Source organism: Hemitrygon akajei, chromosome 5 (assembly GCF_048418815.1).
Source record: "Hemitrygon akajei chromosome 5, sHemAka1.3, whole genome shotgun sequence".
Taxonomy (NCBI): domain Eukaryota; kingdom Metazoa; phylum Chordata; class Chondrichthyes; order Myliobatiformes; family Dasyatidae; genus Hemitrygon; species Hemitrygon akajei.
Genome location: NC_133128.1, coordinates 9,824,178 through 10,059,470, shown reverse-complemented (window position 1 = coordinate 10,059,470; position 235,293 = coordinate 9,824,178). Strand labels below are relative to the sequence as shown.

Genomic DNA, 235,293 nt, shown 5'->3' with positions numbered 1-235,293 from the left:
CCCACCACATCCCGGACTGATATCCTCCCCCATGACATCCCGGACTGCTATCCTCCCCCATGACATCCCGGACTGCTATCCTCCCCCATGACATCCCGGACTGATATCCTCCCCCACCACATCCCGGACTGATATCCTCCCCCATGACATCCCGGACTGATATCCTCCCCCACCACATCCCGGACTGCTATCCTCCCCCATGACATCCCAGACTGATATCCTCCCCCACCATATCCCGGACTGATATCCTCCCCCATGACATCCCGGACTGATATCCTCCCCCACCACATCCCGGACTGATATCTCCTCGCCCCCACCACATCCCGGACTGATATCTCCTCGCCCCCACCACATCCCGGATTGCTATCCTCCCCCATGTCATCCCGGACTGCTATCCTCCCCACCACATCCCGGACTGCTATCCTCCCCCATGTCATCCCGGACTGATATCCTCCCCCATGTCATCCCGGACTGATATCCTCCCCCACCACATCCCGGACTGCTATCCTCCCCTATGACATCCCGGACTGCTATCCTCCCCTATGACATCCCGGACTGCTATCCTCCCCTATGACATCCCGGACTGATATCCTCCCCCACCACATCCCGGACTGCTATCCTCCCCCACCACATCCCGGACTGCTATCCTCCCCTATGACATCCCGGACTGATATCCTCCCCCACCACATCCCGGACTGCTATCCTCCCCCATGACATCCCAGACTGATATCCTCCCCCATGACATCCCGGACTGCTATCCTCCCCCATGACATCCCGGACTGCTATCCTCGCCCATGACATCCCAGACTGATATCCTCCCCCATGACATCCCGGACTGCTATCCTCTCCCATGACATCCCAGACTGCTATCCTCCCCCATGACATCCCGGACTGATATCCTCTCCCATGACATCCCGGACTGCTATCCTCCCCCATGACATCCCAGACTGATATCCTCCCCCATGACATCCCAGACTGATATCCTCCCCCATGAAATCCCGGACTGCTATCCTCCCCCATGACATCCCGGACTGCTATCCTCCCCCATGTCATCCCGGACTGATATCCTCCCCCATGACATCCCGGACTGATATCCTCCCCCATGACATCCCGGACTGCTATCCTCCCTGATGACATCCCAGACTGCTATCCTCCCCCATGTCATCCCGGACTGATATCCTCCCCCATGACATCCCGGACTGATATCCTCCCCCTTGACATCCCGGACTGCTATCCTCCCTGATGACATCCCAGACTGCTATCCTCCCCCATGTCATCCTGGACTGCTATCTGCCTCAACTTCATGACTTCTCTTCCTTCCTTTCCTCGTGTTCATTCCTTCCATTTCTCGCATGTCCCTCTCTTTCTCATTTCCTCTTCTACCTTCAAATGCCTCCATTCTTTTTCCTATCACCACAACTCTGAACTGATTCCACAACCTATGGACTCACTTTCAAGGACTCTATAACTCATGTTCTCAGCATTATCTGTCTCTAGCCAGGACATCAAAGGGTATGGGGAGAAGGAAGTAGAGTAAGAGTGACAGGAAGAATTGGATCAGCCCATGATTGAATGGCAGATCAGACTCGATGGGCCAAATAGCCCACTTCTGCTCCTATATCTTATGGTCTTATCTATCTATTTCTCTATCTGTCTACCTAACTATCTTTTGGTCATTCTGTCTATCTGTCTATTCATCTGTCTATCATTTCCAGAGTTTGTCTTCTTTTTCCACATTAACTGTCAGTTTTTGTGTGTATTCTTTTGTTTTACTGTGAATGTCAGCAAGATGCTGCCATTAAAGGGTGACCTATTACATGCAATTCTGATAGGAGTCATCAAATATTCCCATATAGGACTACCGCAGCTGAAATCTACAGTCACAGCCACAGGTACTTCAGTAAGTAACATCGTGAATCGACGGACTCAGAACATGAGGGCAGTTTCCCTTTAAGGAAGTGGAAGTGTGAAAAGCATGCTGGATTGCAATTAAGATTGAAACACGGAAGCTTTAGATCCCAACTATCTTTTCTGGCAAATGTACACTCTCTGGAGAACTCAGAAGCAAGATTGCTGTACCAGAGGGACATCAGGGACTGCGGTATTCTTTGTTTCCTGGAAACATGGCTATCTCCCCCACCATCTCAGAAGCAGCACTGCGGTTCAATGGCTTCACCAAACTTCAGTAAGACAGGACAGCTCGGTCTTTTACAGGCAAAGCAGATGGAATGTTCTTTATGATTAACTCATTGTGGTGCACAGATGTGCCAGTTCTGTCTCAGACTTGCTCACCTGACCTGGAACGTCTAATAGTCAAATGCTGTCCTTTTTATCTGCTGAGGAAATTTTCTGTTATAAATCCTGGTAGTGGCATTCTTCCTACCTCAGGCCAACACCAGGCAGGCATTGTATGATCTGAGCACCGTGATCGGCAGTCACAAAACAGCATACCCTGATGCCTTCCCTATCCTTGCGGGGGATTTCAACCAGGCCACTTTGAGGAACTCTCTGAGCACACCTGTGGGACCACAGGAGCCAACACACTTGACCACTGTTATACCACCATCAAGACTACTTACTATGCCATCCCATGCCCGCACTTTGGAAAGTCCAATCACCTGGCTTTACTTCTACTCAGAGACTAAACACCACTGCAACAATCAGATATGGTCACAGGAGGCAGAGGAGCACTTACAGAACTGATTTAAGTCGGTGGACTGGACAATATTCAGGGATTCATTTTCGAGTCTAAGTGAATATGCCACAGTTGTCACCGACTTCATCAAAACCTATGTGGATGAGTGTGTGGACATACCCAAACAAAAAGCAATAGATGAACCAGGATATTCATAGATCTGTGCCATTCAAGACCAATGATCAGGAACTATACAAGACGTCCAGGTATGACCCACAGAAAGCAACGTCAAGAGTGAAAAAGTAATTCAGATTGAGGTTAGAGACTGAATCAGATGTACTTCAGCATTGCAAGGTTTGCAAGCCATCACTTCCTACAAAGTGAAACCTAACATCATGAATGCCTCACTCCCAGAAAAGCTCAACCTCTTCTATGTACATATTGAAAGGGAGAGTAAAACTAAATCTATGCAGATCCCTGCAGCATCTCATTACCCTGTGACCTCTGTCCTGGAGGCTGATGTCAGAACTTCTTTCAAGTGGGTGATCCTTGCAAGGCCACAAGCCCTGGTCGTGGACCTGGTAGGGTTCTGAAAACCTGGGCCAACCAACTGGCAGGCGTGATCAAGGACATCTTCAATCTCTCATTGCTGCTTTTGGAGATTCGGACCTACTTCCAAAAGACAACAATGATACCGGTGCCCAAGAAGAGCAGGGTGAGACACCTTAATGATTATTGCCCAGTGGCACTCACATCTACTGTGATGAAGTGTTTTTGAGAGGTTGGTGATGGCTAGAATCAACTCCTTCCTTGGCAAGGGCCTGCACCCACTACAATTTGTCTATTACTGCAATAAGTGTACAATGGATGTGATCTCATTGGTACTTCATGCGGCCTTGGATTGCCTGAGCAAAAGTAATACTTATATCAATCTACTGTTTATTGACTACAGCTCTATGTTCAACATACCCTCATTTCTAATCAAAAAGCTCCAAAACTTGGGCCTCTGTACCTTCCTCTGCAACTGGATCCTTCACTGGGAGAAGAGTCTGAAAATTGATTGAAAGTAATATCTTCTCCTTGCTGACAATCAGAACTGGCACTCCTCAGGGATGTGTGCCCAGCTCTCTGCTCTACTCTCTACACCCGTGACTATGTGGCTAGGCACAGCTCAAATGCCACCTGTAAATTTGCTGATGATACAATTATTGTTGGCAGAATTTCAGATGGTGAGAAGGAGGTTTACTGGAGTGAGATAGATCTGCTGGTTAAGTGGTGTTGCAGCAATAACCCTCAACATCAATAAGACCAAGGAATTGATTGTGGACTTCGGGAAGGGCAAGTCAAGGGCACATTCTCATCCAGTGATCAAAGTGGAAAGGGTGAGCAGTTTCAAGTTCCTGGGTCTCAATATCTCTGAGGATGTATTCTGGGTCCAGCATAATGATGCAATTATAAAGAAGGCATGACAGTGGCTATATTTTATCAGGAGTTTGAGGAGACTGCTACATTAGCAAGTTTCTGTAGATATACCCTGGAAGAGCACTCTGACTGGTTGCATCATCGTCTGGAATGTAGGGGCCACTGGACAGGATTGGAAAAAGCTGTAAACGCAGCCAGCTCCATCATGGGCACTAGCCCACCGAGGATACCTTCAAAAGGCAATGCCTCAAAATGGTGACCCCCATCACCCAGGACATGCCCTTTTCTCATCACTACCATCACGGAGGAGGTAAAGGAGCCTTAGGACCCACACTCAACATTTCAGGAACATCGTCTTCCTCTCCACCACCAGATTTCTGAATGGACATTGAACCCTTGAACACTACCTCAGTATCTTTCCCTCTCTTTTTGCACTACTTATTTAATTAATTGTTAATATGCTAATATACTTATAGTAATTTATAGTTTTTATTGCTATATATTACAATGTACTGCTGCCACACAACAAAGGTCATGACATATGCCATTGATATTAAACCTGATTCTGATTCTGAAAGTGAATGTTCATGTGGCATATTATGACATAAAGTGGCCACTTTATTAGGTGCCTGATAACTGAGTGTATGCTGGTGCATTTTCTGCTGCTGTTGCTCATCCACTTCGAGGTTCAGCATATTGTGCCTTCCCTCACTTCTTTGTTTTTAGTTTCTTTTACTATCTCCTAGTTTTAATTTCTCTCCTAAGAGAAAGAGAAAGCCCTTATTGACAATCACCCTATTTCATTCTCGATGCAATTCCATCGACTCACCCCAGATTTTACACACGGGGGGGGGGGGTGCAATTAAAACGGTACAGATGCCCTCCCAGTGTCTGTGAGTCCTGAGAGTACTCTGGGGATATCGAAGCCTGTTAATCCAAGTCCACTGGAGACCAAAGACAGCCTGTCCTGGGGTTGGAGGACTATGCTTGCGCGTGGGTGGGTGGGAGGGAGGAATGGAGCTCCTGTTCCTGCTTTCAGTCTTGCTGTGTTCTGTTTTGTTGTGCCCTGGGTTGTTCTGAGCTTTCTGGCCATGCTGTTTTGGTACAAGGAAGTGTGACGGCACCTGTGGGCTGTCCCTATCACACCATTAGATTGTGTCGGCTGTTAACACAAACGCTACATTTCACAGTATATTTCAATGTACACATGATGAATAAACTTACTTGAAGTTGGGGAAAATGGTGGGGGGGGCGTGGGGAGAAGAAACAATTAAGTTTACTACTAATATCATGTGTCATAGTGTGAAATTTGTTGTTCCGCGGTAGCACTGCAGTGCAATCCATAATAAAAATCCCTATACTAAAGTACAATAAAATATATTATATTTCTGCCCTGGCAGAAATATTTAAAATGTCCTTAGCCACAGGTGCAGTGCCAGAGGATTGGAGGGTAGCTCATGTTGTTCCGTTGTTTAAAAAAGGCTCCAAAAGTAAACCAGGTAATTACAGGCCGGTGAGCCTGACATCAGTACTAGGTAAATTATAGGAAGGTGTTTTCAGAGATCGGATATACAGGTATCTGGACAGCCAAGGGCTGATTAAGGATAGTCAGCATAACTTTGTGCATGGTAGATCGTGTTTAACAAATCTTGTATAGTTTTTCGAGGAGGTTACCAAGAAAGTAGATGAAGGAAAGGCTGTGGATAGACAGACAGACAGATGTTTTCTACGTGGACTTTAGTAAGGCCTTTGACAAGGTCCCACATGGGAGGTTAGTTCAGAAGGTTCAGAGGTATCCATGGAGAGGTTGTAAACTGGATTTGAAATTGGCTGTGTGGGAGAAGACAGAGAGTGGTAGTGGATGATTGCTTCTCAGACTGGAGGCCTGTGACTAGTGGTGTGCCTCAGGGATCTGTGCTGGGACCATTGTTGTTTGTTATCTATATCAATGATCTAGATGATAATGTGGTAAATTGGATCAGCAAGTTTGCTGATGGCACTAAGATTGGAGGCGTTGTGGACAGTGAGGAAGGCTTTCAAAGCTTGCAGAGGGATCTGGACCAACTGGAAAAATGGGCCAGAAAATGGCAGATGGAATTTAATGCAGACAAGTGTGAAGTGTTGCATTTTGGAAGGACAAATCAAGGTAGGGCATACACAGTAAATAGTAGGGCATGAAGGAGTGTGGAGGAACAAAGGGATCTGGAAGTTCAGATACATAATTCCCCAAAAGTGGTGTCACAGGTAGACAGGGTTGTAAAGAAGGCTTCTGGCATCCTGGCATTCATAAATCAAAGTACTGAGTATAAGAGTTGGGATGTTATGGTGAGGTTGTATAAGACATTGGTGAGGCCAAATTTGGAGTATTGTGTATAGTTCTGGTCACCTAACTATAGGAAGGATATCAGTAAGATTGAAAGAGTGCAGAGAAGGTTTACTAGGATGTTGCTGGGTTTTCTGGAGTTGAGTTATAGGGAAAGATTGAACAGGTTAGGACTTTATTTCTTGGAGCGTAGAAGATTGAGGGGGGATTTGATAGAGGTTTACAAAATTATGAGGGTATAGACAGAGTAAATGAGAGTAGGTTCTTTCCACTTAGATTAGGAGAGATAAATACAAGAGGACATGGCTTTAGGGTGAAAGGGGAAAGGTTTAGGGGGAACATTAGAGAGAACTTCTTCACTCAGAGAGTGGTGGGAGTGTGGAATGAGCTGCCATCTGACGTGGTAAATGCAGGCTCACTCTTATGTTTTAAGAATAATTTGGATAGGTACATGGATGGGAGAGATCTGGAGGGTAATGGACTGGGTGCAGGTCAATAGGACTAGCGGAATAAAGTTTCGGCACAGACTAGAATGGCTGAACGGCTTGTTTTCTGTGCTGTAGTGTTCTATATATATATATATATATATATATATATATATATATATATATAGCACTGTCATCATCATTATGTGCCGTGTTGAAACCATGGGCGATCATGGTTTCATAATCATAATTACTCTTGGCAAATATTTCTACAGAAGTGGTTTGCCATTGCCTTCTTCCAGACAGTGTATTTACAAGACGGGTGACCCCAGCCATAATCAATACCCTTCAGAGATTGTCTGCCTGGCATCAGTGGTCACATAACTAGGACTTGTGATATGCACCAGCTGCTCCACCCCCTGCTCCGATGGCTTCACGTGACCTTGATCGGGGGGCCAAGGGTGGGGGGGGGGGGGTTGGTAAGCAGATGCTAGACCTTGTCCAAGGGTGACCTGCAGGCCAGCATAGGGAAGGAAAACCTTACATTTCCTTTGGTAGAGATGTATCTCACCCTGCCATGAATTAAATTAAGTAGGACTAAAAGAGATTAAAAAAATAGTGAGGTTGTTTACACGGGTTAATTTTCCCTTCAGAATTCTGATGGAAGAGGGGAAGAAGCCATTCCTGAAATGTTGAATCAGAATCAGAATCAGGTTTATTATCACCGGCATGTGACATGAGATTTGTTAACTTCGCAGCAGCAGTTCAAAGCAAAACATAATCCAGCAGAGAGAAAAAATTAATAAATATAATAATAATAATAATAATAAGAAGAAGAAGTACTGTAAATCAGTTACAGTAGCTGTATATTGAATAGATTAAAATTGTGCAAAAAACAGATATACTACATATTAAAAAAGTGAGGTAGTGTCCAAGGGTTCAATGTCCCTTTAGGAATCAGATGGCAGAGGGGAAGAAGCTGTTCCTGAATCGCTGAGTGTGTGCCTTTAGGCGTCTGTATCTCCTCCCTGATAACAACAGTGAGAAAAGGGCATGCCCTGGGTGCTGGAGGTCCTTAATAATGGATGCTGCCTTTCTGAGACACCGCTCTTTGAAGATGTCCTGGGTACTTTGTCAGCTAGTACCCAAGATGGAGCCGACTAAATTCACAACATTCTGTAGCTTCTTTTGAACAGTGGCAACCCCCCCCCCCCCATATCAGACAGTGATGCAGCCTATCAGACTATCAGAATGCTCTCCATGGTACATCTATTGAAGTTTTTGAGTGCATTTGTTGACATGCCAAATCTCTTCAAACTCTTAATAAAGTATAGCTACTGTCTTTCCTTCTTTATAACTACATCGATATGTTGGGACCAGGCTAGAGCCTCAGAAATCTTGACACCCACGAACTTGAAGCTGCTCATTCTCTCCACTTCTGATCCCTCTATGAGGATTGGTATGTGTTCCTTTGTCCTACCCTTCCTGAAGTCCACAATCAGCTCTTTCGCCTTACTGATGTTGAGTGCCAGGTTGTTGCTGCGGCACCATTCCACTAGTTGACATATCTCACTCCTGTACGCCCTCTTATCACCACCTGAGATTCTATCAACAATGGTTGTATCATCAGCAAATTTATAGATGGTATTTGAGCTATGCCTAGCCACACAGTCATAAGTATATAGAGAATAGAGTAGTGGGCTAAACACACACCCCTGAGGTACACCAGTGTTGATCATCAGCGAGGAGGAGATATTAATACCAATTCTCACAGATTGTGGTCTTCTAGTTAGGCAGATGAAGATCCAATTGCAGAGGGAGGTACAGAGGCCCAAGTTCTGCAACTTCTCAATCAGGATTGTGGAAATGATGATATTAAATGCTGAGCTATAGTCGATGAACAGCATCCTGACGTAGGTGTTTGTGCTGTCCAGGTGGTCTAAAGCGTGTGAAGAGCCATTGAGATGCATCTGTTGTTGACCTATTGTGGCAAGAGACAAATTGCAATGGGTCCAGGTCCTTGCTGAGGCAGGAAATCAGTCTTGTCATGACCAACCTCTCAAAGCATTTCATCACTGTCGATGTGAGTGCTACTGGGCGATAGTCATTAAGGCAGCTCACATTATTCTTCTTAGGCACTGGTATAATTGTTGCCTTTTTTGAAGCAAGTGGGAACTTCTGCCCATAACAGTGACGGGTTGAAAATGTCCTTGAGTACAACTGCCTTCAGGCTTTGTCCCTCCTTCTTGCTGGCTGCAATGAGAAGAGGGCATGTCCTGGGTTAATAGCATCCTTAATGATGGATGCTGACTTTTTGAGGCATTAACTTCTGAAGATGCCCTCGATGCTGGGAAGGCTGGCGACCGTGATGAAGCTGGCTGTGGTTACATCTTTCTGTGGCTTTTTCTGATCCTCCATACAAGGTGGTGACGCAACCAGTTAGAATGATCTTCGGGTTCATCTGTGTAAGTGTGAAATCTGTAGAAATCCATATCACGTAATGGAGATGTAATAAGTAACTAAATCTGAACTCGCCCTACAATTAAAATGGCCAATTGTTTTACAACCTGCTTGTTCTTTTGTGTGTGAATGTTGCCAAAAGTGTCATAATTTATTATCCATCCCTAATTGCCCCTGAATGGGAGCAGGTGGTAAAACACACCCAGTCACATGGAGAAGGTCCAAACTCCACATGGATAGTACCAGTGATCAGGACGGATCCTGGGTGTCTGGAACTGTGAAGCAGCAGCTCTGAAAGTCTACAGAAAGTGTTGACTGCAGCTTAGTCTAAATCAGGTAAAGGCCTCTCCATCATTGAGCGCATTTACCTGGAGCACTGCCACGGGAAAGCAGCATCCATCAGCAAGGACCCCCATCATCTATGCCATGCTCTCTTCTCACTGTTGCCATCATGCAGGAGGTAGAAACTCTTTGGGTCCCACACCAGCAGGTTCAGGAACAGCTGTTACTCAACAACCAGCAGACTCCTGAACCAGCGTGGATAACTTCACTCACCTCAACAGTGAACTGATTTCACAACCTAGCGACTCACTTTCAAAGTCTCTACAACTCAAGTTCTCAGTATTGTTTTATTATTTGCACATTTTGTCTTCTTTTGCACATTGATTGTTTGTCAGTCTTTAATTACTCATTGTTTTTCATAAATTATACTGCATTTTTTACTTTCCTGTAAATGCCTGCAAGTAAATGAATCTCAAGGTAGTTTATGGTGACAAGTGCATACAGTACATTGATACTAAATTCTACTTTGACTTAACTCTGTGTTCCAACGAAACAGCACATTATCAGTGATATCCACATTTCCAGTAGGAAATAACATAAATTTGCAATTGAGACAGACACCTGTTTTTCTGACTTGGAATGCAGGAAGCAAATTCCATAGGAAAACCGGCAGAACAGGCTGGAAACAGTGGGCTGTGTAGAGATTAGGACTAATCGGATTGCTGTAAAGATCTGTGGTAGTAGCAAAAAGCTGAGTGGCCTTCTGTCCTGTGTGATTTGTGCTGGAGACCAGTAATCCATCTCCTTTAACTAATATCCTAAAGAATGCAAATTTAAATCACATGGCAGTCACGAATCATAATAGGGTAAAGTAGACCATCGGAGAAAGGGAAGGTGGAGGGGAACCAGAAGGAGATGATTGGTAGTTAAGGAGATAAGAAAAGGTGAGAGGGGAGACAGAATGGGGAATGAAGAAAGAGAAAAGGAGGGAGAAAATCTCAGCCCAAAACTTTGAATGTTTATTCTCCTCCGTAGATGCTGCCTAACTTGTTGGGTTCCTCCAGCTTTTTATGCTTGTTGCTCAAGATTTCCAGCATCGGCAGAATCTCTTGTGATTGTGGGGAAACAGGAAGATGAGTGGAAGAGATTTAGGATGAGAATTTCAGGAATTAGAACCAGAAGATGAAGGAATACCATTTTAACCAAAAGGCTTTTGAGAAATGGAGTGGGAGGCAAGACCTGGAGGTGCATTAACATTGACTTCACCAGGGAAAGCAGAGTGGAAACTTGCTTCATTTTGCAAGGACTCATTAGTTGGGTGTAACTGCATTCCATAGTTATTCCCCTTCTCTTTACTTTGTTTATTCAGGGATTCATCTTCAAACCTGGATGAATATGCTGCAGTTATTACCGACTTCATTAAAACCTGTGGGGGTGAGTGTGTGCCTACAAAGATTTACTGTACATTCCCAAACCAAGAGCCATGGATTAACCAGGAAGTATGTCGTCTGCGAAAGGCTAGATCCGTGTCATTCAAGGCTGGCAACCTGGACCTGTACCAGAAAACCAGGTATGATTTTCAGAGGGCTATTTCAAGGTCGAAGAGACATTTTCGAACGAGGTTGGAGGTGACATCGGATGCACAACAACTCTGGCAGGATCTACAAGACATTTCTTCCTACAAAGCGAAACCCAATAGCATGAATGGCAGCGATGCTTCACTACCAGATGAACTTTACACTTGACTTAACACCTTCTATGCACGCTTTGAAAGAGAGAAAACAACTACAGCTATGAAGATCCCTGCTGCAATTGATGACATTGTGATCTTCGTCCCAGAGGCCAATTTTAGATCGTCTTTAAAGAGAGTGAACGCTCGCAAGGTGGAAGGTCCCAAAGAAGTACCTAGTAAGGCTCTGAAGACCTGTGCCAACCAACTAGCAGGAGTATTAAGGATGTTTTCAACTCTCACTGCTATGGGCAGAAGTTCCCACTTGTTTCAAAAAGGCAACAATTATACCAGTGCCTAAGAAGAATAATGTGGGCTGCCTTAATGACTATCACCTGGTAGTACCCAGATCTACAGTGATGAAATGCTTTGAGAGATTGGTCACGACTAGACTGAACTCCTGCCTCAGCAAGGACCTGGACCCATTGCAATCTGCCTATCAACACAATATGTCAATGGCAGACGTAATCTCAATGGCTTTCCACATGGCTTTGGACTACCTGGACAACACAAACACCTACATCAGGATGATGTTTGTTGACTATAACTCAGCATTTAATGCCATCATTCCCACAATCCTGATTGAGAAGTTGCAGAACCTGGCCCTCTGTACCTCCCTCTGTAACTGGATCCTCGACTTCCTAAGAGGAAGACCACAGTCTGTGTGGATTGATGATAACATATCCTCCTCACTGATGATCAACACTGGCACACCTCAGGGATGAGTGTTTATCCCACTGCTCTACTCTCTACATACACATGACTGTGTGGCTGGGCATAGCTCAAATGCCATCTATAAATCTGCTGATGATACAACCATTTTTGGCAGAATCTCAGGTGGTGACGAGAGGGCGTACAGGAGTGAGATCTGTCAACTAGTGGAATGGTGCCACAGGAACAACCTGGCACTCAATGTCAGTAAAACGAAAGAGCTGATTGTGAACTTCAGGAAGGGTAAGACAAAGGAACACATACCAATCCTCATAGAGGGATCAGAAGTGGAGAGAGTGAGCAGCTTCAAGTTCGTGGGTGTCAAGATCTCTGAGGCTCTGGCCTGGCCCCAACATTTTGATGTAGTTATAAAGAAGGAAAGACAGTGGCTATACCTTATTAGGAGTTTGAAGAGATTTGGCATGTCAACAAATACACTCAAAAACTTCTACAGTTGTACTGTGGAGAGCATTCTGACAGGCTGCATCACTGTCTGGTATGGAGGGACTACTGCACAGGACTGAAAGAAGCTGCTGAAGGTTGTAAATCTAGTCAGCTCCATTTTGGGCACTAGCCTGCAAAGGACTCAGGGCATCTTTAGGGAGCGGTGTCTCAGAAAGGCAGTGTCTATTATTCAACACCGAGGGCATGCCCTTTTCTCACTGTTACCATCAGGTAGGAGGTACAGAAGCCTGAAGGCACACACTCGGTGATTCAGGAACAGCTTCTTCCCCTCTGCCATCTAATTCCTAAGTGGAAATTGAAGCTTTGGACAATACCTCACTTTTTTTTAATATACAGTATTTAGTATGCAGCGGATAGCGAGGTCAGTGGAGAAGATCATTGGGGTTTCTCTTCCCGCCATCACGGACATTTACACTACACGCTGCATCCGCAAAGCAAACAGCATTATGAAGGACCCCACGTACCCCTCATACAATCTCTTCTCCCTCCTGCCATCTGGGAAAAGGCACCAAAGCATTCGGGCTCTCACGACCAGACTATGTAACAGTTTCTTCCCCCAAGCTATCAGACTCCTCAATACCCGAAGCCTGGACTGACACCTTACTGCCCTGTTGTCTTGTTTATTATTTATTGTAATGCCTGCACTGTTTTGTGCACTTTATGCAGTCCTGGGTAGGTCTGTAGTCTAGTGTAGTTGTTTTTTTTACGTAATTCAGTCTAGTTTTTGTACTGTGTCATGTAACACCATGGTCCTGAAAAATGTTGTCTCATTTTTACTATGTACTGTACATAGCAGTTATGGTTGAAATGACAATAAAAGTGACTTGACTTGACTTCACTTCACTTGATTTCTGTTTTTGCATGGTTTTTTAATCTATTCAAAATACGTAATTGATCTACTTATTTATTTATTTTTATTTTCTTTATTATTTTTTTAAATTTTAATTAATTTTTTTATCACTACTAGATCATGTATTGCATTGAACTGTTGCTGCAAAGTTAACAAATTTCATGTCACATGCAGGTGATAATAAACCAGATTCTGATTCTGATATGTTTGAAGCTTATCAACGTTTGAAATTAAGGGGTTAGGGTTGTCAAAGCTGCCTCTGCAAGAGCTTTTTTTGTGATCTCACTGTCACAGAGTGCATCCTCACATTAGCTATCACTGTCTGGTTTGATACAACATCCCTCACAGTACACAGAAACTACAGCGAACTGTCAGACCAGCAGAAAAAGCCATTGGTTGCAGTTTGCCATCACCGTATGCATCCAAGTCAAAGAAGCAGGCAGGACATAACATTGTGGGTTGGCACGGTAACATCGTGGTTAGCACAACACTTTACAGAAGAGGTGGACTGGGTTCAGTTCCGGCCGTTGCCTGTAAGGAGTATGCATGTTCCCCCCGCGACTACAAGGGTTTCCTCCAAGTGCTCCAGTTTCCTCCTCCTGTCCGGAGAGGTTAGTTGGTCATTGTAAGTTGTCCCATGATTAGCTTGGATTAAATCCGGGGACTGGTGGTGATGTGGCTCAAAGGGCTGGAAAGGCCTATTCCGCACTGTATCTCAATCAATCAATAAACAGACAAACAAATACGCTTCTTTCAAACTGCCTTTTTCCAAAAGCTCCCTTCTGGAAACTTCACAGCATCTTAAAAATGTTTTCACCCTGACTGTTGAACTGATCAACCATTGTAGTTAGCCACGCCCCACCCCCCTCTATTACTCTAGACTGTAAACACTTTTGAACCACTTTTATAATGCTGTTTGTAGGTACATGCTGGTACTTACTATAGTCGATGAACAGCATCCAGATAAAGGTGTTTGTGTTGTCTAGGTGGCATGAACATTGGTTTCTCAAACTTCCAGTAATACCCCTACCACTCCCCCTTCGCCATTTCCCATCCCCTTGTCACTCTCTCATGTTATCTCCTAGCCCACCCATCGCCTCCTTCTGGTGCCCCTCTCCTCCTCCTTCTTTCTTCTATGGCCTTCTGCCTCTTTCACCAATCAACTTCCTAGCTCTTTGCTTCATCCCTCCCCCTCCAGGTTTCACCTATCACCTGGTGTTTCTCTCTCCCCTCCCCCCACCATTCAAATCCACCCTTCAGTTTTTTTTCTCCAGTCCTGCTGAAGGGTTTGGGCCCGAAACATTGACTGTACTTTTTTCCATAGATGCTGCCTTGCTGCTGATTTCCTCCAGCATTTTGTGTGTGTTGCTCAGATTTCTGGCATCTGAAGACTTTCTCTTGTTTGAGACATGAGGAGGAATTTCTTTAGCCGGAGGGTGGTGAATCTATGGAATTTATTGCCACTATGGCTATACAGGTCAAGTCATTGGATATATTTAAAGTGGAGGTAGATAGGTTTCTGATTGATTACGGTGTCAAATTTTCTGTGTCTATGTGATTGGCAATAGCAAGACCATGGGACATGCCAAGCAGGTCAAGCTGGGCTACTGGAGAGGGAAAACTGAGCCAATATTACAGAAGAATCACCTGCAGTATAAACAATCAATAGTTATACAAGAGTCAGTTACGAAAGCCGGACGTACAGACACCTTTATGTGCAAATAAGCTCCAGTAATATTATTAAGTTCAAGTTCATACAATCATTCTTATGAAGAGCAGAACTAGCCTCCTCTCTCCACTGTTTTAAGTAATAGTTCTTTCTCATCGGTATTATGGGTGTTTACTGCCAATCTTTACAATACTGCGAGCGCATGTTTACCTTATTGTTGAGTATTTTCTGGTTCATGGACAAATCAACTTAAAAGAAGAACCAGTTCTTCATCCAGCCTTTATAGAGAGAGGAAGTGACGACCTGGTTCATTGGCAAGGCAGACAGCGGAGGGAGCTGTGTTGTTGTCTCAGTTGTAATGTGCACAAGGCCCTCATGCCTTAGAATCACATGCTGTGGTTGTGTGACGCTGGGTTTGGGGCTGACTCGTCCTGTAAGTGCTGCTCTCCAGCATTTACTTAGTGGAAGGCAAGCTGGATTGCATTCGATTGTGGCTGTACTGTACTTGTGTACAATAGGGAACGGCTGCAGGCTGTTCTTGCAGAAATGTGACTCCAGGACAACATCCATGCACTATCAATCTACAGGGAATTGGGCTGTATTATTGTTTTTATATATATTTTTGTATCTATGTTTTGCTGCTATCATAATTATACAGGTATATGTTGTATGCTGTGTGTGACTGCTGATACAATGTTTTGCATCTTGGCCCCAGGGGAACGCTGTCTTGTCCGGCTATATTCTTGTTTATGGTTGAGTCACAATTAAACATCAGCTTGAACTTGAACTTGAATTACCTGAAGTTGGAGAACTCCATAATATGGAGTCCAAATGCACCAATGGGCCCAGGTAGAAGATGAGGTGCTGTTCCTAAGGCATAAGCCAGGCCTCATCTCAGAAGTTCAGTTTCCGGATTCAATATTAAATGTTGTAAAGCTACCTCTTTTACTTTTTTTTAAAACCTTTTTTAACTCACCATTTTCAGGTGTGTCGAGCTGCAGCTCCTGAAGGACCGAGTTAGGGAACTGGAGATGCAGCTCGATGACCTTCGCGTGGTCAGGGACAGCGAGGAGGTGAAAGGAGTTACAGGCAGGTGGTCACACCGGGGCCACGGGAGACAGACAAGTGGGTCACGGTAAGGAGGGGGAATGGGAAGAGTCAGGTATGAGAGAGTACCCCTGTGGCTGTACTCCTTGATATTAAGTACTCCTGTTTGAGTACTGTTAGAGGCGACAGCCTACCTGGGGGAAGCGGAACTGGCTGTGCCTCTAGTACAGAGTGTGTGGCTCAGAAGGGTGGGGAAAGGAAGAGGAAGGCAGTAGTGATAGGGGACTCTATAGTTAGGGGGTCAAACAGGCGATTCTGTGGACGCAGGAAAGAAACTCGAATGGTAGTTTGCTTCCCAGGTGCGAGGATCCGGGATGTTTCAGGTGTTTCAGATTGCGTCCAAGATAGCATGAAATGAGAGGGAACGCAGCCAGAGGTCATGGTACATGTTGGTATCAATGACATAGGTAGGAAAAGGGAAGAGGTCCTGAAAAAAGACTACAGGGAGTTAGGAAGGTAGTTGAGAAGCAGGACTGCAAAGGTAGTAATCTCGGGATTACTGCCTGTGCCATGCGACAGTGAGAATAGGAATAGAATGAGGTGGAGGATAAATGCATGGCTGAGGGATTGGAGCAGGGGACAGGGATTCAGATTTCTGGATCATTGGGACCTCTTTTGGGGCAGGTATGAACTGTACAAAAAGGACGGGTTGCACTTGAATCCCGGGGGACCAATATCCTGGCGGGGAGGTTTGCTAAGGCTACTGGGGAGAGTTTAAACTAGAATTGTTGGAGGGTGAGAACCAAACTGAAGAGACTGGGGAAGAGACGACTGGCTCACAAATAGAGAAAGCTTGAAGACAGTGTGTGAGAGAGGATAGGCAGGTGATAGAGAAGGGACGTGCTCAGACCGAAGGTTTGAGATGTGTCTGTTTTAACACAAGGAGTGTTGTGAACAAAGCGGATGAGCTTAGAGCGTGGATCAGTACTTGGAGATATAATGTTGTGGCCATTGCAAAGACTTGGATGGCTCAGGGACAGGAATGGTTACTTCAACTGACGGATTTTAGATGTTTCAGAAAGGACAGGGAAGGAGGCAAAAGAGGTGGGGGCGTGGCGCTGTTGATCAGAGATAATGTCACGACTGTAGAAAAGGTGGACGCCATGGAGGGATTGTCTATGGAGTCTCTGTGGGTAGAGATTAGGAACAGTAGGGAGGGTCAATAAATTTACTGTTTTTTTTTATTGGCTGCCCAATCAGGGATATTGAGGAGCAGATAGGGAAACAGATCCTGGAAAGATGTAATAATAACAGAGTTGTCGTGATGGGAGATTTTAATTTCCCGAATATCGATTGGCATCTCCCTAGAAAAAGGGGCTTAGATGGGGTAGAGCTTGTTAGATGTGTTCAAGAAGGTTTCTTGACGCAATATAGATAGGCCTACAAGAGGAGAGGCTGTACTTGATTTGGTATTCACAAAGAGTGGTTGTAGATGGGTGATATTGTGCATGGAGGTCGATCACCAGTGGGGTGCTTCAGAGATCTGTTCTGAGACCCTTACTCTTCCTGACTTTTATGACCTGACTTAAATGACCTGGATGAGGAAGTGGAGGGATGGGTTAATAAGTTTGCTGATGACACAAAAGGTTGGAGGTGTTGTGGATAGTGTGGAGGGCTGTCAGAGGTTACAGCAGGACATTGATAGGATGCAAAACTGGGCTGAGAAGTGGTAGATGGAGTTCAACCCAGATAGGTGTGAAGTGGTTGATTTTGGTAGGTCAAATATGATGGCAGAATATAGTATTAATGGTAAGACTCTTGGCAGTGTGGAGGATCAGAGGGATCATGGGGTCCGAGTCCGTAGGACACTCAAAACAGCTGCGCAGGTTGACTCTGTGGTTAAGAAGGCATATGGTGTATTGGCCTTCATCAAATGTGGAATTGAATTTAGGAGCCGAGAGGTAATGTTACAGCTATATAGGACCCTGGTCAGACCCCACTTGGAGTACTGTGCTCATTTCTGGTCGCCTCACTACAGGAAGGATGTGGAAGCCATAGAAAGGGTGCAGAGGAGATTTACAAGGATGTTGCCTGGATTGGGGAACATGCTTCACGAGAATAGGTTGAGTGAACTTGGAGTGAACTTTTCTCCTTGGAGTGATGGAGGATGAGAGGTGACCTGATAGAAGTGTACAAGATGATGAGAGGCATTGATTGTGTGGATAGTCAGAGGCTTTTTCCCAGGGTTGAAATGGTTGCCACAAGAGGACACGGGTTTAAGGTGCTGGGGAGTAGGTACAGAGGAGATGTCAGGGGTAAGCTTTTTACTCAGAGTGGTGAGTGTGTGGAATGGGCTGCCGGCAATGGTGGTGTAGGCAGATACGATAGGGACTTTTAAGAGACTTTTGGATAGGTACATGGAGCTTAGAAAAATAGAGGGCTATGGGTAACCCTAGTAATTTCTAAGATCAGGACATGTTCGGCTCAACTCTATGGGCCGAAGGGCCTGTATTGCACCTGGGAGGCAAACTACCATCTGAGTTCCTTTCCTGCATCCACAGAATCACCCGTCTGACCCCCTAACTGTAGAATCCCCTATCACTACTGCCTTCCTCTTCCCTTCCCTACCCTTCTGTGTCACAGGGCCAGATTCTGTGCCAGAGGCACGGCCACTGTTGCTTCCCCCAGGTAGGCTGTCCCCCACCAAAAGTACTTAAACAGGAGTACTTATTGTCAAGGGGTACAGCCACAGGGGTACTCTCTAGTACCTAACTCTTCCCCTTCCCCCTTCCTGACTGTAACCCACTTGTCTGTCTCCCGTGGCCCCGGTGTGACCACCTGCCTGTAACTCCTCTCTATCACCTCCTCACTCTCCCTGACCAGGCGGAGGTCATCGAGCTGCATCTCCAGTTCCCTAACTTGGTCCCTCAGGAGCTGCAGCTCGATACACCTGCCGCAGATATAGCCATCTGGGTGGCTGGGAGCCTTCAGGACCCGGCACATCTGACACCGAGCGCAGAAAACTGGTGTCACTCGCATATAACCTCCTTTCTGCAATTAACACAGTTAAACCTACCTTGCCTCGAAACATTACCGCCTAAGCCCATTGAGCCAAAGCCCTATCACTTTGCTGCCTCTCACTCCGCTGCCCGCTCCAAACGCTGCCCACTGGATATGGCGGTCTTCTTTTTAAACCTTCCGCACGCTACTGGCTGACGTCACGCGCCTGCGCAGTCTCGCCTCTTTTACCCCGAGTAGTAAAAAAAACTCCCTTCCTTCAGAAAAATCAGCCGTTCACTCGCAGCCTTCTTGCTCCGTATGTCAGTAAAACACAATGAATGAACATAAACTGCAAATGGTAGAACAAATATTACTCACCTGCAGAGTCATGGAGCATATTAACAGGCCCTTCAGTCCATCTAGTCTGTGCCAAACTCTTAAACTACCTAGTCCCATTGACCTGCACCCAGACCATACCCTTCCATACCCCTCCCACTCATGTAGCTATCTAAACTTCTCTCAAATGTTGAAATCGAACTGACCTCCACCACTTACACTGACAGGTTGTGTGTTACAAAGTTGCAATAATGGCAGATTTCTGGGAAGGCAGTCTTTCCAACAATACTGGCGTGTACTGCATTCCTATGGGTGTGTAGTGGAACGCCGTGCGCGTTGCAACATAACATAGAATTGCCGTTTGAGATTGTGGTAACCGAGTGAGTCAATGGCACTCCAGCAAAAATCTGTAAAATGAACATCGGTAAATGCCTGCACAGGGTGGTGATCTTCACCAGATGGCTCACTGGCAAAACAAGGTGAGCCGGTTTCAGAATGTCGTTCGTTCAATGTCTATCACTTCACCAACCTCAGCTCTGAACTGATCCACAGCCACACACAATGCTGGAGGAACTCAGCAAGCCGCAACATCTGTGGAAAAGAGTGAATGGTCGATGTTTCAGGCCGAGCCCCTTCATCAGGACTGGACAAAAAGATGAGAGGTCAGAGCAAGAAGGTGGGGGGAGGGGAGGAAGAAGTACAGGTCGTAGGTCATAGGTGAAACGGGGAGGGGTGAGGTAAAGAGCTGGGAAGTTGATTGGTAAAAGAGATAAAGGGCTGGAGGAGGGGGGATCTGATAGGAAAAAGTAGAAGATCATGAAAGAAAGGGAACAAGGAGGAGATCCAGGGGGAGGTGAAGGGCAGGTAAGGAGATAGGAGAGACAGGGAAATGGCTCTGGGTCAGTACTCGGAGGAGTTTAGAAGAATAAGGAGGGATCTCTTTTAAATCTATTGATCATCGAAAGGACTTAAAGGGTGAATATGGAGAGAACGTTTCCTTCAATGGGGGAGTCTAGAACCAGAGGGCAAAGCTCAGAATTGAGGGACATCTATTTAAAACAGAAATGAGGAAGAATTTCTTTAACTGGAGGCTGTAGAATTCATTTCCCCAGATGGCACCAGAGATCATCATTGACTTTCTCTGGGCTGTGGACTGTGGCTGTGGAGGCTAAGACAATGGATATATTTAAAGCGGAGGTGAAATGATTCTTGATTAGAAGGGTGTCAAAGGTACAGGGAGAAGCCAGGGGAATAGGGTTGAGAGAGAGATGGGTCGGATAGGGAAAATTCGATTGGCTGAATGGCCTAATTCTGTTCCTATGACTTATAGTCTTATGTGTGGCCTCAACAACAATTTATGGCTGGAACAAAATGTCTCGGCTCCGATATTCTGTGTCCTAACTAATAAAGGCCAGCGTTCTGTATACCTTTTTCACCACCCTATCTACCTTCCAACATACAGCTTGTTCTTCCAGGTCTCTCTGTTCCATGCACTCCCCAGTGTCCTGTCATTCATAGTATAAGTCCTATATGGTCATATACATTGAAACATCAACGTTTTACCGAGCACATCAAAGAAATACATTCATGTGTTTATTTTTAACACTTGAGAAATTTAAATGACCTTTGATTATCAAATGCACATAAAGCTATTCTTGACTGATTTTTTACCACTTACACAGGTAAGATTTATTAGGTATTTCTCCATAGATATAGCACTTGAATTTATAACCATGTGATTCACTATCCTGACACTGTATATAATAAAGTACTCAGAACATTATCATTATTTATGACTATTGTCTTGTCATGATCCACGGGTTACATGATGTAATTCACAAACGTAAAGGATGTCTGACCTACCTCGCAATTCGACTTTATGTTCATGAACCAATTACCCATGTCAGACTATTCCCACCAGGCAGACATTGCTCCAGAGGAAGCTTGGCTTGTTAAACTGTATCTACAGGCAGTTTGCCCTTCGGGAGTCAGTGAGGCAGTGATGATAAGACCATAAGACATAGGAGCAGATTTAGGCCATCCAGCCTTTCGAGTCTGCTCCATCATTCTATCATGGCTGATTTATTATGCCTCTCAACCTTATTCTACTGCCTTCTCCCTGTAACCTTTAATGTCCTTACTAATCAAGAAACTATCAGCCTCTTCTTTAAATAAGTGTCCATAGCCATCTATGGCAAATAATTCCACAGATCCACACCCTCTGGCTAAAAATATTCCTCACTATCTCTGTTCTAAAGGGGTGTCCTAATCTGAGGCTGAGATCTCTGATCGTTGACTCCCCCTCTGTAGGAAACATCCCCTTCATGTCCACTCTATCAAGGCCTTTCAATATTTGGCAGGTTTCAATGAGATCTTCTCTCATTCTTCTAAACTCCAGCGAGTACAAGCCCAGAGCCAGCAAATGCTCCTCATACATTAACCTTTTCATTTCTGGGATCTTTCTCGTGAACCTCTTCTGGACCCTCTCATTCTTTCTTAGATAAAGGGCTCAAAACTGCTCACAATACTCCAAGCGTGTACTGACCATTGCCGTATAGAACCTCAGAATTAAATCCTGGCTTTTATATTCTAGTCATTATGAAATGAATGCTGGAATTCTGCTTATTCCTGCCAGGCAGACTTTACTCCAAAGGGAACTTGATCTGTTAAACTGTATCCGCAGGCAGTTTTCCCTTTCGGGGTCAAGTGTGACAGTGATGATACTGGTTACCGCAGAACAAATTCAGTTCAAACATTCAAAGATTCAAAGTATATATGCAGAATACAAATCTGCAATTCGTCCTCCCACAGGCACCCACAAGACAAAGACCATGGAACCTATCCAAGAAAACTTCAAGCACCCAATCCTCATGGTTGCTCTCCGCGAATTGTAGTAAGGCTCCTAGGAACAAGATGTTATGTTTAATGGGGTAATAGGTTCAAAAGAGTGAAATGAACAGAAGTGATTGAGAAATTGGATCTGTACTAAAGCTATTCCCATCAGGGGAGACAATTCACACCTCCAGAGCTGAGGTCTCAGAAAACTAGTGAGTAGCTAATATTGTTCCTTTGTTTAAGAGAGGACAGTGGCAAATCCAGGAAATTATTGGCCGCTGATTCTCAGGTGAGTGGCAAGGAAGCTATCAGAGCACTGTAGTAGCATGATTGCTCAAGTTGAATATGATGTTCGAAGTACAAAGAGAAATTATTATCAAAGTACATATATGTCATCATCTACAAACCAGAGATTTGTTTCCTTGCGGACATAGACAATAAATCAGTGCACCATAGTGGAATCAATGAAAGACTGTGTTCAACAGGGTGACCAACCAGTGCAAAGACAACAAACTATGCCAATGCAAAAACAAAAGAAATAATAATAATAAATAAACAAACAATATCAAAAACATGGGTTGTAAAATCCTCAAAAGTGAGTCCATTGGTTGTGGAAACAGTTCAGTGATTGAGTAAGTAAAGTTGAGTGATCCACTTTGGTTCAGGAGCCTGATGGATAATAACTGTCCCTGAAACAAATGGTGTGAGACCTGAGGTCCCTGCATCTTCTTCCTGAGAAGTGAGAAGAGACCACGACTTGGGAGGTGGGGGTCTCTGATGATGGATGCTGCTTTCTTGAAACAGCGCTCCATGTAGAGGTGCTCAATGGTTTCTGCTAAGGGTTTTTATTGATGGGTTGTCAGGCAGCTACAGAAGCTGATCTGGGATCTATGGTGCAGTGTGGGCAATAGTAAGTGCCCTTTAGTTGTTCAGTCCCTCCTTTCGCAGCTGCTGCTTGTTCTCTGCGGCACAGCAGAGATCGATCTCACGTGGCACATCTTCCTCTTGAACAGATTTCTTCCAAGTCAATCTATAGAGTGCTATGTCTTCCCAGTTTTTAGATTCCTTTGGAGAGTATTCATAGGATGGAGTGTATGTGCATTTAGAAAAGCACAGCATAGTTAGGGACTGTCAGCGGGTCACAGAGCCATAGATACTAAGCACTGTGGCCCATCTAGTCTGTGCCAAATCATTATTCTGCCTAGTCCCATCAACCAGTGTCTGCACCATAGTCCGCCATACGCTTCCATCCCATCCATGTACTTATCCAAACCTCCCTTAAAAGTTGCAATCAAACCCATGTCCATCACTTGTGCTGGCAGCTCAAGCTACACTCAACCCAGCATCTGAGTGAAGAAGTTTCCCCTCAGGTTCCCCCTAAATATTTCACCTTTCAGCCTTAACCTATAGTTCTAGTCTCACCCAGCTTCAGTGGGAAACGCCTATCTGCACTCAGTGTCCACTTTATTAGGTACACCTGCTCATTCATGCAAATATCTAATTAGCCAATTGTAGGAATCAAAGAAAGATGTCAACAAAATAGAGAGAGTACAGAGGAGATTTACTAGAACATTATCTGGGTTTCAGCACCTAAGTTACAGAGAAAGGTTGAACAAGTTAGGTCTTTATTCTTTGGAGTGTAGAAGGTTGAGGGGGGACTTGATAGAGGTATTTAAAATTATGAGGGGGATAGATAGAGTTGACGTTGATAGGCTTTTTCCATTGAGAGTAGGGGTGATTCAAATAAGAGGACATGAGTTGAGAGTTAAGGGGAAAAAGTTTAGGTGTAACACGAGGGGCAAGTTATTTACTCAGAGAGTGGTAGCTGTGTGGAACGAGCTTCCAGTAGAAGTGGTAGAGGCAGGTTCAGTATTGTCATTTATAGTAAAATTGGATAGGTACATGGACAGGAAAGGAATGGAGGGTTATGGGCTGAGTGCGGGTCAGTGGGATTAGGTGAGAGAAAGTGTTCGGCACGGACTAAAAGGGCCGAGATGGCCTGCTTCTATGCTGTAATTGTTATATGGTTATACGGTTATTATATGGCAGCAAGTCAATGTGTAAAAGCATGCAAACATGGTCAAGAGGTTCAGTTGTTGTTTTGACCAAGTATCAGAATGGGGAAGAAATGTGATCTAAGTGACTTTGACCATGGAATGATTATTGGTTCCAGACAGGGTGATTTGAATATCTCAGAAACTGCTGATATCCTGGAATTTTCACGCACAACAGTCTTTAGAGTTTACAGAGAATGAAGCTAAAACGAAAAAAAAAATCCAGTGCATGGTAGTTCTGTGGGCGAAAACTCAAGTCTTCAATTCCCGGCAACATACTTGTCAATTTTCTCTGTATTCTTTTGTTCTTATTGATATCTTTCCTGTTGGTAGGTAATAGCACGGCCTTGTGCTACAATAAGGACCATATTAAGGCAGAAAGGGTTAGGTGTCATTCACTTAATTACTTTGGCACAACCTCATGGATTGATGGCCTGTTCCCGTGTTGGTCAGCTCCATGTTTTATACTCAGTGCACTGTATTCACCTTTGATGCTCAACTGTCTTCTGTGATACATACAAAATGCTGGAGGAACTCAGCAAGTCAGGCTGCATCAGTGGAGAGGACTGATGGAGCTTCTCAGCCCAAAACGTCAACTGCTTATTCCTCTGCTGCCTCACCTGCTGAGTTCCCTTGTGTGAGTTACTGTGGATTTACAGCATCTGCAAAATCTCTTGTATTCTTGTCCTATGAGATCATTTAGAAGCATAAGAAATAGTGAATAAGCTAAGTATTAGGGGCAGCATGGTAATGTAGTGGATAGCATTATGTTTTACAGTGCCAGTTGTAAGACTGGGGTTCAATTCCCACTGCCGCCTGTAAGGAGTTTGCACATTCTCCCCATTACCACAAGAGTTTTCTCCTGGTGCTCCAGTTTCCTCGTCCAGTTCTCCACGTCCCAAAGATGCATCGGTTAGCTCTGCTGGAAGCCTAGTAAGTTGTGGGCATGTGATGTTGATGCCAGAAGCCTGGTGACACTTGCAGGCCGCCTCGTGCATATCCTCGGACTGTGTTGGGCATTGACACAAATGACGTTATTCACTGTATGTTTTGAATTTTTGGTGTACATGTGCCAAGTAAAGCTAATCTTTAATCTTTAAGATCAGGAATAGAAGAAACAATTCTGCTGTGCCAGCTGTCCCTGTGATGATTGGACAACCAAACATGAGATGAATTTCACAAATTTACATTTAGTTTTTGAGGTTCAAGGTGATCTGCTGAATCCATTAAATGATCCCTGTAAGATTCAAGTTTCATGTCTATTTATTATGTGCGCACCGAAACACAGAGTGAAATGCATTGCTTGAATTAACAACCAACACATCAGAGAGTGGGCCAGGGGCAGCCCACAAGGATTTCCACACATCCTAGCACCAACAAAACATGCCCACAATGCTTGGTAGAACAACACAGAACACAACAAAGCACGACAATCAACAAAACAACAATGGCAAAAGAAGCCCCCATCCTCCCTCCCGCCCATACACAGTCCTCTAACCCAAAGACAGTCCATCTTCTTGGGTCGCCAGCATCCATTGGGCTTTTATTCTGATACAGCTGCACAGATATTGGGCCTTTGGCTAACCCAGCCGATATGCAGACTCAGGCCTCCAGCCAATGACTTCCGGACTTTTGATTTAACCCTTGACATTGACAACAGGAGCCATCCGTCACTGAACTCTGATCACACCGAGTCGGGGGTCATAGGTCCTCATACTGCCTTCCTGCATCCTGTACGGCATCAAAGAAGGAACCCTGAAATAATCAGGATTCCCTTTGCTTTAGTTAGGAAGTATCTACATATGAAGACATTGGTGCTACATGTGGTGTCAGGATTAATTACCTAGTTGTTTTGAACAGGTAATAGTTGATGTGTTTGCAAAATGTTTGGCCATTGAGGTAGATTCGCTTCACACTTACTGTCTGTACTATACATTATTCTAGTTCAAAGTACGTCATTGATTTTCTCTGTGGACAAAGTTTAAGTGATTCAGGTTAATAATGTTCTTCCTTATTGACTCACTTCTTTTAGATTTCCCTTTTCTTTCTAAATCAATCATTTGTTTTGAAAGTAGAACAAGATAAAGGGTGAACCTCCAGCTGAAAAAGGTAGAAACAGTGTAGGGAATGTTGACAACATTCAAATCATGGAGCTTTGACAATGGAGAACTTTGGGAACTTTCAAATATTAGCAATGGAAAAGGATAAGCAGGATTTTAGGAATAATATGAAAGCTTTAAATTCACCAGCCTAGATTAGAAACAATCTATTTTGATGTAGGTTAAGACATATGTTAGGTCTTTTCTCTTTCAGAGCAAAGGGGGATGACAGGTGACTTGATAAGAGACATAGATTGTGTGGACAGCCAGAGCCATTTTTCCCAGGGTGGAAATGGCTAATACAAAGGGGCATAATTTTAAGAGAACACATACAAAATGCTGGAGGAACTGGAGAAAGGTGATTGGAGGAAATTATAGGGGGATGTCAGAAGCAGGTTCTTTACTTAGAGAATGGTGGGTGCATGGAACATGCCACAGGGGTGGTTCTAGAGGCAGATACATTAGGCGTATTTAAGAAACTTGGGAATTTAGTGGATCTTTGGAATTCTCTACCCAGGAAGATTGTACAGGCTCAATTTACTTCAAGTATTGCAAAATGGAGCTGGATGATCAACCAGAGCTTACAATGGGAAGAGGTTGAAGTCACTGACTCCTGGTACCAAATCTTTTGCTTTACCTTGGCCTTAGCTCCACTCTCCTTCCAGATGCAGGTCACCAGCCTGTGGCAGCATTCAACTCCTGATACAAAAGCCTGAAAGCATGTTATCATCAGGCTCAAGGACGACTTCTACTCAGCTGCTATAAGACTATTGAATGGTTCCCTTGTGCAATAAGATGGACTCGTGACCTCACAACTACCTTGTTAAGACCTTGGACTTTATTATCTGCCTTCGCTGTTGTTTTGCTGTAGATGTTGCATTTTATTCTGCCTTTGGTGGCATCCGTCAGTCTCGAGAGACCATGGATTTGCGCCTGGAGTTTCCAGGGTTGTATGGGAGACCGGCAGTTGCCCAAGCTGCAGGCCTTCCCCTCTCCACGCCACCGATGTTGTCCAAGGGAAGGGCACTAGGACCCATGCAGCTTGGCACCGGTGACGTCGCAGAGCAATGTGTTGTTAAGTGCCTTGCTCAAGGACACAAACACGCTGCCTCAGCCGAGGCTCGAACCAGTGACCTTCAGGTTACTAGTCTGATGCCTTGCCCACTAGGCCACGCGCCAACATGTGTTCACATCACGTCTTCACACTTCTGCCTTTATATACTGTATATATACAGTACTGTGCAAAAGTGTCAGGTACATATATACAGTGCCTGTAAAAAGTGTTCATCCTCCTTGTAAGTTTAGATGCTTTATTGTTTTACAATATTGAATCACAGTGGATTTAATTTAAGACACCTGTCCCACACCCCTCCCGCGGCACTCCACCATCACCATTCTCAGCATTCTTTGCTCCTGTCAGATTTACAAACTCACTCTCCACTCCATGGAGTACTGTGCATATAAATATATATATAACTATATAAAATATACAGTATATGTATTATATAAATTAAAATAAGTAGTGCAAAAATAGTGGGGTAGATTTCATTTGTTCATTGTCCATTCAGATATCTGATGGTGATGGGGAATAAGCTGTTCAACAAATGTTGAGTGCAGACTTTCAGGCTTCTGTACCTCCTCCCCGAGGGGAGTAATAAGAAGAGGGTATGTCCTGAATAGTGGGGAGTCCATCATGAAGAATGCTGCCATTTTGAACATAGTACAATACAGCACAGGAAAAGGCCCTGTAGCCCACTATGTTGTGCCAAACTAACAAAATTAATCACCAACTGCCCAACTGAACTCATCCCTTCTACACATACATTTACATTTCCTGTTCATTCATGAGTCTGCCTGTGAACCCCTTGACTTCTCAATCAGAATCACATCTGTTACAGATGGTTAAATAAATAGGCTTGCCAGCACACTGTGTAAGGGTGATTCCTCATGCAGGGGCACTTTTTGACTACCTGAAACTCTGAAAAATGAAATTTCTTGAAACTCTGTTTTGTTTATATTATAACCTTTATTTTGGCCTCCAGAATGAAGACCAGATCTTGGTATTGATTAACCTTTAAGGGAACTTTTATATTTTAAGGCAATTTTGTAGAGTTTTCCTGGATGAGTGTCATTACCACCACACTATCAAAATACTGAATTTAATTGAAAATGAAATGATAAACAAAGATTTCAATGTCAATCCTGCAAATAAAAACTATGCCCATTACTAAATCAGTTTTAACTTATTTTAAGGACATTCAGAATACAATTTTGAGAAACATTTTCTTAAGTGTGTCAATATTTTCCTTGACTAAACAAAAAAACATTTGTGTACTAGTTACACTGTGGAATTTTAACCCTTTTTGTCAGAATGCTGGATTTGGCATCAAAGCACTTGATCCCAGCAAATGAGTTCAGTCAATATTACTAAACAAAACTTTATTTCCCATCAAAATATGCACTGTGGTAAAGACAAAATACTTTTGACATTGACAAACAATGGTTTTTGTTTAACATTAACTGACAAAACATCTGTCCAACTAGAAGAAGCAACACTTACAATTAAAAACACGTTCTTACAGTCTGCACTAGTTATCAAAATTCCACAAGAGATCAGAGTTTTTAAGGCAGGCAGCTATAGAGGTTTGTTAAAAACATCCACATGAAACATGAAAATAGACAGCCTAGCTAAACTAGGCATTGTCTAGACTTGTTAAAAGTAATGCTTACAAAACATCTACCTAACCCTCCCCAATTCTGGAACAAACAGCAATTCAAATTTCAAACCGATTATAAAGATCATTATTGTTCAGCAATCCACAAGAGAGAATACATTTTTAACACTGACAAAACAGTCACTCAATCCTCTGCACACTGTTTTTTAATCAGTAAGACTTATGAGACATTCACAGAAATCAAACAACTCTGAAAAAAGCAAAACTTGAAATTTAAAGCACCTTCTTTATAGTCTCGATTAGTACATAGGTGAAGCTTTAGGAAGATGGAGGTCAATCTGTTCTTGTTGTGGGCCTGTTGGAGCTTCTGATGGTGTATCTTCTGCTATACTATCTGTCTTTTCATATCAGCGGCCCTTTTGAATCTTTGATTAACTTTTCACTGTTGTTTTTTGTCCCTGTTCGTGCTTTGATAATTATGAGATGACCTTATGCTTTCCTGTCTCCCTTCTTTTTTGTATCTCTCTCCTTCTCTTTCAAGGTACTGCTGATATTTTACTGGGTCTTTAATTGTGTCTCTGTATTTTTTGATCAGTCCACTGATGATTTTGGGGCTATCTTGCCAACTTCACCACCAATTGACATTTCTCAGTATTTGAAGAAAAAGTTGGCTTAATCTTGCACTTGCGAACTCGACTAGATAGTTAGCTTGTAAATGTAATTTTATGTACAGAAATAAAGTGAAGTTATTTATTTCTCAGTTAAAACACTCAATTAGTAACTTCTTTGGTGATATCATGTAATAAACATACTCTCAGATCAGGAAGTATAAATTTTTAAATTCTTCACATTTCTGGACATCAGAATGTCAGTCTCCTGCCATGACAGCCATATGCTCCCCTGTCACTTCTTATTTCCATGGCAACCACATAAACAGTTTGTAAAAAACTTGATTGGTCTCTAAAATGTGTTGTGTTTTGGTCGTGTTCGGGACAGCAGTTCTTCATCATAAAACTATGCAAATTATATAAAAAATAACCCATGTGAATTTGACATGTATTTTAAAAGTTCTTGTGAGAAAATACAAATCAAAAGTTTCATGAATTTAATACTTGTCATTACCTTATTTTGAAGACAAAGTCACAGAGTCTGAGTAAGGGACAAGCCCAAAGTAGTGAAATTCTCCCTTACTCAAGTTTTTAACTCACTTAAAAATTAACCATATAACCATATAACAAATACAGCACGGAAACAGGCCATCTCGGCCCTTCTAGTCCGTGCTGACGTTTACACTCACCTAGTACCACCAGCCCGCACTCAGCCCATAACCCTCTGTTCCTTTCCTGTCCATATACCTGTCCAATTTTACTTTAAATGACAATACCAAACCTGCCTCCACCACTTCTACTGGAAGCTCATTCCACTCAGCTACCACTCTCTGAGTAAAGAAATTCCCCTCATGTTACCCTTAAACTTTTGTCCCCTAACTCTCAAATCATGTCCTCTTGTTTGAACCTCCCCTACTCTCAATGGAAAAAGCCTATCCACGTCAACTCAATCTATCCCCTTCATTATTTTAAATACCTCTATCAAGTCACCCCTCAACCATCTACGCTCCAACGAATAAAGATCTAACTTGTTTAACCTTTCCCTGTAACTTGGGTGCTGAAACCCAGGTAACTTTCTAGTAAATCTTCTCTGTACTCTCTCTATTTTGTTGATATCTTTCCTGTAATTCGGTAACTAGAACTGTACACAATACTCCAAATTCGGCCTTACCAATGCCTTGTACAATTTTAACATTACATCCCAACTCCTACAATCAATGCTCTGATTTATAAAGGCCAGCATACCAAAAGCTTTCTTCACCACCCTATCCACATGAGATTCCACCTTCAGGGAACTATGCACCATTGTTCCTAGATCACTCTGTTCTACTGCATTCTTCTATGCCCTACCATTTACCATTTATGTCCTATTTGGATTATTCCTACCAAAGTGTAGCACCTCACACTTATCAGCATTAAACTCCATCTGCCATCATTCAGCCCACTCTTCTAACTGGCCTAAATCTCTCTGCAAGCTTTGAAAACCTACTTCATTATCCACAATGTCACCTACCTTAGTATCATCTGCATACTTACTAATCCAATTTACCACCCTATCATCCAGATCATTAATGTATATGACAAACAACAATGGACCCAGTACAGATCCCTGAGGCACACCACTAGTCACCAGCCTCCAACCTGACAAACAGTTATCCACCACTACTCTCTGGCATCTCCCATCCAGCCACCGTTGAATCCATTTTACTACTTCAATATTAATACCTAATGATTGAACCTTCCTAACTAACCTTCCATGTGGAACCTTGTCAAAGGCCTTACTGAAGTCCATATAGACAACATCCACTGCTTTACCCTCAACAACTTTCCTCATAGCCTCTTCAAAAAATTCAATAAGATTTGTCAAACATGACCTTCCACGCACAAAGCCATGCTGACTGTTCCTAATCAGACCCTGTCTATCCAGATAATGATATATACCATCTCTAAGAATACTTTCCATTAATTTACCCACCACTGACATCAAAATAACAGGCCTATAATTGCTAGGTTTACTCTTAGAACCCTTTTTAAACAATGGAACCACATGAGCAATACGCCAATCCTCTGGCACCATCCCTGTTTCTAATGACATTTGAAATATTTCTGTCAGAGCCCCTGCTATTTCTACACCAACTTCCCTCAAGGTCCTAGGGAATATCCTGTCAGGACCCAGAGATTTATCCACTTTTATATTCCTTAAAAGTGCCAGTACTTCCTCCTCTTTAATTTTCATAGTTTCCATAACTTCCCTACTTGTTTCCCTTACCTTACACAATTCAATATCCTTCTCCTTAGTGAATACCGAAGAAAAGAAATTGTTCAAAATCTCCCCCATCTCTTTCGGCTCCACACATAGCTGTCCACTCTGATTCTCTAAGGGACCAATTTTATCCCTTACTATCCCTATGTTATTAATATAACTGTAGAAACCCTTCCGATTTATTTTCACCTTACTTGCCAAAGCAACCTCGTATCTTCTTTTAGCTTTTCTAATTTCTTTCTTAAGATTCTTTTTACATTCTTTATATTCCTCGAGCACCTCATTTACTCCATGCTGCCTATATTTATTATAGATCTCCTTTTTTTTCTGAACCAAGTTTCCAATATCCCTTGAAAACCATGGCTCTCTCAAACTTTTCACCTTTCCTTTTAACCTAACAGGAACATAAACATTCTGTACCCTCAAAATTTCACATTTAAATGACCTCCATTTCTCTATTATATCCTTCCCATAAAACAAATTGTCCCAATCCACTCCTTCTAAATCCTTTCGCATCTCCTCAAAGTTAGCCTTTCTCCAATCAAAAATCTCAACCCTGGGTCCAGTCATTTCCTTCTCCATAATTATATTGAAACTAATGGCATTGTGATCACTGGACCCGAAGTGCTCCCCAACACATACGTCCGTCACCTGACCTATCTCATTCCCTAACAGGAGATCCAACACTGCCCCTTCTCTAGTTGGTACCTCTATGTATTGCTGCAAAAACCTATCCTGCACACATTTTACAAACTCCAAACCATCCATCCCTTTTACAGAATGGGCTTCCCAGTCTATGTGTGGAAAATTAAAATCTCCCACAATCACAACCTTGTGCTTACTACAAATATCTGCTATCTCCTTACAAATTTGCTCCTCCAATTCTCGCTCCCCATTAGGTGGTCTATAATACACCCCTATAAGTGTTACTACACCTTTCCCATTCCTCAATTCTACCCAAATAGCCTCCCTAGATAAGCCCTCTAATCTATCCTGCCAAAGCACCGCTGTAATATTTTCTCGGACAAGCAATGCAATACGTCCTCCTCTTGCCCCTCCGATTCTATTGCACCTGGAGCAACGAAATCCAGGAATATTTAGTTGCCAATCACACCTCTCCTGCAACCATGTTTCACTAATAGCTACAACATCATATTTCCAGGTATCAATCCATGCTCTAAGCTCATCCACTTTTCTTACAATGCTCCTAGCATTAAAATAGATGCATTTAGGAAACTTTCCACCTCTTCCTCTCAGATTATCCCTAACGATGCAATCAACTTTTTATCTTTTTCTTCCTTCTCCCCTACATCTTCGGTCTGAGCGCTCCCTTTCTCTTTCGCCTGCCTATCCTCCCTCACACATTGTCTACTAGCTTTCTCTGTTTGTGAACTAACCTCCACTCCTCTAGTCTCTTCAAATTGATTCCCACCCCCCCCCCCCCAACCATTCTACAAACGTTTGTAGTTTAAAGTCTCCCCAGTAGCCTTAGCAAATCTTTCCGCCAGGATATTTGTCCCCCTAGGATTCAAGTTTAACCTGTACTTTTTGTACAGGTCACACCTGCCCCAAAAGAGGTCCCAATGATCCAGAAACTTGACTCCCTGCCCCCTGCTCCAATCCCTCAGCCACGCATTTATCCTCCACCTCATTCCATTCCTATTCTCACTGTTGCGTGGCACAGGCAGTAATCCTGAGATCACTACCTTTGTGGTCCTTCTTCTCAACTGCCTTCCTAACTCCTTACATTCTCCTTTCAGGGCCTCTTCCCTTTTCCTTCCTATGTCATTGGTACCTATATGTACCATGACCTCTGGCTCTTCACCCTCCCACTTCAGGATATCTTGGATGTGATCAGAAACATCCCGAACCCTGGCACCAGGGAGGCAAACTACCATCCGGGTCTCCTGATCGCATCCACAGAATCGCCTATCTGACCCCCTAACTATCGAGTCCCCTATTACTACTGCCTTCCTCTTCCTTTCCCTACCTTTCTGAGCTACAGGGCCGGACTCTGTGCCAGAGGCACAGCCACTGCTGCTTCCCCCAGGTTGGCTGTTCCCCCCAACAGTACTCAAACAGGAGTACTTATTGTCAAGGGGTACAGCCACTGGGGTACTCTCTAGTACCTGACTCTTCCCCTTCCCCCTCCTAACCGTGACCCACCTGTCTGCCTCCTGTGGCACCGGTGTGACCACCTGCCTGTAGCTCCTCTCTATCACCTCCTCACTCTCCCTGACCAGACGAAGGTCATCGAGCTGCAGCTCCAGTTCCCTAACACAGTCCCTCAGGAGCTGCAGCTCGGCGCACCTGGTGCAGATGTGGACCTGGGAGGCTAGAAGACTCCAGGACCTCCCACATCTGACACCGAGAACAACAAGCTGCCCTCACACTCATACTTCCCCTTTCCTCAAATAACAAGAAAAACTGAAACCTAAACCTACCTTGCCTTGCCCGCTTCCGCCTAAGCCCGTTGAGCCAAAGCCCTTAAGCCTTCACTCTGCTCCCAGGCTCACTCCACTGCCTGCTGTATAAGGCTGTGTCCTTTTTAAATCTTCCCCGCTTCACTGCCTACCATCACACTCCTGCGCAGTCCTGCCTCTCTTAACTCCGATGAGAATAAGAAAAATTCAAGATGGCTCCCGCTGCACTCCCATTCTGATCCTCTGACTTCCTTCTCCAAACCAAAGAAAATATTCTTCTTCAAAGAAAATATTATTTATGAAGCATACTGAAAACGAAGTTTAGAGTTACCATTACCTAACTTTCTTCAGAAGGCTGCAGACTCAAATCCATACATGTTGGAAGATCAGGCATCATCTATAGAAGTGAATAACTAGTCATCATTTCGGGGCTAGAACTTTATATCATGAGGCTTTCTAAGGCATTGGTCAGATTGCACAAGAGTATTGTAAGCAGTTCTGGGACCCTTATCTAAGAAAGGATGTGCTGGCATTGGAGAGGAGTCAAAGGAGGATCTCAAGAAATTGAAAGGGTTAATATATAAGAAGAATTTGATGCCTCTGGGCCTGTACTTACTGGAGTTTAGAAGAATGAGGGAGGATCTCATTGAAACCAACCAAATATTGAAAGGTCTAGATAGAATGGATGTGGAGAGGATGTTTCCTGTAGTGGGGAAGCCTACAAACAGAGGACACAGATTTAAAATAGAAGAACATCCTTTTAGAACAGAAATGAGGAGGAATTTCTTTAGCCAGAAGGTGGGGTATCTGTGGAATTCTTTGCCAAAGGAAATCAAGTCATTGGGTATTCTGTATGTAAAACTGAAGTTGATAGGTTCTTGATGAGTAACGGTGTCAAAGGTTATGGAGGGAAGGCAAGAGAATGGGATTGAGAGGGTTAATAAATCAGTCATGGTGGAATGGTGGACCAGATCCAATACGCTGAATGGGCCAATTCTGTTCCAATGTCTTATGAGCTCCTCCAGCATTTTGTGTGTGTTGCTCTGGATTTCCAGCATCTGCTGAATCTCTTGGGATTAAGATTCAAATCCACTTCAAGAAGCAAGAGCATACCTAGGATAATCTGCAGTGAGAGAGAATTTTATTGTTAGGATTGTGGGACCAGATATGATTCAGATGTCTGTTCACTTATCCTTCAGGTGAATATGACAAACTTGTTGAGACAGTGCCATTTTCAAGTGCTTTGAGATACCTGCTGAAGAAGTCAAAGGTCATTGAGCCATAGCTCCAGTTCCATAATGCTTTCTCCCAGGATCTGCAGCTCAGTGCACCTGGTGCAGGTGTGTTTATCCGGGAGACTGGAGGTCTCTAGACTCCTCACATTCCACACAGGCTACAAAACACTGCCCCTGGAGCCATTCTACTCTGCCCAAACAGATGGCAACTGAAGAAATAGGAATAAAAAGAGAAAGTTGCCAGATACTTTACCACACCTAAACAATTTGGAGATCAACAATGCTATAAGTGATGATGTGATCTCCGGAAAACCATCTCAAGGGCTAAGACTAGACTGGAATCAATGAGGGATGCTCGACAGCTGTGGCAGGGTTCGAATGCCAACTTCCTCCAAAGTTAAATCTTGCAACACAGGGGACAGCAGAGCTTCACTTTCAGCTGAGCTCAATGCCTTCTCTGCTCACTTTGACCACCAGAACAAGCGGAACCGTCACACACTCCCATGTCTCCCGATGACTCTTTGGTCTCACTATCTGAAGATGACACGGGGGCTGCCATTAAGAGAGTGAATCTAAGAGAAGCAGCCGGTCCGGATGGAGTAGCTAGCTGACTACTGAAGAGTTGTGCTTATCAACCAGCTGGTGTATTCACAGATATATTGAACATCTTGCTCCAGCAGTGTGTGGTACTCACCTGCTTCAAGCAGGCTTCAATCATATTCGTGCCCAAAAGGAGTGTGATAACCTGTCTAAGTGACTATCGCCCAGTGGCACTTACAGTACATCCACAGCGGTGAAGCGTTTTGAGAGGCTGATGTTGAAGCATATCAGTTCCTGTCTGAGTGGTGACTTGGATCCACTCCAATGTGCCTCCTGAAGCAAGGGGTCTACAGCAGCCACCATCTCATTGCCTCTTCACATTACCTTGGAAAATCTGGACAGCAAAGATGCATACATCAGGATGTTCTTTATTGATTACATCTCAGCATTTAATACCATCATCCCTTCTAAACTAATCAGTAAACTCCAAGACCTGGACCTCGATACCCCCTTGTGCAATTGGATCTTGGATTTCCTCACTTGCAGAACCCAGTCAGTTCAGACTGGCAAAATTATCTGCTCCACAATCTCCATCAGCACAGAAGCACCTCGGCGATGCGTGCTTAGCTTTGTGCTCCACTCACTTTGCACCTATGACTGTGTGGCTAGGTACAGCTCCAACAAGTTTGTTGATGAGGCCACTATTGTGGGCTGTATCAAAGATGCCTGGGGCAGATTGAATATTTGGTGGAGTGGTGTGAAAACAACAAGCTCTCACTCAATATCAATAAGACTAAGGAACTGACTGTAGATTTCAGTAGAGGGAAACCAGATGTCATGAGCCAGTAATCATCGGAGTATCAGAGTTAGAGAAGGTCAGTAACTTTAAATTCCTGGGCGTCAGTATCTCAGAGGACCTGTCTTTATATAATTACAAAGAAAGCATACAGCACTTCTATTCCTCAAGAGTCTGTGGAGATTCAACATCATCAAAAACCTTGGCAAACTTCCATAGATGTGTGGTGGAAAACTTGCCGACTGGCTGCATTACAACTGGTATGGGAGCACCAATTCCTTTGAGCGGAAAATCCTACCAAAGGTAATGGATTCAGCCCATTACCTCACGTGTAAAGCCCTCCCAACCATTGAGCCCGTCTGCATGAAATGTTGCAGTAGAAAAGCAGCATTCATCATCAAAGATCCTCAGCACCCAGGCCATGGTCTTTTCTCGCTCTTGCCATCAGGTAGAAGGTACGAGAACCTCAGGACTCGCACCACCAGGTTCAAGAACAGTTACTACCCCTCAACCATCAGGCTCTTGAATAAAAGGGGATAAGTACGCTCATTCGATTTCTGGTGTTTCCACAATCAATGGTCTCACTTTAAGAACTCTTGATCTTGTTATTTCATACTCATTATTTATTGCTATTTATTTATATTTGCATTTGCACAGTTTGTTGTTCATTGATCCTGTTTATAGTTACTGTTCCATAGATTTGCTAAATATGCCCGCAGGAAAAAGAATCTCAGGGTTATATGTGATGACGTGGATGTACTCTATTCATAAATTTTGCTTTGCCTTTGGATGAGGAGTGACCTAATTGAAACCTATCGAAAGGTGAAAGGTCTTGATAGAGTTGACATGGAGAGGATGTTTCCTATGGTGGAGAGTCTAGTACCAGAGGACACAGCCTCAGAATAGAGAGGCATCCTTTTACAACAGAGATGATGAGGAATTTCTTTAGCCAGAGAGTGGTGAATCTGTGGAATTTGTTGTCAGAGTTAGCTGAGTTCACCAAGTCTTTATGAACATTTAAGGCAGAGTTTGATAGATTCGTGATTGTCAAGGCTTGAAGGGATATGGGGAGAAAGCAGGAGATTGGGGCTGAGAGGGAAAATGTATCAGTCGTGATGAAATGGCAGAACAGACTCGATGGGTCTAATGGCCTCATTTTGTTCCCATGTCTATAGTTTAATGGTCCTATGGTTTTATTAAGGGTGGTGGTGATAGATCTCTGATCATGTCAATAGGTGTGATGGCAATGTAGAAGCAGGGACAGTTTATTCCTAGAGGGTCCTCCTTTGACAAGGTGCTTGGAATATGGTTTTGTCATAATGGACACCCAGACTTGGGGAAGGCACTGCATTAAAGCAAACATGTTCTTCACCACTCTCAAGTGTTACAATACTCAGCTGATAATTAATGTTTACCTACATTCTTTCTTGTGGTTTATTGGCTGCCTGTTCACAGTTCAGGAGATAAGAACCTCCATAGGCTTGTCATGATGATGTTGTCCTCTGACCTTGCCTTTTGTAAAGGAACCTGATTAAAATTACTTTAATCAATATGGAAGTGATAGGTCTTCCACCAATAGAAGTAACCACTTTCGATTTTTGACAGTTATATTCGGGAGGCACGAGCTTATAGGAAGGCTTCACGTCAAGGTGCGAGTATCAGTTGCAAGATGAAGAGCAACATGAAGTACTTCACAAATAGGAGGGTGCTCAGCATGTTCGAAATGCAGCTCATTAGTTTGTTCCTCCTGCTGCTGGCGGTGTGTGTGGGTCTAATCACCGTTACTTGGCTCGCAATTCACCAGCCCAAAGGCCAGGGTGAGTCTGCTCTAAATACAGTTTGATCCATGGGTTATCAAATCAGGTCAGGACTTTATTACCTGGAGAATGAGGGGAGTTTTGATAGGGGTATACAAAATTATGAGGGATATAGGTAGGGTAAATGTAAGCAGGCTTTCTCCACTCTGGTTGCGTGAGACTAGAATTGAAAGTCATAAGTTAAGGGTAAAAGGTGAAATATTTACGGGGAACCTGAGTAAGAATGGCTTCACTCAACAGTGGTGGGAGTGTGGAACAAATTGCCAGGGAAAGGAGTGGATGTGGTTTTGATTGCAACTTTTAAGAGAAGTTTGGATAGGTACATGGATGAGAGGGCTATGGAGAGGTATGGTCCAGGTGAAGGTCAATGGGGAGACTGGGCAGAGTGGCGTGGATTAGGTGGGCCAAAGGGCTTGATTCTGTGCTGTTGTGTTCTATGACTCCAGAAATTCTGCAAATGCTGGAAATCATGAGCAATGTTCGCAAAATGCTGGAGGAAATCAACAAATCAGGCAGCATGTATGGAAGGGAATAAACAGGTGACATTTCTGGAAGAGACCCTTCATCAGGACATGTGGGTCTCAACCCAAAATGTAGAATGTTTATTCCTGTCCATACATGCAGCGGGAAGAGGTATGGCCTAGTTGGTGGCGATCCTTGATATCAGATTTTGCTGCCTTGAGACAACACCATATGTAGACACCTTCTGTGGTGAAGAGGGACTTGATGGATTTGGCTGAGAGGAAGAGATAGTCAAGTAGCATTTGGTGTTGGTGAATTGACAAAGGGTCAGTTGCTGACTATCCTTTTGGAGATCTTTAACAAGTGAGACTGTCAGAACCCTTGACAACTTAGTCCAGAGAAAATGTCTCTGGTGTCTCACCCTATTCTTAACACTGCCTAGAAACCAAAGTATTGAAGTGCTGGTAATCACTAATTGATTTATTATTGTCACATATAATTGGATAGAGTGAAAAGCCTTCTTTACATGTCAACCAGCTGGATCATTCCATACATAAATGGTTTGTTATGCTACGAAAGAAAACAATAACAGAATATAATGTTACTGTTACAGTGCAGGTAGACAAATACAGTGAGTGGGCAATAATGAAGTGCATTGAAAGATCAAGAGCTCATCATTATTTTTTATGAGGAACATTGAAAAGTTTTATAAAAGTTGGATATAAATACTGCTTGAGCCTGGCGGTATCTGCGTATGTTGCATACAATGGGATATGTTTGCAAACAGGGTGATATCAAAGATTAAATAGAGCTTTATTTGTCACATATACATCAAAACGCAGTGGAGTATGTTGTTCGAATAATGCCATGGAAGCAGCCTACAAGCGTTGCCATGCTTCTGGTACCAACATAAGATGCCCACAACTCATGAACTCTAAGTGTACACCTTTGGAATGTGAGAGGAAAGCAGAGCACCCAGAGGGAAATCCATGTGGTCTTGGGAAGAATGTACTAACTCCTTACAGACAGTGGAGGGCATCAAACCCTGATCAGTCATCGCTGGAGCTGTGAAGTGATTGCGCTAACCACTACCATGTTACCACATATCTTTAAAGATTAAGAAAAACAAACCTTTAATGTTACAGATTTTCAATGCCAGTAGCATTTGGATTGACTCTCAGAGTTGGATTGGTACGTAGAACATAGAAATCTACAGCATATTACAGGCGCTTCGGTGCACAAAATTGTGCCAACCATGTAACCTACTCTAGAAACTGCTTAGAATTACCCTACCACATAGCCCTCTATATTTCTAAGTTCCATTACCTATGTAAGAGTCTCTTAAAAGACCTACTGTGCCGCCTCCACCAACATCACTGGCAGTGCATACCATGTACCCTCTCAGGATCTTCTCCATCAACTTGCCCACCACTGAAGTAAGAATCACTGGTCTATACTTTCCTAGGTTATCTTCCAAACTTGCAATTCTCCGGTACTTTTCCTGCCCCTATTGATGATGCAAAGATCATCGCTAGAGGCTCAGCAATCTTTCTGGTGGCTCCACCATTTGCAACAAGGAGTTCCTAACAGCAAAACCCACTCCATGCTCACGGGGCTTGTCTTGGTTCTTTCCCTGCCAGAAAAATGTGTAGTCCCTTTCCTTCTGTGTACCTGAATCCGCCAAACGTGTTTCTTGTAGGGCGGCTATATCTACATTTCGCCTTAGTAGCTCAGTGTTAATGATGGCTCCTGTATCCTACCATAACTTCCTGTCTCATTGGAATGTACAAATGCAGAACTCCACACAAATATCCCCTGAACATTTGCCACATTTCTTATGTACCTTTCCCTGAGAACATCTGTTTCAAATTTAAGCTTCCAAGTTCCTGCCTGATAACCTCATAATTCCCCTTAGTCCAATTTCTCCAGTTATGCTTTTCTAACTTGTCTGTTCCTATCTCTCTCCAATGCTATTGCAAAGGAGATAGAATTATGATCACTATCCCCAAAATGCTCTCCCACTGAGAGATCTGACATCTGACCAGGTTCATTTCCCAATACCAAATCAAGTACAGTCTCTCCTCTTGTAGGCTTATCAACATATTGTGTCAAGAAACCTTCCTGAACACACCTAACAAACTCCACCTCGTCTAAACCCCTTGCTCTAGGGAGATGCCAATCGATATTTAGGAAATTAAAATCTCCCACCATGCCAACAACTTTGTTATTATTACACCTTTTCAGGATCTGTTTCCCTATCTGCTCCTCGATATCCCTGTTACTTTTGGGTGGCCTATAAAAACACCCAGTAAAGTTATTGACCCCTTCCTGTTCCTAACCTCCACCCACAGAGACTCCGTAGACAACCCCTCCATGATGTTCACCTTTTCTGCAGCTGTGACACTATCTCTGATCAACAGTGCCATGCCCCCACCTCTTTTGCCTCACTCCCTGTTCTTTCTGAAACATCTAAAACCTGGCATTTGAAGTAACCATTCCTGTCCCTGAGCCATTCAAGTCTCTGCAATGTCATAGCTCCAAGAACTGATCCACACTCTAAGCTCATCTGCTTTGTTCACAATACTCCTTGCGTTAAAATAGACACATCTAAAACTGTCCGTCTGAGCGCGTCCCTTCTCTATCACCTGCCTATCGTCCCTCACACACTGGCTCCAAGCATTCCCTATTTGTGAGCTAACCTCCTCTTCCCCAGTCTCTTCAGTTCGGTTCCCACCCCCTAGCAATTCTAGTTTAAACTCTCCCCAGTAGCCTTAGCAAACCTCCACACCAGGGTATTGGTCTTCCTGGGATTCACATGCAACCCGTCCTTTTTGTACAGCTCACACTTGCCCCTATTCCTATTCTCACTGTCACGTGGTACAGGCAGTAATCCTGAGATTATTACCTTTGCAGTCCTGCTTCTCAATTTCCTTCCTAACTCCCTGTAGTCGACCACTGTTGCTTCCCCCAGGTAGGCTGTTCCCCCCAACAGTACTCGAACAGGAGTACTTATTGTTCAGGGGAACAGTCACAGGGGTACTCCCTAGTACCCAACTCTTCCCCTTCCCTCTCCTGTGTGTTACCCACTTGTCTGTCTCCTGTGGCATGGACTATATATTTTACTGCTATCTTATATGTGCTATATGCTTTGTGCTGTGTGTGACTGTTGATACCATGTTTTGCACCTTGACGCCAGAGTAACACTGTTTCATTTGACTATATTCATGAGTATTCACTTATAGATGAATGAAACTTGAACTTGGAATATTTAAGGACGTGAGTGTGATGGTAGGTGGCTACTTAAATATATTTGTTACAATCTCTCTATGTTATTACTTTCACAGTACTCCAGTCTCCATTTCTCCCAGTGGGAAATTGATTAGGAAATGAAGAACTCAACAGATTTGACTCAATCAGCCAGATATAAAACACACATTTCACATGCATTCCTGTCTAATGGAGTGCAGGGGTCTAAATATTAAAGATTAGTTTACATCGTCCCACCACATCGAGGTGAGCAGACGGGGAGGAAGCATACTCGACCTCTGCTACTCTCATGTCCGTAACGCCTACAAAGCACTTCTCCGCCCTCCGTTTGGAAAGTCTGGTCATTCCTCCATCTTGCTCCTGCCTGCCTACAGGCAGAAATTGAAGCACGAGGCGGCCATAGTGAAAACCATTCGCTGCTGGTCCAACCAATCAGACTCAGCTTTACAAGACTGCTTTGATAGCATCACCTGGGAGGTATTTCGAGCTGAGAACATCTCTGAGTACACAGAAGTGGTCACAAGCTTCATTTGGAAGTGCGTTGAAGATACTGTTCCCCAAAAATCAGTTCGGTTCTACCCAAACCAGACGCCTTGGATTCAGCGCAAGGGATAAAGCTTTCACCTCTACAGGAGCTCAAGAGATGCCCCTGTGATTTACATAGAACTATCATGGTGTCAAAATGGCAACACAGGGACAGAATCCAGTCACAACTCTGCGACAATGACACACGCAGCTTATGGCAAGGTCTGCACACCATCGCAGACTTCAAGAGGAAACGCGGCAGAACAGCCAGCATTGCCGCCTCGCTCCTGGACAAGCTAAATGTTTTTTACCCTCGATTCAAGGTTGATAGGATTGAACCCCCGAGGAGAGCCGCCGACGAGACCTGCACCTTGGTCATCTCTGAGGCTGAGGTACATAGAACATTCCAACGTGCCAACAGCCACAAGGCAGTGGGGCCGGACGGCATCCCAGGGCGGGTCCTCAAAGTGTGTGCTGAACAGCTGTCTGGTGTGTTTATAGACATTTTTAGTCTCTCCCTCTGCCTGTGTGTAGTGCCCTCCTGTTTTAAATTGTCTGTCATTGTCCCTGTACCTAAGAGAACCAAGGTAGCAGGCCAGGTACCCTGTCGCACTCACATCAATTATAAGCAAATGCTTTGAGAGGCTGGTTAAAGACTATATCTGCAGCATGCTACCACCCACAATGGACCCCCTACAATTTGCCTACCGATGGTACCGGTCTACCGATGACACCATTGCCACAGCACTACACAGTGTCCACACTTACCTGGAGAAGAGGGATGGATATATTAGAATGCTGTTCATGGTCTACAACACCACAATTCCCTCCAGACTTGACAAGAAGCTCAGAGACCTTGGCCTACACCTCACCTTGTACAGCTGGGTTCTAGACTTCTTATCAGATTGCCATTAGGTGGCAAGGATGGGCTCCCTCACCTCTGCTCCTCTGATCCTGAACACAGGTGCCCCCAGGGTTGTGTCCTGAGTCCCCTTCTCTACTCCCTTTACACCCACAACTGCACTGCCACACACAGCTCCAATCTGCTGATTAAACTCGCAAATGACACAACTTTGATCAGCCTAATTTCTAGTGGTGATGAGACAGCCTACAGAGGAGAGGTTGACACTCTGACACAGTGGTGCCAGGATAACAACCTCTCCCTCAATGTCCAAAAAAAAAAGGAGCTGATTGTGGATTACAGGAGGAACAGAGACAGGCTCAGCTTGCTGAAATCAATGGGCCTGCAGTTGAGAGGGTGAGTAATTTTAAATACCTCGGTATACACATCACTGATGATCCAAATCCTCAAGACCTAGTACAGGGGCACCACTGAGAACATACTTTCTTGGCTGTATCACCGCATGGTTCGGGAACTGCACCAACCTTGATTGCTGGACACGTCAGAGAGTGGTACGGACAGCCCATCGCATCTGTGGATGTGAACTTTCCTCCACTGAGGACATTTATAGCAGCAGGTGCAGAACGAAGGCCTGGAAGCTCATCGAGGACACCAGTCACCCCAACCATAAACTGTTTCAGCTGCTTCTGTCTGGCAAACACCACTGCAGCATTAAAGCCAGGACCACCAGGCTATGGGACAGCTTCTTTTGACAAGCCATTAGACTTCTAAATTCCCTTGTCTGTATATTGCAATGGAGAAACAATGCAAGGATTTTTACTCCCTCATGTTGTGGGATGGATGTAAGATTTTAAGTAAATTCTAAATTCTAACTTGCAGTGACCACCAGCATCTTGTGTGTGTTGCTTGGATTTCCAGCATCTGCAGATTTTCTCTTGTTAGTGAAATGTGTCGTTTCTGGGTGAATGGCCATTACAGTCCAAGGACATCTCCGTCTACGGTGCAGCACCCCACAACACGCCAACCCGAACCGTAAGTCTTTGCAAAGTGGGAAGATATGCAGTCACAGAGAGAATGTACAAACTGCCTACAGAAGCAGTGGGAATCAAACCCCATTTGGTGATCGCTGGCGCTGCAAGACGATTGTGCTAGCTGTGATGCTACCCACATTCCAAAGACATATGATCAGGGTTAGTACACTTGTGGCCCACCACCAGTACTTGCTGATTCGATCTGATGTAAATTGCACTACATGTTTCGATGTATGTGTGACAAATAAAGCTGACCTTTAAAGGCATTTAACCGTTTCCTTGTTGTATTGGACCAAGGAATTGATAATGGACTTCATTCGAAAGAACACTCACCAGTTCTCAGTGAGGAATCAGCTGAGCAGTTTCAAGTTCTTGGGTGTTAACATTTCTGAACACAACATGTTGATGAAATTACAAAGAAGGTATTACAGCGGCTATATTTCACTGGGAGTTTGAGGAGATTTGGTATGTCACCAAAGGTACTCACAAATGTCTACAAGTGTTCCGTGGAGAGCATTCGAACTGGTTGCATCACCATCTGGTATGAAGGAGCCATTGCACAGGATCAGAAAAAGCTGCAGAAAGTTGCAAACACAACCAGCTCCATCAAGAGCACTAGCCTCCTCAGCAACAAGAACACCTTCGAAAGGCGATAACTCAAGAAGGTAGCATCCATCATTAAGGATGCTGATCACCCAGGATGTGCAGTATTCTCATTGCTAACATCAAGGAGGAGGTACAGGATCCTGAAGGCACACACTCAATGATTCAACAACAGCATCTTCCCCTCTGCCATCAGATTTTTGAATACACAATGAACCCACAAACACTACCTCACTATTTACTTTTGCTTTATTTTTGCATGACTTATTTAATTTAATTTTTAATATATACTTCTTATTGCAGTTTATAGTTTCTAAATGTGATGCTATTACAGCTTGGGCATTGGAAATCAGATTTCAATCCCGTAAGAAGCTTGCAAGTCCTCCATGTGGAAGGTGTGGGTTTCCTTAGTGTGCTCCAGTTGCCTCCCACAGTCCAAAGATATACGGGTTAATAGGTTAATTGGTCATTGTAAATTGTTCTGTGATTAACTATGGTTAAATTGGGGTTTGCTGGGCGTCATGACTCGAGGTGCCAATGAGAGCCTGCTCCATGCTGTGTCTCTCAATAAGAATGAAAAATGCCAACAAATTTCACGACAAATGCATGTGATATTAAACTTGTTTATGATTCTTTGATTTTCCTTTATTCTGCAGACCACCACAACACAATCAACCAGACTTCTCATATTCTAAGAGGCTCCTTCAAGATAACTCAAGGAGCCTTGTACACAGCTCAGTTACAGAACAAATCATCACTCCAATTCAAGGCTCTCGCATTTGATATCACAAATTTGGTATGTGTGATTCCGCTTTCAATGCCTTTCGGTTGTGTTCATTGTAAGGTTTAGTGGGGATTCAGAGAAGAGACTTCAATCATCCTTTGATCACATGGAACCTAGTGTTGACAGTGAACAGAACGTTAGAGGATGCAAATGGCTGGATTTGAACTAGGAATATTTGATTTGTGTTGGGTGACCTAGCTTACTGCCATACAGCATTCCCAGTGGAGTGTTGCAAAGGGGAATGACACCATCCTGGGAGACTCTCACAAGGGAATTGTTTTGGGCTGGCAGATTCAGATTCCGATCTAATTATTTACATTTACATTGAAAAGTGCAGTTTGCTTTAACGGCCAACACACCTAAGGACCTGCATGTGTCACCACACATTCCAGTGCCAACTTAGCATGACCACAATGTTCAGAAGAACACAAGCACCAACATGACACAACAACAGCAAAACGTGCCCCTTCCCCACTCAGACATACAAATAGTCCTCCATCCCCAGTTCAGGCCGCCTCCGGGCCTTTAGTCTCCAGTGGGCTCATGGACTTATACATATTGGATGCTTGCTATAAGCAGGTGTCTAGTCAGGTTCCATGACTGCCGTGATTTAAACTGGAAGTGATTTTAAACATGGTTAATCCAAGTTAAATTGACTTTGATCATGCTTTGCTGAGAGAAACGACTTTGTGCTTGAACATTAGGACAAGTATCAGTGCAAGTATCTGAGAGATGACTCATACTGGCAGGAACAGTAAGCTTTGGACTTTTGGCTCCTAGAATTCTGTTCTAATGGGGCACCTGGATGAAATCAATAACGATAATTTGGTATAATTAGTCAGCAATTCCATCTTGCTTGTCTTTCGTGACTCTGGGGTGTTACAAATAGATTGGGTGAACTTTGGTTTTATGTCGGTCCATGGCCTCCTTTTGTGCCATGATGTGGCCACCCTCAGGCATGAGGAGTAACACCTTATATTCTGTCTAGGTAGCCTCCAAGCTGAGGGCATGAATATCTATTTCTCCTTCCGGTTAAAAAAAAATTTCCCCTCACCCTCCCCTCTTCTTGTATTCCCCCACTTTGGCCTCTTACCTCTTCTCACTTGCCTATCATTTCCCCCTGGGTCCCCTCCTTCTCTTTCTCCTATGGTCCACTCTCCTCTCTTATCAAATCTCTTCTTCTCCAGCCCTTTACCTTTCCCACCCACCTGACCTCACCTGTCACTCTCTAGCTACTGCATCTTCTTGCCCCTCCCCCATCGTTTTTTGTTAAATTCTGGTGTCTCCCCCCTTCCTTTCCAGTCCTGAAGAAAGGTCTTGGCCTGAAACGTCAACTTTCTGTTTATGCTGCCTAACCTGCTGAGTTCCTCCAGCCATTTTTGTGTGATGCTTTGGATTACCAGCATCTGCAGAATTTCTTGTGTTTTTGGTTTTATTTGTCAAACATTGGTAGAACTGAAGAGCCATAGAGTAATTGAGTACGGTAATATAGCACAGGAACAGGCTCTTCAGCCCATCTACTCCATGTTGAACTATTATTCTACCTACTCCCATCGACCTGTACTGGGTCCATAGCCCTCCACTCCCCTCCCAACCGTGTACCTATCCAAATTTCTCTTAAATGTTGAACTCAAACCCGCATCCACCACTTCTGTTGGCAGCTCAATCCACACTCTTATCACCCTCTAAGGAAATAGTTTTCCCCTCAGGTTCCCTTTAAATATGCCTGCCTTGTGATTCAGATAGAACCGCTCATTTTCTCCTTAGCCCACCCCTTCCCCCTTCCCAAAGCCGTGTTCACACTAGTGATGAAATAGATATAGATATAGAAAGCTTATACACAATTTGCCAACATACTCCATACAGGAACCGAATGCCAATGAAATCAGCTGACATGGTGATTTCCTCCGTTGATACCCCTGTCCTCCCCCCCCTTTACCCCATCCCTATCTAATATTTTAGTCTGGTTCTCTTTCTCTCTCTTTTTCCCCCTCACTATAATCTCCCCCCAGCCCTACCTTTCTTTCTCTTTTATTTCCCATAATTCTCCACTTTCCCCCTAGCCCATTTCCCTCCAGCCTATCACTTCCCAGCTCTCTACTTCATCCCTTCCCCCACTTCTTATCCCCCCTCGACCATCCCATGTTACTCCACTCCTGATGAAGAGTTTCGGCCCGAAACGTCGTCACTACCTCCTCCCGTGGATGCTGTCTGGCCTGCTGAGTTCCGCGGGCATTTTGTGTTTTTATTTATCTCCAGCATCTGCAGATTCACTCGTGTTGACAAGGTGATTGTTTGTTTCTCTAGCTCCAGGAAATGTATATGCTGGGACAACTCCAAGATCAGTACAAAAACTGTGAGATTCTGGAGTTCCGGTGAGTTCTTGGGCAGACTCAGAGAATAGCACCTTACCCTTCCTTTAACCTCTCTCACAGCTTTCCTGCCTCAACGCTCAGCTCAATAGCAATACCTAAGGCACTGTTTATAGACATATTGCTGATGATAATTTAGCGAAAGCCATTGTTTGTAATGAACTGGTTCACAATATCCTATTTTTATCTTCTGCTTCCCATCACTACACCTCCTCTCATTTAATTTAACTTCCCACTACCCTCCTGACCTTTAGTTTTGTTCTAAACTCCACTCTCTTTTATATACATTTGTTTGAAACGGATTATAATCAAAATTATTCCAGTTTTGGGCAAAGCTCATTTGCTTCAAAAAGCTAATCCTTTTTATCTGCCCGTAGATGCAGGGTTTTGACCTGAATATTCCATGATTCATTCGTCTCAGTACTGCTGGTTAACCCATAGGGTTCCTCCAGCAAATTGTCTGTTATCCCTCCACGGAGTTTGCTTGCTATGTCCTCCCTTCCATAGAGCAGACCAATAAGAAGCCCTGCCATGAGGGAGCAGTATCCATCATCAAGGGCCGCCACTATCCAGGCCACGCTTTTGTCTTACAGTTGCCATTGGGCAGGAGGTACAGGAGCCTTAGATTCCACCCCACCAGTTTCAGGAACAGTTATTACTCCTCATCTGTCAGGTTCCTGAATCAGAGAAGATAACCTCACTCACTTCAACACTGAATTGATTCCACAACCGATGGACTCACTTTCAAGGACTCTACAACTCACGTTCTCAGTACAATTTTTTGTTTGTTTTTTTATAATTATTATTTACACAGTTTATCTTCTTTGCACATTGATTGACAGTCTTTGTTAGTGTGTAGTTTTTCATTGATTCCATTGTTTTTATTTTTCTACTGTGAATGCCTGCAAGAAAATGGATGTCAGGGTAGTATATGGTGACATGCTCACATCTACGGTGACGAAATGCTTTGACAGTTTGGTCACAGCTAAAATGAACTTCTGCCTCGGGAAGGACCTGGACCCAGTGCAATTTGCTTATCACCACAGTAGACCTACAGCAGACACAATCTCAATTGTTCTTCACAGGGCCTTAGATCACCTGGACAATACAAACACCTATGTCAGGATGTGGTTCATTGACTATAGCTCAGCGTTTAACACTATCACTCCCACAGTCCTGATCGATAAGCTACAGAACCTGGGCCTCTGTATCCCCTCTGCAATTGGATCCTTGTCTTCCTATCTGGAAGACCACAATCTGTGCGAATTGGTGATAATATCTCCTCCACATTGACAATCAACACTGGTGCACCTCAGGTGTGCATGCTTAGCCCGCTCATCTACTCTCTCTACACCCATGACTGTGTGGCTAGGCATAGCTCAAATACCATCTATAAATTTACTGGTGATACAACCATTGTTGGTAGAATTTCAGGTGAAGATGAGAGTGCGTACAGGAGTGAGATATACCAGCTACTCGAGTGGTGTCGCAGCAATAATATTGCACTCAATGTCAGTAAGAGCAAAGAGATGATTGTGGACTTCAGGAAGGGTAATATAAGCAAACACATTCCAATCCTCATAGAGGGATCAGAAGTGGAGGCAGTGAGCAATTCCAAGTTCCTGGGTGTCAAGATCTCTGAGGGTATAACCTGGTCCCATCATATTGATGCAGCTATAAGGAAGGCAAGACAGGGACTATATTTTAGCCTTGGTTGTGTTTGTTTTTCCAGGAATGGCAGTGTAGTTGCATTTTTCGAGCTCTACTTCACCACCGCTGTGTCAAACACCACTGTAAGGAACGAGATGGTGGCAACCATCAACGCAAATGAGGGGTCATTTCTGGGAAACTTTCGAGTAGACCTGGACAGTATTCAGATCACAGGTAAGGTTGAGGCTTAAAGTTAGGTGAATGGTGAGTGTACAGTCCTGGTGTTGTGTTCATTTTGCTGTGGGGACAATGTTACTAAACTGGAAGAAACGCACAAAAGATTTACGAGGATGTTGTCAGGACTCAAGGAGATCAATTACAGGGATGAACAGATTACTCTTTTACTTTTAAGTGTAAGAAACCAAAGGGTAACCTTACATAGAGTAATTGTCTAAAATCAGGAAGTGCTTAGAACTGGAGGACTTGGAGAACACAGCTCTATTTTCTAAAATCAGGAAGCGCGTAGAACTAGAGGAACTAGAGAACACAGCCCTATAGCTAGAGGTTGGAGGTTTAGGGTGAATGGTGAAATATTTAAAGGGAGGATGACTTCACTCACAATGTGGTGAGAGTGAGGAACAAACTGCCAGCAGAACTGTTGTATGCAGGTTTGATTTCAACATTTGTAAGTAATTTGGACAAGCATATGGATGGAGGAGGTTTTTTTTAAATTTTAGCAATGCAACACTGAGAAGGCCCTTCCAGTTCTTTGAACCACACTGCCCCATCAATGGCTGACAACCCTGATAAACCCTATTCTGAACATGGGACAATTTACACTGACATATTAACCAGCCTGGTACATCTTGACCTTTTCTCCTTGGAGCAATGGAGCGTGAGAGGTGACCTGATAGAGGTGTACAAGATGATGAGAGGCATTGATCGTGTGGATAACCATAGAACCATAGAACACTACGGCACAGTACAGTCCCTTCAGCCCTCCATGTTATGCCGACACATATAATCCTTAAAAAAAGTACTAAACCCACACTACCCAATAACCCTCCATTTTTCTTTCATCCATGTGCCTGTCCAAGAGGATCTTAAATACCCCTAATGTTTTAGCCTCCACCACCATCCCTGGCAAGTCATTCCAGGCACTCACAACCCTCTGTGTAAAAAACTTACCCCAATATCTCCCTTAAACTTCCCTCCCTTAATTTTGTACATATGCCCTCTGGTGTTTGCTACTGGTGCCTTGGGAAACAGGTACTGACTATCTACCCTATCTATGCCTCTCATAGTCTTGTAGACCTCTATCAAGTCCTCTCTCATTCTTCTACGCTCCAAAGAGAAAAGTCCCAGCTCTGCTAACCTTGCTTCATATGACTTGTTCTCCAAGCCAGGCAACATCCTGGTAAATCTCCTCTGCACCCTCTCCATAGCTTCCACATCCTTCCTATAATGAGGTGACCAGAACTGAACACAATACTGTAAGTGCAGTCTCACCAGAGATTTGTAGAGTTGCAACAGGACCTCTCTACTCTTGAACTCAATCCCCCTGTTAATGAAGCCTAGCATCCCATAGGCCTTTTTAACCACCCTATCAACCTGTGCAGCGACCTTGAGGGATGTATGGATTTGAACCCCAAGGTCCCTTTGTTCATCCACACTCTTAAGTAACTGACCATTAATCCTGTACTCAGTCTTCTGGTTTGTCCTTCCAAAATGCATCACCTCACACTTGGCCGGATTGAACTCCATCTGCCATTTTTCTGCCCAACTCTGCAGCTAGTCTATATCCTCTTGTAACTTTCGACCACCTACAGCTCCATCCACAACTCCTCCAATCTTCGTGTCATCTGCAAACTTACTCACCCATCCTTCTGCCTCTACATCCAGGTTATTTATAAGAATCACAAATAGCAGGGGTCCAGGACAGATCCCTGCGGCACTCCACTAGTCACCGACCTCCAGGCAGAATACTTTCCTTCCACAACTACCCTCTGCTTTCTTCCTTTAAGCCAATTTTTTTAATCCAAACAGCCAAGGTTCCACTGATCCCATGCCTCATGACTTTCTGGATGAGTCTCTTGTGGGGGACCTTGTCAAATGCTTTGCTAAAGTCCATGTGGACCACATCCACTGCCCTACCCTCATCAATTTTTTTTTGTTACATCTTCAAAAAACTCAATCAGGCTCGCGAGGCACGATCTTCCCTTCACAAAGCCATGTAGACTATCCATGAGTAGACTGTACTTCTCCAAATGCTCGTAGATCCTATCCTTAAGAATCCTTTCCAGTAGTTTGCATACCACCGACATAAGACTCACCGGTCTATAGTTCCCAGGTTTCTCCCAATTACCTTTTTTAAACAAGGGAACTACATTTGCCATTCTCCAGTCCTCCAGCACTTCCCCTGCAGCCAAAGAGGATTCAAAGATCATAGCTAATGCTCCTGCGATCTCTTCTCTCAATTCCCACAACAACCTGGGGTGTATCATATCCGGCCCTGGGGATTCATCAATCTTAATGTTTTTAAGAAGATCCAGCACTTCTTCTTCCTTAATCTCCACATTGTCCAGCACACAGGCCCGCTCTACTTCAACCTCGTCCTGATCAAGATCCTTTTCACTTGTGAATACTGAAGCAAGGTATTCATTTAGGACCTCCCCAACCTCCTCTGCCTCCAGACACATGTTGCCCTCTTTATCCTTTAGCGGTCCCACCTTCGTTCTCGTCATCCTCCTATTCTTCACATACGCATAGAACGCCTTGGGGTTCTCCTTAATCCTACATGCTAAGGCCTTCTCATCCCCAGAGACCTTCTCATAGTCAGAGGCTTTTTCCTAAAGCTGAAATGTCTAACATGAGAGGGCAGAGTTTTAACGTGCTTAGAAGTAGGTACAGAGGAGATGTCAGGGGTAAGTTTTTTACGCAGAGAGTGGTGAGTGCTTGGAATGGGTTGCTGGTGACAGTGATGGAGGTGGATACAATAGGGTCTTTTAAGAAACTCATGGATAGGTACATGGAGCTTAGAAAAATAAAGGCCTATGGGTAAGCCTAGTAATTTCTAAAGTAAGTATTGAATTGAATTGACTTTATTTCTTACATCCTTCGCATACATGAGGAGTAAAAATCTTTACGTTATGTCTCCATCTAAATGTGCAATGTGCAATCATAGGAATGTATAATAATTTATAATAACTAGAGCAGCCAATGTAATATAGAGTACGCTCAAGTTAGCGTGAGTTCATCAGTCTGGTGGCCTGGTGGAAGAAGCTGTCCCGGAGCCTGTTGATCCTGGCTTTTATGCAGCAGTACTGCTTCCCGGAGCATTGTGGGCGAAGGGCCTGTATTGTGCTGTAGTTTTTCTACGTGTTTGTGTTTTCCTATCTTTGGAGGGTGGGAGGAAACCAGAGGGGCCAGAGAAAAACCACACATCCCATGGGGAGGATTACAGAGACTCCTTACAGAATGGCACCGGAATTGAAATTGCAACTCTGGAATGCCCCGAGCTGTAATAGTGTTGCAGCAATTGCTACAATACTGTGGCACTACTGGAGGACTATGGCCACAAAATAATAGTTTGGCACAAACTTAATGGACCGAAGAGCTTGTTTCTGCACCATGGAACTCAATGACTCTATATAGGGCTTCTTTCTCCAGGTTTAGGTTGTGTTGGTTGTTAATGTAAATGACATATTTCAATGCATGTCTCAATGTAAGTGTGATAAATAAATGAATCTGAATCTGAATAGACTTATACAGTATGGAAACAATCAAGGAACAGAGAACATAGGTACAAGGTGAGAATGTTATATTCTGCAACTTCAAAACATTAAATTAATTCAAAGAAAAACACAGGGTAACTTCATCTTTACTTTAAGTGAGGCACACACGTATCACATGGTAGCGTGATGACGTATGCAACCACCATACTTATACATATAATCCGTAATAAATTATTTAACAAACAGGAAAACTTAATCAACCAATATATTTATTTACTTATTGAGACACGGCGCAGAATAGGCCCTTCCAGCCCTTTGAGCCTTGCTGCCCAGCCTAATCACGGAACAATATACAACGACTAAATAACCTGTCTTTGGACTGTGGAAGGAAACCGGAGAACCCGGAGAAAACACACGTGGTGATGGGGAGAACGTACAAACTCCTTACAGGCAGCTGTGGGAATACAGCTGGGTTGCCTCTGCTGTAAAGCTTTGTGCTAACCACTACGCCCCATATGCCGTACTCAGATATAACTGAAATATTAAATACGAAACAAAGAGGGGAAAGATTAAGCCGGAACTTGAGGGGCAACTTCATTGCACAGAGTGTGTACAAGGAACGAGATGCCAGAGGCACGCATGATAACAATTTAAAAGACAGTCGGACAGGAACATGGATAACGCAGGCAAATGGGACGAATTTGGCTCGGAGATCTTGGACAGTGTGAACCACTTGGGCCAAATGGCCTGTTTTCATACTGTATATGGATATTCAGATTCAGTTTAATTTATTTATCACACTTACATTGAAACGTACATTGAAATATGTCAGTTAAATTAACAACCAACACAACCTAAGGATGCACTGGGGGCAGCAACACATTCCAGTGTCCACAATGCTCGGAAGAACTCTATGGCTATGAGATCCTAAAATATAGGAGCAGAATTAGGCCATTTGACCCATTGAATCTGCTTGACCATTTCATCATGGCTAATCCAGTTTCCCTCTCAGCCTGTATGTGACTCCCTGGGGTGATATACCCTTTCGCTCTTTAAGGGGCTTCTCCACTGGACTTAGTCCCTCCATGTGAGTTAATGGAAGGTCCCTAAATTGCTGTCCTTCCCCACAGAGCCTTTTCAATGGCTGCACTACAAAGCCCTCAAAATGTTTACCCATTGACTTACACAGAATGTACATAGCTTCCCACCTGTTTCAGGCCTGGACCAGCACTATATTAGATGGACCTGCCTCATTAGCTGCTTGGGATACTGTTTCAGGACCACAGGTGTAAGTTTGGCTGATGCAATCTGCAACTCAAACCCAAAGCAATGGCCATGGGGTGACTACATTGAACACCTGCCAGTGACCGGGAGTGGAACGGGTAAAATTCAAAGAGTTGGGAGTGTCCAGGAAAGGTTTGGCAGTGCGGAGAGCTTTCTGGCTGGCTGCATCACCTTTCTAGTAAACAAGAGCCAATATGCAGGATCGGAAAAAGCTGCAGAGGGCTGCAAAGTCACTGACCTCCATCAATGGCATGAGCCTCCCCACCATCATGACATCTTCCTCAAGAAGGGGACATCCATCAGTAAGGACCCTAATCATCCAGGACATGCCCTCTTCTCATCACTGATATCAGAGAGGAGCCTGAAGACACTCAGCGTTTGAGGAACAGCTTTCTCCCCTCTGTCATCAGATTTCTCGCGGTCCATGAACCCATGAGCACTGCCTCACTATTTTGCTTTCATTTTCAGAATCAGAACCAGAATCAACTTTATTGCCAGTATGTGAAACCTACCAGAATTGTTTACAGTTTGGCACAAAGTTTTTTGAGGAAAAACGTTTTCACCCAGAGGGTGGTGGATCTGTGGAATGCTCTGCCTCAGAAGGCAGTGGAAGCCAATTATCTGGATGCTTTCAAGAAAGAGTTAAATAGAGCTCTTAAAGATAGCAGAGTCAAGAGATATAGGGAGAAGTCAGGAACAGGGTACTGATTGTGGATGATCAGCCGTGATCAGATTGAATGGTGGCTGTAAATCTGCCCAGAGTAGGCCGTCCTCAAAAACTGTGACCGTGCAAGAAGGGCACTAGTGAGAGAGGCCACCAAGAGAACTCTGACAACTCTGGAGGAGTTACAAGCTTCAGAGGCTGAGATGGGAGAGACTGTGCATACAACAACTGTTGCCTGGGTGCTTCACCAGTCGCAGATTAATGGGAGAATCACAAAGAGAAAGCCACTGTTGAAAAAACAACTCACATGAAATCTCAGCTAGTGTTTACCAGAAGGCTTGTGAGAGACTCTGAAGCTGGAAGAAGGGTCTATGTTCTGATGAAACCAAAATTGAACTTGTTGGCCATCAGGCTAAACACTAGGTTTGGCATAAGCCAAACACCAGACATCATCAAAAGCATACCATCCCTACTGTGAAGCATGATGGTGGCTGCATCATGGTTTGCTGAAAGGAAAATCCCGCCTGACTAACCTACTGCAATTTTTTGAGGAAATTACAAGCAGGGTAGACAAAGGAGATGCAGTGGATGTGGTGTACTTGGATTTTCAGAAGGCCTTTGACAAGGTGCTGCACAGGAGGCTGCTTAGAGAGATAAGTGCCCATGGAATTACAGGGAAGTTACTAGCATGGGTGGAGCATTGGTTGATTAGAAGAAAGCAGAGTGGGAATAAAGGGATCCTATTCTGGCTGGCTGTCAGTTACCACTGGAGTTCCACAAGGGTCAGTGTGGGACCGCTGCTTTTTACAATGTATGTCAATGATTTGAACTATGGGATTAATGGATTTGTGGCTAAGTTTGCCGATGATACAAAGATAGGTGGAGGAGCGGGTAGTGTTGAGGAAACAGAGTGCCTGCAGAGAGACTTAGATAGTTTAGGGGAATGGCCAAAGAAGTGGCAAATGAAATACAATGTTGGAAAGTGTAAGGTCATGCACTTTGATGGAAGAAATAATCCGGCAGACTATTATTTAGATAGAGAGAGAATTCAAAACACAGAGATACTAAGGGACTTGGGAGTCTTTGTGCAGGATTCCCTAAAGGTTAACCTCCAGGCTGAGTCAGTAGTGAAGAAGGCAAATGCAATGTTGGCATTCATCTCTAGAGGTATAGAATATTAAGAGCAGGGATGTGATGTTGAGGCTCTATAAGGCACTTGTGAAACCACACTTGGAGAATTGTGTGCAGTTTTGGACTCCTTATTTAGAAAGAATATACTGACAGAGAAGATTGATGAGAATGATTCCGGAAATGAAAGGGTTACCGTGTGAGGAACATCTGGTGGCTCTTGGGCTGTATTCCCTGGAGATCAGGAGAATGAGGGGGGGATCTCATAGAAACATTCTGAATGTTAAAAGGTGTGAACAGATTAGATATGGCAAAGTTATTTCCCATGGTAGGGGAGTCTAGGACAAGAGAGCATGAATTCAGGATTGAAGGTCGTCCATTTAGAACAGAGGTGCGGAGCTATTACTTTAGTCAGAGGGTGGTAAATCTGTGGAATTTGTTTTCATGAGTGGCTTTGGAGGCCAAGTCATTGGGTGCATTTAAGACAGAGATAGATAGGTTCTTGATTAGCCAGGGCATCAAAGGGTATGGGGAGAAGGCAGTAGTGTTGGGATGACTGGAAGAATTGGATCAGACATTTGAATTGTGGAGCACACTCAATGGGCTGAATAGCCTACTCCTGCTCCTATATTTTATGGTCTTATGGTCTTATGTTGTGGGGATGCTTCACTGCAGCAGGCCCTGGAAGGCCTGTGAAGGTAGAGGGCAAAATGAATGCAGCAAAAAAAAGGGAAATCCTGATGCAGTCTGCAAAAGAACTGTAACTTGGGAGAAGATTTGTTTTCCAACAAGACAATTACCCCAAGCATAAAGCCAAAGCTACACAGGAATGGCTTAAAAACAACAAAGTTAATGTTCTGGAGTGGCCAAGTCAGAGTCCAGACCTCATTCAAATTGAGAATTTATGGCTGGACTGGCAAAGGGCTGTTCACTCATGATCCCCATTCAATCTGGCAGAGCTTAAACAGTTTTATAAAGATGGATGGAGAAAAATTGTAATGTCCAGATGTGCAAAGCTGATAGAGGCCTATCCACACAGACCCAAGGCCATAATTGCTGCCAAAGATACATCTACTAATTACTGACTTGAAGGGATTAAGTAAATAGGCAATCAATTATTTTGTGTTTAATAATTATAATAAATTTATACCAATTTGTAGAAATTTGTTTTCACTTTGACATGAGAGTCTTTTCATTTGATCAGTGTCAAAAAAGTCAAATTAAATCCATTGTGATTCAATGTTGTAAAACAATAAAACCTGAAAATTTCCAAGGGAGCTGGGGGTAAGTACTTTTTATAGGCACTGTATATGTGCCTAAAGCTTTTTCACAGTACTGTATGAATAGATTCAATAATTATCAACAGATCAAGGAGAGCAGGTAAGACCATTTAACATTTTTTTTTAAGTATTTCTTTTTTTAACTTATTGTAAATTTAAGTTTACAATAAGCCACAATTTAAGCCACAAAACAGCAAATATAACAATACAAGTCAGTGTTAACGAATTTCCTGACATTCGCCGGTGTTAGTAAACCTGATTCTGATTCTGATTTGACTTCAACACCAACTGATCTTCTCTTTCTGATTTACCTCTATTGTGCCAAAGACCAGTGTTTTCCAGGAAGCTGGATGTGTGGCAATGGGAAGACTTGCATAAATCAAAGTTTGTTGTGCGATGGAGAAGCCGATTGTCCGGATGCCCTGGATGAAGACGAAGAATATTGTGGTATGCTTGCCAGTTCTGTGAGTTTGCGATCACCTTTTGCCTACTTGTACCTTGTTTTTTGGCTCTTTCACTCCGACAGAGGTAGATAAAGATTCACTTCATTTGCCAAATGCACATCGAAACATCAACATGGAGTAAAATGCATCATTTTGCACCAGCAATCAACACTGTCTGAGGATATACTGTGGTCAGCTCAGTTCGCCTTGCATCAAGTACCAATATAGCATGCCCACAACTTACTAACCCTGTATGTGGGAGGAAATTGGAGCACACAGAGGAAACCACACAGTCAAGGGGAGAACATACAAACCTCTTACAGAGAGTGGTAGGAATTGAATGCAGTTGTCACTGAAAAGCTTTATGCTAATTGCTATGCTATTGTGCCTCCTTCCCCCCCCCCCCCCCCCATGTACTGGTTACATTTGTCATCAGCTGTAAAGAATTAAGGGTTGTCAAGCAGTCACGAAGGGCTTAAATAGCAAGTTGGTTTCAGCCTCCCAACTACACACAATGATTCCAAACACGTTCTCACTCACATCCTGTACAGCTGCAACATGACATCCAAACTTTTATAGTCAACGTGGGCGTTGTAGAATTTCACATCAGGCCATTCAGCCCTTCTGTACCAGGGCTTCAATTGGACATAATTCTGCCCCTTATCTTGGCGATCACCATAGGTACACAGATAGGAAAGGTTCAGAGGGATATGGAGCAAACTAGAGCAATGGAAATGACCTATTTTATTTTAGTTATTTTATTTATTTAGAGATACAGCATGAAACAGGCTCTTCCGTCCCAACAAGCCATACAGCCCTGCAACTCATCTATTTAACCCTAGAATAGTCACAAGGCAATTTACAATGACCAGTTAATCTATTACCTGATACGTCTTTGGACTGTGGGGGGAAACTGGAGCACCTGAAGGAAATTCACATGTTCTTGGGGAGGATGTACAAACTCACACTATCCATTATGTTATCATGGCATCCTGTACCACTCAGATGGGCATTTTGGTTGGCATGGATGAGTTGGGCCTGGTTCCATGCTGTATAACTGTATGCTTCAATGACTCTAAGGGCTGAAGTGTGATTTGCAATTTCCCTGCAGTAATCTTTTATGTACCCTCTCCACAGTGCCACTTATGAATAACCTTTGCATAATACATAAGAACATAAGAAATAAGAGCAGGAGTAGGCCATCCAGCCCATCAATCCTGCCCCACCATTCAATAAGATCATGGCTGATCTGTGCATAAACTCAGCTCGATCTACCTGCTTTTCTCCCATAACCCTTAATTCCCTTACTATGTAAAAATCTATCTAACTGTATCTTAAATATATTTAGTGAAGAAGCCTCAACTGCTTCCCTGGGCAAAGAATTCCACAGATTCACCACTCTCTGGGAAAAACAGTTTCTTCTCATCTTCATCCTAAATAATTTCCCCTGAATCATGAGGCAATGTCCCCTCATTCTACTCTCACCTTACGAATGGAAAACAACCTTCCTACTTCTATCTTATCCATCCCTTTCAAAATTTTGTATGTTTCGATAAGATCCCCTCTCATTCTTCTGAATTTCAGAGAGTATAGTCCCAGGCAACTCAATCTCTCCTCATAGGTTAACCCCTTTATCCCTGGAATCAACCTGGTGAACCTCCTCTGCACTGCCTCCAAAGCCAGTGTATCCTTCCTCGTATATAGACCAGAACTGCACACAGTACTCCAGGTGTGGCCTCGCCAGTACCCTGTATAGTTGCAGTACGACCTCCCTGCTCTTGAATTCAGTCCCTTTAACAATGAAGGCCAACATTCCGTTCGCCTTCTTAATAACCTGTTGTAACTGTAAGCCAACTTTTTGCGATTCATGAACAAGTCCCCAAATCCCAAATCCCTCTGCACGACAGCATGCTGCAATCTTTCACCATTTAAATAATAATTTGCTCTTCTATTATTCCTTCCAAAGTGGATGATCTTGCATTTACCAACATTGTATTCCATCTGCCAGACCTTGGCCCACTCACTTAACCTATCTATATCCCTCTGCAGACCCTTCACATCCTCTGTACAATTTGCTTTTCTACTCAGTTTAGTGTCATCAGCAAATTTTGTTAGGCTACACTCAGTCCCCTCTTCCAAATCATCAATGTAAATGGTAAACAGCTGCGGCCCCAGCACCGACCCTTACGGCACCCCACTCCTCACTGACAGCCAACCGGAGAAACACCCATTTATACCAACTCTCTGCCTTCTGTTGGTTAACCAATCCAATATCCATGCCAATACACTCTCTCTGACTCCATGCACCCGTATCTTATTTATAATCTCTTGTGCGGCACCTTATTGAACGCCTTCTGGAAATCCAAGTATACTACATCCACTTGTTCCCCTCTATCCACCTCAAAGTAAGTTTGTCAAACAGGACCTGCCATTTCTGAATCCATGCAGCGTCTGTCTAATGGAACCACTCCTTTCTAAATGTTTCGCTATTTCTTCGTTAATGACAGCTTCAACCATTTTCCCAACTACAGATGTTAATCTAACTGGCCTATAGTTGCCCGTCTTTTGCCTACATCCTTTTTTAAAAAGTGGCATGACATTTGCTGTCTTCCAATCCGCTGGGACCTGCCCAGACTCTGGAGACTTTTGATAAATGATTACCAACGTGTCTACTATAATCTCCGCCAATTCCTTCAGCACCCTGAGATGCATCCCATCAGGACCAGGGGACTTATCTACCTTCAGGCCCTCTAGTTTTCTCATCACTATCTCTTTAGTGACAGTGATTTTATCGAGGTCCTCACCTCCCATTTTGTCCATAATATCCTTCTTTGGCATATTAGATGTGTCCTCCACTGTGAAGACTGACACAAAATAGTCGTTCAATGCCTCAGCCATTTCCTTATCACCCAATATCAATTTCCTCTTCACACCTTCCAAGGGACCTACGTTGACTTTAGCCACCGTCTACCGCTTTATATATTTATAAAATATGAATGTGGTCTGACTCTGAAGCAGCTCTCTCTAAAATGGGGCCATGTTAACTTTTAGACAAATCTATGGTCTGTGGAGAAAGGGGAACTGATCTGGCATCAAGATGATCCTTGATCCAGCCTACCAATGAGAAAGAGCAGATAAGCTTGAATTCATTGATTCAGAATTCAGTTTAGAAAATAATTCTAGCAAGTTGATGTGATCCCTGACAAAAGACCATAAGACATAGGAGCAAAATTAGATCAGCTCCACCATTTGATAATGGGTGATTTATTATCCCTCTCAACCCTATTCTCCTGCCCTCACCCTGTAACTTCTGTCAGCTGCTGTTAAGAACCTATCAGCTGCTGTTTTAAGTATACTCAATGACTTGGCCTCCTCATCTGCCCAGGCAGGGCTGATGATGTTTTTTTGGTGCTGCCTTTCCTCCTTCCAGCATTTCTAAATATTGCAGAAGAATTGGTAGATTAATTACTTTGGTAACTTGCATTGTGTTCTGAATACAAACGCATCTATGAGTTGCTGCTTGCACTCTGTGGAGGTGGCAGTTACTGAACGTTGCTCACTTGCCTCCGTAGCTACACCCTGTGATGGGAAGTTTCTACTGACTGGCGACTCTGGCTCGTTCCATTCTCTTCACTACCCTAAGCCCCAAGGTCGGGAAATTTTCTGCAGATGGGTCATCAAGTGAGTGATTCAACTTTTTCCTGTAAATTAGCAATTGCTAATTGTTAATTAATTTGCTAATAGTTTTATTATTGTCAAATGCACCAAAATACAATGATAGTCTTTTGTTCACAAGCCACCCAGACAAATGACTGCACACAACTTCACTCACATCAATGCTGAACAGATTCTACAACCAATGGACACATTTTCAAAGACTCTACAACTTACGATCTCAGTATTAAATTATTTTGTATTTGCTCAGTTTGACCTCTTTTACATGTTGGTTGGTTGTCAGATTTTCTGTGTAGTTTCTATTGTATTTCTCTGTCCTGTTGGGAATGAATCTCAGGGTTGTATATGGTGATGTATATGTATTTTGATAATAAATCTACTTTGAACTTTCAACATAAGTACAGTTTATAGAACATAGAACAGCATATTAATAGGTTTTCTGGCCCACAATGTTTTGCTGAATCAATTAAATCAGTAATAAAAAAATAACTAAACAAATCCTTTCTGCCCACACAATATCCATCAAGTCATAGAGTCACAGAAAAGTACATCACAGAAACAGGCCCTTCAGCCCATCCAGTCCATGCCAAAGTATTTAAACTGCCTACTCCCATCAATCTGCATTGGGACCATAGCCCTCCATACCCCTACCATCTATGTACCTCTCCAAACTTCTTTTAAAGTTTGAAAATGAAATTGCATGCGCCACTTGTGCTGGTAACTTGTTCCACACTCTCACCACTCTCTGAGTGAAGAAGTTCCTCCTTATGTTTCCCTTAAGTATTTCACCTTTCACCCTTAACCCGTGATGTCTCGTTGTTGTCCCACACAACCTCCATGGAAAAAGCCTGCTTGCATTTACCCTACTGATATCCCTCATAATCTTGTATACCTCTATTAAATCTTCCTTCAATCTTTTACCAAGGAATAAAGTCCTAACCTATCCAGATATTCCTTATAACTCAAGTCCTCCAGACTGGGCAACATCCTTGTAAATTTTCTGTGAACTGTTTCAACCTTATTCACATACCGGAGTGCCAGAACATAAGGAGGAGGAGGTGTTGCTGTCTTGAGCCGAATTAGAGTGGATCGGGGCCTGACAAGGTTTTCCCTTGGACTCTGCAGGAGGCAAGTGCAGATATATCCCGGAAGAGATATTTAAATCATTGTTAGTGCAGGTGAGGTACTAGGGGATTGGAGGACAGCCGGTGTCATTCTACTGTTTAAAAAAGGCTCTAAAAATAAACTAGAAAATCATAGGCTGGCAAACCTGACATTAGTAGTGGAAAAATTATTGGAAGGTATTCTAAGAGACCAGACATATGAGTATTTGTATAGATATGAAATAATTTAGAATAGTCAGAACAGTTTTGTGAATGGTAGGTCACATATAACCAATCTTATAAAGTTTTTCAAGGAAATTACCAGGAAAGTTGATGAAGACAAGGCAGTGGATGGTGTTCATAAGGACTTACGTTGTCAAACAACGTATTTGACAAAGTCACAAGTAAGAGGTTAGTGAAGTAGGTTCAGTTGTTCAGCATTCAGGATGAAGTAGTAAATTGGATTAGACATTGGCTTTGTGGGAGAAGACAGAAAATGGTAGTATATGCCTCTCTGACTGGTGGACTGTGACTAGTGCAGTGCTACAGGGATCAGTGCTGGGTCTATTGTTGTTTTTCATCTACATCAATGATCTGGATGATAATGTGATCATCTCGATTGGCAAATCGATGGATGACACCAAGACTGGGGGTGCAGTGGACAGTGAAGAAAGCTATTGTGACTTGCAACGGGATGTGGAACAGCTGGAAGTTCAGACTGAAAATTAGCAGATGGAACTTAATGCAAACAAATGCAAGTTGTGGCATTTCCATACAGCCAAACATGGTAGGTATCACACAGTGAACGGTAGAGCATTGAGGAGTGTGGTAAAACAATTGCATCTGGGAATAAAGGTCCATAATTCATTGAAAGTGTCATCTCAGGTAGCAAGGTCTTAACAAAGGCATTTGACATATTGGCCTTTACTAATCAAAGTATTGAGTACAGGAGATGGGATGTTGTGTACTTGGATTTTCAGAAGCCTTTGATAAGGTGATACATATGACGTGCTTAGCAAGATAAGAGCCCATGGTGTTACAGGAAAGATACTAGCATGGATAAAGCAGTGGCTGATTGGCAGGAGGCAAAGAGTGGGAATAAAGTGAGCATTTTCTGGTTGGCTGCCAGTGACAAGTTGTGTTCCACAGTGGACTGTGTTGGGACCACTTCTTTTTACATTATATGTTAATAAAATGGATGACGAAATTGATGGCTACAAAGATAGGTAGGAGGGCAGTTATTTTTGAGGAAGAAGAGAGGCTGCAGAAGGTCTTACACAGACTAGAAGAATGGGCAAAGAAGTGGCAGATGAAATACAGTGTTGGGAAGTCTATGGCCATGCACTTTAGTAGAAGAAAATAAAAGGGTAGAATATTTTCTAAATGGAGAGAAAATTTAAAAATTGAGGTGCAATGTGAGTCGGGAGTCCTTTTGTAGAATTCCTTAAAGGTTAATTTGCAGGTTGAGTTGTCAGTGAGGAAAGAAAATGCAGTGTTGCCATTTATTTCAAGAGGACTTAAATATAAAAGCAAGGATGGGGCTTTACAAAGCACTGGTGAGGCCTTATTTGGAGTATAGTGGGCAGTTTTGGGCTCTTTATCTTAGAAAGGATGTGCTAGCATTGGAGAGGGTTCAAAGAAGGCTCACAAAAACAATTCCAGGATTGAACAACTTGTTATATGAAGAACAATTGATGGTTCTGGGTGTATATTCACTGGAATTCAGAACAACGAGGGGTGACCTAAATGAAAAGAATCAAATTTTGAAAGGTCTTGATAAAGTGGATGTGGGGAGGATGTGTCCTACGTTGGGAGAGTCAGGGACCAGCGGATACAGCCTCAGGTTATAGGGGGCTATTTTTAGAAAGGAGAAGAGGAGAAATTTATTTAGTCAGAGAGTGGTGAATCTGTGGAATTCTTTGCCACAGGCAGCAAAGGACCCCAAGCCTTTACGTACATTTATGGAGAGGTTGATAGATTCTTGATTGGTCAGGCATGAAGGGAAATGGGGAGAAGGTGCTGAGAGGAAAAAGAATGGGTTAACCATGATGAAATGATGGAACAGACTCAATGGGCCAAATGGCCTAATTTTGCTCCTGTATCTTATGGTCTTAATGGTCATATGTTAGGTTGAAGTTGTACAAGACATTGGTTCGGCCTAATTTGGTGTATTGTGTGCAGTTTTGATCATCTACCTGCAGGAAGTATGTAAATAAGATTGAAAGAGTACAGAGAAAAAACTTACAAGGATGTTGCCAGACCGGAGGGCCTGAGTTATAAGGAAAGATTGAATAGGTTAGGACTTTATTCCTTGGAATGCAGAAGACTGAGGGGAGATTTAATAGAGATATACAAAATTATGAGGGATATAGATAGGGTAAATGCAAGCAGTCTTTTTCCACTGAGGTTGGATGGGACTGCACTAGAGGGCATGGGTTGAAGGTGAAAAGTGTAAAGTTTAACGGGAACATGAAGGGAACCCTCTTCACTCAGAGGATCGTGAGAGTGTGGAATGGCTGCCAGCTCAAGTGGAGCCTCTAAGTTCCAGTTCAATGCTTAAGAGAAGTTTGGATAGGTACATGGATGATAGGGGTATGGAGGGCTATGGTCCCGGTGCAGCTCAATGGGAGTAGGAAATTTATATGGTTCAGCAAGGACTAGATGGGGTGAAGGGCCTGTTTCTGTGCTGTTCTTTTCTGTGAATTTATAACTCCACATCTTTCCCGTAGATCGATATCTCTTTATTCTCTGCACACTCACGTGCCTATCCAAGAGCCAAGTATTTCATGACAGTCCGAAAGTGGGTGGGGGTTGGTGGTGGAATGAAATGAATGCAGAGTGAAGTGTCACTGAGAAAGTGTTTTGCAGTTGATGATAAGTAAGACAGACATGCATTGATTCTCCAAGTGCAGAGGGAGAGAAGCTGAAGTAGATAGAATTGTTCAATGAAATTTGTTAAGAACTGTGCAGAGCAAAAGGAAAAATAATAAACACTAGGTCAACTAATGTTTATTGGAAGGCCTTCTGTTCTCTCGTGGGAGCCACAGCCAGCCTCTCATCAGATTTCCAGCCCCTGCCTAAGGGCTAGATTGAGAGAGTGTATCGGGAGAATCAAGTAAAACTAATGCTCACACTGCAGCTTGTAAGCAGTAAGTTAATACTAAACTAATTTTGCAGCAGCAATCTAAATTGTTATCTTCTTTCCGGAAAGAAGAGTAACGAAAGTAGAAGTGTAGCCATTACTGTGCTTGGGTCAAGGCTCGACAAGACCGAACCGTAAGGAAGGGAGTAAGATAGAACCACTGTGAAGCACTAATTGTCTGGAATGTGCAATCTCACGAGCGTGGTTGCCAACCTTGTTCAGCTGCCTTCCTGTAAGGGCACCCAGACTTCGCGGCAGAGCCCGTGGTTGTGACAGGGCTCCCTTCGCTGGGTGTAGATCCCGAGGCACTCGACACCTGTGCCCTCTAGAAGTCTCAGATGAAAGACTTGGCCCGGAGGTCACAAGCCAGAACCCAGAAATATTCCTCAGGCCCATACCCCTCCCAGTCCATGATGTACTGGACCGTACCCCACACCTGGTGAGATGCCAGAAGGCAATGCACAGAATAGACCAGAGACCATTCCACCATGAGGGGAGGAAGTTACTAGCTTGAGCTGGGAAATATGCATCACTGGGTGAACCTTCATCGATGATGGTGTGCACTGTCTATAGGAGACTTCTCTACTACAAATTGTCCCACATAGTGTGAGAATTCTAACTTCTCAACTTCCAAAGGAAGATCTCTAGACAGCAGCCAGAATTTTACCCCTGGCTTGAGCGGCCTCACCTGCTGATCAGCCCGCAGGGCGTATTGTTTCTGAGTCTGCAGCAAAGAAGTTCTGGCCTGTTTCCATTTATGCTTTGAGAGTTGGGCGGCAGCAACTCCCATGTCAACCTCTCAATCAGGGAAGCGCGGTGGCTGGAATCACTATTGGCATTCAAAGGGAGACACACTAGTGGAGGATGACTGGAGGTTATTGTGGTCAATCTCTGCCCAAACCAGTTTGATGCTTGAGATTGTGGCAGCGCTGGGTTTTCTCCAGCTCCCGATACACTCTCTCAATCTAGCCCTTAGGCAGGGGCTGGAAATCTGATGAGAGGCTGGCTGTGGCTCCCACGAGAGAACAGAAGGCCTTCCAATAAAGGGACGTAAACTATGGTTCTCACCCAGACATTATTTCTTGGAGTGAATCCGTACTGCTGGAACATTGAGGGTGGTAGTTTCACAAGTCATCAGGAGCTTGGGGAGAGCATTGAAGCTGGCAGCTTTGGAGAACCAGTACACAACTACCAGAGCTCGCTGTTCAGTCTCTGCATTTGAGAGGCCTCTCTCTCTCTCCATCTCCATGGTGTTGCAGAATGTTACCAAAGCTCAGCAATTTATGGATTGCACTGTGGACTGTAGTTTAAACTAACTACAGTTCAACTTGGTCTCTTTCAGTTCTGATTTTCCTTTGCATTCTGTGTTTACGCCATTCTTTCTTGTTGCCATGTGGCGCAATCTGTAAGATTTCTTTTTGTGCAAGAGATGGCATTTAGGGTTTAGGGTTTGATTTTCGTGTTGCCATTTGACGCAATCTGTAGGTTTTTTTGTGCGGGTAGGGGGTTGGTGGGGTTTGGGGTTTCATATTCTTGTTGCCATTTGACGCGACCAAAATACTCAAAATCAGGGTGGGGTATTGGCCAAATCAAATGGCATCATGAGGTACTTATATTGACTAGTGGAGAGCTGAATGCTGTCTTCCACTCGATGTGAACCAGGATGTAAGCATAGCACAAATCTCCCTGGGAAAAAATGTTTTCTCCCTGGAGATGTACAAATGTAGAGATAAGCTGAGGAAGAGGGTAGTGTTTCTTCACCATGATTTTGTTGAGGGGCTGATAATCAATGCAAGAATCGAGCTTGCTATCCTTCTTGCCGACAATAAAAGAAACACGCCACGCTGGTGGTGTTGATGGATGGATAAACCCGAATACTATGGCCTGTCGAATGTACTTCCTAAGAAGGTTGGCGTCTTTCAATGTCTGTAGTGAGATGCTGAAGATGTTCTATAGGTCAGTTGTGGAGAGCGCCCTCTTCTTTGTGGTGGCGTGTTGGGGAGGAAGCATTAAGAAGAGGGACGCCTCACGTCTTAATAAGCTGGTAAGGAAGGCGGGCTCTGTCATGGGCAAAGTACTGGAGAGTTTAACATCGGTAGCTGAGCGAAGGGCGCTGAGTAGGCTACGGTCAATTATGGATAACTCTGAACATCCTCTACATAGCACCATCCAGAGACAGAGAAGCAGTCTCAGCGACAGGTTACTATCGATGCAATGCTCCTCAGACAGGATGAAGAGGTCAATACTCCCCAATGCCATTAGGCTTTACAATTCTACTGCCAGGACTTAAGAACTTTTTAAAGCTATTATTAATGCTTTTTGAGATGGTGATTTAGATGCATATCATATTTTTTTACTGAGTTAAGTATTGTATGTAATTAGTTTTGCTACAACAAGTGTATGGGACATTGGAAAAAAGTTGATTTCCCCATGGGGATGAATAAAGTATCTATCTATCTATCTATCTATCTATCTGTTATGGTCCGGTCCGGAGCCCGCATTCCGGTTCTAGATCCAGTCCGCGGACTCCGGACTCCGGGTCCTTTGACCTTCCCTCGGTTCGCCTTGAGCTCAAATAGTCACACCTGAGGATCATCCTGGCTTGTTTGGACTTCAGGAGGCGCACCTGATGCCTATCGGTTGGCGGTGTATATTAGAAACTCTGGGACTGAGTATAGTGGGGGGGTTGTAGTAATAATAATAATAATAATAATAATAATAATAGTAATCGTCGTCCTGGTCTGACCTGGTTGTCCTGTTTATCCTCTTTGTCCCGTTCCGACCTGGTTGTCCTGTCCATCCTGTTCATCCTGGCTTGGAGTACCCACCGTTATAGAGGAGTTCTGCAACCCGCCCAGAGGATTCTGCCCCTTCTGACCCCTGGCCTCCGACAGGTTGTGCCCTGAGACCTGCTCAGGCCCCTGTATCCTGCCTGGGAGTTCTGGGCCCTGCCCAGGGGGGCTATCCTCCCAGCATTCTTAGTTCCAAGAACCCAGCCTCAAGTCTAGCCTCCAAGACCATCTCTGAACTCTAGGATCCTCCTCTGAACCCCAGGATCAACTTGAACGCCATGTCCCTCACGCACGCCATTGTCTCCACATATTGTTCTATCATTTAGCTGTTCCCGTCCTGCCACTAGTACTTCAGTGCCTGCGTCCTGCATTTGGGTCCAGTCTCACGTCCCTTATGACTTGGCCACCATATCAGGACAACTGAGGGAAAAGAGCCAACCCTGTGTAGAACTAGTACCAGGTAAGAGTTCAATAGCAGAGTCATATGGCCAGTGTGGAGGCAAGAGCATCGGTTTCTTCTTACTGAAGGACAACATATTCAACTGGAATACCAAACAGGTCCACAGTACAGTTAGCACAGTTCAAAGTTCAAAGTAAATTTATTATCAAAGAACATATATATCACCATATACAACCCATTTCTTTGCAGGCATTCACAATAAATCCATAATAAAGTAATAACCATAACAGAATCAATGAATGACTGCACCAAATTTGGTGATCAGCCAGTTTTAGTTAATGACTCTGTTGGCCCAGCATTTCTTATTTTCCCTTTTGTTCTGCATAGTTCTTATTACAATGAAGTGAACAGTTCTATCCACTTCAGTATCTCTCCCTCTGCACTTGGGCCATGACTACACATCTGTATTAGCAAACCTCAACCAGCAAAATAGACCCAGTGGTGAAAGAACAGCCAACCATAGCCCTGACATTTGTTAGTCAGCTGTGGAATGGGGCAGAAACTAGAGGGCTGGTAAAGCTATGAAGATTCTGATTCTGATTCTATGCAGTTGATAAAGTCTTATCTATGTTTATATGTGCTTGTGATTAGAGTTGAACCAGGCCTTTATATAAAAGTGAACTTCACTGAATTTCAAACAAGTGAATGGACTTATCTCCTAGACCTCTACCAGGGACTGGGCCCAAGGAAAGAATTAGTTGGTAAGTAACCAAATATTTTTAGGGTTGTAAATATATTTTCTCCTCCTCCATGGAGTTAATGTAAATGCACTAGAGAATGAATCATATATTTTCCCATTTCAGGCATCTAGGGGTGAACTTAAACCATTTTATAATTTGTGATGTAGATTTACTGCTATTTATTGTGCATTCATCTGAACTGAGGTGGCTGCTATACCTGACTGATGTTGGCAGGTATGGCATCTACCTAAATTCAGATGTATGTTTACCTGACAACTAATGTTAGGATTGTACAGGTCGGTTCAAGAACTTGATAGTTGTTGGAAAGTAGCTGTTCCTGAACCTGGTGATGTGGGACTTCAGACTTCTGTGTTTTCTGGCTGATGGTAGTGGCAAGAGAGGGCATGACTCGAATAGTGGGGATTCCTGATGGTAGATGCTATCTACTCGAGGTAGAAACCTCTTGAGGATTATTTCAGTGGTGGGGAGGGTTGAGCCTGAATGGACTAGGCCGACTAATGTCCAATCTGGGTCCATTGCCTTATATTTTTGAAACTAAATACAATATGTAGCTCACCACAAATAAATCAAAAGCAATGGGAAAACTGTGAACATTTTTCTCTCATCCCACATATAAACTGGCCTCCATTATCCTGTCCCCTCTCTCTGTGATTTACCGGTGGTAAGCCTCCACATTGTGTGATCTTGACCTTTCCAAAATGTCCAGCTGGCCCCTTCTACCCAGAGATCAAACCAGCAGCATTACCCATAATGCTGCTGGCATTTAGGGCAGTAATGAAGCTCCTCCATCTCTAGAGAGTTTAGGGCTTCCTTCATCATGTCAGTAGTTTCTCTTGGTTTTCAAGACTGTCAGTCATGCATGTCTCAGGAATGCCATCACAGTCAAATGTAGGGGAATTCTTCACTGCTGTTTCTGTAACAACTTTGTTTTACCAGTCAGGGCTGTTAGCTCTGAGCTGAACCCTGAACCTGGAGGACCAGTGGACCACTCTTAGTCTGGCCTCTACGCTTTGATCTATTTGGCATGGGTGACCCCACCAAGAGCCAAACCAGCCAATATCATGCACCAGGTCATTGAGATGCACAAGCCTCCAACCCACAACAACCTTGTGGTCCTCCTGGAGTCAGAGATTAAACCACAACATGTTCATTTTCCTCCAGTTTTGTTGAAAAGATTATTTGATCAAAGCATGTTAATAAACATAGAAATATAGAAACAACAAAAATCTACAGCGCAATACAGGCCCTTCAGCCCACAAAGCTATGCCGAACATTTCCTTACTGTAGAACTATACTTACTATACTATACTTTACTTTATTGTCACCAAACAATTGATACTAGAGCGTACAATCATCACAGTGATATTTGTTTCTGTGCTTCGTGCTCCCTGGAGTACAAATCGAAGTAACTATAATAAAAATTTAAATTATAAATCATAATTAGAAAATAGAAAAGGGAAAGTAAGGTAGTGCAAGTCAGGTCCAAATATTTGGAAGGTACAACCCAGATCCGGGTCAGGATCTGTTCAGCAGTCTTATCACAGTTGGAAAGAAGCTGTTCCCAAATCTGGCCATACGAATCTTCATGCTCCTGAACCTTCTCCTGGAAGGAAGAGGGACAAAAAGTGTGTTGGCTGGGTTGGTCTTGTCCTTGATTATCCTGGCAGCACTGCTCCAACAGCGTGCGGTGTAAAGTGAGAACTACCTAGGCTTACCCATAGCCCTCTATTTTTCTAAACTCCATGTATCCATCCAGGAGTCTCTTAAAAGACCCTATCGTTTCCGCCTCCACCACCACCGCCAGCAGCCTATTCCACGAACTCACCACTCTCTGCATAAAAAAATTACCCCTGACATCTCCTCTGTACCTACTTCCAAGCAGCTTGACGGTGAGGTAGAGTCACGTACACAAGGATGGTGAGGTAGAGTCACGTGCACAAGTATGGTGAGGTAGAGTCACGTACACAAGTATGGTGAGGTAGAGTCATGTGCACAAGGATGGTGAGGTAGAGTCACGTACACAAGGATGGTGAGGTAGAGTCATGTGCACAAGGATGGTGAGGTAGAGTCACGTACACAAGGATGGTGAGGTAGAGTCATGTACACAAGGATGGTGAGGTGGAGTCACATCCACAAGGATGTCGAGGTAGAGTCATGTGCACAAGGATGGTGAGGTAGAGTCACATGCACAAGGATGTCGAGGTAGAGTCACGTGCACAAAGATGGTGAGGTGGAGTCATATACACATGAATGGTGATGAAGAGTCACATCCACAAGAATGGTGAGGTAGTGTCACATGCACAAGGCTGGTAAGGTAGAATCACATGCACAAGGATGGTGAGGTAGAATCACGTGTGCAAGGCTGATGAGGTAGAGTCACATGCACAAGGATAGTGAGGTAGAGGTACAATGCTTGCAACATAAGGAAAATGGTGGTCTGCAGTGTTCCGATGTGGAGGTAGGGTGTGAGTTACGCAGGACTGCTCACAAAAACTTGATTGTTGTCATAAAGGAGATGTTCCTGAACCTGGCAGCAGGGAATTTCTGCATCTCCTGCCCAATAGTAGCAGCAAGAGAGTGCATGATCTGAATGGTGGAGATCTTTGATGGATAGATGTCACCTTATTGACGCAGCACCTCCAGTAGAAGAAGGCAATGCCAAGCCACTTCTGCAGAAAAATTTGCCAAGAACAGTCATGGTCATGAAAAGACCATGATCGGTCATGTCATACGACACGGCACATAACGAACGAACCTCCTGTAGATGTTGTCAATGGTGCGGAGTGATGAATGAGGCTGTGCTTCTCTGCAACCTCTTGAGTTCCTGGGCATTGGCTGGGCAGTGGATAACTCAAGCTAGACTGCAGGGGTCAGGAACCCCATGGACCTCTACCATTAACCAAGGGGACCGTAGGCCCCCGGTTGGGAATCCCTAGGCTAGAGTAGAGTGATTAGTGCCAGGCATTGTAAGAGGAAAGTTAGGAACCATCTCTGCAGATAGATAGTGGTAGAAGTTGGAAATTTTCTCTGTAAACTGCTCTATTTTCAATATATATGAATTGAAAATAAATCTGAATTTACAGTAGATTTATTGCGTGTAGTTTTGGGCTTCTTATTTTGGAAAAGATATACTGACATTGGAGAGGGTTCAGAGAAGATTCACGAGAATGATTCCAGGAATGAAAGGGATATTGTATGAGGAACATCTGGCAGCTCTTGGGCTGTATTCCCTGGAGTTCAGGAAAATGAGGTGGGGTTTTCATAGAAACATTCCGAATGTTAAAAGGCCTGAACAGTTTAGATATGGCAAAGTTATTTCCTGTGGTAGGGGAGTCTAGGACAAGAGGGCACGACTGCAGGATTGAAGGATGGCCATTTAGAACAGAGGTGCAGAGAAATTACTTTAGTCAGAGGGTAGTAAATCTGTGGAGTTTGTTGCCATGAGCAGTTGTGGAGGCCAAGTCATTGGGTGTATTAAGGCAGAGAGAGATAGGATCTTGATTAGCCAGGGCATCAAACGGTATGGGGAGAAGGCAGGGAGTGGTGTCAACTGCAAGAATTGGATCAGCCCATGATTGAATGGTGGAGCAGAGTCAATGGGCCGAACGACCTACTTCTGCTCCTATATCTTATGGTTTATGGTTTTATGATCTTATGGGAGATGCATCCATCATTAGGCAATGTGGCAACCACCTAAATTCAGATAGATAAGCACTGAATAGCTGTAAGTCTACATTGTGAATTCTAAAAGGGTTAAAGTCCACCCATGAACTGTACATTTTAAATCTGACATTGAAAGACTTTTGTTAGCTTAAGGGTCTAGAGAATATGGGATCAGAGGCTGCTGGCTGCATTGAATAATGGAAGATTTAAGATGCAGATGAAGAGGCTTTTTTTTGAATGTCTTTGAAGCTTGAGAACACTTTACCCCAGAGAAAATAAGTAATCGAAGATACTTGGGAGAGAACAGAGAACTTAGAATATCGAACAATACAGCAAAGGAATATGTCCTTCAGGCCATGATGTTGTGTTGATCTAATTAAACTATTAATTAAATGCCTAAGTAAACTAATCCCTTCTGCTTATACAATATCTACATCTCTCCATTCCCTGAATATTCATGTAACTGTCTAAAAGCCTCATAAACATCTCTATCTTGTTTATCTCCACCTCAACCCTTGATAACACATCCTAGCACTCCGTGTAATAAGAGCTTGCTCCACACCTCTCCTTTGAACTTTCCCCCTCTCATCTTGTTTTAGACATTTCAACAAACATTATGCGAGTATGAGACAAGTATTATACCGTTTCATGATAGGATATCCATAAGATGTAGATGCAGAATTGGGCCATTCAGCCCATCAAAATTTGACCCTGGGAATAAAAGCTACCGACTGTTGACTGCCTATGCCTCTTACAATCTTATAAACCTCTATCATATCTTCCTTCAGCCTCTGATGCTGAAGGGAAAACAACGCTTGTCTGGCCAACCTCTCCCTGTAGCACATGCCCTCTAGTCCATTCAAAATCCTGATAAATTTCTTCTTCACGCTCCCAAAGCATCCATGTTCTTCCTATAATGGGAGGCGAGCAGAACTGAATGCAATTGAATTAGATTTTCGGTCTATGGGAGGAGTCAAGGGTTATTGGAACCAGGTTGGAAAATGGTGATTAGAGCAACCATGGAATTGGTTATTTGTGGGGTTTGTTTAATAAACTTATCACCATCTCCTCTTATTTCTTATTTCGTTGGTAACAAGGTTGAAGGGCAGAATGGCCTCCCTTGTTGCCCATGTATTTGCATTATTGATGCACCATCAATAACTCACCCTGAGACGTAAGAAGCGAGATATCGGCTTTTATTGACTGGAAGAATGAACAACACTACATCCTGGAGAATGAGGCCGGGCTCAGGCCTCAATCGCCTTTATACAGGGGTCTGTGGGAGGAGCCACAGGAGCAGTCAGCAGGGGGTCAGTGGGAGGAGCCACAGGAGCAGTCAGCAGGGGGTCAGTGGGAGGAGCCACAGGAGCAGTCAGCAGGGGGTCAGTGGGAGGAGCCACAGGAGCAGTCAGCAGGGGGTCAGTGGGAGGAGCCACAGGAGCAGTCAGCAGGGGTCTGTGGGAGGAGCCACAGGAGCAGTCAGCAGGGGTCAGTGGGAGGAGCCACAGGAGCAGTCAGCAGGGGTCTGTGGGAGGAGCCACAGGAGCTGTCAGCAGGGGTCTGTGGGAGGAGCCACAGGAGCAGTCAGCAGGGGGTCAGTGGGAGGAGCCACAGGAGCAGTCAGCAGGGGGTCAGTGGGAGGAGCCACAGGAGCAGTCAGCAGGGGGTCAGTGGGAGGAGCCACAGGAGCAGTCAGCAGGGGTCTGTGGGAGGAGCCACAGGAGCAGTCAGCAGGGGTCAGTGGGAGGAGCCACAGGAGCAGTCAGCAGGGGTCTGTGGGAGGAGCCACAGGAGCTGTCAGCAGGGGTCTGTGGGAGGAGCCACAGGAGCAGTCAGCAGGGGTCTGTGGGAGGAGCCACAGGAGCAGTCAGCAGGGGGTCTGTGGGAGGAGTCACAGGAGCAGTCAGCAGGGGTCTGTGGGAGGAGCCACAGGAGCAGTCAGCAGGGGGTCTGTGGGAGGAGTCACAGGAGCAGTCAGCAGGGGTCTGTGGGAGGAGCCACAGGAGCTGTCAGCAGGGGTCTGTGGGAGGAGCCACAGGAGCAGTCAGCAGGGGTCTGTGGGAGGAGCCACAGGAGCAGTCAGCAGGGGGTCTGTGGGAGGAGTCACAGGAGCAGTCAGCGGGGGTCTGTGGGAGGAGCCACAGGAGCAGTCAGCAGGGGTCTGTGGGAGGAGCCACAGGAGCAGCCAGCGGGGGGTCTGTGGGAGGAGCCACAGGAGCAGTCAGCGGGGGTCTGTGGGAGGAGCCACAGGAGCAGTCAGCGCGGGGTCTGTGGGAGGAGCCACAGGAGCAGTCAGCAGGGGTCTGTGGGAGGAGCCACAGGAGCAGCCAGCGGGGGTCTGTGGGAGGAGCCACAGGAGCAGTCAGCGGGAGGTCTGTGGGAGGAGCCACAGGAGCAGTCAGCGGGGGTCTGTGGGAGGAGCCACAGGAGCAGTCAGCGGGGGTCTGTGGGAGGAGCCACAGGAGCAGTCAGCAGGGGTCTGTGGGAGGGGCCACAGGAGCAGTGGGTCTGTGGGAGGAGCCACAGGAGCAGTCAGTGGGGGGTCTGTGGGAGGGGCCACAGGAGCAGTCAGCGGGGGGTCTGTGGGAGGAGCCACAGGAGCAGTCAGCAGGGGTCTGTGGGAGGGGCCACAGGAGCAGTCAGCAGGGGTCTGTGGGAGGGGCCACAGGAGCAGTCAGCAGGGGTCTGTGGGAGGGGCCAGGAGGAGTCAGCGAGGGTCTGTGGGAGGAGCCACAGGAGCAGTCAGCAGGGGGTCTGTGGGAGGGGCCACAGGAGCAGTCAGCAGGGGGTCTGTGGGAGGAGCCACAGGAGCAGTCAGCAGGGGGTCTGTGGGAGGAGCCACAGGAGCAGTCAGCAGGGGTCTGTGGGAGGGGCCACAGGAGCAGTCAGCAGGGGTCTGTGGGAGGGGCCACAGGAGCAGTCAGCAGGGGGTCTGTGGGAGGAGCCACAGGAGCAGTCAGCAGGGGTCTGTGGGAGGGGCCACAGGAGCAGTCAGCAGGGGGTCAGTGGGAGGAACCACAGGAGCAGTCAGCAGGGGGTCTGTGGGAGGGGCCACAGGAGCAGTCAGCAGGGGGTCTGTGGGAGGAGCCACAGGAGCAGTCAGCGGGGGTCTGTGGGAGGAGCCACAGGAGCAGTCAGCAGGGGTCTGTGGGAGGAGCCACAGGAGCAGTCAGCAGGGGTCTGTGGGAGGAGCCACAGGAGCAGTCAGCGAGGGTCTGTGGGAGGAGCCACAGGAGCAGTCAGCAGGGGTCTGTGGGAGGAGCCACAGGAGCAGTCAGCGAGGGTCTGTGGGAGGAGCCACAGTAGCAGTCAGCAGGGGACAATGGGAGGAGCCACAGGAGCAGTCAGTGGGGGGTCTGTGGGAGGAGCCACAGGAACAGTCAGCAGGGGTCTGTGGGAGGAGCCACAGGAACAGTCAGCGGGGGGTCTGTGGGAGGAGCCACAGGAACAGTCAGCAGGGGTCTGTGGGAGGAGCCACAGGAGCAGTCAGCAGGGGTCTGTGGGAGGAGCCACAGGAGCAGTCAGCAGGGGTCTGTGGGAGGAGCCACAGGAACAGTCAGCGGGGGGTCTGTGGGAGGAGCCACAGGAACAGTCAGCAGGGGTCTGTGGGAGGAGCCACAGGATCAGTCAGCGGGGGGTCTGTGGGAGGAGCCACAGGAACAGTCAGCGGGGGGTCTGTGGGAGGAGCCACAGGAACAGTCCAGACAGGGAAATGTAGTTCACCACAATTATGGAACACCTGTCTGGTAAGATGTGAATGAGATGTGATGGTTAAAAGCCGTCTCTCCATGGCAACCTAAACATTCTTTATGTGTTGATGCTTCCTCACCTTACTAACTCTAGCTCAGTTAAATCTCACCTCCTCCTTTCTTGCCAAAGGGTAAAGGCAAATCCCATGAAGTCATGAGAGGAAATTGGAGAGGAAAGTATATAAAACAGAATATAGAACTCAGAACGGAATAACATTGTTCATATCGTGCCTGTACACCTCCTCGTTACAAAATGAGATTCTGCCAACAACTGTGTTTACATTGATGAATTTATAGATGACATTTGATCTGTCCCTAGCCAAGTCACCTGAGTACAGAGAGAGCTAAGCACGTACCTTTGAGGTGCACTTGTTTTGATTGTCATCGAGATGTTATCAACAATCCTTATAATTGTGGTTTCTTGATGATTAAATGAAGAATCCAGCTGCAAAAAGAAGTACAGAGTCCCAGGGTTCAGATCGTAGAACATAGAGCACATACAGCACAGAACAAGTCCTTCAGCTTATGATGTTGCACCAACCTTTAATCTACCCTAACACCAGTCTAACCTTTCCCTCCCACATTGCCCTCCATTTTTCTTTCAAGGTAGGGTGAGAATGAGGAAAGGTGCAACACTGGGGAAAGAATATTAGAAAGACCATAAGACCCAAAGATCTAGGAGCAGAATTAGGCCTTTTGTCTCACCTTTTGCCTTTTCTCCCACCATTTCATCATGGCTGATTCATTCTCCCCCTCAGCTCCAATCTACTGCTTTCTCCATATATCCCTTTGTGGCCTGACTAATCAAGAATCTATCAACCTCTGCCTTAAAGATACCCAAAGACTTGGCCTCCACAGCTGCCTGTGGCAACAAATTCCACCGATTCACAACTGTCTGGCTAAAATAATTTCTCCTCATCCCTGTTCTAAAAGGATTCCCCTTATCTGAAAGTGTGTCCTCTGGTCTTAGACTCCTCCACTATAAGGAACATCCTCTCCACATCCACTCTATCTGTGTCCTCTGGTCCTAGACTCCCCCACTATAGGAAACATCCTCTCTACATCCACTCTATCTTTGTCCTCTGGTCTTAGACTCCTCCACTATCGGAAACATCCTCTCCACATCATCGAGACCTTTCAACATTCGATAGTTCAAGATTTGGGTTTTGATCCGGTGTTTCTGGATAACATCACTCAATCCTAACTCTGATGTGCTTCTCTTAGCCTCACTTTCAGGTACCAATCCTGGCTCAGTAAGGATTTTTTCTGACCAGGCTACGGCGGAGATCTCTTCTTTTCGGAATTGCCGTGATTTTGGTTTTGATGCAAGCTTCACCGTGTTCAACATCTCTGCAGTCAGCAGTAAGTATCACGATCAGTGAAAGGGAGGGTTGTGCTGTATTTCTGTCACATCTCAAAGACGTAGGTTATTTGATCACGTGGGAATAATTGGATGGCACAACCCCATTAGACTGGAAGGGACTGTATCTCTAAATAAAATAAAATCGCAATGAGACTGGGAAATTCACACGGATAGCAACAGAGATCAGGTTTGAGCCTAAGTGCTTGATGTCATGATGAAGTATCTCCAGTTCTGGTCCTCCCTGGATTACCAACACCCAACTTAAGGACAGCCATGCATATACAAATTATTAGCAGGAAAGATGGGGAGTGGGTTTGCCGGCTGCTGTGGGACAGCAGGCATCTTCTGCCGGGTGGGAAAGGGTCAGTTCTGTGTGCCTTCTCTCCCTCTACCTATCTCCCCCACCATCCACCTCATCCTCCCCACTGCACACAACAATTGGGTGCTGGGCGGTGCCGAGCCGAGCCAAGATCACTGAGAAGTCCTATTCGCTCACTCACTGAGTCAGGGAGAGTAGCTGGCAGCTCACTCTCCCATCACCATTTCTAATGATCCTTTCTCATGTACTTTGTTCTTTTCCAACCCACGAACTGTTCACGTTAGAACATAGAACAGAACAGCACAGGGACAGGTCCTTCAGTAAACAACGTTGTGCCAATCCAATTAAGTTAATAATCAACTGACTAACCAATCTCTTCTGCCTACACAATACCCATATCCTTCAATTTTCCTTACATTCATGTGTCTATCTACAAGTCTCTTAAAAGTCCCGACTGTTTCTGCCTTTACCATTCCAGGCACCCACCACTTCCTGTGTAAAAAAAACTTGTCCTTCACATCTCCTATGAAATTACCCCCTCTCACATTAAATACATGTCCTCTGGTACTAAACATTTCAAACAGGTTCCAACCTGCATCGATATGAATGGGAAAAAGATATTGAAAAGTTATGAACAATTCTCAGGAGTAGGACCTTGTGGTAACCTGGGGAATGTCTGTACCATCGTCACTGGGATAATCCATTATGTTAAAGCAACTATCGTCAATTAGGACTCAATGTAAAATTAGATTGCAAATGTGTGAATAAAAGTTGGGATATGTTTCATACAAAATTGAAATTTTTTCCCCAAAAAAACTCAGAATCAGAATTTGGTTTGTCGATGAAGTTCAAAGTAAACTTTGATGAGAAACCATAGAAAGGGTGCAGAGGAGATTTACAAGTATGTTGCCTGGATTGGGGAGCATGCCTTACGAAAACAGGTTGAGTGAACTCGGCCTTTTCTTCTTGGAGCGATAGAGGGTGAGAGGTGATCTGATAGAGGTGTATAAGATGATGAGAGGCATTGATCATGTGGAGGCTTTTTCCCAGGGCAGACATGGCTGCCACAAGAGGGCACAGGTTTAAGGTGCTTGGGAGCAAGTACAGAGGAGAAGTCAGGGGTAAGTTTTTTATGCAGAGAGTGGTGAGATAGATAGATAGATAGATAGATAGATAGATAGATAGATAGATAGATAGATAGATAGATAGATAGATAGATACTTTATTCATCCCCATGGGGAAATTCAACATTTTTTCCAATGTCCCATACACTTGTTGTAGCAAAACTAATTACATACAATACTTAACTCAGTAAAAATATGATATGCATCTAAATCACTCTCTCAAAAGCATTAATAATAGCTTTTAAAAGGTTCTTAAGTAGTTTACTTAAATACATTAAATACAATCAACCCCGGCACTTTAACATATCTTACTCCTGGCGGTTGAATTGTAAAGCCTAATGGCATTGGGGAGTATTGACCTCTTCATCCTGTCTGAGGAGCATTGCATCGATAGCAACCTGTTGCTGAAACTGCTTCTCTGTCTCTGGATGGTGCTATGTAGAGGATGTTCAGGGTTTTCCATAATTGACCGTAGCCTACTCAGCGCCCTTCGCTCAGCTACCAATGTTATACTCTCCAGTACTTTGCCCACGACAGAGCCCGCCTTCCTTACCAGCTTATTAAGACGTGAGGCATCCCTCTTCTTAATGCTGCCTCCCCAACACGCCACCACAAAGAAGAGGGCGCTCTCCACAACTGACCTATAGTACATCTTCAGCATCTCACTACAGACATTGAATGACGCCAACCTTCTAAGGAAGTACAGTTGACTCTGTGCCTTCCTGCACAAGGCATCTGTGTTGGCAGTCCAGTCTAGCTTCTCGTCTAACTGTACTCCCAGATACTTGTAGGTCTTAACCTGCTCCACACATTCTCCATTAATGATCACTGGCTCCATATGAGGCCTAGATCTCCTAAAGTCCACCACCATCTCCTTGGTCTTGGAATGGTGCGTGGAATGGGCTGCCAGCAACGGTGGTGGAGGGGGAAACGATAGGGTCTTTTAAGAGACTTTTGGATAGGTACATGGAATTTAGAAAAATAGAAAACTATGGGTAACCCTAGTAATTTCTAAGGTCGAGACATGTTTGGCACAACTTTGTGGGCTGAAGGGCCCGTATTGTGCTGTAGGTTTTCTATGTTTCTATGGGTTTTTTTCAATTTATTGCCGAAGTACATGTATGTCACCATATATAACACTGATATTTATTTTCTTACGGGCATACTCAATAAATCCATAGTGAAACAATAACCACAATTGAATCAATGAAAGATCACACCAACTAGGGAATGAAATTCGTTGTTTTGTGGGAACTGTACAGCACAGGCATAACAAATCACTATAAGCTACAATAATTTTTTTTTTAATGGAAAAGAGAAGTAGTGGGCAGTGTTTATGGACCATTCAGATATCTGATAGCAGAGTGAAGAAGCTTTTGAGTTGAGTGTGGGTCTTCAGGCTCCTGTATCTCCTCTCTCATGGTGGCAATGAGAATGGAGCATGTCCCAGGTGGTGAGCATCCTTGATGATGGATGCCATCTTCTTGAGGCACCACTTTTAGTTCAAAGTTCAAAGTTAGTCTATAATTAAAGTACATATCTGTCACTATATACAAGCTTGAAATCCATTTTCTTGTGGGCATTCACAGTAAGTACAAATACAATAGAATCCATGAAAAATTACAGACAACAAAATAGACAACCAATATGCAAAAGACAATAGAATGTGCAAATACCAAAATAAAAGATAATAATAAATAAATAAGCAATAAATATTGAAAAATATGAGATAAGAGTCCATGAAAGTGAGTCTATAGGTTGTGGGAACTGTTCAGACACAAACAAGAGAAAATCTACAGAGGTGGGAAATCCAAGCAACACACACAAAATGCTGGAGGAACTCAGCAGATCAGGCAGCATCTATGGAGAAGAGTAAACAGTCAATGTTTCAAGCTGAGACCCTTAATCAGGACTGGAGAAAAAAAGATGAGAAGTTAGAGCAACTTCTTTACCCCCCACTGGGGGTGGGGGGGGGGGGGTTTAGTGTTAGGATGAGTGGAGTTGAGTGAAGTTATCCCCTTTGGATCAAGAGACTGATGGTTAAAGGGTAGTAATAGAGAGACCAGTGCCCATGATGGAGCTGGTTAAATTTATCTCTGATGCCTCTTACAACCCTGTGCATTGGAACCTCCATACCAGGTGATGATGCAAGCAATCAGAATGCTTTTGATGGCACATATGTAGAAATTTGCTAGAGTCTTTGGTGTGTCTGAGATTGACGCCAGAGACTGAGGGTTGAATTGGAAGGTGAGGCTTGTTGGCCAGAGCCAAGTCTGCAAATATCTGCAATTCCTGTAGGGAGGTAGAAATCCAGCCGAGACTATGTCCATTGGAGGCTGGAGACCTACCCTGGGATTAAAGGACTGCACGTGTATGGGTGGGAGGGAGCTGTTTTTGCTGTGTTGGTTTGTTGTGTGTTGTGTTCTGTGTTGTGCTGGCAGGCATTGTGGGATTGTTATGTTGGTGCTGGAATGTATGGCAACACTTGTGGGCTGCCCCCAGCACATCCTTCGGTGTATTGGTTGCTAATGCAAGTGAAGCATTTCCACTGTATGTTTCAATGTACACGTGACAAATAATCTTGAGTCTTGAATGTTGACATACCAAATCTCCTCTAACTCCTAATACTAAGGTTCAAAGATGGTCTGTGAGACAGGTATAGTCTACCACAGCCCAGCTATGAGAAAAAACAACTCCCAATTAATATCCATCACCCTACCACCTCTTGGTGGTGAGGAGATCTATCAAACATCTTGAACACTAAGATGCTGCACTTGAATATTTTGGTATTTGTTATTATCTGCAGTGTTTCTCCATATTGACAGATAGGGACATCCATCCCATTAGTTTTGGCATTGTCCACTCCATGTCTTGTAACAAATATTGTCTATCATGTGACTGACCGAATCACCAATAGCAAATTAACTGTGGGCTTATATTATTAAGAAAATGAAGGAATTTGGTATTGGATCCTAAACATTGGTGCCTAACTTGCATTCTTGTGATATTTGCCTACAGATCAGGAGAAAATAGACTGCGATTTTCAAGATGGATTTTGCTATTGGAGACAAGATCCAACAAATACGGTTGATTGGGAGATAATGAGTGGCCCTTCCTACCCGCCATTCTCTGGGCCGACTGATGATCATACATTTGGGAACCAATCAGGTACGATGAGTGAACTCGCGTAGTGGTTAGAAAAACGCTATTACAGTTTGGAGTTTGGAGTTCAATCCCACTCTCCTATGTAAGGGGTCTGTGCGTTCTCCCTGTGACCATGTGGGTTTCCTCTGGGTGCTCCGGTTTCCTCCCACAGTTCAAAGATATACTGGTTAGTAGTTTAATTGGTCATTGTAAATGTTCTGTGATTAAGCTAGGGTTAAAATCGGGGGTTGCTGGTGACACAACCTGAAGGGCCAGAAAGACCTACTACCTACTCAGTGCTGTATGTCAATAAATAAATTAAATAAATAAGCAATCACTTGGTAAACAGAGCAGGTGACAGGATCTCCTACATTTCTGTCACTCTCTGTGACTTGTCTCTTACAAATGCCAAATGAAATTCCTCCACCATTGGCGGCCATGTCTTCAGCTGCCAAGACCATGAGGTTGCAATTTCCTCCCTAACCCTCTCGGCTCCATTTTCGTTTCTTCCTTAAAATAATCCTTGAAACCTCTCTCTTGAACCAAGCATTTACATACAATGTTCTCACTCAGTTCAAAATGTATTGTCCTCTTCCTTTGAACTCTGCCTGACAGACTGTGCCAAGCTCATCATGTGTAAAAGTAACAATGCAGAAAAACTGTGTTATGGTGGCATGGTAGCACAGCAGTTAGTGTAATGTTACTTCATAGTGCCAGCAACTTGGGTTCACTTCCCACTGCTGTCTGTCACAAGTTCATACATTCTCCCCATGACTGTGACGGTTTCCCCTCGCATTCCAAAGATGCCCAGGTTAGTATGTTAATTGATCAAATGGGTGTACATATGTGGTACAGGCTCATTGGCCAGAAGGTCTTATTACCATGCTTTATCCCAAAATAAAATAAATAAGTAAATATAAAATAAATCTCTGTTGGAGTAACGGCATCAGTAGAGTGTGGAGTTGTGCTATATTTAAACAATAAGCAAGCTAATGCATAATTAATCGATTCAATGTGCATTTATTATCAAAGCATGTATGCAGCATATTCTGAGAGTCATCTTCCTACAGACAGCTGTGAAATAAAGAAACACCGTAGAACCTGTTCAAAAGAAAACGAAAACCAAAAATGCAAAAAAGAGAACAAATCATTCAAACAGCAAAAATAACGAACAAGAGCACCACATAAAACACTAAAGCAGGCATATTCAGTTAAGCTCAGTTCAGTTCAGTCCAGCTCCGTTTTGTTCATTAACTCCTGGCCACAGAGCCCGTTTGCCTCATTCAAAAGTTACTCAAAGTAGCAACCAAGAGGGAGCAGCCAGAAACTAGAGACATCATAACGTGAACACCAGAGTCCAATCCACAAGCCGCGTTGATTAAACCTTGCCCAAGACGCAGGTTCCAGTAGCCATCAGACCATAAGACATAGGAACAGAATTGGGCCATTTGGCTTGAGTCTGTTCTTCTGTTCCATCATGGCTGATTTATTTTCCCTCTCAACACCATTCTTGAGCCTTCTCCCCAAAATTGTTGCCAGCTTTACTAATCAAGAACCTATCAAACTCTGTTTTAAGTATACCCAATAATTTGGCATCCATCAGTGGCAGTGAATTCCATAGGTTCACAACCTGTGGCTGAAGAAATTCTTCCTTATCTCTCTTCTAAAGGGATGTCCTTCTACTCTGAGCTGTGCCCCCGGTCCTAAACTCTTGCACTTTCTTCACCACGTATATGTTGCTTGACCTACCAAGTTTCTGTTTTAATTTCAGCTTTCTTGGTGGTATTTTGGGTGGTCTGGATTGAAGTTTACAGGGCCTCTTCCTTTGTACCAGGCACCTTACCTTTCTGTTCCATTGAACTTCACAACAAAGTGCTCTCACACCAAACATCATTGCCCTCTCTATAGATGCACAGTGAAGAGTACCCTAACTGGTTGTGCCACTGCCTGGTATGCAAACACTAATGGCCAGGAATGCAAAGGTTTACCAAAGAAGGCAGATAAAGCCCTGTCCATCACAGTCAAATCCTTCCTGACCATTGAGCACATTCACAAGGAGCACTGTAACAAGAAAGGAGCAGTCATCATCACAGATCCCATCACCCAGGCCAAGCTCTCTTCTTGCTACACCATAGGATAGGAAGTACAGGAGTTTGAGGTCCCACACCACCAGGTTCAGGAACAGTTATTACCCTTCAACCATCAGGCATCTGAGCCAGTGTGGATAGAATAGAATAGAACCTTAATAACATTGCTCAATACAACTGATCCAATCCATGCAAAATAGATATCTACAATGAATGTGGTACAGCTTAATTTAAAAATATTCCCATATTTACTTCATAACTCTCAAAGGTCATTAGCAAGCTTATTCAGCTGCACAACAATCCTCGGGAGGAATCTGTTTTTCAGTCTTACTGTCTTGGCTAAGATGGTTTTATATTTCCTACCAGAATCAGAATCAGGTTTAATATAACTGTCACATTATTAAATAAGTAGGACAAAAATGAAATAAAAAATACTGAGTTAGTGTTCATGGGTTCAATGTCCATTCAGAAAGCAGATGGCAGAGGGGAGAAAAAACTGTTCCTGAATTGCTGAGTGTGTGCCTTCAGGCTTCTGTACCTCCTTCTCTATGGTAAGAGGGCATGTACTGGGTAGTGAAGGTCTTTAACGATGGACCCCGCCTTCCTGAGGCACCACTCCCTGAAGATGTCTTGGGTATGACGGAGGCTAGTACCATGATGGAGCTGACTAATTTTACAACTTTCTGTAGCTTCTTTTGATCCTGTGTTGTAGCCCCACTGTACCAGACAGTGCTGCAGCCTATCAGAATGCTCTCCATGGTACATCTGTAGAAGTTTTTCAGTGTTTTAAGTGACAAACCAAATCTTCTCAAATTCCAAGTGAAATACAGCCATTGTCTTGTCTTCTTTATAGCGGCACCAATATGTTGCAACCAGGTTAAGTCCTCAGAGATATTGACGGCCAGGATTGTTCACTTTCTCCACTTCTGATCCCTCTATGAGGATTGGTTTGTGTTTCCTCGTCCTACACATTCTGCACAGATGATGCGAGATTGAATAGACAGTGTCCTGGATCAGATGGTTTGTTAATGATGTTACGAGCACCGTAGGCATCAAGAGTTGTAGATTGTCTTACCTCAACATTGAACTGAATCCAGAGCCTACAGACTCACTTTCAACTTTACAACTCACGTTCTCAGTATTACCATTTTTAATATGCACAATTCGTCTTCTTTTGCTCACTGGTTAATGTCAGACTTTGTTATGTATAGTTTTTCATAAATTCTATTTTATTTCTTTATTTTCTGTAAATGCCTACAAGAAAATAAATGTCAGGGTAATATATAGTGGCAGAGACTTACTTTGACAATGAATTTACATTGAGTTCTCTGTACCTCACATTCAGCCATTGCCCAGCTCAGGTAATGATTGAAGTTGTCGCCTAAACAGGAAGAGTAAAGTTCAGGGAATTAATGGGTGATGAGTGGATGGGTCTCAGCACAAATAACTTCTGTTATTTATCAGTTTCAAACAATCCTTCCCCATGAAGCACACAATTCAGGAGGTCAGCCTTATAAAACGCCAACAGCTGATGGCGAGGACAGGTGGATGGTGAATGCATGACTTGCTACCTTTTATGTGTGATTGGAAATTTGTTTTAGTAATATCATATTCTCTGCAAAGGACTGTGTTTATTTGCCCTTTTCTCTCATTATCCTCAAATAAAAATCCAGCTCTTTTTCCTTGAGAGTTGGGGAAGTTCAGTTCTACAACTTTGATCATGCCTTGAAGTCAAAGCAAATTTCAAAGTCAACACAAATTTATTATCAAAGTGATAATAAATATTATGAGGGATATAGATGAGGTAAAAGCAAGACTTTTTCCATTGAGGTTGGGTGGGACTACAACTAGAGGTCAGAAGTTAAGGTTGAAAGGTGAAAAGTTTAAGGGGAACATTATGGGAAATTTCTTCACTCAGAGGGTCACGAGATGAGTGTGTGGAATGCACTGCCAGCCCAAGTGCATTTGAAAGAAGTTTGGATAGGTACCAGGAAGGTAGAGGTATGGAGGTCTATGGTCCTGGTGCAGGTTGATGGTAGTAGGCAGCTTAAATGGATCGGTATTGGCTAGAAGGGCCAAAGGGCCCGTTTCTGTGCTATACATTTCTATGACTTTATGACTCTAAGTATGTATTAGTCACCACATACAACTTTGAGATTCATTTTCTTGCAAATGTTCACGGAAAAATAAAAAAGTACAACAATAGGACTAAATAGAAATAAAAAAGACTGACAACCAAGCACAGACTATGCTGAGATTTATTTTCTTGCAAGCATTTACACAAAAATAAAGAAATACAATAACAAATTTTATTTAAAAACTATACATAAACAAAGACTGACACACCGATGTGAAAGAGAAGACAAATTGTGCAAATAAATAATACTGAGAATATGAGTCTTTGGGAGTGAGCCTGTAGGACATGGAATCAGTTCAGTGTGGTGATGAATGAAATTATCCACGCTGATTCAAGACCCTGATGATTGTAGGGAATAAATGTTTCTGTACCTAGTGGTGCGGGGCCTGAGGCTCCTGTACCTCCTTCTGATGGCAGTAGTGAGAAGAGAGCATGGCGTAGATAGTGGAGGTCCTTGGTGAGTATTCTTAAATGGGAACATGAGCAACCAGAGGATGTGGTCCACTTTGGCACCAATCACAAGGTTAGGAGGTGTAATGAGGTCCTGCATAATGAGTTCAGAGAGTTAGGTGCCAGGTCCTCCAGGGCTGTGATATCAGGACTGTTACCCATGCCATGTGCTGGTGAAGCCAGGAATATGAAGTTCATACAGTTTAATATGTGGCTAAGGAGATAGCGCAGGAGGGAGGGCTTCAGATTTTTGGATTGTTGGACTCTCTTTCAGGGAAGGTGTATGAAGGGGTGGTTTGGCTGTAAACTGGAGGGATATTCTAGTGGGACATGGGGGTGGTTTAAACTGGAGTTGCAGGAGATTAGGAGTGCCAGAACAGATAGTGGAGAAAGATGTTGTTAAGCCTACTGTGGTAACTTCTATTTTACAAAAAGACTACTCGACAACTTGATGGCCAAAAGAGCATCTTTGTCTGGGATGGCAAATGATATTTACAATACAGAGGCTTCCCAGTACCTCGTGCGGCATGGGTGGAGGAACTATATACAATGCATACTGGGAGTAAAAAGAGCGGAAGTAAACACCCCGCCAACCCCGGATCCCGCCTCTTGCTACCAACAGCTCCCTGATTAGTATTAACTTACTTTTAATAATATTCACATTACAACACTTCTCCCCCTTTAAAATCCAACATTCCCCAAATATAGAAGAACTGGGAAATAAAAACAGTGGTATCATTAGCAACGGGTTACCAATACAAAAACACCTAAAAAAAAAATGGCAAATTCACCATTCAATCTAACAACAAAAACAACAATCCAATCAACGATTCAGTCTGTCAGGAGGCTCGCGAGGGCGCTGCGATCTACGCACTACCCCCGGTGACCCAGCAGGCACTGCTGGTGAGGATGTGTTGGGTGGAGCTAGTGTTGGGGACATGAGAAGGGGGTCTGTGTGTCCGCGTGAGAATGTCCATCCTCCTCAGGGGACTCTGCCCCCTCTGCCAGTGTCTCTCCCTCTAGCAAAGTCACTGGTGGACATGCTTTCCTGGTATGTATTAAGTGGTCATTGCTCCTTAACTGGTTTGGACTACTGAGCTTCTTTGAAATTGGTGACAAGCTATTCTCAGCATTATTGGGATAAACGGCATCTACAGGTTTGCCACCTGGCTTGGAACGCACTGAAGCAGGAACTTTGGTTTTTGAACCATCGTCATGACCATGGCTCAGAATAGACCCAATTGCAAATTTTTCATAGAGTTCCTTGTTATAACTTGAAACTATCTGGAGCTCAACAGCAGGAAATCGCAATGCGTTTCGGAAAACCTCATGTGCTTGAACAAAGGTCTTGTCTGTTCAGTCATTGATTTTGATGATACATTCATTCTCCTGGAGCAGGTTCTCTTTTCTTGATTGCCTGTTCTCTTCAATACCATGAATACTCAGGCCAAGGAATCTTCCACTCAGCGTAGAGTTACAAGGTACTACATGGATTCCCAGGGGGCCACCACCTCCAGAAAATTCTACTTTCTTTGTCAAATCACTTAGAGTGCTTTCTGAATGCTTGTCTGGTGGTCCTGAAGGCTCTGTTCTTACATCGTCTGTGGGTGCCCCAATTGCTACTGTTACGGTTGGCTTCACATGCAAGTTCCTGTTAGCAGGATCATCAGGCTGAGATGCACCTTGTTGTAACTGGGCAGGTGGTACAAGAGCTGGGTCACTGCTTCGCCGTACTAGAAGTGGCGGGCTGGCTTTCAGTGCCGAGGGGGTAACTTCAATTGCTCCTGTAATAGGCTGAAGAGCCGCAAGCTGTGCTGTGAGCTCACTCTCAGATGTGTCCAGACTATGTCTGTCTCTCACATTGCCATCGGCAACTTCATCTGCACGCTGCACCTCATGCTCTTCCGTCATGTGTGCATACTTAAATTCATGCCAGTTGAGCCGGATTTTGCGAAGCCAATCGCAGCCCAGAAGACTGGGCCCACTGCCCTTAGCTATCACCAGCCTGGCTTCAGCCTTCTGGCCCCTGGCTGAAATATCCACATATAACACCCCTAAATGAGGTATGGGCTGCCCTGTATAGGTCCTGAGTTGGAGCTTAGATGGTCTGATGGGAGGCAGGTTGGACCCCCATGTCCTTCTGTAGATCTCTTCACTAATGACGGATGCAGAAGCCCCTGAATCAATCTCGAACTTAATGTCCTTTTCCTTGACAGTGACTGTGGCATAATATGGTTCAGGTGGTCCCTCATCCGTTTCCACCCCAAACACGTTGTAGGCACACGCTGCCTCCTCGTCTGCTTCTCCTAGGTGGTGTGTGGCTGCCTGAGTCTGTTGAGCTTTCCCCTGCCCAGGCTTAACCTTACCCTTTAAGATACTGCACTTTTTAACTGAATGTCCCTTTTTGTTACAAGCATGGCAGACAGTATCTTTGAATTTACAAACATTTGCATAGTGCATTCCTCCACACCAAAAACATTCGACCTGCTTTGCCTGTTTACCAATCTCCCTCCTGACTTGGTGCACTGCCGCCGACCGCAACCCCCCATATCCTTTCTGTATATCCTTGGCATTATTAGCAGCCAACTCCATGCCTTGAGCAATCTCTAGGGCTGTCTTGAAAGTCAACGGTGGGGTTTCCCCCAACAAGCGGTGTTGTACGGCGACATTATTAATGCCACATACTAATCTGTCACGGAGCATGTCATCCAACACGGCTCCGAAATCGCAATGCTCCGACAGCTGCCGAAGCCCAGCCACAAAATCGCCCACAGACTGAGCTGGCTTCCGGACATGGCTGTGAAACTTGAACTGTCGGACTATCACCGAAGGCTTTGGATTGTGGTGGTTCCCCACGAGCTTGACCAGTTTGTCGTATGGATTTTCTCCCTGTTTCCATGGCGTAGCTAAGTTCCATATCAGCTTGTATGTCTTTGCCCCACACACACTCAGGAGAATAGAGTGCTTCTTAGCCTCCTCAGTAATTCCATTAGCACAGAAAAAGTAGCCCAACCTTTCCTCGTACTCCGGCCACTCCTCGATTTGCTCATCGAACACACCGACCGTTCCGAACACAGCCATCCGACCACGAGGCTCCTCGCCCGCTCACAGCTCCTGATCAAAAACGGGGCCGACCCGTCCTCAAAACCAGTTTACCTCGTCGCCAAAAATATGTGGTAACTTCTACTTTACAAAAAGACCACTCGACAACTTGATGGCCAAAAGAGCATCTTTATCTGGGACGGCAAATGATATTTACAATACAGAGGCTTCCAGGTACCTCGTGCGGCATGGGTGGAGGAATGATATACAATGCATGCTGGGAGTAAAAAGAGCGGAAGTAAAGACCCTGCCAACCTCAGATCCCGCCTCTTGCTACCAACAGCTTCCCGATTAGTATTAACTTACGTTTAATAATACTCACATTACAACACTTACAAACAAAATCAGGAATCAAAATGTCAAGCATGGTGGGGTTAATGTTTTGAGCTGCATATATTGCGATGTAAGAAGTATCATAGGAAAGGCAGATGAGCACCGAGCATGGATCAGCACATGGAATTGTAGACATTAGTGAGGCTTGGTTGTAGGAGCAGCAGGACTGGCAGCTCAGTATTCTGAAGTTCCATTGTTTAACACATGATAGAATGGGAGTGATTGAAGGAGGAAGGGAGGCATTACTAGTCAGAGAAAATGTTATGACAGTGCTCCGTCAGGCCAGCCTGGAGAGCTCATCTAGTGAGGTTTTCTTGGAAAGGTATAACCATGTTAATTATATTATAGACCACCCAACAGACTGTGGGGTTTAGAGGAACAAATTTGTAAAGAGATCGCAGACTGTTGCAAAAACATATGCTTGTTATAGTAGGTGATTTTAATTTTCCACATATAGATTGGGACTCCCATACTGTAAAAGGACTAGATGGGAAGGAGTTTGTCAAATGTGTTCAGGAAAGTTTCCTTAATCAATACATACAAGTCCCAACTAGAGGGAGTGTGATACTGGATCTCCTATTAGGGAATGAGACAGGGCAGGTGACAGTTTGTGTAGGGGAACAGTTTGCATCCAGTGATGATAATGCTATTCGTTTCAAGGAAATTATGGAAAAGGATAGGTCTGGCTCTTGGGTAAAGATTCTGAATTGGAGAAAGGCCAATTTTGATGGTATCAGAAATGATCTGGCAAGTGCGGATTGGAACAGGATGTTTTCTGGCAAAGATGTACTTGGTAAGTGGAAGGCCTTCAAAAGTGAAATTTTGAGTGTACAATTGTTGTATGTGCCTCTCAGAATAGAAGACAAGGATAACAGGTTTAGGGAACCTTAGTTTTTGAGAGATACTGAGGCCTTGGTTCAGAAAAAGAAGGAGGTACATAACAGGTGGGTGCAGCTAGGAATAAATGAGGTACCTGAGGGGTATAAAAATGCAAGAGAACCCTTAAGAAAGAAGTCAGGAGGGCTAAAAGAAGGCATGAGGTTCTTCTAGCAGACAAAGTGAAGGAGAATCCCAAGTGATTCTACAGATATGTTAAGAGCAAAAAGATTGCAAGGGGCAAATTGGTCCTCTGGATGATCTGAGGACCTGTAATCTATCCATGGATCTGAAAGAGATGGGGGAGATCTTAAATGGAATTTTTGAATCTATGTTTACTCGGGAGATGTACACAGTGTCTACAGAAATGAGGCAAAGCGGCAACGAGGCCGTGGACCCTATACAGATTATAGAGAAGGAGGTATTTGTTGCCTTGAGGCTAAATCCCCAGGGTATGACAAGGTGTTCTCTCAGACCTTGGGGCAGGCAGGTGCAGAAATTGTAAGGACCCTAGCAGAAATACTTAAAACATCCTTAACCACAGGTGATGTGCTGGAAGATTGGTGGATATCTAGTGTTGTTCTGTTGTTTAAGAAAGGTTCTAAGAATCGGCCAGGAAATTATAGGCCAATGAGCCTGATCTCAATAGTGGGAAAATATTCTAAGGGATCAGATGTATACAAATACTTGGATAGAGAGGAACTGATTAGGGATAGTAAACATGGCTTTGTGAGCAGTAATTTATGTCTATCCAATTTTATAGTTTTTCAAGGAAGTTACCAGAAAAATTGATGAAAGCAAGACAGTGGAGTTTGTCTTCATGGAATTTAGCAAGGCCTTTGACAAGGTCTCTCATGGGAGGTTGGTCAGGAAGGTTCAGTCCTTGAAAGTGTTGTCACAGAAAGATTCAGTCATAAAGAAAACATTTTGGCACATTGGCCTTTATTAATCAATGTATTAAGTATAGGAGTTGGGATATTATGTTGAAATTGTATAAGACATTGGTGAGGCCTAATTTGGAATATTGTATGCAGTTCTGGCCACCTACCTATAGGAAAGATGTAAATAAGATTGAAAGAGTATAGAGAAAATTTACAAAGATGTTTTTGGGACTTGAGGACTTGAATTATAGGTGAAAGATAGAGTAAGTTAAGTCATTATTCCCTGGAATGTAGAAGATTGAGGGCAGATTTGATGTATGTAAAATTATGAGGAGTATAGACAGGATAAATGCAAGCAAGCTTTTTCCACTGAGGTTGTGTGAGACTAGAATTAGAGACCATGTGTTAAAAGGTGAAATGTTTAAAGAGAACATGAGAGAGAACTTCTTCACTCAGAAGGTGGTGAGAGTGTGGAATGAGCTACCAGTATATGGTAGATGTGGGTTCAATTTCAACATTTATGAAAAGTTTGGATATATATATGGATGGATGGAGCTTAGAGGGCCATGGTCCAAGTACAAGTCAATGGGACTAGGCAGATTAATGTTTTGGCATGGATTGGATGGGCCAAAGGGTCTGTTTCTGTGTTGTAGAGTTCCATGGCTCTCTAAAGGATGCTGCTTCCTTATACAGCTCTCTGTGTAAATGTGCTCAGTGTTGGGGACAATTCACCTATTATCTGCCACTCTGTACTCCTTCCCCTGCTCCCACCTTCTTATTCCAGCTTCTTCCCCCTTCCTTTCCAGTCCTGAAGAAGGGTTTCGGCCTGAAAAGTTGACTATTTATTCCCCTCCATGGATGCTGCCTGACCTGCTGAGTTCCTCCAGCATTGTATTGGTTCCATATAAATGCACGCTTTTGTTCCTGTAATACAATATTGATAACTGTTCTTTAATTCCAGGGTTTTATGTTGTGGTACCCAATAAACATTTTGATAAGATCCGTCTCTACAGTCCCATGTTATCCACTGATACCAACCCTTCGTGTCTCAGTTTCTGGTGAGTAAGGAACCTTAGAGTTGCATTTTATTAAACAATGAAGTGACAGTCTAAACTGTTTTTCCTTCAGATGCTGAAAAGATCTCAAGGATGCAATGGGGATGTAATGGGGTGCAGGTGGTGACATGGTAACATAGTGGTTAGCGTAATGCCTTATAGCACCAGTGACATGGGTTCAATTCTGCAACTGTCTGTCAGGAGTTTATACACGTGGGCTTTGGTTTCCTCCCACATTCTCTACACATACTCTATATGTTAGATTAGTTGGTTCCATTGGTGTAATTGGGCTTGTTGAGCTGGAGGGGCTTGTTACTGAGTTCTATCTTGAAATAAACATTTAGAAGTTAAAAGAGATGATAATGAGAAAGTGTAAACTAAAACTCTCTGCTGGATTTTTAAAATATAAGGAATGTAATGAAGAGTTTAAGAGTGAAATTGGGAACAGGGTTAGGAGAATTAAAGAAAGAGATGAATTGGGCCAGTGAAATGGAGCCTTTTTGGATTGAAAATACCTGCTACCATGGTGTATCTCTAAACTGAAGGGAAGGGGGGTGTGTGTGTGTGTGTGTGTGTGTGTGTGTGTGTGTGTGTGTGTGTGTGTGTGTGTGTGTGTGTGTGTGTGTGTGTGTGTGTGTGTGTGTGTGTGTGTGTGTGTGTGTGTGTGTGTGTGTGTGTGTGTGTGTGTGTGTGTGTGTCTGACTGATTGGGTGTAGACATATGAATAGGTGCGTATCTGAGCAGATAAATGAGTGTCCATGTGAAAATACGAGCCTGTGTGCATTCATGTTTTCATTGAGATACCTCAGAGTAGTGTGTGCCCATGTGTGTCAACATTACAGATAGGATCAGGTCTCACTGTGACAAATTCCTAATGGGCAGATTGCTTAGATGCACCTATACCCAGACCCACATCCAGAACATAGAAATATGTAGTGCAGCAACAGGCCCTTTGGCCCACAACATGTATGTCAGCTATAATATTAAACAACTCTAAATCTCTTCTGGGTGCACCTGCTCCATATCCCTCCATTCCCTGCATATCCACGTCTCTGTCTAATAATTCCTTAAACACCTAAATTGTATCTACTTCCACCACCACCCCTCGCCACCCATTCCACCACTCCTTGTGTAAAAAAAACTTGGACTGCACATCTCTCTCTCCCTCTCACTTTGAATATACCTCCTCAAATAGTGGACTTTTCCACCCTGGGAGGGAAAAAACACCTTCCGTGTCCTTCTTTGATCATCAGGTCAGTGGAGATGACTGTTGATGTTTGCAATCATTTTAATTCCAGTCATACCATGTTGGTAAATGTAGCTGTCCATGGTCTCATGAAGCAGGAGTGAGGTGGCATTCAGGGATGGGGTGATCTCTACCATGGATATATCCGTTATCAAAGACCCCCACCATCCAGGCCATGCTCTTGTCTTACTGCTGCCAACAAGAAGAGGGTACAGGAGCCTTGGAAGCCACACCACCATGTTCAGGAATAGTTATTACTCTTCAACCATCAGACTCCTAAACTAGTGCGGATAACTTCATTCACTTCAACTCTGAACTGATTCCACATTCTAGAGACCCAATTTCAAAGACTCTACAGCTCATGTTCTCAGCATTATCGGTCAATGCTTTCATTTTGGTTTTTTTTAAGTGTATATTCCTGACTGAGCAACCTTGAAACAATAATTTCCTTCAGCATAATAAAGTTTTATCTTATCTTTATTTATTTGTATTTGCACAGCATATCTTCTTTTGCACATTGGTTGTTTGTCTGCCTCTGTGTGTAGTTTCTCATTAATTCTATTGTAATTCTCTGTTCTCTGTGAATGCCCGCAAGCAAGTGAATCTCAGGGTAGCACATGATGATGTATACATACTTTGATAATCAATTTAGTCTGAACTTTGAACAGCCATACCACTATAGTGCTTACAATAACTGTATCCAACAAGAAAGAGCATAAGCACCTTCGGTTGATATTCAACGGGATTACCAAGACTACACAAAAAAAAGGAAGATAAATTTTTACCTTATTCAAGCTCACCCCATTCTTCATCATAACTAGGTAAATGGGTTTATTATTGTCACATGTGCAGGGAAAACTTGGTTTTGTGTGCTGTTCAAACAGGTCATTTCATTGCAAGGGAAAATGTTAACAGAATGCAGAATGAAGTGTTACAGTGCACTGCAGACAGACAATAAGGTGCAAGGTCATAATGTGGTTAAAAGTGAGGTCAGGAGTCCATCTTGTCGTACTAGGGGGTCTATTCAATAGTTTTGTAACAGTGGGGTAGTACCTGACCTTGAGCCTGATGGTATGTGCCTTCTGACTTTTGTATCTTCTGCCCAATTTGATGGGTAGAGAGGAGAGAATGCTCAGAATGCATGGGACCTTTGATTATGCTGGTTGCTTGACAGAGAAAGAATCCATGGAGGGCAGGCTGGTTTCTGAGGTGTGCTGACTGACCAGTGTCCACAACCCTTCATGTCACAGGCAGAACAGTTGCCATGTAAAGCCATGATGTACCTGGGTAGGATGCTCTTTGTAGTGCATTGATAAAAATTGGTGAGTGTCAAAGGGGTCATGCAGAATTCTTTTAGCCTCCAGAGGAAGTAGAGGCACTAGTGAGCTTGTTATAATGTAGGAGTCATTTATAGAGCATAGACAGAACACATGACAGACAGCACAGCAGAGGAACAGGACATTATATAAAGCCTGCCTGGAAGCTGATTCCGAAATGGAATGCATGTGTCAATTTGAGAGAAATCTGCAGCGAAATGGTGGAAAACAATTGGATTTTGAAGAGTTACCATGAGTGTAACAGAATGAATGGCCTGCTCGAGTGATGACTGAACCTGTGATTAGTTCTCAAGCTCATTGTGTTGGGGGAATATTCCACACATCCTCCTGACACCTTCTCATTGTCTCCATACCCCAGGTACCACATGTATGGAAGGAATGTCGCCACCCTGCGGGTTTACATCACCCTCGATGAGGTCGAGGGGTTTGTAGTGTTCGAGAAGGATGGAAATTATGGGGATCAGTGGAACTACGGGCAGCTGACAATAAATGAAACTACATCAGTCAGGGTCAGTCTCTTCCATGGATGTACCGTAATGGTCACTAGCATATCGGGAAGCATCGTTGCATAGCAGTTAGTGTAACCCTTTACCATGCTAACAATTAGTGATCAGGTTTCCATTCGTGCCACAGTCTGTACGTTCTCCCTGTCACCATGTGTATTTCCTTTGGGCACTGTGGTTCCCTCCCACGTTCCAAAGACATATGGATTAGGGAGAACACAAACACCTACATTAGGATACTGTTCATCGATATCGTTAGGATACTGTTATAGCTCAGCATTTAATACCCACAATCCTGATTGACAAGTTGCAGAACCTGGGCCTCTGTACCTCCCTCTGCAATTGAATCCTCAGCATCCTAACTGGAAGACCACAGTCTGTGCAGATTGGTGATAACATCTCCTCCTCGCTGACAATCAACACTGGCACACCTCAGGGGTGTGTGCTTAGCCCACTACTCTGCTCTCTCTATACCCATGATTGTGTGGCTGGGCATAGCACAAATAATATCTATAAATTTGCTGATGATACAACCATTGTTGGTAGAATCTCAGGTGTTGATGAGAGGGCGTACAGAAGTGAGATATGTCAACTAGTGGAGTGGTGCTGCAGCAACAACCTGGCACTCAATGTCAGTGAGACGAAAGAGCTGATTGTGGACTTCAGGAAGGGTAAGACAAAGGAACATATACCAATCCTCATAGAGGGATCAAAAGTGGAGAAATTAAGCAGTTCAAAGTTCCTGGGAGTCAAGATCTCTGAAGACCTAACCTGCTCCCAACATATTGATGCAGTTATAAAGAAGACAAGACAGCGACTATACTTGATTAGGAGTTTGAAGAGATTTGCTATGTCAACAAATACATTCAAAAACTTCTAATAGATGTACCGTGGAGAGCATTCTGACAGGTTGCGTCATTGTCTGGTATTGTGGGGGAGAGGTGGGGGAGGAGGGGGCTACAGCACAGGACCGAATAAAACTGCAGAGGGTTGTAAATTTAGTCAGCTCCATCTTGGGTACTAACATACTAGGACATCTTCAAGGAGTAGTGTCTCCTTCAAAGAATAGCGTAAGACAAAGGAACACATACTAATCATAGAGGGATCAGAAGTGGAGAGAGTGAGCAGTTTCAAGTTCCTGGGTGTCAAGATCTCTGAGGATCTAACCTGGTCCACACATAAAAATGTAGTCATAAAGAAGACAAGACAGCGGCTATACTTGATTAGGACTTTGAAGAGATTTGGCAAGTCAACAAATACATTCAAAAACTTATATAGATGTACCGTGGAGAGCATTCTGACAGACTGCATCACTGTCTGGTATGGAGGGGCTAATGCACAGGACTGAAAGAAGATGCAGAGGGTTGTAAATCTAGTCAGCTCCATTTTAGGTACTAGCCTACAATGTACCCAGGACATTTTCAGGGAGCAGTGTCTTAGGAAGGCAGCATCCATTAGAAGGTTGGCGTCATTCAATGTCTGTAGTGAGATGCTGAAGATGTTCTATAGGTCAGTTGTGGAGAGCGCCCTCTTCTTTGTGGTGGCGTGTTGGGGAGGAAGCATTAAGAAGAGGGACGCCTCACGTCTTAATAAGCTGGTAAGGAAGGCGGGCTCTGTCGTGGGCAAAGTACTGGAGAGTTTAACATCGGTAGCTGAGCGAAGGGCGCTGAGTAGGCTACGGTCAATTATGGATAACTCTGAACATCCTCTACATAGCACCATCCAGAGACAGAGAAGCAGTTTCAGCGACAGGTTACTATCGATGCAATGCTCCTCAGATAGGATGAAGAGGTCAATACTCCCCAATGCCATTAGGCTTTACAATTCAACCGCCAGGACTTAAGAACCTTTTAAAAGCTATTATTAATGCTTTTTGAGATAGTGATTTAGATGCATATCATATTTTTTACTGAGTTAAGTATTGTATGTAATTAGTTTTGCTACAACAAGTGTATGGGACATTGGAAAAAAAGTTGAATTTCCCCATGGGGATGAATAAAGTATCTATCTATCTAACTATCTATCTATCTATCTATTATTAAGGACCTCCAGCACCCAGGGCATGCCCTTTTCTCACTGTTACCATCAGGTAGGAGGTACAGAAGCATGAAAGTACCAACTCAGCGATTCAGGAACAGCTTCCAAACTGAAGTGACGGAGGAAAGGGAGGTTAGTCTACAAATAGAGAAAGCTTGGAGACAGTGCGAAAGGGATGATAGGCTGATGATAGAGATGGGATGCGCTCAGACCGATGGTTTGAGATGTGTCTATTTTAAGGTGAAGAGTATTATGAACAAAGCAGATGAGCTTAGAGCATGGATCAGCACTCGGAGCTATGTTGTTGTGGCCATTACAGAGACTTGGATGGTGCAGGGGCAGGAGTAGCTATTTGAAGTGCCAAGCTTTAGATGTTTCAGAAATGACAGGGAGGGAGACAAAAGAGGTGGGGGCATGGCACTCTTGATCAGGGATAGTGTCACGGCTGCAGAAAAGGAGGGAATCATGGAGGGATTGTCTATGGAGTCTCTGTGGGTAGAAGTTAGGAACAGGAAGGGGTCAATAGCTCTACTGGGCATTTTTTACAGATCACCCAATAGTAACAGGGATATCAAGGAGCAAATAGGGAGACAGATTCTGGAAAGGACTGATAATAACAGGGTTGTTGTGGTGGGAGATATTAATTTCCCAAATATTGATTGCTATTTCCCTAGAGTGAGGGGTTCAGATGGGATGGAGTTGGTTGGGTGTGTTCGGGAAGGTTTCTTGACACAATATGTAGATAAGCTTACAAGAGCAGAGGCTGTACATAATCTGGTATTGGGAAATAAACCTGGTCAGGTGTCAGGTCTCTCAGTGGGAGAGCATTTTGGAGATAGTGAACACAATTCTATCTCCTTTACCATAGCATTGGAGAAGGACAGGAACAGACAAGTTAGGGACATGTTTAATTGGAGTAAGGGGAAACATGAGGCTATCAGGCAGGAACCTGGAAGCATAAATTGGAAACAGATGTTCTCAGGGAAACGTATGGAAGAAAAGTAGCAAATGTTCTGGGGATATTTGCGTGGGGTTCTGACTAGCTACATTTCAATGAGACAGGGAAAGGATGGTAGGGTACAGGAACCATGGTGTACAAAGGCTGTTGTAAATCTATTCAAGAAGAAAAGAAGAGCATACGAAAGGTTCAAAAAACTAGGTGATGATAGAAATCCAGAGGAAAATAAGGCTAGCAGGAAAGAACTCAAGAATGAAATTAGGAGAGCCAGAAGGGGCCATGAGAAGGCCTTGACAGACAGGATTATGGAAAACCCCAAGGTATTCTACAAGTATGTGAACAGCAAGAGGGAAAAAAAGTGAAAGAATAGGACCCATCAAATGTGACAGTGGAAAAGTGTGTATGAAACCGGAGGAGATAGCAGAGGTACTTAATGAATACTTTGCTTCAGTATTCACTACGGATAAAGATCTTGGTGATTGTAGGGATGACTTGCAGCACACTGAAAAACTTGAGCATGTAGATGGAGCTTTTGGAAAGCATCAAGTTGGATAAGTCACCGGGACTGGACGGGATGTACCCCAGGCTACTGTGGGAAGTGAGAGGGGGAGATTACTGAGCCTCTGGCGACGATCTTTGCATCATCAATGAGGAGGGGAGAGGTTCCGGATAATTAGAGGGTAACGAATGTTGTTCCCTTATTCAAGAAAGGGAGTAGAGATAGCCCAGGATATTATAGACCAGTGAGTCTTACTTCAGTGGTTGGTAAGTTGATGGAGAAGATCCTGAGAGGCAGGATTTATGAACATTTGGAGAGGTATAATATGATTAGGAATAGTTAGCATGGCTTTGTCAAAGGCAGCTGTGCCTTACAAGCCTGATTGAATTTTTTGAGGATGTGACTAAACACATTGATGAAGGTAAAGCCGTAAATGTAGTGTATATGGATTTTAGAAATGCATTTGATAAGGTACCCCATGCAAGGCTTATTGAGAAAGTAAGGAGGCATGGGATCCAAGGGGACATTGCTTTGTGGATCCAGAACTGGTTTGCCCACAGAAGGCAAAGAGTGGTTGTAGACGGGTCATATTCTGCATGGAGGTCAGTAGCCAGTGGAGTGCCTCAGGGATCTGTTCTGGGACCCCTACTTTTGTGATTCTTATAAATGATCTGGATGAAGAAGTGAAGGGATGGGTTAGTAAATTTGCTGATGCCACAAAGGTTGGGGGTGTTGTGGATAGTGTGAAGGGCTGTCAGAGGTTACAGTGGGACATTGATAGGATGCAAAACTGGGCTGAGAACAGGCAGATGGAGTTTGTGCTGCCTTTATGGCAGTTGTTTAGTTTATAATATTTTCGCTTAGTAATTCGTTTGTTAGCATTTTTTAGTTAAAGTTAGGATTGTTTAAGTAAATTCATTTGTCTGTAATATATCACGGCTGCGATGACGTCACATCTGGTTTCGCCGCGTCTTGTGGGAAAATACCGGTTTGGAATAAACGCAAGGGTGGGGGTCACTCACATGTGGCGCCACAGCGCTAGTTAAGTTTGTTCTCTACGCACCAAAGACACAGTGAAAGCAACGCTGTAAGTCATGAGATAATCGATATGTTGAGTTAAAATGTTAACGCTGATTCTGTTAAAAGTAACGACGGTCGATAAGGTTTATGTTTTCGTTAGTTAAAGAGCCGGGATAGTTTGTGTTGAAGTGTATTTAAAGCAGCCAATGGAGCAGGTAGATTCTGACTGTATGCTGCACTTTAATGTAATGTAGTTATTGTAGTTTTACCTTTGCAAGTATTCACGATGTAAATGTGATATTTAGAAGGAAACAAACACTGTACCAATCTTGTATTGTTTCATCAACAGTTTTCACCATACGTTAATGCGAAGAGTGAACAGTAAATGGTTAATCTTACTGCGACCTTGTTTTCATTGACTCCGGTTTATCTCGACATTTAACTCGGCGTTCCGTTACACCCGAGCGAGAACGTTACAGAGTTCAACCCAGATAAGTGTGAAGTGGTTCATTTTGGTAGGTCAAATATGATGGCAGAATATTAATGGTAAGACTCTTGGCAGTGTGGAGGATCAGAGGGATCTTGGGGTTCAAGTCCATACAACACTCAAAGCTGCTGTGCAGGTTGACTCTGTGGTTAAGAAGGCATACGGTGCATTGGCCTTCATCAATTGTGGGACTGAGTTTAAGAGCCAAGAGGTAATGTTGCAGTTACATAGGACCCTGGTCAGACCCCACTTGGAGTACTGTGCTCAACTGTGGTCGCCTCACTACAGGAAGGATGTGAAAGCCATAGAAGCGGTACAGAAGAGATTTACAAGGATGTTGCCTCCATTAGGGAGCATGCCTTATGAGAATAGGTTGAGTGAACTCAGCCTTTTCTCCTTAGAGCGACGGAGGATGAGAGGTGACCTGATAGAGGTGTACAAGATAATGAGAAGCATTGATTGTGTGGATAGTCAGAGGCTTTCTCCCAGGGCTGAAATGACTAGCACAAGAGGGCTAAGAGGTTTTAAGGTGCTTGGTAGTAGGTACAGAGGAGATGATTATGGTAAGTTTTTTACGTAGAGAGTGGTGAGTGCGTGGAATGGGCTGCCGACAGTAGTGGTGGAGACGGAAACGATAGGGTCTTTTCAAAGATTTTTAGATCGGTACATGGATCTTAGAAATACAGAGGGCTATGAGTAACCCTAGGTAGTTCTAAGGTAAGGACATATTCGGCACAGCTTTGTGAGCAGAAGGGCCTGTATTGTGCTGTTGGTTTTCTATGTTTCATTGTTTCATCCCCTCTGCCATCTGATTTGTAAATGGACATTGAACCCTTGAATACTACCTCACTTCTTTAATATATATTATTGCTGTGTTTTGCACAATTTTTAATCTCTTCAACATATGTATGTATACTGGAATTTATTTATTTATTTATTTGTTTGTTTGTTTATTATTTTCTTTTATATTATGTATTGCATTGCTGCTGTTAAGTTAACAAATTTCACAACACATGCCACTGATAATAAACCTGATTCTGATTCCAGTTTAAAATATCGCTACCAAACGCTTGCGACAGCTCACAGTTAGTTCAAAAGGCAAGAAATACAACTGAAAACTTCACTAATAGCACCTTTTATAAAGTAAATTATCACAGCAAACAATGAAGAGGTGAGAGAAGGTGAAGGAGTAAGCCATCCGGTGAGGATAAATTGAGGCAGAGAAATTTCGATGCCCATACATTTGTTCCGGATGCGAGGTTGGATCGCTCTCGGTGCTGAGCCGATTTGGAGAATTCGAGAGTGGCTTCGTGCTGAGCAGCAAAATCTGGGCCCAGAGCGAGTCATTGGGTGGATTTTTCTAGGCCCGGACCCTTTTGCTGCACCAGTGCCTAGGTCCTAATGCAAGGTACAATACGCTGTTTGGACGATTTAAACGATATACTGGAAAGGCAGGGAATTGGGATCGGAGGCAAGAGCCAATCTTGCTTGCTCTCCCGCTATATTCACTACTCTCTCCATGGGCGCTGAGGCAATGAAGATGGCCCCAGCTGCTGTGCTCCATGCCCACTGATAATATGGACTCACATGGAGGCTTGGGCCTACTCTGGGCTGCTCCAGGGTTTGCACCTAAGGACTCATTTTGGTTCGGAATCTTGTTGCTTGCTTCTGTTACTTGCATGATTTGTGTTTATTTTCCCTTTATCTGTACAGCACGTGTTGGTGTTTTTTTTAATTGGGCTCTTTCCGCTTCCTTGCTTTGTGGCTGCTTGTAAGCAAACAAATCTCAAGGTTGTATACTTTATACATTCTTTGATAATCAATGTACTTAGAAATCTTTGAAATTTTTGAGTTGTGAGCATGCTATGTTGACGTTGGAAGCACGGTGACACTTGCCGGCTGCCCTCAGCACATCCTCGGACTGTGTTGGTTATTGACACAAGCGCCACGTTTCACAGTATGTTCCAATGTTTTGATCTACATATAATACGTAAAGTTAATCTTTATCCTTAATGACTGTACAATTATCAAATCTCCCACCAAGTAGAAGTGGGATGGGGGGGTCCTATTGACCAGAAATTAATTTTCACCGGTCACTTCAATAAACTGGCTATAAGACTAGGTCAGAGCTTGATGTGGAGTTGGCTGTGGTCGGAGCTCCTAAAGTGCTGTATCGGCAAGCTGCGGTGCTGGAGGTTCATGGCAGGAAGAGTTTTTCTTCCTTCTACTGTCTGCGTGAGATGATGGGCTGTCGGGACTTAGAGACTATCTTTTAAAACCGTGCCATGGACTGCTCTTTATCAGATTACGGTATTGCTTTGCACTGTTGAAACTATGTGTTATAATTATGTGGTCTTTGTCAGTTAGTCTTTTATCAATTATGCTATTGTCTGCACTGTTGAAACTACATGTTAACTATAACTATATGTAACTATGTGGTTTTGTGTATGTCTTGTAGCTTTAGGTTTGTCTGATGGGTTTGTAGTTGCTTTCCGGGGAACGTGCTAAGACGGTAGTGCGATATCGATACGCAGCAGTCTCTCCGGACTCTGGATTGGGGATTACCAAACGTTATGTGGTTTTTCTTTTGTGGTCTGTTTTGTGCTTTTTCGTGATATCATTCCAGAGAATGTTGCCTCATTTTTTTTTTAACTGCATTGTATTTGTGGTTTATAAATGACAATACACTGCATCTGAATCTGATGTCCTGCAGTAGATTCAGAGAGATTATTTTTATCTCAGAAAAGATAAATAAAACAAAGATAAAGCTAATCTTTCTCTTGATCCAGTTTCTCACGTAATAAATCATGATTAATAGTTGTCCCATTTCACTATCCCATTCATAAGTATCACAGCATTCCTCAAGACTGCCATATGCCTTCTCAACAATCATATCAACTTGAGCAGCATTTTTGAGGAATCTATAGACATGGACCCCAAAATCCCTTTACCTTGTTAGGAGTCCTGCCATTAACTCTGCTGTCAAATTTGACTTCCCATTGTCAATCGCCTCACACTTTTCTGGGTTCATCTCCATATCTGCCATTTCTCATCCCAGCACTGTATACCGTCAATATGTGACAACCTTCTACTCCACCAACCTTCAATTATAATGAGTCTTTCTGCTTGCTCATTGCCCAGGTTATCTTCGAGGCTACAAAGCGTTATTGGATCCAGTCTGACATTGCACTGGATGACATTTCCCTCACAACCGGGGCCTGCAATGACAGTGGATACATAGAACCAACAGCAAAACCAAAGCCCACGCCACCCCCAACCGGGCCCAGTGAGTGCGAATGTTATTTCTATGGGATGTCTTTCACAGACAAGGTGTTGTTCTTTAAAAATCATAATCAGATTTAATATCACCGGCATATTTTGTGAAATTTGTTCTTTTGCAGAGCAGTATGTAGCAATATATGTTAATAAAATACCTGTAATTTACAGTCAGTATATAAAGTTAAATTAAATAAATAATGCAAAAAAGAGAGAATAAAAAGTAGTGAGGTTTCTCCATTTAGAAATCAGATGGTAGAGGGGAATAAGCTGTTCCTGAATCATTGAGTGTGTGCCTTCAGATCCCTGTACCTTCTCCCTAATGGTAGCAATGAAAGGAGAACATGTCCTGGGTGATGGGGTCCTTAATGATGGATGCCACCTATTTGAGGCATCACTTCTTGAAGATGTCCACATGGAGCTCTGCTCTGCCCCAACGGAGTCCATACTAGCATGGATAAAACATTGGGTAATTGACAGGAGGAAAGGTGTGGGAATAAAGGGAACCTTTTCTGCTTGGCTGCTTGTGACTTGCGGTGTTCCACAAGGGTCTGTGTTGGGATCACTTCTTTGTATGTCATATGCCGATGACTTGAATGATGCAATTGATGGCTTTGTGGCCACGTTTGTGCATAATATGCAGATAGGTTGAGGAAGAGGTAATTTTGGGGAAGTAGCAAGGTCACAGAAAGACCTAGACCACTTAGAAAAATAGACAAAGAAGTGGCAGACTGAGAACAGGCAACAGACACAAAATGATCGAGGAACTCAGCAGGCTAGGTTTCATCTTTGGAAAAGAGTAAACAGTCAATGTTTTGGGCCAAGACCCTTTATCAGGACTGGAGAAAAACGATGAGAAGTTAGAGTAAGAAGGTGGGGCGAGTGAAGGAAGAAGTACAAGGTAGTAGGTAATAGGTGAAACCAGGAGATGGGGGAGTGGTGAAATTAAGACCTGGGAAGTTGATTGGTGAAAGAGATAAAGGACTAGGGAATGGGGAATTTGATAGGAGAGGACAGAAGGCAATGGAAGAAAGAAAATGGGGAGGAACACAAGGGAGGTGATGGGCAGGCAAGGAGATGGGGTGAGAGAGCAAAATGAGAATGGGGAATAGTGAAAGGGGGCTCCTTTACTGGAAGTTTGAGAAATCGATGCCATCAGGTTAGAGGCTACTCAGAGAGAATATAAGGTGTTGCTCCTTCAACCTGAGTATAGCTTCATCGCAGCAGCAGAGGAGGCCACGGACTGACATGTCAGAATGGGAATGGGAAGCAGAATTTAAATGGGTGGCCACTGGGAAATCTCACTTTTTCTGGTGGTTGAAGTGTAGGTGCTCGGTGAAATGGTCACCCAATCTACGTTGGAGCCACACCAGGAGCAAAGGATACAGTAGATGACCCCAATAGACTCCCAGGTGAGGTGTTGCCTCGCCTGGAAGGACTGTTTGGGCACCTGAATGATAGTGAAGGAGGAAGTGTAGGGGCAGGTGTCACACTTGCTCTGGTTGCAAAGATAAGTGCCAGGAGGGAGATTAGTGGAGAGGGACGAATGGACAAAGGAGTTGCGTAGGGAGTGATCCCTGTGGAAAGCAGAGAGTGGGAGGGAGGGAAAGATGTGTTTGGTGGTGGGATCCTGCTGGAGATGGAGGAAGTTATGGAGAATTATGTGCTGGATGCGGAGGTCGGTGGAGTGGTAGGTAAGGACAAGAGGAAACCTATGCCTGCTGGGGTGGTGGAAGGATGAGGTGAAGGAAGGCAGAACACCCCTCCCCACCATTCCCCATTCCCATTTCCCTCTCTCATCTTATCTGCTAACCTGCCTATCACTTTCCTCTGGTGCTCCTCCCCCTTCCTTTCTGTCCTCCCCTATCAGATTCCCTGTCCTCCAGCCTTTTACCTTTTTTTCACCTATTGACTTCCCAGCTCTATACTTCACCCTTCTGGTTTCACCTATCACCTACCACCTTGTATTTCTTCCTCCCTCTCCTCACCTTCTTACTCTGACACCTTGTCTTTTTCCTCCAGTCCTGCTGAAGGGTCTCGGCCCAAAATGTCAACTCCTTTCCACAGATGCTGCCTGGCCTGCTGAGTTCCTCCAGCATTTTGTGTGTGTTGCATGGATTTCCAGCATCTGCAGATTTTCTCTTGTTTAAGATTGAATACGGTGCCAGGAAGTGTATGGCCATGCACTTTGGTAGAAGAGATAAAAGTGTAGACCATGTCCTAAATGGTGAGGAATTTCAAATATCTGTGGCACAAAGGGACTTGTGAGTCCTCATGCAGGATTCCCTGAAGGTTAATTTACAGATTGAGTTGATAGTGAGGAAGGCAAATGCAATGCTGGCATTCATTTCGAGAGGACTAGAATATAAAAGCAAGGCTGTAATGTTGAGGTTTTATAAAGCACTGGTCAGGCCTCACTTAGATTATTATGAGTAATTTTGGGCCCCTTGTCTAAGAAAGGATGTGCTGACATTGGAAAGGGTTCAAAGGAGGTTCACAAAAATGATTGCAGGATTGAACGGTTTGTCATATGAAGAGAATTTGATAGCTCTGGGTCTGTACTCACTGGAATTCAAAAGAATGAGGGGTGTTCTCATTGAAACCTTGACAGAGTGAATATGGGGAGGATGTTTCCTGTGATGCGGAAGTCTAAGACCAGAAATACAGCCTCAGAATATAGGGCCATCCTTTTAGAATGGAAGTGAGGAGGAATTTCTTTAGCCAGAGTGTGGTGAATCAGTGGAATTCGTTGCCACAGGCAGCTGTGGAGCCCAAATCTCTGAGTATATTTAAAGCAGTGGTTAATAGATTATTGACCTATCAGAACATTTAGGGATACGGGGAGAAGGCAGGAGATTGGGGCTGAGAGGGAAAATGGATCAGCCATGTTGAAATGGTGGAACAGACTCAATGGGCCAAATGGCCTAATTCTGCTCTTATATCTTATGGTCTTATTCACAATTTTTGGTGTGGAGAATATCAGCAATTTATGTCTATAATTGCGCTGTGATAATGGCCAGGTCAACTGGAGTTTAGATTCAGATTCAGATTTAATTTTATTTATTGCATGTACATTGAAACTTACAGCGAAATGTGTCATTTGTGCTAACAATGATTGATGTGCTGGGGGCAGTCCACACATCCTGGCCCCAAGAACAGTCCTGCCCTGGAAAAAGTCTCTTGCTACCCGCACAATCTCAGCAACTTTTCATCTTTCTTCTCAATCGAAAATATCTACTAATTTTAGAGCATAGAATGTAACAGCATGCTACAGGCCCTTCAGCCCACAATGTTGTGCCAGCTTCTTGACCTACTCCAATATCAATCTGAACATTTTCTCCTGGCAGCTTGTTCCGAATAAGCGCCACCCTCTGCATGAAGAATTTGCCCCTGAAGGTCCTTTTGAATCTATTCCCCTCCCCTCTCAACTGAGACCTGTGCCGTCTAGTTTTTGATTCCCTATTGCTGGGTGTAAGACTGTGTGTATTCATCCTATCAGCGTCCTCATGATTTTACGTACATCCATAACGTCAGCTCTCAGAATAAAGTCCTAGCCTGCCCAACCTGTCCTCATAACTCAGTACGTACAAGTTCTGGCAACATTAGAAAGTAGGACGTAGAAAGTACAGGCCCTTCAGCCCATAGCGTTGTTCCCACCTTTTCAACCCATTCTAAGATCAATCTAACCCTCCTTCCTTACAGAGTCCTCCGTTTTTCCAAATAAGAATCAGGTTAATATCGTTGGTATATATTGTGAAATTCGTCGTTATGTGGCAGCAGTTCATTTCAATACATAATAATAAAAATGGTAAATTACAGCAAATATATGTATATTAAGTTAGTTTAATTAAGTGGTGCACAAAGGATAACAGAGTAGTGAGGTGGTATTGATGGGTTCAATGTCCAGTCAGATATCTGATGGTGGAGGGGAAGAAGCTGGTCCTGTATTGCTGAGTGTGTGCCTTCAGACTCCTCTAACTCCTACCTAATGGGAGCATTGTGGAGGAGTTATAGGCTTTCCCTCTACTACCGCCTCTGGCTGGGCATCCACACACCTACCACTCTCTGAGTTAAATAACTTACCTCCCACAACCCACTATGCCCCTCCAATCAGCTTAAAATATCCGCCCCTCATATTAGCCATTCTCAGAAATCTTTTCACAATCTTTCCAGCTTAATCATGTTTTCCCTAGTACAGGATGCCCGAAGCTATACACAGCACATCATGTACAGCCTCACCATGTTTTGTACACATCTCTCTGTATTCTCTTGTTCATCCAATGAAACCCGTCACATTGAACTGAGAGAGTGGAGAGAGTTTCAATGTACTCCTCATCCTCACCCCTCGGTAGTGCACTGGAGTGGCCCTAGACTATTGTATTCGCTAGTGGCATGGGACTTAAACTTTCAGCCATCTAGTTCAGAGGCAAGTGATAGCCCAGAGAGCAAATCACAAACACAAGAGATTCTGCAGATGCTGGAAATCCAGGACAATACACACAAAATGCCGGAGAAAAGTAAGATGCTGCCTGACATGTTGAACTCCTCTAGCATTGTGTATGTGTTACCCGGAGAGACACTGCAATCAGCATACGGCAAGTGGAATCATATGCCCATCAAATTAGAATCCCCAGGAGATTGAGAGGGATTTGAGGGCAGACACCTTTTGAGGGAAAGCTAAGGGTTTGCTGCTACTATGGCTAGGACCAACGGCCAGAACTCCAAGTCTACAAATTTCTGTGAGTCTGCTAGAGAAGTCGAGGGGCCAATGTCTGCGAATCCTGTCCACTGGGGAATCCAGTGTCCACTGAGGAAGTCAAATGCCCAACGTAGTGTTCTAAGCTGCAGTCGGAATTTGTGACAATGCTTGCGGGCTGCCCACTGCAATCCTTGGTTGTGCTGGTTGTTGATGTACGTCACTGTATGTTTCCAGGTACACATGATAGTAAATCTGAATCTGAACCTAATTCATTTTTGGGGTTTGGTGTCTCTGGAATGGCTGTGGATATACTGACAATCTCTCGGTAATGCTATGTGCACTGACTTTTACAAATGAGTTCTCCTTCCTATAGCTGACTGTGGCGGTCCACTGGAACTGCGCGAACCAAACACCACCTTCAGTTCCGTCTATTACCCCAGGAACTACGTGAATAGGGCATTTTGTGAGTAAGATTCTGCTTCTGTCTCTGCTGGCTTTGCCACTTATTCACTTTGACCAGGGATATTTTATTCTGTTTGAGTTACAGCTCAGTAACAGACCCTTCTGACCCAATGTGCTCACTGCCCAATTAAATCATGTGACCAATTACTCCTACGCTTATGCATGGACTTTCAGAATGCCCTTGAAAATGGGGCCACACATCAGGCTGCTTAACAAGCTACGAGCCTATGGTATTACAGGAAAGAGTCTAGCATGGAGAAAGTAGTGGCTGATTGGTAGGAGGCAAAAGAAATGGGAATAAAGGGAGCCGTTTCTGGTTTGCTGCTGCTGACTTCTGGTGTTCTACAGGGGTTGGTGTGGGACAAAGTTAGGGGGAGGGGGAGGGGGAGTTTTTGAGGAAGTAGAGAGACTACGGAAGGATTTAGACAGATTAGAAAAATGGGCAAACAAGTGGCAGATGGAATGCAGTGTCAAGAAGTGTATGGTCATGCACTTTGATAGAAGTGAAAGAGTTGACAATGTTCTAAATGGAGACAAAATTCAAAAGTCTGAGGCACAAAGGGACTTGGGAATCCTTGTGCAGGATTCCCTAAAGGTTAATTTGCAGATTGAGTCTGTGGTGAGGAAAGCTAATGTGACGTTATCATTCATTTCAAGAGGACGAGAATATAAAAGTAAGGATGTAATGTTGAGGCTCTATAAAGCACTGGTGAGGATTCACTTGAAGTATTGTGAACAGGTTTGGGTCTCTTAGAAAGGCTGTACTGAAACTGGAGAGGGTTCAAAGGAAGTTCACAAAAATGATTCCAGGATTGAACAGTTTGTCATATGAAGATGATTTGATGGTTCTGGGCCTGTACTCACTGGAATTCAGAAGAATGAAGGGTGACCTGATTGAAACCTATCAGATGTTGAAAGGCCTCAGTGGAGTGGATGTGAAGAGGCTGTTTCGTATGGTGGGAGCACCTAGGACAAAAGGACATAGCCTCAGAATAGAGGGGCATCCTTTTAAAACAGAGATGAGGAGGCATTATATATTTAAGGCAAAGGTTGATAGATTCTTGATTGGTCAGGAGATTGGGACTGAGAGGATCAGCCATGTTGCAATGATGGAACAGACTTTATGGGCCATACAGCCTATTTCTGCTCCTATATCTTATACAAACACACGTGTTTAGAATGTGGGAGGTGATTAGAACTCCCAGAGGGAAGAGCATACAAACTTTTTACAAGTAGTGGGGAATTGAACCAGGTTGCTGATCACTGGTGTTGTAATGGTGTTACACTAACCACACACATATTGTTTAGAGATACAGCATTGTAAATGGCCCTACTGGCCCAAGGAACCCATGCCAGCCAATTACACCCGTCAGGCCGAAGATTCCGTTTCTGTGCCATACTTTTCTCTGACTGATTCACCTACTAACCTGTATGCCTTTGAAATATGGGAGGAAACCAGAGCACTCTGAGGAAACTCACAAGCATATTATGCAAACTCCTTACAGTCAGCGGCAGGAATTGAACCCCGACCACTAAACAGTGGCACTGTAATAGGTAGGTAGGTAGGCCTCTGTTAGTCTTGATAGACCATGGATTTGTGCCTTGGTTTTTTTGTTATGGCCCTCTCCAATATTGTCCAAGGGAAGGGCATTAGGACCCATACAGCTTGGCACCGGTGTCATTGCAGAGCAATGTGTGGTCAAGGGCACACACGCAGTCTCAGCCAAGGCTTGAACTAGCGACCTTTAGATCACTAGACGAACGCCTTAACCACTTGGCCACGTGCCAACGCGGTAATAGTGTTACGTGCAGTTTTTTAGAGATACAGCAGGCTCTTCTGGCCCAACAAGCCCAACAACACACATGTTATTGATTAAGCTACCAACCCCTACATCTTTAGAATGTGGGAGCAGCTGGAGAATAAGCACCTCCATTCCATCAGCAAAAAGTGGTGCTTTCCAGTGGCCGAAGATTTTAATTCCGCTTCCCGTTCCCATTCCCATTCCAACCTGTCAGCTCACGGCCTCCTCTTGTGCCAAGATGAGGCCACACTCAGGGTGGAGGAGCAACACCTGATATTCCATCTGGGTAGCCTCCAACCTGATGCATGAAAATCGATTTCTTCTTCTGGTAAAAAATTTTCCCTCCTCCTCCGTTCTTCTATTCCCCACTCTGGCCACATACCTCTTCTTATTTGCCTATCTCCTTCCCTTAGTGCCTCTCCTCCTTCCCATTCTCCTACGGTCCACTGTCCTCTCCTATCAGATTCCTCCCCCTCCAGCCCTTTACCTACCTGGCTTCCTCTATCACCTTCTAGCTATCCTCCTTCCCTTAGTTCTGAAGAAGCGTCTTATCCCAAAAGGTTGACTGTTTATTCATTTCTATGGATGCTATCTGACCTACTGAGTTTCCCCAGTATTTTGTGTGTGCTGCTCTGGATTTCCAGCATCAGCAGAATTTCTCATTTTTATGAAGGAAACCCACGCAGTCATGGGAAAATGCGCACTGCTACTGTCATCAGGTTGGAGGCTAGCCAGACGGAATCTGAAGTGTTGCTCCTCGGTCCAAAATGTCAAATGTTTATTCATCTACACACATGCTGCCTGACCTGCTGAGTTCCTCCAGGGTTTTGTGTGTGTGTTGCTCCGGATTTCCAGAATCTGCAGAATCTCTCATGTCCATGGAAGAAAAAGCAGAAATTGTTAGATATACTCAGCAGGTCCAGAAGCAACGGTAGAGAGAGAAAGCAGGGTTAATGTCTCAGCCTCATTTGGAAAATGCCGTCTAATACACAGAAATAATCGGCATCCCATAGGGGTATTCTGATATTGTGACAGCATCCACAGCCTTTGGAAGGCTGGGTAGGCTAGTGCGTTTTTCTTTGAAGCAACGGAGGATGAGAGGTGACTTGACTGAGGTATATATGATAATACAAGGCCTAGGTCAAGTGGACAGACAGAGATGTTTTCCCAGGGCACTGTCGTGCATTTTTTGTAACTGCATCAACAAATTGGGCCTAGGATAGATTCTCAGAGACGATGGAACTTGAAATTATTCATCCTTTCCTCAATAAGAACTAGTGTGTGTTCCCTTGTCTTACCCTCGTCTCGCACTGTACTAGTCTTTGTTCACTGAATTCTCTGGCAACCCAAGTGCAGACACCTTCGAGTTACAGTATTTCATTCCTCATCGCAGGTACCTGGAATTTAATTGCAGACAAGGGGAAAAATATTCAGCTCCACTTCGAAGACTTCAGTTTGCAAAATATTTTTGATGTGGTAGAAGTCCGAGATGGAAGAGGAACAGATTCTCTCCTGATGGGTAAAAGCAACCTAACCATTGTTTCTTGGATCCTTTTGAACTAGTAGTGCCTAAACTGTCATAGAATTAGCACAGCAACAACTGTTAGCAGCACACCGGCTGTAAGATCAGGGTTGGCCATTCTCCTTGGCCAGCCTCAGTGTTTAACAATGCACCAGCTGTAGGATCAGGGTTGGCCATTCTCCTTGACATATTACAATGGTTACAGCACCCCAGCTGTAAAATAGCTCTCATTTACACGGTGTCAGTATTCTCACTGGCCACTAGATGTCTCTGCAGTACCACATTCAGAAATCTCCCAAACAGCAATGAGATAATTTCCCCAATGAAGATTCGAGCTCTCTGCTGCTAAACATGACATTCACCTTTTTTTCTGCCTCTGATTCCAGGTATATTCACCGGTGAAGGGCCATTTGATGATCTCTTCTCCACCAAGAATGAGATGACAGTTCTCTTCACCTCAGACAAGACAGTAACTAGAAGAGGATTCCAGGCAAACTTCACCACGGGGTATCAATTAGGACAGCCAGGTAAACCATCGCTCACTGTACTCCTGTGTCAGTGGGAACAACTGTCCCTTTCTCACTCATTTCTGCAGGGGCATGGTGAATTCAGACTTGAGGCTCTGTATACATTTCTGCCTCCTTGCGAGGCGCTGGAACGATGATTCGTGTGATTGGTTCTGGGAGTGGTGGGTTCTCTATGTGAAGGTATCGCGCATGTGGTCTGGTGGCAGTGCACAGCATGACACGGTGCACAGATGGTCATTGAGCCCAGGCGTTGTACAACACAGAAACAGACCCTACGGTCCAATTTGTCCAGTCCGACCTTTATGGCCTCCTTCATGAATACCACTTGTCCATACCAAGGCCACGACCTTCCATGTTTATTTGTGCCTGACTAAACATCTCACAGTAGTTGTATTGCAATCCACCACCTCCTCTAGTAATACATTCCAGATATCAGCCAACGTCTGTGTCATAAACATTCCCCTCAGATCATCTTTGAAACTCTTTCCTCTCAGCTTAAATCAACACTCCTCTGCTTTTGATGCTCCTTCCATGGGAAAATGATTCTGACTCTCTGTGCTTATTATAAGTTATCTCTCTGAAACCATAAGATAAAGGAGCAGGATTAGGCCATTTGGGCCATCAAGTCAACTCCACCATTCTGTCATGGCTGATTCATTATCCCTTTCAACCCTATTCTCCTGCCTTCACCCCATAATCTTACTAATCAAGGACTAATCAACCTCTGCTTTGAATATATCCAATGACATGACCTCCACAGCCAAGTAGAATTCATTGTCCATGGAGGATTCACTATTTTTTGGCTAAAGGAATTTCTCCTCATCTCTGTTCTAATGGGTCACCCTTGTATTTTGGACTGTGCCCTCTGGTCCTAAACTCTCCCACTACTGGAACACTCTTATTATGTTTTTAAGCCTTTTATTAAGTTTTAATGAGATCCCTCCCTCATTCTTCCAGATTCCAGCGAGTACTGGACCTGAGACATCAAATACTCCTCATACGTTAACTACTTCATTTCTGGGATCATTCTTGTGAACATGCTCTGGACACTCTCCAATGTCAGCAGTTCCTTTCTTGATAGTGGGCCCAAAACTGCACACAATACTCAATATGTTCTGACCAATGCTTCATAAAGCCTCAGAATTACATTCTTGCTTTTATATTCTAGTCCTCTCAAAGTGAATTTGCATTTGTTTTCCTTACCACCAACTCAACCCGAAGACTAACCTTTGGGGAATCCTGTACAAGGACTCTCAAGTCCCTTTGCACTTTCAACTTCTGAATTTTCTCCCCATTTAGAAAATAATATGCACCTTTACTCCTATTACCAAAATGCATGACCATACATTTCCCTACACTATATTCCATCTGCCACTTCCTCATCCATTCTCCCAATCTGTCTGTCCTTCTACATCCATCCTACTTCCTTACACTGCCTGCTCCTCCACCTATCTCCACCTAATAGTTGGGTCTATAAAGGGAGGACGGGAGAATGAATACAGGGTCCTGGTGGGGGACTTTGACAAATGGTTGATGAACCATCTCTCTGAGACGTAAAGGCGAGATATCGGCTTTTATTGACTGGAAGAAGAAACAAGCAGTGAGTGACCACCATACTACATCCTGGAGACAGAGAGGCTGGGCTCAGACCTCAATCGCCTTTATACCAGGGTCTGTGGGAGGAGCCACAGGAGTAGTCAGCAGGGGGCGTGTCCAGACAGGTATATGTAGTTCACCACAATGGTGCAAGCTGAATTATCTGCAGCTCAACATCAGTAAAACAAAAGAGATGGTGATGGACTTTACAAAGACTAAGCCTGTACTGATCCATGTTACTATTGATGGTTAGGACCTGCAGGTACCTGGGGGAGCACCTGGATGACAGACTTCAGTGGGGTACTAACACAGAGGCTGTGTACAAGAAGGCCAAAGTTGCCTCTGAGGAGACTGAGGTCCTTTGGAGTGTGTAAGCCTCTCTTTCACATGCTCTACCAGTCTGTTGTCACCAGTACAATCTTCAATGCAGTGGTGTGCTGGGGCAATGGCATCAACACGGGTGATGCCAACAGGCTCACTGAACTGATTAGAAAGGCTGGCTCTGTTATAGGAGTCAAACTGGGCACAATGGAGGCTGTGTTTCAGTGAGATTTCCCCCTCATTCTTATGAATTCCAGTGAGTACAATCCCAGAGCCATCAATTGGTGCTCATCTGGTAACCCTTTCATTCCTGGAATCATTTTGTGAATCTCCCCTGAACCTTCTCCAATGTCAGCACATCTTTTCCTAGATAAGGGCCCCAAAATTCCTCACGGTACTCCAAATGAGGCCTCACCAGTGCTTTATAATGCCTAACATTACATCCTTTCGATTATATACTTGTCCTCTTGATATGAATGCTAACATTGCATTTGCCTTCCTCACCACAGACTCAACTTGCAACAGGAAATATTAGCCTGGATGCAGAGGATGTGGGAAAGAGGCTCAGATAGAGAAAGTATCTCTTTCCTAGTGGTGAGATGTCAAATACCAGAGGGCATGCATTTAAAGTGAGAGGGAGTTTGTTCAAAGGAGATGGAAGGGGCAATTTTTTACACAGAGAGCAGTGGGTGCCTGAAATGCACTGCCTGGGGTGGTGGTAGAAGCAGATACATGAGGGACTTTTAATAGATGTTTAGATAGGCACATGAATGTGAGTAAAATGGAAAGATATAGACATTGTGTAGGGTAGGAATTAGTTTAGTTACTCATGTGATTACTAACTTAGTTGATTCAGTGCAACACTGTGGGCTGAAGGGCCTGTTCCTGTTCTGTATTGTTCTATGTTCTATCTTCTTTTTCATCTTGATGGGGAGAGATGGGGGGAGGTGGGGGCCAAGAGGTGAAAGTGGTTTTGGGGATGGTGGATGAAGTGAAAGGCTGGGGAGTTATAGGTGGAAGAGGAAAAGGGCAAAAGAGGAAGGAATCTGACAGGACAGGAGAGAGGACCATGGGAAAATGGAAGGAGGATGAGCATCAGAGGGAGGTGATGGGCTGGTGAGAAGAGAACGGTTCAGAGGGGAGCTAGAATGGGGAACATATTATGTCCCAAAACACATCTTGGGGCAAAACAACTTTGGAAGTGTAGGCACTGCTGTAATGTAGGAAATGCAGCCAATTTGACAAGTTCCAACAGCAACTTCCTGTGAGTGTAATTAGGCAGTGCAGGCTCATTGGGCCAGAATGGCCCGTTACTGTGCTGTATCTCCAAATGACTAAGCTCTCCAATCTGCTAACTAGCAGGCTCAGTGTGACTTGGTTGACCTCTCTATTTGGGATTGTGCTTTCAACACATCTACTCATCAAGGCAGACGATTTTATCCAAAGGGGAATTTTGGTTTTGAGCTGGTGTTTCCCATCCTAATATCTCTGCTCTCTGTCTTTGTAGCTCCCTGTTCTCCAAATGAATATCGGTGTAGGAATGGTCAATGTCTCACCATGAGAAAGCTATGTGATGGCCAGCGAGACTGTGAAGATGGGTCTGATGAGAACCACTGTGGTAAGAGGACCTAGACTTCTCTCAGGTACCTTGACTTGTCAGATCAAAGGGCAGAATTCCTACACATCTAAATTCCAGAATCTCATAATTGTAAGGTAATTACCGGATTGAAAGAAACCATTTGGCCCATTAAGCCCATGCTAGCACTTTGTGAGAACTACCCCATTCTCTGGCCAATCTTACTGCCCAGCTCTTTCTCCATTGCCCCAGACTGTATCGAGAGATACATGGGGTTACTTTAGGAAGACCATGCCTAGGTGGAAGATCAGCCATGATCCTATCCATCATAAAAGACCCCCATCACATGCCCTCTTCTCATTGCTACCATCAAGGAGGAGATACGGGAGCCTGAAGACACATACGCAACATTTCAGGAACAGCTTCGTCTACTCTGTCATCAGATTTCTGAATGGACAATGAACCCATGAACACTTCCTCGGTATTGCTTCCCCTCTCTTTTTGTACTACTAATTCAATTTAATTTTCTCTTTTATATATACTTCTTGTAATTTACAGTTTTTACTTTTACCTCCAGCATTTTGTGTGCTCTGCTCTGGATTTCCAGCATCTGCAAAAACATCTGTGTCACTGGAACTCAGGATCAGATTTAGATTTATTTCCCTCATGTACATTAAAACGCACAGTGAAATGCGTTGTTTGTTTTAATAAACAGCCTACTGTAAGGATATGCTGGGGGGCAGCCCTCAAGTCTCACCACACTTTCCAGCGCCAACATAGCATTCCCACAATTCTCAGCAGGAAAACACAGAACACTACAAGGAGCAAACACCAACAGTAAAAATAAGCCCAACTACGTATCTTAAAAACCCCTAATGTATCTGCCTCTACCACCACCCCTAGCAGTGTGTTCCACGCATGCACCACTCTTAGTGTAAAAAGCTTACCGCTGACCTCCCCCTTATACATTCCTCCAATCACATTAAAGTTATACCCTCCAGTATTAGCTATTTCAACCCAGGAAGAAAAAATCGCTGGCTGTCCACTTTAACAATACTTCTTAATGGCGGCATGATCTGAAGAGCTGGAAAGGCCTATTCCGTGCTATATCTCTCAACAAATAAATAAATAAATCATCTTATTCCTCTGTCACCTCTCATCCTCTTTCACTTCAAACAGAAAGGCCCTAGACTGCTCAACCTTTCCTCAAATGACATGCTCTCTAAAACAGGCATAATCCAAAGTTCAAATTAAATGTATTATCGGAGTACATATATGTCTCCACATACAGCCCAGAGATTCAATTTCTTGTGGGCAAACTCAATAAATCCATAATAGAATTATAATCATAATAGAATCAATTAATTGATGAAAGACCGTGCCAACTAGGGAGTTCAACAAACGTGCAAAAGACAACAAACTGTACAAATACAAAAAGAAGGCAATAATAACAATAAATAAATAAGCAATAAATATCAACAACATGAGATGAAGAGTCCTTGAAAGTGAGTTCATTGGTGTGGGAACATTTCAGTAATGGGGCAAGTGAAGTTGAGTGAAGTTATCCTTTCTAGTTCAAGTGCCTGATGGTTGAGGGGTACTAACTGTTCCTGAACCTGGTGGTGTGGGTCCTTCATCATGGCAGCAGTGAAAGGAGAGCGTGGCCTGGATGGTGTGGATCCTTGATGATGGATGCTGCTTTCCTGCGATAGCGCTCCTGTAGATGTGTTCAATGGTACAATTTCTTGTGGACTTGAGAGTACCTCATATAGGATGAGAGAAATGAGAACTTGTCCGGTTTCCATCAAGAATTGTTTGTTCTCATGGTTCTCCTATCCCAATGGCCAGAGGGAATGTCTTCTACATTGAAGAACATCTGGAGGATTTTGAAAATGGTCATTGTCCTGTATGACAGACAAGGCTTTTTGTTCACTACTGCAGTGCGCCTGTTCAATGGATCTCAGAGCAGTGAAGGGTTGGTGCAGTTCAAGACAAACAATGAATGGTGCTCAGTGTGTTCAGGTCATTGGACAGAAACATTGTCAAACTCCATATGTCAGCTGTTAGGTTACAGGTAAGACACACCTTCCCCTCATTAATACTTTGTTTTTTGGAATTATCTTAGTAGCTTTCCTATACAACAAAAATGATTTGCTTCTTACAGCTTCTTTAAAGTTCACCAGGTCAAGTATTCTATTCCACAAGCATAAGACTCTCAGGACCCTTCATGAGGAATTGGACTGAAACATTGACTGTTTATTCCCTCCGTAACAACACACACGAAGGGCTGGAGGAACTCAGCAGGTCAGGCAGCATCTATGACTTCCAGTATCAGGACTGGAACAAAGGTCTCAGCTGAAACGTCAACTGTTTATTCTTTTCCTTAGATGCTGCCTGACCTGCTGAGTTCCTTCAGCATTTTGTGTGGGTTGCCCAAGATTTTCAGCATCTGCAGAATCTCCCACAAATCCTGGAAGAACTTAACAGGCCAGGCTGCATCTAGGATAATGAATGAACAGTTGATGTTTCAGGTTGAGACCCTTCATCAGGACTCAAGATGAAGGGTCTCGGCCTGAAACATCGACTGTTCATTCACTTCCATAGATGCAGCCTGACGCCGAGTTTCCTCCAGTATTGTGTGTGTGTGTGTTGCTCGGGATTTCCAGTATTGCAGTATCTGCAATTTGACAGATTTGCAGTTAGGATTTGACAGGCATGTGAGAGAGTTTATTGTAGAGAAATATGTGGGGAATGTTTTTAAAGGGATCAATCTGGGCCAAGTAGCTTCTTCCTATGTCGTAGGAAAAATGAAGTATTAACTTTAAGCTTCTTTTTCATGTCGACAGAAACAGCAATGAAACATCAACAATTCGTGACCCGGGCAACGGGTCCTTTGTACTGGTGGTTAATACAAGTGGAGTTTTAGATCTTACGCCAAGGTATTTCAGATACTTTTAAATCTTCAAGGGGATGAGGGAATCAAATTTATTGCCCATGTGTAATTGTTCTTGAGAAGATGGTGGTGAACTGTTGTGGGGTGGATGTGCTGATTTATTGATAATGAATTAATGGTTGAGATATGTCCAATTTTCTCACTTTTTATTTACTCAGATACAGACTCATATATTTATCACATGTATATCAGAACATACAGGGAAATGAGTCATTTGCATTAACAACCAATACAACCTAACGATGTGCTGGCGGCAGCCCACAAGTATTTCCACACCTTCCAACACCAACATAGTATGTCCGCAATGTTCAGCAGAACAACACAAGTAACAGCAGCAGCAACAACAACAGAACAACGGCAACAGAGCAAAAACAGCCAAACAAGCCCCTGTACTCACTCATACACCCAATTACCCACTCAGATGTACCAAACAGTTCTCTAAACCCAGAACAACCCAGGATATTTTGTAGATGTCACAGACAAGGCCAGCATTAACCACCCCTCTGGAATAGGCACTGAACTAAGTCACAGCAGAGTCTGGTAAGAGTCCTTGTCCAATGATCGTCACTTTCTCGTGATGGAGAAGCTTGTGTGTTCCTGAGATCCCATCTGGAGCTTAGGTCCTGGTAGGGTCACTCATGGCGGTATAGTCAAGTGGGAGGCTCCAGACAAAGAATGATCCAACCAAAGCCTCCGTGGTGGAGCTGGCAGAAGATGATGACACATTACAACGGCAGTGAAGGAGGAGGAAGGTCACAACAGTGAAGGGTCCCCAGTCATCTTGCACTCCACGTGACTGGACCCTGACCCCGATCTGTTAAGGACCATGTGGTGGCCGCCTCCCCACATTAAACAAAGTCGTGCAAAGGCATTCCCCTTTAAGGAAATAATCCCTTAGGAGAATGTCATACTTGGTTTGAGTGATCGCACTACTACCACTGGTAAGATGCAACCACATTGCTCTGAAATTGCTCCAATTCTGTTTTATCTGACTAAGGATTATATTTCCCTGTCTAAAACAGCAGATGCGTTTACAAAGCTCAATTCAGTTGTTTTATGGTCACCGATATTGATCGTGGCTTTTTATTCTAAGTTAATTAATTGACTGAAGTTAAATTCCCCTTAGCTTGCACAGAATAAAAGTGACGATGCATTAAGTGATTAAGTCTCTTTATCTTCCAGTGAGAAGTGCCCGAATTATACTGTTTACCAGAAGTGCAATAGGAAACGTAAGTAAAACTGCCCCATTGAGAGATTCAGGTTCAGAGTAGGGCTCATTCTTAAGGGTAATGATAGTGTGGATGGCGATCTTCTGCTACAAAAAGATATTGATGTGTTGGTGAACTGAGTTGAAGGATGGCAGATTAATCTAGACAAGTTTGAGGTGCATTGTTGGAGTATTATTAAAGAGGCTAAGGCAATGGTAATGTATAGGGAATACTGAAGAACTGAGAGTCCTTGGCATACAAGTTCATAGATCCTTGAAGATGGCAATATAGTTAGATAACATGAACACAAGAAATTTCTCAGATGCTGGAAATCCAGACCGACACGGACAAAATATCGGAGGAACACATCAAGTCAGGCAGCATCTATGGAGAGGAATAAAGAGTTAATGTTACAAGCCGAGTTCTGATGAAGGGTCTTGGCCCAAAATGGCAACTGTTTACTCCCCTCCATAGATGCTGCCTGATTTGCTGTGCTCTTCCAGTATTTTGTGTGCAGATACAGTAGATAAGGTGGTCAGGGAGGCATTTGGCATACGGATCTTGATTAGTTAGATTTGGGAAGTTAAGCTGCAACTTTATAAAAGCTTGGTCAGATTACAACTGGAGTATTGTGTTCAATTCTGATCACTTTGCTATGGGAGGATGTAACACAGAGGAGATGCTGGCATGGAACAGTTTAGTTACAAGGAAAGACCAGAGAAGTGGGACTGGCTCTCTCTGGAACGCAGGAAATTTAGACAGGTTAAGATTGAGGTATGGGAATTACATGAGGGTTTAACTGAGTGGCACAGGTTCATTGGGCCAGAAGGACCAGTTACTGTGCTGTATCTCTAAATAAATTAATTAATTTAATTTAATGATGAGAGCTATAGGTATTACAGACATCAGTATTAGAGGACATCTGTTTAGACTAAGGAGGAAAAGATTTAGAAGGGATATACAACATAGAACATAGAGCACTACTGGACAGTACAGACCACTCAGCCCGCAATGCTGTGCTGATCCATTTAACCTACTCTAAGGTCAATCTTATTCTTCCCTCCCACATAGCCCTCCATTTCACTATCATCCATGTGCCTGTCTAAGAGTTTTTAAATGTCCCCAATGTATCTACCTCTATCCCTTGTAAGGTGCTCCATGCACCCACCACTCTCTGCGTGTAAAAAAAAACTATCTCTGACATCGCCCCTATACCTTCCTCCACTCACTTTAAAAGTATGCCCCCAGGTAGTACATAACTTTATATATGACTTTACTGCCCTGGGAAAAGTCTCTGATTATGCACCTGATTTATGCTTCGGATCATCTGGTATGTATGAAAGGGACCTTATTCACCCTGAGCATGTTGAGAATCCTGAATGCAATACCTGAGAGAGTGGTTGAAGTTCTGTCGCTGTATCTTAAAGAAGTCTTGAATCCCTTAGGATTGGAATGCTGCAAGCAAGGTGCTGGGAGATGGGATTAATACAGCCCTGTTGGTTGGCACGGACAAGTGGGGCTGAATAGCCTGTTGCCATGCTATATATTTCCATGATTCTATCACTCTGAGCAGTTTTGGGGCCCTTATCAATGAAGGGATGTGCGGTGTTGGAGAGGGTCCAGAGAAGGGTTCAGGAAAATTATTCCTGAAAAGGGTTCAGGAATAAAAGGGTTAATGTATGAGGATCATAGATGGGTGTTTACTCACGGGAGTTAAGAAAAATGTGGGAGGGGGAATCTCATTGAAATCTATCAAATATTGAAAGGCCTATATAGAGTGGATGTGAAGAGGATGTTTCCTTTAGCGGGGAATTCTAGGACCAGAGGGCACAGCCTCAGAGCAGAGGAGAATTTTTTTTAGCCAGAGGATGGCTCAGAAGGCCAAGTCATTGGGTATATTTAAATTGGAGGTTGACAGGTTCTTGATTAGTGAGGGAGTCAGAGGTTACATAGTTGAGAACAGTAATGAATCAGCCATGATGGAATGGCAGAGCAGACTTGATTGGCCATGTGGAAGAGGTAAAGGGCTAAAGAAGAAGAAGGAATCTGATAGGTTTCAGCCTCTAGCTTTAGCCCTCTACCTCTTCCATCAATCACCTTCCACCTTCTCCCCTCCCCACCCTCTCACTTTCCCCTTCACCTGGTCTCACCTATCACCTGCCAGTTTGTACTTCTCCCCTTCCCACCCTCTCACCTTCCCCCTCACCTGGTCTCACCTATCACCTGCCAGTTTGTACTTCTCCCCTTCCCACCCTCTCACCTTCCCCCTCACCTGGTCTCACCTATCACCTGCCAGTTTGTACTTCTTTCCTTGCCACAGCTTTCCTACTCTGGCTTCATTCCCCTTCCTTTCTAGTCCTGATGAAGGGTATCAGCCCAAAACAGTGATTGTTTATCCCACAGCGTATTCTACTAACTTCCTGAGTTCCTCCAGCATTTTGTGAATGTTGTCTTTGACTTTCCAGCAACTTCAGAATGCCAGGCAGAGAATACAAGAATGCAGGCAGAAAATTGTACTTCCAATTGGTATCATGTTCAGCACAGTCTTGATGGGCTGAAGAGCCTGGTTCTGTGCTGTTCTGTGACTCGGCCTCCACTGCTCCTCAGGATATAACGTTCTGAAGGGTCACACCCCTATCAAGAGGCATTCTCTATAATGTATACCACTTTGGAAGATGTTGAAGGGGATAACCTCCCAGGGGAAGCGCAGTGACTGGGTCTCTGACTCAGAAAGGAAGTGAGGGGAGGAGACAAGTGCAGAAGTGATAGGGGATTTCACAGTTAGGAGAGCTGATTCTGTGATGTGAAAGAGAAGGTATGTTGCCTTCCAGGTGCCAGGCTCAGGAATGTTTCAGATCAGATCCACAGCACTGTAAAGGGGGTGTGTGAGCAGCCAGAAGTCATGGTACATATTGTTATTGATAGTAGAAAATAATTCCTCAGGATTTACCTTGTTAAATTTCTTCAGAATCTTATTTTGCTGGGAACATCTCTTGTGCTTTTCAGCTGAAGCCATAGGAAGAGTTATAAGAACATTGCCAGGGCTTGAGGGCATACATTATAGAGAGAGGTTGGACAGGCTGGCATTGGTTTCCTTGGAGAACAGGATACTGAGGGAAGACCTAATAGGTGCATAAAATCATGAGGGGCACAGATAGGATGACTGTGCACAGTCTTTTTCTCAGGGAAAGAGAATCAAAACCCAGAAAACATAAGTTTAAGGTGAAAAGATAAAGATTTAAAAGGGGCTTGAGGGACAACTTCTTCAAATAGATGATTATAGGGAGATGGAACGAGCTGCCAGAGGAAATAGTTGAGCTAGGTACTTACAATACCAATAATTAAAAGTCACTTGTTCAAAGTCCAAAGTTAAAATTCAATTTCTTATCAAAGTACATATCTGTCACCATTTACAACCTTGAGATTTATTTTCTTGTGGGCATACACAACTAATCTATAGAATAGTAACTATAACAGGATCAATGAACAACCACCAGACTAGGGCTTTCAACCAGAGTGCAGAAGACAACAAACTGTGCAAATGTAAAAAAAATGAAATAATAATATAAATAAATAAACAATAAATATTGAGAACATGAGATGAAGAGTCCTTGAAAGTGAGTCCATAGTTTAGGGGAACATTTCAATGATGGGGCAAGTGAAGTTGAGTGAGGTTATCCCCTGATGATTGAATGGTAATGATTGTTCCTGAACATGGTGGTGAGGGTCCTGAGGCTCCTGTACCTTCTTCCTGATAGCAGCGGTGAGAAGAGAGCATATCCTGGGTAGTGGGGGGTCCCTGAATATGGATGCTGCTTTCCTGTGACAATACTTCATATAAATGTTCTCAGTGGCTGGGAGGGCTTTACCCGTGATGAATTGGGTTGTACCCACTACTTCTTATATAGGAAATGTTTGGAGGAAAGGGACCAAACACAGGCTAATGGGACTAGGTTAGAAGGGTAGCTCGGTTAACAATTCTTCAACCAGATGGTTGTGAATCTGATATATTTGTTGCCATGGAGGTTTGTCACTGAGTGTATTTAAGTTAAAGATTAATTGTTTTTTGATTGATAAGGGGGATTAAGGGTTATAGAGAGAAAACAGGAGAATGGAGTTTAAAAAATCAGTCATGATTGTATAGTGCAGCCCTCACAATGGACTGAATGGCCAAATTCTGCACCTATGCTGTACGTTATGTTTGACGATCTTTGGGCTGGGCTGAAGTTCATGCTTCTATGCTGTAATACACAATGATTCCAGTTGCAGAGAGTGCTGATGCCCTGATTCTGTAATTTTTCCCCTTCAGCTTGTGGGAGGGTGCTGGTGCGACAGGCTAATGCTGGGAGGATCGTCGGTGGTAACGACGCGACAGAAGGCTCTTGGCCATGGATTGTGTCCCTCCAGTTTAACGGTAGACACTTGTGTGGAGCCACTCTGATCAGCAGGCAGTGGGTTGTTTCTGCAGCCCACTGCATGTATGGGTAAGGCATCCCTTCCTGGATTGATCACAGTTGATGTAATCAATCGGCCAACTCTGTGAGCAAGTCCTTGAAAGGGTTGATGCACGTTATCAGTGAGAAAGGATCGCAGAGAAACCCAGACCTCATACAGAAACTCAAACACTAGCGCACAAAGCAAGAACAAGAATGAAAGAGTGAATCGTTTATTATTGTCACGTGTACTGAGGTACAGTGAAAAACTCTTTGGTGTACTATCCATACAGATCATATCATAATTTTCTCTCTACATCCCCCCTCTTGTTGAAGCACTTGAATAAGACCCAAGTGCAGAGAGACAGAGAGACACTGAAGCGGGTTGACATTTTGTTGACTTTAATGAGACCTGTTGAAGAATTGAAAGGAAAAGAAAAACAATAAACACTAGGCCATTAACTACAGCCCTCAAACTGAAAGTTAACACCAGCACTCTGGCTGGAAGCAATAACTAAATACGAAATGAATAACGTTCCTTTACATCAACAGTCAAAATGGTTGACTTCTTTTCCGGACAAGAATGAGGGTAAGCAGGAAGCATAAACATCGCTGTGCTTTTGGTCAAGTCTCAAAAATAATGGAGTTAAATACCAGCACAATGAAACCGTAATTAGCTAGAACCTACATACTCACGAGCGCGATTGTCAAACTTGTCACACAGCTTGTCTGCTCGGCCACCTGGACCCTGAAGCAGTGTCCATAGTTGTGACATCTTCCATTGGGCAGGAGATGTAAAATCAAGAAAACACATACAGCCAGGTTAAAGGGAAGCTTCCACCCCACTGTTATAAAAATATATAATGGTCTCCTAGTATGATGAGATAGGGTTTCAGTCTCACAATCCACCTCGTTATGATCTTGTATCTTATTGTCAAGCTAAACTGAATTTTCTCTGTAACTGTTACACTTTATTCTGCATTCTGTTACTGTTTTACCTTGTACCTCCTCAACACACTGTGTAATGAATTGACCTGTCCAGACAATATGTGAGACAAGACTTTCACAGACAAAAATAAACCAATTTACCGACTTACCATCAGTACACTGAGCTAGTACAAAGAAAAGCAAAGTCAGAGTGCAGACTAAATAATCCACTGGTCTATGCAATAGATAGAGCCCCTGTCTCAGAGCCCCAGTCACCCTGGTACAATCCTCACCATATTCCAATGGAAGAAGTATAGAAACTGTGGATAATAGTGCTGAAGATGAAGTAGATGGTTTGAAGTGAGCCAATGTGTAGTCAGGAAAGGATGTTGACAGAGCAGTCAATAGGATGAGTTGCAATGTAAAAGGTAGACTAAATCAAAACGGGTGAATACAGGGCTGAAGGTGTTATATTTGAATGTGCACGGTATGCAGAGTAAGGTAGGTGAACTTGTAGCACAGTTACAGATTGGCATGTATGATGTTGTAGGCGTCACTGAATCATGGCTAGAAGAAGATTATAGCTGGGAGCTTAATGTCCAAGGATACACAATGTATTAAAAGGACAGACAGATAGGCAGAGGAGGCGGTGTTGCTCTGTTGCTAAAAAATGAAATCAAATCATTAGAAAGAGGTGACATAGGGATGGAAGGTGATTATTCATTGTGGATAGAGCTAAGGAACTGCAAGGGTAAAGAGACCCTGATGGGAGTTGTATACAGACCCCTAAACAGTAGTACCAATGTGGCCTACAAATTACAACAGGGAATAGAAAATGCCTGCCAAAAGGGCAATGTTACAATAGTCATGTGGGACTTAAGTATGCAGGTAGATTAAGAAAATCAGGTTGATGGCGGTTTCCAAGAGGGGTAATTTCTAGTGTGCCTATGAGATAGATTCCTAGAGCACCTCATGGTTGAGATTACTAGGGGATCTGATATTCTGGATCGGGTGTTGTGCAATGAATGGGAATTGATCAGAGAGTTTAAAGTAAAAGATCTCTTTGGGGCAAGTGATCATAATATGATTGAATTCTCCCAGAAGTTTGAGAAGGAGAAGCTAAAGTCAGATGTATCAGTATTACAGTGGAGTAAAGGGAATTACAGAGGCATAAGAGAGGAGTTGGCCAGAATTGATTGGAAAAGAACATTGGAAGGGATGACAACAAAGTAGCAATGTCTGGAATTTCTGGAAGCAATTCTGAAGGCACAGGATATATACATCCCAAAGAGGAAGAAGTATTCTAATTTGAAAGATGACACAACCACGGCTAACAAGAGAAGTCAAAGCCAAGATAAAAGCCAAAGAGCATATAATAGACCAAAAACTAGTGAGAAACTAGAGTACTGGGAAGCTAAAAACCAACAGAAGGCCGGTAAAAAGACACTGAGCATGGGTCCGTGATGCAGAAGGGAAAGAGAGAGAAGAAGAGAACAGTAGTGATAGGGGATTCAACAGTGAGGGGAACAGACAGGAGACTCTGTGGACATAGATGGGACACCTGGATGGTATGTTGCCTCCCAGGTGCCAGGGTCAGGAATGTCTCAGATCATGTCCATAACATTTTGGAGAGGGAGGGAGAGCAGCCAGATGTCTTGGTACATATTGGTGCAAAGGAAGGAAAAGCAAAGAGGTCCTGAAAGGAGATTTTAGAGAGCTGGGTAGAAAGCTGAGAAGCAGAACCTCCAGGGTAGTAATTTCTGGATTGCTGCCTGTGCCACACGCCAATGATGGTACAAACAGATGATTTGGCAGATAAGTGTGTGGCTGAGAGAAGCTGGTGCAGGGGGCAGGGCTTCAGATTCTTGGATCATTGGAATCTCTTCTGGGGGAGGTATGACCTGTTCAAAAGTGACTGGTTGCGCCTGAACCTGAGCAGGACCAATATTCTCATGGGCAGATTTGTTAGAGCTGTTGGGGAGGGTTTAAATTAATTTGGCAGGGGCGGGGGGAACCGGAGTGATGGGACTCAGGACAGGACAGATGGTAAAAAAGTAAAAAGAGCATGCAGTCGGACTGTCAGGAAGGTCAGGCAGGTGATGGGACATAGTCGTAACCAGCAGGGTTAATATCAGTACATTAGGGATGACAAAATAGAAAAGAGTAGCGCATATAGCACTCAAGGTGTTGTATCTCAATGCGCAGGGTATAAGAAATAAGGTGGATGATCTTGTTGCACTATTACAGATTGACAGGTATGATGATGTGGCCATCACGGAATTGTGACTGAAGGATGGTTGTAGTTGGAAGCAGAATGTCCAAGGTTACACGTTGTATCAGAGAGATAGGCAAGTAGGAAGAGGGGGACACATGGCTCTACTGAAAAAGAATGGCATCAAAACAGTAGAAAGATGTGACATAGGATCAGAAGATGTTGAATCCTTGTGGATTGAGTTAAGAAACTGTAAAAGTACCCTAATGGCAGTTATATCCAGGCCTCCCAACAGTGGCTGGGATTTGCGCCTTTGAAAGTTTCCAGGGTGCAGACCTGGGCAGGGTGGTATGGAAGACCAGCAGTTGCCCATGCTGCAGATCTCCCCTCTCCATGCCACCAATGTTGTCCAAGGGAAGGGCAAGGGCCGATATAGCTTGTTGTTGCAGAACAATGTGTGGTAAAGTGTCGTGCTCAAGGACACAACACATTGCCTTAGCTGAGGCTCGAACTAGTGACCTTTGGATGACTAAACCAACGCCTTAACCACTTGGCCACACGTAAACACAATGTTATGATAGTAATGGGAGATGTTAACATGCAAATTGATTGGGAAAATCAGCCTGGTAATGGATCTTAAGAGAGTGAGCTTGTTGAATGCCTAAGAGATGGCTTTTTAGAGCAGTTTGTCATTGAGCCTAATAGGGGATCAGCTATGTTGGATTGGGTGTTATGTAATGAACCAGAGGTGATTAAGGAGCTTAAGGTATAAGAACCTGTAGGAACCAGTGATCACAATATGATTGAGTTCAACTTGAAATTTGATAGGGAGAAAGTAAATTCTGACTTAGCAGTATTTCTGTGGAGCAAGGGAAATTACAGTGGTATGAGAGAGGAGTTGGTCAAAGTGAATTGGAAGGAGCTGCTAGCAGGGATGTCAGTAGAGTAGCAATGGCTTTAGTTTCTGGGAAAACTGAGGAAGGTGCAGGATAGATGTATTCCAAAAGAGAAGAAATACTCAAATGGCAAAGTAGTAGAATTGTGGCTGACAAGGGGAGACAAAGCTAATATAAAAACAAAAGAGAGAACAAGGCAAAAAATAGTGGGAAGATAGAAGATTGGGAAGTTTTTAAAAACCTACAGAGAGCAACTAAAAGAATCCTTAGAAGGGAAAAGATGAAATATGAAAGCAAGCTAGCAAATAATATCAAAGTGGATAGTAAAAGTATTTCAAGTATGTAAAATATAAAAGACAGATGAGAGTGGATACAGGACCGCTAGAAAATGAGGCAGGAGAAATAATAACAGGGGACAAGGAGATGGCCGATGAACTAAATGAGTATTTTGCATCAATCTTCACTGTGGAAGACATTAGCAGTGTGCCTGATGATGTAGTGTGTGAAGGAAGAGAAGTGGGTGCAGTTACTGTTACAAGGGAGAAGGTGCTCAAAAAGCTGAAAAACCTAAAGGTACATAAGTCAGTCAGACTAGATGAGCTGCACCCTAGGGTTCTGAAAGAGGTAGTGTTATAGATTGTGGCAGCATTAGAAATGATCATTCCAAAATCATTGGACTCTGGCATGGTTGACTCCCTGCCCCAGCATTCCTAGTGGCCAGCACTATGCATTGTTTTTGCTTTTAAATGCTTTCAAGGGATTATGGTGGGATGTTTAAATTCTTTTATTGTTGTATTTTGGCTTGGGTTAAACAGTTATTCACACCGTGACTGTAACCAAGGTGTGTACTAATCACCACCCCGTCGGTATGTGACTCTCCCCAGGTCATAGCTCCAGTCTGTTGTCACAATTAAACTAGCCGTTGAGCTAAATGAGCTTCTCTCTCATCTGTCATCATGGACCACAGTACTCTTCAGAAATTGTCTTCCTGATGTCAGTGGTGACACAACCAGGACTTCTGATATGCACCACTTCCTCCCATGGCCACAAGATCAACAGACATTGCAGCCAGGCGCCATATTGACTGGAATAGATAACTGACTCGAAGTTTCTTACTGTTTTTCAGGAGGAACCTCATACCCTCGCAGTGGAAGGCAGTGTTGGGTCTCCACAACCAAGTGAATCTCACCTACCCCCAGACCCGGGTCATACTGATCGATCGTATCCTGATAAACCCTCATTACAATAAAAGAACTAAGGACAGTGACATTGTCTTGTTGCACTTGGAATCCCCCGTAAGCTACACAGGTAAACTCCTGCATTCAGACCTCTGTAAGAGCTACAGACAGGGACTGAGGGAGCTATTTGGATGGGCAACACGATAACATAGTGGTTAGCATAACGCGATTACAGCACTAATGGTCCAGGTTCAGCTCCTCTGTTGTCTGTAAGGAGTTTGTATGTTCTCCCCGTGACCGAGTGGGGTTTTCCTCTGGGTGCTCCAGTTTCCTCCCACATTCCAAAGACATATGGTTTGGGCTTATTTAGTTGTAGACCTGAAGCATGGCAACACTTGCGGTCTGGCCCCAGCATATATCCGACTGAGTTGGTGGTCAATGCAAATAAAACCGTAAGACCACGAGACATAGGAGCAGAATTAAGCCCATTGAGTCTGCTCCACCACTTCATCATGGCTGACCCATTTCCTTCTCAACCCCATTACCCTGCCTTCTCCTCATAACCTTTCATGCCCTGACTATTCAAGAAGCTATTAACCTCTACCTTAACCTGATCTCTACAGCTGCTTGTGGTAACAAATTCCATAGAGCAGTACCCCCGGCTAAAGAAATTCCTCGTCACCTCTGTTCTAAACAGACATCCCTCTATTCTGAGGCTGTGCCTTCTAGTCCTAGACTCTCATAAAAAAGGAAACATTGTCTTCACATCCACTCTATCTAGGCCTTTCAACATTCGATAGGTTTCAATGAGATTCCCCCTTATTCTTCTAAATTTCAGTGATTACAGGCCAAAAGCCTTCAGTCACAGCTCATACAATAACCCTTTCATTCTTAGAAAATGATACCTGTCACTGTATGTTTTGATGTACATAAAGTTAATCTTTACAAAAATATTTTAAAAAAACTCTTGGAAACAGTGGAGAAAGTAAAAGAGTTAATATTTTATCTGGAGTTAAAGTGGAAGATGTCCAAGACTTGAGGCCAACTTTGATAGCAGGTGAGGAACCTAACTCCTTACTAGTACTCCAGTAGGTATTGCAAGCCTGTAAATCTTCAGTCACAACAGCAGAGGCTGTGATTGCTAACAAGACTTTTTTTTTCCAGAGTACATCCAACCCGCTTGCCTCCCAGACAGGAAGCAACATTTCTCCCCGGGACTGATATGCTCCATCGCTGGCTGGGGTGCAATGATACAAGATGGTAAGTGCATAGACTGAGTAAGCCAAGGCAAGAGAGGGCTGTGCCATAGAGATCAGGCAGAGATCTCTGATGAAGTGTAACAATCAGTCTGCTGGCGGAACTCATCAGACCCTGTGGGAGGAAAGGAATTGTCAAGTTCAAGTTTAATTGTCACTCAGCCATACTAATGAATACGGCCAAATGAAACAGCGTTCCTCTGGGGCCAAGGTGAAAAACACAGTACCAACAGTCACACATGACTCACAGCACCTAGAGTGCAGAAAAAAATACAGTTACAAAAATATTAGAAGATATAATAATGTAGCCCAAGTCTGCGAGTGGCATAGCCTGTGGATTGATGGTGCAAGGATATTGTCCTGGAGCCAGGTTTCTGCAAGAGCAAGCACGCAGCAGTTCCTCATCTCATGCAAGGTCAGCCGCAGATGAATACCACCCAGCTTGTCTCCCACGAGCAAACATTGCCAACGTTTCAGTAAAGACCTTGCAACAGAAAAGATTGGTACTAGAGTAAGATCAAGCACTATATCAGGAAGTTATTAAAGTGGTTAGATAATTTTATTTATCCTGTGAAGTATCTTGGTCATTGTATCATATATTTATTACAAGACAGTATCTCTTTGTAATGCCCCATTTAAGATTTTTGCAGCTCTGCTGTAGATATTTCATCTTAACAGTTTTCTGAAAAAGCAGTGTGTCCTGCTGGTAGAATGTTTTGGTTTCAGTTGAAAATAAGAAGCCATGTTGTTCAACTTAGGAATGTTGTGCCAGCCAATCAGTGTGGTGGGATGGGAGAAGTTTCTAGAGAGAGCTGGGTGGAGAGAGATTTGGGATGGACAGTAGTCTGGTTTGCCATTTTTGGTGGCGCTGCAGAGCAGTACACAAGGGAAGATTGGGCAAAATGCTTTTGGAAGGAGTGCTTTGAGTAGATGAATGACTCAAAGGAGGAAAGGCCAGTACTCCTGAGTGAGAGCAAGGTTGTTTGAGATGGACTTTGACGGAAGTTTGATTTGTGGTGGGTACTTTCACACTGACTGGGGCTCCAGTGCATGAGTAAGGGATACACCCCCAAATTCTCCAGTTTGAGATCCAACGTTATGTGCACATTGGACTGATTTAACTGTAATGGGCCCTTTCCTTTTCTTTATCCCATTAACTGTTTGATAAATCTGAAACTGGTAAATATACTTTCTTTATAACTTTATGCAAGGTACGATCTATTGCTTACTGCCGGCCAGTAATTGTGTATGGGCAGTATTAACAGCACTCCCTCAAATCAAGATTCCCTTAATCAGAACATCATGGCGTTCCTGTTTGGTTGAACCCCAGATCATACTGACCTCAGAAGCATATTGTTTATGTAACACCGCTGAGTCACGCTGCTACAGCTCCGGTCATTCCATATTTCAGAGTTCAATTTTGATGCAATCTGTAATGAGCCTCTTTGTCCTCCCCATGGAAGTCATGGGCTTTCTCCAGGTACTCCGGTTTCCTCTCTCGGTCCAAGGAAGTACGGAGCAGGTTAATTCATCGCTGTAAATTGTCCCATAATTAGGAGAGGTTTAATCAGGTTTGTCAGAGGTTGCTAGAGCTAGTGGTTCGAAGAGCTGAAAGGGTCTACTCCATGCTACATCTCTAAATAAATAAACAAAATCAAGTACATTGTTCACTGATGACACCACAGTGGATGGCCTCATTAAAGATGATGCTGAGACAGCATACAGACAGGAGGTGGAATGGCTGCTGGAAAGGTGTGAGCACAACTTGAGTTGCAACATGGACAAGACCAAAGAGATGACTGTGGACTTCAGGAAGGGGCAGGCTGACCACTCCTCCCAGCACATACGTGGCTTCTCTGTGGAGAGAGTTAGGAGCACCAAGTTTACGGGAGTGTGCATCATGGGCAATCCCACCGAATCTCTCAACACTACCTCCCATTCTAACTAATTTTTACAGGAGCACCATTAAGTATCCTGACCAGCTGTATCACTGTCTGGTATGCAAGACATCTGACCGCAGGTCCTTACAAAGGATTACAAGGACAGCTGGTAGGATCATCGGAGTCTCTCTTCCACCCATCAAAGATACTTACAGTATCAGGACCACTGTATATGCAGGGCCTTTAGCATTGTCAATGATCCCTCCCGTCCGCCCAACAATCTCTTTGACCCCTATCATCGCATAGGCTGTACTGTAGCATTAGAACAGGAATTGATAGGATGGGAAACAACTTCTTCCCCCATTCTGTGAGACTATGATCTCCCTGCCACCACCAGGATTCATCATGTGTGAGGCACCAGTAGCATTGAACTTTTTATGTGTATCATGTATGCATCTTATTATTTTTTAATTTATTCATGGTAATGTAACTTTATATGTTATGTGAGTTATATGTACGGTGTTGTGCACCTTGGTCCCAGAGGATTATTGTTTTGTTTGGTGGTATATCTGTGCATGGTTGAATGGCAATAAACTGGACTTGAACTTGAACTTCACCCCATTGAATTTCAATTGCTCTCACTCACAATGTTGTTGACAGACAATATGCAACAAAAATTAAGCCAACATTGAGAGACCTCTTGTGAAGAGGATGATGAGAAAATAGAATTTGCAGACTATACCAAAATAACATTCAAGCCAGACCCCAGAAAAAAAAAATGATCAGTTACTTGTGTTAGCAGAAGACTTTTGGTGTATACACTCATTGGCCATTTTATTAGGTTAACCTGTACCACTGCTCATGAATGCAAATATCTAGCTCACCAATCATGTAGAAGCATGCAGTCAGGGTCAAGAGGTTAAGACCATACATGTGGTCTAAGTGAAATGATTGCTGGCGCCAGACAGGGTGTTTTGAATATCAAAAACTGCAGATTTCCTGGGCTTTTCACACACAAAAGTCTCTAGACTTTACAGAGAATTGCGTGAGAAACAGAACAACCAGTGAGCAGCGGTTGTTGTGGCGACCCACTTTCTGCGCGGGCGAACCGGCTCACAAACAGCCGGCGCTCGGGGGGAGACTTTGGTGATGCACATCTGACGTCATTTCCGCCCGGAGAGGGCGGGCGCTAGGGATTAAATGCCAGCGCCGCGAAGTTTGAATAAACTAGTTTCGAAACGGTTTACCGACTGTGTCGTTGTTTCACATTGTCTTGTTAATGAAAGAAGTCAGAGCAGACTGGTTCAAGTTGACAGGAAGAAATAACCACACATTGCAACAGTGCTGTGCAGAAGAATCTCTCTGAATGCACAATACATTGAACCTTGAAATAGATGGGCTACAACAGCAGAAGACCATGAGCATACACTCAATGGCTACTTTATTAGGTAACTAAGTGTAAATACCATACAGGAGAGCGTGGTTAAACAGATAAATGGCTAGAAACACTTAAAGACCAATATGGCCTATTCTTGATCATTTCATGATTCTGCACATGCTTGAATTTCTTTCCTTTCTTAACCATATGTATTTAATTGCTCTTTCCATCAGGTCCATCTGCACTTATCCTTCAGGAGGCGGAGATTCCTCTCGTAGCCAATGAAAAGTGCCAGGAAAATTTGCCGCAGTATAACATTACACCAAACATGATGTGTGCTGGTTATTCTAATGGAGGTATAGACACGTGCCAGGTAAATGTGCTCAACATCAGCCACTGGTGAGAAAGTAGACCAAGAGGACAGGAGCAGGTGTAGGCAAGCAGTAAGTAAGAAACTGAGGGAATATGGACCATGTGCAAGCAGATGGGATTAATTAGATTGGCCGATCAACTCTTTTTCTGTACTCATTCCTTGAGAGACATTCTCTGAGGTTCTGAAGAAAGGGGGGAAATCACGTTGAAACCTATCAAATATTGAAAAGGCCTAGATAGAGTAGATGTAGAGAGTATGCTTCCAGTAGTGGGCGAGTCTAGGACCAGAGAGCACAGTTTCAGAATGCAAAGATGTCCCTTTAGAACAGAGACGAGAAGAAATTCCTTTAGGTAACAGGTGGCGAATCTGTGGAATTTATTACCACAGACAGTTGTGGAGGCAACATCATTGGGCATATTTAAAGCGGAGACTGATTGGATCTTGATTCATTAGGGTGTCAAACATTACAGGAAGAAGGCAAGCGAATGAGAAAGAGAAAGAGAAGGAAATAAATCAGTCATGATCAAATGACAGAACAGACACAATTGGTCAAATGGCCTTATTCTGCTCCTTTGTTGTATGGCCTTAACACTGGAAAATTACCACCCCAGATAATCTCTGCAAAGTGTGTCCATAATCATGTTCTACTATGTTGCACACGATACTATGTACACAATAGTCTACTATGTGGAGATTTTAAAAGGATTCCAAATCTGAATGCCAAAGGAATGTTTTTTCAAGTCCCAAACATGAGAGATTCTGCAGATGTTGGAAATCCAGAGGAACACACACAAAATGGTGGAAGAACTCAGCAGATCAGGCAGCATCTATGGAAAGGAATAAACAGTCATCTGAGACCCTTCATCAGTTTTGACTTTTACTTTCAAATCCCATTTCGCAGCTCCCCCAACTCAACGCAGTCACAATAATTTGCTTCAGTAACAACAAATTTGGCATCCTTGGTGAGGGTGTCTCAGACATAAGGGATAAAATGTTGACATTTCAGGCCAGGACCCTTCATTTGAACTGGAAAGAAAGGAGGAAGAAGCCAGAATAAGAAGGTTGAGGAGGGGGAAGGAGTACAAGCTGGCAGATGACAGGTGAAGCCAGGTAAGGGGGAAGGTAGGAGGCTGGGGGAGGGGGATGAAGTGAAAAGCTGGGAAGTGATAGGTCGAAGAGGTAAAGGGCTGAAGATGAAGGCATGTTAAAAGAGAGGAGACTGGACCATGGGAGAAAGAAAAAGAGAAGGGGCACTGGAGGAGGGTGATAGGCAGGTGAGGAGAAGACAAGGGGAAAGAGGGGAGCCAGAAGGGGAATGAAAAAATACAAAAAGAAGAGGGGGGAGAAGTTACTGGAAATTAGAAAAACCAATGTTCATGCCATCAGGTTGGAGGCTACACAAATGAAATATGAGGTGTTGCTCGTCCTACCTGTCAGTGGCCTTATCATAGCAGCGGAGGAGGCCATATACCAACATGTCAGAGAGGGAATGGGAAGAAAATTAGAATGGGTGGCCACCAGGAAATCCTGCCAGTTGTGATGGATGGAGTGAAGGTGCGGACTTGGCTATGCTTAAGAGGCATTTAGGCAGACACTTAAATTGCAAGGCTTTAAAAAGATATGGTCCTAATATAGGCAAGCGTGATTAGTGTGGGGACTCTGTGACCAAATGCAGATACATGGGACAAGTGTAGATAAGTGAGATGGTTAGACTGGACTGGCTGAACTGATTGGCCTGTTTCTGTGCTGGCCAGCTCTGAGGCAATTAGAAAACTCTAGGTGTATTGCATTCAGTTCAGGCCATTCCACTGTAGGAAGGATGTCGAGGCTTTGAAGCAGGTGCAGAAGAGGTTTACCAGGATGTTGCTTGGATTAGAGGGCATGTGTTATAATGAGAAGTGGGACAAACGTGGGTTGTTTTCTCTGGAGCAGCGGAGGCTGAGGGGAGATCTGATAGAGGTTTATAAGATTATCAGAGGGAGTAGATAGGGAGTATCTTTTTCCCAGGTTTTGACATGTCTAAACCAGAAGGCATGCACTTAAGGTGAGAGGGGGGCAATTTCAAAGGAGATGTGAGGGTCACAGAGAGTGGTGGGAGTCTGGGATGTGCGGTACAGCCAAATACATTAATGACTTTTAAGAGATGTCTAGATAGACACATGAATGTGAGGAAAATGAAAAGATATGAAGAGATTAGTTTAGTTGGCCATTTGATTACTAATTTAATTTGGCACGACATTGTGGGCTGAAGGGCCTGTTCCTGTGCTGTACCTCTCTGTTCTATGACTGGAAAAGCATACAAAGTTACATGAAAACAGCATAGTAATGCAAGAAATTCCTTTTATTGGGGGCAACGTCCCATCATTTACAAAACAGGTCAACCATCACTGTTCTTATCAATTAATAAATTTACTGTTTGTCAGTATAACAATAGTGACATATCAAAACTAACTTGCTGTATGCAAAGCAGTTGAGGTTCAGGCTGAGAGACTTGGCAAGGCTCTATATAAATACAAGTCTTTTCCATTTAGGGAGATTCTGGAGGACCCCTCATCTGTAAACAAGACAATCAGTGGTTTCTGGCTGGAGTGACGTCGTTTGGGCACGGATGTGGGCTGCCCCAGAGTCCAGGGGTCTACGCCCGAGTCACAGAATTCATTGACTGGATACAGGAGTTCCTTATTTAAGCTCACCTCTGAATACTGTGGAGAAAGTTCAGAGCTTGCCTGAATGCTGACGCATTTTAATCTTCATTGGTGAATGTAATTGCACCACCCCTTCGAACTACTAACTTGAAGCTGTTATTTAAAACACATCATAACAGCAGTAATAGGAATTTTACAGGAATGTGCTAAACGGTGGAAGTGGGCCTTAGCACAGTTGGACAAATAGTAATTAATTCAAAGGATATTTTTTTCTTTTCAAACTGTTTCATGCTGAATTGATAAGTTATAAACTCGGTGACCAGTCCATTAGTTACCTCCTATATCTAAGAGAGTGGCCACTCAGTGTATGTTCATGGTCTTCTGCTACTGTGGCTCATTCACTTCAAGGTTGTGCCTTAAAAGATGCTCTTCTGTGTACAACTGTTGTAACGTGTGGTTATTTGAGTACTGTCACTTTGCTATCAGCTCAAACCAGTCTGGCCATTCTCCTCTGACCTCTCTCATTAACACGGGATTTTCACCCACAGAACTGCAGCTCACTGGATTTTTTTTTGTTTTTCACACCATTCTCTGTACACTCTAACTGTTGCTTATGAAGATTCCAGGAGATCAGCAATTTCTAAGATACTCAAACCACCCTATCTGGTGCCAACAATCATTCCACAGTCATTCTGATGTTTGGTCTAACAACAACTAACCTCTTGACCACATCTGCATGCTTTTATGCATCAAATTACAGCCACATGATTGACTGAGTAGATATTAGCATTAAGGAACTGGTGTACAGATGTACCTAATAAAATGGTGTGGACCCTGAGTGACATCAGCGTCCAATTAATTTAGAAGCTATGTCCTTGCAAATTCCTGTGTAATGCAACATATAGAAAACAAAATAATAAACTGCTGGTAGAAATCAATGGGTCAAGCATCAAGGGTGTGATGGGGACAGATATGATCAGCACATGAATATCCAGAGAATAGAGGGAAATGGACAATGAGTAGGAAGAGGGAATAAAGTATCATTAGCTTAATTAGCTTGATACAATATTGTGGGTCATAGGGCTAGTTCAAGAGCTGTTCTGTTCTATGTTCTATCCATGAAGGTTGGTCAAGGCTCAGGCCGAGTCCCTGAATCAAGACTAAGAGAAGATAGTCGATATAAAAAGGGGGATTTCAGGGGTAAGTTTTTTCACACAGCGTGCTGGGTGCATGGAATGCACTGCCAGCAAAGGTGGTAGAGGTGAATACAATAGAGTCTTTTAAGAGCCTCTTAGATAGGTACACGGAACTTAGAAAAAACTATGCGGTAGGGAAATTCTAAGCAGCTTCTAGAATAGGTTACATGGTCGGCACAACATTGTGGGCCAATGTAATGTGCTGTCAATTTTCTATGTTCTATGTTCTATAAAGAGATGAAGGGAAAAGGTGAGACAAGGGTGGTAGGTGAGACAAGAAGGTTGAGATAGAGACAGGTAGGTCATAGATAGAAACATAAGGAAAAGAAAATAAGCAGAATGGAAAGGTGTGAGCAGGTTATAGAATTCTTTACTGATTCTACAGGATGTAACTACTACCTCAACATTTTGTGGTCCTCCAACACACTTCTGTAACTATTGCTTGGCTCCATTCTTACTCTGATTACTGGTCAGATTATCTCCATCTGTATTCCTGGAAGAACCTTTCTCCCTCCCATGCTTTTCCATGAGGCCACCTCTCAGATGTGCACTGATAAGACCTGGATGGTCCATCTACTGCTGCTGGACAAGAAAACGACTCATTCAACCTATCAACCCCAATTAAATCAAGAAGACCAGTGTCAATGGTGGGTGGTCCACACCCTTCCCAAGAACACTTTTCCAATCTAAGGCCACTACTCAGACTGTAAACATAAGGAAGTCTACAGTTGCTGGAAATCCAAAGCAACACACACAAAATGCTGGAGAGCACTGAACAGGTCAGGCACCATCTATGCATATGAATAGATAGTTGAGGTTTTGGGGCAAGACTCTTTTCAGAATGCCCACAACTTCTCCGCCTCAGTTCATCCCAGGTCCCAGTTCTCTCCATGTGTAGACATGCTCACTTCTACGTCAGCCTCACTCTATTTGCTCGTGACACCGTCTTCAACACCTACCTGTTTCAATGTTTCTCTATCCTCCTCCACCCCACACTACCACTATGCTGCACTCAATGCCAATTCTGCTTCCAAAACCACCAAGACCTCACAGTTAAAACTATTCCTTTCATAATTACCTCACTGCTTGTCCTTGCTCCCTTTCCCTATCTCCATAATCATCTCCAGTCTCACCACCTCAAATCTCCATATCATTGCCCTAATTCTTCTCTTCCTCCAGTTTTCCTAAAATAATTATCAATACCAAAAAACCCAATACCACCCTTAACCTTTTCATAACACTCCTTATATCTTTAATATCCTTCAGAGAATTTTGTTTAAAATTCTCTCATTACCATCTCTTTTAAATTTAATATTTTAGAGATACAGCACAGTAATAGTCCCTTCCATCCCAACGAGATTACACCCAATTACACTCTATGACCAAATAACCTACTAACCCGTTCGTCTTTGGAATGTGGGAGGAACCTGGACCATCCAAAGGAAACCCACGCTATCATGAAAAGAACAGACAGCAGCGGGAATTGAACCATAATAGCATTACACTAACTGGTATACTACTATGCCGCCCCATCGCTACCTTGTTCTATCTCAAGGTACACAGAAACCTCAGGACCAATTACTGATCAGTGAAGTCATGCTCAGTCCCAAGGGAATGCAAGAAGGCTACTTAACTAATTTAGATGATTGATCGCCACAGCTTTGCCTGAGACTGCAACAGAGCTGTCTATGCCTGAGATCAGATCACTGAGTAGGATTAGGTGAGTAATTGGTTAAAAACTTCCGGAGAGCTGTCAAGCCCTTAACCACAGCCCACATCATCTTGTCCACTGCTCCTCCCGAGGAGACTGACAAAGCAAAAAACTCATTTTATTTTTGTCCCTTTTTTTTCAATTACCATGAGGGGAAATCTGTCACAACCAAGGAATGACAAATAGAGTAAAATTAAAGCAGCCTAGCCAAGGAAAATTGAAAACCCAGGGGATTCTGCTGATTGTGGAAATCCAGAGCAACACACACAAAATGCAGGAGAAAAAATGCAAGAGAACCTCAGCAGGCCAGTAAGCATCTATGGAAATAAATGAACAGTCAACATTCCAAGCCAACACCCTTCATCAGGTCTGGGAAGATTGAGGTATTGCATCCCTTAGGAGGTGTGGTAAAATCTGCAACAAGTTCACCTTAGGAGGTGAACGTGGGTTCAATCTCAACATTTAAAAGAAGTTTGGATAAGTACATGGATGGGAGGTGTATGGAAGACTGTGATCCAGGTGTAGGTCAACAGGACTAGGCAGAATAACAGTTTGGCACAGACTAGATGGGCTGAAGGGCTTGTTTCTGTGCTGTAGTACTCTTTGACTGTAGATGCCCATGCTTTGGTAAAGCAACCAGCATAATCAAAAACCCCATCCACCTCAGTCATTCTCTCTTCTTCATCCTCACATCAGGCAAGATACAAAGCCCTGAAAGCACGTGCCACCAGGCTGAAGGACAGCTTCTATCCTATTGTTATAAGACTATTGAACAGTCCCCTAGTACAACAAGGTGGACTCTTGACCTCACTGTCTGCCTTGTTATGGCCTTGCACCTTATTATCTACATGCACTACATTTTCTGTAACACTTTATTCTGCCATCTGTTACTGTTATCTCTTGCATTTCTTCAATGCACTCTTCATGAATTGATTTGTATGAACAGTTTGTCAAGCCAAGTGTTTTAATGTACCTCAGTACATGCGACAATAATAAAACAATTTTATCAAATTAAATTTATAAATTGAGGATAATAGAATTAAAGTTTTCAATTTGGTGAGAGGAACTGATGGGGTTTATGGGCAGACGTTATTTCAATTGTTTAGGGGAGTCTGGAACTATTTTATTTTTTTTTATTGAGACATAGCATGGAATAGGCCCCTTCTGGCCCTTGAAACCACACTGCCCAGCAATCCCTCAATTTAACCCTAGCCTAATCACGGGACAATTTTACAATGACCAATGAATCTACCAACCAGTGTGTCTTTGGACTGTGGGAGGAAACTGGAGCACTGTGAGGAAAGCCACCTGTCATGGAGAGAACAACTTTAGAGGTATCAATGGGAATTGAAACCGGGTTGCTGGTACTGTAAAGCACTGTGCTAACCACTATGGAACCTACTGCTCCTAGAAGGCCGAGTCTACAAATTCCAGCTAATCCTTTCTGAAGTGGGGCTTGGAAACAGCTATGCACACCAAAGATGTTGGAGGTTTGAAACTGTCTTCCCGGATCACAATTATGATCACTATTAAATCTCAGATTTATAAATCTCATTAATTAAAATATTTGGGAGAAGATGGGTATATGAAGTAAGGTCACCGATCAACCATAATCTTATTGAATGGTGGAACAAGTTTCAAGGGTTGAATGGCCTGTTCTAACACATCCTATGAGGACAATTTTTCCTCATAGTGTAGGCATTCAGACCTCTGCTCATATCTTTCTAGAGGTCACTGTTGTTTCTTGTGGTGTAGGTCATTAACAACATGGTCATCAGGGGCTGGATATGGAAATACTCCTAAGGTGTACATACGTGCTCTTCTGAAAGCCATCCAGAGCCATGCCTTTAGAACACATTTCTTCCCCCATCCCCACAACCACCCTTCATACAAACTTCTCAGGGTGTGTGCTCTGCCAAAACTATCAGTCTTGAACTTAGGTCTGCCCCCAGTTTCCTTAGTCAGTGCAATATGTATACAAAATCTGTGAGTTATCAGTGCTCCCTGCCCACTCCCAGTGATGTGGGTCAACGACTATATCTCTTCCATTGTTTCCTCAATATATTCCTAAATTTGAAACAAAAAGGAACATCAGTAGGAAGGAAGGAGATGGTTCTGTCCATTTTCTTTGGAGGGCAGGGTGATTGTTCCTTATTCCCCAGGACAAGCTTGGCTTGATGTTCTCTGGGAGCTTGTCGGATGGATTGGGATTGGCTGAATGGTATGATGGTCACTCCTTGCCTCCATCCAATGGCTGAGTCCAGCCTGTGTGATTCTAAACATCAGCCTGATCATCCTTCTTTGGAGCTGGAGATATCCAGAATGTTGACTCATTGGGGCTGGTCTTTGATCGGTCTTTACTGGAAACAATGAGAAACAGCAAAGCCTTCATTAGTCAGATTGCACAAGTCAATCTTACCTGGGATCCACGGACTCCTTGCATAATGGTATTTGATCCATAGCATTAAAAAGGTTGGGAACCCCTGGTCTACTCTGTCCCGACTGGTTGTATCATTGTCTGATATTTCAATTCAAATGTATAAGAATGCAAGAAGCTGCAGAGATGAGTTGACTCCGCCCAACCATTGGCAGTATCTACAGGTGCTGCTATCTCAAGAAAGCAACTTCCAGCAACAAAGATCCCCACCATCTGGGTCATGCCATCTTCTGACAACTAGCTACACAAAATGCTGAAGGAACTCAGCAGGTCATGCAACATCCATGGAAAGGAATAAACAGTTGACGATTTGGGCCAAGACCCTTCATCAGGACTGAAAAAAAGATGAGAGGTCAAAGGAAGAAGGTGGGAGAGGGGAGGAAGAAGTACAAGGTGGTAGTTGATAAGTGAAACTAGAAGGGGAGGGGGTGAAGAAAAGAGCCGGGAAGTTGATTGGTGAAAGAGATAAAGGACTGGAGAAGACGGAATCTGAAAGGATGGATAGAAGAGCATGGAAGAAAGGGAAGGAGGAGGAGTACTGGAGGGAGGTGATGGGGAGGCAAGGAGATAAGGTGAGAAAGGGAAACAGGAATGGAGAATGGTGAAGTGGGGGGGCAGTTACTGGAAGTTTGAGAAATCAATGTTCATGCCATCAGGTTTGAGGCTACCCAAATGGAATACAAGGTGTTTCTCCTCCAACCTGAGGGTGGCCTCATTGAAGCAGTAGAGGAGGCCATGGACTGTCATGTTGGAATGGGTATGAGAAGTTGAATTAAAATGTGTGGCCACTGGGAAATCCTGCTTTTTTCTGGCAGATGGAGCATAGGTACTCAAGGAAGCGGTCTCCTAATCCACATCACCCATTTTAATACAAATTCCCACTCCTATCCCGACACATTAATCACTGTAGCTTTTCCATTACCTTAGCTCTCATGATAGAGATTATCACAAGTTTTCTACTGTGCTAATTGAAGCTATTTTATACGTTTTCTTTTGGATATTTTCAGTATCTTCCACCATGGACTGCTTTTTGTCTCCCTCACCTTTATGATACCCTTCCAAGAGTCTAGTGACTTTGGACAAAACTTACAGCCATCATCTTTGCAGCATTTCCTTTTAAAAATCTTAAATGTAGCCCACTGCATCCTGACAACTTGTCTGCCTGTTACCTTTTCCGTTTCTGTTTCTGAATTCAACATACCTTATGTACCTTCTGCTCAGCATCTGGATGCAGCAAGTTGCCATGGCAACGACCAGCAACAGCAGCAGGGGGATTGTGGGAATGATGACGTACACCACATTGGGCATTATCCCTGGAAAACAACGCAAGAGCACAAGGTCAATAACTTCCCTTGGACTACCGCAGTGGAACTGACCCAACTTCTCACTCCCTGCCAATTTCCATTGATGACCACGGCTGAGAGAACGCATGAAAATCATCATCAAAATCACTTGAAATCTGGGTTCACCTGCTGAGCTTGGAGAGAAATTGCTTACCTGTAGAGAACAGCTAGTCCAAGGCTCGTCTTGAAATAAAAACAGAAAATATTGGAGCTGCACTCTGGTTAAGATGATGCCGAGCTGCAGACTCCAATGAGGTCATGGGTCAGATTTAGTTATTTTTTTAAGTTCTGGTTTCTGAGGACAGAGAGGGGAGTTAGGAGTCAGGTCAAGGTATAGTGACAAATTCTGATGAATTTTGTACTAATTCTCCAATATGGCATCTTCTTTGCTGGTGTTCTCACTTCTGAATGAGGAGATTTAAGCTCTGCTCCAGAGAGTCTACACTGAGGAGTATTTTTTCTTTTAAATTTTATTGAGATATAGTGTGGTACAAGCCCTTTTCATCCTTTCAGCCCAGCAATCTCCCGATTTAACCCTAGCCTAATCATTTAAAATTGTTTGACATGGATTAGATGGGCTGAAAGGACTGTTTCTGTGCTGTGCTTTCCTATGACTCTATGTCTCTAAGTCAGTGATAATAAACATGATTCGCATTAGGAACTTAGGAGTCTTGTCAGTGATGGTTTCTCATGAGTAAGGTAAAAGGTCTCAGATGTTCACTTTGGTCAACATAATTCGGAGGAGCATTCTCCATGGTGATCTGACTAATAATGACTTCTCAGTACCACGGAAGTAATTGGTTATTGCTTAATGACTGTCAATTATTTGCCTTATTTCAACACTACAGTAGCATCCATGCTTCAAGAAAGACAATTGGCTGAAAGGCATTATGACATCATGCAATGGTGCTATAGAAATGTAGTCACATCAAAAGCTAATCTTAAGGGAGGGAGGGAAGAAGTATTTTCATAAAGCGCACGAGATTCTGCAGATGCTAGAAATGCAGAGTAACACACATAAAATGCTAAAGGAACACAGTAAGTCAGGCAGCATCCATTATTAAGGACCTCCAGCACTCAGGGCATGCCCTTTTCTCACTGTTACCATCATTTAGGAGGTACAGAAGCCTGAAGGCACACACTCAGCGATTCAGGAACAGCTTCTTCCCCTCTGTCATCCAATTCCTAAATGGACATTGAACCCTTGGACACTATCTCACTTTTTTTTAATATACAGTATTTCTTTTATTGGAACAAATTATTGGAGTACAACTCCCACATAGTCCATTATTATTTTTATTAGGAGACATTGAAGGGACAATGCCGAAACTTAAATTGAACAAGTATCAGAAAAAATTTATAAAAATTGCATTGGCAGTAGCCAAAAAAGTTATCGCAGTTAGTTGGAAATCTGATTTATATTTAACTATGGATCATTGGAACAATGAAATACATAGTTGTATTCCATTTGAAAAAATTACGTATAATCTAAGAAATGAATATGATATATTTTTGAAAATTTGGCTCCCATACTTACAAAAGATAGGATTAAATACACAGGTCCTTTGAAGATAAAATCATAGTAATTGGGGAAAGTAAAAATAAATATCAAAATTATTTTGAACTCCATGGAGCATGTGGGGGTCCTCCGATATCCAGGCAATCTTTTTCTTCTTTCTTTCTTTTCTTTAGATAAGGGTTAAGGGGGGGAGGGTTAAGGGGAGGGGGGAGGGTCAACATTATTTTTCTTACTATTTTATTATCACATTTATTCCTTGTAATTTCTAAAATTTAATAAATAAATAAATAAAATATATACAGTATTTCTGTTTTTGCACATTCTTTTAAATCTATTCAATATACATAATTGATTTACTTGTTTATTACTATGCTTCATTTTATTTATTATTATTTTTTCACTCTCTCTGCTAGATTATGTATTGCATTGAACTGCTGCTGCTAAGTTAACAAATTTCACGTCACATGCCAGTGATAATAAACCTGATTCTGATTCTGATCTATGGAAAGGAATAAACAGTTAAAGTTTCAGGCCAAAACCCTTCAACAGCACCTGTCTGACCTGCTGAGTTACTACGCCATTTTGTGTGCTGATTTTTATTAAAGTTGGAATAAGTTACCTGATGACTCTGTCACAATCACTTTCTGGCCATCCCCTGAATTACTGGGAGCACGAACTTTGACTTCTGGCTCCGTGGAGGCATTTTCTGAAACTGGTCAAGATAAGAATCATGCAAGCTTTCATTCCATTCATTTGAGTTCCAAGCAAATACTCCCAATTACCTAAAAGCAATCTAAGAGTAGTACGGTAGTGTCGTAGTTAGTGCAACAATATTACAGCACCAGTGATTAGGGTTAAATTCTGTTCTGTGAAGAAATTGTACTTTCCCCCGTGACTGTGTGCTCAGTTTCCTCCTACCTCCAAAGACAGGGTTAGGCTTAGCAGATCGTGAGCATACTATGTTGGTGCAAGAAGCTTGGCGTCACTTGCAAGCTGAACCCAGCACAGCCCTTGGACTGTGTTGGTCATTGCCATAAATAGTACATTGCACTGTATGTTTCAATGTACATATTGAAATAGACTTCTGAAGTCCCTGCCACTGCCCAGGTCTCATCACACATGAAGAACAAGTAGAGTTATACTGTTCACTTGTGCCATAAATACACCTTATGCTAAAGGTCAATCTTATGCAATATATTTTAATATGTGTTAATTTATTTACAGTAATATTACTTTATGTGTGTAACATGCTGTAAGCTTTCACTGCTAATGTAATGGTTTCCCTGTAGCAGCAATGTTTGGGTTATAACTAGAGATAATGGGGCTTTGGAATGTGGGGCTATCCAATGACAGGGATGTTGTTCTTTCTTGTGGGTCAGGGAGCAGGGATTTTGCGGTCTTTTGCTGGGAAGAGATGAGGAGAGAAGATGGGAATGGAGAGAGTTGGTAGACTGCCATACGGAATGGACTTGGAGCAAAGGTCCAAAGGTCAGCGACGCTCGGAGAAAGTTGATGGTGGATGAACGGCCTTATCAGTGAGCTCCAACGTTGCATATTAGACTGTTTCATGAGAATAGGCCTTTTTCTTTTTTTTTTGTTTCTTTATTAACCATATAGTCAAATTAAGAATTATAAAGCTCAATCGTTTAATTGCATACTGTGTACTGTTTGTTATTTCGTGGTACTGATTTATAACAGGGGACACATCGCATAGCATCCACCCAAACAAGAGTTCTTAAGTTTGGCCGAGCTGAGTGCTGTCCTCCCCTAAATTAAGCCGCTAGCTGAACCAAGAGTTATGTGTTTTTATGTGAGAGCTATATGTACTGTGTTGCACACTTGGTCCTGACGAACATTGTTTTATTTCAATAGTTCAATAGTTCAGAGACATGTATACAATATACAACTTGAAATTCTTGTTCGTTGCAGACATCCACAAAAACAGAAGTGCCCCAAAGAATGAATGACAGCAAAAAACATTAGAACCCCAAAGCTCTCTCCCCTACATGCCCCTCCCATGCACAGGCAGCAGCAAAGCATTTGACAGCAAACATGTATAGGGTTGAATGTCACTAAACCTGAACTTGATGTGACAAATAAGCCTAACGTTTATCTTATAAAACCAGTTCAGGTCATGATTCGATAACAATCATAGAAGCATTAAAGAGAAAATTAACAGCCAGATTGGGTTTACAGGTATTAAGTTTTGGGGAAAAGAACCACTAAGCAGGGCCCAATTAGGCAAGGGAGCGTATAAGGGTGAGATGAGTCAACAGCCCCTGATTGGAGGTGTGAAGTCATGAGGTGAAGCCTCTAGGAGGATGTTCAAAGTTAGCAGAACTGCAATCAGGGATGTGGGTTTCAGTGTGCAATTGGAATGCACAAGTTTTTATTGTGCGTCACTCTAGAGATGAGTGTGCACAAAAGGGCTGAGGAGGAAGCAGATCTGTGGCATTGAAGATATTTCTCTCCTGATGGAAATGAGGTCTCATCTACTATTTTGTTTCCTGTGTGCATTTCTGATAGAGCAGAAAGGAAAATTTACTTTCGTTGTCATATGTACATTGAATTAGTTAATTCATAACTGGACTGGTAATCTTGGGTTTGTTCTAACTGTCTAAGGACTTGATCTCAAATCCAGTCACTTCATCTATTGAATTTAAATCAGTTTAAGTTTTCAAGGAGAAGCAATTAATCTCAGTAATGATGAGAAGAAAAAACAATTTGTTCAGTGATATTCTATGGGGCAGAATTTTAGATTAAATTATCTTTACTTGTCACATGCACATTGAAATATTCAATGTCAAGGTAAGTTTATTATCAATGTATGTATATACCAAAATATACTGCCTTGCGATTTACTTTCTTGCAGACAGTTAAAGAAAAATAAAGCAATACTATAGAATTTTTGAAAAAAAACTATACAGGAGGAGGAAAAGGGAGATCCATGAGCCAGCCCCCATTAGGGGATTGGAGATAGAGAGAATCCTCGGACATTTCTACACCAGAGGATCTGTCTTGGGACCAGCACATAAGTGGCATGACAAAGAAGACATGCCAGCACCTCTGGAGGTTTGCTTAGATTGGCATGTCATCTTAAACTCTGACAAATTTCTATAGATGTACAGTGGAGAGTATTCTGACCAGTTGCATTACAGCCTGGTTTGTAAACATCAATGCCCAGGAATGGAAAAGCCTACAGAAAGTGATGGATGCAGCTCAGTCCATCACAGACAAAGCCCTCCCCACCAGTGAGCACATTTACATGGAGTGCTGTCTCAAGAAATCAGCATCCATCATCAAGGATTCCCTCCATCCAAGCCATGCACTCTTCTCGCTACTTGGAGCCTTAGGCCACACAGCACTCAGGAAAAGTTATTATCCTACAGGCGCTTGAACCAATGTTAATAACGGGTTCTGAAGGAGGTGGCTTTGGAGATTGTGGAGGCATTGGAAATGATCTTCCAGGAATCAGTAGACTCTGGTATGGTTCCGGAGGACTGGAAGGTCGCAAATGTAATTCCACTGTTTAAGAAAGGAGGGAGGCAGCAAAAAGAAAATTATAGACCTATTAGTCTGACATTGGTAGTTGGAAAGTTATTGGAGTTGATCCTCAAGGACGAGGTTATGAAATACCTCGAGGTGCATGACAAGATAGGCCCAAGCCAGCATGGTTTCATGAAGGGAAGATCCTGCCTCACCAACCTATTGGAATTTTTTGAGGTAATCTCAAATAAGATTGACAAGGGAGAAGCTGTGGATGTTGTGTATTTGGATTTTCAAAAGGCCTTCGATAAAGTGCCGCATAAGAGGCTGCTTAATAAGATGAGAGCCCATGAAATTACAAGAAAGATGTTGGAGTAGGTGGAGCATTGGCTCATAGGCAGAGAGCAAAGAGTGGGAATAAAGGGATCCTATTCTGGTTGGTTGCCGGTTACTAGTGGTGTTCCACAGGGATCAGTGTTGGGGCCGCTTCTTTTTACACTGTATATCAATGATTTAGATTATGGATTAAATGGTTTTGTGGCTAAGTCTGCGGATGACACCAAGATAGGCAGAGCAGCAGGAAATGTTGAAGAAATGGAAAGGTTACAGAGAGACTTGGTCAGTTTAGGAGAGTGGGCAAAGAAATGGAAGATAAGATACTATGTTGAGAAATGTACCAGTTGTGCATTTTGGAAGAAGAAATAATTGGGCAAATTATTATTTAGATGGGAAGAAAATTCAAAAATCAGAAGTGCAAAGGACTTGGGGGTCCTCGTGCAGGATACCCTAAAGGTTAACCACCACGTTGGATCGGCAGTAAGGAAAGCGAATGTTATGTTGGCATTCATTTCAAGAGGAATAGTGTATAAGAGTAAGGAGGTGTTGATGAGGCTCTATGGGGCAAAGGTGAGACCTTATTTGGAATACTCTGTGCAGTTTTGGGCCCCCTATCTTAGAAGGGATGTACTGATGTTGGAGAGAGTTCAGAGAAGTTTTACGAGGATGATTCCTGGAATGCAGGGGCTAACATATGAGGAGCGTTTGTCGCCTCTTGGACTGTATTCATTAGAGTATAGAAGAATGAGAGGGGATTTAATAGAAACATTTGTTGAAAGGGTTGGACAGAGTAGGTGTGGAAAGGCTGTTTCCCTTGGTGGATGAGCCCAGGACAAGAGGCCACAGTCTTAGAATTAGAGGGTACCCATTTAAAACAGAGATGAGGAGAATTTTTTATAGCCAGAGGGTCGTGGATTTATGGAATTTGTTGCCACATGCAGCTGTGGAGGCCTGATCATTGATGGTGTTTAAGGAGGAGATTGATAGGTATCTAGTTAGTCAGAGTATCAAGGGATATGGGGAAAAAGCCGGAAATTGGAACTAGATGGGAGAATAGTTTAGCTCAAGGTGGAGTGGTGGAGCAGACTCAATGGGCCGAATGACATACTTCTGCTCCTTTGGCTTGTGATCTTGTGAGTAGCTTCACTCACCTCAACTCTGATCTGATTCACAACCTACAGACTCACTTTCAAGGACATTACACCCCACGTTCTCATTTACACTAATGTTACATTGACCTCATTCTCCACAAATTCCAATCAATTCACCATGGATTCTTCGACTGAGATGTCCGAGGCAGTTTAGCCACTTGTAAATCTGTGGGATGTGGGAGGAAACCGGAGCATCCAGAGCAAACATACAGTCAGAGCAGGTAAACTCCACATGGAACTGAAACGGGGTCTCTGTCACCGAGGAACAGTGGCTCTACTAGCTGTGTCTCTGTACTCTCCAGAGGATGTATACTATCCCACCACTGACTGAGAACTGCCAATCATGCAGGATATTGTAATGCAAATATATTGTTAATTTGTTTACCGTAATCTAACCCAGAGCGGTCCAGTAATTCATTCGTTAGGGTGCTTCCTGTCATCAGAGAAAGAAAATGATGAATATCTTGCATTTATAAATCTTCATGCAAATGTATACCCAAGGCAGTACTGTCAAACAAAATTTGGTCAATCATGTACATTTTGATAATTGCTTATTAATGCAGGACAACCAATCACAATTTTCACTGAGAAACCTATCTTGAGCGATAACTGTCTTGGAATGGGAACAGCTTAGAAGGTTATGAGCCAAATGCTGACAACTGGAGGAACATGGTAGCCCAAGTCCCTGAATGACAAGTCCCATAAATTGATGGTGCTATTGTCAATGATAAAGCCATCTTGACAGTCCACAGATGAACATAGACATGTGTGGACACAATTCAGCTTGCCATTCCACTGATCAATCTCTAGAGCGAAACACCGATGGCAGAGGCCAGCCCCCAACCAAGCATGGATGATGTGCTAGACTGCTTCTAGTGTCTCCTTTCCTGGAGTACAGCAACAGGCAAGCCCGCGGCTGGAGGCCTAATCCATGCTACATCTGAAGACACACAGCTCCTCTACCATCGGTCACTCCAATAAAAAAGGGAAGTGGACTTGCAGTGTTTTACATTATCAGTGCCCAACGGGGTTTTTCAATCACAAGAGAAATGTCCAAGAAAATCATTCGCTGTTAGACTGTTTGCCACCCTCACGCACCAACTCCGATACTTTCCTGTAGCACAGTCTACACCAAGTCCAGCTCTTCTGTCAATGAGCAGCTCACTGATGGAGTAGACCTGCAGTACTTGAAGTTCTCAATGGCTTGTATTGTCTTGCAATCATAAAAAAGACATTTATAAAAGACAAATACACCTTTGGTTGGCCCCCAAGAGGCTGCTGTACCGAACACACTGCCATCTTACCAACTACAAAGAATACTGATAATAGAGGATTCTAATTATTTAGCAGGAGTGAGATTGCAGCGCCCCACACTGTAGATGTAGACAAACAATGCATTCAAAATACTGGGGAACTCAGCAGATCCTGCAGCATCTATGGAGAGGAATAAAGATTTGATGTTTCAGGCCAAGAACCTACATCAGGACTGGAAATGAAGGGAGCAGAATATTGAATTAGATGGTGCATGGTCTTGGCTGTAGCGAGGACTGAGCCTTTGGCCATGGTGTCCTGTTTACAGCTGACCAGGAGAGAGCCTTGTGCTGTGCATGATTGTCGGTACTGTGTTTTGAACCTTAGCCCTGGAGTAATGCTTTTTCATTTGGCTGTATTCATGGGTATTTGTGTACAGTTAAATGACAATTAAACTTGAACTTGGAACTTGAATGGGAAGGAACACAAGCAGGAAGATGATAACTGAAGCTGTGTGAGGGGGAAGGTAGCTGGATGGGGAGGAGAGGATGAAATGAAAAGTTGGCAGGCAATGGATGGAAAAGGTGAAAGGCTGAAGAAGAAGGAATCTGATAGGAGTGGAGAGTGGACCATGGGGGAGAGGGAAGAAGGAGACACATCAGGTGGTAGGCAGGTGTGGAGGGGTGAAAATATAAAAGGGGAGCCTTAAGTTAACATGTTCAGTGATGTGGAGACCCAGCTCGAAGGTCAGCTGTACATACCTGCTGCGTACTTGCAGATGAAGTTGTGCTTCATGTTACACCTGTCATCATTCCACTGATAGAGGTATGGTCCACCCAGGCCGGGCTGAGCAGTCAGTTGGTGGTACATCACCACGCATGCTTCGCTGCCACACGATGGCTCATCTGCATACCAGTTCCTAGCAACGAGGGAAGGTCAGAGGTAAATCTGAAGTACCGATAATCCATGCCAAAGTCTCTGTACTACAAAGTGATAGAAGTGGCCAGAGTGTTGCTAAACTTCAGTGATTAGGGCCTTACAAGTTTGCTCAAAGCAGAATGGCTTAAGGGAATTAATGGTTCCTCCCACCGAGAGGATCACTGAAGTCTCTCTCCCCACTATTGTAACATTTACCAGGAATATTGCAGACAAAGAGCCTGAAGCTTGTTGAGGATCCCTGCCACCAAACCTACCATCTCTTTGACCTACTACCATCAGGAAGTGTCAATAAGACAGTTATACAATGCCAATAAAAACTATATACCCCACATGGAAGTTTTCATGTTTTATTGTTTTGCAGCATTGAATCACAATGGATTTAATTTGGCTTTTTTGACACTGATCAACAGAAAAAGACTCTTTCATGTCAAAGTGAAAACAGATCTCTATAAAGAGATCTAAATAAATTACAAATATAAAACACAAGATAATTGATTGCATAAGTAATTACCCCCTTTAAATCAGTATTTAGTAGATGCACCTTTGGCAGCAATTACATCCTTGAGTCTGTGTGGATAGGTCTCTATTGGCTTTGCACATCTGGACACTACAATTTTTCCCATTCTTCTTTACAAATCTGCTCAAGCTGTGTCAGATTGCATGGGGATTGTGAATAAACAGCCCTTTTCAAGTCCAGCCACAAATTCTCAATTGGATTGAGGTCTGGACTCTGACTTGGACACTCCAAGACATTAACTTTGTTGTTTTTAAGCCATTCCTATGTAACTTTGGCTTTATTATTTGGGTCATTGAGGACTGCCTGCTCCAGGCAGATTTAGAGCTGTGCCATATTCCTTCTATTTCTTAATGATTGACTTGACTGTACTTAAAGGGATATTCAGTGACTTGGAACTGTTCTCGTATCCATCTCCTCATGTGTTTTTCAATAAAATTGTCACGGAGTTGCTTGGAGTGTTCTTTTGTCTTCATGGTGTAGTTTTTGCCAGGATACTGAGTCACTGGCAGTAAGACCTTCCAATTACAATCAATTGAAACACCTTGACGCCATTTAACGAATTGGCTGAATCAGCAATGATTTGGAATGTCATATTAATTATTTGTAATTAATTTAGATCACTTTGTAGAGATTTGTTTTCACTTTGACAGGAAGAGTCCTTTTTTTGTTGATCACTGTCAAAAAAAGCCAAATTAAATTCACTGTGATTCAATGTTGTAAAACAATAAAACGTGATTACTTCCAAGGGGGTGAATACTTTTTTAGGATACTGTAAACCAGTCCAATTCCAATTCCAGTTCAGAGCTGCTGCACTTACCTGTACTTTTCAGGACTGCCATCGGTCCACTCATAAAGGTCGGGACACCCACTGAAGGTGCTGTGGGTCTGTCCCCCTCCATTGCGTCTCAGGCCAATCCAGAAATCTCCATCCGAGAGGGTGGAGCCGGACTTGGTTAGGTCCTGCAGGAGGTTCTCTATCAGCTTCTGCTCGTCGGGAGACCTGATGCTGAGCAGTGCTCCCTGGTCCATCTCGCATGCCTGGCTTGCCTCCTTGAAGCCGATGCGCCTACTCAGGTCTTGGAAGTAGGCAATCTTGTAGCAAGGGTGCTCTGGGCCTCCGTAACAAACCGTCTGACCTGCAGAACAATCAATGTGCACAGTCTTACAAAGGGCCAAAGTACCAAAGGGCGTAGCCTTAGAATACAAAGATGTCTCTACAGAACAGAGATAAAAAGGAATTGTTTCCTGAAGGGGAACTCTTGCCTAACAAATCTGTCAAAATTCTTTGAGGAAATAACAGGCAGGATAGACAAAGGAGTTTACTTGGATGGTGTTTACTCGGATTTTCAGAAGGCCTTTGACAAGGTGTTCTTCATGAGGCTGCTAAACAAGATTAGAACCCATGGTACTACAAGAACATTATTAGCATGGATAGAAGATTGGCTGACTGGCAGGAGGCAAAGATTGGGAATAATGGGGGCCTTTTCTGGTTGGCTGCCAGTGAGTGGTGATGTTCCACAAGAGTCCGCATTAGGTTAGTTTCTTTTCATGTTAAATGTCAATGATTTGGATGACAGAAATCATGGCTATGCCTCCAAGTTTGTAGATGATATGAAGATAGGTGAAGGGGCAGGTAGTGTTGAGTGAGCAGAGTGTCTGCAGAAGGACGTATAAATTGGGGAAATGGGCAAAGAAGTAGCAGATGGAATATAGTGTAAGGAAGCCTACAGTCATGTACTTTGGTAGAAGAAATAAAGACATAGACTATTTTCTTGCTGAGGCTTTATAAGGCATTGGTCAGACTGTACTTGGAGTATTGTGAGCAGTTTTGGGCCTCTTAGGAAGAATGTGCTGGCATTGGAGAGAGTCCAGAGGGAGTTTACAGGAATGATCCCGGGAATGAGAGCATTAATGAATGAGGAGTATTTGATGTCTCTGGACTTGTACTCACTGGAGTTTAGAAGGGTAAGAGGAGTGATCCAATTGAAATCTACTTGACACTGAAAGGCTTGGATAGAATAGACATGGAGAGGGTGTTTCCATTAGGAGAGTCTAGGATCTAAGGGCACAACCTCAGCCCTTTTAGAAGTAGGATGAGGAGGAATTTCTTTAACTAGAGGGCAGTGAATCTGTGAAATTCATTGCCATATATGGTTGTGGAGGCCAAATCATTGGGGATAGTTAAAGCGGAGGTTGATAGGTTCTTGATTAGTAAGGGAGACGAGAGCTATAAGGAGAAGGTGTGTGAATGGTGTTGAAAGAAAAATTCAGCCGTGATTGATCATGGGGCAGACTTCATGGACTGAATGGCCTAATTCTGCTCCTATATCTTACAGCTTAATTTTTAAAAAATCAATGCTGAGCTCAAGAGGTTTGAGAATTTAACGTTCTTAGGATTTAACATGACCATGTTCTGATGTCATGACCAGCACCTCTACTTCTTCCAGACACTACAGAAACGTGACATGTCCCCAGAACTCTTCCCAGTTTTTATCACAGTTTGCCACGGCAACTGATCTGCCCATGACCGCAAGAAACCCCAGAGAATTTTGGCCACAGCTTAGAATTATCACAGAAATCAACCTCCCCTCCATGGACTCTGTCTAGACTTCTCACTGCCTCAGTAAAGCAGCCAGCACAATCAATACCCACACCCACCCCGGAGTGTCTCTTTTCTTCTCTTCTCCCATCAGGCTGAAGATTTGGTGACTTTGATAATAAACTTACTTTGACTTTGACGGGGAACAGGTGACATTTGGATTAGGACGTATGAGGGACGATCACAGGGTGGGGGTGGTGCAAAGTCACCAGGCCTATTTTTCAGGCTTGAAACATTGACTGTCCATTTCCCTCCTTACACTCTGAGTTCCTCCAGCATCTTGTTTGCTTTTCCTTTGCTGTGGGGTCCAGCTTCTGCAGTCTCTTGCACCATCACTCTGTGTGGTTCTGGCCCAGCTCCTTAACATCCCATTACTGGCAAATATGACGTGCCTTATTTCCCAATGAATTATTTTATGTACCACAGCCATCCTCATTACTATCGTGTTCACACACAAAACCAGCCAGAGAAGCACTGTGGAGTCAGGAATCCTGCGATATAAATGTCAGATTGTTAAAGTTCCTTGGGCAGTGATAAGAATTTTGCCGGCACAAAGTAGCACAGCGAGAAATGAACTTGTGTCAGATTACAAACCTTTAAAGCCAAAATTATTTTGCCCCCAGGTCACACTGACAGCTGGGAACATATTTATTTTCCTGTCAGTCTTGGTGCACTGTTGGTTTGTAATGGACAGGAGTGTAAGTACCACCCCCACCCTGTGATCGTCCCTCATACGTCCTAATCCAAATGTCATCTGTTCCCCATCAAAGTCAAAGTAAATTTATTACCAAAGTCACCATACACTATCTTGACATTCATTTTCTTGCAGGCATTTCCAGGAAAGTAAAGAAATACAATAGGATTTATGAAAACCATGGACAAAGACTGAGAAACAACCAGTGTGCAAAAGAAGACAAATGGTGCAAATAAAAAATAAATCATACTGAGAACGTGAGTTGTGGAGTTCTGGAGAGTGAGCTTGAAGACTATGGAATCATTTCAGAGTTGAGGTGAGTGAAGTTATCCATGAAGGTTCAGGAGCCTGCTGGCTATAGGGTTATCAAAGTACATACAGTATATGTCACCATATACTAAGTTTAGATTCATTTCCTTTCAGCCATTTGCAGGAAAATAAAGAAATACAACATAAGTAATGAAAATTACACATAAATAAAGACTGATAAACAACCAAGAAGACAAATTGTGCAAATAATAAATAAACAAACAAACAAACAAATAAATAGCACCAAGAATATGAGTTGTAGAACCTTTTAAAGGTCTCAAAATAGAGATGTGGGGCAGAGGTGCAGCTTGTGAATCTTAGCAGAGCATCCTGCTATTCCCAAAGCGAAGACACATAAAAATTAGCCTGAGTACACCACTCAGCTCTTCGATTCTGTTCGCCTTTCCATGTTGTCCTGGCTGATCTTCCATTGCATCATTTTCTCTCTTCCCATACCCTCCAAGTGTCTAGAAATCTCTCCACCTCATTCTTTAATGGAATCAGTGAGCCAGCCCTCTGTGCTAGAAAATTCCACTGGTTCAAAACAAATTTCTCCTCATCGCAGTCTAAACGAGCAAGAGCTAATGAAACTGTGGATGTTTCTGAAAAGGTGTGGGGCTAGACAAGGTTGTAGGCAAGGTGACAGGGCAGGGATATCTAAAACTAGAGAGAAATGGTTTAACATGAGAGAAGAAAGATTTAAAGGGGGCCTGAGGGGAAACCTTTTCACATAGACAGTAATGGGCATATGGAATGAGCTGTCGACGTGGAAACAATGACAAGGTTTAACCAATGTTTGGACAGTTTCATAGACAGGAGAGGTGTAGGGGAGATTATGGGACAAACACAGAGAAATGGGACTAGCTTAGTTGACAATGGTCAGCATGATGTGTCAGGACAATGTGCCTGTTTCAATGCCATGTGACTATGACTTGGGAATGGGAGACTCAAAGCATTCTCTACATTCAGGAGGGAGAGGGAGAGGGGGGAGAGGGAGAGGGAGAGAGGGGGTAGAGAAAGGGAGAAAGGGGGGAGAAACAGACAGACAGATAGAGAGGGAAAGTGAGAGGGAGTAGGAGAGAGGAAGGGGAGAAAGAGAGAGAGGGAGAGAGAGATAGAGAGGTGAGGAAGAGGTGGACAGAATGGAGGAGAGAGAGAGGAGAGGGGGCTCAGAAAATTACATAGACAAGGGCTCTTAGATATTTATATTTGATAAAAGTCAGAAATACCCACATATATACATATATACACATACCCAGAGAGTGACAGATATGCTCACAGTAAAATAGTAATATAGAGACATGGCCAGAAACAAATATATGCGTGATATTTATATGGAGGCTAAGATAGAAATGCCCACATATTTACATACCCCTGTATTTGCCAATGCACATATTCAGACAGTAACAGATACGTCCTCACAAATAGTAAGTGGGAGACACAGACTAAAGGAATGACATAGAGGGTGATAGAGAGAAATGTCGCTCTCTCTCACACATGCCCACATTATACAGTGATAGAATCATAGATCACTACAGCACAGAAACAGGCCCTTCAGACCATTTACTCCATGCCAAACTTTGATTCTGCCTGGTTCCATCAACATGCACTTGGACCAGACCCCTCTGTACACCTCACATTCATGAATTTATCCAAATTTCTCTTAAAAGTTGAAATCACACATAAGTAATATACACACATTACACACACACACACACACACATACATTTACACCTGGGTTGTATATACACACACATATACACAAAATATTCTTTATATACTTGCATATATATTTAGGCATGAACATACACATGATATTATTCACGTACATATATATGATACACACAGAGTTTTACAGGGAACAATTATCTGCCTGCAGATTTCTAATTGACTTAACCAGTGAGTTTTGATGCCTCAGCAATAACTTTGGACCATTAATGTAAGAAGTCGCATACATCCAATCCTTTTTCGCTACCCCAGCAATTCACAGTAAATTTCAAACTGCAGCCACCATTGTAATTTACAGAAGACAGCAGCAATTTGTGCATGGTGAGCATTCTCTGTGTCAGCATGGCTGGGTGCATCTGTTCTGGGTGATGCTGACTGGGGAATAAGTAATTCCCTGAGTTATAGTGAAAGGCTGAATAGCTCCAGACTTTATTCTCTAGAGCGCAGAAGGAGGTTTGATAGAGGTATACAAAATTCTGAGGGGTACAGATGGAGTATGCAAGCAGGCTTTTCTCACTGAGGTTAGGTGAGACTACAACCAGAGGTCATGGGTTAAGAGAGAAAGGTGAAATATTTAAGGGGAACATGAATGGGAATTTCTCCACTCCCTTAGAGGGTGGAGAGAGTGTGGAGTGAGCTGTCAGCAGAAGTGGTGGTTCAGGGTTCAATTTCAACATTTAGGAGAAACTTGGATAGGTACATGGATGGGAGGAGTGTGGAGGGCTAAGGTCTGGTCCGGGGGTATATCAATGGGAATAGGCAGATTAAGAGTTTGGCATGGACTAGATGGGCCAAAGGGTCTGTTTCTGTGCGGTGGAATTCTATGACTCTATCTACAGTAATTCCCAGGGCATTGAGTGGAGCTCACCTCTTTTCCCAAAACCCACCTACAGGACGTTCACATCTGACCACACTGTTGTTTAACAGCCCATTTGAAAGCCAGTGTCATTGTGCAGAACTCACTCAGCGCACTCCATACCCCTCCCATCCATGTGCCTATCTAAATTTCTCATAAATGTTGAAATTGAACCCGCAATCACCACTGGTGTCAAACAGGAAAAAAGTTCCAGAACAGGGCTTAAACCTTAGAACATAGCACAGTGCAGGCCCTTCAGCCCACAATGTTGTGCTAGCCTTTCAACCTATCAACCTAACCCTCCCTCCTGTTAAGCCCTCCGTTTTCTTTCATTGACGTGCCTATCTAAGAGTTTCTTAAATGCATCTAATATATTTACCTTTACCACCACCCCTGGCAGGGTATCCAGGCACCCACCACTCTCTGGGTAAAAAACTTACCTCTGACATCCCGCCTATACATTCCTCCAATATTTATATATTTATTTATTCATTGAGATACAGCACGAATGGACTGTTTCGGCCCTTCACCCGGCAGCACCCAGCAACCCACCCGTTTAATCCAAGCATAATCGGAAGCAATTTACTATGACTAATTAACCTACCAACTGGTATGTCTTTGGAGTGTGGGGAAAAAAAAACCTGAGGACTGGGAGGAAATTCATGCAGACACAGGGAGAACATACAAATTCCTTACAGACGGTGGTGGAAATGTAACCCAGGTCACTGGTACTGTAAAGTGTTAAGCTAACCACTACGTTACCATGCCGCCCCACCTTAAAATTATGCCCCCTCATATTAGCGTGAAGTGAGAGGATCAGCCAGTTAGCGGCAGGCATCAGCACAGCATTCAGAATCAGCTTTATTGTCACTGATTTCTGTTGTATGAGATCTGCTGTTTCGTGGCAGCAGTACAGCGCAAAGACATAAAATTACAAAATAAATACATAAATAGTTAAAATAAAAAGGAATAGCAAGATAATGTTTATGTGTTCATGGACCGTTCTGAAATCTGATAGTGGGGGGGGGGGGGAGAAGCTGTTTCTAAATGATTGACGGCGGGTTTCGAGGTTCTTACACTGACTGGGACCCTCACCGTAGCAAGTCACACCGGCAAATATACAAACATGTAAGCACAAATAACACATGATACACTACACAACTGACATTTACCCCCTTGTGGGTCAGGTCATATTGGCGGCAACACGGGCGATTATGAGACAGTTAAGTGCGAAAATTTTTAAAATCCAGAAGTTAGCGAGGGTGTAGTGTTCTTTCTGGTGGAACTGACTAAAGGGAGATTTAGAGTCACACCACATGGAGACAGTCCCTTTGGCCTAATGAGTCCGTACTGACCATTAACCATCCATCTACATTAATCCCATATAATTCCCTCACATTTCATATTACCGCTCCCCCCCACCCCCCCACCCCCACACACACACACTGGGAGGCAAATTTACAAACCAATCCCATCCTAACAAGCGGGAGGAAGCCAGAACACTCCAAGAGAAATTCATGCAGCCACAGGGAGAACATGCAAACTTCACAAAGGCAGCAGCAGCGACTCACAGTTACCAAGGGCTGAGTAACTCAGTAAGGACAGCTGCTTTCTTTAATAGCGGGCATATCAACGTTCAAAGTTCATATTAAATGTATTATCAAAGTACATATGTATCACCACTCTATCTGGATGAGTGATAGAGACAGAAACCTCTCCCATATATCTATGTATATTATCTGTCAGAGGATGAGGACACTCCTGACCGACATCTGGGGGGTGGGATCTACCTTGGCAGCTCTTCGTAGGCAGGCACGGACATGTTTGTCTGAATATCTCACCCTGATATAAACAGGGCAGTAAAAGTGACGATCTCCTTTTATGCAACACGAGGACCAGAGTTAGGACCTGAGACCCTGAGTTATAGAGAAAGGTTGAATAGGTTAGGACTTAGGAGTGCAGGAAAATGAGAGGAGATTTGGTAGAGGCATGCAAAATTATGAAGGGTATAGATTTGGTAAATGCAAGCAGGCTTTTTCCTCTGGGGTTGGGTAAGCCTAGAACTAGAAGTCATGGGTTAAGGGTTAGAGAAGAATCGTTTTCGGGGAACATGAGGGGACCTTCTTCACCCGGACTCTGGTGAGAGTGCTGTATGAGTTGACAGCTGAAGTGGCGGATGCCGGTTCAGTTTCAACATTTAAGAGAAGATTGAATAGCTGCATGGATGCCGGTGGGTATGGTCCAGGTGCAGGGTAGATGAGACTAGGCAGCATAAGATTTAGCATAAACTAGATGGGCCGAAGGGCCTGTTTCTATGCTGTAGTACACTATGACTATATGACTATCCCGGGTCTTTGTAATTTTGTGACTTCTGCCGTCTCAAAGGTGCCCACAGGACGGACGGACACACACACACACACACACACACACACACACACACACACACACACACACACACACACACACACACACACACACACACACACACACACACACAGGAGTGTACTCACCGCTCAGCACCCGATTTGCGGAGCCGCTGCCCAGAATCCCGCTCACAATCACATTCAGCACCAGCATCGCACTGGCCAGCGACCGGATGGGAAGCATCGAACCACCGCGCGGAGGCACGAAAAAAGTGGCCTCGACGCAAATCAGAGAAACCCGCAAAAATAGGAGGCAAAACAAATCAGAGAAATCCACAAAAAAAAAGTCAGCCCGAGATTTCTACACAAAACAATGGGGCTATGCAAAATCAGATAATGCTGATAAAGGCAAACTGGAGATTGCGTTAAAGAGGCGTAATGCCAACTATTGAAATCCGCAAAAAAAGGGCAAAAGCACAAACAGGATAATTCAGCAAAGAGGACGCAATGAAAACCAGAGAACTCAGCAAAACAAATATTAATACAATTTAGGAATTCCGTTTGAAAAAAAGGACAAGGCAACGCAATTTTCCCAAACCAAGCGCAATAAACTTATGCACAGACACGGCATGGAATTCAGAGTTCGCCCAATGATAATGAAATTTTACGCTAAAGTTACTATTTGGAAAAATATATATAATTTAGAGCTGGCGGTCCCTGTGAGAGCGAGGGCGGACCGAGCTAAGGAGTAGCTGCCGCCGGCGAGAAAGCGCCCCAGCCTCCGGGTGACAGAGAAATGGGTCTCAGTCCGGTCTCCCTGGTGGGTAGCTTCCCCTCGCACCCCTCGTCTCTGGGCCAGTGTCGCACCGCCTTCCTCCACCCCGCGAGCACAAAAACCAATGTATCTGGGGCGCTCTGTTTTATAGCCGAGCCGTGACAGACAGCATAGCAGACCCTTCTCTCCACCCCCTCCCCACACACTAACTCCAACCCTCCCACCCCTGAAAGTCATCGCCCCTCCTGCAAGCACCACCCTCCTCCCACATCGCTGTTGCTCTCACTACGGAATGAACAGAGGGAAACTTCTTCTCAAGAGATTCGTATACAGAGCGGCGAGTGGCTGAAGTAATCAGGAAGGATGCGGGAACGCTCCCCAGCATCTTAACCTCTTCGCATATGTTCCGATTGCCCATCTATAGGAACGATGTCATAATGCTGGAGGGGGTGCAGAAAAGATTCATCAGGGAGGATACCGGGACCTGACAGCTTGAGTTATAAAGAGAGATCAGAAAGGAGAGATTGAATTGGGAGTCCTGATGAAGAGATGCCCGAAATATGTACGGTTTATTCCTCTCATAGATACTACCTGACATGTTGAGTTCCTCCAGCATTTTGTGTATTATTTAAGATTTCCAGCATCTGTAGAATCTCCCGTGTTTTCCCTGGAACAAAGGAAGATGGGGGGTGACTTTATCCAGATTTGGGAATGTAGATAAGGTGGAAGGTCAAAGAGAAGGGGGAAGGGGGATAATTACCAGAAGTTAGAGAACTGAAAATGAGGTGTTGCTCCTCCAACCTGAGTGTGGCTTCATTGTGGCTGTAGAGGAGGCCGTGGACTTATCTGGTTCATTCTGACCAAGAAGGCCATCTAGCAGTCCTGTTTGCCCAAATTTGTCTTCAATGTGCCTATCCAAATGTCATTTAATATTAAAAACTTCCTCTGGCAGATGGTTCAATATACTCATCAAATCTTGGGTCTAGAACATAGAAATCTACAGCACATTACAGGACCTTTGGCCCACAATGTTGTGCTGACCATGTAACCTACTCTAGAAACTGCCTAGAATTTCCCTAGCGCATAGCCCTCTATTTTTCTAAGCTCCATGTACCTACCTAAGAGGCTCTTAAAAGACCCTATTGTATCTGCTTCCACCACTGCCTCCAGCAGTGCATTCTGCGGATCGACCACTCTCTATGTGAAAAACTTACCCCTGACATTCCCTCGATACCTACTTCCAAGCACCTTAAAACCATGCCCCCTCATGTTAGCCATTTCAGCCCTGGGAAAAAGCTTCTGGCTATCCATACCATCAATGTCCCTCATAATCTTAAACACCTCTATCAGGTCAACTCTCATCCTCTGTCACTTCAAGAAGAATTCACTCAATCTACTCTCATAAAGTACACCCTCCAATCTAAGCAACATTCTTGTAAATCTCCTTTGCACTGTCTCTATGGTATCCACATCCTTCCTGTAGTGGGGTGATCAGAACTGAGCTCGGTACTCCAAGTGGGGTCTGACCAAGGTCTTATATAGCTGTAACATTACCTCACGGCTCTTGAACTCGGTCCCATGGTTGATAAATGCCATCACACCATACACCTTCTTAACAACACTGTCAACCTGCTCAGCTGCTTTGAGTGTCTTATGCTCACAAACCCCAAGATCTCTCAGATCCTCCACACTGCCAAGTCTTACCACAAATATTATATTCTATCTTCAAATTTGACCTACCAAAATGAACCACTTCACACTTGTCTGGGTTGAACTCCATCTGCCACTTCGCAGCCCAGTTCTGCATCTTATCAATGTCCTGCTGTAAACTCCGACAACCCCCCTGATTATCCACAACACCCCCAACTTTTGTGTCATCAGCAAATTTACTAATCAACCCTTTTACTTCTTCATCCAGGTCATTTATAAAAATCACAGAGGAGGGGTCCCAGAATAGATCCTTGCAGAATACCACTGGTCACCGACCTCCATGCTGAATATGAAAAATTTATAACCACACTTTGCCTTCTGTGGTCAAGCCAATTCTGGATCCAAAAAGCAAGGTCTCCTTGGATCCCATGCCTCCTTACTTTCTGAAGGAGCCTTGCATGGGAAGCCTTATTAAGTGCCTTACTGAAATCCATATACATGACATCCACTGCTCTACCTTCATCAATGTGTTTTGTTACATCCTCAAAGAATTCAATTAGGCTCGTAAAGCACAATCTGCCCTTGACAAAGCCATTGATGACTATTCCTAATCAGATTATGTCTCTCCAAATGCTCACAAATCCTGCCTCTCAGGATCTTCTCCAACAACTTGCCCACCATGAAGCCAGACTCACTGGTCTATAATTTCCTGGGTAATCTCTACTACTTTTCTTGAACAAGGGAACAACATTTGCAACCCTCCAATCCTCCGGTATTTCTTCCATCCCTATTGATGATGCAAAGATTATCGCCAGAGGCTCAGCAATCTCATCCCTCACTTCCCACAGTAGTCTGGGGTAATATCTCATCCGGTCCTGGTGACATATCTAACTTAATGTTCTTCAAAAGTTCCAGCAGATCCACGTTCTTAATGTCTATATGCTCAAATGTTTCAGTCTGCTGTAAGTCATCCCCACAATTACCAAGGTCTTTTTCTCTGCTGAATACTGAAGCAAAGTATTCATTAAGTACCTCCACTACCACCTCTGACCCCATGCACACGTTTCCACTATCGCACCTGATTAGACCTATTCTCACACGGCTCATCCTCTTGCTCTTCACATACTTGTAGAATATCTTGGGTTTTCATTCATCCTGCTCACCAAGGCCTTTTCCTGGTCCCTCTGGCCCTCCTAACTCCAGTCTTAAGCCTCTTCCTGGCAACCATGTAATTTACTAGAGCTCTAACAGTACCTAGTTTTTTGAACCTTTCATAAGCTTTTCTTTTCTTCTTAACTAGATTTTCTACATCCTTTGTACACAAAGGATCCCTTTCAAATCTTTCTCCTCCAACCTAAAATCTATACCCTCCAGTTTTTGATTTCATTTCCTTGAGAAAAAGACTGCATGCTTTCACCCAATCAATTCCCCTCATGATATTCTGCAGCTTCAAAAAATAAAGTGATAGCCTACCCAGCCCCTCCCTTAAACTCAGGCCCTCAGGTCTTGGCAAAATTCATCTGCAAATACTTGTTTTTTTAATTTTCAATTTTTGATGTAAAATAATTCATTATTTTTTCAAAATATTAAATCTCTTGTGGATTATTAATTTACATTTTTAAACTGCTTGGCGACTTTTAAAGATATTAAGTTCTTAATTTATTTGCCTATTAACATCTTGCCTATTTTTAGTATCTGGGGAGTATTCAGAGTGTTTTAGGTATTTGGCAGCTGGCCAAGGTGGGACTTGAGTGGGGGGGGTTTTGGCTTCTTTTGAAGGGTTCCACTGAGAAGGTTCTGTAACTTCCCACTGAGAGGGTTGCACAGCGGTAAGACTGAATTTATTTTGAATGTTCGAAGCAGCTTCTGACTGCAGATCCCAAGCTATGTGCTTGCCTGGGCACTCTGAAGTGAACACAGTACCTGAGTCAGAGAAAATGGAGACCACGTGTGCTGTGCTTTACACCAGAATTTTTCAACCTGGAATGAGGATTGGATTATTGTTGATTAGGCTGTCCCAGCAGGACAGATAGTCACCTCAGGAGGAATAGGCTGAAGTGTCAGAGGTTCGATGACAGAGTTTCACATTAAGCATAAAAACAGAATATATTAGAAATGCCAGTGGGTCAGACAGCATCTGTGCAGAAAGAGTCAATGTTTCATTAAGTCTGGTGCTCAACAGGTTTCACCGCTGCCTGTAAGGAGTTTATACGTTCTTTCTGCGGGTTTCCTCTGAGTGCTCTGGTTTCCTCTCACAGTCCAAAAATGTCCCAGTTGGTAGATTATATGGTCATTGTAAATGGTCCCGTAATTAGGCTAGGATTAAATCAGGGGATTGTTGGGCACCGTGTCTTGAAGGGCTGAAAGGGTATATCCTGTACTCTACATCAATATATTAATTGATTGATAGATAGATAGAAAGAAAGATAAATAGATAGATAGATAAATGGATGAATGAATGAATTGCATATCATTTAGGGCATGAGAGGCATTGATACCAAAATGGGGTTGCCTAAATTAAGGATCCCATTACCATGCCCTCTTCTCATCAAAGTTCAAAGTAAGTTTATTATCAAAGTACATATATATCACAATATACAACCATGAGATTCATCCCCTTGTGGGCATCAAAAACAAATCCATAATAGAATAATAACCATAACATAATTAATGAAAGACCACACCAACTCGGGTGATCAAGAAATGTGCAAAAGACAAAAAAAAACCAAATACACAAATAAATAAATAATAATGAGACCGTAAGATACAGGAGCAGAGCTAGGATTAGGCCATTTGGCAAATTGAGTCTGCTCCACCACTTCATCATGGCTGATCCAATTTTCCTCTTAGCCCCAATCTCCTGCCTTCTCCCTGTATCCCTTCGTGCCCTGACCAATCAAGAATATATCAACCTCTGCCTAAAACATACACAAAGACTTGGCCTCCACCACTGCCTCTGGTGAAGCATTCCACAGATCCAGAACTCTCTCCTCATCTCCATTCTAAAAGACACCCTCTGTTCTGAGGCTGTGTCTTCTGGTCTTAGACTCTCCCACCATAGAAAACATCACCACATCATTTTCATCAAGGCCTTTTACCATTGATAGGTTTCAATGAGGTCACCCCTCAGTCTTCTGAATTCCAGCAAATACAGGCCCGTAGCCAACAAACACTCTTCATAGCACAAGCCATTCAATCCTGGAATCATATTCGTGAAACTCCTTTGAACTATCTCCAGTTTCAGCACATCCATTCTAAGGTAAGAGACCAAAAAACTGCTCTCAATACTCCAAGTGAGGCCTCACCAGTGCTTTATAATGTCTCAACATTACATCCTTGCTTTTATATTTAAGTCCTCTTGAAGTGAACACTAATGTTACATTTGCCTTCCTCACCAAAGACTCAACCTGCAAATTAACCTTTAGGGAGTCTTGCACAAGAACTCCAAGTTCGATTGCACCTCAGGTTTTTTTTTTGTGTCTTCTCTGCATTTAGTAATACTCCACCCTTTCATTTCTTCTATCGAAGTGCATGACCATACACTTCCCGACACTGCTTCCCATCTGCCATTTCTTAGTCTATTTTCCTAATCTGTCTAAAACCTTCTGTAGTTTCTCTACTTCCTCAAATCTACCTACCCCTCCACCTATCTTCATAGCATCTGCAAACTTTGCAACAAAGCCATCAATTCCATCATTCACAAACAAGAGAAAATCTGCAGATGTTTGAAATCCAAGCAACACACACAAACTGGCGGAGGAACTCAGTAGGCCACACAGCATCTATGGAAAAGAGTAAAGTCAACGCTTCAGGTTGCCTGCCTGGCCTGCTGAGTTCCTCCAGCATTTTGTGTGTGTTGCTTGGATTCCCGGCATCTGCAGAGTTTCTCCTTTTTGTAATTCCATCATCCAAATCATCAACATGTAACATAAAAGGAATTGGTCCTCTGTGGATCACCACTAGTCACCAGCAGCCAGCCAGAAAAATCTCTGTTTATTTCCACTCTTTGCCTCCTGTCCATCAGCCACTGCTTTATCCATGCTAGAATCTTTCCTGCAATCCCATCGACTCATAACTTGTCAAGCAGCCCCATGTGCGGCACTATGTCAAAAGACTTCTGAAAATCCCAGTACACAATTGAATCTCCTTTGTCTATACAGCAGATTTTATCATGTGCCTCCAAGAACCCTGAAATCTCATCCTGAATAATTGACTCCAACATCTTCCCAACCATTGATGTCAGGATAACTGACCTATAGATTCCTTTCTTCTGCCTCTCTTCCTTCTTGAAGAGTGGAGTGACTTTGCATTTTTCCAATCTTCTGAAACCATTCCAGATTCTGTTTCTTGAAAGATCATTACTAATGCCTCCACAATCTCTTCAACCACCTCTTTCAGAACTCTGGTCCAGGTGACTTATGCGCCTTCAGACCACTCAGTTTCCCAAGAACTTTCTCCCTAGTTATGGTAACTTCAAATACTTCATAACCTCTGACACCAGAAACATCCACCATACTGTTATAATCTTCCACCATGAAGACTGATGAAAAATACTAATCCAGTTTGTCCACCATTTCCTTGTCCTCTATTGCTACCTCTCCAGCATCATTTTCCAGAAGCCCAAAATCAACTCTCGCCTCTTTTTCACACTTTATATATCTGAAGAAACTTTTGATATCTTCTTTAATATTATTGGATAGCTTATTTTCATATTCCAATTTAACCTTACTAATGACTTTTTAGTTGCCTTCTGTTGATCTTTAAAAGCTTCCCAATCCTGTAACTTCCCACTATTTTTTGCTCTATTGCATGCCTTCTTTTTAGCCTTTATGTTGGCTTTGATTTCTCTTGCTGGCCACAGTTGTGTTATCTTGCCTTCAGAATACTTCTTCCTCTTTGGGATGTATATATCCAGTGCCTTCCAAATTGATTCCAGAAATTCCAACCATTGCTGCTCTGCCATCATCCCTGCCAGTGTCCTTTTCCAATTAGTTCTGTCCAGCTCTTCTCTTATGCCTCTATAATTCTCTTTACTCTGCGGTAATATTGACTTTAGCTTCTCCTTCTCAAATCTCAGGGTGAATTTGATCATATTATCATCACTTGCCCTGAAGGGATTTATTCCTTGAAGCTCTCTAATTCATTCTGGTTCAATGCGCAACACCCAATTCAGAATAGCTGATCCTCTTGTGGGCTTAACCATGAGCTGCTCTAAAAAAACCATCTTGTAGGCACTCTAGAAATTCTCTCTCCTGTAATCTAGCACCAACATGATTTTCCAAATCTACCTGCATATTGAAGTCTCCCATGACTATTGTAACGTTGCCTTTTTGCCATGCATTTTCTATCTCCCATTTAATTTCGAGGCCACATTCTGCCTACTTTTTTGGGATCTGTATATAACTCCTTTCAGGGTCTTTTTACCCTTTTCCTTAGCTCTATCCACAATGATTCAACGCCTTCTGATGCTATGTCACCTTTAAGTTATGATTTCATTTCATTTTTTACTGACAGAGCAATGCCGCCCCCTCTGCCTTCCTGCCTGTCCTTTTTGGTACAATGTGTATCCTGGATATTAAGCTCCGAATTATAATCATCTTTCATCCATGAATCAATGATGCCTACAACGTCATTCCTGCCAATCTGTAACTGTGCAACAAGTTCACCTACTGTATTCCATATACTGCATGCTTTCAAATACAATACCTTCTGCCCTGTATTCACCCTTTTTGATTTGTCCTGCTTTAACGTTGCAACTCATCCTGTTGGCTGTAATTTTCCCCTATCAACAGCCTCTCCTCACCATTTGTAAACCAGTTACCTCATCTTCAGCACTCTTATCTGCCTTTCCTACAATACTTCTTGCAGTGAAATACAGGCAGCTCAGGGCACGAGTCACACCATGCTCAACCTTTTGATTCCTAACTTTGTCTTCAGTCTTAGCAACACCTGCCTCCACAACCTCTCCACTAGCTGTTCTCCACTCTGGTTCCCATCGCCCTGCAACTCTAGTTTAAACCCTACCGTGCAGCATTAGCAAATCTTCCCACTATCATATTAGTTTCCTTCCAGTTCAGGTACAAGCCCTCCCCTCTGTACAGGTCCCACCTCCCCTGGAAGAGAGCCCAATGATCTAAAAATCTTATGCCCTCCCTCCTACACCAACTCCTTAGCCATGTATTAAACTGTGTAATCTTCCTAGTTCTGGCCTCACTAGCATGTGGCATGAGTAGCAAATCTGAGATCACAACCCTGGAGATGCTGCCCTTTAACTTAGCACCTAACACCCTGAACACCCAATGAGAACCTCATCACTCGTCTTACCCATGTCATTGGTACCGGCATGGAACATGGCTTCTGGCTGTTCACCCTGCCACTTAAGAATGCTGAGGACTTGATCGGATATAGCCCGGACCCTAGTACCCAGAAGGTACATACCAATTGGGAATCTCGTTTTTGCCCACAGAATCTCTTGTCTGTTCCCCTAACTAACTAATCCCATATCTCCACAGCGTGCCTCTTCTCCCTCTTCCCTTCTGAGTCACAAAGGCAGACTCAGTGCCAGAGACTCACCCACTATGACTTTCCTCTGTTCGGTCCTCCCACCCCTCCCCCTGACGGTATCTAAAGTGATATGCCTGTTGTTGAGGTCGATGGCCACAGGGGTACTTTTCTCTGGCTCCTTAACCCCTTTCTGCTTCCTGACTGTCACTGAGTTTCCCATGTCCTGCACTCAGCATTTTTCCTATCTATCACCCTGTCAGCCTCCCAAATGATCTGGAGTTCATCCATTTCCAGCTCCAACTCCTTAATGTGGTTTGTTAGAAGCTGCAGCTGGATGTACTTCTCACAGTTGTGGTCGTCAGGGAGCATGGAGATCCCCCTGCCTTCCCACAAATTGCAAGAGAAACATTTCACTATCCTGCCTGGCATCTCTACTGTCCAAACTGTGCAGATGTAAAGAAGAGAATGAAATTCTCTTTCTCTCTCTTTTTCCCCCCTCAGTATAATCTCCCCCCAGCCCTACCTTTCTTTCTCTTTTATTTCCCATAATTCTCCAACTTCCCCTAGCCCATTTCCCTTCAGCCTATCACTTCCCAGCTCTCTACTTCATCCCTTCCCCCACTTCTTATCCCCCCCTCGAACATCCCATGTTACTTCACTCCTGATGAAGGGTTTTGGCCCGAAACGTCATCACTACCTCCTCCCATAGATGCTGTCTGGCCTGCTGAGTTCTGCCAGCATTTTGTGTTTTTAATGAAAAAACTTTCTTTCCTTTGGTTTCTCTGGATGAAGCTTCTGTTTACTGCAGCCTCAAAGAGCTAAATCCTCAAGATCACCACCTTGACGATGTCCACTCAGATGATGGCTGCTGCACTCGCTCCTGAGCCTTCCTTTAATTTGCTCTTACTAATCAATCCCAAACACTGATTGGCCACTGGTCAACATTCTATTATGTTGCTGCCTTTTATCCGTGGGCAGTGGTTCTGAATGAAGACCCTCTTCTCAAACCGTCCGATGTCCAGATTGGCTGCCCATCAAAGCTCTTTTAATAATAAAAAAAGTAAACAATGACTATTGAGAACTTGAGGTGAAGAGTCCTTGAAAGTGAGTCCAAAGGTTGTGGGAACGCTCAATGTTGAGTGAAGTTATCCCCTTTATTTCTAGAGCCTGATGGTTGAGGGGTAGTAACTGTTGTTAAACCAGTGGTGTGAGTTCTGAGGCTCTTGTACCTTCTTCCTGATGGCAAAAACAAGAAGATAACACTTTATGTAGATGTGCTCAATGGTGGGGAGGGTTTTACCCATGATGGTCTGGCCCATATCCATTACTTTTTGTCAGATTTTCCATTCAAGGGCTTTGGGGTGTTTCCATACCAGGCTGTGAAGCAGCTTGTCAGTATACTCTTCACTACACATCTATAGAAGATTGTTAAAGTATTAGGTGTCATCCCATATCTTTGCAAACGCATAAGGACATAGGAGGTACAGGAGCCAGAACACACGCACATGATGTTTCAGGAACAGCTTCTTCTCCTCTGCCATCAGATTTTGAATGGACAATGAACCCATGAATACTACCTTAGAACTTATCCATCTCTTTTTGTACTACTTATTTAATCTAATTTTCTTTATTTTATATATACTTATGATAATTTATAGTTATTATTATACATTGCAATGTACTGTTGCCACAAAATAACAAATTTTATGACTCAAGACCTTCACTGTATCTTGGCAGGTGTATCAATAATAAACTGATACCAACAACAATGGTTTCTTAATCTTTGCTGAATGTTCAGGCGCAAGTTTATCTTCCCACGTCACAGGTATGTCTACCCTATCTCTACTCTATCAACTCTCTCTACAACTTCAGTGATCCTAGCCTAACCACCTCATACTCTCTACTTTTCCAGTCCGATCCTTGTGATTTTGCTTTTGGAACCATGGAAACACTTTAGTGCACTGTGTAATGGTTTGATCTGTATAAACAGTATGCAAGGTGAGCTTTTCACTGTATCTTGGTTGTTGAGTTGAGGCCACCTAGGCGTCAGTCAGGGTTGACCATGGCTGTTGTGTCCTAGCTGTCTGGATATGCAAGCCCAGGGAGTACCTTGTAGAGAGCAAGCTGTTGCCCATGTCACTGGATCCCCCTCTCCACACATTTGATGAATCCAAAGGAACGGAAAAGACCGATGCAGATTGGCACCAGAGGCATCGCAAGAGTTGCCAGTCAGTGTTGATCTCAATGTAGGACTGCCTTACGGATACTTGGTTCAAATTTTCCCTTTGGGTTTACTCCCAAGTCCTTTCCCAGGAGTGGGTACAGATGCAAGGCGTGGAGGTTTGAGATCAAAGTTTTCCTTCTCCCAGATGAGCTGCCAACCATGGCTGACAAGCCCCATCTGCCCAAAGCAACTCATTTTAGGGTGTCAGAAATCTGCCCTTGCCCCACCTCCTGTCAGTAGAAAGGGTTCTCCTGGGCTTGTTAACTAAGCCACACGTGAAGGTCAGGAGCTGGACTTGGTTGTCAGAAGCTATTTGAGGTGCATACCATTGGGAACCTTTAATATGTAATGGGAGCTTACCCCCATTAATAGCCCTGGCTATAATAACCTTAAGGAAACAGTATCTTGTTACATGTGACAATGGTAAACCAATACTATCAAAGCCAGTATTTTTTGCCAGTACTTGGTCCTCAACCTCCTCAACCTTTCCAATATGAAATGAAATTGTCAACAACTTCCAGTCAGGGCAAATTCTTCCTCTGAGAAGAAAGCTCACCTGCCAGTGGAACAGCTCAGTCCAAAATATCGGCAGATTCTGGAAATCCAAGGAGCATTCAGCAAGTCAGGCCACATCTGTGGAGAGAGAACCATTCCTTCCACAGGTGTTGCCTGGCCTGCTGAGTTTCACCACACCCCCAACCCCCACCCCAGCATTTTCTGTTTTTGCTTCTGTTTTGAGGTTGGCCTCACCTCCACCCACGGAACCAGGGACAGAGAAAGAGGAAATTAAGTTGGTCCGAAATAGGACATGGCCTTAAATGTCCACCACCATCAGCATCTGTACATTTTCTGACTGGTCTATTCTAAAAATTTATCTCTTCTGTGTAAGATGATTCATCTGAGCCAACGTGTACATTCGTAAATTGGCTTATAATTGTCACATGTACCAAGGTACGGTGAAAAACTTTGCACCTTGGCCATCTATACTGATCATTTCATCACATCAGTGCATTGAGGTTGTACCAGCAACAAGAAATAACAGTGTGCAGAGTAAAATGTTACAGATACAGAAAGGGTGCAGTACAGGCCGACAGTAAGGTGCAAGGCCATTATGAGGTAGATCATGAGGTCAAGTGTACTGGGGAACCATTCAATAGACTTTTAACAGTGGGATAAATACCCTTGAACATGTCCTCCTTTCAGTAATATTACTGGGTTTTGAAAGACTATAGGATTGACACTGTGGGACAGGCATAAAGGAGGCCCTAAGGTTTGGTTTGGGAAAATGATGATCATATTATCCGATGGGCTCCTGAGCTGGCTTCACTCACTCAGCGCTAAAGAGACACAAAGTTCAAAGTAGGTTTATTCTCAAAGTACATATATGTCTCCATATACAACCCCAAGATACACAGTAAATCCAAGAAACACAATAGAATCATTGAAAGACAAATAGGATGGACAAACAACCGATGTGCCAAATACAGCAAACTGTGCAAATACAAAAGAAAAAAACTACTTAGTAAGTATTGAGAACATGGGGTGAAGAGTCCTTGAAAGTGAGTCCACAAGGTTGAGAGAACATTTCAATAAAGGGGCAAGTGGAGTTGAATGAAGTTACCTCCTATGGTTCAAGAGCCTGATGGTTGAGAGCTAATAACTGTTGCTGGACCTGGCAGTCTGGGTCCTGAGTCTCTGCAGCTGTGGCCTGCAGCCACTGGGCTCCCCTTCTCTCACCCCAGCACTGACCCAGCTCCATAGCTGTGAACTCACTTCCGGGGAATCTGTGATTCATGTCCTGTGTGTTATTTGTTTACTTTTTTATTCACACTTTAGGTGTTCATCCATCTTTGTTGTGTGGGTTTTCTTGCAGATTCTATTGTGTTTCTTTGTTTTGTGGCTGCCTGCAAGAAGATGAATCTCAAGGTTGTATATGGTATACACACTTTAATAATGGGCTCACTTTGAACTTTGATTGAATGATGGGACAGGCTTGAAGGGTCAAGTGGTCTATTTTCTATGTCCAGAAATATATTCTAGCGATGGGCAATGCAGGGCTCTGTTCAGGTGTAATCAATAATTCAATACAAGTACATTTCTGTCAACAAATCAAAGTCATCATTATACTGTTCAAGCATCTGCTTTAAGCAGAACAGACTTGATGGGCCAAATAGCTAAATTCTGCTCCTATGTCTTATGGTCTCTGGTTAACTTGGACCATTCTGATTGACCAGTGGTGATCAATTGCTGTAAATGGAAACTCTGTGTAAATTACATCCACCTGATACTCACTTCTGCTGAAATGTTTTCTTCCATAGCCTCGTTCCATTTCTTCCCTAAAGGCCCCCTAAGTTATTTAGATATAGAAAACATTATTTTATTCATTATATATCATTCATTTCATGCCTACTCACAGTGCACAAACTCTTGGGAAAAGATGATGCCTCTTACAGTTCTTCCGTCTTACAGCTATATAAGATTTGGAGTCCTGTGCTCAGTTCTGGTCACCTCACTCCAGGAAGGATGTGGATACCATGGAGAGAGTGCAGAGATGATTTACAAGGATGGTGCCTGGATTAGAGAGCATGTCTTATGAGAATAGGTTGAGTGAACTTTGCCTTTTCTCATTGGAGAGACGGAGGATGAGAGGTGACCTGATAGAGGTGTGATAGATGGATGATGAGAAGCATTGATTGTGTGGATAGCCAGAGGCTTTTTCCCAGACTTAAATGGCTAACATGAGAGGATATAGTTTTAAGATGCTTGGAAGTAGGTACAGAGGGGATGTCAGAGGTAAGTTTTTCACATAGAGAGTGGTGGGTGTGTGGAATGCACTGCCAGCGAAGCTGCTGGAAGTGGATACAATAGAGTCATTTAGGAAACTAGTAGATAGGTGCATGGAGCTTGTAAAAAAATAGAGGTCTATGTGATAGGGAAATTCCAGGCAGTTTCTAGAGTAGGTTATGTGGTCGGCACAACACTGTGGGCCAAAGAGCCTGTAATGTGCTGTAGATTTCTATGTTTCATAAACATACGGAATCGTGCAGATGCTGAAAATCTAAAGCAATGCACACAAAATGCTGGAGGAAATCAGCAGGTCAGGTAGCATCAATGGAAAGGGATAAACGTCGATATTTTGAGCTGAAACCCCTCATCTGGACTGGAAAGGAAAGGGGAAGAAGATGGGGGAGTGGAAGGAGTACAAGCTGGCAGGTGATTTGTGAGACCGCGTGAGGGGGTGGATGTATGGATGGGTGGGAGAAGAGGATAAAGTAAGAAGCTGGGAGATAGCAATTGAAAGAGGTAAAGGGCTGAAGAAGGAGGAACCTTCTGGACACCTGCCCATCATCTTCAGTTGGTGTCCTCCTCCTTCCCTTTTACCAATGGTCCATTGTTCTCTCCTATCAGATTCCTTCTTCTTCTTTAGCACTTTACCTCCTCCATCTTCTCACTTCAGCCTCCCTCCTCCAGCCACCAACCTTCCCCCTTGCCAGGTCTCATCTATCACCTGCCAATTTGTACTTCTTGCCCTCGCCCACTTCCCTCTTCTGGCTTCTTTTCCAGTCCTGATGAAGGGTCTCGGTCTGAAATACTGACTCTCTATCTCCGTCATAGATGCTGCCTGGCCTGCTGAGTTCCTCTGGGGCTTTGTAGGAGATGTCTCATTTGCTATTAAACAATGATGCTTGCAAAAGATAAATTAACAAACTTGACAGCTCTCTATGGGATTGTGATATCAAAAACATGTAATTGTGTATGTACGTGCAGTACAAAAGTCTATAACGTATACTGTATATAGCTTAGATGCCGAAGACTTTTGCACAGAACTATATTTGTCACGTGGAGCGAAGAGTGAGTCTGTAAACATGGCAGGAGCAAGGAATGCTGGGAATGGCAAGGGTGGAACGCCGTTGGAGGGGTGGGGGATGGGTGCAGAGAACTAATACCAGGGGTGGGGGTTGGCGCGAGTGCAGACCCACCCAGTCCTGAGACACCAGGCAAGGTCACTGATTCCAATCAACTAGTTTATTGATCATTACAGAATGTCTCTCTGGTGCCTTCCACTCCCTCCCTTCTCCTTTCCCCTTTTCCCAACCATGATTCCTCTATTCCTGCCCTCTTCCCACTCTCAGTCCACAATAAAGACCAATATTAGAATCAAGTGTATCATCAGTCACATATGTCATGAAATTTGATTTTTGGGTGGCAGCAGTTAAGGTCAATACATAAAATTACAACAGTACTGTCCAAAAGTCTTACACACACTGTCTATATATATACTACCTCTGAAAAGTATTCACTCCCCCTTGGAAGTTTTCATGTTTTATTATTTTGCAACATTGATTAATAGTGATTTAATTTGATGTTTTTTAAACTGATCAACAGAAAAAGACTTTCTTGTCAAAGTGAAAACATATCTCTACAAGTGATTTAAATTAATTACAAATATAAAACACAAAATAATTGATTGTATAAATAATCACCCCCTCCCCTTGATTATGACATACTGGTGCAACCAATTGGTTTTAGCAGTTACATAATTAGTTAAATGGAGATCTGTTTTTGGAGACCTGTGTGCTGTCAAGGTGTTTCAACTGATTATAGTACAAAATACACCTGTATCTGGAAGGTCCAACTGCTGGTGCATTAGTCTCCTGGCAAAGCTACACCATAAAGACAAAGGAACCTCTAAGCAACTCTGCAAAAAGGTTATTGAAAAGCACATGTCAGGAGATGGATACAAGAAAATTTTCAAGTCATTGAATATCCCTTGAGTACAGTTAAGTCAATCATCAAGAAATGAAAAGAAAATGGCACAGCTGTAAAACTGCCTAGGGCAGGCCATCTTCAAAAACCGAGTGACTGTGCAAGAAGGGAACTAGTGAGGGAGGCCACCAAGAGACCTCAGACTACTCTGGAGGAGTTACACGCTTCAGTGGCTGAGATGATTACAACAACTGTTGCCCGGGTGTGTCACCAGTCGCAGCTTTATGGGAGAGTGGCAAAGAGAAAGCCACTGTTGAGAAAAGCACATTAAATCTCAGCTAGTGTTTGCCAGAAGGCATGTGGGAGACTCTGAAGTCAACTGGAAGAAAGTTCTATGGTCTAATGAAACCAAAATTGAACTTTTGACCAATAGACTAAATGCTGTTCAGTGTAAGGCAAACACCGCACATTATCAAAAACACATCATCCCTACCGTGAATCATTGTGATGGCTCCATCATGCTGTAGGATGCTTCACTGAAACAGGCCCTGGAAGGCTTGTGAAGGTAGAGAGTAAAATGAATGAAGCAAAATACAGGGAAATCCTGGAGGAAAACCTGATGCAGTTCGCAAGAGAATTGTGACTTGAGAGAAGATTTGCTTTCCAGCAAGACAATGACCCCAATAATAAAGCCAAAGTTACATAGGAATGGCTTAAAAACAACAAAGTTAATGTCTTGGAGTGTCCAAGTCAGAGTGCAGACTTTAGGAGATCTAGGCCTCATATGGAGCCAGTGATCATTAATGGAGAATGTGTGGAGCAGGTTAAGACCTACAAGTATCTGGGAGTACAGTTAGACGAGAAGCTAGACTGGACTGCCAACACAGATGCCTTGTGCAGGAAGGCACAGAGTCGACTGTACTTCCTTAGAAGGTTGGCGTCATTCAATGTCTGTAGTGAGATGCTGAAGATGTTCTATAGGTCAGTTGTGGAGAGCGCCCTCTTCTTTGTGGTGGCGTGTTGGGGAGGAAGCATTAAGAAGAGGGACGCCTCACGTCTTAATAAGCTGGTAAGGAAGGCGGGCTCTGTCGTGGGCAAAGTACTGGAGAGTTTAACATCAGTAGCTGAGCGAAGGGCGCTGAGTAGGCTACGGTCAATTATGGAAAACTCTGAACATCCTCTACATAGCACCATCCAGAGACAGAGAAGCAGTTTCAGCGACAGGTTACTATCGATGCAATGCTCCTCAGACAGGATGAAGAGGTCAATACTCCCCAATGCCATTAGGCTTTACAATTCAACCGCCAGGACTTAAGAACTTTTTAAAAGCTATTTTTAATGCTTTTTGAGATAGTGATTTAGATGCATATCATATTTTTCACTGAGTTAAGTATTGTATGTAATGAGTTTTTGCTACAACAAGTGTATGGGACATTGGAAAAAAAGTTGAATTTCCCCATGGGGATGAATAAAGTATCTATCATCATCATCATCATCATCATCATCATCATCATCATCAATCCAATTGAGAATTTGTGGCTGGACTTGAAAAGGCTGTTCACTCACAATCCCCATGCAATCTGACACAGCTTGAACAGTTTTGCAAAGAAGAATGGGGAAAAATTGCAGTGTCTAGATGTGCAAAGCCAATAGAGACCTATCCACACAGACTCAAGGCTGTAATTGCTGCCAAAGGTGCATCTACTAAATACTGACTTGAAGGGGGTGAGTAATTATGCTATCAATTATTTACTGTTTTATATTTATAATTAATTTAGATCACTTTGTAGAGATCTGTTTTCACATTGATACGAACAAGTCTTCTACTGTTGATCAGTGTAAAAAATGCCAAATTAAATCCACTATAAGTCAATGTTGTAAAACAATAAAACATGAAAACTTCCAAAGGGTTGAATACTTTTTATAGCCACTGTATGTACTTAAGAGTTTTGCACAGTTCTTTAAGTCCTGAGCAGTAGCTTAAACATTAATGTTAGTATGCTTCCCCCTCCCCCCATCAATACTCCATCATCATCCTGACCCAGGACTTTGCCCCAGTATATTGACAATTCCTCTCCCCCACAGATGCCTCTTGACCTGCTGAGTCCCTCCGGAATTACGTTACTTTATTTTATTGAGATACAGCCCAGGTTAGGCCAATCCAGCTCTCTGAAACCCCCAACAACCCATATTAAACCCTGTCCTAATCATGGGATAAATTACAGTGACCAATTAATCTACCAGGTACATCTTTGGAGTGTGGGAGGAAACGAGAGCACCCGGGGAAAACTCTCACATTCCACATTGGAAGCCATTACAGACTCCTTACCAATGACGCTGGGATTGAACTATGTACTCTGATGCCCTGAGCTATAACAGTGTTCTTGCTGACTGTGACGTTACTGTTGTGCCCATGGTCAAACACACGTAAAATGCTGGAGGAACACAACAGGTCAGGCAGCATCTATGGAGAGGAATAAAGAGTCAGTTTAGAGCCCAGACCTTTCATGAGTCCTGATGAAGGGCCTCAATCCAACACATCAACTCTTTATTCCTCTCCATTGATGCTGCCTGACCTGCTGAGTTCCTCCAGCATTTCATCTGTGTTACTTTGGACTTTCAGCATCTGCAGAATCTCTCTTGTTTATGAATCCCTCCAGAAGATTTCTGCCCCATTGTTGCACAGCTGGTTGGAGTTGGAAGTCTGTCCAAGCAGACCTTGGGTGGACAGACCTCTGGTTCATTGACGAACATGTACTCTCATTAATCCAGTACCGGCTGTCAGGAAATGGATGAGAACTTCACACCATGAATGACTGAAGAGGATAAGTAGGAAATGTGACGGCAGTGACTAGCTGACCAGATAAGTGGGAGTGGTGGATGGTGGAACAACCTCATTATATTGACACCGAGTCTGCCACCATCTGCTGAATGGTGCCTTATACTGAGAGAGACATCACTCATAGATGGAGAGAGGTAACATAGAATGAGGTGAAATGTAGATGAAAGAGAGAGATAACTGTGAGAGAGAAGCAGAGAATCTCACACACACTCATGGGATGGAGTAATAAACAGGCTAATAGAATTAGAGAGAGAGAGAAAGAGTTGTGTGTATGTGTGTGTGAAAGAGTGAGAAAATGACACACACACACACACACACACACACACAGATGGGATGGAGTAATAAACAGGTAAATAGAATGAGAGAGAGAAAGGAGTGAAAGCAAGTTTGTGTGTGAATGAGAGTGAGAGAGTGTGTGTGAGAGATGGAGAGAGAGAGAGTATGTGTGTGAGAGAGAGAATATGTGAGAGATAGAGAATGTGTGTGTATGAGTGAGAGTGAAACATGAAGATTATGATAGGCAGAAATGGTGCAAAGAGAGAAAAACAGGAGATACAGAACTAGAGAGGAAACAACAAACAGACAGACAAACATAAATAAATGATACAGCATGGGAAAGAGAGAGTGAGAGTGTGAGAGAGAATGTGAGTGTGTGAGAGAGTCAGAGACAGTGAGAGAGAGGGGGAGAAAGAGAGGACACACAAAGAAAGGGAGATTATACAGATGGAGAGGAAGACGGATTTAAACAGAAAGGAGACAGGGAGATGATAGAGTGAGAAACAGAAAGGGAGATGATGTAGAAATATTACAAAGGGAGGCAGAGACACACAGGCACATTCAGAGAATGAGATTCAGAGACAAAATGAAGCAATGAAAGACAGGGATGACTCAAATTGAGAGAGGCAGAAAGAAAAAGACACAGAAAGAGAGAAAGAGAGACAAACAAGCAGACAAAGAGAGATTGTTTCTGAACTAATGGCAGGCTGGGTGAGTGTTTTAAAATGAGGATATTGGTCATATATTACTCTGTGATTTATGGATTCTAACTGCCATTTGTTCAGCTAAAGTAGGTCATTTGTTGTACGTCAGCACTCTGATGGGGTATAGGAGACAATCCAGAGCTCACAGCAAGGACCAGGAGCCAAAGGGGACATGGTACAAATGAGACACTTTGTGTTGAATGCCTGGGAAATAGCTGGTCAGAAAACTTGGTGCTCTCTGCGCCGTGTGCTCTCATTTATCAAACCGGAATCACATGTGACTTTCTCGCAGAGGCCAGCTCTGTCATGAGCACTAGCCTCCCTATTATTCAGCACATCTTCAAATAGTAACTCCTCAAAAAGGCATCGTTATTTATTAAGGGTCAGCATTACCAGGATACGTCCTCCCTTCATTTCTCCAATCAAGAGCCTCAAGATATACATTTTAGTAACAACTTCTTCCCGACCGCTAACAGATTTCTGAATGGACAATAAACCCATGAGTATCTTCACACTATTTTTGCACTGATTATCATTTTCTATACACTGAGTGGCCATTTTATCAGGTACAGGAGTGGAACCTGGTGTAGTCTTCTGTTGCTGTAGCCCATCACTTCAAACCACCCAGAACGATCATTCCACAGTGAAAATCCCCTAGATCACATTTCTTCTGCATTCCAATGTTTGGTCTGTACAACGACTGGACCTCTTGACCATGTCTGAATGTTTTTAAGCATTCAGTTGCTGCCACATGATTGGCTGATTAGATATTTTTCATTAATGAGCAGGTGTAGCTAATAAGTATATGTCAATGATATTAAATCTGATTCTGAGGATACTTGATCCAGTAATGTGTAGAACAGTCAAGTTAGCCACAGTCCACTGTTCTTTCCTCCTGTCCTTCAATACAGAGCTCAGTCAGCACTGGTTTCAGGTGGGGGTCGACTGAAAATTGATCCAGCATCCTCTCTAGTTTGGTTCCACCATTCTGTTAGTCATGTGATGTATTGATAATGGGTTTGTTGATTAATTACAACAATCGATTACAAGCAATTCATCCACAGTAGACACAGAAAGTGAGAGGAAAAAAATCTGATTAGAGGGGATCAGAAAATCAGGCAAAAGTCAAAATCAAAGTACGTATATGATCAAAGTACGTATATGATCAAAGTACGTATATGATCAAAGTACGTATATATCACCATATACAACCCTGAGATTCATTTTCTTGTAGAATTTACAGGAAAATAAAGACATACAATAGAGTTTATGAATTTATTAAGAAAACTACATAAACAAAGACTGGAAAACAATCATGTGCATAAGAAGACAAATAGTGTAAATAGAAAAATAAAAATACTGAGAACAAGAGTTGTAGACACATTAAAATTGAGTCTATAGCTTAAGAATTGAGATGAGTGTAGTTATCCATGCCAGTTCAGGAGCCTCGTGGTTGAAGGGGTAATAACTGTTCCTGAATCTGATAGTGTTGGGCTAAAGTTCCTGTACCTCTTGCCCAATAGTCATAGTGAGAAGAGAACATGGCCTGTATGGTAAGGGTCCATGATGATTTATGTTGCTTTCTTGTGGCAGTGCTCCTGGTAGACCTGCTTAATGGTGGTGAGGTCTTTGCCTGTGATGGTCTGGGTGATGCCCACCACTTTCTGTAGACTTTTTTTTACTCCTGGACCCCATTGGACATTGATTGCCACAGGCCAGCTTTCCTTGTTTGGTGGGGAGACAGGCGGCAAGGCACCCTTGTCAATCTTGGTTGTAGTTAGGACTAGGCCTCAGTCCTCGGGCTTGCATTGTAGAGTGGTGCTGGGGCTCGGCTGGGGGTGGCCTCTCCCACCGGTGCTGCCCCCAGTGGTGGATTGGCAGAACTTCAGGCTGTACTACCAGAAACAATCAATTTGCAGGTTTGTCACTCTGGAACTTGGTCTAATTTTTTATTTCTTACGTGACTATGTTCTTTGTTTTTCCTTTCTAGTTACTTTGAATGCGCATGTATCTTTTTGCACCTTAGCACCAGAGGAACACTGCCTCTTCCATGTATAGTTTGAGTGACAATTAAATTTGATTTGATTGATTTGTTTCCATACCAGGCTGTGACCAACCAGTCAGGATATTCTTGATTGTGCATCTATAGAAGTTTGTCAAACTTTTAAATGATGTGACAAAATTACAGAAACTTCTAAGTGATTTAGGGCCTTGTGTGTCTTCTTTGTAATGGCCCAAAATTTTAGCTTTATGAACATTGGTGAGACCCTACTGGAATACTGTGTGCAGTTCTGGTCACTATATCATAGGCAGGATGTGATTAACCAATTTAGGGCAGGAAAGGTTCCAGGGATATTGCCAGGACTGCAGAGTTTGAACTATGAGTAGAGATTGGATATGCTGGGACTGTTTTCTCTAGAGTGAAGAAGGCTAAAAATGAGACCCTACAGAGGTTTTAAAAGTCACGGTGGGAATAGATAAGGTGGATGGTCATAGATAAGTAGAAGAGATTCTGCAGATGTAGCATGCAAAATGATAGAAGAACTCAGTGGGTGAGGCAGTATCTATGGAGAGGAACAGTTACTCTGGTCACAGGTAAGGTACTTTATAGATAAGCCATAAATCACAGAGCAATATGTGTCCAAGATTAAAAAGGATTTGGTGTTTTCCCAGCATATATGATGAAGAAACTCTTCCCAAGCTTCCAGCTGGGTACAAGTATCAATGTTAATCGACATTTTGATGACAAACTCTGCCAAATTCTGGCGGATTTTGTCATGATACCCGGCTAGAAGCCTGACAAAAGTTTATTGTGTCCAAGATCCTCATTTTAAAACACTCACCCAAACTGCTCAGTATTTGGATAGACGGTGACTGAGTAGTCGGGTAGTATGCATGGCTAAATGCAAGGCAGATCATGTCTAACCAATCTTATCAAGATTTTTGAGGAAGTTACCAGGAAAGTGGATGAAGGCAAGGCAGTGGATGTTACTTACATGGATATTAGTAAGGCATATGACAAGGTTCCACATAGGAGGCTGGTCAAGAAGGTTTGGTTGCTCAGCATTCAGGATGAGGTAATAAATTAGATTAGGCATTGGCTTTGTGGGAGAACCCAGAGAGTGGTTGTAGAGGGTTGCCTCTCTGACTGGAGGCCTTTGACTGGTGCAGTGCCACAGGGATTGGTACTGTCATCTGTATCAATGATCTGAATGATAATGTGGTTAACTGGATCAGCAACTTTGTAAATGGCACCGAGAATGGGGGGAAGGGGATTTGTGGTAGCGGACAGCAAGGAAGGCTATCGTGGTTTGCAGCAGGATCTACATGAGCTGGCAAAATAAGCTGAAAAATGGCAGATAGAATTTAATACAGACAAGTGTGAGGTTTTGCACTCTGATAGGACCTGCTAGTATAGGTTTTACATGGTGAACAGTAGGGCATAGAGGAGTGTGGTAGAATAAAGAGATCTTGGAATTCAGGTACATATGTCATTGAAAGTGGTATCACAGGTTGATAGGGTCATAAAGAAAGCTTTTGGCACATTGGCCTTCATAAATCATTGAGTACAGAGATGAATACTATGTTGAAGTTGTATAAGACCTTGGAGATGCCTGATTTGGAGTATTGTGTGCAGTTTTGGTCACATACCTACAGGAAAGATGGAAACAAAATTGAAAGAGTGCAGAGCAAATTTACAAGGATGTTGTCGGGTCTGGTTGACCTGAGTTATAAGAAAAGATTTAGTAGGTTAGGGTTGTATTCTTTAGAATATAGAGGTCAAGAGGAGATTTGATAGAGGTATACAAAATTATGAGGGGTATAGTTAGGGCAAATGCAAGCAGGCTTTTTCCTCTGAGGTTGGCTGGGATTACAATCAGAGGTCATGGCTTAAGGGTGAAAGATGAGAAGATTAAGAGAAACATGAGGGGAAACATCTTCAGAGGGTCATGAGAGTGTGGAATGAGCTCCCAGCAAAAGTGGTGCATGCAAGCTCAAATTCAAAGATTAAGAGAAGTTTGGATAGCTACGTGGATAGTAGAGGCATGGAGGGGTATGGTCCTGGTGAAGGTCGATGGGACTAGGCAGTTTAAATGCTTCTGGCATGGACTAGATGGGCTGAATAGCCTGCTTCTGTGTTGTACTTATCTATGATTCTACTCTATTTCAGAAACAATTTCTCTCTGTCTGCCTGTTTGCCTCCCTTACTCTATTTCTCACATCTCTCTGTCTTTCTCTTTCTTCCTCTATCAATTTGTATCATCCCTCTGTATCTTTTTTCCTTCACTGTCTCTCTAAGTCTCATTCTGTGTGTGTCTCTCTCTTTGACACCCTTTGTATCTGTATGTCTCCTCTCTCTTTCTGTGTCTATCATCTCTTGAAACTTGAAGGACGGTACACTGGACAGTGCAAGAATCCTTCTGCATTACTCTGCAAAGTCAGCCATAGATTGTGTCTTCAAGGCTCTAAATTAAGACTAACCCACGGACCTGCTACTTAGTGGTTAGACAGTGCTGTCAGCAGCAGCATGGATTCCAGCTCTTCAGTCACTTTGACAACAAGGCAATCACCTCTAATTTGCAGAGTGTCCATTTCGAACCTCCTGCTGTTGTTTAAAAGCTGAGCTATTGACGTTAAGCCACCATTTTCAAATCAATATATCAATCAGAGAATTAGACACTTTAAATGTGGTGCACATTGCAATTTGCCTCCTTGCTTTACAGAGTGCTCACCCCCTGAAAGCTTAAAAGCTAAAATTGCACCTCTGCGTACAGAATGGATTTATCAAAGTGGTGCAGAAATTGTGAAAGTGGTTCTGTATTCTCAGCATCAGTGCAGATACTTCTGAGTTTGCAACTGTTTCTCATGGCTGATTTCACCTCAGCACTAGAATAGAAACCCATTCCACACAAAAAGCAAAGTTAACATCCAAGTCGATATTTTATTGATCTACCTTTTGCCCCCATCGTCAATAGTCATTACATTGACAGCATGATTGCCTAATGCTCCCAGGACTCGCTGTGAATTAAACCATTGCCATCATGAGTATTAAAGACAATCATTATATTCGGAGAGAAGCTGCTGCTATTACTTAATGTTCAACTTAGTATTGATCTCTTAAACCCAAGTAGCAAATGCTGCTTTTAAAAAAGTAGGAATGACTTATTTCAGTCTCAGTGCCTCTGTTGACAAAATTACTTCTGAGGATGGAGGCACAGTGGTAGGGCCACAGTGGAGGGGTATAATTATTTGAGGTCAGATGTTTGAGAGGGGTCACATTCTTGATTTGAAGGTAGGAAGCTGAGGTTTTAAACTCCAGAATTTAAGTATTCTATTGACAATGATGTGTTGAGTCAGTGTAACTGACGCAAAATTCTGGAGGAACTCAGCAGGTCATGCATCTATGGAGAGGAATAAAGAACCAACGTTTTGGACCTAGGCTCTTCATCAAGAACTTCATTAGGGACTTGGCACAAAACCTCTTTTTTCCCCCTGTTCCATCAGGCAGAAGATACAAAACTTGAAAGCATATATCACCAGGCTCAAAGACAGTTTTTACCCCACTGTTATGAAACTATTATGATAAGATGGACTCTTGACCTCACAATCTACCTCACTATGATCTTGCACTTCTTTGTCTACCCGCACTGCACTTTCTCTGCAGCTGTTACACTTCATTCTGTATTCTGTTATTATTTTACCTTGTTCTACCTTAATGCACTGTGTAATGAATTGATCTAAATGAACAGTAAGCAAGACAAGCTTTTCCTTGTATCTCAGTACATGTGACAATAATAAACATCTCCAATTCCAGCTTCAAACAATTTGCCTGTAGTCTTCTACACTCAGTGACTACTTTACTTAGTACCCCCTGTATCTAATAAAATAGTCACTGAGTGTATGTTTCTGTCCTTCCACTACTATAGCCCATCCACTTCAAGGTTCGTCATGTTGCCAGGTTTCATGAGATCCCTTTCTCATTCTTCTAAACTCCAGTGAATACAGGCTCAGAGTCACAAAATATTAAAAATTTCAGTGTTAGAGATGTTATAGTGGTATAGTTATTATTGTCCAAGAGAATTAAAGAGCAGTACCCTATTGGACTGTGAATAAAGGATAGGTGAGGGCCAAGTGGAAGATTTCATGGGATTATTTCTACCTGTTTCACTATCAACAAGACCTCCTAATTTAGTAGTAACTTGTTCATTGTGCCTTGTATATTCACAAGTAAATCGTTTAAACAACTAATAACTGAGGTCTCAACATTGTCTTGCAGTAAGGGAGTCAACTTTCAACCATCATCCCCTGCTTTCTACTGTTGCATTGCGGTGTAGAATTGTTATTTTCTTTGTAGATTAATGTTCTTGTGATTGGTCATATTTTTGTAGAGTCACCTATATACATGGAATTGTTGAGGATTTTCCAGTAAATACAGTACAGCTGCTTCTGTAGTTTACTTGAAGCTTCTTAATTTTCAATAGCAGGTGTCACATCACTTTAATCTGGCTATGTTATAGCTTAATTGTTATCAGTGGAATGCTGTCATCTCTTCTTTGAGTATGAGATGACCATGAATACTTCCCGTGAATGCCCACAAGAAAATGAATCTAGGGATTTCATGTTTTTCTGATAATAAATTTACTTTGAACTTCTATTTTTCTTTTCATTGTTCTCTCAGCTCTATTCTGAAGAACCTTTAGATCACAAAAGCATCAGGTTCCAATATTGTCATTGATCTAATGAATCCACGTCAGTAGCTCCCTGCTGAATTCTATTAGAACCTAACTTTCCAGATCAGCCCTGTTAAAGATGAGAGAATATCCATAGCCCTACCTTCAAAAAATTTGAGAAGATTTATCAGGCACAACCTCCCATGCACAAAACCACCATGACAATCCCTGATTCTGCCTTGATTATCCAAGTGTGCCTTAGAATTCTCTCCAGTAGCTTCTCTACAGCTGAAGCCAGACTGACCATCCTTTAGTTCCCTGGTTTGTCTTTCCTACAGTCCTTGAACAATGGAAGAACATGAAAGTCAATGTACTCCACAGATTCCAACCATTCCATGTGACAAAATTCCATTTCATATGTGCTTCCAGGCTTTTGGATCTTCTGCCCAATGGAAGAAAGGAGAGGAGAGAATATCTGGGGTTGGTGGGGTCTTAGATACTTCTGGCTGCTTCACTGAGGAAATACGAAGCATAGACAGAGCCCATAGAGGGGGCATTAGTTTCCATGATGTTTTCATGATAAGCTGAACAGAGTCCACAACTCTCCGCAATTTCTTGCAGTCACGCGTAGAACAGTTGCCATACCAAGCCATCAGACATCCAGGCAGAATGCTTTTGATGGTGTAATCATAAAGAAATGTCACAGTTGATGACACTATGTTGAATTTCTTCAGCCTCCTGTGGAAGTAGACAATAGACTGTAGGTGCAGGAGTAGGCCATTCAGCCCTTCTAGCCAACACCGCAAGTAGAGGCATTGGTAAACTTTCTTGGCTATGACATCAGTGTTGATGAGCAATAGTTAACCATTGAGGATAACAGCCTATTCAATCTTTCCTTATAACAGAAATGCTCCATTGCTAGCAACAATGAATCTCCTCTCCACTTTCTCTAGTCATTCCTATCTTTCCGATAGTGGGTGACCAGAACAGCACAAGTATTCCAAGTGCATTCTAAAAGAATCATGATAATACACTCAGAATAGAATGGTGACAATACACTCAGTGGCCACTTTATTAGGTACACCTCTTCACCTGCTCGTTAGTGTAAATATCTGATCAACCCATTATGCAACTCAATGCATAAAAGCATGCAGACATGGTCAAGGGGTTCAGTTGATAGATAGATAGATAGATACTTTATTCATCCCCATGGGGAAATTCAACATTTTTTTCCAATGTCCCATACACTTGTTGTAGCAAAAACTCATTACATACAATACAATACTTAACTCAGTAATAATATGATATGCATCTAAATCACTAGCTCAAAAAGCATTAATAATAGCTTTAAAAAGTTCTTAAGTCCTGGCAGTTGAATTGTAAAGCCTAATGGCATTGGGGAGTATTGACCTCTTCATCCTGTCTGAGGAGCATTGCATCGACAGTAACCTGTCGCTGAAACTGCTTCTCTGTCTCTGGATGGTGCTATGTAGAGGATGTTCAGGGTTTTCCATAATTGACCGTAGCCTACTCAGCGCCCTTCGCTCAGCTATTCAGACCAAACATCAGAATGGGGAAGAAGTGTGATCTAAGTGACTTTATCTGTGGAGTGATTGTTGGTGCCATAATGAGTGGTTTGAGTATCTCAGGGACTGCTGATCTCCTGGGATTTTCATACACAACAATCTTTAGAGTTTACGGAGTATGGTGAGAAGGCATCCAGTGAGCGGCAGTTCTGTGGGCAAAGATGCCTTGTTAATGAGAGAGGTTTGAAGAGAATGGCCAGACTGGTTCAAGTTATCTGCAGAAGAGCCCAACCTTGAAGTGGATGGGCTACAGGAGCAGATGACAACAAACGCACAGAAATACTTAGTGCCCACTTTATTAGGCACAGAAGGTACCTAATAAAGTGGCCTCTGAGTGTATATCCACAGTAAGCAGATCATGATAAAACGGAAAGGGATTATGTCAATACAAACTTCTTTATCGAAACCCTGGTGTGTTTTATTCCCATGTGTGCAGACTCAGTGCTTATCCTGTCAGAGAAATTGATCCCCAAGAACAAGATAGATGACACAGGACGAAGCATAGCGACACTGCTCTTTACCATCTCCTGTTGCACTGAGTATCCCTCACAGGGTCATTAACTTATCGTACCTGCATCTTCAATGACCTCACTTCATTATAATGTATTAGATTTTCATTGGATTGAGTGTAATTTATCTCTTTGCCATCCCTCTAACCATTGCTCACATCTTTGACCTGCAGATGACCTTGAAAGCTCACCCCAGAGCAAAAATAAACTTGTTCTGGGTCCTATTATTTGCTGTAAGCTTTCTGGACATAATGGAAAGGCCCGGTTAAAACAAGTTGGAGGTCACTCCACAAGTTCATTCATTTTACTTTGTTGGCAGTACCAAATTGCAGTTGCCATGGAGATCGGGGCTGAGATTTAGTTGTTCTTTAAGATTTTTAGCGATGGTTTTGAGGATAGAGAGAGGAGTTAGAAGTCATTTTGGGGTTTAGGAATATGGATATTGGGTAGATAGAGATCAGGTGAGTGTTTAGGGACAGGGATATGGAGGAGTCACAGATCAGGCCACAGTCCAGGCCTCCACACTCAACGGCTAGCGACATGGATGGGTGACAAAGTGATACCCATAGATGTCGAGCTGTTCCAGATCAGTGGGTCCCACGTTGGGTGTGATGTGAACTGGAAATACAAGGGCTTGTGAGTCATCAAGCCCAGAGTTAGAGGCTAGTCTTGGGGTCAATATCATAGATGTAAACCTGAAGGTTAATTAGAAGTCCTGAAGTTGAAGCCCCATAGTTCAAGCATAGATCTGCATGGAAATCAAGTTGAGCGTGGGTCTCTGGCATAACAACAAAGGAAATAGGGGCAGGAGTAGGCCATCTAACCCATCAAGCCTGCTCTGCCATTCAATAAGATCATGGCTGGTCTGGCCATGGACACATCTCCACCTACCTGCCTTTTCCCCATAACCCTTAATTCACCAACTATGTAAAAATCTATCAAACCTTATCTTAAATTATGAGGCACTGTGAAACAATAGCTGTGCTAGTAGACCGATTACTCGAGTCGAGTATGATGTTCTCCTAAGGGGAGAATGCCTGTGCATGAGTTTGTTTAATGTGGAGAGGCTGATACACAGCAGCCACCATGGGTGCAGTGGCATAGAATGCAAGATGGCCTTAGACTTTTACTGCTGCAGCCTTCCTCTGCCTTCACTGCTGTTGTGATGTGCCAACATCTTCTGCCACCTCCATTGTTGAGGTCTTGGTTAGATCAGTCTTTGTCAGGAATCTTCCCTTTGACCTAACCACCATGAGTGACCCTACCAGGGGCCAAGCACCAGATGGCTAAACTCCACACATCATTCCTCTTGGGATCTCATGAACTCACAAACTTCTTCACCATCATAAGGCTTTACTAACTGTGCCACAGTGTTACCTCTGGGGTTCAATTGTTCTTGCCTCATTTACTGGATACAGTGGGACAAGGTGCAGCTACAGCCGACCCCGGCAACATCAGTGTCCATCATCAGCAGCTGTGTTACTCTCTCTAAGGTCTGATACTGCTTCAGTTTCAACCCTTACCCTAATCTCACAGGCTAAAATCCAGCCATTCTAATGGTGAAACTGGATGGGATTAGGCAGAATAACATTTTGGCATGGACTGGTTGGGCACAGAGTACAGAGTACTATGATTCTATAACTCCTCTGAGCAGCATAACCTTCTCCTGGTGGAAAGGCTTGTGAGTTCCTGAGAACTCTAGTGATCTGAGTACCACTGCTATGATTCTATGCTCTAACAATTCACTGTTGCTCATCTCTTTCTCTCTCCTGCTTGAATTCTCTAATATATCTACACCTTTGTAAAAGTTTAACCGTATTGATTGTCTCTTCTCAGCCTCTGCTCATTGCTACCATCAGGGAGGAGGGACAGGAACAATGTTTTAAGAAGATATCCACAATGCTGGGGAGGCTAGTGCCTATGATAGAGCTAAATTTACAACTCTCTGCAGCTTAATTCGATCCTAAGTGGTGCCCCCACCCATACCAGTTAGAATGCTCTCCACGGTACATCTTTAGAAATTTGCAAGTGTTTTTGGTGACATACCAAGTCTCTTCAGACTCCTAATGTAATATAGCCACTGTTGTGCCTTCCTTGTAGCTGCATAGAAATGTTGGGTGCAGGATAAACTCAGAGTTATTGACACTCAGGAACTTGAAATTGCTTACTCTTTCCACCTCTTTATTGTAATTTATAGTTTTCTTATTGGAAATTTTAGTTTTTTATCATGTATTGCAATGTATTGCTGCTGCAAAACAACAAATTTCAAACCTGATATTAAACCAGATTCTGATTCTACACTATCATGTTGCTAAAGGAAATAAACAGGATTAGTTTTCCAGGCAGTGGGTTAAGTCTGGAAATGTGACTGAAGTATTCTGCCTAAAATTGTTACTCCAATTGAGAAAAGAAAGGATGAGGGAACTGGCCTGAGATGACGACAGTTTCCTGTGTGCTCCTCAATGGCAACTCCTCCTCTTAAATGAACCTGTATTGATCTGCTAAATGAATCTTCAGGACAAGTAAACAATCCCTGAACTCAGAGCTGTCAATTAGGGCCCAACACTTAATTATCCAGCAGCGACACTTTGTTAGGGACTAAGTCTCTGTGTTGTTTTTGCTTCAATCTAGTTTGAAATGGGCATTTTAGAATTACAGGCAATCTGACATCGCAGAGAGAGCAAATCATAAACACAAGAGATTCTGCAGATGCTGGAAATCCAGAGCAATACACACAAAATTCTGAGGGAATTCAGCAAGTCAGGCAGCATCTATGGAGAGGAATAAAGAGCCGACATTTCAGACCGAGACCCTTCATCAGGACTGTCATAAAGTTATACAGCATGGAACCAGGCCCCACAACCCAAAATATCAATCTAAATTAATCTAAACTCATTTGCCCACACATAGTCCATATATCACTAACTCTTATTAATTAATTAAATTAGACTGAGACCAAAAGATATAGGAGCAGAATTAGGCCATTCAGTCCATTGAGTCTGCTCTGCCATTCACAGAACATAGAATACTACAGTACAGTACAGGCCCTTCAGCCCATAATGTTGTGCTGACCCTTAAATCTTGCCTCCCATATATCTCCCCATTTTAGAATTACAGGCAATCAGGACCCAACATGGATTCCATCATGGCTGATTTATTATACCACATTCCCATCAATTCCCTCTGGATTCTACCACTTGGCTGCACACTGAGGCAATTTACAGTGACCAATTGTCTTTTCAACACTCATATCTCTGGGGTGTGGGAGGAAACAGGGAGAACATTGAAACTACACAGTTCCGGGCATTTGTTGGCATCAAGATGGTCCATAAGAGGCTCACGAGGATGTTCCCAGAAATGAAAGGTTTAATGAATGAGGAATGTTTGATAGCTCTGGGCCTGTATTTGCTTCAGATTAGAAGACTGACTGGGGATCTCATTGAAAATTGAATATTGAAAGGCCTAGAGTGGAGGATAGAGAATGTCTCCTATAGTGAGGGCATCTAGGACTAGAGAGCACAGCCTCAGAACGCATTTATGCTTTTATAACAGAGATGAGGAGGAATTTCTTTAGCCAGAGGGTGGTGAATCAGTGGAATTCCTTGCCATTCAGCCAAGTCACTGGGTATGTTTAAAGTGGGGGTTCTTGAATACTGAGGATGTCAAAGATTATGGGCAGGAGAAACCAGCCATGATGGAATGGTGGATCAGACTCGATGGCCAAATGGCCTAATTCTGCCCCTATGTCTTATGGTCCACACTGGAGGACACGATCATACCTGGGTCTCGGCAGCTGTGAGGCAACAGCTCTATTAGCTGAGCCACTGTGCTGTCTTAAGATCAGTAATTATATCTCATTAAGGAACAGGAATATTCATAAAGCAGCATGCAGACTGAAATTGAGGTTTAGATTTTGAAACCCTGTGGATTCCAGATGATTAAGTACATTTGGAATCAGAAGAGACAATTTAGTTTAATGTACAGAGTAAACATGTCATTCTTGCCTTTTCAGCTCCACTACAGTCTGAATTCAGGTCTCTAATATTTACCGAGTCATAGAATACTACAGCTCAGAAACAAGACCTTCAGTCCATCTAGTCTGTGCCAAACTATTATTCTGCCTAGTCCCATTGACCTGCAACTGGACCACAGCCCTCCACACCCTTTCCAACCATATACCTATCCAATTATCATCATCATTATGTGCCATGGCGCATGATATGGGTAATCATGGTGACCATGATTATTCTTGGCAAATTTTTCAGCAGAAGTGGTTTGCCATTTCCTCCTTCTGTGCAGTGTCTTTGCAAGATCGGTGACCACAGCCATTATCAATACTCTTCAAAGATTGCGTGCTTGGTATCAGTGGTCACATGACCAGGCCTTGTTCCACACCGGTGCCACCCTCTGAGTGAAGAAGCTCACCCTTAGGTTCTTCTGGAACATTTCACCTTCCCAAACCTATGACCTCTAGTTCTTGTCTCACCCAACCTCAGTTAAAAAAGCCTGCTTGCATTTTGTATGCATCTATCAAATCTCCCCTTATGCTCCTACAGTCCAGGGAATAAAGTTCTAAATGTCCCTGTTTACAGCCAACAACCAATCAACCCACGCGTCAATTACACGCATTAACCACTTTACTAGGTACATGTGTACACCTGCTTGTTATTGTAAATATAAAATCAACCAATCATGTTGCAGCAACTCTTTGCATAAAAGCATGCAGACATGGTCAAGAGGTTCAAAGCAAACATCAGAATGGGGAAGAAATGTGATCTAAGTAACTTTGACTGTGGAATGATTCTTGGTGCCAGATGGGGTGGTTTGAGTATCTCAGAAACTACTGATCTCCTCGGGTTTCATGCACAACAGTCCTTAGAGTTTACAAAGAATGGTGTGACAAGCAAAAAACATCCAGTGAGCAGCAATTCTGTGGGTGAAAAATGCCTTGTTAATGAGCGAGGTCAGAGGAGAATGGCCTGACTGGTTCAAGCTGACAGGAAGGTGACGGTAACTCAAATAACCACACATTATATCAGTGGTGTGCAGAAAGGCACCTCTGAAGCAGAACATGTTAAACCTTGAAACTGATGGGCTACAGCAGCAGAAGACTATGAACAATCATTCAGTTCCGCTTTATTAGGTAAAGGAGGCACTTAATAAAGTGGCCACTGAGTGAATTTAAGCTGGCAACACTCCCACTCCCACTCCACAGGCAGATGTAGAACATTGGCTGATAATGTTTTGGAGACGAGTAACAGAGTTCTATCCAGATTGTAAGTAACATGGTGCTTCAGTAGTTTATCCCTCACAGCTCCTGGTTCTGTCCTGCCCTCTGTCACTGTGTGGAGTTTCCACATTATCCCTAGGACTGATTTGTTTGCTCCAGGTAACTGCTAGATTCCTGGAGTCATACACCACAGATCTTGCTGACCAATACTTCCATCTAAACAAGTCCCAATTTCCTGGGTTTGTTCTACATTGACTGTTTATTTTCCTCAATAGAGATGCAACCTCACCTACTGAGTTCCTCCAGCATTTTGTGTGTGTTGCTCCAGATTTCCTGCTTCTTCAGTCTCTGTTGTGTTTACCCATGAACTTGTCTTACTTACTGTTTTCAAATGTTATTAATGTACCAGCTGCAACCACTTCCTCTGGCAGCTCATTCCCAATATAGACCACCATCTGGGTGGAAATGTTGGCCCACTCATGTTGCTATTAAATCTCTCCCCTCTCACCCTTAACCTATGTCCTCAGGTGCCTCATTCATTAGGAGATTGAGGAGACTTGGTATGTCAAAATGGACTCTACCAAATTTCTAGAGAAGAACCATGGAGAGCATTCTGACTGGTTGTATCATCATCTGGTATGGAGACTACAAAAGGCAGGACCATGAAAAGCTGCAAAGAGCTGCAAACTCAGCCAGCGCCATGGTGGGAACTAGCCTCCCAACATCGAGGGCATTCATCATTCAGGACACCCATCAGGCGGGACACGCCCTCTTCTCATTAGTACCATCAGGAGGTACAGGAGCCTGAAGGCACACTTTCAACATTTTAAAACGGCTTCCTCCTCTCCACCATCAGACTTCTGAACAGTTCATGAATTCATGAACGCTATGTTGCTGCCTTTTTACATTATTTATTTATATTTTACATTTCTCATTGCAAATTATATTAATTTTTTCATGTATTGTACAGTCTGCTGACACAAAACAGCAAAGTTTGCTTTCTCTTTATAGGTATGTCTACCAAAAAATGTGATTTGTAATACCATCCAATTTTAACCCATATGCTACAAGTGTTTAGAGCAGCAGAAAAATTCCTAAAATTTAAAAGTGTATGGTGCAAATCATCTCCATTATGGAACAATGATCATTTTCTATCTGAGGGGAAACCATTCACTAACAGAACTTGGGAGGATAAAGGTGTTACTACTCTTCAAGATATTAATGGGGTAAATACTATCCTTAGCTTTCAGGAACTGATATCTTGATATAATATTGATAAACACTCTCTTTTCTTCTACTTTAGATTCAGATCAGCTTGTAAAGCCTAGGGGGTTCCATGGGGGTCAGATTTAAAGGACCATCCCATTTTAAGTTGAATACAGAGTGCTCCAAGACAGATGGTGTCATATATCCATGACAAATTAAACTCCCAGAAATATATGCCCACATCAAGAATGAAAGCCTGGGATAGGGACATATCTGAACTGGGACAAGACTTAGACCGGGATGCGATTTGGGATAATGCTGCTGGTGCTTCGAAAATCACAAATCATCGGTATATACTCTTGAAATTTTGTAATGGAACGTATCTAACACCGAGAATTAGATATCAAATGGGATTGCTTCCTGACCCATATTGCTCATTTTGCCCCACGGAACCGTTGGCTCTTTTATACATGTTGTATGGGAATGTCCAGGGGTTTTTGGTTTGTGGGGAAAGGTTATCAGTGCTCTTACAGAACTAACTGGGGTACAATTACCAACAAACCCCACTGTACATCTTCTAAACAATGACTCCCACCTTTCTCTTACAGAAAAAAACATGCAAAATCTGGCTGGCAGGCCTGGCTGCAGCTAAGAAGATTGTAGTCCAGCGTTGGAAACGTCCTCCTGATATTTCAAGTATTCACTGGCTTTGGAGCTTTTCAGGCATTTCTTACCTGGAATTATCATAGAACATAGAATAGTACAGCACATTATAGGCCCTTCGGCCCACAATGTTGTACCAACCCTCAAACCCTGCCTCCCATATAACCCCCCACCTTAAATTCCTCCATATACCTGTCTAGTAGTCTCTTAAACTTCACTGTGTATCTGCCTCCACCACTGACTCAGGCAGTGCATTCCACGCACCAACCACTCTCTGAGTGAAAAACCTTCCTCTAATATCTCCCTTGAACTTCCCTCCCCTTACCTTAAAGCCATGTCCTCTTGTACTGAGCAGTGGTGCCCTGGGGAAGAGGCGCTGGCTGTCCACTCTGTCTATTCCTCTTAATATCTTGTACACCTCTATCATGTCTCCTCTCATCCTCCTTCTCTCCAAAGAGTAAAGCCCTAGCTCCCTTAATCTCTGATCATAATCCATACTCTCTAAACCAGGCAGCACCCTGGTAAATCTCCTCTGTACCCTTTCCAGTGCTTCCACATCCTTCCTATACTGAGGCGACCAGAACTGGACACAGTACTCCAAATGTGGCCTAACTAGAGTTTTATAGAGCTGCATCATTACATCGCGTCTCTTAAACTCTATCCCTCGACTTATGAAATCTAACACCCCATAAGCTTTCTTAACTACCCTATCTACCTGTGAGGCAGCTTTCAGGGATCTGTGGACATGTACCCCCAGATCCCTCTGCTCCTCCACACTACCAAGTATCCTGCCATTTACTTTGTACTCTGCCTTGGAGTTTATCCTTCCAAAGTGTACCACCTCACACTTCTCCGGGTTGAACTCTATCTGCCACTTCTCAGCCCACTTCAGCATCCAGGAGTAAATGATGCACAACCAAATACCAACTTAATGTGCACAAATTTGATATCTAACTTAAAAGATCTTCTGTTAAAATAGGAATGCTCTGTCTGTGTATGCACTACTATTCAGTTGGTTGGTGGAGGGAGAAAGAAAGGGGTGGAGGGGGGAAGGGTGGAGAGGGTGGAGGGGTGGAGAGGGGGTGGGGATGAGGGTTGGGAGGTGGCTGAGTTAAACAGTCAAAATGAAATCAGCAACTGGTTGTATTGAATGTAATTTGTTGGTGTTGCAATAAAAACTAGTGATAAAAAACAACGAAGTTCACAATAGGGCGACACGATAGTGTAGCAGTGAGCACAACACTTCACAATACAGGCAACCTGGGTTCAATTCCTGCCAAGGCCTGTAAGGAGTTTGTACATTCTGTGGGTTTCCTCCAGGTGCTCAGATTTTCTCCCACGGTTTAAAGATGTACCAGTTGGTAGGTTTACTCCTCATTGTAAGTTGTCCTGTGATTAGGCTAGAATTAAATTGGGAGATTTCTGGCGGCTTGGCTCAAAGGGCTGGAAGGACCTATTCCACATGGTATCCCAATAAATAAATAGATTGATAAATAAATAACAGTGATAATAACCCTGAATCTCATCTCAGAGAAAAGATCTGGGTATAATCCCTCTATTTATGCCACTAATAATATTATACACTTTTGTGTAACCTTGATGAAATGTCTCAACCTGAAATGTCACCTGTTTATTCCTCTCCATAGATGTTGCCTGACCTGCTGAGTTCCTCCAGCATTTTGTGTGTTGTTCTACATGGTCACCCCATCAATCTCCCCCACACCAGTGAGAAAAGCCCCAACCTCCTCAACCTCGTTCCATACCTCGATCCTTCAAGTCCCGGTTACATCCTTCCAAATCTCCTCTGTATTCCTTTTAGGTTTACAATCCCTTATCCGAAGTCCTTGGGGCCAGTTGCATTTCAGAATTCAGAATTTTTCGGATTTCAGAAAATTGATAATTAACCTGTCTCAGTACAGGTGGACTTCAGGACCCGGGGGAGCTCTGGACCTACGCACATCCTCCCGTATACTTTAAATCATCTCTAGATTACTTATAGTACCTATACAATGTAAATGCTATGTAAATAGTTGTTATACTGTATTGTTTAGGGAATAATGACAAGAAAAAAGGTCTATACATGCTCAAACGACGAGTGCTGGAGAGAGAACTTCCGGGTTTCCTGATCCGCGCTCTTTTACAAATACTGTTACAGTTTATTTATAGAGTTATATACTGATAAATGAAATAGTGGGATAATTATAGACCATAAGTACACTAGTACATTTTATTTTCAACAAAAACATTCAATAAAACATAAAAATATACGGTTTCAAACGAACTGAATCAAACACATGGTAAATAACTTATTGGAATAAACCCAGAACATAAATACTCTAGGACATATATAGGTTCAAACTAAGCTAAATACATACAGGTACCTCTAGTTAAGTTGCATTAAGTCTGGCAAACAAAGCTAAATACTCTACAGGAACCTGATGGGCCAGGAACAGGATTTTCAAGTTATGAAGCAGCACTACGACAGACGGCGTTTTTTTCAAGTGTCATCTGTCTCTTTAACATAGGTTTATGTCTAAGCAATCTCTCTTTAACTGAGTAAACTGCCAAAATCTCGTGCTCACTGATAAATGCACTATAAAACTTCAGTTACTTGTCTTTCTGTTTCTTTAAATCATATACAGTGGTAGTTTGGACACCATATTCTTCAGTAAGACGCTGCACAGACACACCACGATCAAGCTTCTGCAATAACTCCACTTTCTGCGTTATTGATACTGATAGATGCTTCCTTCTCTTTTTCTCATTGTTTCCCACAGGGGTATCTGCAGCTCTTTTTGACATTTTCACAGTGAAATTAAACACAAAGTCAACAGTGAACACAAAATATCAGCAAACAGCAAATGCACGTGTAACCAGCACGAGCACTGAGCCACAACTGACGTCTGGCGGCCTCTGCTAGTGCTGTTATGTCACACCTGAGTGACGTCAGTTGTTGGCGCACCAAACAAGCCTTGTTACGACACGCTCCACACTTCATAAAAAATCTTCGGTTTTCGGATTTCAGAATTTTGGATAAGGGATTGTGGACCTGTATTTGCTTTAGTATAATCATGTGTACAAGGAAAAGCTTTAAAAATTAGAGATTTTGAAGATACTAGAAATCCAAAGCAGCATACACAAAATGCTGGAGGAATTCAGCAGGTCAGTCAGCATCCATGAAAATGAATAAAAAGCCGTTGTTACAGGCCAAGACCCTTCTTCAGTACTGAGAAGGAAGGTGGAAGATGCCAGAATAAAAGGGTCGGGGAGGGGCAGGAGGCTAGCTTGAAGGTGATAGGTGAAGCTAGGAGGGTAGGAAGGAATCTGATTGGAGAGGAAGTATTGACCATAGGTGAAAGGGAAAGAAGGAGGGGACCCAGGGGGAGGAGATAAGCAGGTGAGAAGAAGTAGAAGGCCAGAGTGGGGAATAGAGGAGAGGGGGAGGGATTTTTTTTTACTGGAAGGAGAAATCAATATTCTTGCAATTAGGTTTGAAAAGCTTTATTTTGTATGCCTTCTGGGCAGATCATTCCAAGCATTATAGCATTGTGCTTGTATAAAGGTGAAAACAATAATAAAATGCAGAAAATAGTGTTATTATTATTATTGCAGAGAAAGTGAAGTGCAGATGGTAATTCTTCAATTCATAGAGTTTGGATTCAAAAAAAGCAGGTTATGACAGACACGAGATTCTGCAGATGTTAGAAATCTTGTGCAATGCACAAAAAGTTGCTGATGGGATTCAGCAAGTCAGACAGCATTGATGGAGGGGAATAAACGGCTGATGTTTCAGGCCAACATCCTTCATCAGGGCTGGATACGAAGCTGGCAGAAGACAGAGTAAGAAGGCGGGAGGAGGGGAAGAAGTGCAAACTGGTGGGTGATAGGTGAGACCAGGTGAGGGGGAAGGTGCATGGGTGGTGGGGGGGGGTGGTGTGATTAATTAGAAACTGAGAAGTAAAGGACTGAAGAATAAGGAATTCGATAGGAAAGAGCAGTGGATCATAGTCACAGTGTTATAGAATCATAGAATATTACAGCAAAGAAACAAGCCTTGGCCCATCTAGTCCTTCCCAAACTATTATTCTGCCTATTCCCTTCAACGCAGCCAGACCACAGCCCTCTCTACCCCTCCCATCCATGTACTTGTCCAAATTTCACGTAAATGTGCAATCAAACCTGCATCCATCACTTCCACTGGCAGCTCGTTCCACACTCTCACCACTCTCTGAGTGAAGAAGATACCCGTCAGATTCCCCTTAAACATTTCACCTTTCATCTTTAACCCATGACCTCTACTTCCAGCCTACCAAACCTCAGTGGAAAAGCCTGCTTGCATCTAACCTACCTGTGCACTTCATAATTTAGCATAACTATCAAATTTCCCATCATTCTCCTATACTCTAGGGAATAAAGTCCTAACCTACTCAACCTTTCCCTATAATTCAGGTCCCCCAGTCCTGCAACATCCTCGTAAATTTTCTCTGCACCCTTTCAAGCTTAGTGATATCTTTCCTGTAGGTAGGTGACCAGAACTGCACACAACACTCCAAATTGGTTACTCACCAACATCCTATTAACGTGGATCATGGGAGAAAGGGAAGGAGTAGGGGCACGAGTGGCAGGTGATGGGCAGGGAGAAGAGAAGGGTGAGAGGGTAACCAGAGTGGAGAATGGAAAAAGGTAGAACCAGAAGTGAGTAGAAATTATCAGAAGTTTAAGAAATTGTTGCTCATGCCATCGGGTTGCAGGCTACTCAGACGTAACATGAGATCCTGCTCCTCCAGTCTGAGCTTGGCCTCACTGTGGTAGTGGACATGTAAAGACATGTTGAAATGGGAATGGGATGTTCAATTTAAAAATGTAACCATCGGAATATTGAGCCTCTGTGGCAGTTGGAGTGAAGGTGCTCAACGAAGTGGTCCTCCAACTTACGTCGTGTCTCACAGAAGTAAAGGGGGCACCACTGGCAGCACTGGAAGCAGTAGATGACCCTGAAAGACTCACAGGTGAATGATAGATATAGAAGTAATGATAGATGTGAGCAGTTTGCAAAGTAGCACCACCATCTAGTTCATCTCACAATCCTGCAAGATGTTCCTGTTTCCTCCCACATTCCAAAGGCTTGCCAATTATAGGTTAATTGGCCACAGTCAACTACTCCAATGTAGAGGCAACAAAAGCTTTGGAGGGCAGTTAATGAGGGGTTCCACAGTGGTCTGTGTTGGGACCATCTCTTTTCACATTATTTGTGAATGATTTGGATAATGGAATTGATGAATATAGGTGGAGGTGCAGGTGTGTTGAGGAAGCAGGGAATCTGCAGAAGGACTTGGACAGATTGGGAGAATGGACAAAAAAACAGCAGATGGAGTATAATATAGGGAAGTGTATTGGTCATGAACTTTGATAGAAAAAATAAAGGCAGAAACTATTTTCTAAACAGGAATAAAATTCAAAAATCAGAGGTGCAACGTAACATGGGAGTCGTTGTGCAGGGTTCCCTACAGGTGAACATGCAGATTGAGTCAAGGCAAATGCAATATTACCATTCATTTTGAGAGGACTAGAATATAATAGTAAGGATGTATCGATAAGGTTTTATAAGGCATTGATCAGACCACATTTGGAGTATTCTGAGCGGTTTTGGGCCCCATATCTAAAGATGTGTAGGCATTGGAAAGAGTCCAGAGTAGGTTCATGAGAATGATTCCGGGAACGAATGGGAAGCATTTGATAGTTCAGGGCTCGTACTCATTGGAGTTTAGAAGAATGAGGGGGATCTCACTGAAACCCATCAAGTATTGATAGGCCAAGATAGAGTGAACGTGGAGAAAAAGTTTTCTTTAGTGAGGCACAACCTCAGAAAAGAGGGCTGTCCATTTACAACAGAAATGAGGATTAATTTATTTAGCCAGAGGGCATTTGCAGAATTCCTTGCCACGGGAAGCTATGGAGGCCAAGTCATTCAGTATATTTCATGCAGAGGTTGATAGTTTCTTGGCGATTGTTGAGGGTTATGGGGAGAAGGGAGGGGAATGAGGTTGAGAGGGTTAATAAATCAGCCATGAAGGAATGCTGGAGCAGACTCGAAGGGCCAAGTGGCCTAACCTGCTTTTATGCCTTATAGAGGCAGAATAGGTTGTAAAACTAGGGACAATTAGGATAAGCATTATTGGATTGCTAAGAGCCTGATTGGACATGATGGGCAGAATGTACTTCTGTATCAGATTAAGTTAGTTATACCACCACCATGATTGAGATCTTATTTTGTTTGATCTGGCACAACATAGCACAACCTCCTCAACAGTGACTGAAGATCCTTCCTTTTCTCCCATAGTCCTCTCCTGTCAGATTCCTTCTTTTCAGCCCTTCACCTATTCTGACTATCACCTCCCAGCTTCTCAAATCATCCTCCTGCCCCAGCTTCCTCTCACCTGGACCTACCAATGACCTGCCAGATTGGCTTCCTTTCTCTCCCCCTCTACCTTCTTATTCTGGCTGCTACGCCCTCTCTTTCTCATGATGCTGGTCTCAGTCCAAAACATGGTTTGTTCATTTCTCTTCATGGACAGATTGAGAGCTCATCTTTATTGTACAAGAGGCTTGTCTGATAACAGCAGATCAAAACTGCCCTTGAGCCTGGTGGAAAGTGTTTTCAGGCTTTTGCATTGTTTGCTCGATGGGAGAGGGGAGAAGAAAGAATATTGGATGGAGGGGTCTTTGATAGTGTTAGCTGCTTTCTCAAGACAGTAGGAAGCATAAATAAAGTCATTCATTTTGAGAAGACTAGAATATAAAAGCAAGGATGTAACGCTAAGGCTTTTTAAGGCACTGGTGAGGCCCCACTTGGAGTATTGTGAGCAGTTTTTGGCCCCTTGGTTAAGAACAAATGTGCTGATATAAGTGAAAGGTTCACGAGCATGATTCCAGGAGTGAAAGACATTGTATGAGGAGCGATTGATGGCTCCAGGCCTTTACTTTTTGGAATTTAGAAGAATGAGGCAGAATCTCATTGAAATCTATTGAATGTTGAAAGACTCTGATAGAGTGGATGTGGAGAGAATGTTTTCTATGGTAAGGAAGTCTAGGACCAGAGGGCACAGCCTCAGAATAGAGGGATGTCCTTTTAGAATGGAGATGAGGAGGAATTTCTTTATCCAGAGGGTGGTGATTCTGCAGTATTTGTTGCCACAGGAGGCTGTGGAGGTGATGTCATTGGGTGTTTAGAACATAGAACATAGAATAGTACAGCACAGTACAGGCCCTTCAGCCCACAATGTTGTGCCAACCCTTAAACACTGTCTCCCATATATCCCCCCCACCTTAAATTCCTCCATATACCTGTCTAATAGTCTCTTAAACTTCACTAGTGTATCTGCCCCCACCACAGAATCAGGGAGTGCATTTCACACACCAGCCACTCTCTGAGTAAAAAACCTTCCTCTAATATCTTCCTTGAACTTTCCACCCCTTACCTTAAAGCCATGTCCTCTTGTATTGAGCATTGATTTTTAAGGGAGAATTTTTTACGTTCTTGATTAGTTAGGGCCTGAAAGTTTATGTGGAGAAAGTAGGATAACGGAGATGAAAGGGAAATAGATCAGCCATGATGAAATGACAGAGTAAACTTGATGGGCTGAATGGCCTAATTCTGCTCCTATATCTTATGGTCTCATTACTGGAGGAGCGGCTGGTGTTAAAAAGTAAACAGAAGACAGAATAAAGTTATACAAAAGGTTCAGTACAGGCAGATCAAGGCAATAACAAGATAACAAGCCAGATCATGAGGTCAGGAGTTTATCTTTTAATGTACAAGAGGTCCATTCAAAAATCTAACAAAAAGAATAACGAAACAGGGTGGGGATGGAGAATCTGTTTGTGCAAAGTATGGCTACAGCCTGGCATGCATTGCTTATGATGGTGGTGGAGATGCTTCCCAATAAATACATGAATCACCACAGCATAAAAGACTCCCACCTGAATGTAGGTAAATGGGTGGCATGTGCAAAATAGGCTGAAGAGCCTGATTCAGTGCTTCCTGATTTGATACTTGATCATCATCGTGGCTATCCCTCGAGGTCGAGGATGATGGTCTTCGTTCCGTTGATCTATCACAGAGTGAAGACGCCTGTGCGTGTATTTGTTTAACGTGTACTTGATGTTGCACTCCAAGAAGCACATGTTACTTCACAAATCAACCAACCGATTCCAATGGCATGGAAACCACGACGACTGGAGCTGATGGATTTGTTGCTGCCTTCATCCGCCTTCACAGCCGTTGAGTTCGAAGTAAGTTCGTCCGCCAGTTCCACCGTTGAGGTCTTGGTTGGATTGTTCTTTTTCAGGGACCTCACTCTTGACCTTACCACCATGGGTGTCCCTACCAGGAGCATAGCTCCAGACGGCATCGCTCTTGGGATCTCAGGACCACACAAGCTTCTCCACCACGACAAGGTGACAATCCATGGAGAAGTGATGTGCTAATAGGGAAGGAGACAGGGCAGGTGACAACTAATTGTGCAGGGGAACTAATTGCATCTAGTGATCACAATGCCATTAGTTTCAAAGAAAATATGTAAACAGATAGGTCTGATCTGTGGGAAAAGCCAATTTTGATGGTATCAGAAAGGATCTGGCAAGTGTGGATTGGGAATGGCTGTTTTCTGGCTGTGGTGTACTCGGTAAGTGAGAGGGCTTCAAAAGTGAAATGTTGAGAGTACAAAGCTTCTATATGTCTGTCAGAATAGAAAGCAAAGATAACAGGTGCAGGAAACCTTGGTTTTCAGCAGATATTGAGGCCCTGGTTAAGAAAAAGGGAGGTGCATAGCAGGTATAGGCAGGTAGAAACAGTTGAGGTTCTTCTGGAATATAAGAATTATAAGAAAACATTTAAGAAAGAAATCAGGAGGACTAAAAGAAGGCACGAGCCTGCTCTAACAGACAAGGTGAAGGAAATTGCTAAGTGGTTCTACAGATATGTTAAGAGCAAAAGTATTGCAGGGAAAAAACAGGTCCTCTGAAAAATCAAAGTGATAATCTTTACATGGAATCAAAAGAGATGGGAAGGATTTTAAATGATTTTTTTACTTCTGAATTTACTCAGGAGATGGACAGAGTCTATAGAAGTGAAAGCAAAGCGGAATTGATTTCATGCACCCTATGCAGATTACAGAGGAGGAGGTGTTTGTTGTCCTGATGCAAGTTAGTATAGCACAGAAACAGGCCCTTCAGCCCATCTGGTCCATGCCAATCCATTTAAATTGCCTACTCCCATCAACCTGAACTGGGAACACAGCCCTCTATACCCCTGCATCCATGCACAAATCCAAACTTCTCTTAAACTTTGAAATTGAGCTCGCATGCACCACTTGCGCTAGCAGGTCATTCCACACTCTCACAAACATCTTAGTGAAGATGTTCTCCCTCATGTTCCCCTTGAACTTTTCACTTTTCACCCATAACCCATGACCTCTAGTTGTAGTCCCATCCAACCTCAAGGAAAAAAGCCTGCTTTCTTTACCCTATCTATACCCATCATCATTTTGTAAATCTCTATCAAATCTCCCCTCAGTCTTCTATGTTCTAGGGAAAAGAGTCCTGACCTATTCAATTTTTCCTTATGATTCATAAAGCCATAAGATTATGAGATATAGGAGCAGAAATAGGCCATTTGGCCCATCGAATCTGCTCCACCATTCAATCATAGGCTGATCCACTTCACCCAGTCATCCCCACTCTCCTACTTTCACCCCATACCCTTTGATGCACTGGCTAATCACAAATCTATCGACCGCTACCTTAAATACACCCAATGACCTGGTCTTCACAACCGCTTGTGGCAACAAATTCCACAGATTTACCACCCTCTGACTATAGTCATTTCTCCACATCGCGACATCTCTACATTCAGTTCCTACAATTCTGGCAACATCCTTGTAATTTTTTTCTCTACTCTTCCCATCATCCATAAGGAATTCACAAGTATCTTGAGGGGGGGCATAATTTTAAGATGATTGGAGGAAAATATTGGAGAGGATATCAGTGGCAGATATTTTACACAGAGAGGAATGCCCTGTCGGGGGTGGTAGTAGAGGCAGATACATGAGGGGAATTTAAGAGACTTGTAGACAGGCATATGGATGATAGAGAAATGGAGGGTTATGTCAGAGGAAAGAGTTAGATTGATCTTGGTGGGGGTTAAGAGGTCAGGACAGCATTGTGGGCTGAAGGGCCCTGTTGTGTGCTAAAATGTTTGATGATCTTTGGTCTGATTACTCCACAGTTACTGCAGTTTTGATCATAGAAATTCACCTTTCGAGAACTCACAGGAAAACAGAGATGCGGAGCAAAAATCCTGTCCTACAGAATATATGCTAAAAATAAATAAAAGGCACAGAAGGTGAAAGGAATGATAACTTTTGTCAAGGGTCGGTTTACAGAGAATGATTACATGGATGGTTTTACAGGAGCACAACTAACTCGTCCATAATGCAAGAGTGTAGTGCGTAGGTTTATGCAAGAAGATGCTGATGATATCTTTGGGAGGTGGAGGAATTCCAGTCCCCAAATAATAATGGGAATCAACGTGAAATGGTATGAAATGGTGGCCTGGAAGAGGACTGGAGAACTGGAGATTCAGAAAGGATTGATCTGCAGCCTCTGTTTCACACTTAACGCACATGAGGACATTTGGCCCATCCAGTCCAATGTGCTAGCTCTCTGAAAGATGGGAAATAAGAGACCATAAGACCATGAGATATTAGGCCATTAAGTCTACTCTACCATTCCATCATGGCTGATTTATTATCTCTCTCAACCCTATTCTCATGCCTTCTCCCTATAACCCTTACTAATCAAGAATCTATCAACCTCTGCTTTAAATATGCTGAATGACTTGGCCTCAACAGCCCTCTGTGGAAATGAATTCCACAGATTCACTACCCTCTGGCTAAAGAAATTCCTTCTTATTATTGTTCTAAAAGGATGCCCCACTATTTTGAGGCTGTGCCCTCTAGACCTAATCTTCCCTATTATACAAAATACCCTCACCACATCGACTCTGCCTAGGTTTTTCAATATTCGATAGGGTTCAGTGAGATTCCCCCCACCCCATCTAAAAGCTAGTGAGAACAGACCCAGAGCCATCAATTGCTCCTCGTATGTTAACCCTTTCCTTCCCAGAATCGTCAGCCTCCTATGGACCTTCTCCAATATCAGCACATCTTTTCTTAGATAAGCAGCCCAAAGCTGCTCACAATACTCTAAGTGCAGTCTGACCAAAACCTTATAAAGCCTCAGCATTACATCCTTGTTCTTATATTCTACTCCTCTTGAGGGAAACTTCCTGATCTCAGTACTTTATGGTTGATAAAGTACCGGCCTTTTGCAATGTCATAGAGGAAACGTGGTGGCTGAATACCACTCAGCACGACCCAACGAGGTAAACAATAATGGCCTGGAAAATGTCATGCGAGATTCACCCATGCTTTCCTCTGTTTTCTGTGAACATCAATAAAAATTAGTGATGGTTAAAGGGGACATGCCACATTCCTAAGCAGAAATTTCTAAGGGTGGTGAAGGCAGTTACTTCGCAAACTATTTAAATATTTAACTGAGCCCTCAAATCTCAAAGGTCACGGACTGAGTACAAGTAAATAGAGTTCAAATTCCAACTCAAATTCAAAGTACATTTATTATATATGCATCTATGCAGAAGACAGCCTTGAAATTTGTTTCCCCCAAGGACAGTCACAAAACCAAGTTGAACCATGGAACCAACCTGAACGTCAAACATCAAACCCCTACCCCCACTCATGTGCAAAAAAATCATGCAAGTGGCAACAAAAAAGAGCAAAAACACAGAATATAAAACACACAATCAAAAGGCTTATTTCAGTTCCGATCAGTTTAGTGCACATTATCTGCAGGCTGCCTCAATTTAAAAAATCACCCAAAAGCACTAACAACAGAGAGTGACCAGAACTAGAACTAGAAGTTTGAACGCATCATAAACCTGAATTAGAGTCCAAATCTACAATCCACATCAATTAAAACTTGCTCTGGCATCATCCGCCGACAGCATCGAGGGAGAGAGAGACCACTCAAACGCCAGGGAGCAGCGAGTGAGAGAGAGCAAGAGACCACCATACACAGACACCTTCTTCAGCAGCAGAAAGCAAGAGGCCAGGAGACATCACTGAATACCTGTTCTCCTTCCACATCCATATTAACCGAGTTAAAATTGATAGACATTTGATATATGCCCAGGGCAAAATGGAGGGTCTGCTCCTTTGCTGTGTGGTCCTATGCTGCGCCGTATTGCATTCTGTGAGGCAAAGAAGCAAAAAAAAAGCTAGACTGTTTCATTTTTAATATATATAGTGATATTTATTAAGGGATAACAGGGCAAAAACAGGAAGTTGCAGGTGACATGGTAGTGTAGCAGTTAGTGAAACACTATTACAATGTCAACAACCTGGGTCCAGTTCACCGCTCTCCATAAGGAGTTTGAATATTTTCCCCATAACCCCATGGGTTTCCGTCAGGTGCTCCACTTTCCTCTCACATTCCAAAGACTTACAAGTAAGTTGGTCCATTGGACACTTGGGTGTAATTGGGCAGTGCAGGCTCATTGGGCTAGAAGGGTCTGCTATTATGTTGTGTCTCCAAATGAATTTAAAAAATAAAATGCTCCCTCATTCTGAATATGACCAAGATTCTTCTTGCAATGAACTGATTAGTGTTTCAGTCCATCTACAAAAGGTTTATCAGTTTATAGAACATGCCCTTCGGCCCACAGTGCTGTGCCGGCCCCTTAACCTACTCCAATCTATTGCTTCTATTCCACACACCCATTCATTTTTCTGTCATTCATGTGCCTATCTAAGAGTATCTTAAACATTTCTAATGTATCTGCCTCCATGGCAACCACCAACCATGGCAGAACATTCCAAGCACCCACCACTCTGTATATAAAAATAAAGTACCTCTGACCGCTCCCATATTAAAATCCAGAGAATTTGAAACAAAAATAGTTTTTATCATTGAAAATATTTCCATAACTAATTCATATTTAACTTGAAACATTTATTCAGACACTCCATCCAGAACAAACTCATGATTTTATCCCCAAGTACCCGCTGTGATAGCTGTGTGGAATATATTATGAAGTATATAATGGGAAGAAAGATTAGTGTGCAGTTTCAGGAAAGCATCATTGAGAGTTTTAAGATGAATTACAGTATGTGAATGATTTTGGCTTTATGATGATTAGAAGGCCTCTTTATTCTGCTTTGTACAGCGATCAATAAGCCCCTTCTGAAGAGAACGCTCCAATTTTCTTCTTTCCTGCGCTCAGCTGGCCACGATAGTCTAGATTTTTATTGAAATTGACTGCCATCTTCACCAGGTAAGCAGAGATTAAACAGAGCTGCAGACAAACTAGTCAGTGAAGATGATCAACCATGAAGTGTTTCATAGGATCAGCCAATTCAATACAGTAGACAATAAGACCACAGGACCAGAATTATCCCATTTAGCCCCTCGTGTCTGCTCTATAATTTTATCATGGCTGGTTTATTATCCCTCTCAACCCCATTTTCCGGCCTTCTCCCCGTAACCTTTGATGCCCAGGCTAATCAAGAACCTGTCAACCTCCACTTTAAATATACCCAATTACATGTCCTCCACAGCCATCTATAACAATGAATTACACAGATTCCCCACCTGCTGGCTAAAGAAATTCCTCCTCATCTCCGTTCTAAATGGTCATCCCTCAATTCTGAGGCTGTGCCTTCTGGTCCTAGATTCCTCCACTATAGGAAATATCCTCTCTAAGTCCACTTTATCTTGGCCATTCAATATTTGATAGGTTTCAGTAAGATCCCCCCACCGCTCATTCTTCTAAACTCAGTTAGTCAAAGCAGGCCATTCAACCCACAGAGTTTGTGCAGTCTCTTCACTGGAGATCCTGTCAAACCTGTTATAAACATGATTGTAATGCTACAGGTCTCAGAGGTTAAAGGGATACTAAGAGGAAAGAAGGTTAAGTTAGAAATTAAGTTATAATTTTATTAAATGACAGCAGTTTTGAGGGGAATGAATGACCTCCTGTTTCTATTCTAACCTTCTCCCACATTTTCGCCACAAAGTAAAGACAAACATGAGCCTGGGGTACTCCTGCATTAGGTGTGTGTACCAGTTGTGGAACATGAATCCTAGAGCTATAGATCTTACAACTTAGCATCTGGATCTTAGAACCTGCATCTGTCATGGTCCCGAATTCCCCTGAGTACGGTTAGCTGGTTCTGTCCCTTTAAGGCTCAGACTGCCAATTATCTGTTACTTTCCCACATGGAAGGTCTGTACTTGAAGACCTCAAGCTGGACATTTAGTGCTCAGCTGCAGGAGTGCCATTTCTAGTACCATATTGTCACCTTTAGATTTTGTTTGAGTCATCGTGTTTTGTCTGAGTCTGAGTTTACTCTAAACCCTACTCTTCACCACCATCCAAGCAGTGATGCCTCTGGGTAGTGTACTTTCCATGATGCATCGATTAAAAATTGGTGAGAGTCCAAAGAAATTTGCCGAATTTCACTGGCTTCCTGAGGAAGTAGAGGCACTGGTGACCTCTCTTGGCTGTGGAGTTCACATAGTTGCGCCGGGATGGGCTATTTTTAACGTTCATTCCTGGGAACCTGAAACTCCCAACCCTTTTGAATTCAGTACTATTGATGTATATGGGCACCTCTGAACTGCCCTTCTCCTTCCTGAAGTCAATGACTAACTCTTTTGACCCTGAGAGAAAGGTTGTTGTCATGACACCATGCCCGTAAGCTCTGAATTTCCTTCCTGTACTCTATCTCATCATTATTTGATTTCTAAACATGACATAGTTCTAAACGGTGGCACGGACTAAGAGATCAAACCCAGGTCATGCTCCCTTCTCGCTGCTGCCATCAGGTAGAAGGTACAAGAGCCTCAAGTCTCACATCACCAGGCTCAAGAACAGCTACTACCCCTCAACCATCAGGCTCTTGAATAAAAGGGGATAACTACACTTATATGGCCCTTCTTTGAAATGTTCCAGCAACCAATGATCTCACTTTAACGACTCTTTATATCATTATCTCACATTCTCGTTATTTACTGCTATTTATTTATATTTGCATTTGCACAGTTTGTCGTCTTCTGCTCTTTGGTTGATCTTTCATTGATCCTATTACAGTTACTATTCTATAGATTTGCTGAGTATGCCCACAGGAAAATCAATCTCAAGGTTGTATATAGTGACACATACGTACTTTGATCTTTGAGCGCTTATATGTGTATAGCACTTGGAAAATAGCAGGACAGGTGGAAAAATTGGATCAGAAAAACTGCATGGAATCTTTTGTTTTAGAAATAGAGCCTTATGGCACAGCACAGGGGCAGGGGCAGGAGCAAGGGCAGGCCTTTCAACCCACATAGAAACAATCTCCCACTCAAACATTTGTCAGCTGGCCAGGTTTATAAGACCATAATACATTGACATAAGAGCAGAATTAGGCCATTTGGCCCATTGTGCTTGCTCTGTTGTTCCAGCATGACTGATTTATTATACCTCTCAACCCCATTCTTCTGCCTTCTCTCTGTAACCTTTGATGCCCAAACTGATCAAGAACCTATCAACTTCTGCTTCAAATATAATCAATGACGTCACCTCCGTAGCCACTGTTCGCCATGAATTCCACAGACTCACCACCCTCTGGCTAAAGAAATTCCTTCTTGTCTCTGTTTTAAAGGGACATTCTTCTATTCTGAGGTTGTACCCTCTGGTCTTAGACTCCCCCACTATAGGAAACATCCTCACCACATCCACTCTATCTGTGTCCTCTAGTCCTAGACTCCCCACTATAGGAAACATCCTCTCCACATCTACTCTATCTGTGTCCTCTGGTCCTAGACTCCCCCACTATAGGAAACATCCTCTCCACATCTACTCTATCTGTGTCCTCTGGTCCTAGACTCCCCCACTATAGGAAACATCCTCTCCACATCCACTCTACCTGTGTCCTCTGGTCCTAGACTCCCCCACTATAGGAAACATCCTATATCTATCTAAGCCTTTAGATAGATAGATATCTAAGGCTCTCTATCTAAGCCTTTCAAGATTCAATAGGTTTCAATGAGATCCCACACCCCCCCCCCCACACCCTCAACATTCCTCTACACCAGAGAGTACAGGTCCAGAGCCATCAAATGCTCCTCATGCATTAACTCTTTCATTACCTCAGTATTACATCCTTGCTCTTATATTCTAGTCCTCTTGCAATGAATGCTAACACTGTGTTTGCCTTCCCTACCATTGACTCAAACTGCAAGTTGACCTTTAGGGAATCCTGCACAAGAACTTGCAAGGACCTTTCCACCTCTCAGTTTTGAATTTTCTCCCTGTTTAGAAAAAACTCTATGCCTTTATTCCTTCTACCAAAGTGTATGTCCATACACTTCCCTACACTATATTCCACCTGCCATTTGTTTGTCCATTCTCTGGACTCTCTGCTTTCTCAACACTACCTGCCCCTCCTCCTATCTTCATTGCATATCAGTGATTAGGATGATGGAATTCAAACATGAGGAAATCTGCAGATGCTGAAAATTCAAGCAACTCACACAAAATGCTGGTGGAACGCAGCAGGCCAGGCAGCTTCTATAGGGAGAAGCGCTGTCGACGTTTCGGGCTGAGACCCATCGTCCTGTGTAGGATGATGAAATTGATGGCCTGGTGGCCAAATTTGTGGATAATATGAAGATCAGTTGGGGTGGGGGCAGGTAGTGTTGGGGAAGAAGGAATCTGCAAAGCAACAATGGCAAAACAAGTCCCCCAGCCTTGCTCCCACCCACCTACCCACATGCAGAGGCAGATCTCCAGTCTCTAGTGTTTGGCCATCGGGCTTAAAATTTCAGACTTCTAATTGGCCTTTGGGCTTCAGTCTTCCGTATCAACCCACAGCCTAGCAGATGGCAGGACCTTGAACTCCAGGAATGCCAACTGACTAGCCCCCAAGCCTTTCACAAAAGGAGAACTGCATTCATTTCTAAATGGATACCTAAGGGAAGACATATTGGTTTAGCAAGGATGTAGTAATTTACCAAAACTATTGTGGTGCTTTGGTTATGTGGATAGGCTGGAGATCTTGGGGATTTTCTTCCCGGAGCAGAAGAGTTTAGAAGGAGATGTGATAAAGGTGATGAAAATCATGAATGGTTTAGACAGAGGAACACTGTTCCCATTAATGAATGGTCAAGAATCAGAGGACAGAAAAGAGAGAGAGGTGACTTGTTAGAGGTGTACAAGATGATAAGAGGCAAAGATCGAGTGGATAGCTAGAGACTTTTTCCCAGGGTGTTAATGAATAATACAAGTGGGCAGAATTTTAAGGTGATTGTTGGAAAGTATAGGGTGATGTCAGAAGTAATTTTTTCTCACAGAGACTGGTGGATGCTTGGAACACCCTGCCAGGGCTGGTGGTAAAGGCAGATACATTAGGGGCACTTAGATCAGCAAGTTGATGAAAGAAAAATTCAGGGCTATGTAGGAGGAAAGTGATAGATTGGTTTTAGAATAAGTTGAAAGATCGGCACAACACTGTGGTCCGATGGGCCTGTACTGTGCTGTACTGTTTATGTTCTGTGCTAAAACATTGATGGCAAATGGCAAAAGAACTAAGGAAGAACTTTCAGGAGGTGATTTGGTTCTGGAAGCAGGGTAATGGGTGAAGCAGATTTATTGTCAGGAGCTGAATTTTCAATAAGGACAGAACTTTCTTGGCAATCAAATAAGACTGAGAAATGGGACCAGATAGACTGCACTTGCATAGATTTGATGGTCTGTTCTACACGTTATCAATTGAGAAATGTGCAGGAATGGGTCTTCAAAATGAAGGAATGGGTCTTCTGTGGCCCTGCAAGTCAGCCTTTAAAAGGACGATTTGTCCTGTATTAGTTTCTCCTGAGCATAGATATCGAAGGCACACTGTGGCTTGCTGGCAGGAATGTATATTGAGCTGTGTAGAACATTACATGAAGCACAAAAGGACTTAAGGGCAGTGATATCATCCCTGGCAGTGCAAAGGATACACTCTGAAGCCAGAATCAGAATCAGGTTTATCATCACTGACGTATGTTGTGAAATTTGTTGTTTTGCAGCAGCAGTACAGTGCAATGTATAAATGATAAAATTATTATAAGATATAGACTATACGCACACATTACATATATTTGTTTTTCAGTTAAGTATAGGTTCCGTAAGGTTGTCACAGCCAGGGGAGGGGGTAGTGGGGATAAACTCCCGCAACCTATTAAATGCTCCCAAATGGCATGCATCTCAAATAGTCTCTGACAATCAAGTCCACCTCCTGGCCTTCACATGTGACTTGGCAACAACGCCCAGTGGAACTGTTTCTACTGACAGGAGAAGAAGAAAAGGCGGGTTACTGGTGCCTACAACCGCTCACTTCGGACAGATGGGGCTCTTCAACCGTGGTTGCCTGCTCATCTAGGAGAAGGAACACTCCAATCTCAAACCTCTACTGCCTAGGGATTATATCCACTCATGCGGAAGCCTTTGTGAATAAGAAAAGTCGGGAGCTGGAGTTCCTAAGGCAAATTACCTTAATGTTGGCTTCAACGCTAATTGGCAACTCCAGCGACGCCTCTGGTGCCCAATGGTTTCAGTCTCTAGATTCATCAGCTGCTAGAGAGAGGGAGCCTGATGCATGGGCAACAGCTTGCTCTCCATATTGTACTGCCCAGGCTTGCACATAGACAACAAGGAAGCCATTGTTGATCTGTGAGCCTCAGATCTAGGACATTCTTTTTATTTTCATAATTTATCTTCATTTACACATTGGTTGTTTGTAAGTCTGTATTCACAATAAATTCTATTGTAATACCTTATTTTCCTGTAATATCTGCAAGAAAATGAATCTCAAGGTAGTATGTGGTGACATATATGTGTTTTCATAATAAATTTTCTTAGACTTTGACTTCTCGAGGCAACAAACAGTGTCGACGGAGTCCATGGAGAGAAGGTCAGTTTCCCTGATGGACTGGACAGCTTCCACCCCTCTCTGCCATTTCCTGCAGAATTAATTCTGCAGCCTCACAGTTGGAGGATTCGGATTCATGCTTGACCACTGGCGCACTGCAGCTCGCAGGTTCTATGTCACTATGTGGGATTGTCCTATCTTTATTCCTAATTCGTCATCGTCATCATCATCACCAGTATGTGCCATGTTGAATGACGTGGGCAATCATAGTCTTGATCATGTACGATGATGAATTAGGAATAAGAACTGGCAAATTTTTTGACATTAGTGGTTTCCCATTGCCTTCTGGGCAGTCTTTACGAGACAGATGACCCCAGCCATTATCAATACTGTTCAGAGATTGTCTGCCTGGTATCCATGGTCGCATATTTGTGATATGCACCGGCTGCTTATATGACCATCCACCACCTTCTGTCATGGTTTCAGGTGACCCTGATCGGTGGTTGGGGGGGGGGCGGTGGTCTAAGCATATGCTACACTTTGCCCAAGGGTGACCTGAGAGCTAGTGGAAGGAAGGAGTGCCTTACACTTCCTTTGGTAGAGTTGTATCTCCACCTCACCACCCTAACGTAATTAGCTACTATAAATTACCTCTTTGTATAAGTAAGTAGCAAAAGTGTATGAGTGGAGTTGGCAGCCATGACAGAGAGAACAAGTTGCAGTCTGAAGGGAAATAAGAGGAAAATGAGGCTGTGGGAATGTTGTAAGGATCTGATGGATGAAATGGATGAAATGTTCTGGGTCTAGGTTGAGGCAAGTAAGAGAGCCACAAACAAGTAACACCCATCCATTTTCCTTCCACGTACACTCAGTAGCCACTTTATTAGGTACACCTGTACACTTGCTCTTAATGAAATATCTAGTCATCCAATCATAATGCAGAAAAGCATGCAGACATGCTCAAGAGGTTCAGTTATTCACACCAAACATCAGAATGGGGAAGGATTGTGATCCAGGTGACTTTGACTGTGGAATAATTGTTGGTGCCAGACTGGGTAATTTGAGGATCTCAGAAACTGCTGATCCTGGGATTTTCACGCACCACAGTTTCTAGAGTTTACAGAGAACGGTGCAAAAAACAAAAACATGCAGTGAGTGTATAAATGAATAAAAGTGAATGTAGTAGAAAAATCCAGGGCTACTTAGAAAAATAGAGGGCTCTGCAGTAGGGAAATTCTAGGCAGTTTCTAGAATAGGTTACATGGTCGGCACAACATTGTGGGCCGAAGGGCCTGTAATGTGCTGTAGATTTCTATGTTTCTTTGGGCAAAAACTCCTTGTTAATAAGAGAGGCCAGAGGAGAATGGCCAAACAGTTTCAAGCTGACAGAATCAGAATCATATTTAATATCACACATATTTCATGAAATTTGTTGTTATGTAGCAGCAGTATATTGCCAAACAAAATAATAAAAATTGTGAAATACAGTAAATATATAATAGTTAAATTAAATAAGTAGAGCAAATAATTATTGAGGTAGTGTTCATGGGTTCAATGTCCGTTGAGAAATCTGATGACAGCAGGACAGAAGCTGTTGCTGAATCATGAAGTGTGAGCCTTCAGTCTCCTGTAACTCCTCCCTGATGGTAGCAATGAGAAGAGGGCTTGTCCTGGATGATGGGTGTCCTTAATGATGAATGCCACCTTTATGAGGCATAACCTTTTGAAAATGTCCTGGATGCTAAATATGCTAGTGCACATGATGGAGCTGACTGTGTTCAAAACTTTCTGCATACCTATTATTATCCTGTGCAGTAGCCCCCTTCCCCATACCAGATGGTGATGCAACCAGTTAGAATGTTCTCCATGGTACATTTGTGAGTGTCTCTAGTGACAAACCAAACCTCCTCAAACTCTTAATGAAATATAGCCACTGTCATGCCTTCTTTGCAACTGCATCGATAACTCAAATAGCCACGTGTTACAACAATGGTGTGCAGAAGTGCAGCTCAGAATGCACAACAGATCAGTCCTTGAAGTGAATGGGCTACAACTTCATCTTCTTCTTCTTCTTCCTTTTCCTCTTCCTCTTCGGTGTTTGGCACCCAGCTTAATGGTGCATTACCACCACCTTCTGCTCCGGAGAGTTGATCAGACAGTAGACTCACACTCTAAATCCCTTCACCCATTCACACACACACACTCACACCCTAATCTACCCTTTATCCTTCTTTCTCTGGCCATCCTAGTACCCTATTCCTGCTTATCCATCATATCCTATAAAAAACCCCTGTATCCCTTAAGAAAACTAAAAGTACCCGACCTGTGCTCTCTCACCCATGCCCAGTAACCCTTTTAATGTGAATTCCTGCACCCCCAATTCCCTTAGATTAATTGCCATCATACCTCTCTGTATCCCATACTTCCTGCAACTCAGAATTACATGTTCAACTGACTCCTCTTCCTGACATTCCTCACACAGTCCTGTCTGGTGTTTCCCTATCATTTTCAATGTTTTGTTTAGTGCACAGTGCCCCAGCCGTAACCTAGTCCACACAGTTTCCTCTCTTCTGTATCCACTGCCTACCCTAGTACCTGTAACACTCTTTTGTATTTGATATAAATGCCTCCCTTTCCCCTCTCTGTCCCATCTTTCTTTCCACATTTGGATAATTCTTTCCCAGATTATGCACTTAGCCTCTGCTTTGCTGATACTAATGTGCATTTCTATATTTTCTTTCTTTAACACCCTCTTTGCCAACTCATCCACTCCCTCAAATGGGCTACAACAGCAGAAGACCACAAACATACACTCAGTGGCCACTCTATTAATTACAGGAGTTACCTAATAAAGTGGCCACTGAGTGTACATCATGCGAATTATGTTCAAGAGATGGGAAAAGCAAAAGCTGCAGAAAATCAATTTTAATTAGAACTTATCTTCTAATTGCAGAGCAATTGCAGAATTGGCTTGTCACTGATACTGAAGAGCTGGCTCACATCAAAAAGCTGATTAACTCACTGACTGCAAACCATGAGGAACAAGAAAAAGACTGATCTTCAGCCTTTTCAGACATCAGCTTCATGTCACGGGGACTCCAAAGCTGGTTAAAACAAGACTGGTTAATTAGTCAATTTGCATTGTATTAACTGTGTAATTATGCACAGCCCTTTCTGAGCTGAACTATGATGTGTGGGTGAGGCTGATCGTCCCACTGATAGTTCTGGGTCCATGTGATTGTATAAAAATCATAATAATAAATAAATAACTCATGTTCTCACTATCACGGACTTACTTGTTTATTTTCTTTTTATTTGCACAGCTTATCTTCTCCTCCACATTGGTTGTCTACCAGAAACACAAAGAGAATTTCCAGATGCTGGTAATCCAGAGCAATACGCACAAAGTACTGGAGGAACTCAGCAGGTCAGGCAGCATCTATGGAAACGGTCAAACATTTTGGGCTGAGACCCTTCATCCAGTTGAAGGCTGTCAGCCAGAAATGTCGGTTATTTGTCAATCTTTGTCTGTGTATGGTTTTTTATTCATTCCATTGTATTTCTTTGTTCTACTGTGAATGCCTGCAAGAGAATGAACCTCAAGGTGGTATATGGTGAGATATACATACTTTGATAATAAAAATTTACTTTGAACTTTAATCAAAACTATTGACATCTACCAGCTGTGGTGTGACATGCCTTCCAGATTGACAAAAAGGAGCCTTGTAACCAGAGAGCATATGTTTGAGGGTTTTAAGGAAAGATTAGATGTCACATGTCATATGTGCATCAAAACAGTGAAATGTATCATTTCTGTCAATGACCACCACAGTCCATGGGTGCGCTGGGGGCAGCCCACAAGTGTTGCCATATTTCCAGCACCAACATAGCAAGCCCAAAACTTACTAACTTGTATACCTTTGGAATGTGGGAAGAAACCAGAGCACCCAGAGGAAACCCATGCAGTCACAGGGAAAACCTATTTACTCCTAACAGGCAGCAGCAGGGATTGAATCCTGATTGCTGACACTGCAAAGCATTATGCTAACTGCTACGCTACCATGCCGTCCTCTAACTTGGTTTGTACAACTTGTGTCTTCCTCTCTCTAAGTTGACAAATGGCTCAGCTCTGAAAGGTTTAGGAAGACAGAGCTTCTCTCCCTCTTTCATATTTCTCAGCACATCCCAGAACCACATTACATCCAAACATTTATGCACAGTGGGATCCCACAAGTAGGTCTCCAAGGAGAACTTCCCAGCTGCTCTTCAAAGTGACAGAATAGGACCTATGGCAACCAACCAAAAGACATGATTCTGGCCTCAGTTTTAGAGTTACCAGTTCAGTAGAGCTGCTGCCTCATATTGAGACGCGACTGCAGAAGCATGTGGATGTCAGTGAATAAGAGCAGCGGGAAGAGTTTAAAAGGAGACCATTTTTTCTTCAGCAGTTTGATCGAGGCACGACTGTGTAAGTGCGTGGATGTCAATGAGGTAGACCAGCGGGAGGTGTTTAAAAAGAAGACAGCTCTAAAGAGCGGGCATCTGAGTAGAGGGAGATAGAGTAGGAGGGCTTGGGTGAGAATGGGTCGAGGCAAGGTAAGTTACTTGTGAAGAATAAGAAATATGCCTGTGAGGCCGGTGTTCTGTACTGGGTGTCAGATGTGAGAAGTCAGGGAGACTCCCAGCTTCCTGAAAGACCACATCTGTGCCAGGTGGGTCGAGCTGCAACTCTTTAGGGACTGGGTTAGGGAAATGGAGATGCAGCTCGATCATAACCTTCGTCTGGTCAGGGAGAGTGAGGAGGTGACAGAGAGGAGCTATAGGCAAGTAGTCACACTGGGGCCTGGGGAGACAAATAAGTGAGTAACAGTCAGGAGAGGGAAGGGTAAGAGTCAGATACTAGAAAGTACCCCTGTGGCTGACTCCCTTAACAATAAGTACGCCTGTTTGAGCACTGTTGGGGTGGACAACCTACCTTGGGAAAGCAGCAGTGGCCAAGTCTCTGGCCAGAGTCTGGCCTTGTGGTTCAGAAAGGTGGGGAAAGGAAGCGGAAGGCAGCAGTAATAGGGGACTCCATAGTTAGGGGTCCAGACACGCGACTTTGTGGATGCAGGAAAGAAAAATGGATGGCAGCTTGCCTCCCAGGTGCCAAGGTCTGGGATGTTTCTGATCACGTCCACAATATCCTGAAGTGGGAGGGAGAACAGCCAGAGGGTGTAGTACATACTGGTACCAACGACATAGGTAGGAAAAGGGAGAAGGTTCTGAAAACAGACTACAGGGAGCTAGGAAAGAAGTTGAGAAGCAGGACCTCAAAGGTAGTAATCTCAGGATTATTGCCTGTGCCACACGATAGTGAGTACAGGATTAGAGTGAGGTGGAGGATAAATGCGTGGCTGAGGGATTGGAGCAAGGGGCAGGGATTCAGATTTCTGGATCATTGGGACCTCTTTTGGGGCAGGTGTGACCTATACAAAAAGGATGGGTTGCACTTGAATCCGAGGGGAACCAATATCTTGGCGGGGAGGTTTGCTAAGGCTACTGGGGAGAGTTTAATCTAGAATTTTTGGGGGGTGGGAACCAAACTGAAGGGACAGAGTAAGGGGCAGTTGGTTCACAAATAGAGAAGATTGCAAGAGGCAGGATAGGCAGGTGATAGAAAAGGGACCATCAGTCCGATGGTTTGAGATGTGTCGATATTAATGCAAGAAGCATTATGAACAAAGCGGATGTTGTGGATTAGTATTTGGAGCTATGATGTTGTGGCCATTACAGAGACTTGGATGGCTCAGGGACAGGAATAGTTAGTTGGAGTCCCAGGTTTTAGATGCTTCAGAAATGACAGGGAGGGAGACAAAAGAGGTGGAGATGTGGCACTGCTGATCAGAGATAGTGTCATGGCTGCAGAAAAGAAGGAAGTCATGAAGGAATTGTCTACTGAGTCTCTGTGGGTGGAAGTTAGGAACAGGAAGGGGTCAATAACTCTACTGGGTGTTTTTTATAGACCACCCAATAGTGACAGACATCGAGGAGCAGATAGGAAGACAGATACTGGAAAGATGTAATAATAACAGGGTTGTCATGGTGGGAAATTTTAACTTCCCAAGTATTGATTGGCATCTCCCTAGAGCAAGGGATTAGATAGGGTGGAGTTTGTTAGTTGTGTTCAGGAAAGTTTCCTGACACAATATGTCAATAAGCCTACAAGAGGAGAGGCTGTACTTGATCTGGTATTGGGAAATAAACCTGGTCAGGTGTCAGGTCTCTCAGTGGGACAGCATTTTGGAGATCGTGATCACAATTCTATCTCCTTTACCATAGCATTGGAGAAGGATAGGAACAGATAAGTTAGGAAAGTGTTTAATTGGAGTAAGGGGAAATATGGAGCTATCAGGCAGGAAATTGGAAGCATAAATTAGGAACAAATGTTCTCAGGGAAACTTACATCAGAAATGTGGCAAAAGTTCAGGGGATATTTGCGTGGGGCTCTGAATAGGTACATTCCAAAGAGACAGGGAAAGGATGATAGGGAACAGGAACCGTGGTGTACAAAGGCTGTTAAAAATCTTGTCAAGAAGAAAAGAAAAGCTTACGAAAGGGTCAAAAAATAGGTGATGATAGAGATCTGGAAGATTATAAGGTAGCAGGAAGGAGCTTAAGAAAGAAATTAGGAGAATCAGAAGGGGTCATGAGAAGCCCTTGGTGGGCAGGATTAAGGGGAACCCAAAGGCATTCTACAAGTATGTGAAGAGCAAGAGGATAAGACATGAGAGAATAGGACCAAGCATGTGTGACAGTGGAAAAGTGTGTATGGAAATGGAGGAGATAGCAGAGGTACATAACAAATACTTTGCTTCAGTATTCACTATGGAGAAGGATCTTGGTGATTGTAGGGATGACTTACAGCTGATTGAAAAGCTAGATGTTAAGAAAAAGGATGTGCTGGAGCTTTTGGAAAGCATCAAGTTGGATAAGATACCAGGACCAGAAAAGGTGTACCCCAGGCTACTGTGGGAGGTGAGGGAGGAGATTGCTGAGCCTCTGGCAATGATCTTTGCATTATCAATGGGGTTGGGAGAGGTTCTGGAGGATTGGAGGGTTGTAGATGTTGTTCCCTTATTCAAGCAAGGGAGTAGAGATAGCCCAGGAAATTATAGACCAGTGACCCCACTTGGAGTACTGTGCTCAGTTCTGGTCACCTCACTACAGGAAGGACGTTGAAACCATAGAAAGAGTGCAGAGGAGATTTACTAGGATGTTGCCTGGATTGGGGAACATGCCTTATGAGAATAGGTTAAGTGAACTTGGCCTTTTCTTCTTGGAGCAACGGAGGATGAGAGATGACCTGATAGAGGTACATAAGATGATGAGAGGCATTGATTGTATGGATAGTCAGAGGCTTTTTCCCAGAGCTGAAATGGCCAGCACGAGAGGGCACAGTTTTAAGATGCTTGGAAGTTGGTACAGAGGAGATGTCAGGGTTAAGTTTTTTATGCAGAGAGTGGTGAGTGCGTGAAATGGGCTGCCGGCAATGGTGGTGGAGTTGGATATGATAGGGTCTTTTAAGAGACTCCTGGATAGGTACATGGAGCTTAGAAAAATACAGGGCTATGGGTAGTCATAGGTAATTTCTAAAGTAAGTACATGTTCAGCACAGCATTGTGGGCTGAAGGGCTTGTATTGTGCTATAGGTTTTCTATGTTTCTATAAGACCACAATACATAGGAGCAGAATAAGGCTATTCAGCCTTCTGAGTCCATTCTGCCATTGGATCGTGGCTAATTAATTAGCTCACAACCCCATTCTCCTGCCTTCTCCCTGTAACCTTTCATGCCCTGACTACTCAAGAGTCTATCATCTTCTGCTTATAATATAACCAATGATTTGGCCTCCACAACCGTCCATAGCAATATGTGGTTGACCTCTTGCCCCAAGTCTGCCTTCTGGTCTGAGACCAGCACTCCCACAAATCCCTCAGCCTCTGTGTGCTCAGTGACTGAACATCTACGGTTCTCCAGGGCATGGAGAGCATTCCAAAGAGACACAAAATGCCTCCTCTCTCAGCCTAAAATAGCTGACCCTTACCCTGAGTCTCCAGTCAGAGATCACAGCGGTTCTTTCTCAGCACCTCTCTGTCCATGCCGACAAATCACTAACATCTAAAAAGATCGGCTATCTTTTGTACAGCACGGTAGTGTAGCAGTTAGCATAATGCTTTTACAGTGCCAGTGACACAGATTCAATTCCTGCTGCTGTCTGAAAGGAGTTTGTATGTTCTCCCCGTTAACTGGGCGGTGCTGGCTCCTTGGGAGTAAGACTCTCTTACCATACTGGATTTCTAAATAATTAAATAAAATTCCTTTCTGGATCTCCTTTTATTCCACCATCTTTGATAGATGCACCTGTCCTACCCAGATGCACCACCACTTGGTTTGCCAACTGCTCTGCTATTGGCCACAAGAAACTGCAGAGAGCTGTGGACGTGGCTCACCACATCACAAATACCAGCCTCCTCTCCATGGACTCTGTATTTCTCACTGCCTTGGTAAAGTACATGTTACCTCAGTCAAACAGCCAAGTTAATCCCTTGAACATCCTCTCTTCTCTCAGCTCCCATCGGGTCAAAAGCCTGAGAACACATACTATCAGACTCAAAGACAGCTTCTACCTCACTGTTATCAGACTATTAGGTCATTTCCTAATACAATCAGATGAACTCTTGACTTCAAAATCTACATTGTTTATGGTGTTGTGTCTTACTGTCTACCTGCACTGCACGTTTTCTGTAACTGTAGCATTTTATTCTACGTTCTGTTACTGCTTTCCCTTGTTCTACCTCAATGACTGATGTAATGAAATGATCTGTATATGGATTGCAGGCAAAACAAAGTTTTTTCACCGTAGCTCAGAACATTTGACAATAATAAAGCAATTTACCATTTTAAACTGCAGGGATTCCTGGCTGATGTTCCCCTCATGGGATAACACCCCTCATCTCAGGAATTAATCTGTTGGACTGGCTCCAAGACAAATGCATTTTGGCTGAGGTGCAGAACAGCCCCCTAAGTGATCTGACCAAAGCACTGTATTTTTGAAGCAAGATTTCCTCTCCAGCTCAGCGCAGTTTCTTTCAGTGAAGAGAAACGATTAGTTTTATATCGGGGGCGGGGGGGGACTGTGAGAGGAGTGGCTGCTGAGGAGGGTGTGGGATAGGTTAATTACAGATTGCTCGTGATACATGAGCCAGTGCACCACTTTGTGGCTGCCATTATCTGCTGATCCTGTCTGGCGTGCTGCCCGCTATATCTCACTGTTGACATAAAGGCTGAGTCAAAGGTGGTCGGAGGTGCTGACTCAGACTGTTGCTGAGGCAGTGGGAAAAGAGCGAGCTTTGCCAGCTTCAATCTGAGAGCTGTGCTGGTCCAATACACCACAGACACAAGTGCCTGAGTGCAGTCGTATGTGCTTGCCTAAGCCATCTTGTCTAACCCACCAGAAGCACAAGTGCCTAAGCCTAGTCTGCAATAGCTGGGGAGGGGGGACCAGCCTCACATTCCTGACATATGGGCACCTAGTAAGGAGGGGGCAGGTCCCTTGAAGGATCTACTGGTGGGCTTGCTTCCGGGTAGCCAGCTAGCTAAGATAGCCATTCACAGGACCAGGCAGAGGGCAATCGAGTGCTCCACTGGACAGACTGCTTGCCCCTCTTCCGGGGATACTTTCGTGCCCAGATGCCCTTGGAGAGGGAGCATGTGGTCAATTGGGCTACAGTGGGGGATTTCTGGGAATGGTGGGCCACTTAGGGAATTAGCTGCTATATAAATAGTAATAATCACATTTTAATTTGAAATTGTTCACTTGTAAATATTTGATGTTTGTATTTTGTGTATTTCTGTATGAATAAACTTGTGTAATTTTGTAAAAAATAAAGAAGAGGGGACCTTTGGGAGAAATGTACAAATATTCTTGAGAATCTCTGGCATTTCTCTCAGGTTATTTTACATTTTCTGCAACAGTGGGAGCTTTGGCTCTTGGTGTAGATTGAGCTTAGAGTGTCTGGTCATCCAGTGGTTAGTACAGAGTACAATGTAAAGGGTTCAGCTTCATTATACCAGCTATCGGGCAGAAGGAGGTACAGAAGCCTAAGAACACATACCAGCAGGCTCGAAGATATTTTCTACCTCATTGATACAAGTCTATTGAATGATCCCCTAGAATACAGAACACAGAACAGTATAGCACAAAACACACTCTATGGTCCACAATGCTGTGCTGACATTTTAACCTACTCTAAGATCAATTTAACTCTCTCTTTCTGAATAGCATTTCATTGATTGATCATCCATGTGGCTAAGAGTTCATTAAATGTCCCTAATGGATCTGCCTCTACAACAGATCCACTACTTTCCCCTACTTCCGCTCCCACTGTTGCAGAAAATGTAAAACAACAGGAGAGAACTGACATTCCTCGACATTAAATCCTCGACAGAAAGAACAAAACTGTCTCTATAATTTATTCTTATTTAAATTAAGATATTTGTTCAGACACTCCATCCAGAATAAACTCATGATTTTATCCGCAAATGCCTGCCTGAGTTTTCTCTGGGTGCTCCTGTTTAGTAGGGTTAGTAGATTAATCGGTCACATGGGCAGTCTGGGCTTGCTGGGAAGGAGGGGCCGATTACCATGTTGTATCTCTAAATAAATAAATAAGCATTCAGGCTCTCACGACCAGACTATATAACAGTTTCTTCCCCCAAGTCATCAGACTCCTCAATACCCAGAGCCTGGACTGACACCAACTTACTGCCCTCTACTGTGCCTACTGTCTTGCTTATTGTTTATTGTAATACCTGCACTGTTTTGTGCACTTTATGCAGTCCTGGGTAGGTCTGTAGTCTAGTGTAGTTTTTTCTGTGTTGTTTTTACATAGTTCAGTGGAGTTTTTGTATTGTTTCATGTAGCACCATGGTCCTGAAAAACATTGTCTTGTTTTTACTATGCACTGTACCAGCAGTTATGGTCGAAATGACAATTAAAAGTTGCTTGACTTGACTTGAAATAAATACTAACATTGCTGAAATACGGACAAACCAGCTGTTGGAGGTGGAGTGGGTCAGTAACTTTACATTCCTGGACACTTTTATATTAGAGGATCTGTCCTGGAACCAGCACAAAAGCGCCATCACATAGATGACTCATCAGCACCTCCACTTTCTTCGAAGTTTGCTCAGTAGAGCAAATCCTTGTCTGGTTGCAACATGGCCTGGTATGGAAACACCAGTGCCCAAGAACAGAAAACCTACAAATGTGCTGGATACAGCCCAGCCCACCACAGGAAAAGTCCTCCCTATAATCGAGCAATCTGCAAACAGTGCTACGACAAGAAAGCAACATCCATCATCAGGGACCCCCACCATCGAGGCCATGCTCTCTTCTCACTGCTACCATTGGGAAAAAGGTACAGGAGCCTTACATCCCACACCACCAGGTTCAGGAACAGCTATTACCCTTCAACCATAAGGCTGTTGATTACATCAGTCACCACAACACTCAACTGATCACTGAACACAACCTATGGGCTCACTTTCAAGACTCCACAACTCATTCTCAGTACTACTTATTTATTATTTGCACAGTTTCTCTTTATTTGCACATTTCCTGTTTGTCAGTCATTGTGTGTAGTTTTTCATTGATTCTATTGTATTTCTTCGGCAGTTTGACTGTGCAAGTGCATGGAGGTTGGCCAGTGAGAACAGCCGGAGAGTTTAAAAGGAAGACAGTTTTACCAAGAGGGTGTCGGAGGAGCAGGCATCAGAGTAGAGGGCTTTGGCGATTAAGGGTCAAGGCCAGGTAGATTGTCTGTTTAAAATAAAGACGGAGAGTATGTGTGTGAGGCCGATTTTCTGTGCTCGGTGGCAGATGTGGGAGATCCTTGAGACTACCGGCCTCTCGGACAGCCACATCTGCACCAGGTGCGTCGAGCTGCAGCTCCTTAGGGATCACGTTAGGGAACTGGAGCTGCAGCTCGATGACCTTTGTCTGGTCAGGGAGAGTGGAGACAGTGAGCAGGTGATCGAGAGGAGCTATAGGCAGGTAGTCAGCCCAGGACCACAGGAGACAGAGAAGTGGGTAACAGTCAGGAGAGGGAAGGGCAAGAAGCAGGTACTAGAGAGTATCCCAGTGGCAGTCCCTCTTAACAATCAGTATTCCTGCTTGAGTACAGTTGGGGAGATAGCAACAGTGGTCGTGTCTCTGGCACAGAGAATGTCCCTGTGGCTCAGAAGGGTAGGGAAAGGAAGAAGACAGCAGTAATAAGAGACTCTATAATTAGGGGGTCAGACAGGTGATTCTGTGGACGCAGGAAAGAAACGCGGATGGTTGTTTGCCTCCCAGGTGTCAGGGTCTAGGATGTTTCTAATCACGTCCACGATATCTGAAAGTGGGAAGGAGAACAGCCAGAGGTCATGGTACATATTGGTACCAACGACATAGGTAAGAATAGAGAGGAGGTCCTGAAAAAGGACTACAGGGAGTTAGGAAAGAAGTTGAGAAGCAGGACCTCAAAGGTAGTAATCTCGGGATTACTGCCTGTGCTACTTGACAGTGAGTATAGGAATAGAATTAGGTGGAGGATAAATGTGTGGCTGAGGGATTGGAGCAGGGGGCAGGGATTCAGATTTCTAGTTCATTGGGACCTCTTCTGGGGCAGACATGACCTGTACAAAAAGGTTGGGCTGCATTTGAATCCGAGGGGGACCAATATTTTTGCTAAGGCTACTGGGAGAGTTTAAACTAGAATTGCTGGGGGTTGGGAACTGAACTGAAGTGACGGAGGAAAGGGAGGCTGGCTCACAAATAGAAAAAGTTTGGAGACAGTGCGAAATGGAGGATCGGCAGGTGATAGAGAAGGGATGCATTCAGTCCGATGGATTGAGGTGTGTCTATTTTAATGCCAGGAGAATCATGAATAAAGTGGATGAGCTTAGAGCATGGATCAGCACTTGGAGCTATGATGTTGTGGCCATTACAGAGACTTGGATGGTGCAGGGGCAGGAATGGCTACTTCAAGTGCCAGGCTTTAGCTGTTTCAGAAAGAATAGGGAGGGAGGCAAAAGAGGTGGGGCATGGCACTGTTGATCAGAGATAGTGTCATGGCTGCAGAAAAGAAGGAAGTCATGGAGGGGTTGTCTACTGAGTCTCTGTGGGTGAAAGTTAGGAACAAGAAGGGATCAATAACTCTACCGGGTGTTTTTAAAGACCACCCAATAGTAGCAGGAACATCAAGGAACAGATAGGGAGACAGATTCTGGAAAGTAGTGATAATAACAGGGTTGTTATGGTGGGAGATTTTAATTTCCCAAATATTGATTGGCATCTACCTAGAGTGAGGGGTTTAGATGGAGTAGAGCTTGTTAGGTGTGTTCAGGAAGGTTTCTTGACACAATATGTGGATAAGCCTACAAGAGGAGAGGCTGTACTTGTTCTGTATTGGGAAATGAACCTGGTCAGTTGTCAGGTCTCTCAGTGGGAGAGCATTTTGGAGATAGTGATCACAATTCTATCTCCTTTACCATAGCATTGGAGAGGGATAGGAGCAGATAAGTTAGGAAAGCGTTTAATTGTAGTAAGGGGAAATATGAAGCTATCAGCCAGGAAATTGGAAGCATAAATTAGGAACAAATGTTCTCAGGGAAATGTAACGAAGAAATGTGGCAAATGTTCAGGGGATATTTGCGTGGGATTCTGAGTAGGTACGTTCCAATGAGACAAGGAAAGGATGTTAGGTACAGGAACCGTGGTGTACAGAGTATTTTGTGTATGTTGTGTGTACAGAGGCTGTTGTAAACCTAGTCAAGAAGAGCTTATGAAACATTCAAAAAACTAGGTAATGATAAGAATCCAGAAGATTATAAGGCTAGCAGGAAGGAGTTTAAGAATGAAATTAGGAGAGCCAGAAGGGGCCATGAGAAGGCCTTGGCGGATAGGATTAAGGAAAACCCCAAGGCATTCTACAAGTATGTGAAGAGCAAAAGGATAAGACGTGAGAGAATAGGACCAATCAAGTGTGACAATGGAAAAGTGAGTATGGAACTGGAGGAAATAGCGAGGTAGTTAATGAATACTATGCCTCAGTATTCACTACGGAAAAGGATCTTGGCAATTGTAAGGATGACTTGATACTACAGAGGATGTGCTGGAGCTTTTGGAAAGCATCAAGTTGGTTAAGTCACTGGGACAGGACAGGATGTACCCCAGGCTACTGTGGGAAGTGAGGGAGGAGATTGCTGAGCCTCTGGCAATGATCTTTGCACCATCAATGAAGACGGGAGAGGTTCTGGATGATTGGAGGGTTGTGGATGTTGTTCCATTATTCAAGAAAGGGAGTAGGGATAGCCCAGGAAATTATAGGCCAGTGAGTCTTATTTCAGTGGTTGGTAAGTTATAGACAATAGACAGTAGACAATAGGTGCAGAAGTAGACCATTTGGCCCTTCGAGCCTGCACCGCCATTTTGAGATCATGGCTGATCATCTACTATCAATACCCGGTTCCTGCCTTGTCCCTATATTCCTTGATTCCCCTATCCATAAGATACCTATCTAGCTCCTTCTTGAAAGCATCCAGAGAATTGGCCTCCACTGCCTTCCGAGGCAGTGCATTCCAGACCCCCACAACTCTCTGGGAGAAGAAGTTTTTCCTTAACTCTGTCCTAAATGACCTACCCCTTATTCTCAAACCATGCCCTCTGGTACTGGACTCTCCCAGCATCTGGAACATATTTCCTGCCTCTATCTTGTCCAATTCCTTAATAATCTTATATGTTGCAATCAGATCCCCTCTCAATCTCCTTAATTCCAGCGTGTACAAGCCCAGTCTCTCTAACCTCTCTGCGTAAGACAGTCCGGACATCCCAGGAATTAACCTTGTGAATCTACGCTGCACTTCCTCTACAGCCAGGATGTCCTTCCTTAACCCTGGAGACCAAAATGTACATAATACTCCAGGTGTGGTCTCACCAGGGCCCTGTACAAATGCAAAAGGATTTCCTTGCTCTTGTACTCAATTCCCTTTGTAATAAAGGCCAACATTTCATTAGCCTTCTTCACTGCCTGCTGCACTTGCTCATTCACCTTCAGTGATTGATGAACAAGGACTCCTCGATCTCTTTGTATTTCTCCCTTACCTAACTTTACACCATTCAGATAATAATCTGCCTTCCTGTTCTTACTCCCAAAGTGGATAACCTCACACTTATTCACATCAAATGTCATCTGCCAAGTATCTGCTCACTCACCCAGCCTATCCAAGTCACCCTGAATTCTCCTAACATCCTCATCACATGTCACACTGCCACCCAGCTTAGTATGATCAGCAAACTTGCTGATGTTATTCTCAATGCCTTCATCTAAATCATTGATGTAAATCGTAAACAGCTGTGGTCCCAATACCGAGCCCTGTGGCACCCCACTAGTCACCACCTGCCATTCCGAGAAACACCCATTCACCGCTACCCTTTGCTTTCTATCTGCCAACCAGTTTTCTATCCATGTCAATGTCTTCCCCCCAATGCCCTGAGCTTTGATTTTACCCACCAATCTTCTATGTGGGACCTTATCAAATGCCTTCTGAAAATCGAGGTACACTACATCCACTGGATCTCCTTTGTCTAACTTCCTGATTACATCCTCGAAAAACTCCAATAGGTTAGTCAAGCATGATTTACCCTTGGTAAATTCATGCTGGCTCGGCCCAATCCTAGTTCTCCAGTTCTTCTCCAGTTGATGGAGAAGGTCCTGAGAGGCAGGATTTATGAACATTTGGAGAGGCCTAAAATGATTAGGAATAGTCAGCATGGCTTTGTCAAAGGCAGGTCATGCCTTACGAGCCTGATTGAAATTTTTTGAGGATGTGACTAAACACATTGATGAAGGTAGAGCAGTAGATGTAGTGTATAGGGATTTTAGAAAGGCATTTGATAAGGTATTTGCAAGGCTTATTGAGAAAGTAAGGAGGCATGGGATCCAAGGGGACATTGCTTTGTGGATCCAGAACTGGCTTGCCCACAGAAGGTAAAGAGTGGTTGTAGATGGGTCATATTCTGCACGGAGGCCGGTGATCAGTGC

The 235,293-nt window shown here is 43.4% G+C and overlaps 2 protein-coding genes across 3 annotated transcripts; one reads left to right on the top strand and one right to left on the bottom strand.

Moving 5' to 3' along the window:
• The first annotated feature begins 38,465 nt into the window (after positions 1 to 38,465).
• On the top strand, positions 38,466 to 140,592 carry tmprss15 (transmembrane serine protease 15). Its single transcript, XM_073044819.1, has 24 exons — positions 38,466 to 38,699; positions 46,106 to 46,245; positions 48,541 to 48,608; positions 50,338 to 50,489; positions 58,673 to 58,792; positions 62,361 to 62,469; positions 70,552 to 70,661; positions 79,298 to 79,435; positions 83,898 to 84,047; positions 94,851 to 94,947; positions 97,886 to 98,036; positions 106,173 to 106,317; positions 111,380 to 111,469; positions 114,664 to 114,789; positions 115,179 to 115,319; positions 118,744 to 118,854; positions 120,754 to 120,886; positions 121,659 to 121,751; positions 122,948 to 122,994; positions 127,283 to 127,457; positions 132,568 to 132,749; positions 133,784 to 133,879; positions 137,367 to 137,506; positions 140,038 to 140,592. The coding sequence occupies exons 1-24, from the start codon at positions 38,552 to 38,554 to the stop codon at positions 140,191 to 140,193; spliced, it is 3,018 nt and encodes a 1,005-aa protein (XP_072900920.1). The 5' UTR covers positions 38,466 to 38,551; the 3' UTR covers positions 140,194 to 140,592.
• LOC140727483 (chondrolectin-like) lies at positions 138,219 to 165,437 on the bottom strand. 2 transcript variants are annotated; one of them, XM_073044821.1, is made up of 7 exons: positions 164,734 to 165,437; positions 156,855 to 157,173; positions 155,343 to 155,500; positions 153,716 to 153,763; positions 148,977 to 149,069; positions 146,697 to 146,808; positions 138,219 to 138,333 (listed from the first exon to the last, which is right to left on the bottom strand). In XM_073044821.1, the coding sequence occupies exons 1-7, from the start codon at positions 164,828 to 164,830 to the stop codon at positions 138,315 to 138,317; spliced, it is 846 nt and encodes a 281-aa protein (XP_072900922.1). In that variant the 5' UTR covers positions 164,831 to 165,437; the 3' UTR covers positions 138,219 to 138,314. The 2 variants fall into 2 exon arrangements, with proteins under 2 accessions (XP_072900922.1, XP_072900921.1); XM_073044820.1 differs by lacking the exon at positions 138,219 to 138,333 and adding an exon at positions 139,833 to 145,418.
• Between the last annotated feature and the right edge of the window lie 69,856 nt (positions 165,438 to 235,293).

Excerpts from the sequence above, each read along its gene's own strand:
- tmprss15 (XM_073044819.1), top strand. The coding sequence starts at position 38,552 with ATGAAGAGCAACATGAAGTACTTCACAAATAGGAGGGTGCTCAGCATG. Across the intron at positions 120,887-121,658 it reads TGTCAGCTGTTAGGTTACAG|AAACAGCAATGAAACATCAA; the intron begins GTAAGACACACC and ends TCATGTCGACAG. Across the intron at positions 121,752-122,947 it reads GTTTTAGATCTTACGCCAAG|TGAGAAGTGCCCGAATTATA; the intron begins GTATTTCAGATA and ends TTTATCTTCCAG.
- LOC140727483 (XM_073044820.1), bottom strand. The coding sequence starts at position 164,830 with ATGCTTCCCATCCGGTCGCTGGCCAGTGCGATGCTGGTGCTGAATGTG. Across the intron at positions 155,501-156,854 it reads GGCAGTCCTGAAAAGTACAG|GAACTGGTATGCAGATGAGC; the intron begins GTAAGTGCAGCA and ends CCTCGTTGCTAG. Across the intron at positions 145,419-146,696 it reads CTGAGCAGAAGGTACATAAG|TAAAGACCGATCAAAGACCA; the intron begins GTATGTTGAATT and ends CATTGTTTCCAG.